Genomic DNA, 250,846 nt, shown 5'->3' on the forward strand with positions numbered 1-250,846 from the left:
GTTAAAGTAAAACGTCTCAAATCTGCAATAGTATGACAATGTTTGGGAATTGTCCTTTTGAAATCATGTGACACTTCCCACAATGCTGTCCCATTCCCATGAATCACATTTCAAGTCTTTGCAGTCTCTTGCACTCAGACACTTTTCAGGTGAAGTCAGTTAAGTCTTGGAGGGTTTACAGCTTAAGCCTTAGGATGGAGACCGGAATTGGGCCTAGTATACACTGAAATCTCCGACTTATCTGTCTGTTTGCAGGGATTGTCAGTTTGCATTACATTCAGTGCCGGTGCCAAGTTTTGGAAAACTTTGCTTGATATCTCTGACTCTTCTGCGTCTTTTTTTTACTTAGGATTTCTGTTTTTTTCTTTTTTTAACTGTTTGCCTTGAATATGACGATTAGAAGTATTGTTTCATACAGAAAAAAAACAAAAACTGCAATCTGTACCTATAGTTAAGAGATTACATAATGCCCATTATCTGCAAACTTACTGTGCACCACAAAGAAAAGCCCATACACAATATATATATTCATGCATATTTGCATCTTACATTTTCTGCAAATAACATTTTCATTGAAGAGAAAGAGCCATACTATGTAGACTATCTACAATATAACACCTGCATCCCTCATACATCTGTGTTTTGTCATCCATAATCGCCACACTGCACTCAGAGATGGATGTTTGTCTGAGGAAGATCTTGTGGGTGGAAACATTAAAAGAAATTCACTGTGGGGACAACCTATTCCTTTGTCCTTCATGTGGACATGCAAAAAAGTGTTTCCTCTTTATGACTAAGGTCAGCCCAAAGCTCCAGTCCTACTACAAGTCTTTTTCAATTCATTTCATTCAAATCATTCATCTTCTGACCCTTAGATAACCAAAATTATAAATGAATAAATGAATTTTTAACATTCATTTATACATTTTCTGTTCTAGTGTGATTAAGGTTTAAAAAAAGTAAATTTAAAAATAAAACATTTATTTTGGAAAATAATTTTTTTAAATTAATTTTTACACCATTAGTTCCTATATTTTATTGTGAATGGTCTGCATGGAGTTTGGACTGGTAATTCCCTTTAGGAAAAATATATGGCACAAACACAAATATAATGTGAATGTTACAACTACCAGCACAATCTTTAAATGTATAGCTTACAGATAATAAGATGCACATGTCGGCACTTCTTGTCAGTCTTGAATGCACCCGCATCTGCCTTAGAAAATTCTTTAAAACTCTCTGAATGACTTCCTGTTTGAGTGCAGCTATCTTTCATGCATGATTGGCCATGTTAGAATTCATATATGGAAAGCCAAAAGACGTGAGCATGTGTGCTTCCATATGTGCTGACAACATGAGTGCCCCTTTCTGCATGTGTGAAGTACACTAGAATAGTGTTGCCTGCTCTTGCACACATGACTTATTGACCTATGATAGCAACAATTTGTCCTCCTGTGCATGCAGGAAGATAGCAGAGAAAGTGCAGGGAGATGGTGAGGAGATCATACAGCAGCAAACTACGGCACAACATTAAAATATGTAGAGGAAGTGATGTCAAACGACACCCCGTCGTCCAAATTGATCTGCACTGTTTAATGCTTTCTCACATCTGCAAGTGCCTCAAGAGGTTGTTGGATTTCAGTTTGACCTCATCATAATGTGCTCTGGTTATGACTCTAATCTCTCATTGGGTTTCAAGGTAACATTTTACAACAGGTATAAAACAGCAAGTCATCTGCCACATTATCGACATGGCAACACAAATTAAAGGAACAGCATGTACTTACTTGGAACAGTGCATTAAAACTCTTACTCATAGACAAATATTTGAAAGCCTTTATTACACAGCGCCTCTGGATGAGAACAAATACTACAACAGCATACTTTAATTTCATTTAATGCTGACAGGTCTTCAGCATTTTTATGTAGCTCTGCAAGCCAGATTCTACGATTCAAATGACTCCCCCCGTGAGATGGGGAAACCATGTGATACATGAACAGAAGATACTGAAGAAACAGATTGAATGTAGCAGAAAACAGGCCCACCCATGCACAGTAAAACAAGACTTTGTTTGTTGAGCAAAATTGAATTTATCATGAGTGTTCATGAGCGTTGCTGCATAAATCTTATTTGCAGATGGATCTTTTCTTAGTACCCCACAGGGACAGCAGACTTTTCAACTGCATGGGTGTGCCTTTCTAAATAAAGATAACCACAGTATCAAGCAGTCCATGGCTATGATCGAAATATAAAATTATGGGTCTTTTTCAGCATACACAGACATATATAAGTGATCCAACAACCTTGCTTTTAGGTCTACACAAAATCCAAAAAAATTATCCAGTCGTTCATCCAAAGGTATTTATGAAGTCAAAATAATGTCTGTATCTTGTGATCTCTGCTGCTTATTCACATTAATGGGTCAGGCATCATGGAAATAAGTGCTATGCGCTGCATTAACATACTGTACCACTCAAACGGGAATCCACACAGATCAATCCATCGCTTAACTGATATCTGAAAGGTTAAAGTGGTTCAGTGAGAAAGTTTGAACTTGCCCTCTGCACTATTAATTTAGCTTTATATTATATATATTATATATCTTTTGTAAATGACAGCAGCTTTTTTAAAATTGGCATTTCTCAGCATGGCATTGCTCAGTTAGAAATGTATTTTTAATGTAATTAAATATTGAAAATACTTTTCAATATTTCAACTACGTCTTTATGTAGAACAATTTCTGTCATTTTTAATCTCCACACTGAGCCAAATTAAAATAAAGGTTGTTTTTTTTCTCTCTCTCTCTTCCACATGCACATAACGCCTGTGAGTCACAGAAATGTTATTTTTTAAGGGATTCCTCTATATCGTCACGGACTTTCGTTTATATAAGAAAATAGACAAATGTTATCGGAGACTGAAGGCGCAGTTCACAGCCTGCAACATCTGAAGCGCATAAGTTTGTGAAAAGCTTTCTTGAAATCCTCGTTGGACATTGTGTATATGATCGGGTTAATGAGGGAGTTCAGATATCCCAGCCAGGTGAAAAAGTCAAATAACTCGGGGTTTAAACATGTATCACATGTTGCCACCAGCAATGTGTAGATGAAAAACGGAAGCCAACAAATAATGTAAGCGCCGAGGATTATCCCCAAAGTCTTTGTCGCTTTTCTTTCTCTTGCTGCTGAAATTCGCTTTTTCTCCAAAAGCGCATCGGACACCGTCACTTTCACCTGGTTCTCGCTTGTTGAAGAGCCAGTGTCGCTGGACGGAGCGTCGTGTCTCCCGCATTGCAGAGAGCTAGTGGACGCCGCGGACCCAGGGGAGTTGGAGACCAGGTGCGCCGACGTTAGTCTCTTTCCAACCTTCTTCGGGGACTGCTTCAGGATCCTTTTCCTAGCCTCCACGTATATCCGTCCGTAGAGGACAAGGAGGAGCAAGGTTGGGATGTAGAAAGCCCCAAAAGTGGAGTAGATAGTGTAGAAAATGTGATCCGTGTTGACGCTGCAGCTTGTTAATTCCTCCGCTTTCACCTGCCTCCAGAAGAGAGGCGGAAGGGATATGGAGATGGCGATGACCCAGGCTGTGGCCACCATCCCTGCCGCTCGTCCCGTCGTGCGCTTTTTGGAGTACTCCACTGCGTCAGTGATGGCCCAGTACCTATCCAAAGCGATTACGCACAGATGGAGGATGGACGCAGTGCAACACGTTATGTCGGAGGAGAGCCAGATGTCGCAAACTATTTGCCCGAGCGTCCAGGTGTGGATCACCGTGTAGAGGACGCAGATGGGCATCACGAGGATAGACACCAGCAGGTCGGTGACGGCCAAGGAGGCGATCAGAAAGTTTGCGGGAGTTTGCAGCTTCTTAGACTGGGAGATCGTTGCGATGACAAAGGCGTTGGATAAAGTGGTGGCGAGTGTGATAACTGCGAGAATCACAGCCAAACTGATCTGATAGGCGAGACTCTCTGCGCTCTCATTCGCAGTGGATGAATTTGTAGTAAAACTGTCGTTTGTGGTGTTCACCGGCTGATTTGGCTCGACTTGACCCGAGAGCTCCATAACTTTTAGACACTTTTTTCATATTTTAATGCACCCTCTGATGTCTGACATTTAATGAGCCTTTTCTCTTCGTGAACGTTGCCTCATCCGTGCCATGCGTTCAGAGCACTGGCACAGTCAGTTGAAATATAAAAACTGACTCTTTTCTTCTTCATTTTTCATCAGATTTACATCAGATTTTAATGAGCAGATGCTGAAATATGGAGGCAAGTATCCGTTCATCGCAGAAATGAAAACTTCTCCGCGTTTTAGCCATGAAAAGAAAACTTCCTAACTGTAACAGCACACAGCAAATAAAACAGAGAAGGGTTCTGCGTAAATGTTGAGCAGTGCGTCCTGATAACCCAGCATCTGGGAGAATGTCACAGATAATCCACATGTAGGGCAGAAGTTCTCAAGAGCTATGCCTTTGCAGGCCCCTCGTGGTTGAATGGTGAGCCAACCCAGAGTCTCGTTTTATACACAGTCTGACATCAAACAAGAACCACCGATCACAGCCTCTCTTCCTCTCTCTCTCTCTCTCTCTGAAGACTAGACTACCTTCTGGGTCATAGTGCCCAGTGTTTCCCATTTGTCACATACTATATATATATATATATATATATATATAAATAAAACACTAACATCTCAGATTACAGAATGTAAAATGTACCATTGTCACTGCACCATCCAACTTTTTAAAGGGTACCAGCATAAGTAATTAATGATGCATTAGAAGTGTCAATAAATCTTAAGTCTGCAGCAATAAATGTTAGCATTTCATTAATAAGGAAAATAAAAACCATGTCACTCATTAGTGTGCAAAATGCCCCCTTATTTGTTTGTTTTTTCAGTCTTTTGGAGCTTTACACACTGGTTACATTTCACCTGCTACCCTGATCAGAAGTTATCCATCTTTGTTTGCGGACACACCATCTAAAACAGCTTTGATTAAACATGATATTGATATGAATGATGCAAAACAACTCCAGAAAAGATTTTAGAGTGTCTGGAGAAAAGAGAAACGTAACTGATGGCGAAGTCCAGTCCACTGATTATGAAAAGAACATTTAAGAACCATCTTTGTTGAGCTGGGCTTCTCCTTCCCCGCTGGTTGAAAAACCTGATAAGTCCCTACTGTGTTGTACAGATTTCTGCAAAATAAATGCAGTGACTAAGCCTGATTCTTAAATGTTGCCTTGCCTTGAAGACCATATTGACCAAGTTGATGCAGCAGAGTATGTGAGCAAGTTCGGTCTATTAAATGGATACTGGCCAGTGACATGAACTCCAAGAGCTCAAGAAATATCTGCTGTCATCACACTTTCTGGACTCCACGCATATACAGTCATGGGTTTTGGTTTACACAACTCACCGGCTACATTTCAGTGACTTTTGAATATGGTTACTAATGGGCTGGAAGGTTGTCATTTTGGTTGCTGTCATTTTGGATGATGCGGCGGTATGTAGTAATACCTGATTGTATATGTGCATTGTTTGCATGAGTAGCAGATAGAAATTTGACTGTGAGCCTGGCGAGATGTGAATTTGCAAATGTAACCAGTCTTGGTCTTGATAAGGTTGTGGGCCAAGGGCATGTGTGGCCTGTTGATGCCATGCTGCCATCAACAAGTTCCCTGTTCCCACCACTAAAAAGGAGCTCATGAGATTTCCGAGTCCAATCAGTTATTATCACTTTTTTTTTTTCTTTTTTTTTTTTGCCAGAATATTTCAACTGTGGTGGCTCCTCTGACTGATTTACTGAAAGCCAAAGCAAAATTGATTTGGTCTACATTATGTCAGCCAGCTTTGGTTAGCATCAAATCTCTGTTGTCCTCTGGTCCTGTTTTGTTTGCTCCCCGCCTGGATCAGCCATGTAACCTGTATGTGGATGCAAGCCATATCAGCACAGGTGCTGCACTCATCCAAACTGACAAACAAGGCACTGAACATCCAGCTACTTTTTTCCCCCCAAGAAGTTCAACTCCTACCAGCTGAATTATTCAGCTATCAATGAATTTGGCCTTTTTAATTAAAAAAATAAAAATAAAAATCAGCCTCCGAGTATCCTGCTGTTGCTTGTTTCCCAGTATGATAATTATGTATGTAAGTTTAGTTGCTGACAACAAAGTGGAATTTAAAGCTAAATCAAATCCAGTGCCCTAACAAACAGCTGCTCCAGACACTGATGAAGAGTGAGAGTTGTAGATTGAATTGATTTTGACTTCTTCCAGAATTCCCAAACTCCTCAAGTTTCTCCTTCAGAATGAAGAGTGAATCTTCATGGCCAATATTGCACTCAGTGTTGTCAAATTTATTAATAAATATTATTAACTGATCTGTATAACATTAAAACTGTAATCATTAATAAAGTGATTAAGAACAAATAATAATAGACCATATTTAGAAATGATCATATGCCCATTCTTTAAAGTGATGGAGTAACTTGAACTTATCAGATTGTGGTGGTGCTGATTTGTCAATTCGAGGATCTGAGATGAAGGGTGAAGAGTTCATACACACTAATCCCTTCCTCTTTTGGCACTTCTGATGTGTGAAAGCAGCTGTCATTGATATTGGCACAGGGTCATTGCTAGTTAACATGTGAGGTTGTTAATTTCCTGCTCTCATTTAGTGCATCATATCAGAGCTCAGGTTCACTCACAGCCCTTGCTGAGGCTGCAACAGACCAATAATCCAATCAGCAGCTCTGCATTTTAGTCAGGTCAGGAAATACATAAACTACACAAACACACACACACACACACACACACACACACACACCAGAACAATGTTAAAATAACTTCAAGTAATGAGTGTGCTGCTATGTGTTCCCATCTCATCTCAAACAGATGTAGCACATCTACCCTTCTATAATATTATACATTTTCCTCATCAGAAACTTTTAATTGAAATTGACTTAAGTTCTGCTGGCTGGGTTTCTGATTCACATTAGACTGCCTACATCTGTGGCTCTCAGGTGGTTTTGTTAGGAGAAGTTCTGTGCCAATATTGCATGTAAATAAAGTTTGTGGCATTTTCTTTTTAGTACTTTTCATAGAACTTATAGATAGGTCACACAACTTGTCGTGTCTCAGATTTTAAAGTGGTGTTTTTGTGTGAATTAAGTTTAGCAATTAAACCTCTAAACAATATACAAGTCATTACCTAATTACATAAAGTAGAGCAGGTATTACATGTGCTTAAAGGTGCAGTTCAGCTTACTAAGACTGTATGTTGGATAAACACTCACTGGTCACTTTATTAGATACACCTTTTCAGCTGCCAGGTAACATAAATATCTAGCCAATCACATGGCAGCGTGTCAGTGCATTTAGGCATGCACGCATGGTCGAGACAGCCTTCTGAAGTTCAAACTGAGCATCAGATGGGAAAGAAAGGTGAATTAAGTCACTTTGAATGTGGTGTAGTTGTTGGTGTCAGGTAGGCTGGTCTGAGTATTTCAGAAGCTGCTGATCTACTGGGACTTTCTGCACAGCCATCTCTAGAGCATACAGAGAATGTAAAAAGGCAACAGTAACTCAAATTTCCGGCAAGTGGCAGTCCTCTGGGTGAAAATGGTTTGTTAAAGGCAGCGGTCAGAGGAGAATGGCCAGACTTCTTTGAGCTGATAGGAAGCCAACACTAACTCAAATAACGTTACAACCAGGAATACAGAAAAGCATTTCTGAACACTCGTCACATCAAACCTTGATGCAAATGGGCTACAGCAGCAGAAGACCACAGCGGGTGCTGCTCCTGTCAGCTAAGAACAGGAAACTGAGGACATAAGTTGTGCAGGCTTACCAAAATTGTATAAAAGAAGACTGGAAATGTGTAGCCTGATCTGATGAGTCTCTATTTCTGCTGCACAGTGGACAGTAGGGTCAAAATTTTGCATTTAAACATGAAAGCATGGATCCATCCTTTCTTGTGTTTAAGCTGATGGTGGTGTAATGATGTGGAGGATATTTTCTTGGCACATTTTGGGCCCCTTAGTACCAAGGGAGCATTGTTTAAATGATGCAGTCTACCGGAGTATTGTTGCTGAGCATGTCCATCCCTTTATGACCACAGTATCCTTTTTTTTTTTGAACTGGTGAGTCACGTCATGGATGTGCAGCCAACAAATCTCCAGCAACAGTGTGATTCTGTCATGTCATTATAGACCAATACCTGTGTGTGTGTTGTTGTTCTCACTGCATAGGTCTTTTTATGATAAATATTTAAATTGTGTGGTTGCAAACCATCACAGTGTGTATGTGGAAAGGTGGGGAGGTGAGGTGTCCAAACAGAGCCTTGTGGCCAAATATGAAATACAAAAGATGGAAATATCACTCTTCTTATGACAACTTGTTTCTATCGGTGTGGTAAGTCTACACGTCGGACCATTTTTCTTAACCCTTCAACCCTTAGCTGTGCATTATCAGCCGCTTTTCTTCTGAAGAATCCCACCAAGGAATGAAGCTATCTGCTCCAGTTTTAAATGAGTGCCTTGGTCAAGGGCGTATGCTTAAGAGTTGAGATTTGAACCTGGTGTGTTTTTGATGGTCAGAGGAAGCAGATCTCCCAGAGGTCAGAAGTGCAAGGCTTGCACTGGCTTGAGTTTGAACCGAAAAAAAAAATCTTGTTGTGACAGAACAGATTGCTTAAAAGAGATGACTGTCCAACCTTCAAATTTTGCTGTCATGTGTACAAAATGCATTTTTGCACCACCGCTCACAGGTCAGTAGGTTGTTCCACTCCAGCACGTGTAGCAAGCTGATAGAACAAAACAAAAAGCATTTCCACTTAGTGACTGCATTTCCTAGTTACAACATTAAACAGTAAACACTAATACAGCACAAGCAATAAATCACTAGCCATTAACCTTGTTAAATATGCAGATTTACCTCCCATCAGAAAAAGAATTTCTACAGGGGTAAACACTAATATTTTTCAGCTTAGGTAATCAAATGTAAATATATTGAGTGTCCTGAAAAATACCAGAACAAGATGTTTTTAACCATCTTCGAAGGTGTGCAAGAATGGAAAGATTACATCATGAATAAAAGGTCAAGAAAAAGCAGAAGCATTTGTGTCAAACAGCTGAGCAACATGTAGAGTTTCATTTATCGTGAAGGTATTTCACTGAGGTGGAGATAAAATATGGATTCATCTGAATTCACTGGGATTTCAACAACTGATGTATGGCATGAAAAATAGAAAAAAAACATCAGGCTTTCTTAAAGTTTTTTTTTGCTGTACCATAACTGGCATTTCATATCTTAACGAGCTTGTAGAGATACAAAGTTAGTTACTTTCTAGGGAGACTGAACATTATCTAGTGCTGCAATGCCTCTTTTTGTGACTCCTAAAGCATGCACACACACCTCTGGCACCTTTCAAAACTGCATTAGCAATTTGCATTACTCTGATCCTAGATAATTGCTTTTGGTGTTAATTTATTCTTTCAGGGGGGAGCTGACTGCATCTGTTACAGAAAGCCTTTATTTGAAATAACAGTGTTATTTCACTTGCGCTGGGCCTCTGAAGTTAACTTTTTAGTGAATATACCTTTGCCATTTCTGGTGTTTAACACTTTAATTCCCCTACAGCATAAGCAGAGACGAGCAGCAGGCATTCCTTTGTGTTTGAGCCTTGAAAAGAGTAATCTGAGGCAGGGCTCAGTCCAGAACAGACCCTCCTGTGAGTTCATGATTGTAGCCCTTCACTGACCATGACTGACTGGCACTGCTAATGCACAGGCACAGGACTCAACTCAGCTAATGTTGCCACTGTTTACACAAAATCTGCAGGCTCTTTTTTGGTTTCCACATATTCGCTTTCCCAACAAAAAGTAGAAATATGTGGCTCCTGGCTGAGGTGAGGTTAGGCCAATGGTTTGGTGTCATGAATTTGCAGCAGAAGGCATGACTGCCAACTCAGTCTTTGAGATATGTAAGAAAATTTGGAAATGCACAGTTAAATTAGCAAAACCTGTATATAAACAGTGTTACTAGAATTACTAGAAAGTGGTGTTTTGTTTGTTTCCTGGTTGTTTTTTTCTGTGTTGAAAGTTTCAGTGTGACCCACTTTGACTGCAGCAGCAGCATGGGGCAATTTCTGTGACTCCGTTATGCTATATCCTCTCATCTCTAAACACATGGCAGCACAGCACAGTAGAAAGACTCCTATAATCTCACAATGGCCCTGAAAGACCTATTTTTAGTCCATTAATAAAGCTGATCACAATACAACATGCCATTGTTATGCTGTAGGTACAGATACACTGCTCAAAATATTTAAAGCAACACTTTAAATATTAACACATCAGACCTCAAAGGGGAGAAAGAAAAATCATCCACCATCTGGCTGGGGTCTTTCTTTGTGGAGTTTGCATGTTGTCCCTGTGTCTCTGTGGGTTCTCTCTGGGTACTCCGGTTTCCTCCCACAGTCCAAAGACATGCAGTTAGTGGGGTTAATTTAATTGCTGATTCTAAATTGCCCATTGATGTGGATGTGAATGGTTGCCTGTCTCTCTGTGTTGGCCCTGTGACAGGCTGGCGACCTGTACAGGGTGGATCCTGCCTCTCACTCTATGACAGCTGGGATAAACTCCAGCCCCCTGCGACCCTGAACAGGATAAGGAAATGGATGGATGGAAGAAAACCTTGAGCTTGTGTTTCAGGGGTGGGACTTGTCCTGGATTCACACCCTTCATTTCGATGCACCTGGAGGTAACGAGCTCACCTGTTTGCAGTCTTGTCTACTCCTGCTACTGTTTAAGGTGGTGGAATGCATTCAGTCTTTGCTGGATCACTGAACTGACTTCTGTTAGTGAAGCTGGCTCAGTTGCACTGCTTACCTGCCATGAGTTGCTTACCTTGTTGTTCCTTCTGCACAGATTCCCTGGTGTTCAGAGAAAAGGAGTCTTTAGCTGTGGAGCGAGAGCCTGTGAGGAAGAGGAACTGTGGAAATTGCCTGTCTGTTTGGACCCTGGACTTCACTATTGGAAACCTTTGCCTGAACTGTTGTTACATTGTTACATACATTGTTCTTTGGTGCGTCTGTATAGATTTGAACATAATTATAATACAGATCAACATATGCCTGCACTGTATGTTATTTTAAAATAAAAGCCTTATCCTTGTTGTTCTTTTCCAATAAATTGAAATCAGCTGCAGCAGCAGGAAGAGTCCACGGTGGTATTGCAGATGGCGGCACTGTCTGACTGATGTTGACCTGATCCAGATTGGGTTTAGTTACTTTCTGACACACCATCCACCCAAAACTCTTTATTTCTTTTCTCTCTTTTTCCCAGCAAGGTTTAAGAACGTCTTGTGTTGGATGGTCTTGTCCGTGTCCCTGTAGATTTGCCCAGTGGAGCTGTTTTAAATGCACCTGTGCAGAGCCTTAAAGCATGATACTGGATACTGTTTAGTCTATGGAGATATACACCTGCTGCTGGATTATATGCTGCACAACTGTAATCTAACACTGACCCGATTAACTCAGTGTATATGACTTTCAGAGAATTCCTCTGTCACTTCCAACTAAACACTTCATAATTTTAATATTTTCTTGCACTTGTCTACTATTTTTTGAGGATGAACAGCCTGGGCCACTCTTTCTGCAAACCACAACCCAAAAAAATTAAATTTTTTAAAAACTTGTTTTCAACTCTATCCATATAATTCGAGTTTGATTCTGTCACCAACTATTGTCCTTGTAAAAAATCATTTTAGTTTTATCAACTGAAAATTTAAACCCATGCATGCATGGATTGATGGAAATAAATATTAGGGGCAAATTTTGTGAAGTTTTCTTTGTAAATATCAGATTTTTGAGATTCTGTACTTGCAGTTTCTCTGTGCTGGTGACCATAGACGTTAAAAGTTATTTAGATAATGCTTCAAAATAAGTACTTGGACTCTTCTCCACATGGATGCAGAGATAACTAGAACAAGGGTAGGCAACATTTTTTCCCTCAGATTCTGGCAGACATGACTGATTTAAAATAAATACATAAATAAAAAAAAAATAATAATAATGAACCAAAAACTCTGAGTTTGAAAAGTTTGACTTCTCTGTATCACTCTGGTGTACAATTGAGACAAATGAAGTATAACCTTTTATGCTTTAAAACAATTTTTTTTTCTTTTGAACTTTGTACAATTACAGATATTTACAGTATTGGTTTAATGCTCTAAAGTTGGAGGTTGGAGGTCTAATGCTGATTGGTGATTGGATTATTTCTGGCTATGATACCACCAATTTTGGCCTCCAGTGGCCAAACAAAGACCAGTATATTCATAAATACTACTTTAGCTTCTCTCTGGTTTACACAGCTGTGACTAGTAGCTAGAAACCTTCATGTTTCTACTAAGGTACAGACAGGAAGGAATAATTTGGGACTCTAATATGAGTTTTATAATAAAATTTGTATTTTATTATAAAATAATATTTTTCCACAAGTGAACCCTTTGGACTGTTGGTAAAAATATGGTTTGTGTAATGCTGATCAGGACATTTCAAATTGTGGCATATTTTTGGTGACATTGTTGAGCTGCTCATAAATACATTGCGGTTAATGAATAAGCTCAGTTCTGGTGTAAGGACATTAACTTCAGCAGTTATGGGGATGCAGCTGAGACATTATAAATGATTATGTCTATATTAAGCTTTTAGCCTAATAGTAAGCAGAGATATTTGTGTGTCAGCCTTCAACATTCAGATCCTTATAGAGTATTTGAAAAGTGGCTCAACAGCTATCACCAAATGAAGCATCTAAACCTGCACTGGAATCACACACTTTGTTTTTCCAGTGTAAAGGAAGCTGCAGAGGAACGGCCCAGAAGAGGAAAGACTTCACTGACTGAAAGAGGATGAAGGCACAAGCTGGTGGTGATCCAGACCAGCTGGTTTCAGAAATGAAGAAAAAGCCTGATCACCTTTTCTACAAAAGCCAGGTGAGTTTAGTGTTATGATTGATTTAGTTTTTAAGGTATACATTTTATTTTAGAGGCAGCACAGAACTGCAGTAGTTAGCACTCTTGCCTAGGGGTGTGCCATGTAGACAAAAAGTATCTTGATATTTTCTGTAGTTTTGTTGATAACGATAATAAACTATATTTTGCATTATTTAAAAATGTGTTCGTAAAAGAAGTGCAAGCTAGTAAAATATAAGACTTAAATCAGTGTTTTTTTTTATCTTGTCTTCTTGTTTCTTGAAAGAAATCCTGACCAGACACAAAGGCTGAGGTGGAGGACCAAACAGTGACACATTCAGCCAGACTGCTCAAGTTCCTGTATGAACTGAACAACTTTGAAAATCCCAGGAAAAGTTGAGTTTATTTTCACCAAGGCTGAACATGCAGACTGAAGGATGCTTTCAGGACTTTGAACACACGTGTGCACATCTTGAGCACAGCAGAGAAGAAGGTGAGCATTGAGAGGGACTTTTGAACTGAGGACTTTAAGTGTTGTCATTGCTGAGGATTTATTTTATAGAAAATGGACAAAAACCCCATGCTTGGACACAGATTCACTTAGTTGCTGTTTAAAGTCTTCATCAGAACACACATTTCTCATGGTGCTTTGTACATTGTTTGCTCCTCATTGTCTTTGAAAAGCAAGAGCTAACAAAACAAATCCAGTAAATGCACTTTTATCTGTAAGTTTGCCACATCCCAGCACATTAAATGCTCTTCTATCAGATGCTGCTGGTGTGTCAGTTATGCACAAGGTCTTCTTTGGTGTCAAAGTCCTGTCAGCCTGAGAGGGCTGTGGATTTATTAGAGCATCTGTCCTGCTCTAATAAACCCAAATTCCAGGAACACCTTCTTTAGATCTGTTCAGTTTTATTCATATAGCACCAGTAAGCTGTCAACAGATTCTGTCTCAAGGCACTGTATAGTGTAAGGTGAAGACCCTACAGGTTTACTCTAGGACAAACGTTAACTCAATTTGGTGGTCAAAGGTGACGTTTTGACCATAACTCACTACACATGTATACGGGTGTCTGAGTGGACAGACATGGATGTGAAGTGCAACTTAACTGTTTGCCTGTGGTAAAACACAAAGTAGTGACTCTAGCTTAAACAGATTCTGCATATTGTTAATTAAAATGTATGTTATTGTTTGTGAGGTATCCTGTTTGATAAAAAAAAAAAAACACACACTTTGAATCCACTTGTATGTGAGCAAACTGATTTCAGGAAAATATTTATTCGTCTATTTTTATTTAGTCATTTTATCATGAGATAATGCATTAGATAGATGATGCTGTCATATTTCCATATAGATTTTGAGTTGAAGAAAATAAAGGAATGTTTAACATTAAATCTACCAGTTATAAAGTGTATCAGTATTATTGTTTACTAAGTACAGATTTTAACAAAGATGGAAATTTTTTTGAACAAATGCTGGAAAGGTTGTAATTGTCTAGAAAAGTATTTTGAAGCATATAAAAAAGTTAAATTAATAAGTTAACTTGAAAGTAACTGCCTGTTAATATAAACAGGATTTTCCATTTTATTATTAACAAAAGTATCTGTTAATTGTACAAAAACTATACTGTAAATAAACAGAAATTTCCATTTTAGAGTTGATGGAAATGTCTGTAAATGGTACGGAGGATATACTGTAAATCTACAGAATTTTCTGTTTTACCATTTATGGAAAAGTCCATGAAATTTCCATAGAAAAACAGAAAATGTCATGGCAGAAAATTACCAGTACATTTTTTGTTTATTTTTAACGGAATTTTTTTTTTTTACAGTGTATCTTGTAATTGTACAGAAAATATACTGTTAAAAAATAAGTTAATAGAAATTTCCATAAATAGCACGGAGTATATACTGTAAATCTACAGAATTTTCCATTTTACCATTTAAAGAAAAGTCCGTGAAATTTCCGTAGAAAAAGAGAAAATGTCCTGGCAGAAAATTACCAGGACATTTTCCTGTTTTTTTAATGGAAATGTTTTTACAGTGCATTTTAAGTTTTAGATTCTTCTTTGCTTCTTTTTTTTTGTTCTTTCAGCTGTTTCGGAGCTTTTTTGCACTCTTTCTCTGTCATTTCAGTCTCTGCCATTTCTGTCTTTATTGAGACATCTATTTGCTCCTCTTCAAGTGCTTGCTGAGCTGACAATAATTCTTTATCTTTTCTGCTTCCTTCTTTAAATTTTCTGATTGTTCTCTGCATTTCCAGCAGTTTCAGTGCGATATTTTCTGCTTCGTTCTTTATGTTGTCTATTTCTAGTTTTGCTTCTTGGATTGCTCTTCTCTCTTCCTCCAGAGTTCTTGGTTCCCAAGAAGTCCGTCTTTAAATTTTCTGATTGTTTCTCAGCTACCAGTTTTCTTTTTTTTTTCTTCATAAAAGACTTTCTGCATTTCCAGCAGTTTCAGTGTGATATTTTCTGCTTTGTTCTTTAAATTTGCAGTGCCTGATGTTTTCCTTTTCTCTCATCTTCTACTGCTTTTTTCATCTCTAACAATTCGTTCTTTATAATTGTTTTTTCTGTGAACAGACTCTCAATGATCTGAGCTGATCTTCTTGTGTCCTCTTTTAATTTATTATTTTCTGCCTGCAGGGCAGGGCAGTCGTTAATGGTGAGTAGCTCACCAGTCCTGCTGCGATGTTTTGTTCATTCATTGTGGTCTTTTCACCGAGTAATGAGCCTACAGATAAGGACGGAATTATTAGCCTCCCTATGAAAATGTCATTTTTTAAAAGTGCTGTTACAGTTTCTTCTCAGACAGTTTGGAGCTGTTCTCATAGCAGAAAAGTCATTCTCATCAGGAAGTCATTTCCTCACCCACATTAGCATTTCTCATTGTTGTTATACGCACTACTGTTGTTTATACACGTTTCACTACTGAAGATATTTGTTAGTGTGTTGGTGCACTTCTCACTTGAGTCACTTACAACTCATTAAAGCAGTTTGCACTCTTGTCAGCCACAACTCTCAATCTCTCATTTTCCTGAACACTGTCCAGCCTTGCATGAACAGATGCCTTTTGTACAGGTGAATGCAAAAGGCATGTTTGGAGAACTGCATCACTTTTCTGCTGCAAGAATTGTGTCAAATCAATTGAGAAAAGTTTTAATCAGAGGAAGAAATTTGTAACACAGGAAATGAAGCTACCTTATAGATGCTTGGAGCAGTCGATGGTGTTTGAGATGGTGTACAGCAATGTATGGTCCCGCCTGTTGTTTGTTGTGTACTTTGAAAAGTGCTGAAACTAAGCGATTCTGTGACAGAGTTCTACTGAACATTCTATCTCCTTTGAAATATGAAGTATGCCTGCCTACATACTGTAGAACAGTATTATAGGTGCTCCTGTTGCCTAGCAACAACAGCTGTTGCTGAACAATGGACACTGCAAAATATTAATGTTATTGGGGTTTGTGTCATCCATCCATTTCCTTCTGCATATCCTTTTAAGGGTCACAAGGGGGCTGGAACCTATCCCAGGTGTCATAAGGCGAGAGGCAGGTTACACCCTGGTCGAGTCACCAGCCTGTCACAGGCCTAACACACAGAGACAGACAACCATTCACACACACACACACACACACCTGTGGGCAATTTAGAATTACCCTTTAACCTAACCCCACTAACTGCATGTCTTTGGACCATGGGAGAAAACCAGAATGCTCACAGGAAACCCACACAAACACGGGGAGAACACGCAAACTCCACACACAAAGGTGTTGGCCAAAGTGGACTTGAGCCCAGGACCTTCTTGTTGTGAGGCAATAATGCTAACCACCGCAAGACCGATTTGTTTCATTTTTTTTTTTTTAAAGAAAACATGTACAAGTATCCTTGAGCCGCCCACAGAGAAGTAGAATAATGCTGGTGAGGCTCAGGGCCCATTCTAGCCTGCTCTTTGGGTGGGCAGCTGGAAATAACTGGTGGGCTATTTGAATGAGGACAAAATCACAGGTTAGAGGAACTAACTAGTGACCTGCAGGATGTTGGTTTGAAACTCTGGCATCTCCCCTCTCTGAGATGCTTGTAAACATTTCCTGACAGCAATAAGGATGAAAAACACCTGACCAAACCAACATTTATGACACTAAATGTTTCAGTCCCTGTGTAGCAGCTGTAGGATGGTTTCTACAGGCTGAAGAACAGCAGTTGCTGCAGGAATCAACATCACTACACTTATTTTTCTTTAAGTAGGAGAGCCACAGTCCTCCTAAGGAGAGTTGGAGGGTTGGGCATTTCATTTTCTGCAACCTGGTGAACTTTTTCACCAAATGTACTTTAGCATCTCAGATGTGTTTCAGCAGTTTTTCTGCTCACACACACGTGTGTGTGTGTGTGTGTGTGTGTGTGTGTGTGTGTGTGTGTGTGTGTGTGTGTGTGTGTGTGTGTGTGTGTGTGTGTGTGTGTGTGAGAGAGAGAGAGAGAGAGAGAGAGAAAGGCAGATTTTTCTGGGCAAATGGCTCAGTTTACAGGAATTCAATCAAAGCAAAGAGACAAATTTGATGGAATGAGCAGGAACCAGGAAAAACAGGCAGAATCAAAAATCATTAAGAGACTTATAGTTATAGTGGGGGAATAATAATTTGATTCCCTGCTGAATTTGTAAGTTTGCTCACTTACATTTGCTCATTTTTTTTATGCTCATTTTAATGGCGAGAGACAGACTATCAACCAAAAATCCAGAAAAAATGCATTACGTAAAAGTTACAACTTAATTTGCATGTCGTTGAGCGCACACAGGCAAAACATGACCTAATACTTGGTGGAGAAACCCCCTGCTGGCAAACACAGCAGTAAGACATTTCTTGTAGTTGGTCACCAGATTTGTGCACATCTCAGGCCCACAGTGAAAACATAAACCCAAATGGAATTAAATGCAGGCAAAATGTGAAAATGTGACATGAAATGCTTATTCCAACAAAGTTAAAAAAGAAAAAAAAAATTGTTGAGTTATTGTAGCAGAAGCCTTGTCAGTATGATGTCCTTCAGCTGGTATCATGTCAAGAAGATGCAGGATGGAAAGAATTAAAGCTGTGCAATAACTCAGTGGATTGTACCATCATCTAGTGAACTTAAAATGTTGCTGAAATCTCACAGATGCCTTTACAGTTGAATGTTCCATCTTCTTACAATGATGACCCTGCACAGTTTTGAAACATTTTTCTGTCCACATGAAAATGCAAAAAATGATGCCAAGTACTGTCAAAAGCGTGCCAGAGCAACAGGTAGCAAAATAAGCCTAACTGTATTGAAATATTGGCCAGTCAAAAGCCTACAAAAAATGACACAGTGCAACGTCTGACATCAATAGAGGAGAAAGTTGCATACGTTTGATGTTGTGTGAAATTTGTGAAAATCTTTAGCCTGGAAGGAGTTTTTCAAAAGCTGTTTACGTGTGGCTGGAAGGCCAGAAGGCACAGAAAAAGTTCTGTCTTTCAAAATATTTGTTTACATGTAGACAGGGCCTGAGTGGGAGACGTATACGGTGTTCAACACTGTAAAGAATGCAAAAAGAAAAACCTTATAATCAGGATCAAACCTCACATATTTACAATACGACATGATTCGATCTTCTTCTTTCGTCTTTTTTCGTCATCATTACAGCTAGTGTAACGAAGGAATTTCCCAAATTCCCAAATTTTATTTATATAGCACCAAATAACAACAGTCACCTCAAGGTCCTTTATATTGTAAGGTAAGGACCCTACAATAATTACAGAGAAAACCCAACAGTCAAAACGACCCCCTATGAGCAAGCACTTGGTGACAATGGGAAGGAAAAACTCCCTTTTACGAGGAAGAAACTTCCAGCAGAGCCAGTCTCAGGGAGGGGTAGTCATCTGCCACATCATCTCCCCTCACCCCCAGTCATCTGGGGTGAGGGGAGAGAGATAGGACAAAAGACATGCTGTGGAAGAGAGGCAGAAATGAATAATAACTAGTGATTAAATGCATAGTGAGTATAAACAGATTAAAAAGGGTTAATGAAAAGAAACACTCAATGCATCATGGGAACCCCCCAGCAGCCTAGGCTTATTGCAGCATAACTAAGGGATAGTTCAGGGTCACCTGATCCAGCCCTAACTATGAGCTTTATCAAAAAGGAAAGTTTTAAACCTAATCTTAAAAATAGAGAGGGTGTCTGTCCCCTGAATCCAAACTGGGAGCTGGTTCCACAGAAGAGGGGCCTGAAAGCGGAAGGTTCTGCCTCCCATTCTACTATTAAGCATCCTAGGACCCACAAGTAAGCCAGCAGTCTGAGAACAAAGTGCTCTATTGGGGTGACATGGTACTATGAGGTCTTTAAGATAAGATGGGGTCTGATTATTCAAGACCTTGTATGTGAAAGGAAGGATTTTAAAACCTATCCTGGATTTAACAGGGAGCCAATGAAGAGAAGCCAGTATGGGAGAAATATGCTCTCTCTTTCTAGTCCCCATCATTATGCTATCTACATACAGTATTCATGTATTATTGTACCATGTAATATTTGGCAGTCATTCTTTTTAGCTTTGTTTTGCTCTTCTTTGGATGTTTTTGATGAAAACAGCTGTTTCAAAGATGAGTGAGCCAGCACATATGGTCGGTACTGCAAGACAATGGCCTGAAAGACTAGCATGCTTGAATGGTTGGAGAAGACAGCACAGGTTAATGCAGCTGTAAATTCCAATGCTGGAAAAGTAATTGAGAGGAGACTTTTCTGTAGACCTGTACATGCTATAAACACTTAATTACACTTTTACATAGCTGCACTTTCTTCGACTTAAGTCCATCAAGAGTATTTAAAAGAACATTTTTGGGGGCAACCCTTTAGTTATTGTGGTCATCTTGTTCAATCTGTGATAAATGACAGCTGTAGCAACTGAAGCCAAATAGTGCAAACCCAAACCAGGGCAGATCCCTTGTTGTCATCAGTGTCAACCCTCCCCCTCCAACTATTGCTATGGGGAATGGTTCCTTCTTATCCAACTGGTTATGAGATGAGACACAGAAGAAATGACCAAGCTGAGCAGTTAGGTCAGCCAGGTTTGTGTGTGTGTGTGTGTCTAATATATATATATATATATATATATATATATATATATATATATATATATATATATATATATATATACACCTCAGCATATTATAAGTAATACTGAGGTAACATAGAATGGAAATAGTTACATATTTCCAACTCATTCACAAGGCTTACATGATTTATCATTTGTTCTATCAGATCTGATATATTTGTTGTATCATCTCAGAGTTTCTAGTGGTTCAAAGAACATGGCAAGAAAACAAGAGCATCTGTATATGTGCATTTTTTTAATGATACCACACAATTTTCATTCAATGTGATTTACAAAAGGCTTTTTTGCAGATTCTTATGGGTTGTGGGATCCTCTGTGTGTCCCCTGCAGCCCACTTTCAAAATATCTCATTTAACATTTTTTTTCTTGCAACTTATTCTTACAATAATATAATAAAATGATATGAAAAAGGTTTAAAATCTGATGTCTTCTTTCACCACTTTGTATGATCTGAAGGCTGCACTGGAGTACAATGAGAAAATTAAATATAGGACACATGTTGAGTGACAGAGCCCATCCCACTGCAGTGTGCTCCAGCTGGGTCTGATGGGATGTGGTGCCTTCTGCTCCGCCAATCAGCTCTCGAAGGTCTCCATCTAAAAATGTATTGAGAGAGATACAATTTACAACTGGAGGCTCGAACTTTCCAAATCTGATGATCGTATGAAGGAGCTATCGCCACCATGTAGGGGATTGTGCCACTTTTTGGGGGGATGTGCCCCATTTTTTGGAGACCCTTGCTGTGCAGATTCTGTAGATTGCTGAAGCTGAGGAGAAAGAGGGAAGAACATGCACTAAATACACTGTGTAAAAAAAAATTTTTTTCCCTGGAGGAAAACGTGACAGGAAAAGAGCTAAGTGGTGATGATAACGCTGGTGTTACTACAGTCAGACTCATTTTGGTTGAAGTGGAAGTGGATGAATTCATTTAAAAACTGAGTGTCCAGATAGGGAATTCACTATGAGCAGTGACTGGTTTTAGCAGCCCTTTAAAAAGCTCTAACTAGCAAGGGTGTAGGAATGAGTTTACTATTGGGGGGGACACATATCGGAAACCTGACAGATCATTAAATACTCTGAGCAAAGCTTAAAAAAATGCTATTTAATCTTTTACTTTCTTCTATTATTGCATGTATAATTTACATATGTATATATTTTATAATCATAAGATGTGGGCAAACCACCAAACAAAATGGCCTTAAACTTTTATCAAGCATAATGACCATGTCATTCCAGGGCTGTACGCTTACTTCATCAGGTGGCGTCACTGGTACTAGTAAACTAAATATTTCTGTAGCACAAAAATTATTTAGTAGTACACACACAAGTTCAAAGTTTGATATGTTTTATTGGTCGAAAACATTTAATACTGGTCAAAAAATGTATTTATGTAGGTTGACTGGCGACAGAACTGGTTCTTTAATTAAACAACGTTCTGACATGAAAGAACCCTCACAAATAATCAGAGGTTGTTGTTGAGGTTGTTTGGCAAAGCAATGTGGTTTGTTTGCAGAGGTGGCAAAAGTACTGACATTCTGTACTTAAGTAGAAGTACAAGTACTTGTGTTAAAAAATACTTTGGTAAAAGTCGAAGTACTGGTTCAACTTCTTTACTTAAGTAAAAGTAAAAAAGTACAGGCTCTGAAATGTACTCAAAGTAAGAAAGTAAAAGTTTCTACCTGCTATTTTTGTGTAAAGCTAACCAAACCTCATTATATAATACATGAGAATACAAATGTTATTCCAATATAAAATTTAATTTTAATGAATGCACTCAGCTTGAATCTGTTACATAGGACACAAACTGTGAAAGAGAATTTAACACAGCTCTATTCTCTGTGTCCTCCATAGTAGAGGGTGACTGTGCCTCCACCTAAACACCAACATGAGGATACTCAGGGGTTACAGTGGGATTCAGAAGGTGGAGGAACACTAAGATCAGCTGTAGTGGCTCTGCATGGGGAGAAGAATCACAACTTTGTGTTGTGAGCTCCAGTAAATGATGTTGGTGTGCAGGCTGTGATCAGCTGACCTGCTGCTGCTGCTCTGAGGTTTACCGCTCTGCGTGGATGAACTGAACTCACAAAGATGTAACCCAGTATTTCACAGCTATCTTAGGTGATTTCCATCCCCCACACTGACAGCATACAGGCTGTAGAAATGTTGGATTCAGTGAATGAATCTCAGCATCAGCAGCTTTGATTCAAACTCATCTCTGCTGCACTGATGTAACCTGTAACTCTGACCATGAACACAGCCTCTGTGCACCAACACAAAGCTTTACTGTAAATACAGTATAACAAGCTAACCTGTTTATTACGTACTAAACTGCAGTATTTTCATACAATCTTTGAATAAACAAAGTCAGCATACTTCAGTTTGTTTTCCAGTCCTTACCTTTAAATCTAACCTCTCTTCTTCCTCTCCTGTCCTCTTTCTCCATCTCTGATTGAACTCTCTCTCTTTGCTCTCCCTGACATACAGCAGCTCTTCTTTTAGCTAGTAGACACACTGTGTGACAAACTGCACACACTTTGTGTGTTTACTGATATTTGTTGAGCATTCAGAAACATTGCACTTAAAATTACCTGCCACACATTACTCCCTTTATGCTCGATCCTCTTCAGTAGTGATAGCTAGGCTGTTTATGTACCGCGAGCACAACTTACGGACTCGGTCCGGCCCGCTGTAACCCCTGATTATAGCACTATAAATGAGACATAAATTATATGTTTGCGTATTTAATCTCTTTGTACCCAATAAGCCCCGGTGATGGAGGATACGCCAGTACAATTGTTTCCTATGTGTTATTATTCCTCCTATTAGGCTCAGATCGTTTGATGTTTGACGGCACACTGACCGGAAATGGAAACTTCTCTCTGACGTGTTAAAAAGTAATGAGTCTGTTTTGAAAATGTAAGAAGTAAAAAGTACCGATACTTGTGTAAAAATGTAGGGAGTAAAAGTAAAAAGTACTCAGAATAATAAATACTCAAGTACAGATACCTGAAAAATCTACTTAAGTACAGTAACGAAGTATTTGTACTTCCTTACTTCCCACCTCTGCAAATAATGTAATTAACAAATTATTCACTTTACAGCCCTGCATTTAATAACTGGCCAAACAGGTGTCAGAGCACACAAAAGGTTATAAAATATTGGCCTAGGCAAAAGGGCCAAAATGTTTTTCCGCCTCTCATTTGCAGCCACAAACTGCTTGCAAATTGACTTCTTCTCCAGTAAGTCAAGTTTATCCTATATATGAAAGTAAACTGACAACAAGACGTTATAAACAAGCCATATTCATGGCAACGTTCCCGACAGTCCGTTTTACCTCATTCAAAAGAGTTTCTGACTCCTGCCACTGTCTCTACCTCCCAAACACTCCGTTGAGAGGGGGGCGGGGGAGCGCAGTAACATGAGCTATGTTGCGCCTTCAAAATAAAAGCATGCCAGTTACAGATTTCAAATCAAGTATTTTTTTTTTCCTCCGCGGTGTAATTTTTGTGTAATTTATACGCCTGTCTCCAATATTGGGGGGACACGCCCCCCCCCCCCCCCCCCCCCGCGGTTCCTACGCCTATGGTAACTAGTACATTCTTTGAGGAGGAAAAAGTACATGTAGTGGTAAAGATTCTGCAGTAACTGACACAATGGCATGCACAATGCGCATCACTCTCTTTCGTGCAACCACAGAATCACCGATGGCCTCATTTTAAAATGAAAAGAAGGTTACCTGGGGAGAGAGATTGCAAACATTTTTAGGGACATGCTGCTCAGAGATATGTGGAGAAGAATAAGACCTGATAATATAAGTATGTGAGATGAGATTTGCTAGAACTGCGTCCTGGAGATATAGGCTGTCTGATTTTGAGTGTGTATGTTTGCTTACATGCTCTATGTGTGAGGCATGTGTGTTGGAAGAGACGTTGGGTGGCAGCAAAAAGAGGTGAGCAGCCTAATCCTCTGTAGGCAGACAAGTGCTAATGGCACACATCAGTGCTGGTGTGGGTGATGCCTCGGGGAGTGTTAAAACAAGAGGTTATTGAGCAGGACAGACACAGGGTTCATGCTTGGAACGAGCATGGCTGAAATTTCATCAGCTTGTCAGCAATATCTAAAATTCAAGGCAGAGGGTAGTCCTGGAGACATGTTAGAAATCCAGAGTATTTGGACTGGAGGTGCACTGAGAATATTGCTTCATTTTAGGAACAAGGTGCATGAGACTGGACAAATATCAGTCTCATGCATGTATAAATATGAGGTAAACACTTTTCCGCTTATTTCCAGAGAGGACACATCCGTAAAAGAGTGTTGGCCCACTTTCTCTGAGCTGCATATCCTGAAAGTGTGCTCATCATAAAGAAAAAATTATATTTTCACAGCAAGGGGCTGTAGAGTAAAGTGCTTTTAGCCCACTAAAGGAGCACTAAACAGCAGAGGGCAGTGGGGATCGGGTGTTTTGATTAAAGCCTGGAAAAATCCAACATCACTGGATGTTTGAACAATATTTACACTTCACAAGTGCAATGCCATCTGTCTATCTGTGTCAGCGTATGTGTCAAACTGCACCAGATGCAACCTCTGGTAGTTTTGTCAGACGCAGCCAGCTGTTGCACATACATCTGTCTGCTTGAGCTGTTGAGACTCCTGGTAGCTAAAGAACGTAAGGTACTCAGTGTGATGGAGATCCACCTGACCTGCACTTCAGTTGTTAAAGGTACCTTGGCAGGTACAGGTGACATTATGGAGCAATGTTTTGATATGCATACTTTTTCATGCACACTATGATACATACAGTACTGTGCAAAAGTCATGAGCCACCCATCATTTCTTTTATATTTTGCTAGGAAAACGGGTGTGGCGGTGGGGTGTGTGGTCTTTCTTCAGCCGCACGTGGGAGAGGTGGGGCTGGGTGGTTCAGGGAGCAGCATCAGGTGAGGTGATATACCTGTCACTCATGGACTAATCACTCTCTCTTCCTATTTCAGCCTGGAGAGGAGGCAGTGAAGTAGGAGAGCACATGACAGACTGGTTGAAAGCAACAAAGCCCAGCACTACTGGCTGAAATGTTGTCACTGATTATTAGCCCAGTTCTTATGTAATTTGGCATACTTCAACCTCTTATCCATGTTTCCCTTTCCCTTTCCTGATGAGGCTTCAGTGAACAGTAGCTGGATTAACAGAAGGGCCAAATGTCTCTATCAGGTTCTGTGTCAGGTCTTTGCAGGATTTTTTTCCTTTTTCTTAAGGGCGTGACTTTCAGATGTTCCTCTGCTGTAGATAGTTTTTCAGGCCTGCCTTCTCCTCCACTTGTCCAGTATCCTCATTTTTTTAAGGACACTCGGCACACCATGCTGAAATATGCTGAATTTTCCTGGCTACTAGCTCTTTAGGAGTCACCTTGTTGGTGCAAAAATACTATTTTATGTGCCTGTCAAATTGTTATGTTTGGTATTTTTTTTGCAGATTATGTTATTGTTGTTGGAGTACCTTCAGAATCTGTGACATTAAAAGTTTAGATCTCACCTCTTAAACAAACTATTTAAGTTAAACAATTTCTGGGTGTCACAGTGCTCGTCTTAACCCCTCATTACCTTTCAATGCTTTGGTCATTGTCTGTCCACTAAGGGGTGCTGGTGGGTGAAGGGTATGTACTGAACAAGGATTCATCCACATGTGTATAATGTGTACATGTACGACATGAACACATTATGTGGTGCCAGTATTTATGCACATAACATTAAGTGAGCACACGCTGTTGTGGAGAGTTTTTCAAAAGTGTACTGGAAGACTGCAGTTTCTATCTTGCACAGATGCTCACAGTGAAAGCCTGATCGACTCAAGGACATACTGCTTGAAAAACAAGATAATATGTATTTAAAAGTTGGAGATAATGTTCTTCAGATAAAAGGGTCCATCCGAAAGAGAAAGCTCCATTGTTTCACCTGGACACACACAAACACACACTCACAGAGTAAACTGTTGTTGCCTGCAAATCAGTACCCTTTGTCTCTTACAACGTTACACATCTAATAAAACGACAAAAGACGTTTTATCCGCCAGTAACCAGTTATAGACATAATTAATAAAGGTGTAGAGTCATAAATAACAGATTTACTACTGCTTTATCGACGAGCAAATGAAACCATCTTTTGGCCAGATTGAATAGAATCGGTTTCAGCATCCTTTTCTTCCTTTCTTTCAGGGTTACAGTTATGGTTATCATAAATAAACGCTTAATTGTTTATAAACAAGTATATTTTTCTTACCATTACCAAACGATAACACCGTCAAATAAGTAAAAAGAAAATCCCACAACCTGGAAACCTAAGTTGTTTCTAATGATGGCTCAAAGTTGACATATAAAGCATCTCTAAATATAAACCTTTTACTTTCACAAACCGCTTTTTTTTTTTTTTTCCTAAATTTTTACGTCGGAATTTCCTGGAGTTTTTCTTCTCTGTACTAAGCCCACGCCTTCTTCCATGTCCTTTATATTCTTGGTCACAGATGCGTCTTTTACGCACTGACACACCATGGGTCTCCGTTCGTCTCGGCGCGCTCTCTTGATCTCGTTCTACCTCATTTTGCTAAACGGTTGGAGCGCAGCGTCGACCTTCGAGTTGACGGTACTTCACACCAATGACAACCATGCACGAATCGAGGAGACCGGCGAGGACTCGGGAAAGTGTCGATCCGGGAGCCCCTGCTTCGCTGGGGTGGCCAGGAGGTTCACCAAAGTGAGTGAGATCCGTAAAAACGAGAAGAACGTGGTGTTTCTGGATGCTGGAGACCAATTCCAAGGGACTGTCTGGTTCAGCTACTATAAAGGTGCTGAAGCGGCATACTTTATGAACACACTTGGTTATGATGTTATGGTAAGTCGTGTTGTTTTCTAACTTTTTGTATCTGAAAGTGGTTCATGCTTGGATTTTTCTAAGAAAAGCTTCTTTTTAAAAAGTCAATTCTGTAGTCACCTTTTCATTGCAATAAATCATATGACTTAATAAAGCTGAAGTTTATTTCTTTTTTTTTTTTTTTTTTTTGTCATATAGGCTTTGGGAAATCACGAGTTTGACAACGGAGTGGAGGGTCTCATTAAACCCTTCCTCCTGGATACAAATTTCTCAGTGGTCAGTGCCAACATTAAACCTGACCAGACTCTGGCAACGTTACATAACTACTACAGTCCCTACAAAGTTATCAACATTGGCTCAGAGAAAGTGGCTGTAGTTGGCTACACCACAGCAGAGACCCCCTTCTTATCCATGCCAGGTAAATCTATTCCAACAATATCCTACACGACAATGACATGTTACGTAATTCTTTGTTTTGCCAGTTTATGGATGAAGCTGCATCACAATTGAGATGATTTAATTCAATTACCCCACCCCTACCGAAGTTTGACTTTACACAGTGTCTCTTCTTGTTTGTCACTGTAATAACTATTACTTTTGCTAAAGCCAACTTTCAGATTGTCATCCAGTGCTTTGAGTTTTATTCGCAAGTGCGAGACCATTGCACGCTGCTTGTTTGCAACCATACTGTACATCCGCTCTTTCCTCTGCGTGTTAGGCCAACATCTAAAGTTCGAGGATGAGGTGGAGTCACTTCAGGCTCAAGTAAATAAGCTGGAAAGTCTCGGCTATAATAAAATCATTGCCCTGGGACACTCTGGCTTTGATGTGGATCAAGACATCGCGAGGCGTGTGAGAGGGGTTGATGTTGTTGTTGGAGGACACACCAACACTTTCCTCTACACAGGTACCTCTGACCTGTTATATTATTTTTCATAGGTCTTTTTTTTAATCACTTTTCTTATAGTCAGCTGTCTTCAGATGCACGAACTACATTTCATACTTGCAGCAAGCCACGTTAAAGGAATGGCATGTACGTAACTTCACTGTAGCAGGATGTAAGAACCATTTAGGCTACAAACCACATTTTCTTTCTCTGCAGGAACACCCCCATCTTCCGAAGTGCCAGCTGGCCTCTATCCTTTTATGGTAAGATCCAACCATGGCAGAGACGTACCAGTGGTCCAGGCCTATGCCTTTGGGAAATATCTTGGATACTTAAAAGTCACCTTTGATGAGGTTGGCAATGTCATCAAAGCTGTTGGAAATCCCATCCTAATGGACAGCAGCATACCTCAAGGTAGACTAGAATATCAGATTATACTTTACACATGTTACTGTTTGAAAAGTTGAAACCATTCATTGAACCGCATAAGATTTTTATCATGTTACCATTTCTCAGTGTTCCCTTAAGTGTATTAAGTATTGTGGAACTGAGGCAAAAGGTTTATCTGTGTGATCAAGTGTAGACTTGAGCCTCAGCAGCTGTCAAAGCGTGCGTCACGAGCTGGCACTGTGCGTCCAAATAGAGCTGTGAAAATTGGTAAACTGCAGCTGCAGCAAACAGCTGTAAAATGCCATCTAAACCAAAAGCGGAGGTCAAATCGGAGGAAAACTATCAGGCAAGTAAACGAGCTGTTAAAATAAACATGGAGTCTACAAGCTGTAGAATGGAGGAGATGCAATAGAACAAGCCTCCAGTTCACACAAAAGGGCATGGATAACATACAAGTATACTGATCATAGGCAGGAACTGAAAAATGACCCTGATAACATCAGGATAACATCAAAATTATTTGATGTTGTGCAAGTGGAAAAAATGCTCATTCTGATGCTCAATCTGAGCATCAGAATGGAGAAGAAAGGTGATTTAAGTGACTTTGAATGTGGCATGGTTGTTGGTCCTAGACGGGCTGGTCTGAGCATTTCAGAAACTTGATCTACTGGAGTTTCCTGCACAACCATCTCTAGGGCTTAAAGAGAATGTAGGAAGGCAACAGTAACTCAAATAACCACTTGTTACAACCAAGGTATGCAGAAGAGCATCTCTGAGTGGACAACATGTCAAACCTTGGAGCAGATGGGCTACAGCAGCAGAAGACCACACCAGGTTCCAGTAGAAGAAGAAAAGTTGCCTGGTCTGATGAGTTTTGATTTCTGCTGCAACATTCAAATAGTTGTTTCAGAATTTGGCATAAACATCATGAAAGCATGGATCCATCCTGCCTTGAATCAACAGGCTGATGGTGGTGGGATAATGGTGTGGAGGATATTTTCTTGACACACTTTGGGCCCCTTGCCTAGCACTGTTAAATGCCAAAGCCTACATAAGTATTGTTGCTGAAAAAGCTCAAATAATCTCAAACTAGTTTCTTGAACATAACAGGATTTTCGCTGTCCTCAAATGGTCTCCAACATTGTGATGCTTTTTGAATCTGTGCCAGGAAAAATTAAGGAAGTCCTGAAGGCAAAAGGCAGTCCAACCGCGTGCCTAATAAAGTGTGCATCTTAAATACTATTATATGTTCAAACAGTTTAATCTATGTTATATCTGTTTCAATTCTTTATAAAATATTCAGCATAATCTATTTGCTTCTCTCAAGGATTTACTGGAAATACAATAATTTAGACTCTTTTCCAAATCCTTTAATCACAATCTTTGTTTGTTTTTTAACTTTATCAGACCCACGTATCCTTGCTGATGTCGAGAAGTGGAAGACCAACTTGACTCAGTACTCCTCACAGTATGTGGGACAAACCTTGGTCTACCTCAATGGGTCATTTGAAGAGTGTCGATTTCGGGAGTGTAACCTTGGAAACCTAATCTGTGATGCGATGGTAATAGCTAAAGACAATTTTCACTTTAATTTATTCAGTCAATATTTTACAGTAAACTCACACAGGAGTAGTTGCTCCCTGGGCAAATTAGTGGAGATAAAAGGGCCGCATGGGTTTTAAGGAAGCTGACATGCAGACCCCCTCTTAGCAGATCATTACAGTGATAGAAAGTTACAACCATGAGCGAAGAGACTTTTCTTTGAGTATAATATGTGTCACGGCCAGCGATTAGACGGGCAGAGATGGGCCAAAACGCAGGACTCCAGAGATAAGCATTACTTAAAAGGTGTTTATTAAGGTTGGGGGGATACAAAAATGCTACAGAGGGTTGACGAAGGGAAAACACAGGAACACACTGGCACAAAAACATCAACGACACGACAAAGAACACATGGAAACTGAGGGCTTAAATACATAATGGGTGATCAGGGTAAGAGGAAACAGCAGGGCACAGCAGGTGAGGCAAATGAAACTAATAACACAGGGGAAGCAAAACTAAACACAAAGCACAGGGAAAACCAGACTGTCAAAATAAAACAGGAAGTGACGAACCAAGGTACATGCTGTCTCAACATGGGGAACTGGCACACAGACTCAGGACAGAGACGCAGACCTTAGATACAGGGGAAGACAGGGACAAAGGGAACAAGAATCATAACATACTGGGGAGACAAACTCAGGAAATATGAAACTAAACACAAAACGCTGGGCAAACGGCCCAGGACATGACAATATGTCCCTTTGACATTGACAGGTTTATCACAATATAAAGAATTCAAGTGAGCAGCAGTGGAATCACGTGAGCCTGTGTATGCTGAATAGTGGAGCCATACGGGCTCCGATAGACGAACACTACAAAAACGGTAGGTGTTTTTATTTTTGTTTGTTTGGGGGGGGGGGGGGGGGGGGGTGTGCAGCATTGCTGAGTTCTTAATCTGCCTCGAAGTGTTTGGTAATCCACTGGTATTTACATTTATTTATTTACCTTTTAGGCTCCATAACAATGGAAGAGATTCTGACCGTCTTACCATTTGGAGGAACCGTTGACTTGGTCCAAATAAAAGGATCAACAATAAAAAAGGCATTTGAGCACTCCGTTCACAGATATGGAAGCAAGAGTGGAGAATTTCTTCAAGTCTCGGGTCTGTTTTTGGCCTCCTCTGCTGACAGAATATTTAATAATTTTTAATAACAATTACCTTTTGCTTCTATACTATTTGAAAAGTTGTGTAACGGGAGGATTAAAAAGTATGTCAGATGTTAGCCTGTAAAGTAATGATGATGCACAAAGACGCGCACGGGTAGTTAGTGCAGTGTAAAAACAATAATCAGTGGGTTTATGGGGACAGTTCAGGTAGGAGCTGCTGTCTCCAGCTTTAAACTGAATATCAAATGCTGTTGATGTTTTCCCAAAAGTGATTTGTGTTTTACTATTTATATGTAAACAGAGGGCCAGCAAACACTTCACTTTCTAATTTAAATGAAAACTTTTTTTTTTTTTTCCCTGACATTTCCAGGTATTCGTGTAGAATACGACCTCTCCAGGCCAGTGAACCAGCGTGTGGCATCACTGAAACTGCTCTGCACAGAGTGCCGTGTGCCCAAGTATGAAGCGTTAGACCCACAGAAGACATACACTGTGGTCATGCCTTCATACGTAGCAGGTGGAGGGGATAACTTTACAATGATTAAGGAGGAGTTACTCAAGTATAATTCAGGTAGGTGGCAGCAAGGGCGTAGGAATGAGTTTACTATTGGGGGGGACACATCGGAAACCTGACAGTTCATTAAATACTCTGAGCAAAGCTTAAAAAACATGCTATTTAATCTTTTACTTTCTTCTATTATTGCATGTATAATTTACATATGTATATGTTTTATAATCATAAGATGTGGGCAAACCGCCAAACAAAATGGCTTGAAACTTTTATCAAGCATAATGACCATGTCATTCCAGGGCTGTACGCTTACTTCATCAGGTGGCGTCACTGGTACTAGCAAACTAAATATTTCTGTAGCACAAAAATTATTTAGTAGTACACACACAAGTTCAAAGTTTGATATGTTTTATTGTCACCTTCTACTATGGAGGACACAGAGACTAGAGCTGTGTTTAAATTCCCTTTCACAGTTTGTGTCCTACATAACAGATTCAAGCTGAGTGCATTCATTAGGATTAAAATTTAGATTGGAATAATGTTTCTATTCTCATGTATTATTTTAGATTATTACAATAATATATAATGAGGTTCAGTTAGCTTTACAGAAAGATAGCTGGTAGAAACGTCCTCCAAAGAACTACTTTTACTTTCTTACTTTGAGTACATTTCAGAGCCTGTACTTTTTTACTTTTACTTAAGTAAAGAAGTTGAACCAGTACTTCGACTTTTAGCAAAGTATTTTTTAACACAAGTACTTGTACTTCTACTTAAGTACAGAATGTCAATACTTTTGCCACCTCTGCAAACCACATTGCTTTGCCGAAACTCTAGCAGCAAACAACCAAAACTGGAATTAAAGTATGAGCATTAACCACAGTAGCATACCAAAAGGTTCCTCCAAACAAACAAAACATCCACGACACAAACAAAGAAGGAACCAAGCTACAACAAAGCTCACACCAAGCTCACAGTTAACCAAAGCTACCAAACCACCAAGTTATACTTCACAACACTATTCAAGTTCAACCCTTCAGTAACAGTCGCATTGTTCTTCTTGGCCTTCATGCATTCATCACGGTGTAGTTAGTGGTATGTTTTCAGGTGGTTGCCACAACTCTACAGCACTCTTTGCATAATGTTTTGAAACTGACGATCCTTCCATGTCAGCCTAAATCCAAAGTATTTCCAAGCAACTGTTGGTGATCAGCTTCAAACCTTTTTCTTTCAGACCTTTTCACCTTTTAACATAGTGTTAGTCATCCAGACTAGTTAACACGTGGTGAAAGGAGCTGCTGTGACTGGCACATACAGGCACATGATCGGGCAGTGATTTAGGGAGCACTTGATTTGGTTTTACTTTGCTTTCTATCGGCGGAGCACGCATTTTAAATATCACTTGATCGTGTTCGTGTAACTGAACATTGAAATTAAAATTCAATTAACTTTTCATGGTTCTGGGTCATCTGCCCAGAGTTTTGTGTTCAAGTTTTGTTATTGATAATTATCTTCAGTTTGTTTCTTAATTTGCTTATGGTTTTGAGTATTGTGTATCCCACTAGTGTTTCAGTTTTGAGCATTCAGTTTTGTCTTACTGTGTTTGTTGTATTCCCTCAGTGTGCCTGCCTCCCCGTGTTGTGCGTCAACCCCACGTTCCTGTTCCCATGTTCAGTTATTCCCTTTTTTATTTTGTCGGCCTCTTGTGTCTCATATTTTGTATTCAGTTTACTTCCTTCATCCCGCCCTCTGTGATTAGTTTCTTCTGTGCTCCCACCTGTTTCCTTTTCCCTCGTTACCTCATGTATATTGTCAGAGTTTTCCTCTGCTCCTTGTTGCGTCCTCCCTCTTGGCTGTGTCCCTGCCCATTGTGCCTCCTAGAAAAGTTATAGTTTCAGATTATCTGTTCCTGACCAGCCTTATTTTTTGTCTTGTCAAGAGTTCGGCAGTAAAGCTCCTCCAGGTTACCTCTCATTCTGCTACACAGCCAAACTGTGACATAACTGTGCAGTCGTAGTCATCATATTTCACATTTGCTAGAATCTGAACTGGTGATACTAACTTTGGGTGCCTAACTTTCAGCTGTGGTGATTTTATACATCCTCGTTGCTGCCAGACTGAATGTCTGTGTGTGAAGCATCCAAATTTAGAAATTCACATTCGAAGCCACTGCTGTGGCTACAGCTGACCTTTATTTCCACTCTATACTCACAGTGACTGTACATCTTAAATTAAATTCCTCCAGTGTCTTACTGCAACTTGATTGGTTGGTGGATGCATACAACCGCAGGGCTTCCTAGTCATTTTCATTCCAAGCATGTCTTTTATGTACAGCATGCCACTTAACCAATTTATCGAAACATCAAAACAACTACTGAGTAGCTTGCCGTGGGATTTTGTGTTGACATCCACAATCCCAAGATGCTTACTGTATGTTGGCCTAAACATTTTGGTTTCACCCTCTCACCCCCAACAGGTTGCGGTAGATGGCTGCCCCTCCCTGAGCCTGGTTCTGTTGGAGGTTTCTTCCTGTTAAAATGGAATTTTTCCTTTCAGCTGTTGCCAAGTGCTTGCTCATAGGGGGTAGTTTTGATTGCTTTCTTATTCTATGATCTTTATCTTACAATATAAAGTGCCTTCTGGTGTCTGTTGTTGTGATTTGGTGCTATATGAATAAAATGGAATTGATTTGAAATTGATGATCCTTTGATGTTCACAACTGTGACTTAAAAAAAAAAGTAAATAGAAATCTATTGTTTTTATAAAGGGGAGGGGAGTTTGTGACTCCATTTCACATTTGGTAGAAAAGTTAATTGATGACACTAATTTTGGATGCTGATGTTTAAACTGTAGTGGTTCCTAGCTCCTCTGTGCTGCCAGGGTTAATGAATCTGAACCGTCCTAGCAACATTCGCATTTGAAAGGGTGTCCACTGTTGTAGCTGCAACTTTGTGCTCTGTCTTTGGTTGGTCCCCAAGCCTTTAGTTCTAGCTTTACTCTTGGGATTCTCTCCAGCAGGGATGCTTTATTCAGTCTGTATTTTTTTTTTTTTAATTCTTGACAAAAACACTATAAATTGAGAACTGACCTATTAAACTTGACCATTAGGAAGATGCTATTGATGTATTTTGCATTTTTATTATTAGTGTATTTAAAGCTATTTTGGGGGGAAAGCAAAAATACCAAATGGGATTTTTTTTTGCCATTTCTTGCAGGTGACATGGACATTACTGTTTTTTCCAAGTACATCCAGGATAAGAAGCATGTGTACCCTGCAGTAGAAGGCCGCATCACTTTCAGGAACTCTGCTGTCATTACTCTATTCAGCACTGGCTTGTTGCTGCTGAATCTATGTCTGTCTCTGACCCTCTGATTGGCTTCTTACATTCTGGTAAACTGTGATCTATTGAAAGACTCAGAAACTCCTGCGGGACTTGGTTAACTGTCTTTTCACCTCACTGCCTTCAAGCCTAACTAGAAGACAACAGAATTACAGGTTCAGCCCCATGGTTGCCAGTGTCCAGGCAGAAATTAATTTTAATCCACAACCGAGCCAACAATCCCCCAAAAAATATTAGAGACAATGTTGTTTACTAAAACCTTACACACACACTTATTTACAGAGTAACAGTGGATGGAAACAAGCACACAAAATGTCAAGGATACCAATTGGGTTTTTCTTTAATTATCCTTCAGTCTTAAAGTGCCTCAAAAACTCAGGTTCGTGTGATTGGAGAGAATTTATTCAGATAGAAAGAAAAATACTATAAAAGCACATCACCTTTATAAAGAACTATGTGGTTATCAGGTTACAAAAATGAATGTATTACTGTGGAAATATGATTTGTAAATAAGCCAGTGATTTGTTGTCACGAGGGCCTCCTTGGTCTGCCAGTATGCAAAGCTGAAAGATTCAGCTGAACTGAGTTCATGAATTTGTCAATGCATCTATGCTTTTTATTCAAAAGTCATATTTCTGAAATTGCTTTGTAAGACTGTGATAAATTGAAAACCCAAATGTTTTTTTTTTTTCCCTATTTTTTATTTTTACACATTGAAAGTAGATGGAATTAAGGCCCATTATGTATTGAATTAATCTTGTGGTCATTCCATCATTAGCTTAATTTTAGTAGCAAATAGTTGTGGGGTTTTTTTTTGTTGTTTTTTTTTTTTAATGGTTGTTTTTTTAATGAGATTGTTAGTATAGTCAGTCTCAAAAGCCGGGGATTGGACCACCACCCAACACATATTGCACCCGACCCCTGTGGCGCCTCCTGCGGGTCAGGAGGGCAGCCCATCTGTCATCTTCGGGCTGTGCCCAGCCAGGCCCCATGGGTTAAGCCACCTAGAGCTCTCCCTCAAGTTCCATCCCCAGGCCTGACTCCAGGATGGGGCTCCAGTAACCCTATGGTAAACTGGTCGCTTGATTTTTGTCTTTTTTCAGAGTGGTCCTCTGCTCAAAAGGAGCCAGTCTGACTAGGATGCTTCCTGGGTGAGATGTTCAGGGCATCTTCTATGGGGAGGAGGCCCCGGGGTAGACCCAGGGCATGCTGGAGAGATTACATCTCTTGGCTGGCCTGGGAGCGTCTAAGTATTCCCCTGGATGAGCTAGAGGTGGTGGCTGGGGAGAGGGAGATCTGGGCGGCTACCCCCTTGACCCAGCCCTGGACAAGCTGCAGGAAATGGATGGACATTACTATAGTAATATGTATTTGGTTGCTATGATTATTCCTTTTTCAGCTACCCGTCATTTAGCTTAAACGTTTTACATATCTCTCAAGCCTCAATCAAGTGCCATCTTCAAATGGACTGTCACAGCCAATCATATTCAGCTGTCAATGACAAAAGAAACAGAAAAATTTCAAATTTAAGATCAAATGTTTAATATTTTTACTACTAACTTGACTTTTGGATTCAGATGATAAGGTTGGTGATAGTTTTCTTTTATTATTACATCTATTTAAAGTCACAGAGGACACAGAGACTAGAGCTGTGTTTAAATTCCCTTTCACAGTTTGTGTCCTATGTAACAGATTCAAGCTGAGTGCATTCATTAGGATTAAAATTTAGATTGGAATAACGTTTCTATTCTCATGTATTATTTTAGATTATTACAATAATATATAATGAGGTTCAGTTAGCTTTTCAGAAAGATAGCTGGTAGAAACGTCCTCCAAAGAACTACTTTTACTTTCTTACTTTGAGTACATTTCAGAGCCTGTACTTTTTTACTTTTACTTAAGTAAAGAAGTTGAACCAGTACTTCGACTTTTAGCAAAGTATTTTTTAACACAAGTACTTGTACTTCTACTTAAGTACAGAATGTCAGTACTTTTGCCACCTCTGGTCCTGAGTGTGCCTCTCCTGTTTTCTTTATGCATTAGTTCTCTTGTCTTCCTTGTTTCTACTTCCTCTTTCATTTTGGTAATTACTTTGTTGTGGTTCCACGGTGTAGTGGTTAATACATTTGCCTTAAACATGAAGGATCCCTGGTTTAAGACTAGGAAGGAAAACAAGCTCAGCCTCAGAGGGCCACAACCTTGTGTACTCCTAGTGATGGTCCCAAGCCCAGATAAATGATCGGGTTGGGCATTCCATGTAAAACTGTGCCAAATCAAATATGTGGATCCATCTGCTGTGCTGACCCCTTGGAAATGAGAGTAGCTCCAAGAATCACTTCTCCTAAAGTGCTGCCTGTGCCTTTGTCTTCCCTCCTTATTCCTTTCCACAAGCTTTTGTTATGTTTGTTTTTATGTAACTCTTTATATTGCTCCCAGTCTCGGCTGGGACTCCCTTCCAAAAGAGATTTACAATCTCAATGGGATTTTCCTGGTAAAATAAAAGTTGAATAAAAAATACAATGTGTGCATTTTGGATTTTACCAACAAAAGGCTCACCTTATGCTGTTTACCCCAAATCCATAATTTGGTGCTCCCCACCTCCACCACACCTGACAAAACTGTTAAATTAATACAGTTTTATACTGTTAGATTTTAATAGCTTTTGATAATTATACAAACAACACATTGTGAATGCAATGTTGACTTATTATTTAGTATATACTTTATTTTATTTTAATTTTTTTTACAAATTACTGAGAGACAGACCAAGAGAAACCATCTGTATTTCCTCTTGTTACGGTAGCAGGAATCCAGATACAGTTACTGTACATGTCAGTTATAAAAGTCTCTGGATTAGTGTCATATGAGCTCATGCCTGGCAAGCATGTTGGCTCATGTTCAGCCCGTGTTCATTTTACATCCACGGAGCCATCACAGACATCTCCTTCTGCACCTGCTGAGGAAACGAGAACACGGGGTTAGCACAAAAGCTGGTGTTTGTTGTCGTCAAAGAGGCTAGGCGTTCCATTTAGAGACGACATGGAAAAGCTTTGACTGTGTAAAGCTCAAATAGTCAAAAAGTTGGGACACTGTGTAAAATATAAATAAAAACAACGCAATGATTTGCAAATCTCATAAACCCATATTCACAACAGAACATAGAAAATACATCAAATCAGGGTTATTATAGTTAACGAAAACGAACGAAATAACGAAAACTGAAATTGAAAAAACATTGTCGTTAACTGAAATAAATAAAAACTATAATTAAAAGGAAAAAACGATAACTAATTAAAACTGAATTGTGAGTTTACAAAACTAACTAAAACTAACTGAAATTATCGATAAACTGACTTTCATTTTAAGCCTTGTGGATTGATATGAAATCATTGTTTCCGCTCTCCGAGTTTAAGCTGGGAGCGCCACAGGACAACTGTGTGTGTGAGTGCGCATGTGCGTGCGCTCACCGCGCTGGTCCGCAAAGTAATTGCTGCGGTCTGCCGAGAAAGCGGCAGAGTCCCGTATGGAGGTTCTTTGAGTACAAACACCTGCACACGACCACAAGGTAATAACACACACAATCCAGCTACACAAGCATAAATGTGGACATGAGGTCGGCAACTTCTGTAGGTTGTGTACAGAGGCCGCAAAGACCCTGCAGGTTTAATTAGCAGCATCTAACCAAGCTAGCTCCTAAACAGAAGCAGCTTCAGGTGGTGAGAACATCAGGATGCAGATGGATTTGAGCTTTGACTCCTTCAAAGAGTTTGTTTTTGTTTAACACCACATGTAGGCGTTATTAATCTGCTGCACTGATGCTGAAGTTTATTGTGGAGTTTATTGTAGAATTTATTGAGTTTGGGAGTTCATGTTTTTCTTTGTTTCTCCCTGTTGATGTTCATGTGTGTCCTTAATATTACACAAATTTAGCATGTCTTGTGAACAGCTGGTTGTTGAATATATTTCTTTAAACTGTATCTTTTGTCAACTTTTCATTACACAATAGTCACTTTTGCGCCTTGAATCTTGCACCTGATTAGGTATGAAAATACTAAAACTAATACTGAAACTAACTGAAACTAACTAAAACTAAGCATGAAACCGAAAATAAAAACTAATAAAAACGAGCAAAACCACTCTGAAAACTAATTAAAACTAACTGAATTAGAGAAAAAAAAGTAAAAACTAACTAAAACTAAACTATAATGTAAAATCCAAAACTATTATAACCCTGCATCAAATGTTAAAATTGAGAAAATGTATCATTTTAAGGAAAATTTGATGGCAACACGTGCCAAAAAAAGTTGGGACAGGGCCATGTTTACCACTGTGCAGCATCCCCAACAGTCTGCAAACAAAGGAGAGCAGCTGCTGGACTTTCGGGAGAGGAAAGTTGTCCCATTCTTGTCTGATATAGGATTCTAGCAGCTCCACAGTTCCAGGTCTTCTTTGTCATATTTTTTCTGGAAATGTTTTCAGGTTTTCTGTTGTCAGTTGCAAAATTAGTTGCAAAATGTTCTTCCAGCTGTTTCTTTTTTTAGTACCATTTACTTTTCCAGCCTTTTGTTTCCCGTCTCACCTTTTTTGAGCTGCATTGCTGCCATCGAATTCAAAATTAGCTAGTATTTTTCACGAAATAGTAAAATTTTAAATGCAATAGTGAAGTTTAACCCTCTGATATGTTTTCTGTCTTCTAATGTGTCCTCCAAAAACAAGTTATTAAATAGTTCTGAAGAGGATATGAGAGTACAGATGGGTGGATGGCGCAGATTTTCCAAGATGTTTACCTTGTTTAGCTCTGGAAAAAGTTCCTGAATGACAATATCCAGCAGCACATACGTCAGCTGAGGAAGGTACAAAAAAAATGCAGATGAGAAGCACTAAGGCCCGTCATGTTTAAATAACGTGAAAATAAGCAAACAAAATGCAGAATTGCAGAAGAAACTGTGTTTTAGCAAACTGCGTGTTACACAGTGTACCTATTATAAGATGTGAGTGAGTACATTCAGAGATATATGGCACAGCAGGAAAATGTGCCCCAAGTCAATTTTATTCATATACTCATCTGTCAAATACTGTCACAGATTCCTGCAGGTCAATCTTTTTCTTGTCTGGATACGTTTCCCATCAGTGAAGTGCAAACATTCTGAGAAAGCACAGAAAGAGCCCTCACTGTTTGTGTGTGTGTCTGTCCTTGTACCTGTTTGTTGAGAACTGGCTGCTGTAGTCCATCGAAGAGGAGACGCACGCCTTCATATCTGGCCTCTTCTCCGATACATTTCCCCAGAAAGTCTAAAGATAAATGGAGGACAAGTCCCCAGCCAACAATTTAAAACTCACCACTTGTCTTGCAGGTTTAAATGCCAAATATAAGTGGTCTATAAATGACAAACGATGACTCGGAAGAACTGAATAAACACCCGGAATATAGCTCATCATCTCCTCGAACGTCTTCTTGGCTCTCTTCTGCTTGTCTTGGGCGGAGCGAGGTGGGCTGCTTTCACAGAACACTGAGTCTGTAAGATTCAGCACATGATGTCACTTCATTTCACTGTGCGCTTGAAGGAATAGTTCAACATTTTCAAAAATACACAGATTCCCTTTTGTTCACTGACTGTGTACCTCTAAGCAGGGTGATGAGTGACACCACCCGGTGCTCCTGGACCACTTGGTTGAGTTTGTACTGAAGGTAATAATCTGTGTAGGCCTCCAGTGTGTTCTTGAACAGGATCCTGCCTCCCATTAGCAGGTGGTGCAGCCAATCAGGGATACGGAAGATGACGCGTCCTGAAAAATCAAGAAGAAGAAGAAGAGAGATCTTCTATCTTTCTAACAAAATTGTATGTTTTATATTCTCAGTATTCCTTATTTGTCAACTTTAAGGCTTCCCATTTTGTATAAAAGTAACAGAAAGGACATTTTTCAGTTGTTTGGCCAAATATTATTTTTTAGCAACATGTGCATTCAGTCACATCTTCTAGTGTCTGTCAGCTGCACCAACCAAGATCGATGTGGATCACACACAAATGAATATGGGCAGCTGTTTGCTGATCTGCTCTGACTCTGTTTGTTTTATGCATAAAATAACAATGTAAAAAAAAATTATATTATTAGCCTTTTATGTTTATTTAGAATTCATCGAGGCTAATATTGCTAGAAGGTAGAGTGTACTCACCATTCATGCAGATGAAGTTAATTAACTAAGCAGCCCGTTAAAGAGTAGCCATTATTTCAGAACACTAAGACTTTTTTAAAATCACATGTAAGCCCAACTGATCTATTTGCAGTAAAGACGGGTCTTTGTTACCTTATTTGACAGAAAGTTAAGCTTCCTTTTTTTTTTTTTTTTTTTTTTTTTGCTATAGTCGTTTATAGCTCCTACTGCAGGTGCTGGGCCTGAGGCCTTGACCCATGCAGCCTGGGCTCCATGAGCATTAGCCAGTGAGCTCCTCCCCCAGGCTGGTGGGACCCCAATATTCCTGATTCAGGTGAGATTTCTAGGTACCATGGTGTAGTTTTAATAATGGTCTTTCGCCTAAGCGAAATGTCAAAAAAGTAAGTTAAAGGGCCAAATTGTATGTTATTTTTGACATCAATTCGCGGACTGGAAGTGGGTGGGGCCAGGCCGCAAGTTTGGACACCCTTGGTCTAGACTCTCAGTTGCTTTGGGAAACCCTGTCAGGGGCAAGTTGCAGCCAACAACATTGCTCCTGGGATCACTCTTAGGTGGCGATTCATGCTCCACTTGTTCACAAGTGGGAAAAAAGTGGAGCTGAAGATTGACGGATAGATTGGCACAGCTTTTGCAGTGATGCAGACAGGCTATTTGTCTCTAAAGACGGATATGATTGTGAAGGTGAGGCTGTTGATTCGCTAGTTTATGTACTCTTCTATCCTCACTAAGGTTCACAAACTGTGGGGAGTGACTGAAGTAATAAAACAAGCAGTGGAAATGGGCTTCCTCTGAAGGAAGGAAAGTGAGATAAGGAGAAGTGTTTGGTCATTCAAGAGGGAGTCAGAGAGTCCCTGCTTCTCTCAAATGGAACCAGTTGGGTGGATATTATGTCTCTCGGCTGGTTTGGAAATGTCTCTGTGCCCCAGGGAGCCAGAGAGAGATGGTATCTCTGTTGTTGTGGAACCCGGATAAGTGGTTTTGCATCAGATGTATGGATGAGCTATTTAATATTCTTTGCAAAAAAAGGAATTTCTGAAAGATTTTGCAGTGAAATTTGAAGCCAATAAAATCGATCCACAGGCCTCTGACGTTATACATATATAAATTGTCATAAATAGTGTCTGAAGAACAGACTGCAAAAAAAAAACAAACCACCACTTACCAACATACATTAAGTAGTCATAAACCCCTTCGACAGTGATCATTTCCATGAAGTAGTTCTGATTGTGTCTCTTCTCTGTCATCTCTGATCGGTTGGCATTGTTTTTGAAGAGGTCATTGAAGAGCTGGGGGAGAGAGACTTGCGTCAGTTTTTAAGACCGAAGCTCTTTGAAACACCCACTGTCTCTATTTAAAAGCATTTCTAGTTATGAGTGACTAATAGAACTCTACTGAGGTAAATATGTAAAGTCTCTATTTTTTGAGAATATATTCAGATTTTATGCTAAGTTAAGGGGACATGTTTGTTTAAGCACCACTTGCAAAAAGCTGTTATGATCTCATCAGCTGCACCACTGGCAAGTTCTCAAATTAAATGCTCAAGGCCTTATTTGGCCATGTCAGACCTTATTTAAATTCTGCGAAGGGCTACTTCACAAAATCTGTTGCAAAAATAGTATATGTGCGTTAATTATATTCTATTGTCAGTAACACTAAAATCACCATTGGCTGATTTTAATTCAATTAAACTTCCTTTTATTTGAAGACGGCAAAATCCAAGGAGGAAACAAAATATCAGTCTAAACAGTTCTTTCAACTGTCTTTGCTTTGAAAACTCAAAAACACGTATCTTTAATGCTTAAGGCTTGTGGATTTTTAACCAAACAGTTGTAATTGAAACTATTAATTGCAACTGAGCTTTAGGGAGGACTCAACCAGTACTCAGAGGATAACATTCCTCAGGCCTGAACTTGCAAAAAGACAGAGACCCTGAGAAAGCTCGAAACTTACAAACCTTTTTGTCGTTCTCTGAGGTGGGGCTCAGGATAGTGAGCTCAGGGCGGCTGGGTTTGGGTTTGGGAGATTCACAGGAATTGAAGAAGGACTGGATGAAAGGTTCCAGATGCTGTCCTTTCTGACAGAAAAAGCACACATGCAAAGTGTATATTGGGTAGCTATGGATCCAAAAATACAAAAGTGACATTTAAAATAAATATGATACAGACAAAACACATCTTGCATATTCTGCTCCAGAGAATAAATCCATTTCTCACCTCCTTTATCAGTTTGCTGGGGACAGACTTAATGATTTTCCCTGTGAAACATAAAAACATTATCTCGGTGATGTATGCTGCTGTCACATTTTTACCTCTTTTCCAGACACCTATCTTTTCACCCAACTCAAGGTCAGCCTGATCAAACATTTCCACAGAGTGTTTGAAATACTCGTGCTGTTTAAACATCATCTATTTTGCACATTTCTGTTTAAACACAGTGTCTGTCACATTCTCTGCATCCAGTTCACAGAGAATCCGCCTCATACTGTACCGAGGTTCACGTCAGGTAACATCTTGTCCAGGAACTGAGACTCCATGCTATGAGGAGACAGGAAGTCGGCCAGGAGCTGGCTGTTGCTCAGCTCTGGGTGCTGCAGGAGTTTCTGCAAAGCGAACAGATAATAAAAACACGCATTTGTTCTAACTTGTTTTCTTCTGTAGCTGAACAGCAATCAGAGGACTGCGGATTAAAGTGTGTGACCAAATGTATTTGACACGAGAAGCAAAACTGAGTACAAACTGGTGCGCTACGACGCTCAGCTTGCCCTGAGGACGCACAATCGCAGATGCAGACGCTTTGCTCGTTTTATGAACAAAACGGACTGTAGATTTTCAAGGACTTTATCTGGAGTTTTCTGCTTATAAAGCCTGCAAACCAAGTTTAGATTAGTGCTGACTATTCTCCACAGAACATGGTAACTTTTTTAATTAATTTCCAAGCTTTCAAAACAGTCTCTCATTGTGCCTTGAGAAACACTGCAGAGACTTATCTCAAGACTTTTGTGTTGTTATTTGTGATTCTGTGGTGAAGGTCATCCAGGTGGGGACCATTTCAAAATGTGTCCTTGGAGCTCCAGTTGCGACACATCTGGGATTTGAGATTTTGTCATTGTTCTCTATAAATGTCCAACAGTTAAATCTCAAATCCTGCTCCTTCAAGTGTTTAAGGACCTTGGTTGCAACTACAGAGACTGAACTTTCCACTGTGCATTAAAAAGCTGCATCTTCCCCTACAATAGCAACAACAATCCCTTTACAAGATGTAACGTAACCAGTGATGTGACTTTAAATGTTTCTTTGAAAAACAAACAAACAAAAAAAACTTAATGAGGCCTGCCGCCATTAATGAAAATATATAATAAGTGTAGAAGTCTGAATAATATTACAGCCCCATTTCATAATCAAAAACCCTTCAGCATGCATCTTATTACCTTCTGCAAAGCTATCTCGCCTCTCCCTAAACTTCTATTCAAATACTTTTAGTCACCCCTGGGTTACATATTCCAGCAAAAATGTGTTTTCAATGTTAACAGTACTCATTAAATCAAAACAAAATTTATGAGCATGCTGTATGAGATTGATATTCTGTGATTACCTTTAACATTTCTACAAATATTTTTTGGTAACCACATCCTAAAACAGACACAAAGAAATTCCATGGTAAACAAATTACAGTAAGTGCACACTGCATTCTTGTACAAGTGTGTATACTACACAATGCCCTTCTATTTAGATATTCTAAACAAAAAGCCAGATATAATACATACTTACAAGGTATTCATATCATATTGCAGTGTATCACAAAAGTGAGTACACCCCTCACATTTCTACAGATATTTAAGTATATCTTTTCATGGGACAACACTGACAAAATGACACTTTGAAACAATGAAAAGTAGTCTGTGTGCAGCTTATATAACAGTGTAAATTTATTCTTCCCTCAAAATAACTCAATATACAGCCATTAATGTCTAAACCAGCGGCAACAAAAGTGAGTACATCCCTAAGAGACTACACCCGTAAATGTCCAAAAATGAGCACTGCTTGTCATTTCCCCTCTAAAATGTCATGTGACTCGTTAGTGTTACTAGGTCTCAGGTGTGCATAGGGAGCAGGTGTGTTCAGTTTTGTAGTGCAGCTCTCACACTCTCTCATACTGGTCACTGAAAGTTCCAACATGGCACCTCATGGCAAAGAACTCTCTGAGTGTGTGAAAAGGAATATCACTACAGTACATAATCCACCCATACAACATAATCTGCTGATATCAATGAATTATGTACATCATCACTATAATCATAAGGCAACTATGTACAAAACATAATGCAACCTTGCTGTTTGAGCACTATTGCTGAGCAGTAGGTATGGTTTTAATATTGCTCAATGATGAGTCATAGTCTGTACTATTTATGGTCACGAATCATCCCTGAACAACATGTTAGACAATGCTCAGCCAATCAGAAGATGGCATCACAGGCTGCAGCCTAGAACTGATGCTACTATAAATGTGGGGTGTGAATGTGAGAGTGAATGGTTGTCTGTCTCTCTGTGTAAGCCCTGCGACAGGCTACAGGCTGGCGACCTGTACAGGGTGTACCCTGCCTCTCACCCTATGACAGCTAGGAGAGGTTCCAGCCACCCCCTGTCCCCCGTCCCCCGCGAACCTGAACAGGACAAGCGGCGAGAATGGATGGATGAATGAATGATGGATAAATGGATGGATGGATTGATAGTTTCTCACTATCTAGTTACTGCCAGCTGTTCAGTGACCTAGATCAGTTGTTAGATTTGGGGACGCCCCACTTTCTCCAGTCAATAATGGTCAAGTAGGTATAGCCAATCACACAGCACAATATGATCACATGATTAGGCTAAGCCAATCAGGCATGCGAAAGAGGCTGCATATCATTAGCATATATTATGACGGTCCAATTTGCCAAATGTCTCGTGCTGTTAAAACACCAGGATACATGTTTTTGCATATTATTTTCATCATTTCATCATTCAAAATAATAATTCAAAAGGTGTTTTAAAAGCTATTTGACTCATTAGTATGCATTAAACTATTCACTTTGTGTAAGAGAAACCTAAGTCAACTGTATTACCCATTGACAAACCCCCAGAGTCACATAACCAACACCAAATGATGTCAGTTCCTTCAGTGGAGGGAAATTTACATGCAGTGTGGTAAGTTTAATCTTTTTATCTTCAATATTATTGTATGCACATAGTGAGGGTTAACTGCTTGTCAATTCTGTTACCAACAGATCCTTGTGCACATGCTTTAGACATTATTTTTCCAAAAATGTAGAGAAGGTTTATTTAAACATGAGTTGATTAAGGTCATGAGATAACATGTTAGCACCAAGCTGTTAGCACTATGGCTGACAGGTAACTGGGTTACCTGTCAAAATAAAAGCATGCTACTTTTAGAAGGGATTAATGTAACTGATCTAAACACTATTATATTGTCTAAGTACAATATATATATTAAACTGAATAAATAATTGCACACTAACTAGACTTTGCTGGCTGATTAAAGAAGCATTTGCTTTTCAACATCAGAGGCGGTCACACTTGCTGATGATCCTGTAATCAAGTGCATTTGATTAGCAGCGCCTGGCTGTTACTCACCCTCTTAAATACTATGGAGGCAGTAAGGGTGTGCTTAGTGTTTCAGGACAGCGCAGAGTCCTGTGAAAACTTTCTTTTTCACATGACTGAGTATTCTGTCTAGTACAATTCAGAAGCAAAGACTGAAGAAGCTCAAATATATACCTGAAGATACTCCTGAAATTCCTCCCTCTTCGATGTCAGAAATTCGTAATTCTTGGGACCAATTATTCTCTTTGAGGGCAATTGCGCATCTGGAAATGAGCCTGCAAAGGTTGTAGAATGTAAGAAGTAGGAATGTTATATATATATATATATATATATATATATATATATACATATATATATATATATATATATATATATATATATATATATATATATATATATATATATATATATATATATATATATATATATATATATACACGACCATGTATAGACCTACCATGAAACTCAGTGAGCTTTGATTCTAGGACATAGAACTCCAGATATCTCCTGTAGACAGACCAGTGTTCAGTCTCATGTCCGACTGCAGAAAACAGACATTCAAGCTTTAATTAATGATCCCAAACCAAAACAGCTATTCACATTGGTTACTCAAACTGCCAGTGAGAGGTAACCGATCAGTAAGCTGCACACATGAGGCTCATGTCAACTAACTTTACCAGGTCTTTGATAAATTGCATGTGAAGTGGGAAAAACAAAAAATTAAAGAGTAAAATGAACTCAGCTAAACTTGTCAGTAGCAGTCACTTGCTGCATCTACAGAGCACTGTTTAAACAAGGGGCCATACTTAACACCAGGGCACATTTTCAGAATTTTCTTAACAATATTATGATTTAGTGATGTTATGACAGATAATATTTTTACATTTGTGAGTTTTTTCTATGAATACCATCTAACAGTAACGTCATAGATTATTGGTCAAATTCTTCCTTCAATCTGAGTAACATTCAATAGAAAGAGCAGACACAGTCTACTCTAAAACATCATGCTTAAATGCTGAGTGACTTCACTCAGATGACACTAAGCAAGGCTGAAGGAAAAGGTCCGCACTGCCTCACCTGCCTTCCGGTCATTGCGCTCCACATCAATACAAAATACTGGAATCCTCTCCCTCTTTACATCGTCATCATAGAAATCAATGTATGGGATCGTGATGTTCCAGGCTGAGAGGTTGCGCGGGGTGCTCGGGGTGGAGGCTGCCTCCATCGGGGAGTCATCCTCCAGCACCATCATGGCTTCCTCCACCTTGAATAGAAGGAAGTGAGAGTGGCTGAGGTCAAGTCCTTGTAGAATAAGTAAGTCATGGTCAAAACTGCTACTCTTAAGCAGCAAAACACTGCAGTTAGAGGGCTGGCTTTCATTTCGTGGAGTTCTTTTGTTCTCCGAGGGTTCTTTTGAATTTACACAGCAGTCATTACATAAGAACTGTAAAAACAATACACATGTTTTTAATTTATTTCATTTAAAGTGGATATTTAGTCATTTTCACAGGTCTTCTTTGTGGTTTCATAGGGATACACTTGCTCTTTAAACACGTTTAAAACATAAAGCAGATAATCACCTTTGAAACCACCAGAATTTTTTTCAAGACTTAATTTTCCATTTGCTATAATTGCACAGCCACAAACACTGGATTTAAATATTGGAAAAGTAGATATAATTGTGCATAGATATTTTTAAAAAGTCTGCAAAAACATGCTTTTTCAAACGGTAGCACCGTAAACCCTGAAACTCAGCTGCTTCTCCAGAATAGCACATTTACTTTTGTAGAATCACGTGGATGACTTCTAAAGACTAAAACCTGAGATATCATCGAAACCAAAAACCCTGTGGAGTTTACACAGAAGGCAGAATTAGTGCCCTATGTGGCGTGCCTTTCTTTACTCACCAACGCCCCCATGTGGGCATTCCTTTAGGAGACCCTCAGTCTGTAATATGTTTTAAAGACTTTCGTTGCAGTTACTTCTAGTAAATTTGAAACACTGCTTTAAATTTTACATGCACATTTGTAAGTATAATTAGCACACAGGGTCTTTGGATTTGCTTTTAAATCTAGACTCTATAAGCAGCAATCACCATGTGAGCATTCTTCTAAACACTTTGATCATCTGATAATGAATGTTTACATCATCCTTAGATCTGCCTTACCATATCATCCTCTCCCTCTACCAGCCCATAGGATGGCAGCATCGCTCCCTCCAACGTTGTGCTCTTGAACACTCCTTTGATCTTACTGCCAATGCGGCTGATCCCAAAGGACTCACCCCTCTTAGACGTACTCCTGCAGTTCAAACAAGGAGGATATTAAACACAGAGTGACAGAGGGGATGTGCATGGCTTCAGCAAAGCGCATGCAACTTCAGAGAAGTGGCAGGGCAGGAACCACAAGGGAGAAGAAGCAGCTTATTATATCTGTATTATGAGAGGTAAAAGCTAAGGTAGCCAAAGCAGTGCCAACATTTAACTCCACAGTCATCTTACAATGAAATGCCTGGGTTGCAGGTAAAGCGCTGCAGGGCCAAAAGCAAACACAGCACAAAGCACTGAGCAGTGATGAACAGACGTCTAGCTTAGAGGGGATCGCACATTTTCAGGGTGCCAAAAATGTTGACGATGATCAGTTACCTGACAACCAAAAAAAGGCACACAACATCACAGGTGCTCTGTGTGAGTGTCAATTTGACCAAATGAAATAAAAATCACCATATGATGCACAGAGATACACCTAGTACACAACAAGCTGAACACAGAAAAGTGACTGCCAGTGTCAAAAACAAGAGCCTTTTAACACAACAAGGTTGGAGAAATAAAATGACAAATACAAGAACCCATGCATAGACCCCACCATGCAGGTGTCCGGCCGGGACTTGGGGTCACATGGGTGAAATTGGATAGCATGACATCACACTGAGCGACCTGTGACAGACAGATGGACCCTGACTTACTTGGGTGATGAGTGGCGGTGGGATAGCGAGCCATATGGGAAGTTTGTGAACGTGGACTGGGCATGGAGGGAGTTAAAAGATGCAGGTGAAGAGCTGCCAGAGGCGGTGAACAGTGAGGACGGGGACTCGGGGCTCCAGTCCCAGGAACTATAAGCAGAACGGGGTCGCATCCCCACGGGCAAGAGGAGGGAGCGGATCGTGGATCATACCAGGGCAGGCAGTATGGTGGTCACAGAATCAGAGTGGACATACAGTCACAGACGCAGCACGGTGGTGGAAATACACAGATGGGAGTAATGGGCGGACAAATGGGCAGAAGTGGAGAGGGTTTCTTAATCGCAGGTTTAGAGGGAGCTTAGCCTCGAAATTGGTCAGTGTTTACACATGTGAATGTGGGGAGTGACAGCAATTATATGCTATCCCATCTATCATTCTGAGTTGCGTAATTGATGTTGCTTTGAAAACTGCCTCCATAACAAGTCTGCTTTCAGATGTAGAAAATGAAACATGAAATGACTGCATGTCCTCCCCTGCATTTTTCTGATGTGTAATTCTCTAATTTTGTTAACTAACAAGCAAGCAAAAGGAAATCATAAAAACTAAAGCCTAAACCTCCATTACTCCTGATTAGTTTTATCAGCTTACAAGCACTGATGACACATGCTATGAGTAGCTCATTAAGGTCAGTTTTCTCAGTGTTCCCTCTTTTTGCAGCTACAGCACACTCACCAAATAAAACATGTATTTAGGGGTGAAAATGAGATGGGTGCTAAAATTATATATCATTATCATCTTATCAACTAGCGCTTATTGAACTGAAGCCCTCCTTGACTGCTGTGGGCCCAGGGTATGGTAATTCTGTTAAAAAGGCAGCGCATCTTTATCTTTAGGCAAGTATGAAGTGTTTTTTTTTTTTTTTTGTATCTTGCGTGCAGCACTATTCAGCCAGCCACTGTTCTGATCAGCACATTGATGCCTTGTACTCACCGAATGTCATCCAAACTGAGGCTATTTCTGGAACAATATGCACAAGGAGTTAGTGGCAGGGCCCCATGGCCACATACACACCACACCCCGTGATAGAAAACATTACAGTTGCTCCCTGAGCTCAGTTTAGTTACAATTATACTGCAACAGTTGAATATAAGATGTGAAGTGGCAACACAAAAAAAATGGGCTGCTAGTTTACAGCTTGTATTTGTACTGAAAATGAGCTTAAGGTGAATTTATGTTTATATATGGCGCAGCTGGCGCATGGTATATCATATTGCAGGGGCTGTGGGGATACAGGGATTTATGTAAGGTCAATAAGGAACATCATACAAAATTGGGCTGGACGTGGAAGCAAATACAGAAGTTTACTGTCTGCCTCAAATCTTAGTTAACAGTGAATCGTTTTGTGTTTGCACCGTTTTCTCTTTCTATATTTTTAAAAGTCCACCTGTGTACCATTATGCTAAACTTTTATTTTGGTACACATAAACATAACAAGCGGTAAAGTAAAACCTACCTGCTCATTTTGGAATTCCTGGCAGGGGACTCGGCCCCTCTGAGAAGCTGCCGAAAGTACTGCAGAAAAAGATGGAAAAGAAAAAGAAGAAAAGGTCACAGCAATCAAATGATGCATATGGAACAGCACAGTATACGAGCTGAACTGAAGGAACTATTGATCTTTTAATGCTTAAATAATAATTCATTAGTTTATTTAGGAGTAGGAAGAGGAGTGGCAACTAAGTAGAAAACAATCTCATATTGTTATCCAGACACTCTATTTACACAGAGCTGTGGAGTGCTCTGAACAATGGCTGAGCTCTGGTCCACCCAGCTGCATTCAATGAAATCGCTTCTGAGGGGTGAAATTTGGCGTGGCAGCTTGGCATAATGCCAGTGCTGGCTCATTGGTCGGTTGTGCGTCTGGTATTGATGACAGGGCTGATAGCAGTTGGTAGCTGAGAGATTGAAAGAGGAGACTGAGTCGACAAATTCCAAATGAGCTTAAGTTTAAGCATTTTGCAGATATAGTTTTTGTTACATTTGAGACAATAAAAACACTAAAGGCAAGAAATTAACATTCAGTCTCTGCTAAAAGAAGTAGTTTATAAAGGTCTATATGGAAATCTGAAAATCAAGCTGGGTGACAATAAGTTTAGTGGTTTCCACTGAGGTGTCGATGCTAACCTCATCACTGTGACAGAACATGGGGGTGAAAACATTTTCCAGAAGAGAGAGGACGTGCTCATAGGCTTCAAACAAGCACCTCATGGTCTGCAGTTTCACCACGTCACCATATGGACCCTCAGCAACTGGGACATTCAACAAAAACACATAAAAGTTAGTAAGCATGCATACTCCTGAAGGCAGGCCTAGTAAATAATTGTGTGTACGTTTAAGACATTTTCCTTTCACTAATGACTCCCATCACATACTGTTGCGTATTTCCTCCACTATAAAGGGGTCAAAACGGATCTTGTCAACACTCTCGTCCAAACAGTAGGTCTCGTAGATCTTCTTCACCTCCTTGTGGAGCATCATCTTCTCTGAATCAGACAGCTCTGGGCACAGAATCCTGTCGTTGAATTCCTCTGAGAAGTTAAGAGAGTCAGACATCACAATCTCACTCTCACAGGATGTATAACTGTGGCACCCATGAGGGATGATTTTTCTTGATAAATTCAGATGGGGTGAGTTGTTGAGGGTGCAAAGGGGGCTATAGTAAAAAATGCTGTTTATATAACTGAGTCATTAATTTAGGTAACACTTATCCCACGATGGGTAGGGCACAAATTAAAGCAAAGTTAAGAGTTTTTAGTAATAAAAATAACCAGATTTGACCAGACTTGCCAACTGCAAGACAGAACTGGAGGACATGGACAGCTCCTTCTTGCTTTAGGAAATTCATAAAACGAAAGAGAAGGTCCTGCTGTTCTCGAATTTCCTTCAACTCCAGCTTCAGCACCTGATATGAGAGTAAGAAAAACAGATTAGTATACACATACAGTACTCTATAAACCATTTGTTGCAACAGTCTTTTACTTCTTTTAAGCTTACTCAGTCCTATAGACCGACTACACATTGTGATTGGGTTTTATATTTCAAAGGCAGAAAGTGATTCAGTTTTTTTTTTTTTTAAGATTTTAATTAACTTCACTCTCTTAGATCAAAGAAAATGCTTACTGAGGGCTTTTTGTTGCGAGGATCAGAGTACTTCTGTAGGAAAGGAACCAGTGCTGAAGTGGGCTCTGTGGCTTCTTCGGGCTGGTGGGGACAAGGCAGGAAACATGCTTATCTTTTTCACCCATAAATTAAATACACTCTGCAGCAATACATTTATATACACAGAATATACACTCACTGATCACTCTGTTAGGTACACCTGTTCAACCGCTTGGTAATGCCAATATCTAATCATGGCTACATACCTAAACTCAATGCATTTAGGCATGTCGACATGGTCAAGATGACCTGATGAAGTTCAAACTGAGTGTCAGAGTGGAGAAGAAAGCTGATTTAAATAACTTTGAATGTGGCATGGTTGTTGGTGCAACATGGGCTGAGCTGTGTATTTCAGAAACTGCTGATCTACTGAGATTTTCCCACACAACCATCTCTAAAGTTTACAGAGAATGGTCCAGAAAGGAGAAAATATCCAGTGAGCAGCAGTTACATGAGTGAAAACACCTTGTTGATGCCAGAGGTCAGAAGAGAATGATCAGACTGCTTTGAGCTGATAGGAAAGCTACAGTAACTCGAATAACCACTGGTTATAACTAAGGTATGCAGAAGAGCATCTCTGAATGCACAACATGTAAAACCTTGGAGCAGATGGGCTACAGCAGCAGAAGAACACACCAAGGTTCAGCAGAATTGGACAAAAGAATACTGGAAAAGCATTGCCTGGTCTGATGAGTTTCTTTCTGCTGCTACATTCAGATGGTAGGGTCAGAATTTGGCATAAACAACATGAACGCGTGGATCCATCCTGCCTCGTATCAACACTTCAGGCTGCTGCTGGTGGTGTTGTAATGGTGTAGGGGATATTTTCTTGGCACACTTTGGGCCCCTTAGTACCAGCTGAGCACTGTTTAAACACCACAGCCTACCTGATTATTGCTGCTGACCATGTCCATCCCTTTATGACTATAGTGTACCCATCTTCTGCTGCTTCCAGCAGGATAACATGCCACATCACAAAGCTCAAAACATCTCAAACTGATTTTTTGAACATGACAAAGACTTCACTGTACTCAAATAGCCTCAAGAGTCACCAGATCTTAATCCAATAGAGCAGCTTAGGGATGAGGTGGAACAGGAGATTCACATCATGGATGTTAAGCTGACAAATATGCAGCAACTGTGTAATGCCATCATGTCAATATGGACTAAAATCTCTGAGGAATTTTTCCAGCACCTTGTTGAATCTATGCCATGAAGAACTAGGCAGTTCTGAAGGTGAAAGGGTGGCCTGACCCCGTACTAGCAAGGTGTACCTAACAGTGACCAGTAAGTGTAAATGACACTCTGTTCTGTATATACTTACAGGGGAGTTGTCAATAAATATCAAAATTAAATGATTCACTGTGTCCTGAAAAATAAAAAATACTGCACATTAGCACTGATTACCAGACTACAAAAGACATGTTCTGTTAGAATGGCAAAATGCATCCAAAGAGGCCTTTAAGTAAAACCAGCTCTTGGATTTCTATTCTACACTCACAGGATCAGCCAAGTAGTCCATTGAAGGAAGGAAGACAGAACCAGCCAAAACTTCTCTTATCAGGAGAGTAAGAGATCTAGACAAGTGAAGAGATACAGCAGCAGGAAATAAAAAAATGATCCTTATGTAGTGGAATCATGCTATGCATTCATGTTGTGACTTTTTTGGGTAAATATATGGTCAGAGTACACAGCCTTTATTTCTGAAGCAGTGGGTTACCTGCAGTCTGTAGCCTTGGGTGGCAAGATGTAGGGGAAAAGCACCTCAGTCAGCTTCCTTAGGTAGAGCAACTCATCTCTACGATTGCGAAGAGCCATGTGGAGATCAGGGCCATATTCCTCCAGGGCAGCTTGTTGGAGATACTCTGTGTTCTTTACTGCAGAAGAAATCAAAAACAATTTGCTTGGGGTTTTTTTTATGATAAAAATATAAAGGTTGCACTGTATGATTATGTCTGCAATACCCTTCTGCCTTGCTTTGCTAATAATTTCAATGTGCTTCATGGAAACTTTAAGGAGCTTTTTTGTGATGAGGGATGCCACATCCACCTGAGAGAGACAAATGTGTTTAAAAATGACTAATACTGGGTGGAAACATTCAAAGTTTTGAACTTTATAGAGTCTAACTCTCACCTTCTGGGTCCGACGAATCAGCACGGCTGCAAAGAAACGCAAGGTCACTCTCAGCTCGTCGACAAATGCCTCGTCATCTGTGATGTCTCTGAAAGAAAAAGATCTGTCCAGTCACTTCGCAGGACATATTACATCGCAGTTTGAACCTTGGAGGAAGGAGAGAAGGAAGGAAGAAAGGAAGGAAATCTTACCTATACCAAGGATATACAAAATTTTCCAGAACAAGCTCTAGAATCTAAAATAATAAATAGATTTTATTGTAACATAATTTAAATAGATTAATTTTATGATCATTTAAAGAGAAAAAAGATAACGTGTTTAATGAATATCTCTATTACCTCTGAAAGAGAGGCATCCACTTTAGAAGGAATTTTCAAATCAAGCCACGGCTGATAGTTTTCCAGTAACAGAGTTGGTCTATGAATATGAACATAAACAAAATAAAGGAAGAAAAGAAAAATCCAGTATTATCATCAGAGAAAGGCAGACGGATCCAGTCTTACCACTAGATGGCATTGCTAAATCTCCCATGGCCTTATATGCAGGTAACTGTATTGCTGACAACCTAGTAATGAGGTTACACAGGATATGTAGTAACATGACATGGCCACAGATAATCTATAATCTGTTACGCATTTACTATATTAGCATAACTATAGTAAATTAGCATAACTACTGCTGAAATAAATATTATTTCAATTTCAATAAAACACTAGTCAACATCTGTCAATCAATGACCAGGTCACTCACCTGTGCCTTTTGCACTTGATTTTTCCACAAACAGCACAGCTGTGGCCCAGTGGAAACAGCTCCTGCTCGTATGACTACAGGAGAAAGTTAAAAGCTAGATTAAGCACTGCTGCAGCTTTTGAGTCTAATTATTGTGGCCAGACCGCTTATGCATCCCATGCATAAGCAACAGCAAGCTTCAAAACAAATGACACATATTACACATATTTCCATCATTTGTGGCACTCAGTTTGGAGACTATGTCCTCCTAATTTGTTCAGTTACTTTCTGACAAACCTTAGTTTTTGGTTTAATGGATACTAAGATGTTAGGCAGCAGAGACTCCGGCCCCAGTGAACAGTAGAAAGTAACAACTCCAGCCAGGAAGGACCAGAACACCATTATAATGTGAATATATCTGTAAGAAAGGAAAACATATGGTATAAATGAATAAGAACACGGTAAACTATTAAGTAAATTGATTGGGCTACAGGTTTGCCTGTGAAGAGGCATTAATCGAGTGACAGTGAACTATTTACCTGTTTAAAAGCACAGTGGACAGAAGCAGGACCAGCAGCAGAAAGCAGAAGACTGGATACTGTCGGCCAAGCTCTCTGAGCCGGTCCAGCTTCATCCTGCGTCTTATTTTATGCAGATAAGCCCGGATGCATCCCATCTTCGTTTGTGAACATCCAGCCTATTGCATATTATTACTGTAAAGAATAAAGAACGCACTATGAAGTGGCCGCAGGCTGCAAATAAATAAGGGCGTGTAGCAGCGACACAGAGTCTAGCTCAAAGTCATGGTATTTTTTTATCGAGCTGTTTTGCTTTACATACATAGCAGGTTGCAGTGATTTAACCTATCGACGCAAGCACTTACTGTAAGTGTACGGCGGACGTTATGGGCCATTTTTCACTGTGGTTCACGAGCGACACCATAATGATTTTGCAGAAAAAAATATAAGCAGGTTGCCTATTTGGAGCACCAGCGCAGGATAGGCGGAGAGCCGCGTACAGCTGTGAGCGACAGCAGGATTAGTGGTAATTACACAGCATCATTTGTGCACGGACTGTCCTGAAACTCTGATAGGCTGCTGTTTGGTTAATGGCCGCGGTCCTCTCACTGGCACAGTTATCCATTGAGGAGCAGCGCTGGAGACGCGTGATGTCACCTCCGCTGCGCTCCCAGCAGCAGTAGCTGCTACTGGCTCCTGTAGTTTTAGCTACAGGATAACAAGTATGTCAGCCACATATTCCCCTTAAAAAAAAAAAAAAAAAAAAGGCGAAACACACACGCCAAGGTGCCCGGATCAAGGAGACGAATCCCGGAGTGGAGCGGCCATTATTTGCATTAATTTCATATTTAACAGACTCGAGGCGAAGTAGCAGTGATTTCTGTGTGTGGTAAACAGCTTACAATGACATTTTGAAGGCAAATGCACAAAGAAACACAGGGAACTGCGTTTTTGGACAGAAACTGGGTTAACCTACAACTATTGTAGCAGCTCCATCACTCACGTTGTCCTTACTAAATGCCTAAAACTCCGGCTGTAGTTCAGTGTTAACAGTAAAACTGACACATCGTTGCACGCAGTAAGTAGTATTTGCTATAGTAACTTGTTTCAGGGCACTAATACTGTGGATGTATGCCTGCATCTGATATGTGTTGACTTCCCTATATACCTTATACATTTATACACACATTATATATATGTATATAGATATCTCCTTCATGTGCCTGTCCACCCACTTTGGAAAATGTTATTCAAAATCTAGCAAGGTTAAAATACGAAAAACAAAAATGTCAAAGTTGTCACTTTATATACATCCCATTATTAAAATCCTTGCACCTCATGAAGGTTTTTAATCAAAAGAGTAAGACACAGAGAAAAATCAAAAACTTTATTACAAAAATAAGTTACACTCACCTCCATTTTACAGTATAAAACAATTTATTTGCAGGAATGCAAAAAACGTTGTTGGCCACCAACAATAGTTTAAAACTGCTAACTTTTTTTTTTTTTTCAAAAGGTGGTTGTTATGATTTTACTGAGGGAGTTAACTGTATAGAAAACTGGGATTGAAGAGCAGTTTCCTTTATGCTATACCTGGAAGTAGAAATCGTTCACTGCAGTATCCCTTCTACCACTATGAGACCATGATCCCTCACCAAACCATAGCAGCTAATGTTAGGCACACATGCTCACTGGCTGGGCAATATGGCATCCATTAAGATTAACTCCAAAGATCTTCTATATAGTTGCTGTAATGGGGAGGGATCATTCAAGATTAACATGATCTTATGAGATGAAGGATTGGATTAGCCTCTTTTACATTATTCTGATGCTGTCTGAAAATGTGATGTATTGATATAAAAACAAACCCACTGGAAGAATACAGTGGCACAAAAGGGACACTGCAGGGCTTTACTTTTGTTTGTTTTTTTAAATTTTTATTTTTTATTTTTTTAAATCAAAGGCAGTTGGATGCCTGTGATGTTGAAGCCTTTACAAAAGTAACATTTTCCGAAAAACTATACAACCAGTAACTACATACTCTGAAGAAGCAAGGCGGCTAATTCAGTTCAAAATAGGATAAAAGCAGGGCTTGTTTAGACTCATCATATGAGATTGTTTTGCATGCCCGGTGTGACTGTTTGCAGTCTGCAGAGCTGCAGCTAAAAGGACTATATTACATTAAGTACATCGTTTTTGCGCTGCAGCTCTTGTGCATATTTTATATGAAAACAAGCCCTGCTTTCATCAATATAGTTTCCCTATTTACAGTACAGGCCGGGTAGTTTAGTCCTCTGTACTGAGGTAGTCAACCAACCCTTTAAAGACAAGTTCTGAAAAGAACCACTTTCCTGGAATGCCTGACTTATCCATGCCAGGTGGGTACACCCTAAAACCCTGCAAATGTTCTCTTTCAAACATCCAGATCAAACAATTAAGATTAACATGGATATTCCGACAATAAAAATTGCGATTAGCACAAAAATATACAATAGCATCAAGCTCCTTTGAGCCACTTCAAACCTAAGAACTTAAAAAGTGCAATTTCGTCATTCATTTAAAAAAAAAAAAAAAAAAAAAAAAAAAAAAAAAAATGGCATGTTCAGGGACAGGGAAGGGGTAGATTGTAAGGGCAATTCATAAGTCCCTGTAAATCAGGTCTAGGAACAGGGACTTAGAGCAAAGAGGCTGTGGCAAGTATTCAGACTCCTCCGTTCATTTTATAAGGTGGCAGTTTCAAAACACAAAAAAGTAAAGCCCTTTTCGGACATGCGCTACTCTCCAATAATCTGAATGTGGTGGCTTCGTGTTTGAACGAGCACCCAGGTTTCCATAAAAGTTGCATTGGTAAGCTTACTAGGTTGGGCCTAGTAACAAGATTTGCAACACAGCGCAAGGCTCAAGTGTGTGCAGCAACATTAACGGATGGGCAAACCCAAGATTTTGACTGTTCACATCTACGATCTCTGAACTGCTCTGTCCACTCAGATTTCAACAGCAAAAACTTACACTATGACATTTTATCTCTTCTGTTTCCAATCTGCATTAAGATTAAGACATTTCTTCATGATGCATTTTCATCATTTCCAATCCAGAAGAGATATACCGCAGACCCTAAGTGGAAGAGGCAGGGTACAGAGCTTAACAGCACAGAGAAAGAGAGAGAGCATTCAAAAGTGTGGTTACATTTTGAGTTGATGCTGACAAAATGTGTTGCCATAAAGCAACAATTCTTTTCCATGCATTATTGTGCATGTACCGTGGCTTTCTTCTTTCACAGCATGGGCATGTCTGAATGATGCCATGAGGAACAGTGACCCATGTCTGATCGACAGAATGTCACCACTAAGATTATGGTTATGCATTGTCTGAAAAGGGCTAAAGTGAGTTAAAATATAGAGGAAGGGAGATGCTTCTTCTTGTAAGGCTGGAATATCATTGGACCTTTTTCTCATGCTTGTTGTTTCGACATCCATTGCAGCTTACGGTGTAACCCCACATATCAAGTCAGTATCCACTGTGACAGGTCAGGACCGCCCTCGGCCCCTTTTCCCTGCTGAACCAATAAGAAGAAAGATAAAATTAGTACAGGAAACCAGTGTTGTGCACACTTGCCATAAATCAGACATTTAGATTGACATCATGCCATTTGTGTGGGCCTCAGCTGGCCTTAAAAATACATTATGTTGTGAATGACCCAGTCTGCTGGTAAACAAGCTGACTGCTCTGAAATACGACACCTGTCAGATTAGTTATGAGACAAAAGCAGTTGTAGCTTTTTGTTTTGTTTTTTTAAGTAGTTCTTCACAATACCAAAATCATTTGAAGACAATCACACTTAGCTTTTAACTACAGCTGCTTTCACTTTCAGTTCATCCATGTCACTGCTTACATTTTTGACCCACTATCAGAAAATTTCTCATTCTTTTCTGTGAAACTCAAGACTTAAAATTTATTTAAAAAAAGAAGAAAAAAAAAAGCACAAATCAAAAAAATTTTCACTAAAAATAGAAATTTACCTCTATAAATAGATATTTACCTCTGATTGTTCCGAGGCCTCCTCGTTGGGAGAAGCCAACTCGTCCCCTCGGTGTGACAGCACCGCGGCCCCTGGTCTGATTGGCATTGCCACGGACTCCTCCCCTTGCTCCTCTTCCTCTCCCAGACACTTGGAAGTCCTCATAGCCATAGTATGGGTCATCGTAGCCGCCCCGGTAGTTGTGGTAATTATATCCATAGTAATCATAATAGTCTTCATAGCCGTAATAATCAGGAGGATAAGAATAACCTCCCCGACCGCCTCGTCCTCTGCCTCTTGTTGGTGGTGGCATGTGAGGGGGCCCGTAATAATAGTATTCATCATACCTGAGGGAGGATACAGAGTTCCCATCAGGAAGCTGTCCTGCTACATAACATTTTAAATTTGACAGTTGTCTGGTTAAAAGGTCATTGGCTTAATTACACACAGCACAAGCCTACTTTGAATTGCAGGGCTCTTGCTTACATTTGTGTTTTAGCGGCTTGTCTCTGGGCTTTGCGTTCTTTCCTCTTCTGGTCAGGGGGCTTGGCAAAGACAATTTCAATATGCTCTCCTTCAAGGTCTTTGCCGTTAAGATCAGCCAAAGCCTGTGACATTCAATCAAGACAATACTGAAATACCTTTCAAACAAAATCACAACATAATGAAGGTGCTCCAAGTCGTTTCCTTCATACCTTCACAGCACTCTCTCTTTCCTCAAAATGGATAAAGGCGTAGTCTTTCAACTTCTTCACTCGCTCCAGCTTGCCATACTGGCTAAAGGTCTTTTCAAGTATCTCTTCTGTAACAGTGCTCGCCAAGTTTCTGACAAACAGCACCTTGACCTAGGAAAAGACAAACATATTTTCTTTTTTCTTGTAGAAATGGGGAGCAGCTCCAAACAAATGCAGACATCAAAAGAAATTCTGTGCGCGGATACACAACTTTTCACTACTGATGACTGGTCCTGTGCTTTACCTTGGCCATGACTTCTGGGTCTGGGTCCTCAATGGGATCAGCCCACTCCACTGTAACCAAATTTCCCCAGACTTTGACCTTGCCACTCATTAGTCGGCGGCGGGCCTGAGCTGCTGTCTTGTGGTCTTCATACTCAAGGAAGCAAAAGCCCCGATTCTTTTTCTTGTCATCTGGCTGGTGGTACAATATGACATCATTTAGACCCTCTGTAGAGATGAGAAACAGTGGAGAGCTTAGGAGAAGAAGCAGTTAAGTAAAATTTTCTATTGAAAACACAGCTGGATCAACCTGCTGTTTGAAAAAACAGCCACAAATGCAGCAATATAAATTGATCAAAATCAAAGAAATAAAACTTTAAAACAAATTTTTCTGTAGTTTGTGTCCACTCAGATCTTAGCGGTAAACCTTCAGAGTAATGTGAATCACTCAAGTACAGTAATGAGATCATCATTTGGAACTAAAAATGTTTTAAAAACGCTTACTGGACAAGTTTCACCTGCAAATGTGCATTGACTCGAATTAAAACTACAAGCTCAGGGAAACCCATTTCAAGATAGATGCAGAATGGAAATGAATGCAGATGGAAAAAAAGTTAAAAATGTTTGCTCACCTGTTACTTTTGCAAATTCTTCAACAATCTGCTCTTTCGTTTTACTCTTGGGGATGGAGCCAACAAACAGTCTATTATTGGCCACAGAGATGCACACACCGATGTGTTTGCCTGGTCGAATTTCATTGTTGTTGCACTGCAGAAGGATGCAGGATAGTATAAGACACAAATAAACAACAACAGAAAAAAAAAAAAAAAAAAAGAGGAAAAAAAAAATGGGGGGGGTCAAGTCTGCATAACTGGTGCTTTGAGGTGTTTCTTCACCATTGGCAAACATGTTCCACATGCACTTGTATGCTACATAAGACTCCTTTGTTCTCTAACTGAAAAGGCTATTTTGTTAAAACAAAGCCACAGCCCAATTCACTTTCTGGTCATAATTAGAGTACAGTAGACCTACCAATTTGACAGCCTGCTGTGCAGCTTCTTTAGTGCAGAAAGTGACAAAGGCATAGCCTCTGTTCAGGCCACTGAGGGGATCCATCATCAGGCGCAAGTCCCATATGGGGCCAGCTTTCTCGAACAGTGGAACCAGCTCATCCTCAAAAAGATCTCTGGGGATTTTTCCTACAAAAATCTGCCAGGTTGATGGGAAAAGGAAATATGGTACATGAGATCAAAGTTTTAATTCAATATGTGAGGCACAAATAAAGGTAATTAGCATTCTGGTAAATGGTATCCAGTCAGCTCTTAGCGGTAAACTATCAGTGTAACCGTGGTTACTACAGCAGACAACAGAGTCTCATCATTTGGATACCATATAATACATAACTGCACTTGGTCCAACAAATTTGTCAATAATTAAAGTCCAGCATTTTAAACTGATGACTGAACAATATAAAAGAACCAGTTAAAGTTCCATACCTCTGTACCGATGGTGGGTTGTGCCCCTGAGTGGGCAGAGTCTGGTGGGGGACCACCATACTTCCTCTGTCCTGTCGTCACATCAAGTGTATAGCCAGTCCTCTCTAGCAAAGCCTAACAAGTAAAAAAAAAATAAAAAAAATAAAAATAAAAAATGGGGGGCCAAATTAAAGGTATTATCAGTTATCACAAATGCAGCTTGTATTCCAACATCTTAGAAATAACAAATACACACATTTCTGCACTCAAAAAACATTCATTAGTCACAAGAGACAATTGAAGCATGAAATTAGCTTCAATGCAAATTTTTAAATGAACCATCAGTTCTCACTTTGATTTTGGCTTCATCTGGTCCTTTGTTGGTGTCTGACACTTTGGTCCCTTGTTTCTCTCTCTGTCGGTACGTCTTCATCACGCCACAAAGAAAGGCACTTTTGTTCTGAAAGAAAACCAATTTAAATAGGATTAAACAATAATTACAAAAATTTTAATATCACTGCAAAAAAAAAAGATCACAATATTCAATTTGTCCTTGAATATGAGCAGGCAGAAGGAACTGGAAGGGCATCTTGTAGAGTAGATCAATGTCAACTAATACCTATTGTGTAGTTGCACAATTCAACATAATGCTGTTACTTAATCACACTACACTGTGATTTTGACTTTGTATTAAAGGCACTCAAAATTAACTAAATTAAACCAACAGTACCACATGCATACCTGAACATGTGAGAGGTCGCTGTCCTTGAATTGCAAAAGGACTTGGAGAGCACCTTCCTCGTTGAATTCTTTCAGCGCCTCAATTGCTCGATCATCTAAATCACTGTGTGACACCAAACCTGGAGGTTGGACAACACACACACACACACACAGAAATTGTGAGCCACTAATAAGAAAAAAAAAACTGGGCATTTATAGTAAAATGCCAAGTACCCAAGTGAAGTATTTAAATGGGGATTATTTTGTACAACCAATGTAATGAATTAATAATGACTACTACAATTAGAAGAGTGAGGAGCGGGACGAGCATAATCTAATAGAGCTGTATTCAGTAGTCAGTCTTTACTTGACTCCCCAACCAGCAAGTTTTTGCAGAACTAATCACAACAGATGTGACAGTGCAACTCGATATGCCCGTGCCCCTCTATACTGTAGCTGGGAGTTTCTAATGAGCCAGTCTACATTCTCCTTTATGGAGAGGCTGTCACCTGTCCCAGGCAGCCATACACCAGACAGCTGCTGCCATTGTTTCTGCCTCAGTCCCATCTGGCTGAAAAGGCCAGACCAGTACTTTTTCTAGATATGGCCAACCAAACAAGTCCTAAAATGACCCCCCCAAAATGTGTCAATAGAGCTCATCTCCATTTGAACTTCTACTAAAAATCTGACCAAATCAACAGTTATTTAAGCTGTAGTTGGTGTCCTACTTAGTCACTGCTCTGCTATAATTTTATGGGATGCAGAGAAACCTCTCAGAAATGAATGGCGATACTGAATAGGCTCATCAAAAGACTCCCAGAGAGAGAGAGAATTCATTCGCCCTGACACCAGTGATCATGCAACCATGTTGGGAATGCAAATGCTGCAATCATTTACACATTTTCTCTCTGGTAATGTGTAATTTAATATTCTGTAGCACTGCAGTACCCATTTTGGTAGGAAACCACAAAAAGTTGCTTCAGGATCCCAATTCCCCCATTCAAAAATGTGATAAAATGACAATACATGCAAGAAATTGCTAAACAAAAATTTGCATACTGAATATGCAAGAGTATTCATAGTGCCTTACCTGCTAGGTAAATTTCATCTAGTTTTTCAGCAACTTTCTGTGGTAAACCAGCTTCTAATAAAGTCTGGAAGTGCTCAGAATGGGTAACTGCAGAGGTGTCCATTGGTTCTTCTGGACCATTTCCATTAATATGTTCTGTGGCCATGTCTCCAGAAATCTGTGTAAATGCAATGAGCCAAATTAATCCTGGGTCAAGGGCAACAACTGGGATGTGTTCAAGAGAGTTTGAAGTCTCAGACTTGTCAGTCAATTCATTTAAAAAACACAAAAATCTTTGTACCAGTTGCAAACTTTGCTGAAGCCCAACTTTCAAATTAATGAACCCCAATTATTAAAAAAACAAAACAACAAACAAACAAACAAACAAAAAAAAAAAAAAAAAAAGGAGATGCTGACAGGTGCTGATGGTTATGTGGTCCTTCACAGTCTGGAGACTTTTCACTATCTTGACTTAGCACTCGCATGAACTACAAGTTCCAACGCCTGATATAGGCAGTGTGTGCAAGACATACATTCTCAGTAGACTTCAGCTCAGCTGCATACTGTAAAAAAGTAGAACCTAGAGGTTTGTGGCCATGTGGCAGTATTTTCATCCTGGCTTGTCCTGGGCTAAAGAAGTTGAACAAACGGAGCCAAGTTTACGCGCTAACGCCCGAATCTCAGCCTGCTTGGTCGCTGCTAGTGTGGAAGCCCTGTCTGCTATGGTCTCTAAATTACATGTTAGCTTACCTTCTCACTGCTGACTTCAGCACGGGATAGATAGCTGATACACGTGTTCCATCAGAGAGTGAGCCCCGGTTTCCGGTGACTGACCAATGAGCAACTATGCACCCTTTAGCATTTTGTTTATACTTGTGCAGCAGGTACTGTTACACTAAAATAAGCACTTGAGTTCATGACCAACCCAAACACTACCTCCCATTTCCTTTGTATGGATAGATTCTGGGGGTACTAAAGGCAGCAAACAACCTGCTCACCGGTCACAATCTATCTGGCAACAGCAGACTCAGCAAAACGTGGACAGCAATCTTATGTTTTGGCCTAACGTTAACAGAAGCTCATATTGTCGAATCGATATGCTATACTGACTGCTAATTAATCTCGTATGGGTAAGCACGTGCTTTCTCTGTGGTAAAAAATCTTTCAACTACGTGAAATTCACGTGTAACCCATTTACCAAGCCCTCTTGAATTGTTAACCTCTTAACATTATTAAATTGATAGAAATTAATTATCCCTCCCCCGTCTCACCTCAAACTTCTACCATAATGTTAGGTTTAGCGGGGAGGGACCGACTCGCACACGTTGAAGCTAACTAGCTAGCGGGCTAGTTTGCAGAGCTAATGTTTCAACAATCAAGCTAAGTGGCATTAATCGGGACAATAACATGAGGCGCTTGTATGCATTTACTACGAATGCAGCTACAGTTATCCTTTTAGTAGAACGTAAGCATGTGTATTAACACAGTAGTAAGGGATAATCGCCACTTCTTTCTAGTATAACCGGCCTTTGCCAGCTAAGTGCTGTTAGCATACAATGACAATGAGCATGTCATTTTCGTGATCTGTCAAAATGGGTTAGCCTAAGCTAGCATGCTAATTCGAACGGAATTTCAGTGAGGCCATTGTTACAACGTCATTTGTCGATACGGACTTAGCCAATTAACAAAGCATGACTTTTTAAATACAATTAGATTCAACGGGGCCTTGAAAGCTAGAGGTTTAGCCTGCTGAATGCGTGGTCTGTCAACGTGCCGCCACATAGGAAGAGTCCATTTTCAAAAAGCCGGTCTGGAGAACTCGTTCCCAACCACCACCAGTTTCCACATTGTTTGAAACAGCACCGCACGATTCACACTTTTTTAGCAGTCAATTAAGCAGTAATGACGTTATCAATTACAAGCATTCGCCCTACCTGCCGCTGGCACACCAACGTGTATGGTGCTGATTATTTAGGAAGATAAATGTGATACTGAAAAAAGAGAGAAAAGTGTAAAACTCCCGGCACTGGTCCGGCTTCAGTCATTCACTCTTGATGATGTAAAATGGCTGCCACGTTCACGCCTCGAGTTTTGTCTCGTCGATGGGGTTTCTTGGACAGCCCTGCACGGGCTTGCCTTGTATGCATTTTACAGTAGAGCAGCAGGTCATCTGCAGCATCCGTCATAACTCCAAAAGAGCAATGGTTTCACCGCAACGGAGCCGTTTACCGACGGCGCAAATGGAACAGTTAATAAAGACCTAGTTAAAAAAAAACAACAGGGTGACACAAACAAATAAAATTAAATTGTTAAACAAGGAATTACATTAATGGAATTACATTTTTATATATATTTAGCCAATTATATACTATTATCCCATGGATGAAAACTATAATAATAATTGTAAAATGTCACTAAACCTGGAAAGTATGTCCCACTTTTCACCACACTGTGTCAGTCTTCTAGTAGATTTAGAACTTATCGCCTCATCAACACAACAATAGTTCAGAGCCTTTGTCGGCTATTTGAGACCCAACATATTTATCTAGAAACAATATGGCATGAACACTATGAGTCTGTATTTGTTGCAAAAGCAAACAAAATAGATACAAAGTATGAGTTTGTATCTGTCACAAAAAATAAAAGAACCAAAAAAACAAATACACACTATGAATTTGTATGTTATGCAAAATTGCATCATATTATTAATTAAGCTGTGATATGCAGTATGATATGCTGTATGACATAATGCTGTAGCATTATGACATAAAAGTGACTAAATGACTTAGGATACAAATTAAAAAAGTGAAAAGTGATAACTAAAACATGATATAAAGCCTTAATAATAAAGCATCAGTACTGTGCATTTGTTGTAGTGATACAGAAAAAAAATTGTTCTGCATTAATACATTTTGGGTTCAGTAGTCCTGCTAATACGTGACTTACAATTAATGATTAATGATTTGAAAAGCATTACTTCAGTGTTGAGCTTTAATGCAGCTTAAGTACTTAACTGCTAAAGCACAGAGCATTTGTGTGGTTGGAACACTTCAAGGTTGAAGAAATAAAAGCTAGTGGTTGCATAAAAAAAGAAAGAAATAACTTTCTGTCATGGGTTGTGAAGTGAAGGACCCAGATGCAGGAGTTAAGCACAAAAAAGGGTGCTTCATTGGGCTGTAAGCCAAGTCCAGAACAAAAGCCAAAACTAAGTGAAAGCGAAAAAAAAAAAAAAAGCACAGAACTCAAAATCCAAGTGCAGGAGAACATACACAGACACTATGACAAAGACTTGGGGAAGGAGAAGACAATTTGTACAATACACCTGGGGGATGTGGAAACAGCTGGGGTAAGACACAGTTGTATACAATCAAGACAATCACTAGGGGGAAGCAAAAATCAAAGCAAGGCACAAAAGACAACTAACTGCTAAAGTAAAACAAGAAATAACCCAAAGGACAATTACTAAGCAAAGAAACAGTACTGAACTAGACTGAACATGATACAACAGGAACACTGTGGGAACTAAACACGCATACAAAACAAATCCTCAAGGTCATGGTAGTGTTGAGAGCCTGAAAAAGGTTTGTGCAGAAATTTCACCTCTCATCCAAGAGGCTTCTTCAGTTCTAAAACAACTGCTAGAGAGTCCAAGGTAATGAACCCCTAGTGGGGGCTGTCCACTTTGGTGGTGGTCCTAAGGGTTGGCCCACACTGACCCACTAGTGATCATGTAAGACATAACATGAGCCAAGGTGTGGAAAAAGTGGGTTACCTGAGACTCTCTAGCAGTTGTTTTAGAACTAAAAAACCTCTTGGATGAGAATTGAAACGTCTTCACAAACCTAAAGAAGTCCAGCTGCCTTCTTTTTCAAGCTCTCAAAAGCTGGTTTGAATTCTTCAGTGTAAATAGAAATCAAAACCTCAAACAATAACCAAAAACTAGGAGCACAGAGCCACAATGAAACCGAACAAGAAACACCCAGTGACAGATGAGAATTCAAAACTCCAAAGTATCCCAAACCCTAGAATAGTTCACGGACCATGACATTTAGAGAGTGGCCCATGAAGACATAAAACGCACTTAATGGGCTTTATGCAGGTCTTTATATCAAGCCATATCAAAAGGAAAAAGCACTTGCAAGGTAGATTTATATATCCCAAAAAAGTATGCACTCCTAAGAAGGATATTAAAACAGATAAGCTACCTTTAAAAGCTATAAAAGAAACCTTATTTTGGCATAAAACAAACAAACAGAAAGAAGTGAAGATGTCTAAAGCCACAGCGTCACAGATAGCTGTAACATCCATCCATCCATTTTTTTTCCCTGCTTATCCAGTTTCCTTATCTGATCATGGGGAAACTGGAAACTATCCCAGATAAGAAAAGGTGAAAGATGGGGTACAACCTGGACAGGTCACAAGTTCACATCACAGGCCTAACTGTAACAGCAAAAGAGAAATCTTTTAACGCCCCAAACACTTTAACTAGACCCAATAGTATTCCATATGAAATTCATGTAGTAGTAATCTTTCGTTGTTATTGTGGTTTATGTTTTGTTTGTAATACATGTGCTCAAGCACATCCACTTCAAAGAGATACAGGCACTTGAGATATCTCTCATGCTGCTGCATGGCCCTTTTAATCTCCCTCCTGAAGAACATAGCAAAACATCTGTTCCTTGCAGTCTTATATACACTATATTGCCAAAGATTTTCACTTGCCCATCCAAATCATTGAATTCAGCTGTTCCAATCACTTCCATGGTCACAGTTGTATAAAACCAGGGGTGAAAGCAGTTTTAAATTCTTACCTGTACTATGTGTGTGTGTGTTAGTTAACCTAGGCAACAGTAAAGTTATATATATATATATATATATATATATATATATATATATATATATACACACAAAAAAATTAAGGTAAATTTTTGTACCCAAAAGGTACTTTTATCAGGAAAGTTCCCTCTAAGTACAGAGATGGACCCTTGGGGTGATTTACTCTGGACCATCAGAGGTACAAAATCACTGGTCAGAGCAAATGGTACAAAAGTGTACCAGTAGAAGTCAGTGTTGGGTGGGGTGTTTCCTCCCAGACGACAAAAAAGGCGCCAGAAATGTAAAATGGCGGACTCTCCGGTTTTATGCTGCCTGTCCACCGAAGAACTTATTCAAAAAATATCTAAAGCTGGAATAAAAATGAATGAAGACGAGGCAAGAAGATTCAGTGGTAAGTAATCTGACCTATTCATGTTCATGGTCTAACTCAGTCTCCGTTCATTTAAAATTTCAGACTAACATGCTAACAGTACCTAGCATGTTGTGTGCACAGGGCGTTACCCAACTTCTCTGCAATTTCAGAATATTAGTATTTTAGTGAAGTACTATCACAAGAGCTAAGTAATTCCATCTTTTTTTGTTTAACTACTTTGTTTGGGGCTTGTATTAGCTGTGGGGTCTCCTTTAAAGCTCCCTTCAGCTCAGCTACACCATCTATCCTAAAAAAAAAAAACTCAGCGAAATTTACTTGAACTAGAAGCTGCATTTCTAGCTTTTGTTATTTTGGTTAGATTTGAATTACTAGCTGCCTTTAACAATAATAACTGACAATGTGTTTGTGTATTCTACAGTGTATTGATGAGGTTGACAGAATTCACCCTTCAACATCTGCCATCTGTCAAGACGGCTTTGCTGGTGTCTTGCCAAATGTACTTAAGCTTGCACAGGGAAAGTCTGTGCTGGCAAAACAGTACTATGACGCAAGAAAAGATGCCCTGGCTGAAGATCTACCAGGTAGTCACAATCATCTTGCTAATAAATGTGAAAGTAGATCTGCTGTAGTTACGCTCTGTATGATTTTTTTTTCTTTTTTTGCATTTGAGGAATCGACTTAAGGGCTGGACTCATCCTCCTGCCATCCATCTTCAGAGAAAAGATTGAACACTACATCACTTTGGGAAAGGTAGGCATCTGAACTGTAGTAAGATCTTGTTCAAATAAGTGAAGAGGAAAGAAAAATGACTCGAGTAAGGAATTATTTTTACTATATTGATATTTTGATCACCATTTAACATATTTAAAGTTGTATTACTTAATATTTTAAACTTGTAAATTAACACTAAGGTTTTTAAATTATTTTACATAAATTAATTGGAACAATGTCTTTTGCTGCTTGGTTATTTATTTATTTTTTATTTTTTTCTTAATTTATATAGAAAGATGCTGCTACACCCTATCCAACCATTCAACTGGTGGATAATAAGTGGAAGACGGTGATGACCAGTGCCGGGCCCAGTCTGGTGAAAGTAGAGTAGATGTTATGTCACTGCACGAGCCTAAGTGAAGCCTTTATAACAGCCTTCAGTATGTACTTTGTTTTCAACATTACATTCTTCTGTCTTCTGTTCACTTCTTGTTTTAAACTGAATGAACTGATGTTAAATTATACATTTTGATAAATAAAGAATATTTTTGTGAACCTAAGGGTTTGTTTTTGTCTCTCAAAGGTACCATTAGCCATGTCGCTCCAGCTGTACCTCATTGGGTACATAATTTGTACCTTTGTAATGGGTACAGTATTGTACCTGTACATAAAGGCACATATTTGTCACCAGAGGTACAGAAATGTTCTTCTAAAGGTACAGACAATAAGGTACAAAATTGTTCCTAGATTTAGAGGTACAATGTTGTACTCCACTAGGGTACAGCTGGAGCGACAAAGCCTTCGTACCTTTTTAGGTCCGTTCTCGTCCCTCTATTTCTTAGTGTGTATATATATATACACTTTACTGTTGCCTACCTGTATAAGGCAGAAATTAGAAGCACTTGACAATTGTTAAGGAACTGGGATGTTTGCACACACTGTACACTTAACACAATTGATGACCACCTCCACACATTTTGCCTCTGTCCACCAATACAAAACCTCTGGAAAGAAATAATCACCAAACTTTCTCAAAACTCAATCCCCTTGGCAGCCACTGTGTTTTGGAGGTAAATGTGCTCTTGTGTAGTGTAAAATCTCCGGTCATAAGCAGTGTTTTCGAGCTGTGCTGTGTTATGTGCTGTTAGTGGTATTATAAAAAAAGTGGAAGCTATTTAGACCAACAGCAACTCAGCCACAAAGTGGTAGGCCACATAAAATCACAGAGTGGGGTCAGTGGATGGTGAGGTGCATAGTGTGCAGAGGTTGTCGACTTTTTGCAGACACAATCTCTGCAAACCTCCAAACTTCATGTGACCGTCAGATGAGCTCAAGAACAGTGCACAGAGAACTTCATGGAATGGGTTACCATGGCCAAGCAGCTGCATCCAAACCTTACATCACCAAGTGCAATGCAAAGTCCTGGATGCAGTGGTGTAAAGCATGATGGCACTGGACTCTAGAGCAGTGGAGACGTGTTATGAATCACACTTCTCTATCTGGGTTTGGCGGTTGCCAGGAGAACGGTACTTCTCTGACGGCATTGTGCCAAGTGTAAAGTTTGGTGGAGGGAGATTATGGTGTGGGGTTATTTTTAACGAGCCTCAGTTCCAGTGAAAGGAACTCTTAAAACTTCAGCATACAAAGACATTTTAGACAATTTCATGCTCCCATCTTTGTGGGAACAGTTTGGGGATGGCCCCTTCCCATTCCAGCATAAGAGAGTTTGGTGTGGAAGAAGAATGGCCTGCACAGAATCCTGACCTCAACCCAAGAGAACAACTTTCAGATAAATTAGAGCGTAAGCCAGCCCTCTTGTCCAACTTCAGTGTCTGACCTCACAAATTTGCTTCTGGAAGAATGGTCAAAAATTCCCATAAACACTCATAAACTTTGTAGAAAGCATTCCCAGAAGAGTTGACGCTGTTATAGCTGTAAAGGGTGGGCTGACATCATATTAAATCCTATGGATTAAGGATGGGATGTCACTCAATTTCATATGTGTCTGGAGGAAGAGGAGTGAATACTTTTGGCAATATAGTGTACTCACTGGCCACTTCAATAGTTACACCTTATTACTTTTGTTTTCAGAATTGCCTTAATTCTTCGTGGCATAGATACGAAAAAGTGCTGTAAACATTCCGCAAATATTTCGTTCCATACTGACATGAAATCATCAGATGTGATGACTCCACATCCACAATGATCTCCTTTTCCACCAGATCCCAAAGGTGTTCTATCGGATTGATATCTGGTTACACTGGAGGCCATTTGAGCACAGTGAACTCACTTGTCATGTTCAAGAAACCAGCTTGAGATCATCTGAGCTTTGTGACATGACACATTATCCTGCTAGATGCAGCTATGATAAGATGGGTACACTGTGGTCATAAAGGGATTAACGTGGTCAGCAACAATACCCAGGTAGGCTGTGCGGTTTAAACCATGATCAGCTGGTACTACGGGCCCCACAGTGTGAGATGAAAATATCGCCCACACCATTACACCCATCACCCTCCACCATGAGCCTGAACTGTTGATACAGGCAGGACGGATCCATGCTTTCATCCTGTTTATGCCAAATTCTGACCCTACCATCCAAATGTGACAGCAGAAATTGAGATTCATCAGATCAGTCAAAGTTTTTGCCTTCCTGTCACCTCAAAGCAGTGTGGCCATTCTCTTATGACCTCTGTCATCAATAAGGCGTTTTTGCCCCTATAGAACTGCCACTCGCTCAGTGTTTTCTGTTTTTCAGATCATTCTCTGTAAATCCTAGAGGTGGTGGTGTGCAGAAAATCCCAGTAGATCAGCTGTTTCTGAAATACTCAGCCCAGCCCATCTAGCATCAACAACCATGTCATGTTCAGAGTAGCTGAACCTTTCTTCCTCATCATCTTGAAATGTCTGCATGCCTTAATGCATTGAGTTGCTGCCCTTTGATTGGCTGATCAGCAAACAGTTGAACAGGTGCACTGATAGCATAGAGGATAAAGGATAAAGCATACATGTGTATGCCTGCTTGTAAGACTTATATGTTTTTCCTGATTGTCCCCCATCACTCTCTCTCAAAGGGCATCAGAAGGTATAACAATGATTACGCAAAGCAAAATTGATCTGTGTTCTTATGGCCACCTTAACATCCAAGGCGTGAGACATGACATTTATTCTGATATTTCTTCCATGCTGGAGCTCATTTTAATATTCTGGTAGACAAAATATATAGATGAGTGACAAAATAAAGGAAAAACATCAAATCCTTGACCACTACAGTGATACAGGGATATGGTGGCTCTATTATGCTGTGGGTCCACAGTTTTGCTGGAATGGTTTGGGTTCACTTGTCCCTTGAGTTGAAAGGGCCACTGGAAAGTATTACAAAGTTGTTTTGAGTGATCATTTTCATCCTGTTATGAAGGATTTCTATTCTGATGGGAGTGATTTTTTCCAAGGACGACAATATCCCCATCCAAAGTGCAAAATGATGTAAATCATGACCATAAACCAATTCATTAACAATATAAGAAACAAACAATATAAGAAAATTTGAACTTTTAAGACAGCAATTTCCACTAGCATCATCAAAACACCAACAGTGGGAATATCTTCTGGGAGACAGCATTCCAACCTTAAGCAGAGGTCTGGAAAATCAATACCAAGTGAAGCTGTTTTCCAGTGGCATGTGGTGGTCCGAAGTATTATATAGTGTGAAATTAAATCTCCACATTATGTATTTTTGAACAGCAAAATTGTGTTATGACTGTCTCTACTGTGCCCATTCTTTAATTTCCCTGACAAAATCTTTCTAAAGGGATAAAGTTTTATCTAATCTAATCTAAATTCAGTATGATGTTTTATTCCAGTCTGCACTTAGTTAGTTCCAGATTTCATATTCATTTTTTATCATTTGCTTGTGTCACTAAATATTTTCACTAGCTTTGTAACTAAGAAAACAACATATCTCTTCCACCTCTTCATAAACAGTTGTAGTTTTGCCTCTGTACACCACCACAGTGGATTTTAAATCAAACAATCAATATGATTGAGGAGCAGACTTCTGGCTTTAATTCAAGGAGTTTTACAAAAAGTAGCATTAATTGTATAGAAACTATCAACATTTTTCAAAATGAATTGGACCATTGACTGACAATACTAATATTGCACCTTTAAAGAAACCCAAGGTCGTTTTATAAACAACAAGAAGGAATGCACCGGCCAGCCTAGCAACACCAAAGGCCTGAAAGACCACAAAGGCAACTAAAGTGCGTGATGACATAATTATTTCTGTGTTAAGAAAAACAGCTTCACAACATCTAGCCAAGTAAAGAACACGCTCGAGGAGGTAGACGTAACATTGTTAAAATCTCCACTGGTTGGTTAGAAGGCCAGATTGGACTTTGCCAGAAAACATCTAAAAAAGCCTGCACAGGTCTAGAACAAATAAAGAAGTTATTTGGACAAATGAAACTGAGATTAATTTGTACCAGAATGAAGAGAAGATAAAAATGTGGAGAAGGAAAAACAATGCAAATGGCTAATGGCCCAGTGAATACTCCAAAAGCAACCCAAGAGTTTTTCAAGGCAAAGAAATGGTATGGCCAAGTCAGTTACTTAATCTTAACCCAACAGAGCACGCTTTTCAGTTTCTGAAGACTAAACTGAATGCAGAAAACCCACAAACAAGCAGCAATTTAAGCTGGCTACAGAAAAGGCCTGGAAGAGCATGTGAAGGGAGGAAATGGATTCTAGACTTCAGGCAGTCATTGACTGAAAGGTGTTTTCATCCAAGCATTAAAAACAATCCTCAAAATTATGTGTTTGTCCAGTTACTTATGAGTAACAGTATAAGTAGTAGTTTGAGCCTCGCAAGTGAATCTGCAGAAATCAGAAGGCTGAGAGTATTTCTATCATTGACTGTTTTTTTTTTCCGGTGAACTTTCAGTGAATTTGCTTTCACATACAACACCCGTCCTTTTAACTGTCAGTAATTGTAAACATCTCATAACATCTCCAATACTTTTGATATACTTATTCAGCTCAGCTCCACTAACTCACTCATCAGTGATGATTTGAAGCAGTTATTTTAGACACTGCTGCAAATAGCCAAATCTGGTGTTATGTAAGAAACCCAGAAAAATAAGTATGAAAGGGTAAAAAAAAGAAAAGAAAAAAAAAAAGCAGTCAGACCTTTGGAGATGTGGTGTTACTGTTTTTTTATGGTTAAAATCAACAATTACAAGATGCTTTAAAAGGCCTACTCAGATAATGCTAATGTGTCCATTATATTAAGATTTGATTAAAATTGCATTTGCCATCTATACAAAGCAATAGCACACAGTTCAACTATAAACATGAGCAGGAATGACACTTAATTTAGTGTGAATTTCTTATTAGGTTTACAATGCGGTGTCACATTTTAAGCTACAAAGAATGCTCTATTATAAAGCAAAAATAACCTCAACATTTCTGCCACTTAACATTTGTCTTTTACACTTAAGCCAAGGATTTATCACCAGCACAACCAAGGACACAGGACATGGGTTCTTATGTAAACACACAACCAAAATCCAAAATATATTTATATTCATCCTTGACATTTTAGATGTTAGAGGTGAACAGATGGATCTCCCTTAGCAACCATCAAACACTGAATCATTAATTCATAGCTTCTTTTATCTAATCCTTTCTTTTAAAAAACAAACAAAAAACAATTCATTCAAGGGCGAATTTCACAGAGAAAGACATGCATGACTTTTACAAATGCAGAAAATTTGCTTTCTTGCCAAAAGTTACATGATTAAAATTGATGCTGCATTCATGTCTACCCATTAAATAAAATAGATTTGCCAGTTAGCTTAGCACAGTGAAAGTTGAAAAAAGGAAGAAAAATGTTGGTCTGGGTATGACCAAAACCTCTAAAACTAACTGCTTCACATCTCACATCTTCAGGGTTTACAGAAAACCACAGTGTTAAAAAGGGTTACAGTGCTGTGAAAAAAGATTTCCCGCTTCCTGATTTCTTTCTTTTTTTTTTTTTTTTTGCATATTTGCCACACTTATTTTACGTATTTAAGATCATCAAACACATTTTAGACATTTTAATATTTGGCAAAGATAACCCAAATAAATACAAAATGCATTTTTAAAATGATGATTTCATTTATTAAGTGAAAACAGTTTTCTTTGTTTACAAAAATGTGTTCGATGATCTAAAACATGTAAATGGAAGGGGAAAATACTTTTCTTCAGAGTACCGTATATGCAGTGTTAACTTATGGTTCAATTTATGACATCAAATGCAGGGTTAGTTACATCTAGATGATTTTAAATTCGACTGACTTTAAATATTTCAATGTAAGGCAAAATTATGGCTTAAAAATAGGTAAATCTGAAACAGGTTTTTTGTTGTCCTCAACTGTAGTTCTCAGAAGTTTGTATCTATTTGTGCTTGTCCCTGTGGATCCAAGAGCTGTTAAGAAAAGAAAAGCAACATATAGTGTGATATCATCACTTTAAAAATTGATATTTCAGCATCACCCCTTTTACACTCCTTGCAAATTCTAAAACTTATTTTAGAATTTATGCATTTTAGCCTGTACGAGTGACCTTTGTCCGCTAAACCAAAATGTACCAGATAAATCTCTAGTTAATTCCCCCCTCTTTGCTCAACCCTCAGTTACCTAGTAACAAAAAGCCAGGGATTAAATGTTACCATCATAGTTAGAATGGAAGGATGACAATGAAGTATGTTTTGAGTTTCCACTGAGTCACAAAGATCATCGATAAGGTTGGCAAGCTTCACATAATCCAGGAAATCGGCAGGAAAACATGAAGGCTATATAATGGGATGAATTAGACCAGGAGATCTCACTTTAAATAAGTTTTGTACAGAGGCACAGTGAAGGGAATACTTTCTCTCAACATGGTAATACTCTGTCTGTCTGTGATTTACTCATGCTTTGAGTCAATAGCATTTGTTTTTAGATTTACCATTTCCCTCTGTCTCTATATTTTTAGATAACTGCTGCAACCACCATGGGCTCACTGAAATCAGCTGGACTGTCCCTTCTTCTGTTGTCTTTTCTTCTTTACATAGCTGATTCCTATCCCAACATTGACTTATCAAATGGTAAGTTTATGGTGCAAATACTTTTGCAGGTTATGAAGTGTTTTATAGTTGGATTAGACTTTAAATGGCAAATGGTCTGAATCTTATAAAAGTGATGAAAAATCAAAGCACTAGAGTTCAGTGAACTTGCACGATGCTCTTTTATAAATTTCTTATCCCTGATATTGTGATTTTAGTCTCAGAATTCAAATGCTGGCACAGTATCACAAACTGTACCGTTTTTCAGCAATGGTTCTGTTTTCTAAACCACCCTCTCTAGTGGGCTGTGAAGAATGCACGCTGAGGAAGAACAAGCTTTTCTCAAGGGATGGTCCAGTTTACCAGTGCATGGGCTGCTGCTTTTCTAGAGCGTACCCAACACCTCTCAGGGCCATGAAGACAATGAATATCCCAAAGAACATCACCTCAGAGGCAACATGCTGCGTCGCAAGGCAAAGCCATGAGGTAGAGGCACCAACACATGACATATCAGGCAGATATTTCTACATTTTAATTTGTATTGGTGACAGTAGGATGTACTATTCAGTGGTTAAGATTGTGGATGATCATTTTAGTTATTTATTTTAATTTTGAGTATCTTAACTAACTTTTGAGGTCCTTTTTCTTTGCCTTGTGCATGCTGCTTTACACAGGCACTCCACTCCAATGAACAGAAAATATTGGCTTATTTATAGGCTTGTAATGTTGCTCTGTTAATCCTCAGAAAAAAATACACACAAGCTTCTCATGTGGTTTTCATCTAAATTCGAAACACTACTGCAGACTAAAGCATAACAGCACGAGAGAACAGTTTTGTGTTATGCCCTTTTTTCCCAGCTAAAGATTGCTGTGATTGTGTTAATAATCTTTTTTTTTTTCTTTCTTCCTAATCATCCGTTCATTTTGCAGATACTGGTAGCTGGCATTATGGTGAAAAACCATACAGACTGCCACTGCAGCACCTGCTATTTTCATAAGATATGACGGATGGGGACTGTAGACTGCTCTGCATCCTTCAGCTTGGCAACACATCATGTTTCTTTTAATAACCACATGCTTTACTCTGTTTTAAAATGTATGCGTTTGTGTTTCCAGTTAATATTTCACAGTAATTGTGTGGCTGTGATGTGTAATTAACCTACATTTACCCTGATAAATGGAGTTGAATAACTGTGGATTTGAAAAGCGATTAAAATGGGCAACAAAAGCTTACATTAATGAGTGAGTCTTATGTTAAATATCCATGCAATAATTGTTGGTTATAATGAGGTTTTCATGTGTTGAAAGTTTCTTTGCAGAAAAGTAGCTTCTAACACACAAACTGCAACTGTAGAAAGTGAGATCTGACTTTCAGGTTGATACACTCTTCTGCCTGTAGGCCTATAAAATAGATCATTTATAGGAAATGACAGCCAAAACTGCCAATAAAGATGCCATTTTTAATATTAAATGTTTATTAAATGACAGTTTTTTTGGGATGTGTTGTGGTGCAGGGCAACATTATCTTTTTATTTGCAAAAGAACAATTCAGCCATTTGTTGAGGGAAATACAAAACTTTTAAGAAGTCAGTGTAAAGGGTTCTGTAGCACATAACCCTGTAAATCATATAAGTAATATTTCTTTGAAAGTTTTTTATGACCTTATGATAAAACACAATCATAATCATAACACTTAACTCTGCTTCTATATTTAAAAAAAAAATTCTGGCTTTCCCCACTTCAAAAGCCTAAAAAACAAACAAACAAACTAAAAAACAACAATTTTTATAAGTTAAAAACAATCCATACTGAATTTCCCTGGTTGGCCATGCCCCAGCTGAAATGGCTCCAAGTCACCCCACAGTTTGATAACCACTGAGCTACATGTTCTCCTCTGGTCTAGGTCATTACCTAGAGGAGGGGTTCTCAAGGATTTGATGAATGTATAATAAGGGCCATTTTTCTAGCAGGGTTAAGTTTTTAGGCATTTTTTGGTGCCAAGAAATTCTGTTGTGTTAGTAAGATTTATTCTGCTGTGCTGACTAGAGCAGAGGAGTGGGTAGAAGAGTTAACTTTGAATGTAAGTGCTCCTTTGGTATAACACGAATTGTGTATTTATAAATTGTACACTGGTAAACCTTTTCCTCGGGCAGCACAGAACCCTGTACCTAGAGTATCAAGCTGACTAACACCTAGCATCTGGCCTGCTGGAGTGACTCTGAGACTATGACAATAAATCAGGCCTTTTTCTGCAGCAGACCCACAGGCGCACTCTCAGGATCCATCCATGGAAGAACCGTCAGGATTATGTGTGGACTTTAAGGGTTGACTAAATCATTTTGCACAGATTTGTGTTTCTTTTTGGAAACGGCTGGTTCACGCCTGGATGTCATAGCCTGCCTGCGGTATCTCTGTATGTTTTGTACCCCACCACGCAGTGTTCATGGGAACCCACATCAATCACTCTGAGGTTTGCTCGTGAGCATATATGTGACCCACACCCTGTGAGCAAAGTGCGATTTTATGCGTAAGGTTGTGGATGCTTTGTTGACATCGGGGTTATGTTGAGCATACGGTGTACTCTCCCCTCCCCCTGCGTGCGCGTGCGTGTGCAAGTCTGTCAGCGTAACATCTGTGCGTACGCGGTCGTGATTGTTGTGAAGATGGCGGAGGGGGAGACAGAGAAGGAATATGACACACGGAAAGCTATCGGGGAGCTCCGAGAGCGGTTCCAAGCGTTGACCACAGCTTTGAAAGAAAGTTCTCAGTCTCCGTTGGAAGCCTCCTTGCATTTCTGTCAGGAGTTTTGCCAGGTTAGCTCGTTATCCTGCTGCTCATCCCGGGCAGCCTGCAGCCCCTCTGGCTTCCTGGCCGAGGATGCGCGTCTACGTTTGCTATAACAATGTAGCTAAGGACCTAGCTGCCTAGCTAGCTCCCTGGTATTTTAAGATGGGGGTGAAAAAAAAAACTCCTCAGCGGTTTTCCCCCCGTTTTATCAGTGATGTTTGTATGTGGCATGCACTCATTTGCAAAGTCTGACTTTCCACGCGGCGAGAAACCACGCCGTCGTATGCCCACGGTGCATTAATTACACGTATTTTCCAGGCCAGATAGCTAATAGCAAATGAATGTTGCTAGCTGGTATGCAGGGTCCCCCAGTCTGTGCAGTGGTCATGCTGTGCAAAAACGGATAGCTGTGTTAGCAAGATTTTCCTGAGCGGTTGCATTCATGTGCACAGTTATATGTACTTGTGGAAGGTTAAAAAACATAGTGTAAACGCTGCAAGACTGCACTCATGCTTGTGGAGGTTTTTAGCTTGGTGTGCATTTGGGTTACTTTTTATGAATCTGTTTTTGGTACGGAAAGGGCAGTGATTTTTTTTTTTTTTCTCCCAGTGTGCTAGCCCGGGCCTTTTGCACTAATTAATCCAGCTAACCACATCATCAGCGCATGTATTACAACGCTGTTACCTGTACCAGCACAAGATGTTCAACTGATGTCATTGTAAAAGAAACCGATTAGCCTGCAGCTGGCTGAGCAGTGATTTGAAGGAGAAAGTGTTTCAGTGGTCACTGACTCTCAGTATCCTTCTCATTAATTAGCCATGACCACATAGATGCACGTTATGCGATTTCTCCTTTTTCTCTGCGGTGCAGCGCAGAATCTCCTCATGGCACCAAATTGGTGTAAGATTTTAGATTTGTTTCTTACGCCGCTCTGACCGGCTCTGAAGAATTCATTCAACTTAAAAGTTATGTGAGGGAAAAAAAGGGAGAGTCTCGGGCTGTGAGCTTGGCTGTGTGCACTTTAGTCGGGGCAGGAATGCGTTTTAAAGCGTGTAGCTGCAGGGATAATACCCTCATTGAGCATAAAAAGAATTTTTTATGCGTATGGTGTGTTAAAGAAATTACATTTTATTAATTAAGTTAAGGTTTTAGATTACCTGGCTGGTATATTAAAAAAAAAGGATAAAAGAATACTTTTTTGCACACACAAGATTGTTTTTCATGTTTCAGGGTACTACCCCTTAATAATATCACAAGTGTGTCATAACATTAAACATGGCAGTAATTATTGATTTAAATACTTTTGTATATTGATTGTCCTGATGGCATGGCCTTTTGTTTTATTAAAGGTAGCTCTCTTTTAAATATAAGAGAGAGCCATAAATCTAAATTTACGCAGATAACAGCAAGTTTTACGCTATTGGTGCTCATACAGAGCAATGGGCACATTTTGTCTGGACATTTTTTTTTTACTTATCTTTATTAGATAGTTTTCAGTCAAGAGGAGACAGGAAAGAGAGTGGGGAATACACAGCAAAGGGCCTCAGGTCGGAATTGAACCAGAGCCACTGCATTACGTGCTCAACCACCGAACTAAACCGGCACATTTTGATGGCCTAATAGTCCTAAGCAGTATTTGGCTAGATGTAAATAAAGATAATGAAATCTTTACAAGTAATTACACATAAGCAAAGTAGCACTGCAGCTAACTGATTTTGATTAGTGATAAATTATTTTAATCTTGAAAGTTAAAAAAAAAAAAAAACCTGATACTGTGCTTCTTATATCCATCACCCAGAGACATTCAGTTTGGCATAACAGAAAAGCAGCAAATCTAAAGAAGCCGAGAACCCTGAAACAGCTAATGTTCCACATATTTGCTGATTTGAATTCTTTTTGGAAATAACTTTGTATTTTTTATAGCGGTCTGTAAGTACAGATTTTACTCCCAGAAAAACTAACTTGTTATATTTGTAAGTTGTATTCAGTGCCCTATTCTAATTGAAGTATTTGTTTGGTTTTCTAAGGTCTTGGTGGAACATGCCAGTCGTTGGAAAACGGATGAAGATCCATTGCCCTTGCTGGAGGTTTACACCGTGGCCATCCTCAGCTTTGCTAAGGCTGCCTCCTGTCTCTCCTCCGAATGTGAAAACGTGCCACTCCTACTTGAAAAGTTGTCACTGTGAGTAGAAATTGATTTCAGTGTCAGTATAAATGTGTTAGTTATTAATAGTATAAACATAAGAGTGACATTAAGTCCAAAAATTAAAATGGTAATGAATAGTTCTAGTTCTGCTGACTTGCTTTTGGACAGAAATTGTTAAGAGACTTTAATCTGTTTGGGTATTTGGAAAGAGGAATAATAACTGACAGTAAGAATAAACAAAACCCACCCAAATCTCAGAGGAAATTGAGATGACAAGTTTTCAAATACGCTACAGTCTATTTGCATGGCGTGCTCTTATGAAGGCAAAGTCCTTGAGGCTGTAATGCAGAGTAGAGGTGGAGGGGATCTCTTGGGGAGCGACACATTTGGAATGAGCTACAGACACTTTGTACACGAGGATGCAGGATGTACACAAGTTGAAAGAAATTAGAGACAACAGCTATTAAAATAAAGTCTCTGAAAATGTATTATCTTTCTTGAAACAGGTCTTTCTTGCAAATGAGACACTGAGTCTCAATGGGATTACCTGTATAAATAAAGGTTAAATAAAATAAAATAAACATCAATGATTTATATTAGTTATCTTATTAAGTATTATCTATAAATGTTTTTTGACCACAAGTCAGCGGGCAACCCCTCACTCATTGTGATTTCCAGTGAACCCGTCAGTCAAATTTCTCAAATAAGAATCTGATATGGAGCTAAACTAAAGAACTGAACTGCAGCAACTGTTGCAGAGCAGCCACATGCTCTGTAGAAACACCTGTGAGTCACAGTGCAGGGTATAGTACCACAGGTTAAGGGAGAGGAGAAATCAGCTGGATTTACTTGCAGTCTGTTGTTGATTTTCTATGTCACGCATGGTGCAGTGGGAAAAGAAACACACACACACAGACATACTTTTAAATGTCATGCAAAGCAGTGTAACCAGTAAAAAGTTTTGGTTGCACTTGACAGAGTTTTGCTTGCATGTGCGACCAAGAGTTGCACTCTTTTGCCCTGATACCTGCTTGGGTTGGTAATCTGACAGTTACCTTCACGTCTCAGCTGAACCACCTGGTGCACAGAGCAATGAAGGTATGAAAGACCACCTTCCCCTTCAGTACTTAGCCAGGAAAATTACTCCCAACCCATCTTATATGCTCTTTCCAGAATTTGAGCAACTCCCATCTGGTCACCGTCTTTGCACTCCAAGGTTTAAATACAACTACTACAGGAACTCCTTTGTTCCTCCAGTTACAAAATTGTTGCTAATATGAACAACATGACTGTATGAATGTTAGTAATGTGTTTCTCTTGTTAAGCAGCTGGGAAGTAAAAAAGAAAAAAATCCAATCTGATGTTCCTTAATCATATATTTCCAAAATGCCAAGCTGACTTTACACCCACACACTGCAAATAGCTATTCTTGTATTGCTATCCCTATTTTATGGATTGTGTGCACATCCTTGACCTAAATCTGGCTTTAACAAATGGCTGTGTTGGATTCACAGGAGCTGTGCAGAGCTGCTGCTCTTATTGCCCCAGCATGTCCCTGGTGCCTTATGGGAGGAGTTTCAGTCCTCCATGAAGGTCAGTATCCCTACAGCTATTTGTAGATATTTTTTTTCTTATCTTTTCAGTGATAAGCCATGAGAAGTTACTAAGTTATTAGAAAGCGTTTGGTTTAGCTTAGCTTTTAAGTTGTAAAAGATATGTAAATATAGGTCATACAGTGCTGCACTAAAGATTCCTTTTACATATAAAAAATTATATATGTAACTTCACAAAGTGACTACGGTGACATTGCCATGACAAATATTTCAGGCTCTTGACTTTGTAGCATTTTAAAGCATGACTGACTGAAGTTTTTGTAATTTAATTATTACATATTTGTCTGTCTTCTGTTACAGTTGGCACACAGCCTTTTGCAAGAAAGTGGGAGCACACAGCTCTGCCTGCTCTCAGTACTGGCACAGCAGGACGGCGTCTGGGCCAACACCACATTAAGCAGCATCCTGTCCAATCAAATTCCTCAAACTGAGCAAGGTTCGTATTCTTTTTTTCTTTTTTTGACATCTAAGCTTGCCAGCGCACCGCACTAACTTTTACAGCTGTAATTTCAGGAAATAACTCTTAATGAATATAATAGTAAATTTTCTTACTGAATTCTCTTCTCAACTTTTTTCTTTCTCTTCCTTAGTCCACGAGTTTCTTGAGCTAGAAGGTCCCACGCTTCTCAACATGCGGATAAAGCATCTTATCAAAGTAGACAGTATTGATAAAGCAGCTGTCCTTGCAAAGATGTGCTCAGAGTATCCGGGATATGAAGGAAAAGGGAACTTCAAACAGACCTATTTGCTTTGCATCTGTATGACAAAAAGTCAGGAGCAGCTAATGGAAGAGGTATGAAAGTAACACAGTTTTTCTGAGACTTGTTTTTCATGATTTAAAATGTGAACAAGCCTCATCTCTTTGTACCTTTACTGTAACTTGATATTGTCATTAAAACCACGTTTATTGTTAGACGGTTTATTGAAAGGGACAAATGGCTTTTTTTTAATACTGAATTGAAATTGAATCAATCAGATAGAACCATTTGTTTATTTAGAACTTTGCTTTTATCTGAAATTGAGTAATATTGTTGCACCTCACAGTGTGACACATAGCAGTTGGATTTCATTTGAATTGATTGTTCTTTGGATTTCTTGTTTTCTCTAATAGATTGCATCAATAGACTGTAAGGATGCCCTTGAAATGATCTGCAACCTGGAGTCAGAGGGAGATGAGAAAGGCGCTCTCTGCATGTGTACTTCCTTTCTCAAAAGACAGCTTCTCCAAGGAGATGTTTACTGTGCCTGGTAAGTGTTGCTCTATATTTCAGACAAACACTTGCAAAAAAAGAGTTGCACCAAGAGTTGTCATGAGACTATAAAAAAGAAAATAATTTTTCTTTAATTTTTTTCTCCCAAAACTGGACTGAATAATAGGCTAAACATGCCCGCATTGTGTCATAAGTGCAAGTTCCTTCATTGTTAATCACTGTTTTAGATGCTAACTGTGTGTATTGTTTGCCAACTGTGAATGAATGAATGAATGATTGAATGAATGTGATAAATTATTTACTCTGTTGGTTCAATGACTGCTTTGTGTCAGACTCAGCCTAATTCATGTAAAAGTATATGTACTTTTTCAGTACAGTTCTGTTTGTGAACTTTTCAGGGAACTGACTTTGTTCTGGAGTAAACTACTCATGCGATTAGAGTCGTCTGCTGATTCCTTTCTGAGCCGCAGCAAAGAGATGGCTCTTCTCTGCAGAAGTGTCTGTCACATTCTGTTTCTCATCAAAGTAATCCAAAATGAGGTAAGAAAAATAGTTTATGCATTTGCAGCTGATACCAGATCTTTGACTTTATCACTCATGCCAACAACAACAGCATCTATTTACATGGCTTTAAAATAAAATCCTTCATGTTTTTTATTTTCATAGGTTGGGGAGGTGGGGCTTCCAGTGTGCGTAGAAATGTGCATTCAAGCTCTGAAAATGACCTCCAGTGACCATAAAGATAGCAAGTCTACCATCTGCAAGACTATTTCCTGCCTCTTGCCAACTGATCTAGAAGTTAAGCGTGCATGCCAGCTCACAGAGTTCCTCCTCCAGCCTACCGTTGACTCATATTATGCTGTGGAATCACTGTACAATGAACCCGACCAGAAACCCGAGGAGGACGGGAGTCTACCAGTGCCCAATTCTTTACGCTGCGAGTTACTGCTGGCCTTGAAGACACAGTGGCCTTTTGATCCGGAGTTCTGGGACTGGAAAACACTGAAACGCAACTGCTTGGCACTGATGGGCGAGGAGGCAGCTATTGTGTCTTCTATTGACACACTCAATGACACAGATGAACAGGAGGTGGAAAGTGCACTTGGCAAACTCCCTGAATACAAAGACCTGGAGGATTTTCTGTTAACCACTACAAATGAACTCAATGAAATCACAGATGAAAGAGAAAAAAACAGAGAGGCTAAAAAACTTCGGGAGCAGGGTTTTGTGTCTGCCCGTTTCAGAAATTGGCGAGCCTACATGCAGTATTGTGTTTTGTGTGACAAGGAGTTCTTAGGTCACAGAATTGTTCGTCACGCTCAGAAGCATTTCAAAGACGGAGTGTATCTTTGTCCAATATGTGCTGACAGTTTTGAAACTAGGGAGATTTTAGAACCACATGTAGCAACACATGTAAAGCAATCTTGCAAAGAGAGACTAGCTGCAATGAAAGCTGCAAGAAAGGTAACCAAACCACCTCAGTCCCCTAAAAGTCCATCAAAAATTTCAAAAGTTGCTGCCAAGACAAACACTAGTCCTGTTAAAATTGAATCTCAAATTGGACAACAGCTGGGATCCCCTGTTAAGATAGAGCAAACTACATCTGACACACAGATAAGCCAAGACTGTTTCTGTCCTGTGAAAAACTGCACTAAAGCTTTCAAGTTTTTCCGTAACCTCATGGCTCATGTCAGATCTCACAAGAACGACGAAGAGGCCATGAGGTTTTTAGAAATACAAAAGCAGAAAGTGGTTTGTCAATACTGCAGGAGGCAGTTTGTTAATGTCAGACACCTCAATGACCACTTGCAGATGCACTGTGGCACCAGACCGTATATCTGCATACAGCTGAATTGCAAGGCCAGCTTTAATTCAAATTCAGAGCTCCTCATGCATAGAAAAATACACCCAGAATTTAAGGCCCAGTGCATGTTCCCAAACTGTGGTGAAGTTTTCAGCGAGGCCTACCTCTTGTATGATCATGAGGCTCAGCATTACCTTACCTACACCTGCCAAACTGACAACTGTGGTAAAATCTTCTACTCACAGTCTCAGTTCTTGTCTCACCAAGAGAATCACAACAATAATGATGCAGCGAACAGTTTTAACGTCGCACATCAGCACCCCTCTGCTGATGTTCGAGTACAGCCACCACCACTACCACCACCACCAGAGAGCGCCCCAAGCAAAGACACATGTTCTGCTGCTGTTTGCTTTGAAGGGATTAATACAGACATTCATATGAAGGAAGCATCAGACGGCACTGCATCACCATGCACGTCACCGGGGGCTGCTAAAGACCCTGTTCCCCTGAAGGTGAAACACTCGATTGAAAACATGCTGAATTCAGTGGGACATCCTGAAATAAAAGAGCCAGAGAAATGCTACACTCCACTGACCAATCCCACTCCAGCACCAGTCGATTCAAATCTACCACCAGAAACGCCACATGTGCACCAAAATGTGGCTGGGCAAGGCACTGTTCCTACAGTGTATCCTGTCCTGAGTGATACAAATCCTGTGGCAGGCCAACAGGAAGTAACTGTAAGTGGGAATAGCAATGTACCAGGCAATGAATTTCAAAAGGTGATTCCACAAATAATTTCTCCAGGTCAAATCAAGACAGAAATTCCTTGTTCACTTCAAGGATATCCTACCAGCACACCTGCGGGTACTGCTAGCAGTGACGAGAACCTGCATTGCTGCCCATTTAATGACTGTACAAGGGCATACAGTACAAACAAAAGTTTGTCTAGGCACGTGAAGAAGCAACACCCTGAGATATTTGAAGATTGGAAATTGGCAAAAAAATATAACAAAGTGGCCAAAATTACTGCAAAAAAAGCACCCAGTGGACCAGTGTCAGTAAGTCAACCTCAGAACCCAGGCACCAAGCCTCCAAACCAGCCAGGAATACTATGCAACAAACCTGGGATGCAGCAAATGGATTACCTTATGGGATGCTCAACCTCTCCTGCCCAGTGTTACCCTGGATCAATGGAGCCTGTGCCTATCACTCCAATGATAAACCCCACAGTGTACCCATCCTGGGGAAGCCCAAACAATCCCAGTGGAATGATGCAGTCAGACATGTCCCAGTCTTGGTCTTCACCTCCTATGAATAACTGCTATCCAGATGCCTTTAACATGAATGAATACCCATCTCGTAACAACTATCCTCACTGGCAGGCAGACCCTTATCAAACCACATCATCTCTCCCATCTGATAGAGATCACTCAGTAGCAGCTATGCATGGTCCCACTATGTCACATGCTCCTTCAGATTCAAGTTTAATGTCTCAGTATGTGTCCAGTTCTCTAATGCTTGATAATGGAGGCCAAATGCATAATGGAGGACATCAGTATGGACTTATGCATCCTGAGGGTACAGCAGACAATGTAGATGTGAGAAAAAGCAGTGCAAGTATGACAGGACAGTTGGATAATGGAAACAGTATCTCAACTATTGACAGCCTCCCTGATGGAAGCTACCACACTCCATATGCTCAGAGTGAAAACTCTTGTCTCACTCAGTGCTCATCAGTTGATATGCCCATGAAATGTTTGACCCCAGAGGCTCAAGCTCCAATAAAATCTACAAGTGAAATAACTGAACCAGAGAGTATGGCAGCTCATGGTTATGATCAGATAGACAACTCTGTGGATGGCATGCTCAGTCCACACAGCATCATTCACACTGATTTCCCTTACGATGAAGAGTGTCCCAATGCCGACTGTGAGACAAACCCCTCAGATGAAAAGCCAGGTGACACAGATGTTCAGAAAGGAAAACGCAGCAGGCTGAGCAAACGTACCAAATGGCCAGCAATCATTAAGGATGGCAAGGTTATCTGCAGAAGATGTTTTAGAGAGTTTACAAGCACCAAATCTCTTGGTGGTCACCTGTCTAAACGATCACAGTGCAGACCTTTAGATGAAATCGATTTGACAGCAGATCTGCCGACATCGTTCCTTGATTTCCTCAATGATCCTCATGTCCCTGACACTAACGGAGCAATATACAACATGCCAAATGGTGACTTCTCACAGGAATCTTGTAGCTTGACCACTTTGACCTCACCTATGGTGTTGAAACAGGAACCCCAGAATACAAATATCATGGACTATTCAAACGCATTCTCAGTTTCCACCGAAAACCAGCAAGAGAAGGCAGTCGAGTTGGCTAATCCAGCGCTCGCTGTACCTTATCAGGAGGATCACCTAATGGAAATGTCACATGCCTTTCAAAGGTTGGATTTGATTGAGGCTGCACAAGAGAAGATGCGGAGTTCTATGTCCTCAGAGCAAAATGTTAGTCATTGTGATACAACCCCTGTTGTCGAAAAAAGTAAAACATTGAGTAAAAGTGATGACAAGCCCACTGAAAAGATACCCAAACCTTTCAAATGTGACCAGGATGATTGTGAGTACTCATTCATGACAAAGGAGGCGTTATTCAAGCACTTGATTAAAATGCACGATTATACTAATGAGATGATAGAAGAACTAAAAAGAACACCATCCAAACTGTCTCCGTATCCCTGTCAGATATGTCCAAAAACATTTACAAGAACGACAGGGTTGAGAATTCACTATGAGAAAGTCCACCGATTGTCAAAGGCAGAAATGCAGAAGCTTAGAATTAGTGCTAGAAATAGACGTGCATTTAGACTTAACAAAGGTGATGCAGTTATTAAACGTCCGAACACTGATGTCAGTAGCAGCCAGAACACAAAATCTGCACCCATAGCGCCTGCTATAAAACAGGAACCTTTTGATGTTGCAATTGCACCTCAACCAGAGGCTGAGAACAATCCAGACGTTCCTCAGATCACTTCAGAAGACACATTGAAGCAAATCTTGACATCTGAGGTATCAACTGTTACACAACTACCATCACCTCAAAACTATTTGACTGACAGACCGTTTGAGGAGGCGGCACAGCCTGCTCCCGAAAAAGCTCCAGAGGAACCTAAAGTAGCTGTTAATAACAGCAGTCCAGAAATAACACTAAAATCCAGTTTGAAAGAGAAACTCAGCCCTGTTGGCAAAGCAAAAATGCAGCAAGGAAAATCAGCCGTGACCCCAAGCAAAGTAAAACAACTAAAGTCTCCTGCTTCATCTCCTTCATCTTCTCCAGAAAAACCCAGCAGCTCCAAAAGCACACCAACAAAGGAGGAGAAAAAGGAGAAACTTCAGAAGAGGTTAAGCCTAAAAATGTTTGACGCAGACAATGCCTACAGTCCATACAGACCTTATCGCTGTGTTCATGAGGGATGCACTGCAGCATTCACCATCCAGCATAATTTGATACTCCATTACAAGGCCATGCATCAGGCATCCTTGCCCCCTAACAAAACTGAAAATGAAACTGAAAAAGCTAATGTTAATACTGGACAGGAGACCAATCAAACCATAGGAAAAGATAATGAAGTCAGGTGTCAAGTGAAAAATTGTTCAAGAGTGTTCATAGGAATCACAAGGCTGGTGCAGCATTACCTCTTACTTCACAAGTTCACCCGTGACAAAGCCACTTCCATGATGGCCAGTATGAGCATAGGGACTTTTAACTGTGACCGGCCAGAGTGCGCACTCCCCTTCAGCTCTGTGGAAAAGTACATTGAGCACATTAAGAATTACCATAAGGAAATTGCCATCTCTGAGAGCGGCTCGGTTGATCCAACTTTCCGGTGCGAGTACGATGGATGTGACCGTGTGTACACTACAAAGTCAAACCTGCTCCGTCACCTCATCAAAAAGCATGACTATATTTATGACCCCAAAATAAGTGATGGAAGAAGGACTAAATCAGTAGGGCTATTCCCAGGGGTTAACAATGGGAAAGAGAATGTAGAAAACAAATTCAGAGTGAAAAAGAAAAACACTAAAAAGAAAGATGGAAAGTCCATTGAACACTGGACTAGTTTTGGAAAGCCTACACTAAAATCTCACGAAGAAGCATCAGCCATGTGCACCAAGAAGTCCTCACTGCAGTACCCATGCATGATCATAGGTTGTGATGCAGTGGAGTCTGCTGAAAGAAGTATATTTAAGCATTACACCACACATGGCCTCACAGAAAGATACATTGAAGATCAGAGGAGTCAGTTCATTTTCTGCAAAAAATACTCACGCGCCAGATGCAAAGATGCAAACAAAACAGAGGGTGCATCAGCTTCATCTTCTGAGGAGACGGAGCCAGAAGAAGGAGAAAAGCCCAGTGACCAGAAGGCAGATGAGCCGGTAGACAAAATAGTCCAAGAGGACAGCAAGCTGTCCAACGACGATAGTGCAGAATCTCAAGCTTCCACTGGGACAGAAGGAGGAATTAAAAGAGGCCGTCCCAGAAAACCTGCACATCCTACACCAGCTTGTCCAGAGAGGATGCAGACCCTTAGGAACCGCTCGACTGTTAACAGTTCAAGAGAGAACTCAAATCCTGGTACCCCTGCAGCCCAAGAACAACGTGACGATGGGGTTATGTCAGCATCTTTCAAGCCGTTAGGACTTGAGGACTCTTTTCTTAAGTTCTTGGAAACCTCGGAGTCAACCAACTCTTCTAAACGTAAATTAAATGATAAATCTAGTGCTGAACTGCCTTCCAAAAGACAACACACTAACAAACAGAAATCTGCCACCAAAAGTAAAACTGATGAATTGAAAGGTTGTGAGAGTCTTGTAGACTTCAGAAACCCCCTAAATCTCCAATCAGTGAGTAATGTTAAGATTGTCATGGATAAAACATTATCAGACGGCGCTGATCTTTTGCTAAAGCAGCTACAAGACATGCGGCCCATAGTCATAATAAAAAAGTGGCTTTATAGCGGATCATAGCCCGATATTTTGTTTTCAGCTCAGTCTTACTCAGGATTTGAGAAGTTATGCTGCAGAATGGTTTGTTAATGCATCAAATTTCCAACTGTTAACAGTCATGGTCACACTTAATGAAAAAAATGGCCTATTTTGTACCTAATGAAATAATGTCTCGGATGATTTTAAGTATGTATGTTAGTTATAATAACCAGGTAATCTATAGGGCATAGATTTTAGAAACATGTTTGTATTTATGCTTAGTACTGAAGATGTTTTTGTTTTTTTTTGCTAAATGGAGACTTTTAAAGAAAACTATGTTTTTATATATCCCTATGGGATTTCAAGTTCTGTTTGTATTTATTTCATCCTTTTACAACACTAGTAGACCTATCTGTAATATTTACATGTCTTCCACAAAGTGTTCAATAAAATGTTACTGGTTCTTTTTATAACATACTGATTGCACACTTTCTGTTGTTCTTAATACCCAACTTGTAGTTTACAGTAACTTTGTTTCATGGTTTACGCACAATCCCGCTGTGATATGATGGACATGGTTCAATTTAGGTAAATTATATAATGTTTGAAAACTTGGTATATGGTGGGACAAGTTTATTTAACTTGTTGTGGGTAACTGTGAAAGCTATTCATATTTGAATATTCATAAATGAATAGCTTTCCAAAGCAGTCTGGATTAAATGTATGACCTGTTTTAACCTTTTTTCCATAAAGGAATGTCAATAGTATATAAAGCTTAAAAAAAAAAGTATGTAAATGGACAAAAAAAAGAAAAAAAGATGGACAACCAGTGGTGTGCAGTATACATAAGGCATACTGGATATGGAAAATACCAAAACATAAATAAATCAGTGCATTAAAACATATTTGGTTATTATGGAAGCTTGTTTCTACCAGTGAATTTTTATTTTTTTTTTTTTATTAGTCATCTGTAAGTCAAAATTTCAGGTTAGTGTTGAAATTTGGACATGTTAACTTCAATTTTGACACACCAAACCCCAAATTTTGAGATACTTACCCCCAAAATATGAGAACACAAAATTTCAACTTTTGTCTGCCTGGTTTTTTTTTTTCATTGGTTGAAACCAGCTTCCATAGTTATGGGAAAGGATTTATTTAAATTAATATATTGAGCTTATTTCTACTTTTCATCATAATTTTTATTTAGGATATTCGTGTATTCGTTTCTAACTTGTTTTTACAGTACATTTTATTATAACATGTATAGTCTACATTCACTTATAATTCTGATATTTTTGGTTCTCCACGCTGAGTGTACAGTGAGAATTAACTTAAGTATTCACCTATATAATACACATAAAACTAAAGAAGTACGTAATTTGAGAGAAGAATGGCTTTTAGAGAGCATTGTGATGGTTATTACATGACCATTTTAAGCACTGCCAGCTGCAAAGCAAAATGGACCTGCAGGGCAGTAACGGGACACCGGGGATGCTTTGGGGGCATGTTCAAGATCAGCAATGTTAAAAAGCGTTCGCAGCAGTGACAGTTTATCGTCCTCACACTAATCCAAGCTTTCGCTCCTCTTTATTTTATTAATTATAGTTTTGTCATGAAAGTCAGTGGCTTTCTGGTCAGGTGACGTAAAAACTTGACAAAAGTACGAGTATACTCATGCTTGAAGAAGTTTATCAGCTGAACACAGTCTTTTCCGTATACGTCACTTTGGCGGGAAGTAGAGACGTCGCAAGGCTGCGCGTATCCGTCATTTTAAAAGTCAAGTAGAAGCTCCGGCTTGGAAGTATACTCTGCTGCTCATGTTGTGAAAGATGGCTACTTCATCTGTGTCTAAGGTAAGGCCTTATTTATGTTATACCTCATGCACGTTTACTTAAAGCTCATTAAAGTATGGGCAGCCGTCATGCAGCGTTAACTGACACTGTTTCTCAATGTTTTCAGGGCTGCTTTGTTTTCAAGCCCAACGCTAAGAAAAAGAAGAAGACTGCCAGTCTGGGTGAGATGCACGAGTGTTGCCTTAACGAGCTGTCGGGCGATTCAATGCTCTTAAGTTACTGATGCCATCTTTCCACAGAGAGTTACTTTGTTCACTGCTGCGAGGACGCTGAGAGCAGTGGAACACGATTCGGGCTCTGTCGGGATATGTGGGACAAAATCAAAGCAGACACAGAGGTGAGAGCAGATGTTGGGCAGGAAGGACAGAGTAGACGTTTCTGTCCCAAAAGAAAAATGTGTTCACAATAAAGTTGATTCAACTGAGAGAAAAGTTTATTGCCTCTAATTTTTAATGTGTAGCTATATATTTATGCATGATTCTTTATATTATACATGGTTGTAATGTTTTTTAATCCAAGCTCTGCTTTACTGTGCAAATATATAGTGAAAAAAGCAGGAGCTGTCTCAGGAGTACCGTATTAATATATTTACCAAGTAGAGTCATTTAAACCAGGTCCCGCAAAAGTAATGGTTTGATTTTTGATTTTCTCTAATAATAAAATGAGAATGAGCAGACCCTCCTTGAAAGCAACGGATACATATACATATATACTATTTTGCTTCTTAGGTTTTACAAGATGAACTCAACAGGAAAATCTTGGACAGTTTGCTGGACTTCACAAGGAAGTCCTCCTCCACTCATCACCACAGTGACTGGACGTCACAGATGAGGGCCAGTGAGATTCCCACAGCAGCTCTTATGCTTGGTATGCTGGTTATAAGTCAGTAATGTCTAATTTAAGTTAAAAATAAACAAATACAAATCATATGTGACTGTTTTCAGGCTGTCAGCCCCAGAAGATTTGTACTATTATGGAAACAATGCATTTACTTTACCGTTGTCATTTATGCCTCATATGACTTTCCTTCAATAACCACTGTAGGTGTAAATGTCCCAGATCATGACATGACCTTTCAGAGTCTGTCTGACCTCCTCCAGCAGTCTGTCACCCCTCATGTGGCCTCTGTGCAGGCCAAAGAGTGCGGAGGTAAGGGGTTATGACATTGATCAGAAATAATTTCGTACTCCCCTCATAGGCTATGCTTTAAATGACATATTTTTGCTTTATGATTTCAGCACTGAAGCATTTGATGAAGAAGGTCCTGGAGCGGTTGATGAATACAGTTGTGGTTGTGGATGAGGAGGATGAGGAGGAGAACATGCAGACGAGTACTCAGCTCCACAGGAGCGTGCACTGCTCTCTCAGAATACTCTGTGATTGGTACATTGCAAGAGCACAGGTTGGAGCATAAACCACTGTTGGTTTAACATCTGTAAATCTATTCCATAAAGAGAACTGAATTGTAAATGAAAGCAAATTTTCATTTTTTTTTTTTTTTCCTTTCCAGAAATGTGCCACTGATACTCCTGGGAAAAAGCGCAGCTGTCCAGTCAGAGATGAGCAACAGCAGCCTCCAGTTGTTATCATTTTCAAAGATTTGGAGGCTTTTAACCCCAGAGTTCTTCAGGACTTCATCCTCATCTGCAGGTAAATGGAAACTCTTGAGTTGAATTTTTATTTATTTATTTTTTTAAGGGCTGCACACAATACAGAAATAGTAGTTGAAGTCATTTGGATTTGCAAGCTTGACAAGTCTCTACTAACCAAACTCTTTTCCACAGTCGGTACATTGACCGCCTTCCGCTGACATTCATCTTTGGGATTGCTACGTCACCCAGTACCATCCAGCACATGCTTCCCTACTCTGTATCCTCCCTGCTGTGCATCGAGCTCTTCCAGTCACTGTCTTGCACACAACACTTGGCTACAGTCATTGACAAGGTAGTTTCGCTTTTTTTTGGTGTTTTTTTTTTTAATTTGGGTGCCTGAAAAAGGAGAACGTTCTTCAGAACAAGCCATAAATGTTGCCCTAACCCTACCTGCAGACAATCAGTGGCCTGGTGGATCTTAAGAAAATAAATGAAGCCAATTAAGTTTTCTTTCCTTTATTATTTAATCCCTGCTCTCTGCAGTTGATCCTGACTCCATGCATCCCTTTTAAACTCAACGGTAAAGTGATGCAGGTCCTCATCAGCATCTTCCTCTACCACGATTTCTCAGTGAGAAACTTCATAAAGGGGTTGCAGGTATGGAGCAACAATAGTCCCGTTATGTCTGTCATTTCCTTGTTTCCTTGCCTGAAGTGTAGTTCAAATGTGCAACCATTTGAGACCAAATGTCTGCTTGGTCTTTGTGCAGCTGGCCCTGCTGGAGCATTTTCACTCTCAGCCTCTCAGTGTACTGTGCTGCAAGAAAAAGCAGGCTCTGCTCAACGTGATGCAGCTCAGTCAACCCAACTTGGAGAGAATAAGACAGCTGCCATCATTCAAAAGGTAGTCAGACATGTTTCTTTTTACAACCATCCCACATTTGTGAGGAGAAAAAAGTGTAAATGCACCACTTACATAGCTGCAAAAAGTGATGGCAGGTAGCTTAAGCATTGTAGTGTAATGCTGTCTATTAGCATGTTTTTATCTGTCTTTTTCAAACGTGAAACTAAGCCTTTAACTTATTCTAACATGTGTCTTTCCCTAGGTATGTAGAGAAGCTGGAAGCACAGGAACAGGTCAATCTGATGACCAGTGACACTCATTTAAAGGTACATTCTCATCATCTGTGGTGCCGATCACTGATCCTGTAACATCTGAGGTTTTTGAACAAGACCTGCTTTGTCTGTTTTTAGGAAGTGTGTCAAAAACTGATAAAGGACCTTCGCAAATACCACAAGAATTATTATCCCGTCCTGAGGTGTCTCCACACTCTGACCTCATCATTACCTCGATATCCTCTTGGAAAACAGGCAAGGGGGTCACTGCTTTAGTACTTAAGTAACCCACTATTTTAGAGCTAATGATGGCTAAGCTCTTTTTTGATATTCCTAAAGTACTGGTGTTATATCTGCCTTGAGATAACAGTGGATTATTGTGCATTACAGATCAGGGAGCTCCATTTAATATGCTTGGAGAAGAATGTATGGGAGAATGAGGACTACCAATCAGCCATGAAGCTTGTAAAGTAAGCCTGATTAGTTGATGTGTATCTGAAACGTGGGTGACAGCCCTTTAAGTAATTTTGATCCATGTCTGCTGTTTTAAGCTCGGCTTATTTGTACCAATCTACAGTAAATATCTAAATAACTATTGAGCAGATGATATTTGAATAATTCACCACCAGATGGTAGCATATTCATGGATATTGACGGTTGTTTTGCATCCTGGTGGCCAAATTGTGATTCATATACAACAAACTTTTGATGCGCCTTTCTTGTAGGTTTTTTTGGTCCATCAGCAGGCCATTCAGAAGTTAACTGCTTGTGGTGCTTTTGTGTTTTTCCCTCTAGGATGCTGGCAAAAGATGAGTTGGTTGCTTTGCTACAGAGATGTGTGGAGATACTGCAGTCCAGCAAGTCAAAGAACATGAAGAATGCTCTTGTCCAGTTGGAGGAACTACTTGCCAAATTCAAGCAGCTGGACAGTAAGTTTAAGATTTTATTTTTAGTATTGTGGATTCCAGATGACAGAGCTGTGGAGGTATGGAGATGTTTAGGAGAGAAGGCAGTGGAGTTTTAACCAGATTGTTTAACAGTTTCAGAGAATGAGCGGGCACATGACACCTTTTCAGGAACCAGGATGATTTTGCAGACATTGTGATCTGTAGTGAAAGTAGGGGAGCAGGTGGAAGAGTCTGGAGAGAAGAGGAATGAAAGCCAGTAGAAGCAGGACAAAAATATATCTGTGTGAATGAGAGGGAGACTGGTGTAACAGTGAAGCCTGCAAGGAGCAGGCAATGAAGGTGGATGAGTTTAAATACCTGGGATCAACCATTCAAAGCAACAGACAGTGCAGGAAGGGTGGAGACATGTCGGGGGGGATTTGTGACAGAAGGATGGCAACAAGCATGAAAAGAACGGTTTACAAGATGTTGACGAGGGATAGAGGATACACTAGACAAAGGATGTTGAAGATGGAGCTGCCAGGCAGGAGGGAAGGAACGGCAAGTAGTGAAGGAGGATATGCAGAGGTTGGTGTGACAGAGGAAGATGATAGGATGAGATGGAGGCAGATTATCGGCTGATGTGACCCCTAAGGGGAGCAGCCGAAAGGAGATGATTCTGGATTCTTAGTTTCCTTCACTGTAATTGTGCCCCAGGTATGTTTCCTGACTCACCTGCTTTCCAAATGCTCGTCTTTTGTCTTGTATTTTAGGTGCCGCTGAAATGGCTCCAACTGTAGAAGCTTCGATCACCTCTCCAATAAAAAATCTTCAAAAGAAAACTGATCTGTTCCAGCTGCAGAAGGTAGCTCACTGGTTAAATTGCGGTTTTTGGTTTCCTGTGAAGAGGTTCTCTGCCTCTTTAAAACTGCTGTATTGCTTTTACTTAAACTCTTATCATAATTTTTATAGACACTGCTGGAGATGAACGAGTCCCGGAGAGCCAAGAGGCTGAGTCCATTTGAGAACCTGAGGAATGAAGCTCTTGAGTTTATCGATGGTTTAGTAAAGTAAGACTAATGAGACTATGGCTCCCCTAAATACAACTCCTAACACTGGAAACTCTACATTTAATTTTGTTGTTCTACCCAGGAGCCATCTGTCCCCCCCAGAGTCCCAGACCCTTTATGAGGTCTGCTACTACAGTTCATCTGCCACAGTGAGGCGCCACCTCAATGCAACGCCTCGTACCTCCATTCAGGCTGCGCTCAGCAGTCCTTACTACTATCTTCAGGTACACCTGCTTCATCTTGTTAAGTGTGCAACTTCGTTAACAGCAGTAAGAACTGAAAGTGAAGAAATTTCTTATTTTAGTCTGCAGCTGGTAATGTGTAGTGATGTTCTACTAATCAAAAAAACCTGTAATAGCTTTGTCCCTCTCATGAATTTGACTTTTTTAGAACGACCGCCTGAAGACGGACGATGGGACAGTCTCCAATGCTGCTCCTGACATCTGTATCACATACAAGCTTCACCTGGAGTGTGGAAGGCTGATCAATCTCTATGACTGGCTGGAAGTGAGTTTATAAACTACATTATGTGTAATTTACTAACATCAAAAGAATTTAACAACAGCTTTCAACTTTGCTTCACAAACTTTCTTTAGCTGGAGATGTTTGTTTTTGTCTGTGTAAGAGATGCTGTATTAATCTGGAGGACCCATGTGTCACATGATTAATGGATTAATTATTGGCCCTGGATGCTGACATGAATGAAAATGTGTTTGTTTTCAGGCCTTCGCCACCGTGGTTTCAGCTGGTGAGGGTAATGATCCAGATTCTGAAAATTTTGGGAAAGTGGATGAAGTCAAACAGTATCCTTCCAGACCTTAATTAATAATTAATAATAATCGTTTTTCCTGCTTTATTAAAAATTGTATTTCTGCAGGTAATTTATTGGAAAAATTAAGCACAGTTTAAGACACAAAGGAAACTTAACATTTAATTTTTCAGTTTTGGTATTTAACTTGTAACCAGCTCAGTTTTGGGTGGCAGGCCAGACTCTTCTGGTGTCTGTTTTGCTCAGTGAGTGAAAATGAGCAACAGTTTGCCAACAGCACCCCAGACCCAAACTACTCTAGAGCAGCTAGGTACTCCTCATTTAAGCCTTTCTTTGGAGTATCATGATTGGATTAGACAATTGAGGTAATTCTGGGTTAGTAAGCAAACCAAATACTTCAGTAGTTTAAGAGCAAAACACCAAGATGCCTAAAATACACCATTTACTTGTAACTTTAGCCAAGACATTTTGTTCCTTAGCTTGTCCTTTAGCGCTCGTTTCATCCGCGCCGTATCAGAGCTCGAATTTCTGGGCTTCATCAAGTCTACCAAGCAGAAGACCGATCATGTGGCTCGACTCACCTGGGGAGGCTGCTAAACAGAGCTGTAAAAAAAAAAAGAAAGAAAACTTTCCCCTTTTTTTCTACATCTGTGGAAATTTCAGATTTGTATTTTTTCACTCTAATTAAAGACATGCACATTAAACCTGTTTCTTTAAATAGTACATGAGTTTCAGGTGCTCGAACTACTAGCTATGTGCCACTGGGGAACAACACCCACCCCATCCCACCCCCCACTTTTTTTTTATCCAGAAGTCAAAATTTTGGGCTGTTATCCCAAATTTTTAAGTTAGTAATCTCAAATTTTGAACTTGAGAGAAAATAATATTTTGAGTTATGTTGAAATATTGGGGCCTCTTCCCGGTGGGACATGCCCGGAACACCTCACCCAGGAGGCGGCCAGGAGGCATCCTAATCAGATGCCCGAGGAGAGGGAAGCCTGGGCTTCTCTGCTTAGGCTTCTGCCCCCGCGACCCGGCCCCGGATAAGCGGAAGAAAATGGATGGATGGAATGGATGGATTGAAATATTGGGGCAGTCACTGACCAGGTTCTAGGCCTGTGTGACTGTGGTCTCATTCACTCAATCCTGCGTTTTCTCCATGGTCATCACATCCAAAATGGCTGACAAGTTAGTATCATGTGGTTAGTGGTCACATCTGCAAAACCTCAATATGTACAGTCAGGACTTTTGATAAAGCCAAGATAACAGGATTGGGATTGTTCAGGTTATGGACAGTAATCATAGAATGTATATAAAAAATGGACATAGCCACTGTGATGTCACTGGTCCCGCATTAAATCCTGAAATTGAACATTTTGGCTGTTGCAATCTTTGTGTTTTGAAACTGAAAGAAGTTTCAAAGCTGGTTATCACAGCACTTTCTGTATAAAGGTCACATACAATTACTGATACAATTTGATGCATCCAACCAGTTTTCAACTCTTAAAAGATGTTTATTGTTTTAAGTAATAAGTACATTGGTTTCAAAGTGATACCAGCAGAACAAAACTCAATAAATAAAACACGGGTGGGGGAGCAAATTAGCCCACTTTATGCTCAATTTAAAAAGCAGTGAACAGAGGACAAACGGCAAACACACTTTCTGCTCAAACTTGCGTTTCTTCCACATCCTTTGAGATTGACCTGCAAACCTTGTTTAAAACTCTACGTCGCTTTATTGTATTTACATGTAACAAACAGAAACAAGTGCCAAAGCCTGGAATGCTGGGAATCATTACAAAAGTGAGATAACTGTAGATACACATACAGCTGGAGGAACGTAGGCCACTGGTAGAAATAGGGTCCATTTACATGAGGAAGCACCTAGTTGCTTACAACAGAGTGGTAACAACTGACAACAGCTTCATATAAACCTTTGCCCAAAGACATATATGGCACAGTAAGAAAAGTTTCCTTTAAACTAGCTAAACTTAATCTCTTACAATGATGTTTCCCCCCCCCCTCCCCCTTCCTCAAGATCTCGTGATAGCTTGCAGCGAGGGAAGGTTGTCTTGCAAAGTTTCTGTGCCACACTCAGGAAACATCTGGAGAAAAGGGAGGTGGAATATAAATACAGACACCACAAGTGTTAGTTTAAACTTAAAATGGTAGCGCTCAAAGTGAGAGCCAACATTTTGTCCTTTACAGCAAATGTGGAAATAATTTAGGATAAAAAAAGCAAAAGACGGAAACTCACAACTTGCAGGTTGCTCCCCGAATCGCCGCATTAACTGATCATGTGTGAACTTCACAAAGGTGTCGTACTGTTCTGAAATAATTTAAAAAAAAAAAAATTTTTATAAAATCAAGACCTTTTAAATTACAGGCTGTCATTTGTTACTTGGGGAAAATATCTGACTAACATTTGCTGGTTCTACGTTCTTAATGTGTCAGCATTATTTGAAGTATACCAACCGGCCAATTTTGAAGTCATGGTCTCCTCGTATTCCTCCCGCACCTTCTCTTCCCTTTCTTTCAGCAGGCGTTCGCAGATCATTCCAACTTGTCTGAGGGTGAATAATGGTTGCTCTTTTCTAGATGGAGAGACACCTCCAGAGGATGTTCCTGTAGATATAAAACTTTTACAAAACCTGTTGGGGGTGGGGGCTTATAATTACTTGACTTGAACTGTGTTACTTTACCCACCTGGCATGCTGGACGCATTCATAGTGGACGACTGGGATGGGGATTCTGGAGAATAGCAGCACTCTGACTGTTGGCCTCCATCTAGATGCTTTCTCTTTTGAATGCGTTTGTACTCCTGTTTGATGCTGTTGAGTATTTGTTCTAGTTGGGTACACAGACAAGCGGAGGTTCATCAGTAATATCTGAACAGCTGTCACGTTTCCAGGTTTGACACGATGTGACTCAACATGTTGTTGATACCTCTCGGTATAGTAAACAAGCAGGCCAACTTAGCTAGCATTACCTGCACTAAGTCTTGATGAAGACTCCCCAAACGGCGAAGGCTCCATGCTGAGATACTTCCTAGGGGATGAGGACGACGGGGACACGGGGACGCATCTTCGTCTTTTGGGGGATGTAGGACTCATGAGCGGATCGAAATCCATGGTCCTCTTTAAAGTGGCTCCACACGCCATGACTTCAGTTTGTTACAGGGAGAGATTGCACGGAAAACACCGAAACAAGACAATAACAGTATGACATTAAGCACTTTGGACAGCTGCTAATTGTGCCTAATCGTTTATACACCTGTCTAATTGTTATGTTCAAATCTGCTTCCTATACCAAGAGATAAAACTACAAGCATACTGCGCAGCTCCGGCTTTAAATACCTGCTAGCAAGCTAGCGTTAGCTATATTTGCTAGCCAACAATCAAAAAGAAAACAAAGCTAACGTTAGCTGTGGCTGCCACTGGCATGAGAATATGTCCTGTTTCCCTTTGAATAAAGATGTTTTTGTGTTACCTTCTGGAGGGGGAAGCTGGCCCGTTGCACCGCGCTCACCAGCTCGTCTTGTTGTTAAAGTTGTATCCCAAAAGTTGAAGTGCCGATCAGCCAGCAGCGGGCCAACTGTCTGCTATTAGACAGGGGGGCTAGCTAACGTAACTTAGCTGCCTGTTTTTGATGCGAGGTTGTGGTTGTCGGCTTCTCCGGCTTGTGACGTCACATGTGAGGGGGAAAAAAAAACAACCAGAAACGCATTGCATTCTGGGTTATGTAGTGAAACCACAGTTTAACCAAATGACTAACTTTTATACTATACATTTCATGCATTGTACACCAATGAATGTATAATAAGAATAAGAATAATTTATTTTAAGCTGTCATGGGGTGAGACGCAGGGTACACCCTGTACAGGTTGCCAGCCTGTCGCAGGGCCAAATATTATATACCTATTATGACCATTATATTATAGTTATCTATATTTGAATTTCAACACGTTAACTTGGGGTTGTCAGTAGTGGAAATGTAATTTCCCAATTCAGCTATCAACAAAATTCATTTCACACTTCTCAGCAAATCATTTTGAGATTTGCTGACCTATTTAGTTGGTAATGAACACATTTCCCAAATATTTGTTGTGTTTATTTATTTACTCATTTGCGCTCTGGCCACCTCTGACCGGATCAGCTGATGGTTGTGTTTATTGGGTTCCAGGCACTTGGAGAGTTGCAGAGTGCCATCCAGTGGGTATCCATTGTACCGTCAACATTAATAACATGGTTGAGGGGTGTTTCTCTACTTTTAAATTTTTCATTTATCAGCCGTTATTAAGGCCAACAATGATATTCCAGCCAACGGCTAATGGCTCGCCAATAAATCATTCGGTCCCTTCTGGATATCTGAATTATGCTTGTACTTGTTAGATTTCCACACAATTGAATCAATTATTTAATTTTAGCCCTTTGGAGTTCTGTTCATAATGTGGGAACACTTGTTGAGATTTACAAAAAAACAGTTCCACTAATGAAAATTTAATTGTTGGTCTCAGCGACTGCCATTCTAGTAACTGTGTTGTTGTTAATTAGAAGTGGAATTTAGCAACACTGTATCATGATTATGGCAATTTTGGAATTAGAAGAAGATCATGAAGATAATTGTCTCCACATGAGGGCAGTGTTACGCAAAAAGACATGACAGTTGAGTCTTGTATTAACTCCTAAAAAAAAGGTGTGAAGGGAGTAACAAGACTAAAGGGAAAAGGAAGGGAAGATGACTCTGAAATATGGTTATATTTATGGAATTTCAAATTTTTCTCAGAAGACTGAATATTATGATATCTCAAGGCCAAACCGTTCTCTGAAGTTGAACTGCTCAAAACTCACCTCCACATGGAGAACAAAGCCTGTGGCAGGCTGATATCTCAGATACTGACACACATTTTTAACCATGAAAAGGAAAAAATAAACATCTGGCGTACAGTAAGTTGAGGTGCCGATAAGCTGGTTTCACCATTTTATTAAAAAAAGATACCAGGCATGTTGACAGAGTCATGATAAAAATAGACAAGTTTCACATTTTCAAACACGTCCTTTCATTTACACACTGCAACGGGACACAGTGGCACAATGTATGTTTTACAGGAATATGACAGTGGAGCTTTGTACAAAAGATGCTCTCTTTTTTTGTAAGCAGATGTGAAAAAAGCAGCTAAGCAGCATTCCCAAAAGACTACAGGCTATCGTTTTTATTTGATCAGAAGGCCATTCATATTTCAACATTTTGCTTTGAAAAATAAATAAATAAATAAACAAACTACAGCCAAACTTCACAATATCATGGTCTTACAAAATCATCAAATAGTCACTTACAAATTACTAATGAAGTGCTTTTACTTACAAGCAATGTTCTCTCATTCCAAGCTATTTTCTATGAAGGTGGATACAGTTTAACCTTGCGTGACTGCCACAATATTGCTGTATGATATATTGTGAAAATCTGAAAATACATTTTGTCCTCAAAGCTAAAATCCGTAAAAAAATATCTGCAAATTCAGACTACAGCAAAGATGACAAAGCAAAACATTGGCTTTGTAACACATTGAGAGAAATGCCCCTGACAAAACAGTTGTTTTTTTTTTAAATACAGCTGAATTATTCTCATAGGAATATGAGAACATGTTGAAATAAGTACAGCCCTCTTTAGACTAATCACACTCCAGCATATAGGGGGTCCAATATTATAACAATACAGAGTAAAAGAAACAATAAAAACTTTCTGTTCTTTAAGTCATTTTGGCACATTTCACAGTCACAGAGGAGTGCATTAGGAGGATGGGGGGGGGGGGGGGGGGGGGGGGGGGCTATTCTACACTATCCTGACTTCACAGTTGTCCTAGACCAGATTAGCCCGTTTTTTTTTAGACCGGCTCTGCAGCAGAAGTGTCAGTCCCTCCAGAAACTTTAACTTGAGCAACTTTTACTCGAGTCTTTGCATGGTTTCCTCCATCTGTCCCCGCCCTGCCAGCTGTGGTTCTCACACTCTTGATGTTCCAGTCACTCTCACCGCTGCTGTCCAGAGTCTGCGTTGCTCCCCGGCACATGTGGCAGATGTTGAGGAAGGCCCTGCGCAGGTCCTTGCTCCTCATGGCGTAGATCACAGGGTTCACGGTGGAGTTGAGCAGGCAGAGCATACTGCAAAAGGCAAAAATGGTCTTGATGAAGTCGTTCACCTTCCCAAAGAGGTCATAAACCATGATGGCTAGAAGTGGGCCCCAGCAGATGATGAGGGCCACCAGGATCAAGACCAAGGTTTTAGCCAGACGGAGGTCCATCCGTGCTTGGTCAGGCCTCACCGTCTGCACTTTAGCTCCCTCTGCGGTGTAGACAATCACACTTCTCTGAGAGGTGCGGCTTAGCATGCGGACAGCGTGGTGATGAGACTTCCAGAGGATAAACATGTAGGCGTAGATGATGAATAAGAGCAAAATGCTTGTCATCCCAATCCAGAACATCAGGTACTTCTGGTCAATTAGAGGGAAAATGTCAGAGCAGACTGTCCCCAGACGCTTGCAGTTCCAGCCCAGCAGCGGCAGCAGTGAGATGACGATGGAGATGGTCCACATCATACTGAAGGCAATGACAGCTTTAGTCTTTGTGATGATTCGCTTGTACGCCATAGGCCTGTGGATGGAGATGTAGCGGTCAATTGCAGTGAGGAACAAACTGCCAACAGAGGCAGTGAAGGAGGCAATAACCCCAGCTAGCTTGAAGAGGAAAATGTTGGGACTGTCCTTTCGGTGGAGAACATGGAAGTCCAGGAAACTGTAAACAAAAATGATGCTTCCAATTAGATCAGCCACAGCCAGGCTGCCTATGAAGTGGTAGGAAGGCCGAGATCGAAGCGTCTGGGAGTGCAGAATCACACACAGCACCACGAGGTTCTCTAGCACTGTAAATGTACCCAGAGTGAGTGCCAAGATGGCAACTGCGAGCTGCTGACCAGGAGTGAGAATCATAAAACACTCCATATTGTCTGCTAAGTTCTCAGCACATTGTACTGCTCCTCCACTCTCCACAGAGGTAGCATTACCCAGCATTACGTCTGAGACATTGGTGGGAAAAATAGGAGAGAGGGCGCTTAAAATGACCTCCTTATTACCAGACACAACCCCGGTAAGGGAGCTGCTGATTGGAGCAGAGTGAGTTTTCTCATAGTGGAATCCATTCTTGATCAGCCTCGAGTCAACAGAGGGGTCATCGTAGGTGGCATCATTGGAGCCAAAATACTGGACACCTGTTGTTAAGGTGCTCACTGTGGTGCCTGCTATCCTGTGCAAAGCCAGCTTCATGGCTTTTGAGTCTGTAGAGATGCTCAGTGGAGAGGTATGTGGTGTATTAGAAGTGTAGTAGAGGACATCTATGAAGAAAAATGCAATAAATAATTACAATATTAGAAAGTATCTCTTGTTATGTCTAACCTTTAAAATATCCAATATATGAGATAACATCAGAGCTTATTAAAGATTAATATAGTGGACGATTAATTTGTTGCTGGGAGTTATTCTGTGTATCAACCAGCTGACTCCACAACAGATGCATCCCAGACAATAGTGGGAAACTGAACAGTTGATGACAAACCTATGCAGCCTCTGGGGAAATCATTGCATTAAGAATGTAGGACATCCAGGGATTTCTTATTAATTAAATAAGGTCATTAAGCATCACGGTATTTTGCAGTAATCACTGGACTAATTAGACATCAAGGGAGGGACAAGATAAAGAGCGAATGCATCTGTCCAATGGATCATTTACATTTTGATGTCGGCAATGATGGCATCAATTATTAACAGTTACGTGCATTAAGTTTTTTTGTTGTTCTTGTTTTGTTTTGTTTTTTGTAGGGAGAAAGCGCGATAGTAGGAAGCTACTAACAACAGTCGAAAGAACAAATCAATAGGAAAAATAAATAAAACAGAAGCAAAAGTAATCCGAAAAATACATACCTTGATATTCTCGCTACAAATATCCTGTGCCGATCCATGACGCTAAAAAATAATTCAATTACACTGGGAGTAAACCAGTCTGGTGTTCCCGCCTTCACTCCTCACCAACATTTAAAGTAACTGAAGAAAAAAAAAAACTGGAAGCAAGAGTGAAATTCTCTTTGTTGTTGTTATTGTTTTGATGATATACTGGGGGAAATAACCCCTCGTTGACTCCACAGATACTGCTAATGTCAAACATACAGTAAAGCCAAGCAGGCAGCCGGTGGGGTGTGTGCGTCTGCCGGAGCAGGCGGTTATAAAGGCTGCGCTTTGTGCGCCTGCTGGTCACGTGATCTGAGGTGTTGGAACACAGTAGGACGAGCATCATCCACGAGCATCATCCAGTACCTAAGCTATTTATATAGGGATAAAAACCGCTGCTGCAGGCAGCGCGCAAAAACCAGCTGTGTTTTGTTGAGTTATTTCATCACACATCAATGAATCAAACATGGCATCGAGTGTTTTACCCGTTTTTCATTAGAGCTGAAATCTATGAAAGTCTAAAGACTGATGTTTAATTTTATGTTGCTTAATAAGCTGTGGTGATTACTGATATAACACTGCTTGACAACTTAAGGTTATCAATAAAAATACAACAAAACAGCATTCCCCTTTTTGGAAAGAAGTGTGAGTTACAGTGCTGTGAAAAAGTAGTTGCCCCCTTCCTGATTTCTTAGGGTTTTGTTTTGCATGTGTGTCACACTTACATGTTTCTCACCTTAAAAAAAAAAAAAATTAGACAAAGATAAATCAAGTAAATAAAAACTGCAGTTTTTAAAGAATTATTCAATTTGTCGGGGGAAGCTATCCAGACTTACCTGTCCCTATGTGAAAAAAATGATTGCCCCCTAAACTTAATAACTGGTTGTGCAGCAAGAGCCGCAATCACACATTTGTGATAACCTTGCTGTGGAGGAATTTTGGTCCACTCTTCTTTGTAGAATTGTCTTAATTCAGCCACACTGGAGGGTTTTCAACCATGAACGTCCTATTTAAGTTCATGCCAAAGCATCTCAATCAGGTTTAAATCTGAGCTTTGACTAGGCCACTCCAAAAGATTTTTTTCTTTTTTTTTAGCCATTCAGACGTGGACTTGCTCATGTGTTTTGGATCATTGTTCTGCTGCCATGTGAGCTTGGGCTTCAAGGCATGAACTGATGGTTAGATGTTCTTCAGGATTTTCCGGTAGAAAACAGAATTCAGGACAGCATGGTGGTGTGGTGATTAGCACTGTTGCCTCGCAGCAAGAAGGTCCTGGGTTTGAATCCACCATCTGGCACCATCTGTGTGGAGTTTGCACGTTCTCCCTGTGTCTGTGTAGGCTCCGAGTACTCCAGCTTCCACCCACAGTCCAATGACATGCAGTTAGGTTAAATGGTGATAGCTGTGATCGTGATTATAAATGGTTGTCTGTCTCACAGAGAGACTGTGTTAGCCCTGCAACAGACTGGCAACCTGTCTGTTTATTCCCCTATCACAGCTGGGATAGGCTCCAGTACCCCCATGATCCTAAACTGGGTAAGCAGAAGAAGATGGATTGATCTTTGTCAAAGATTAAAATTTGTTTCATGAAATGAAAGAAAGACAGAAATCAGGAAGGGGGCAAATACTTTTTCACAGCACTGTAGGTTAAGCGCAAGTACATTTTCATATGTCTTCAATCACTACATTCATTTGACACCTTGAAACTAAGGTGAGCAACATGTTCAAAGGCACCCTGTAGCTTAATATATTAAAATTAACATCAGAAGTTTAAATCTGATATTAAAAAAGACATGTGAGGTCTTTATATGTACCGTACTGTGTGAAAGTCTGTTCATTTCTTTGTGTTTTACTAGGAAAATGGGAAATGGGTGCAGCGATTTATTGAAACATGTACAAACGTACATGGAAATACAGTGTATTTCTGAGTAGCTGCTTCACTCTTTGGGCACTGTACACTGCTGAGCTGAATGAATTGGCAGGTTGTCAACTTCTTCTATACTCAGAATATAATATTAGTTTAGTTTCACAGGAAACAAATGTAGCTAGAAGAGCTAGATTTTTCTTTCCTTTTTCTTTTTTCTTTAAGCAATTTTCACTTGCCATCTCAGAGCATTTAGACTCCTTTGGGAAATAGATAGAACATTTGGTTTTAGTAGCTGCTTACAACCAACATCATTTTGTGAGCTCTTTTAGTCGACCAAATGTTTCAATTGCCTCAGGACAGAAGTCATGAGGAAGTTCTAGGAAGTTCTCTTCATCTGTAAGCATTTTCTCTCTCCTCTTCTGATTAACAGAGAAAGCTGTAAAGACTACATTTCTTCCCTTGTTTCATTTGGAAATCAATTATAGGGTTGCATGTGATTTTAATGGCATGTGTTAGCAGGAGAGGGCACTTATAGCATTTTAATGCCCACAAGTTGAAATAGTTGTGGTTCTTTTGTGTCTGTTTTGTTCCTGATATAAGTGTAGAATGCATTTTTTATATAATACACCTTTCATACTTTTTCAACGAACATGGTAGAAAGATGTGGTGGTATAAAAGCATAAAAGCACATCCATGCTTTTATGCATGTATATACACTCATTCATATACACTATGTTACCAAAAGTATTCACTCACCCATCTGAATCATTGAATTCACAGGTGTATAAAACCAAGCACCTATTTAGATTGCTTCTACAAGCATTTGTGAAAACATGGGTCATTCTCTGGAGCTCTCTGGAATGGGTTTCCATTCCAGAGAGCAATGGCTGAGCAGGCGCATCCAAGCTTTACATCACTAAGTGCAATGCAAAGTGTCAGATGCAGTGGTGTAAAGCACTCCACCACTGGACTCTGGAGCAGTGGAGATGTGTTCTCTGGGGTGATGAATCACACTTCTCCATCTGGCAATTTGATGGATGAGTCTGGGTTTGGTGGTTGCCAGGAGAACGGTACTGGTCAGACTGCATTGTGCCAAATGTAAAGTTCGGTGGAGGGGGGATTATGGTGTGGGGTTATTCTTTAGGAGTTGGGCTCGGCCCCTTAGTTTCAGTGGAAGGAACTCTTAATGCTTCAGGATACCAAGACATTTTGGACAATTTCATGCTCCCAACTTTGTGGGAACAGTTTGGGAATGGCCCCTTCCTGTTCCAACATGACACAAGGTCCATAAAGACATGAATGACCAAGTTTGGTGTGGAAGAACTTGACTGCCTTGCACAACAATCCTGACCTCAACCCAATAGAACACCTTTGGGATGAATTTGAGCGGAGACTGTGAGCCAGGCCTTCTCGTCCAACATCAGAGTCTGACTTCACAAGTGCGCTCCCGGAAGAATGGTCAAAAATTGCCATAAACACTCCTAAACTTTGTGGAAAGCCTTCCCAGAAGAGTTGAAGCTGTTACAGCTGCAAAGGGTGGGCAGACATCATATTAAACCCTGTGGATTAAGAAAGAGATGTCAATCAAGTCCGTATGTGTGTGAAGGCAGACGAGCAAATATTTTTGGCATTATAGTGTATTTGCCAAGTGCATATACAAGCACATACCACAAGTGTATTTAACTTTATTTTTAAAACTACTATTTATTTTTATTTGGGTTCTATTTTGTAAGAGTGTAGTATCAAGATAGGCTGCATATTTTTATGATGTTAGAACCCTTGCAGGACCGTTGCACAAGTGGAATATGCAGACTCAGCACAAAGGGCCAGGGTTCAAACCCAGGACCCTCTTATGGTCTTTTCATCAAAGCATTTATGCTGATGTTCAAATTTGCATGAAACACTTTCATATATGACAATATTTTTACATTGTGGTGGAGTTTCTTTTTATTGCTGCTTTTGGAAAACGAGTGTTACAATAATCATGAGCTGATGCATCACACTGTATTTTTAGTGCAGTTTTCAAGCTATTAAATCTATTCTCAATATCCTCCACTATTTATCTATTTATTTACTCTAGTTGGGAGTCACATTCACACCATTAGGAGTCCTTTTCCTGTCCTGCACAGCTGCACAATTATTTCCACTATGCACTCCCATCACAGCTATCTCCCAAATTACATGTATCTTGTTGTGGAAAATACATGACATTTGGCGATTCAACATTATGGGAGAACAATAAAAGACACTGCGCATGATGCCAGTGCCTCCAGATTTGGCAGAACAAAAGAGGCTGAGGAGTCATCCAAGTAATTACTCAACACTTGTTAAGCTGAGATTGATGCAGATTCTAGCAGCCGTTGATCACTTGTGGCAGGACAGTATATCTAATACGTGACGATAGCTTGCAGAGAGACAGACAGTGTAAGTGAAACATCTTAGTAATAGTTGTAGTAACAGTAATAATTGGTGATTGTGGAATTCATCTGCAGTTAATTCACATAAAATGACTTCCATTCAGACTGCTCGTTCACGTTTAGAATAAAGTTTTCATGTGGCTTCAATCCACACCCAAAGCAGTGGGCAGGCAGTTGCGATACACATCCATCATAATAATTATCATCGTTATTTTAGTCACCGGGGGTGGGATTTTAAAGACAAAGCTGTCTGTGAAGACAAAAGGCCTCTTTATGACTCCATCATCAACTTGTAGAAGCCCATTTTTTTCTAAATCTTCTGCACACGGAGGCTGCTGCTATTGTCACATCCATCCGTCTTTGAGGATGAACATCGCATGTGATTTACAGAGATTGATTTTATAAGGAGTCCATGTTAAAGCATCATAATGCATCCCCCCGTCAATATTGATCCTTCTCTAGTTACAGCCAATTGTCATTTGAGCGGTTGCCTACATTCTGGAGTCGTTGCTTTCAGTGAGCACAAAACAAAGTCCCTCCAAACAGATGCATTCATACACAGAATGACATGCAAAGTAAGATTTGTTTCATTTATTGCACATTAAGAGACAAGTTCCCTTTCTTTTGTGAAATAGCGAGCAAGACGGATTTGGAGACTGAAAGTATAGTGATTACACACACAGCGTGTTAGCAGACGAGCCTCTAAAGCAGGCTGTCTGTCTCTGATGTGTTTGTTTCGATGGGAGAGTGTGAGGAGGCAAGAAACCAGGGAGGAAGGGCGGGTGAGCAGGAAAAGATGCATAAATAGAGACCCACTGAACACTGACGGCTCTTAACTGTTTCCTAATCTGCCACTTCTATATTCCGTTCCTCCCCAGCTGGAGACACTTCATGCTGTAGTCGACACAGCACCGCAAAATAAATTGAATTTATATCAAATTAGTTCAACTGGAAGAAAAAACCCCAAATATAATGTTTACTAAATTAAATCAAGAAGCATTTTTCTTGTTTTTCTAGCTCAGCATCAAGTGTATCCTCATTATTCACTTCATCAAGCAATTACATGTACCAACCTGGCTTCATTAGGCAAATCAAAGGTGTTTGTTAATCAGTTTTCCCAAAGACTTTTAATTGAACAGCAAGCTCCACGAATAATATCACAGGAATAAACAGGGAAAATCAAAATCCAGAAGCTTAGTCTTGTGTCTCTCTCATGCACGGAACAACAGTAAAACAGGTTGTGACTTTATGCCTTCTCTGAGTGAGTTTCCCCCCGCTTGGATGGAGACCAGAATCCCACAATAAAAAGACATGTGATGCATGAGTCTAACAAATATGTAAACAAAATATTTTCCTAAATTGATCAAGTTTAAGGTAGTCATTATTAGCAGGGGACCACATAACACTGCAGAAATGGCAGATTTCTTTGGGTGCAGAGTGGAGAGACTAGCAGCGTGTGGTCAGTGGGTAGAATCTCCTTCATGCACCATTTAGTCACGTAAAGACCTCTTTTTTTTTTCATCTCAGCAGAGCACAGTGATAATCACAAAGACTTAGCAGGTGGTTCAGTGAATGCTCACTTGCGCAAACACTATGCAAATGGATGCTACAGGCACAGATGAATTACTGAGTCAGTAGTGCAAAGCTCCAAATCACAGCTCAGTTAAACTGTCAGTGTTATCCTTCATGGACTTCAGAGAAAACAGCAATGCAGTTAGCATGCAGGTGTCACCTTCCTGACTAAAGACTCACTCAATGAATGTTTTTTTGAACTCTGTATTAGAGCATAATCTGGAGCATCCGTGTAGTGCCACTGGGTGATTTGCAGCCTGATAATCATTCATTCTCTCTGTGCCCAGCTGCAGAGCTTCACCCAAAGAAAAAAAAAAAACACCCAAATGGGCCTGACTACCATGACACCAGCAGTCATTTTACCTACAATCACATGGCCCTTTTCTGTCAAGAAGAAGAGGTGTTGTGAAATTGAATTTTTATTTTTAACTCATCACCATCCCCATTTCCGATCCAGATTTCCGAGGGGTTTTTTTGCAGCTTGCAAAGGAAAAATGTGTTTAAATATGATTTTGTGGAACGTGGGGCCTTTGAACAGAACACCAAACTCAAATACAACAGTAACATATTATGTTTTGAATTCATCTGGCAAATTTTTTAGGAAGCTGTTCCCTTTTTGGCACTGATTACTAATAATTTGGAATCATGTTTGTTGGGAGACAGTCCAACTTCCACTCTGTTTTTAGATCTGATTTGGTCTCTACCACCTCCTTAGGGAAATTTATGGTTCCTTAAGCTGGTAAATAACATGTTTATGTTATATTAAATCTATACCACATTAGCTACCTCAATGCTGCATAGCTGGTTTAAGCACTCAGTATACAGCTGATGTTGCAAAATACCATATTATGAGAGGAAAAATAGGCATAAAACACAAATTTAGAGTAAACAATAAATCAGCACTAAGTACAGCACTTCGGGGAATTTATGTTGTTCATAAAGGAATCACAGTGTGCGCGTGATTCCAGCTGTTCCATGAAAACATTTCAAACCCACTGCCGTACTTATCTATTCTCATTCTGCTCACTCCATCATGTTTATTCACCCATTACTGGCAAATGCATCCAGCAAGCAATTTCAGAGTGCTCTCACATCCTGGAAGAGCTCTTTCATCACACAGAGACTTTGTGCATCGGCTTTTAGCTTCATCACAAAAGACGAGACACCGCCACAAATGAATTGACATTAAAGAACAAACAGTTTAAATTTGGTTTGGGATTTGTTTTTGTGTGTTTCTTGGACAGCGTGGTGAGAGAGGCAGAACTTCTGTAACAAGTCCACATAACAGATTTTTAAACTTTAATGAAATTCCACGCTGCAGTCTTGACATAAAGGAAGGTTTACCATGCAAAGGGTTAAAATATGGGTTTGCGCGGGTGCATCTGCTTGAATATGTGTAGGAAAAAGGGAAACATACATCACAAATGCATTTGTGGTAAGCAGTGAAAGGCCATTTGCAATCACACATGAAGCATTAGTGCTGACAGTTTGTGAAATGTTTTATGTGAAATCAAAACAAACTGGTCAATGAAAGGAGAATTAAAACCTCAATTTCATGCTGATAGAAGTTTTTTATAACATCCATTTACCCCTTTTCTGGTACATTGTTTCCATTTGTATTTTTAAACCTGAGTCTGGAAAATAAATAATTTTCGATTCTTATATGCAACAAATTATGAGACAATAATAATATTCCATCCAAGCACAGTCCTATAGGCAGCACAGAAAACCACAGGAGACTGAGTAAAGTCTGAGGATATCACATATAATGTATGCCAAGACCTTTTAAAATAAAGGTCGGGGTTAAAGATGAACAATAGCTGCAGGCGAGATTTCCGATGATTTGCTAAATAATATTCTAAAATCAAGACATATACTGCTGGACGCCAGCAGTATATGTCTTTGGTTTTCTTATTTCTTAAGAAGTATATGCAACATTTAGAATATTCTGTATTTTTTTTTAATATTCACTTTAAGTTAAGTGAAATATTTGAATTATAGTTTTGTTTTAGCTCATGAAAATCAGAACTCCAGTATCTCAATTGTAAGAATTTTTCACAAGATCTATGTTGTTTTACAACAAAGAAATTTCCGAATTCTGAAAAGTGTCTTCATTTATTCACTCAATACACAATTGGTGCTCCTTTACCACAAATTCCTGCATCAGTGTGGCGTGACTTGGAGGCCATCAGCATGTGGCGCTGCTGAGGTGTTACTGAAGCCCAGGTTTTTTTTTTGATTGCTGCCTTCTGTTTGTCTGTATTTCTCGGTTGAGTGTTTCACATCCTCCTCTTGACAATACCCCATAAATTCTCTTGTTGGGTTCAGGTCAGGCGAGTGGGCTGGCCAGTCAAGCGGAATAATAACATGGTCAGTAAACCATTTGATAGCAGTTTTGGCAACATGGGCTTGTCAGCAGATGGAAGCATGAAGTGCTCTAAAATCTCCTCCTGACGGCTGTGTTGACTTTGGACTTGATGAAACACAGCTGACCAACCACCACCAACACCAGCAGATGACATGGCACCCCAAATCATCACAGACTGTGGAAACTTCAGATTGGACTTCAAACACCTTGGCTTCTGTGCCTCTCCACTCTTCCTCCAGACTCCAGGACCTTGATTTTCAAATAAAGCCCAAAACTTTCTTTCATCTGAAAACAGGACTTTGGGCCACTGGGCAACAGCCTAGTCCTTGTTCTCCTTAGCCCTGGTAAGACACTTCTGATGATGTCTCTGGTTTAGCAGTGGTTTGATATTAGGAATGCAATGGTTGTAGCTGCTTTGCTGAAGATGTCTGCGACTCATGGTTCTTGATGCACTTGACACCAGCCTCAGTCCAGTCCTTGTGAAACACTCCCAAGTTCTTGGATCACTTTTCTTGATAATCCTTTCAAGGCTGAGGTCATCCCTATTGCTTCTGCACCTTTTGCTATCACACTTTTCCCTTCCAGTCAACTTTCCAAATACATCCTTCGATATAGCGCTCAGCCAGCCTTTTCAGCACCGATCTTCTGTGGCCTACCCTCCTTGTGGAAGGTGTTGATGATCGTCAGCTGGACAGCTGTCTTCCCCATCATTGTGCTTCTGTGTACTCAACCATACATGGTATTTATATTGTTTGTACTGCACTTAGGTAAGCAAGCTTAAAAAAGAATTTCTTACAAAGAAGAAAATTGCCAGAGGCTTTTTTGGTTGTACTCTTAATTTAAAATGTACAATTTTATCTTCACCTTTGGTGTATTGTGTTTGGACTGTTGTATTTATTGGATTACTGCAGCCATCTCATGGCTGGGTTGCTCATTTATCAGGTTTATTATTTTGACATCAAAGGGCAACATATTCATTTTAACATATTTGCAGGGTTAACACACGGACAGGAGCGGATACTGGCCAAAGTATGCGTGAGCAAAACGTTAGTAGAGGAGCACATTATAAAAAAGAAATGATGGCACATGGAGACAGATTTCATTGTAATCCTTGTCAGGTAGTGCTCATATCTCCCTCTCCTAAAGCAATCACAGCCATCTGGGCTGGAAAATAGATCGATTGCTACAGAGAATAAACAAGCATGCTGGCAGCCAGCCACCAGCCAAACACAGATGATTCCTTCACACAACCCTCCCCATCCCCCACTACTTTTATAACACTTCACAGCTTGTGGCCTAATTGACTTCAGGCTTACACGTATGTGGACCAAACTTTGAATCATCTGTGAGTTATCACACTGTGACAGCAGCGTATTATAGAGTCAGTAGCAGCACATGAAATAAATGAAAGAAACTAGTCCTGGATAAGTTTTTATGTTTTAGCACCTTTTGACTTTCCGTGTTCGGTTCTGATAATGAATATTCATTAGCCTTCTCTCTGTTTATGCCTGTTTTTTTCATTCATTGCTGCACCTATTCATTTCTTATTAAATTCATAAGTAATACCAGCCAAGGCCCACGGAAAACTTGTTTCGTGTTTAGTCAAGGACAATTATCTGACAGAGAAGATCAGAAAAGCTGCACTGTACCCTTTGTGAGATTTTCAGGTGCATCACCATGGAGACTCTGCTTCACCACAACTGCTCAAGGTCACCTGGCCTGCAGCAATGTTGTATTGTGTGTGCGTTTTTGTGCATGGGCGATTCTTTGGTATGTATGTTTGGAACTCGGCAGAGAAACTGAAGTGACACAAGCAGAGCGATTCATTTTTAAAAATTGCAGGTATCCGAGTTCTGCTCTGTTATTACTTGGGGACTATTATTAGGTCTGGATTTTGATGCTAAGCTGCTTTTTTCTTTGTTTTTTGGATGTCGTGTGCCAGCTGGTCTTTCTACTGCACACCCAGTGATTTGTAACAATCCTTTTGCGTTACTATGTAACACGTCCTGAAATGCATTGTCACATAATTACGGGTAACAATGTAAACTTTAGGCTACAGTCCAGCACACTGAAACATATCCCTGTCTTGATGAAGACACAAACACGATTGTTCTTCTAGTGTCTGAGTACAAACACAAAGCCGCCAGCACAAAGCAAAGTTGAAAACCAGTACAAAGAGAATTCAAAGCGTTCACAGCAGTGATTCTACAAGCATGCACAGGTAGAAATGGAGGCCACAATGGAGCCTGACTGCTCATCACTGCCTTTGTTACCTGCTGAAGGTCAGGCTCTGGCTGCTGGGCTGGGGTTGGCATACACACAGCTGTAAGAGGATACATGATCGGGGGGGGGGGGGGGGGGGGGGGGGCACTTTTTATTAATCTTTCTTGCAAGTATGAGACATAATCACATGGCCCTGTAATGTGATTACAGTGATGCTACTTTCTACCTTTGTCGTGCGTTACACCCGACACCGATTTGCATTATTAAATATGACAAAATCTTACATTTTGTCTACAGAATGGTTTGCCCACATTTTCTGTGCATTTTGATCGAGTCACACTTTTTATTACATTACTTGTGAGGAATATGTTATTGTATTTCAGTCAGTGGCTCATTTTGGGGTCATTGCAGCTTTAAACCATCTCCAGGAGATTCTAAAAGATATATAAAAGTTACATCAAATTTTCATACTTGTCATTCCATGAGATGTTGTGGTTTCTTCAAAAGGTTTTTACCCAAGGTCACAGTGGCTCATTACTTTAATAATTCACTTGTATAGAAGTTTGTCCAAATAAAGTTTTTTTTTCTTTGGTAAGTATTAAGCACTGAGAGCTGAAAATAAAATTTAATAAAATTAATGAGAAAAAGAAAAGGAAATAAATGACCCACATGCTGTAATTATTGCATGTATTGGCTTAGATGTCCAGTTTTATCCCCAAGCCTCTATTTTTGCCAAGAATGTAAATCTGTAAACATTAGACATACATACATACACATTCACCACATAAAGCTTGCACATGTGTGATGATGACATGCCAGTGTTTTGTTTGTATCTTGTTCCTCTGGAGCCAGTGGGCCAAAAAAAAAAAAAAATCTGTTAATGTAGGTTTGAAGAAGGATAAATAATTTTCTAAAATAAACCCTGTAGCTTCTGGCGACAGTTACTGGAGTAAATAATCCAACTGCCTGGGCTGGAGATTTAAGGAAGCAGACTGGTATATCTGGGAATGAGAATCAAATAATGGAGCCATGTTCATTAGGACAAAGGAATAAATCAACCAGTGAGTGGAATAAGATGCATCAGGCTTTGGATGAACAGACACTAGTTGGTTGAATTTATTGTGCAATTAATTTTTAATGTTGGTTTTCATGGAATTTGTTGAATAAATACAATTTCTCAGTTTAAGTGTCACCCATCTGCTTAAGGCTTTTTCATCATGCGACTAATGTGCAGCATAGGAGAAACATTATATCAGCTTTGGCTCATCGGTTTAACCCATTTTCGGCGAAACGCAGGTTGAACCCTCATAAATCATTCTAAAAATACATGACCTCACAGTTGGGGTCAAAGGTCACGACCACCGGAGCTGGGAGATCATTGTTAAGTTCTGACTGATTGATGATGTGTCACACAACGACACCTGTTTCCACAATGAAATCAACACATTATCTGCTCTGTTCCCTGATCATTTTCATTTCAGATACGCTGAGTACGAGGTGTCACCATTACCCCTGGCTACACCACGAAAATCTCAGTTTGCTTTGCCAAGAGTGAGAGTGTTTGTTAATGTGTTAATGTGTAAGAAAGTCAGTGTGTGGAGGTCTCTGGCATCAGAGAAGGTGTCGAAATTATTCCTTTGATGTATGAGCTCTGGGAGCTTGAGGCAGACAGTCCAGTATTACATTATTAAAGTCAATTTTTTACTATAGCCATTAGAAAATGGAATTTATGTGAAGTCTTGTGTGTGCTATAAACATATTAGCAACAATTTGTTTTCCATCCCATCTTTCGAGCCTGTCTCTTTTATTTGCATAAAATATCAAAGCCATGATCCTTTTATCTGCAAATAGGTTTATTTTCACCCAATGGAAAGAACTGAGATATATATTTGTTTATGCTGTGTGTGAGGTTGGACTGAAATAGCTCTATGCATGCTACATCTGTTATTATTGACCGTTCTGTTTGAATTTCATTGATAACCAGATTATTTTGCCACAAGCCCACAGGGATGTCAGCACCATGATCACAACAAGAAAGATACATTTCTTTGTAATGAATAAATAACAATAGTCACTGCTGTACATGGCAAAAGCACACACACAAAGAAAGACACAACCCAATCAGGCATGGTGTTGAAAAGGGATAAAAACAGGGGAGTACGGGTTGAATGAAAGACAGAATTTGAAAGCCTCACTGCTTTTTTTTTTGTTTTTTTTTCAGTCTCCTTTATTTCATAAGCTGTTTTACTTTGAGGTTGAAAATCATGAAGAAATAAAGCAGAACTTTTGAGGAAAAAAACAAACAAAATGTAGGCAATTTTCAGAAAACCAAGCTACACGAGTATTAAAAAAAAACAGCATTATTTTTTTCTGTTCTGCAGCCGGTAACAAACTGGAGCTGAGATTGAAAAGCAAATCCTGACAGTGGCGTTAGCAGCTGACGTAAATACAGGGCGCACTCTGGACAGGATCCAAGTCCATCACAGGACTGACACACAGAGAGAGAGAGAGAGACAGCCACACACTCTCACATTCACACCTACAGCCTATTTTGACTCACCAATTAACCAAACAAGGATGTCTTTGGACTGTGGGAGGAAACCACACCACCTGGAGGAAATACATGCAGGCAAAGGGAGAAGACATTAGATGATGGTGCTGATCGCTGCATCACTAAGATCCAAAGCATTAATCTCCACGAATGAAAGAATGGCTTTTGTGAGTTTGAGGTTAATATAAAGCAAATATCACATGTAAAAGTAAATAAATGTTAATTATTTGAACAGCATGAAGGTATTTGATAAATGGGAATCTTCTCATTATATGGTCACCAACCAGTTTGTTAGGAACGCCCTGTTAGTCGTGGAGTGGACCTCATTTTTGCCTTCAGAACTGTCTTAATTCGTCATGGCACAGACTCAACAAACTGCTCAGTTTCCTGTTCTTAGCTGACTGGAGTGGTACTCTGTGTGGTCCTCTGCTGTTGTAGCTCATCTGGTTCGATGTACTACACATTCAGAGATGCTCTGCTACATACCTTGGTTGGTAACGAGTCACTATTTGAATTGTTGGTGCCTTCCTATCAGCTCGAAGCAGCTCATCTGACCTCTGGCACCAAAAGGGCATTTTGGCCCAGAGAACTGCTGCTCACTGGATATTTTCTCTTTTTAGGACCATTCTCTGTAAATCCTAGATGGTTGTGTGGGAAAATCCCAGCAGATCAGCAGTTTCTGAAATACTCAGACCAGCACCCATGTCACGTTTGAAGTCACTTAAATCACCCTTTTTCTTCATTTTGATGCTCAGTTTGAACTTCATCAGACCATCTTGATCTTGTCTACATGCCTAAATACATTGAGTTGCTGCTATGTAACTGGCTGAGTAGAATTTTTTTAATTAACGAGGAGTTGAAAAAGTGTACCTAATAAAGAGGCTGTGAGTGTACATTTGGTATATCCCATGTAGAAGAAATTGAAAAGTTTGCCCTGAAAAATAAGGCCTGAGCTTCTGGCAACAGGCACAGGAGTAAATAGTCCAACTGCCTGGGCAGGAGATTTAAGGAAGCAGACTGGTATATCTGGGACTGGGAATCAAATAATAGAGTCACGCTCATTATGACAAAGGAATAAATCAACCAGGGAGTGGAATAAGATGCATCAGGCTTTGGATGAACAGACACTACTGTGCATTCAGAGATGGTCTGAACTCTATGCTCCAGTTAGTTGAATATATTGCGCAATTATTATTTTTTTATGTTGGTTTTAATTGCCATCTTTATCATATCTACATGCCTACAGTAAATGCACCGTATTTCTGCCATGTAACTGGCTGAGTAGAATTTTTGCATTAATGAGCAGTTAAAAAAAAGTTGGCATTTTGGCTGTTGCCATCTTGTTGCTTTTGCAGCTGCTGGTGACTTATTGCTGGGGAGCTGGGAAGGTTGTTAGCTAATGCCAGTACTAGCAAGCTTGCTCCTTTAGCACATCCATAATTCAACTTTCACTAGCAAAGACACAAACCTACAACAACACATTCTTACTAGAAAACAGAAGAGCCAACTCCTTAGGGAGAGATTACTTTGTTGTGGATGCAATTGCCAGGCACTGGTCCATCCAAACGAAGCCTCACACCATGCTTGCTGTCTGATAATGTCATTGGATCCAAGCAGACTGTCACAAAGCAGATGTGTAAACCCATGTGAAAGTGTTTTTTAGAGCAACCCAACACAGAACACCATGAAATGGCACCCACTTGTCACACTCCTAATTGCCTTTTAATGCCTTTTCTTCAATTTCCTGTTGATGCCTTCTTTCTGTCCTGCTGTACCTAAATGCCAAATCAATGAAAATGCTTTTTGTGGCCTTTTCAGCCATTCCTTTAAGTTTATATCAATATGTGCATGGTGCTCATAAAATTATTAGGCTTATTTCTGATCTAAGTTGGACATTTTTAACATGGGAACCTGTGGTGATTGACTTGCTTTTGGAGTCAGGCTTGAATAACCGCTGAAGGAGATGCAGTTAATTTTATAGCATTTTTTTTTTTCAGCAAGTTGAAAGTTGATCTGTATGCAACCTATCTGCATCAGACATACATTTGGAAGGAAACCCAATATTGTCTAGATTACATTTTAATGTTGTTGATTACATAAATGATTTACACTATTGTCAAAAGTATTTACTTGTCTGCCTTCGTGAACTTGAGTGACATCCCTTTCTTAATCCATGGGGTTTAATATGATGTCAGCCCACACTTTGCAACTATAACAGCATCAACTATTCTGGGACGGCTTTCCACAAGGTTTAGGAGTGTGTTTATGGGAATTTTTCACCATTCTTCTAGAAGTGCATTTGTGAGGTCAGACGCTGATGCTGGATGAGAAGGCCTGCCTGCTCTATGATTTTACCACTCCATGGCTGAATTGCTGTCATTCCCAATTCCTTCCACTTTGTTATTATACTACTAACAGCTGACTGTGGAACAGCTGAGTAGCGAGGAAGTTTCACGACTGGACTTGTTGCACAGGTGGCATCCTACCACGATATCACACTGAGCTCGTGAGAGCGACCCATTCTTTCACACATGTTTGTAGAAGCAGCTTGCATGCCTAGGTGCTTGGTTTATACAACTTTGGCCATGGAAGTGAAATGCACAATTGCACTGAAATTAAATGTACAGTTAAGACAATTATATTTAACAAAACACACATACACACACAGAAAACATATACATCACGTAAAAAGGGGGATTATTGTTTGTGCCTGATGTTACACGCTTTCCTGCTCAACAGGGTAAAACTACTATTGTTGTAAAAACAACAAAGTAGATATAAATAACAACATAAAGGAAATAAAAGTGAAATTTTTGTGATGTCGTGTGGAAGAGAAATAGCCACACATCTGTTGGTGAAAACAATAGAAAACAATAGAAACAAAGCTGAGAACACTTTGGTACATTTTGTATGTGTGTGCTTCTTCTACTTCTTCTTTTTGCACCAAGCTGCTATCATATTATTTTTTTCCAGAGCGGTAATCAATGATTACCCAAAAATCAGGGAACATGTTTTACAATTGGCTCCATATTTGCTGCTTCCCATTTTAATAAGGCTGTAAACAACATCCTGTGGTGTATAATCATCTCTTCACATCCTGTAGGATGACTGTCTGACTCTTTAGCCTCAGTCTGTGATAGCAATCAAATGATTGTTGAATGAGCCTTTGGTAAATTGGAAACTGGTAGTTATTTAATGTCCTTTTATTCTTTATCACTTCTACTGTATTGAATTAAACTTCTCTCACAACTTAGACTTGCACAATTATGCAGTCCCTGTAACTGCAGGCTTTTAAATCTCTTTACTTATTTAACTTTTTTGTATAATACAGGTATGGTTATCAAAGCAAGCTTCTTGTATTATACTTGAAAACTGAGAGAAAAATAAGTATCAGTGTCTTGGATTTCAAGCTGACATCCATCAGTCTAATATCCATGTTTGACTCATATCATCTAAATAGCCTAAATAACAAGCTCTCAGAAATAATTATTCAATTAATCTCTCATCTGAAACACCATGACACATCGGGGTGTGTTTAATCTCCCCCAGACATGATAAAATCTCTCATTATCTCAATTCAGCTATGTTATTTATGCATGCAAATATTTCATATTTCACATTCAAAATAAGAAGCCTGTAGGCAACACTGTAGAAGCGGGGAAGGTTGCACTGTGTAATAAATAAACCTAAAGCCTTTGCTGGTTGAAATTTATCAGTTTTTTCAACCTTTATGAATAGTAGATGAAAGCCTGCTCTTACAGTGGGTTCATTCTCATCAACCTCGACCTTTTCAGTGTCATTATTAAGATGAAACATAGATGATGAGCTAATTTGCAGCTAGAGTTTGACATTTTGGGAAATACCCATATTAGCTTTCTTGTCAAGAGCTAGATGAGAAGTCTGTCTCTCTGGTTAATGCCAGAAACATCTCGACTGAGCAGACTGAGACTGGAAACAAAGAGGGCCGTCAGCTATCCAGCACAGCTAAAAGTGTTAGGCTAGGCTAGCTAGCATCATAAATGTTCCCTGAGGGTTCCCTGACATCATTAACACCCTGCAAGTGTCAGAGGAATTTATATCACAGGCAGTTTCATGTCCTGCAATAGAGTGACAATTACAAAAACATAACACTTTTATTGTACAATAAATCCAATGTCAGATGGGGTTTCTTTTGTGAAGTCTTAAGTGTTATTTATGCACAACAGATCACACGCCTCTGAAAGGAATATTATGCATCTTCATTAATCGGGAGTAGCTATGAATCTGGGAGAACCGTGGCAATCACATTAGCCCATAAACACAGAGGACAAGGAAGACGCCTACAAGTTCCCGTGGGAGAGCTTCCAATTAACACTCAAGCTTTCTCCCCGACGTGTCAACTGGTTCAAGAATGTGAAGCATTGGAAAGACAAGGAAAGAGAGAGAGAGTGGGAACTCAAGATATAGATATATCCAGGAAGGATGTGCATTATTTTCTAACAGGGAAATGTGTATATATGAATGAAAGGATACAATCTTTTCTTTACAATAACAACAATATCTTTGGTTTACACTTTGGCTGGACACAATAGACTCATCCAGTACTGTGCAAAAGTCTTCAGTCAGCTTCCATTTTTATATTTTACTTCCCAGGAGCCAGACTTTTTTTTTTTTTTTAATGATCTCGAGCAATAGTTCTCCAGGCCTTCTGGAGGTCTTTCAAAATTCTTCTTTGAATGTTGGCTGCTTTTTGTTCTGTTCTCTGTGAAGATGATCCCACACTGCCTTTTCATGCTTGAATGATCCATAGTTCAGTGTTAAGTGGCTTAAAAAAAACAACAATAAATAAATAAATAACTAAACATTCCTCTGAAAATGGTCAAGTGCAAGGACTGTGTTTCTGAAGCAAAATATAAAGAAATGACAGGTGGCTCAAGACTTTTGCACAGTACTGTATAAACAGATATATATAAAAGCCTGTTGGATGGATTGCCATGGAAACTGGTTAAGGCATGCATGGTCCCCAGATGATGACTTAATAATCCATCTCTTTAGTGCCACCATAGAAATGTCTTACCAACAAACTAATCATATTCCCTGGCTCAGCCTTAGGATTTTTTAAATTTTTTTTTATTAATGAACGTCAGCATAACTAGCATGTAAACACAACCTTTCATTTCAACCCCAACATTTTTGCAACACTGTTAATAATAGTAATAATAATAACAGCTATGTGCTCAAAGCAGAACCTTTGTAGCTTCATGCAGGTTTATTATAGTACGGCTGATATTTGGCGAAGACATCACAAAGCAGCATAGAGTTCTCCTCAGGTTTTTCAGGCTGTGTCCCCCCCCCAAAAAAAGAAAAAAGAGGAATATTTCCAATTACCTCTAGCTTGTGAGTGTTAAAGCAACATCCCAGAAGTGGAGGAGGTGATACATTACTATCTGTTAGTCTGTCACAACTGCAAACACACGCAATTACAATTATTATTTCTGATCAAAAATTAGAACTGAAATCTATTCAAGGGCTACAAATCTTTATTTAGTTAGTAATACAAATGATTATTGACTATGAAAAACATCAGTAATACTGACTGATGTTTTTCATAGGGATAAACAGGGGCTGATAAAAGTATTTAGAGTCTTGTTTCTCTAGTGAAAAGCAGCCCATTGTCTTTTCTTCATTTGCCTGTATCTCAACAGCAGCTCTGCTTCTGTTTTGCTTCACAAAGACTGTCAAACCTAACTATAGGCAGATCCAGTCTGACGCAGCAGTTTCCATCCTGCCTCCTTGAAATGTTTGGGAGGCTGGCATTTCTTTTGTGTTATCTCAGGCCTTTTTTTCTTTCTTTCTTTTTTTTTTTATTATTATAACAGAGGAACACTGATCCCAGCTTGATCTCTCTGTTGTCCCTGCAGACATTTAGACTCCTACTCACCCTGAGCATCTCCATGGTCTATATTTTATTTAAGCAGTTTCTGCACAAGGCGGTTATCAGAGACGAAGGATCCTCTGAAGGGAAAGAGGTGTTTGTTCCCTCCTTGGAGCAGAAAACTGAAATTAATCCTACCCCCTCAGGAGCTTACCGACTGAATTAGGAAGACTGCAAATTAAGCTTGCTGTGTACCAAGGAGAGCATCACTCTTTCAAATGTAATACACATGGGTTGCATGGAACTCAGGCTACATGGTGGTCTATTTTGCGCATTACATGCTGGCAGCTTCCTCTTATTCACTGAAGAAGCCCTGCAAGAAATTAAATCCTTTATATTTATTAATCAGCTTAAATATCAGAATTGAAAAAAGTGGTTTATTACTGTTGTAAACATGTGGAATGAAGCATTTCCATAATCACACACCAAATTATTAATTGTCATTAGAAAAGATTACCCAGCACAACAACTGAGTAGCATAACATTTCCAGTTCTGCACTTGAGCTCCACTTGTCACACACCTTGCTGACTGTGGCTCCTCGGTGATTTGAGGGACTACTTGTACTCCCACTGTTCAACACTCTGCTCACAATGGGTGATGTTATTGGAGCAGACAGCAGCCTTTTCAGCACTGTCAAACAAAGGGCACCGCTACTGCGGGGTTGCCTCTGAAGCAGAGAGGGCAGCTGCATGGACTTCTGGGGAGGACAGACTACAAAATAAAACTGCACCCCAAGACAGGGGGGGGGGGGGGCAACAAATAAAAGATTTGCTCACACAACAACAAAGTTTTTGTTTGCTCGCAGTTGTTGCAGTGATGTTTTTAAACTCAACAGACACATTTTCTAGTCTTTGTGAAGATTTGCACGTCAGAACATAACAGTCAATAATAATTATTACATTTACTACAAATAAATTACTAATCTACTGAAATTTGAGATGATAGAAATGTAGAACTATCCTGATGAGCTTTCCCGCCAACATATTAAAGGTGCAAATGTTAAAGCTTTTATTAACTAGAAATGAGTTGAGACAGTAAACAACTGTGTAATTTCAATCAGTGATCCCGAATAGCAAAACATTAATTTATATGAAAATGTGGATTATGCCTCTGAAGAAGTCACTGCTTAATAGAATTTACACACATAATTTGCAAACGGAGTAAAAAAATAGGTATAATTAATTGTTTTTGTGGCTTTGCATGCTTTAGAGACCAGGATGAAGTTACGCTCAGTCATAAACTATCAAGCATCACAGAAACACGAACAAATGTTGCACAGTGTAATCCCACCCCCACTCCACCTTCTGAAGATCCAGGACGACTCGATGAGCTGAGGTGCTAATGTATTCCAGTTTGAAGCACGCACAGGCACATTGTGTGCGCTGATGTGACATTAATGACGGAAACAGAACTGTCAAGTTGCACATGCACCCACACACGCATTTCTGAGGCCCTCTGGGATATTTTCTAACGACCGAGTGTCTTACTGTGGTGTATAAAATGCTGCAGGCTGGATTTCCAGGGGACCCCTAAAAGGACTCATTTCGTTTGGAAAGTGATGCTGACAGGGCAGAGCAAGCACGACTGACACGTTGTCAGTTCCCTTCAGTCAGATGGAACCTCATGTTTATAATCAGACGCATCAGCAGTATGTGAGGATTTGTATTTGGAAAATTGAATAAAAAAGACATTAATAGGTTTATATGGAAGCTCATTTGTGCTAAAATAGAAAAATTTTAAAATATTAAAAATGCCATAGTAAGTAGGTTGGAAAACAGAAAATAATTTAATAATAATACTAGTACTACTAATATTAGCACATTTAATAACAAAGTTAATTTACAAAGTGCTTTGAAAGCAGAAAGCTCAAGGGGCAAACAGACATTAAATACAAACACACACACACAAAATAAATAAAAATAAAATCAATGATGGACTGTGGCAGGCAGCTAGCAGGGCAATAAAAGGATGATAACCAGAAAGTGAAAGACATCACGTAATAGAATCAAAAGCATGTCTATAGAAATGAGTTTTAAGAAGTGATTTAAAGGAAGTCTCTGTTCTGCAAGCTTGATCTCCTCAGCCAGGACATTCCAAAGCTGAGGGGCCCTGATGGCAAAAGCACGGTCACCTTTTCATTAAAGTATCGACTTTGGAACAGCCAAAAGGACCCCACTAGGGGATCTAAGACTGCAGGCAGGCTAATATGGTGACAGTAGTTCTGCTATGCAGCTTTTGGCCAGATTCAGACAAGCTTTAAAAGTGATCTGTAAAATCTTAAAATGAGTTCTAAAACGCACATGAAGCCAGCAGAGAGAAATCAGTACTGGGGTGATGTGATGCAGTCCGCCAAAGCCAGTAAGAAGCCAAGCTGCTGAACTCTGAACCAGTTGAAGGAAAGCAAATATAACTTTTCATGAATGCCAGAGAAGAGACAGTTGCAGAACAAATATGTGTTTGTTTATTATAATGCTTTGAAGATTATCAGTAGGGATTAAAATACGAACCACATTCGGTTTAGGGACTTCATGAACCATCCCTGACTTCAGGCAATCTAAGGTCCTATAAGTAAGTAAAACACTTTTAGATACATTGTGACCTTTTATACTGGAAAATATGTGCTTTCTAATGAAGGCACAAACACATTAATTTGTGTGCCACACTTACGCAGTGGTCTGTAAAAACACAGACCCACCCAAGTATAGCCAGTTGTTTATTTCATCTCTCATTTCTGAGACATGCTGTCATCAGGAGCACATCCATTCACTGTAGCTGTGAAGCCAGCCTTCCTTTGGGACACCCTGCTCTTGCGACGCCTGCATGCATTTATCATAACTCATGCATCGCTCTGCTTTAGTAGGATGACTAACAACTCGACCTGAAATATCCACGGTGCTTGAAATTTGATTTAAGCGACACATCCTCTGCTCATCTGAGGCCAGATTATCTCACCATCAGCCTATGTTGCATTGTTTGAACTGATGGGGATCATCACTGGCATGAGTCTAAAAATAAATCTTATCAAATGTTTCATTTGTGGATGCATCACCCAAAATTTTAGGCCAAACACATGTGTAATCATGTGAAGTTAAACACATGCTCATGGGGCAAATCTGTAAATAAGACAACAGAGTGGCACATGGGTCCCTCCCTCACTTAACTGATGCACAATGGAGAGTGTCAGCATCACCGGCGGGGCGTAAAGTAAGCTGACAGACAGGTCACATCAGGAGGCAGCCGTGGTGTCAGCTTGCTGAGCGCTGTTCAACATGTCTCCTCCTGCGACTGACAACTGCCCCCAATTAACCTCCAACTCAAACACAGACAGAAACCACATATATGTACACCTGCTCTCTTTCTCATTCACTCGCCATCTCACACATATCCATACACACACACCGAAGCGCATGCAGTCGGTGGGTGTGTGTGTGTGTGTGTGTGTCAGCTGTGGAGCTTCGTCTTTATTCATACAGCACTAACTGACCTTGTTTTGAGGGACGGATTCCCAGTTCATCCTCAGCAAACGAAAGCATCGTTTTCTTGCTGCACATTCATCTAAATAACTGCAGGGAATAACTGAACAAATAAATAAAACGGACCCCTGAGACTTGTTCGTGTTTGCTTTTTCAATGAATTTTCAGTTCACTAAATTATTCAAGGTAACCTGCAAAGAGGGCAGAACATTGATTTCTGCACTTTCACTTAGTGGTTGCAGCTTCTTGAGCAAAAAGGGGTCTTCTACCAAATGTAGCTCTGGGTCCCTCTAGTGTGGCAACAGTGAGCGATTTTAGCCCTGTGGCGTGTTCCCTCTCACCCATCACTTGTAACTGATTAGTATCACTGGACAATCATGGTTTCCATTACAAGCAAAAGCTGCAGTTTGGTTTATTGAGATTACATTGAGAGAATGCTGCAACATTATTGAATTACAGTTTGCTTGCATCTTAAACTGGGAATAATCTGTATGTATGTCAGTTCTCCACTGATCATAAAATAAGCCAAATAAGAGGAACATCCGTGGCAGCAGATGGCAATCTATGCTCATCTTGGACTCTTTAGAAGTGTTTATAGCAGTTTTCTTATTTATGGTTTACTGTATTTTGCCTGTATACTGGAAAGATGCAGATATATGTAATATGTTCGCTTTGAAGATGAGTGGAACAAATTTAGAAATTCATCACATGCATGACATAAAGGTAACAAATGTTGCCTAATATTGGGGGTTTACCTTTATATGGATAAAAAAATATGTATTTTTTTTGTTACTCAGCTATAAAACAAGCCACTTCAATATATGTACAAAATTATTATTATTACAAATTTACTCGATTTGGTTAGCACTGTCACCTCACAGCAAGGTCTCTCTGCATTTGCCCTGTCAGTCTGTCCAGGGCGCTCCCTGCCTCTCACTCTATAACTGCTGAGAGAATCCAGACCTCAACCTGATTGGAGTGCTGTGGTGGGACGTTAGGAGAGCTGTGCATAAACGAATGCCTGCAAACCTCAATGAACTGAAGCAATGCTGTAAAGAAAAGTGGGCCAAAAATTACTCCCCAATGATTTGAGAGACTGACAAAATCACACAGGAAACAATTACTTCAAGTTATTGCTGCTAAAAGTGGTTCATCAAGCTCCTGAATCGTGGGATGTACTTAATTTTTTTTCACAGGATTGCACAGTGTCCTATGAAAACTCTCTTTTTCACAGGACTGTAAACTACTGTGTGTCTATCTGCTGAAACCATTCAGAGAAATGAATCTCAATTGTGAGGTATTTATTTATTTTTGTTAAATGCATAAAAAGGAAAAAAGAGTCACCAACAATACACACACACACACACACCAGACGCTACAGTTGCCAGCATTCATGTGTCTAAGTGGCCATGCCACTAACTTAAGCTGTAATTCAGTTTAGATGGAAAAACATTTTTGAAATAAACGAACATTTTTATTTTTGCTGTAGAGTATGACATTTTAACACGGGAGTCAGTCAAGTGGTTATTAGAGGAACTACAGTTTCCTGTTTGGGTTCATTTTTTTTAGCACAGCTGAAGCCACAGCGGACTGAGCGTGATCCAACCTATCACCAGCCAAATAATTTCAAATGTAGGCTACACGGTTTTTGTTCAGCCAGCAGAGGGAAGCATATCAATGCCTCACAGGGACACATATACTGATAAATTTCCCGTGCTTTCAGGAGTCCAGCATTAACGCCTGCAGGCTGTCCGGCGGTATGGAGAAACGGCAGCAGATGAAAGCCATCCTTCAGCGGTGCATAGACGCTCACAAAGACGAGCTGCACAGTCTGAGTCGAGACATTTGGAGCGACCCTGAACTCGCCGGTAACGAGAAACATGCGCACGACCGGCTTGTTCGCTTCTTCTCTCAGGGGGACCAGACATGGACGGTCCAGAGTAACTACAAACTTCCGACTGCGTTCAGGGCCAGCTGGGGTCCGGTTGGTGGCGGGGAGGGGGATCCAGTGTTGAATGTGGGTTTCCTGTGCGAGTATGACGCACTGCCCGGGATCGGGCATGCATGCGGGCACAACCTGATAGCAGAAGTGGGCGCTGCGGCCGCTGTGGGGTTGAGGGCTGCTTTAGAAAGCCAGACTGAGCTTTCTGTCCCAGTGAAGGTAACTGTCGCCATGTTTAAGGGACTTAAGACAGTCAAACTTGGAAAACCCTGCAAGCCAAGTGCGACATACTGTGAAACTTCACCCCATGCACTCCTTTAAATATTCAGTTCAGTTCGCTGTGGCTTAACAAGTGCAAGCACTATAATGTTAATTTATAATGTTATAATGTGATTTTTTTTTTAATTTTTTTAAATCAGTTTGGATGCAGATTTTGTGATATGAAGATATTCTGTAACATTTGCGAGTTCAAAATCAACACTTGCATTTCTGATTAATGCGGACAAGTGAACAGCATCACTTTTTAATAGAAATAGAAACGATAGATTTGTTATTACGGTCTCTGTTTAAAAGGGTTTGTGTTTTGATTGATGAAAATTTTGCCTCTAATATATATATGTATATGTATGTATATGTATATATATATATATGTGCTACACAATACACTCAAAACATGAAACTAGAAACTTGAAAACTCGAAGACAAAACACAGCGAAAACTGACGAGGACCCGAACACTGAACTAAACAACACGGAGACTTAAATAAAGTGAGACGTAATGGCGGAAAGGGAAACAGGTTACAACACAGGTGAACGCAATACACTAACGAGACAAGTGGAAGTAAACCGAAACACAAAGCACAATGAACACAAGATTGTCAAAATAAAACAGCAAGTGACCTAACCAAAAACATGCCGACTTAACACAGAGACTGACAAAGGGAATGAGAACATGATCAACTAAACAAGATCTGAGACAAGGGAGAGACACTAAGAAACACGGAGAACTAAACCAAAGGGAACCTAAACACAGGAGGGTCACGCCTTACACACACACACACACACACACACACGAGTACAGGGAAAACCAGAACATGAAAAACCAAAACAGAAAACAAAGAAACTAAGCTTCCAATACTAAACTATAACCAAAACTAGAAATAGAACAAAACAGAACTGCACAAATAGAACTCAAAACACTGGGCCACCGGCCCAGGATCATGACAATATATTAGAGGCAAAATTTTAATATATATATATATATATATAAAATTTTTTTCCCTTTTACTCTTTATTATAGATAACTGTTTTGGGAACTCCTGCAGAGGAATCGTTAGGAGGAAAGATTGAGCTAATCAATGCTGGGGCCTTTGCTGACATTGATCTCGTCTTCATGGCTCATCCAGCCCAGCAGGATGTTTCATTCCAGCCCTGTGTCACAATCGAAGAGTGAGTTATACTGCTCAGTTCAGTTCAGTTCAAATTCACTTACTTTTTGTCTTCTCAGTTTTATCTCTCATAATGAACAGATAACCTTTGCATGTTGTAGAGAGCCCTTAACCCACCATGCTGATGTTTCACAGGATGTTAGTGAAGTACTACGGGAAGGCATGTCATGCAGCTGCTTACCCTTGGGAGGGAGTGAATGCCCTGGATGCTGCTGTACTGGCCTATAACAACATCTCTGTACTCAGACAGCAGCTCAAACCAGACTGGAGGCTTCATGGTAAGGAAAAGACAAGCTGTGGTTAGGTTCATTTAAAACCTCAAACTTCAGTCTTGGAAGGAAAAACAAACAAACATCTGACCTCAAGGCATGCTCACTGTGTTTAGAAAAAAATAAGCTGATAATTTGCATGGTGGACAAGTTCGCCATCTTAGGTTCTGGTCACAGCCTGTTAACCTATATAACAGATTTTTATACATGGTACAAATGAAGTGGACAGAACAGTGACTGTCTTTTCCATTCGTTGAAAGAAATCTATGCATTCTGTTATTTTTGATCCCTTATAAACAACAGTCAATTAAACCTGGGTAAGTGATAGAGGTGGGAATGGGGTCAAGTTGGCAATTACATGCTGTCTGTTTCTGACAGTACAACAATTAACTGTGATAAATTGTGAAAAGTCACATACACTATGTTGCCAGAAGTATCTGCTCAGCCATCCGAATCATTGAATTCAGGTGTTCCAACCACTTCCATGGCCACAGGTGTATAAACCAAGCACTCAGACACGCAGACCACTTCTACAAACATTTATGAAAGAACGAGTTGCTCTCTCTGGTGTCATGACAGGATGCCACCTGTGCAACAGGTACTGTCATGAAATTTCCTCGCTACTAAATATTTCACAGTCAACTGTTAGTGGTATTATAACAAAATGGAAGTGATTGGGAATGACAGCAGCTCAGCCACGAAGTGGTAGGCCACGTAAAATGCACAGAGCGGGGTCAGTGGATGCTGAGGCACATAGTGTGCAGAGGTCACCAACTTTCTGCAGAGTCAGTCGCTAGAGACATGTGGTCCAATCCAACAGATGAGCTACTGTAGCTCAAATTGCCCAAAAGGTTAATGTTGGTTCTGATAGAAAGGTGTCAGAATACACAGTGGGTCACAGTTTGCAGTGTATGAGGCTGCGTACCCACAGACCAGTCAGGGTGCCCGTGCCAACCCCCCGTCCACTGCTGAAAGCGCCAACAATGGGCATGTGACCATCAGAACTGGACCATAGAGCAATGGAAGAAGGTGGCCTAGTCTAATGAATCATATTTTCTTTTACATTATGTAGATGATCAAGTGGTTTTGCATCATTTACCTGGGGAACACCTGGCACCAGGATGCACTCTGGGAAGAAGGCAAGCCGGTGGAGGCAATGTGATGCTTTGGGCAATGTTCGGCTGGGAAACCTTGGGTCCTGCCATCCATGTGAATGCTAGTTTGACATGTACTACCTACCTAAACATGGTTGCAGACCATGTACACCCTTTCATGGAAAACCCTTTCATGGAAACAGTATTCCCTGATGGCTGTGGCCTCTTTCAGAAGGCTAATGGACCCTGCCACAAAGCAAAAAATGGTTCAGGAATGGTTTGAGGAGCACAACAAGTTTGAGGTGTTGACAGACTCCCCAGATCTCCAACCAGTCAAGCATCTGTGGGATGTGCTGGATAAACAAGTCTGCTCCATGGAGGCCTCACCTCACAGTTTACAGGGCTTAAAGAACCTGTTAACGACTTGGCAGATACCACCTTCAGGGTTCCAGTGGAGTCCATGGCTCAACAGGTCAGGGTTGTTCTGCCGGCAAAAGGGAGATCAGGTGGTCATAGATAGAATGTCTTTATTGTCATCATACAGAATGTACAATGAGATTGGAGATAATGTTATGTTTGATAGGTATATATATTTTCATGCTTTTTAATGCCATGGTTACTGCTGTCCATATAGTCGTCACACTCCTGAACTCAAACACTTTAATTTGGTGGTGAACAAGATTAATTTATCTTGGGCATGACTGTTTACAAGCCTTCTTGACTTGTCGATGAATTTTAATACTCATTAGTTTGTGCAATGCGGTGCCCCAAATGCAAGAAGACTTATGACTTTCTTTCTGTACTTAAAACATTACAGTAACCTGTGAAATGTGACGGATCGCGAGCCTGGTGAGCTACTACGTCACTGACGTTCTGGTTTTGTCTTTGGTACAGGCATCATCAAACATGGAGGAGAGAAGCCCAACATTATCCCAGCCTACACTGAACTAGAGTTCTATTTGCGCACCCCGTTGCTAAAGGAGCTTCATGATCTGAAGGCCAAAGCTGAAGCTTGCTTCAGGGCGGCTGCTGAGGCGACGGGTTGCCAAGTAGGTTTAGTTAATAGCTTCTTCCGTTTGCTTTACCCGGAGACATGCAACATACACTGCTTCTATATCAGAGACATGTTATATCTCTGTAGAAGCAGTGTATGTTGATATAGCAGTGCTAGAGAGTACTGCTGTTATATAACAATTCCCTTTTTACCCTATTCCTGTAATTACTGTCCAAGTGCTGAACTTCTGTTACATAATTCATGATTGTCTTCAGGCTACTTTTCTCCTTCATCTCCATGTGCTTCAGGCAGGTTACATTACTATGCATGGCCTTATGTGCTGTTAAATATGACAGACTAAATGCACTGTGGTCTTACGTTTAATTGTGTTTACTTTAGGTGGAGATCATCTACCCAACTCCTGCCTGCTATAACATTCTGCCTAATGCCACACTGACGAGTCTGTATGAAAGTAATGGAAAAGATTTGGGGATTCACTTTCCAGAGCAGCCAGCCAGCTTCTGTGGTAGGCATAATTTACAGTTTTGCAAATCACCTCTTTCTGTCTCTGCTCTGTGCAAAAGAAATGTATAAAACAAAATATCTAACAGCAGAACTGTGATCTATTTTATTTATTATTTTTTTCATTGTTGTGCAGTGAATCGACACTGAATCATTATCACAGTGAATTTATAATTACCTGGCAGGTTCTACAGACTTTGGCAATGTGTCATTCATAGTCCCTGGTATCCATCCTTTCTTCTATATCTGTACTGATGCATTAAACCATACAGAGGAATACACCAAAGCAGCAGGTATTTTGGCACGCAGCTTTTAGTTTCTTATAATTAAACTCTGATCAGACAAATGTAGCCATCATCTCTTTCCTGGCCGTTCAGTTTTTCTGTTTACTCTGTGCTTTATTTTCCTTACTTTGCCAGGAGCTGAAAAGGCCCAGTTGTACACCCTGAGGACAGCCAAGGCCCTGTCTATGACAGCTGTGGATTTAGTGTGCTGCCCTGATCTGCTTAAGCAAGTGAGAGATGACTTTAGACTGGCCAAACTGAAACAGAAGTGACTGGAAGACAGAGACACAGCTTTGAGAACTCCCTAAACTGATATTAGAAATACTTATAGGAAAAATTACAAGGTATTAGGGACAATTTTGTCAATCTGTATATTTCTGGTTTGGTATCTTTTCCAATGAATGCAGTTCTTTCATGCTCACATTGATACCTACAACCAATTTAGAATCACCAATTATCCGTGCAATCCATGCATATCTTTGGACTGAGGGTGGAAGAGTACCCAGAGAAAAACCAGACACAGGGAGAGCATGTAAACTCCACACAGAAAGGTCCAAGCCTCAATTTGAACCCAGGACCTTCTTGCGTATTTTGTAAGCTAAGAACTTAGTGTTAGAAAGAGAACCCCAACAATCAGATGATCCCCCATGACCAAGCACTTGGCAACAGTGGGAAGGAAAAACTCCCTTTTAATGGAAAGAAACCTCCAGAAGAACCAATCACAGGGAGGGGCAGCCACCTCCCACGACAGGTTTTGGGGGTGAGGGGAAAGAAGAGAAAAAAGGAGAGCATAGGGGAGACAGGACAAAGCACAAACTATGAGAGCAAGAGAACCATTTAATTACATGCAGTACTGGTCTATAAACACCCGGGGAGTGTGGTAGAAGTGCATCATGGGAAGTCTCCCAGCAGACTGAGCTTATTGGATCATAACTAAGGGATGGCTCAGGGTCACCTGATCCAGACCTAACTATAAACATTATCAAAAAAAGTTTTAAGCCTAATCTAAAATGTAGAGAGGGTGCCTGTCTCCCAAATCCAAACTGGGAGCTGGTTCCACAGGAGAAGTGGCTGATGGCTGAAAGCTCAGTGAACCACAAGTAAGCCTGCAGTTGGAGAGCAAAGTGCCCTATTAGGATAATATTGTACTCTGAGGTCTTTAAGATATGCAAGACTTTGCACGTGAGAAGAAAGATTTAAAATTCATTTTTGAAGGAGCCAATGAAGAGAAGCTAATATAGGAGATCTCTCATTCTGGTCCAAATCAATAGTCTCGCTGCAGCATTTTGGACAAACACGAATTTACTGATGATGATATTGGAATTTATTTTTGGGATATACTCCCACATCTTTGCCAGCTTTCCACCATGAACCACTAAATAAAATGAGTCTAAAATGTATCAACTCTATCCATGGATAGCCTTATTGTACTTGATTTGACGATCACACTACCTCTCTCAGTCATTGAGGTTTCTAGGCATACTTTCATCAGCTGCACAGCTTGATTAAAAATCTTGGCTCCCTAGAGTGGGCACAGATGTGGTGGAAAATCAGGTTATGGACATCTTTTTTTTTTGATGCTTTATCCTTTTCTGCTGGCTTTGATGCAGTGATGCCTTTGTTCGCATTTTTCTTGATAGAAGACGGCACAGAAAGTTTAAATTGACACCTTTGGGATGTTGCTTAGATCAACAAAAACATATGTCAGCATAATCCACACTCACACCTTCCTCTCAGGAAAGCCTTAATGTAATTGTATATGTATATACCCATTTACACATGAGCGGATAATGGCATTACAGAACATCCAGTGTATATGATTTGTTTTGAATGCTCATCAGCAGTCAGACATGTGCCAGAGAGAGAAGAAAGACCTTGAAGCTGGGAGCAACCCAGTGACTAATAACAGTGAAGGCTTATCCTCCAGGACTGTTTAAATACACTGTATAATTAAGCAGAAATATATGAAAAAAAAAATCTGGAACCTTGGAAGCTTCTGGTTCAAATGATCCAAAATCTGTTGTGTGAATGTGTTTTTTAGGTTCTTTGTTACTATTGCATTTAAAATGTATAATGCTGTGCCTACGATGTTCAGCACTCAGGATCAGATTTTCAGAAACCAAAACATTTATTAAACATTTTCCCATACATAACATTTTTTTAATATCTGTAATATTTTTTTTTTAAATATCTTTTGCCTAACAAAGTATAAAGTTGTTTTTAAGCTGAAAAAGACAATAAAACTAGCAACTAACAGGTCACAGTGAACCTCAAAGCCTCACAACACCAAACAGAGGAGATGAGCTTCAGTTGTATTAAAAAAAAAAAGAAGAAATAAGAACATTAAAAAAAAAGTTAATATCATAGTCAGTGCATGGGACTTCTAAACATACATTTTTTACATTTGTTATTTTAATAGACTGCATTACTTTGCTTTTTCTTGTACTCAAGTTCGTCCATTCACACAAATGGAACGCAGCAGCTTGACAGCAAATTAACTGCATTTATACAAATTTCACAAGAAAATTGAAGCTAAACTGAATTGCATTAACATGCTGCAAAGGAAACGCGGAAGTTCAAGAATAAGAATGCTCTGAATTATCTTTTTTTTTTTTTTTCTTTTTTTTTTTTTAAAGTACTTAAATTCAAATGATGTTCATTTGCTTTCATGCAGAGTTTGAAGAGTGCGTTGATATCACTTTCATGTCTGCAGTAAATCTGAAGCTCTAGCCAGAAAACAGCTGAGCTGAGCACACCAGGCTGGGGAAAACAGGGGAAGCAGCTGGGCAAAATCTGCCAACCACCACCTCAAAAGCTCACTAATTAACAAGCTATGGGTAGTTGTTGTTATTTAGTTTTTTGTTTTTTTTTTAAATCTGTATAAAAATTGCCATTCTGCTGGGAATTTGATTGCCAGACTCTTTCTTGCCTCTGGGTGTTAGCTAGGCATGCAGAGAAACTGCAGCACCCCCCCATTAAACCTAGCGTTTATGGTAGTTTTTATATGAATTAATTCAAAACTTATAAATTAGTGCAGGTGCTATAGAGGTGCTGGTAGTTTAATATTGGACAGAAACAAGTACCATGGCTATTTAACCTTAAGCTAAGTTGCTAATTACAAATATGAAAGTGGTATCAATTTTCTCTCCACTAGTTAACAAGTAAACACATTTCTCAACATGTTAAATTATTCCCTTGAAAATTTTTAATCTCTCATTGATTGTCAGGTGTAGTTTATATGAACAGGAAAAGGATCTGTCCATTTGCTGTCGATGGCAGCCAATGTCAATGTGTTTTCAGCTCACACTTTCAGTTTTGAACGTGTGGTTGGAGTCACTGCATCGAGAACTGAAAGGAGTTAGCCTGAAGAGTGACACAAGTCCACGTACGTGCATCTCTGCGTCCTCGGACGTCTTTCTATCAGCAACACTATAGATACAGCATGAAACCAGAGACTTGATGGAGTGACAGTATCAATGACTTCCTGTTTGTTGGTCACTCATTTTCTTTTAAAACTCATCAGTTTTAAGTGGCTGGGTCAAGAAGGCAATGGTCACCAATCTGTTAGTCGTCCCCATGCATCTCACGAGCAGTTTCTCTGTCTCAAACGCTTCAAGTGTGGCATCATCTTTCCTGAGCTGAGCTCCTGTTGTCCCAGCATGGATGACACAGCATTCCATGCACCCCACATTACAAGTAGATGGACCAATAGATGATATTAAAGAGGATGTAGGCTCCAGGAAAGACGACCCTTGAGTACTTGTCTATGGCATGGGTGTCTATCCAGATGTTAACGTAGCCTCTGGATGCCTTCACCTGGCCTGTGATCTGTGGGTCATTCAGTGCCACCTGGGCCAAAATTCGTTCCTGTCGGCCCCCGTTCTCCGGCATCCCATAATTTCCTGTGATGTTGATATCCGTAGACCCATATCCAGTGATCTGGGGGTCGATCATCATCTCATCAGGGTTGCCTATGCCACATGTACACGGAAGCTGAGAAAGCACACAGATTTATGACTAAGGTTAGACTTTCTATATTAGTCAATAAATTAATATTATAAATACATTAATTCCTCCAAATGTTTATCATTTTTCTGCACACTTATGGCCTTTAAATAACTTTGGTATGAAACATTTATGGAAAGATGTTTGTGCTGGAAATCTTCCTCGGGGTACGTGGGCAATTTGGCTCCATATGCTGCAGCATTTGGCAGATGAAGAATACCAATCTAGTTAAAAAGAGCTGTAGTCCCAGAAATAATTTGCCACTGCCTTGAGAGCAGCTTAAAGTAAGCCAGTTTAGAAAATATATGTTTATTGGAAATGCACATAAATTATTAAACCATGTCTTCACTAGTTTATAATTATTTTGATATGAAAAATATTCCAGTATAAAATCAGGTCAGCCTTATTAGTTTTGATTTAGACAGAACTATTAATACTGCTTGTAAATGGCTCCATTCTTGCTTTTAGTAAGAAGGTCATATTTGCAATAACCATGTGTACATAGAACATTTTAATGAACCCATAGAGAGATTTGAATGTCTAAGAGAAATGGAGAACTAGTACAGTGACAATTGTATTACTGTATTACACAAGTTGTGTCTCTTCAGAGTTGTTCCTTGTGCAGCTCTGGAACATTTTCAGCCTCTACCTCTGCCATTAACCGCTTGTCTGCAGCGCATGCTTTTTCTTTAGTGTGCTAAAACAGCAACCCTTCATCTCAAATTTCATTTTGCATTTTGGGGAAGAGGACAAAGTCTCAAGGAGCACTACCCCGGCAATGTCAAGCAAAATGACGAGCATGCTCATCTGTGGCCGTGAACGCCCTCTGAAAACAGCTGTTGGATCTCTCGGACCCTGCTCTCATCACCATGGTCCATGGTGTGTGTGTGTGTGTGTGTAGTTTGTCAGAATAGACTTCTTGGGAGCGATCTAAAAATAGTCATGATGGAAACAGCTCAGTTCTTGAAGGAATGATTGGCAAAATTTCAGTCATATTTTCTTGTATGGGCGGAGTAGCAGAATATTTTGATAATTTCTCGTAAGCAATGACAAATTAGACGCCCGTAGTTTTGGTCATGATGGTAATATACAGACCTGAGATTTATGACATTGGTAAGGGATTCATTTCAAGGGGTTCAAATTAAAATTTTAGAACTACAAAGGGAAATAATATACTGTACCAAAAAATATGAGGTATTGCAGAAATTAAAGAGTTACACAGTTACAGTGCTTAAATGTATTATAGACCACCTGTCAGAAAAACAAGAAAACAAATATTTTAGAAATCTGTCAAACTTTTTAAAAACTAAAAATTATTTTGTTATTTGAGAAAATAAATTAAATTCATGTTTTTACATTTGAATTTGAGCCGGCAAATTAATCACACATAACATTCAACCACTAAAACAAACTTTTCTGTTCAGGAACGCAAGTAAATAACTGTAATTTGGCATCTTAATAAAAAAAATAAGAATCTGTGTTACTATTTTTTGCTGCTTTTATTTGTAAACCAGTAAATTTGAATTCCTAAATAACAACAATAATTATATTTTAGCATTAAAAATATAATTTTGATTAAAGATCGTCTGCATAGTGGTGGGTTAATCATTACAAAAATATAAAAATTATTCTGGTAATTACAGATACTGTTAATTTAGAGCAGCTGTTACATAAAACTTACATTGGGTGGTGGTCTAATAAACTTGTTAAGTACTGTATTGGGCTATACTTTTCATGAATTATCAATAAATAAAAATCAAATATTTACATCCTTATTTTTATTTCCAAAACTAAAAAAGGATCAGAATAAAACATACTGCTACCTAAAAAGCTACTGCACTGTTGTGTTAAAGATGAAGTGTCTGTGTAAAAAAAAAAAATCTGGTCCAATTTTTCAGTGTGAGCCATTTAAAATAAAAAAAATAAAAAAGTTAACTGTTCTTAACCAGAGGCAAAGAGGGGGGGGGGCACATGAAAGGAACACTCACTCTCTCCCTGAGCTTCCTCTCTTTCCTCTCCTGCACGGTGGAGAGGTAGTTCACTGCCGCGTACTCTATCACCGACAGAAAGACAAAGACGAAACTGACCCAGAGGTAAATGTCCACAGCCTTGATGTAGGAGACCCGAGGCATTGAGGCATTGACCCCAGTGATGATGGTGGACATGGTCAGCACGGTGGTGATGCCTGAAGGGATCAAAAAGTTGAGTCACAGCAGTGCTGGAAAGCTAAAACAAATGTTGAATTGCTTACAAAGGGCTGTATTTGTAACAATTTTTTTTAAAAATTTGTGGCCCAATAATAAATTTGAATTCTAATGTTCTCTGTATACTTTCCTAATAGCTTTCACACCAATGCCAGTGGACAAAAATAAATAAAACGGACCCATTTACATTTAACCCAGAACTCACCTACTCATTGTAAAAGCTGATGGCAACTTGGGGGTGTGGACTCCATGAAGGGGTCACACTACAGATTTGAGATGTTTTTACTGTCGAGGCATTTCTGCTTGCCCTCCCTGGCCAAAATTTGGGGTTTTAAGGGAAGCATCTGTCAGGTGGACTGTCAAATCATGTAGTCTATCCATGGTCCCCAGCACTAAATTCACCATCATCCCAAAAATTAAGAGTCTTTAGTTTATGAACAAATTCTTTAATTAAGTATTATTACTAGTACTAACACATATAGTGAAGGTGATATGCAGCATTCAGCCTAGGGGCTTGTAGCATAGTTGGTAACTCTTAGCTTTGGAAATGGAATGGAAATTTTATTTATATGGTGCATTTGCTACACTCAGTGTGCTTTACATAAAAAAAGAGGGACCCACATCCAATTTAGAATCAACAATTAACCTAACACGCAGATGCAAAGGATAGGATGAGATGGAGGCTTATCATCCGCTGTGGCAAGCCCTAAAGGAAGCAGCTGAAAGAAGAAGGAGAATTAACCTAACATGCATGTCTTTGGCTTGTGGGAAGAAACTGGAAACCTCTAGAAGAAACCTCACGAGGGGACAGGGAGAACGTGCGAGCTCTGCAGCCTCCAGCCAACCAGCAAGTTCAAATACAGACGCTTCTTGCTATGATCCTATTGAGCCATCCCTTATTTCTTAATATTTGGGAAATAGGTATAGCCATTTATTGTAACATATGCAAGCATACATGGAAATAAAATATAGAAATTCCTCTGTAAAGGTAAACTAATGAGAGGGACAGCATGACATACCTAGTGGTACCCTGGCAGGTACAGCCCTGCGGTCAATCCAGAAGGACACCCAGGACAGCATAACCATCAGAGTAGCAGGGAAGTAAGTCTGCAGCAGGAAGAAGAAGATGTGGCGCCGCAGGGTGAAGTGGATGTACAAACGATTGTACCAGCCTAGGAAGACGAAATATCACCATTATTCACACATTGTCATATGCTGGCTGCTGATATACCATATCAGCACTTGAAGCAGAGGTTCCCAGCTATTCTGGCAAAGAGTGATAGGACCCAAAATCCCTTTTATGCTTCAGGTTGCTCAGGAAAGTGACGTCTGATAATAAAAAGACTCCCAGGCTTTCACTGTGGCTTTCTAGCAGTATACAAGTGTTTGGCAGGAGTCTGATTCATTTTGTTTTACAGTAAGGATTAAATATTAGTACAGTCTTTTTGGTGTAACATTCAGCGGACACCAATTTCATGTAAGGAAGACTTGATCCTTTAGTTGAAAAAGGCTTACAAAGGGAAATGAGATTTATTGAAGTTTGAATTTAATTGTGATTTAGTTTTTCATGCATTATGCGCACATTTGTCACATTTACATAATCAGTTTGATTTTGGTGTCTGACTTAGAAGCAGGCGTGTTGTGGATTATAGTACCTGTGCTGCTGTAGAAAGCCAGCTTGGTGGTGGTGTGAAATTTCTGGATGAGGAACTGGGACAGGGATATTCTGTCGTCTGTGTTCAGAGATTCGTTTCCTTTCTTCCAGTATAGCATCAGGTCGTCATCCGTGTACGCATCTGCGGAGGAAATATGTACAAAGAGAAAGCACTTGGGACAAACCAAACCAGGACAGATGACGCGGGGCAACGACGAAGAAACATGACAGGTGTCAATTCTAAAGCCCCAGTAGCTGTTCGTAGATGCTGAGATTTTCACTTAGAGTTCATCACACAGTGACTTTTCTAGTCTTACCACTGGTGGAGTTATGGCAATACTCAAAAATGTTCGAGGCTGAGATTTCATGAGCTACTGTGACATTTTGGCCTCTGGCTAGTGCACAAAGAAAAAAATAATATTCTTTTTCTGGGAACCATGAAGCTCAGCAGCAGACGTATCATGATCTATGTCACATTATGTTGTAATATACATGATATAAACCAAGTTCTGCAGAAATCTAGCTGTTTCACTCTCTTTCCAGACCTATTAATATTGACCAAGCAATGAAGGTGTGTCTGACAATCATGAATCCACTCACAGCTCTCAATCTCCAGTGAGCAGGTTTGCGTGTCCAGGGGAAAGCGGCTGAGGTCCATGTTGCACATGGCAGTGACGGTGACTCTGTATGGGAAAACAGGCAGGACAATAATGAGCAAATATCAACTGTGATTTCACATCAGAGAGAACAGAAGCGGGAATGTCACCTTCACAAATTCCACACATGGTTTATATAGCTTCAAAAGCAAGCTGTTTGTTTTGCGTATAACGAGGCTTCTGGCTTGACGAGTTCCTTTTTATATAGTTGTTTTTCGTGTGCTGTTTTTGTAAAGAGCATTATTCAAGATGTTTTTTTTCCCCCAAGTTCCTCCTTATACTGTCTCCCGCTGCAGTGTTGTTTCAATTCTATCCACTATCCCACTTGTTTTCCCCAATTTTAATCAAATGTCCTTAAGCCATGGGGTCACTGGAACACAAACTGGTTTGGAAATGACTTTCCTGATTGAATAATGGTTAAAGAAAAATGATTTGACTTCTCCTCTCCACTCTGCCACGCTGATTAGAGTAATCAAATGCTGTTCAACGAAATTCCGATGGACCTGCTGGGACGTTCCACACAGCAAATCAGCAGCGACCTTTCAGGCAATTTTGTACGACCTTGTTATATCTGTTATGAGACTTTTTCAAGCGGTGTGGTTTAGTGTTGTTTTGTTACTGTCTTTTTCTGTCTCTGTTGGAAATAAAAACTTTGTTTTTCCTATCTTGATGGTTTTCATTATTTTTATTATGTGAAAAAAAAGGGGGTTGAAGGCCTTCTTTTCACTTCCTTTCCTTTAAAGTGCTTGCAAAAGCATTTTCAAGATTTTAAAAAGGCTCTTGGGGTGAGTCAGTCTTTCTTTCATGTGCTGAGACACACCGTGCAGTTGGGAGTGCGTTTACCTGAGACTGTAAAGAACATTGCCATCGGGATAAACCCTCAGCATGACGTTGTCAGTGGTGGTGTCGTGGATGAAAGAGCGCTTGGAGTGAACAAAGAACATGTCAGGAACCCAAATTTTTTTCACCAGGCGACTGTCGAAGGTCATGCTCTGGTTGTTGGTGCTTGGAAACGAAAGCCGCTCGTCCTTCCAGTAGTGACGCAGGTACAGGGTCATGGTAAAGTCCTACAGGGGGGAAAAATGAAACCAGAGTTATAAACAGGTCAAAGTACTTGGATCCTTACTTAAATATAAACTATATGTATAAGTACTCTGTTAGAAAGAGAAGTCCAGTATTCACAATTCATCCTGTATACACTGTGAAAAGTAAGTTATGATGCTATTTGACTGATAATAATGATAATCAATATGTTGGTCACCATTTTATATACAGTCTAAGTGGTTTAATCCAGCATTGCCCAACTTAAAGTTTACAATTAAATCTGTGGGACTGTGAGATGATTCGTGTGAGAGGAAAGAAGAAAAATACAGTTCTGACATTCATAAATACAAACGTCTAGATTATATGTTTTCTGCTCTTTTTGTTTTTATCAAGTAATCAATAATTTGACTTCGCTGTGGTTTGTAGGATTTCTTCCATTTCCATTTCTGTAATGTTTCAAAGCCTCAAAATTCATCTCTGCTCATCAAAATTACACGGAGACACTTAGCAATAAAAATCACTCGTGCCTACTTTTATCATCTCCGTGCTCACCTTTGACCTTCCTCAAGCTCAGCAAAGCTTTCTTAAACTCAGTTAAGAAATGGCAAGTTATAATATTGGAGTAATTAATTCATGTGTTTGTACGTTTGAACCGGAAAACAATTCAAAAAAAGAAGAGTGAATTGTATAGGGTCTATACATCAGAGTGGCCCAATGTAATGTTATACTTTCAAGTAACAGCAAAAAGACAACAGTATCCTTTGTCCAGATATAGATCATACTGATGAGATGTTGCCAGGGTTATAAACACCTTTCTCCCCATTGCCATCTATGAGAAATTAGGCCCACTCTGCTAAACTTGACAGAATTGGCATTTTAAACACTGGTTCAATGGTCATTTCAATCTGGAAATACTCAGCCACAGCATAGACTGCGTGTTAACAAGATTAAAAAAGTAAAAGTGTACAAAAGTATTTCTCTTTTACATGAAGTTGAAAGCAGCAAGAAATAACCTTTGAAATGAAATTATACAATAAATGATATTCAGTACAACTACCTTGAAACTGTACCCAGTACAATACTTGAGCCGCAGTGTCTTTTAACTTGCAAAACATGATTTTAAAAAAATTATTCATACTTACCATGTCCACCTCTGAGATGGTATCCAGACTTTCAACCTGAACATCTACACCGACAGGAATTGGGGGACCTGAAAGAAAATGGCATCATATCAGCAGTTTTATTGGTATTGTTTTTCTGCACATATGCAGACAGAAAGTACAGATGACTTTATATGAGCAAGAAAACATAAAAGAAATGACAGCACAAATTTAAATAGGTAAGCACATGCTTTGCTTTTCTGCCTGGCTATGGATGTGACAGTAGGTAGAGCAGTCAATATGACCACTATAGAGTCAGTTCGAACCTTTTTTTCTTGTAGAAACCACCAATTGCACACACATAGAGCCACTGCTCATGACATGATGGTTACAGTTTTGCTCAGATTTCTTCTTTTGACCTATTTCAGCCCTTTTACTCGGCATCATCATCCTCCACCAGCACACAAATGCAATCAGGTCATAATAACGGATCAAAGTGGATCCAGCGGTGAATGAAATGCAGCTCGTTCTTTCACTTCTAGACGTACCTGGTGGTTAAACTCGGACACTGCCAAAGGATTCTGCAAGAGGTCATCTGGTGTTTTCAGCAGCAGATTGTTGTGTGATTAAAAGCAGTCTGATAAAAACAGCACATGGCTTGTTTTTTTTGTTTTTTTCTATTTATTTACTTTTTTTGGTTAAATAGGGCATCTCAATTTATGTCAACAGACAAATGCATAAAGAGCTAAAAAGCTATACAGAACATTATTACTTAGCGTATCTCCTGAAATAAAAGCCTGTGTGCCGTTATTTCAACATAATCCTAAAGAAAGCTGACATCAAATCCCTCTAAAATGCAGTGAAGCAAAGGCAATGTGTTAACACTGGTGATGTAAAGCACTGAACTGGAATTGGAAATTCTCACACAGCTTGAAAGGAGGCTGTCAATCAAGAGCTTAATGCTTACAAGGCAGGACACAACTGCTGCACAGATCTTACTCAGCTGCACTTGATGCCCAAGGATCCAGCTTTTATTGTTTTTTTAAAATAACTTAATCAGAGCTTCTGACCTCCAAATGCTGGTCTCATGGTGAAATCGTGGTCGTCTATTCTCAGGAGCTGCTCAGATTTTGTCATCAGAGATTTTGTCATGTCTGGGCTTCGCTTATAAATCGGGCTGGAAAACAAAACACACCCACAACCATAAAAACACGTGCTCACGCAGCTTTTAGTGTTCCAGAAAGGAATCTTAATTTTACATTTTTATAATGTACCTTCCAGATTTGTGACCTCCTCCTCCTCCGCCATCCATCCTGGTGTCTCTTCGCAACCTGATAACAGATAGGTAAATGACACCAGCTTACAACACTTAGAACGCTGCTCAAAGATGTTGTGTTGTTTCCTTCTGTTTTAACTTTGAAATTCAACATTTCTTGTGGTTTCAAATTCAGTCATTTGCACTGAGTATTGCTCTGTGGCATTTCTGTACGTCACCTTTGAATGCTTTTTGCCCTTTTGTTCATTGTCTGGGATGATCAAAGCTCAATTACAGCAGAAACTGTGTTTGCAAATTGACTATCAAGAGCCTGACAAGCTGCTTTTGTTAAGAAAAAAGGGCCCTGGTCATACTTTCCCAGATAAGGTATTTGATTTGCTTTTAAAATGACAATTATTGAATATGTGTGACAAAGAAAAGCAATCAAAATATTTTGCTTTGGTGTCTGTGAAATGAAATTAGGCATTGTTCGCTATTGTACAGAGAAAAAAATAACCAGTCAATAATGAAAACCATCTGTAGCCACTATTGATGTCTTTTTCTCCAGCCTGTATGTACTTTGTGTTCATGTGTTGTTTTGTATCTTCTCAATTCCCAAGGAGATGTAGTACATCCAGTTACATCATGCTCATTTCATCCACAAATCACATGAGGGCAAAAGAGCATTTGCCCATCACATCCAATTTAGAACAAGCCAGCTCTTTTCTGGTGTCACTTTTCAAGAGGGCTGCCTCTGTATAGATGTCTTTCAGGCAGCATATTCAGGCTGCACAAACACAGAGAGAGAGAGAGAGAGAGAGAGAGAGAGAGAGAGAGAGAGAGAGAGAGAGAGAGAGAGAGAGAGAGAGAATGATGAATTCCAAAAACCATAAAATGGATTAATAGAGTAGAGCATGCTGTGACAGACAGAGCCAAATCCCTGTGACAACTACAGACATGCATTAAGGAAATACCACAGAGGAAGAGAGGGCGCGATGGAGGAACAGCACAAAAACAGAAAGAGAACAAGAGCAAAATGAAACAGTGAGAAGAGGGTTTCACTCGCTGCTGGCTCCAGTGCTTTCATGGGCAATGGGTGCTGGGCCTCCTCGTGTGCTTCTATCCAGCAGCTGGTTCCTAATCCTCTTGGCAGAAATGCCTCTCCAATCCTTTCTCTGCCTGCCTACGCCACACAGCCTGTCTGCACACTGCTCCGCTCCGTGGCCCCACATTGTTTTTTTTTTGTTTTTTTTAATGTGTTCTGCAGCCGCAGGCTTGCACGCGTACATCTCTGCAGGGGTTGCATGAGGGTTAATGGGCCATATTTGTGTGGAGGTCGTTCTGGACAGATTTACGAGTGCTCGCCCAAAAAGGCAGAAAGCAGAAACGAGACATTAAAGTCGAGAAGAGGGCATTTAAAGTTTAAAGAATGATGAATTCATTTACATTTGGAACAACTTCACAACAAACAAGATGTGCTTTGCTTGATTTCTACTGAACACTTGCCACTAACGCCTCTGAAACTGCTTTAGTCAAGGCGGATAGGCTAATTGGCTAACAGTTTGGTTTAACTTACGCATATTTAACTTGCACTTCCAGAATATTAAAAAAAAAACATGACCAACTAGTCAGCTTTAACCAAGCATGTAGTTACTAAATTCTCTTTTTGTGTGGCAAAGGAGCAATTCATTTTTCTTATTTAAAAGCATTTTTCTGTCCCAGAAATCATCCGGCGACCGTTCCAAATGATCCTTTAAACCTCGTGGAGCTTTTTCCTCAGATGTTTTCTTATGTGGGACTCTGCTGTCCTACACAAATCCCCCTCCCAGCTTTTCCTCCTCAAGGCAGCAAGTGAAGAAAGTAACAGAGTTAACACTCCCCCACAGCCCACGCCAGCAGCACACAGACGCTTCCGAAATTTCACACTCGAGAGAGGAGGAGTGGAGTGATGAGAAACAGAGAGAGAAAGGGTTTGATTTCTGAATACACATATGGACACCCCCCCCCCCCCCCCCCCCCCCCCCCCAATCCACCCACCCATGCTAGAAGAGGAATGAGATTTACATTTGATTTGTATTCACAGGCTGTACATGTCAGAGTAGAGAGAAGACCGATGCGAGAGGACTTTTAACAAGTTAGGGAAGAAAACAGCAAACAGTGAAGCACAGATGTGATAAGAAGATGACACTGGCATTTAAAGATTATGCAGCAGCTTTGAGCCACTTGTGCCTTCTGTCTTTTCCAGATTTTCCACAGATGATTACGATTGTGCTCCTCTTGTACTTAATGATCTTCTTAATCATCTAGGGGCTCAGATGATCACTTTAAATGACTGTAATTTCACGGTGGATTGTTTACATCTAAAAAGGCAGCAGATTGAATACCATCACACTTGCTTTGCTATTATCCTTTTAAAGGACCATTAGGTATATTAAGGACCAGTAGATATACTATATCATGCATGTTTACTTTTTGCAGTCTTAACAGAGAGCAGAATGCCGTTTGGCGTTGCCTCTGGTCTATAAATATCACCAGTTATACCATGAAAATTGATACTGTATCAAAAGACCGGGGGATTGTGATTTTACAGGCTTTTTGGTTAAAATATTAAGTGGATGCAAATCATTCAGTGCTGATAGTGTACAGTTCTGCGCTTTGCCTGCTTGGTTAAATCTTATCTTCACTACAGATTAATGCAAATACAGTTCCTCAGCTGAGGCTGCTCTAGGCTACAGTTGAACTTATGTGCTTATGTTTTTACAAGAAAATCATTTATTTGTATGTATACATTGGAAAAGAGGCCAATCTACGCTGGTCATTTATGGGAAAACTGCATTTATGTGTATCAAAAGCAGCAAAAACTATCAGGGTTGTGCGCCGATCAGTGTTGCTTTCATCAGATAAAGCCATGTAAAAGTGTCCAATTAATTTTGTAGAGGAGCTGAAAGAATACTTAATCAACTGAGAGAATTATTTCAATAATAATCAATAATCTGGGGCTTCATTTACAAAAGGGTTTTTAAAACATGTTCAGATTCCCAGATGTCTCTGGGAAGGGACTTCTCACAATTTAAAAAGACTCAATGATAACCGACTGGTGAATTAATGGGCAGCTGATTGTTCTCAACAGGTGTAAAAAGCCACTTGAAGATGCTAAATTAAAATTGGATTCATTATGATAATCATAATCATACTAATTTTAGACAGTTTTGCAGGAAATTTCAACTTTCTGATTTCCAAATACCTGACAAAAATATTTAGGTGATTTCACAATTTTGATACAATCAGGTTTTGGCTTCCATTTGAAATTAATCTGAGAAAAAAGATAAATAATAAAACTGACTGCACCTCTACATTTGCATAGTGATAAAACATGAAATGTTCTCAGTGGAGCTAAACCAACCTGCCGATTAATCAGGTACTTGACTTGCAGAGTAATAATCTGCAAGAATTTTCAGAATTAACTTTTTTTTAGGTCATTCTTTAAACCAGAATGTCAAACAATGCAGATTTCAGCTTCATAATTAGAATTATTTGCTGGCTGGTGAACTAAATATATTTTGATTTTTGACTTGTTGAATATAAGAGACCAAAAAAAAAAAAATGATGAGCCCATCAATCAAATTTGAATCTAATTTTTATTTATAACCTTACTTTGTCCATAACAGTACATTCTTTCTGACAGATATGGAAAATTGAATTGAGTCTAACATCAGATTGAAAATGATATTAAAGGTTAAAAGATCAACCTCCTGTGGCCCAATTTTGATTTTAGTTTTTATGTTTTGCTGTGTGAAGGTCACCTTTCTTCAGCTACATGTAAGTCAAACTGCAAACTAACAACAACAACAAAAAAAAACAATCCCTGCTCTTTAAATCACTTCTGATGTCAGAGTCAGTTCGATCAATAACGCACAGAAATGAAGTGACTTTATCGATTCGCACATCTAGTTCAGTCCTGGAAAAAAAAAAAAGGGGGGGGGGGGGGGGGGTCTAATCCAATGGATGCATTAGCAAGGCAGCAATTAGCCTAAATAATCACCTGAAAATGAAATTGACTACAACTGCTACCGGTAGAGAAAACGGTCATTAACTGGTCTGCAGCATTTGCGGGGCAGGAGAACATAGCATTCACCAACAATACATAAATAGATGTGGGGATTTAGGTCTCCCTCTCTATCCTCTCTCCAATCTGCCGTCTGAAAAAGTCTATTTTCAGAGGGGGAGGGAGCACTGCAGGTGACACAGGAAACAGTGGACAACATTGTGTGCACCTAAAACATAAATCTACTAGAATAAAATGAATTTCCTAAGTGAAAACAAATAACTTTTACAGATTAGTTCCTGTGCAGATCTTGCAATAAAAGATTAATTTGCATCCAAAAAAAAACCCAGTATATTTATTACTTTGTTGCTGTTACCTGCTTTGTTTGTAGGTTTCCAGCTTATGACCTCTCGACTGAACCATCTTCCCAGCTGTGCCTGCCAGCCAAACACAGAAGAGCACAAATACCGCATCCACCTGCATGGTTCACATTCCCCAGAGGACGGACTTCTCCTGTCAATCAGAATCCACTCCCCTCCAGGGTTTGGGGCACTCTGCCTTCCTGATACATTCCCTTCTCCAGTGCCTGAGCCGATAAGAAGGAGAAAAACAGCAACAGCAACAGCAGCAGCAGCAACAGCAGCACACTGGGCTATTCTACGGCCTGAGTGGAAAACATCCTACGGTGCTTAATCTGCACAGTGGGAAAAGCAATTTTGACTAAACCCATAAATCCTTGAGCGTCAGATGGTACAGATTTGATCCCTCCAGCGGCGGATGTGCCTGCCTCTCTGTGCTCTGCTGTTCTCAGATACCCTGCACTCTGATGTGCTCTACTCCACTTTGCACCGCCCAGAAACACCAATTCTCACAGTGATGCAGTATGCTCGTTTGTAAGGTCAAGCTTTAGAGATACAGATGCATAGAGGCTGAGATGAAAAAGCTCCATGGCTTCCCAGCTCCTTCTGGTGCTGGAGTCTGATTTTGACATTCTTCCAAAAATGCATTTGCTGCTTTTTTTGCTGGATTTTTTATGAGGTCTCATGATGGGTGAGTGATTTTGTTACATCCCACTCTGGTGTTTTTCACAGTTTTCTCTCAGGAGACCCAGATATGGGAATATTTTTGGATGTCCCCAAAAAATAATTACACTGGTTAGATGTGTTGGCAGATCCAGCAGTAACAAAGCCAACACAGTATCTCAACAATGAAACTTTAAATCCACAACCTTCAAGTTATATATAATACCAACTATGTCAGTACAGATTATTAGATTTTATTTTTTACTACATTTCCAATCAGGGATTTGGTCCTGTGTTTGTCAGATTATAATAAATATAAACACTACCCATATCTGGTACCAAAAACAGCATACAACATTAAGTCTAATCATCAATCGCCTTCAAAAAAAAAAAAAGAGAAGAAAAAGAAACAAAATGAAAAATTACTGGTTGTTTATTCAGTTTAGCAACACACGTGAGGCTGCACTGCTAATCATCTGTCAAAAAATACCGTCCGAGTGAGCCAGTCAAAAAAGGCCCCGACACTGACGTCACCAACCGCCCGGACATGTGTCCCCTTTTTTTTTTTTTCCTTTTGGCACACTGAACAGTTGGATTATAAGATCATGATTTTGGGTTAGCTCCATCGACGTCAATCTAAAAATTGGTGTAAGTAATGTTAAGCATGGTTTGTTTCAGATTTGTGGATCCTTTTTTTTTTTTTTTTTTTTTTTTTTTACAGTAGTAGTAGTGCTGACTGAGCAAATGCAACAGCTACTTGCCGCACAATCTGACACAGGTAATCAACACCCAGGAAGATAACCTTTTGTTTTATAATACTGATTCATTAAACATTTAATTCTGCCCGATATAGTGGACCATGGTCTTAATAAAAATGTTATACTAACAATAGGGGCACATCATGAAAAATCAATGTACATCCAGTACTAAAAAAAAAAACAGAATACAGCTGAATTCTGGCTTACTGTATCTTACTGACTACATGATCAGAATGATGATTTATCTTTAAGTCACTGTTACTGTATTCTGAAAAGTTTTTAAAAAAGTACTTCCACATCAAATTTGGGGAAGATGAAAAACATCTGTGCTCATAGGCAGAGAAAATCAGATTATTGGACTAATTGCTGTCACTCTTTAATAACATTTTAATAAAGCCACATGAGAGGCTGAATAGTAAAGTCTGAGTTATGGAGAAGTTATTATGTTATCCCAGAAGATCCACTTACGCCTTTTTATGAACGGTTGTCTTACATGCTGGTTCTAAAGTTTTGGCACAGCATGGCACTGCATTAAAAATGAATCTTTCAGTTCATTATCAAAGAGTCTTCCTTTCAGTTACTGTGCTCAAAGGGACACCACAGGAATCAAACCAGTAAGTTTTCTGTGTATGTCATTGGTATGTCTGCACTATTTCTTTTCACTTATTCCTCAGCATTTACAGCAATACCAATATATCTGTGATAACACACTGTAACTCATAACCCAGTAATGGCCATTCGAATACTTAATTAATATATGAAGCAGAGTTATAAGTCAACAATTAATGTCAACTATTTACAAATAAGATGGCATTTATAAGCAGCAGGGGATGTGGTGTTTTGAACCAATTTTGCACCTTTTTAACTGTTAAAACATAGTGTCATTAATTGCCAGTTGTGTTAAAATTAGAATTACTTGTATGTTAGAAAAATTATTTTTCTTCTAGCACAAGGGAAGGGGGATTAATAACAAAGCACGTAAACAAACACATAACCCTCCGCAGTTCACATTCAGACCAAATCCAGGAGCGGATGATGCAACCATCTACATGCTGCAGAAAGCTTACTCCCATCTAGAGTAATGGCTACATGTTGAGGATCGTCGAGCTTTGATTTTTCAAGTGCATTTAGTATGATTCAGCTATTGCTACTGAGAGAGAAAATACATAAAATATCAGTGACCAAGTCCACCATCTCATGGATTACCGACTACCTGACAGACAGGCTGCAGTATTTGATGCTGCGCAGTCTGATTTGGTGATGTGCAATACAGGAGCTCCCCAGGGCCTATGCTGTCTTCCTTCCTTTTCACCTTGGACACCTCAGACTTTCAGTATAACCCCGAGTCATACCACCTACTGAAATACTGTGACAATTTTGCAGTGGTTGGATATATTATTGATGGGTAGGAGGAAGAGTGCAGAGTGCTAGTGGAAGATTTTGTGGAGTGGTCTGGGAGGGTTCATCTGCTTCTGAATGTGTATAAGACCAAAGAGACAGTGATTGACTTCAGAAGGAGTAGTACAAGGACTTGGGAGTCCACACTGACAACAGGCTGAACGGGAAGACCAAAAGAGAGACGAGCAGGCTCTAGTTCCTTAGGGATCCTTCAGTGCGTTCAGCAAAATAAGGGAGATGTTCTTGTGGCGAGTGCAGTGTACAGCGTCTGGAATTGCTATTGGCGCATACAACTTTGGTTGCCACTTTCTCATAATTAACTTTCTTGTAATTAATGTATTTTTATTATTTCTATCTAATCGGTTTTTCCAAGTTTTTGCCTTTGTGGAAATGGGCAACCTAATATGAGCTCTCTGTATTAATAAAATGAAAAAAAAAAAACAAAAAAACTTTGTGACCAAATAAATTAATATTTATAATTTCCATTGCTTCCAACAATAAATTCACACGCCAATGTGTAATTGGGCCTATGATCATTCTTCAGGGATGCACTGACATAGCAGCCATCGGTGTCAGCCCATGCTCTGACTGATATGTAGACTAGTAAATGTTTATTTGTAGTATCACATCTATTCTGCGCAGGCTAAGTGTGAAAAAAAGAGAACTGAAATATTTTCAAACTGTTATTTATAAATAAAAAATGTTTTTGTTTCCATGGCACAAAAGGAGTAATGACGCCAAAAGCAAAACTATCAAACTAAAAATATCAGTCAAGCATGGGTCAAAGCGCTATTTTAAAACCTGTCACTGCACAGACTTTCACAATAAGTGATTTTCTTCCAAACTGGCACAGGGATTACAGAGTATCTTACCTCTTCTACTCCTCTGCTCGACCCACATACAAGAGGTCACTGTGCACCAGTCAATACACAGCAATAAGCTCCTGCGCTGGCTGTAACATCTGCATCTGTTAATGTAGCCACAAGACCTTAAAACGCTCCCACGTGTTTACACTGCGCCTGTGAGTGCAGGCTTTGAGACCTTTTGTTTTTTTCTCCACTGCAGCTGCGTCACGCTCTGGCCTTAGCCAATGAATCATCGCATTCAAGTGTTTTTGCTAAATCTTGCCCCGAATTTGGTCTGTCAGACTGACAAGCACGCTCCTTTTTTTTCTCTCACGCTTTATGTCGTGGAGAGAAATGTAAACGAATCATATGTCCTGTGTTAAAATGTTAAAGGTTATAACAGATGACCAGGATCGGATTCGCCGCCTGTTAATGACTTTGATTTGGCTGTGATGGGCGGGATTGGTGCCTGAAAGGCAGCGATCAGGGTTAAATATGCTATTGGCTGTCATTGGCTGACGCTGTCCTGGCGGGGAATTGTAAAGTTTACTGTGAACTCAAAGCTAGAGCAGCTATATGTTTACTGAAGTCAGTAATATGTAACGCTCTTTCTAGCACTTTCAGCACGATCGGCTGCATAAAAGACATTGTAAACACGGCCAAACGGGCAAAGATGTGCTCCGGATGACAGAAAATGAACTGAAATTTTGTTTTGGTCAGTTTCGAGTTGGCAGTGCTAAGCTAAAGATCGTGCTAGCAGCCCTGAGAGCTGAATCGAGATGAGCACTTCACGGGAAATCAAACGTAAGTGCTGATTTACTTTTTCTTTTTCGTGCACATTTAAAGTTCAAAGGCGCTTGTAAGCCACGGTTGTTTTCGATTGTTTGCAGAGCTGCAGAAAGCAAAGAGCAAAGTCCAGAGCAGCAACAACTTAAAGGAGGAAGCCAACATCTGCAATCAGCTAGGAGAGCTGCTGTCCAGGAGCGGTGCGTATAGTTTACGTGAATATCGACGTTTTAGCTGTGTGTTAAGGTTAACTATGAATGTGCACGTAAGTATTTATTTTGGTATTTGGCAATTTCATTTATTCAGTGGATGAAGACTCCAATACCTTTTGCACAGCTCTCTCATGCCTGCAAACCCTCTCATTAAAATTTTAAACAGGCTAACAGAGAGACGGGTAATCATTTACTGCTTTAGAATCACCAAGTAACCTTACAAACAGGTCTCTGGACAGATTCAGACCTAGAACCTTCTTGTTCCGAGGTTGGCTAACTAATCTAATTATACTGTCAAGTTCATAAGGTTAGTTACTGTTCTCTGTCATATACCCTCTCCTATTTTAGTTCGTGGTAAATGGGCTGTTATTCAATATGCTACTGATTTACTCTCACCTAGCATTCAAAGCACGTTTTACTTGGGATTTATGCCTCAGCAGGAAATCTACGGCGTAGCTATATCACAACCACAAAACCCACTGAAACCCTACGACATAACCTGACGTGCATCTCCCTAGAAATGTAACTACACATGGCATCAGCACAGCCTGCAAATATTGTGATTGACAACCATCGTCTCAATATATGGAAAAATAATTATATTATGTATGAGTCCGTATAAGGACTCACAAATGTCACCAAATTCCTGGAGGCAGATTGCTGGAACTATCAGAATTGACGTGAGGGAATATACAAATTGGAAAATCTTAAATACAGTACCAGTTAAAGGTTGGCATGACACTTTGGCATGCAGACTGCAGCAGCCAGCAATCAAACCACCAACCTTCCTATTTGTGGATGACCTGCTCAGGGGGTACTTGCGGTTCAGTACCTTCCCCAAGGACGCTTCAGCATAGGGATGCAGAAGCTGGAGAATGAACCATCAACCTTCTGAATAGTAGACAGCCTGCTCTATATCTTGAGCCATCACGAACAAGATTTTGGGAGGCCATAGTTTAGAATTTGGTAACTGGTGCAGAGTATATGAGGTCCATCCAGGAGATATGATCAAAACAATAATTGTTGTCTGTACTGACCCCACACGACTTCTTTCTGGTCGAACGTGTATGATTTGACACTGAGACCTTTCAAAAAGGAAAGTCTAGTTTCTAGAAAATTAGATTTTCTTTATCAACAGCCATCTGGAAAATGCCCACCATCTTGAGTTTTCAAAAGGCTAATGGGCTTTATCAAAAAGTAATCATAAAAGAATATATGTACCAGTTTTGCTCCCTTTACCCACCTGAAAATGATTTCCCTACAAATGTATCTGTTGCATGACAGCCCATCTGATGAGTTTGATTCACTGTGAATTCTTTCTTTTGCCTCCCTCATTAAAAGTTTAACATTTACCTCTACTTTACCTTTTTTGATCAGTCATTTTGTCCTGTCTGCTTCCTGCGCGTCTCAGGTGACTATCAGGCTGCCATTAGGGAGCACCAGCAGGAGCTGTCCCTTTCTGAAGTGCTGAATGATGTGATTGGACGAGCTGTGGCCAATCGTAAGATAGGAGAGTGCTATGCAGAGTTGGGCAACATTGAGGCAGCTTTGAAAGTAAGTAGACTGACGCATTCAAGCTTATAAAAGACTTTGTCCTCATTTCTAATTGAAGTGGTTTGTAGGACCTGAATACGTGGATGTGTCTGTCTGTCTTCTCCAGCACCAGCGTCTTCATCTGGACCTGGCTCGATCTGTCAGAGATCATGCTGAAGAGCAAAGGGCATTGGCCACTATTGGTCGGACCTACCTCTTCCGTTATGAATCGGACCAATCAAGGAAGAGCTTGGAGCAAGCAGAGGATGCCTTTAGGAAGAGCTTGGCCATTGTGGATGACCGCCTGGAGGGTGTGTGCTGTTTGTTTTATCAAGAATTAAACTTGATTATTAAACTATTTAGATGCTTCTTATTGCTTTTTGGGTGATTTCTTTGTTGCATTATTCCTAATCCCCCTCCTGCTTGCAGGGACTGTGCCAGAGCGAGAGATCAATGAGATGAAGGCGCGTCTCTTTCTCAATCTGGGTCTGGTCTGTGATCATCTGGGAGAACCCAAACGCTGCAGCGAGTTCATCCGGCGAAGTGTATTCATTGCGGAGTATGAACATCCTAATTTTTGCTACATTTCTAAGCCGGAAAATGGTCATGAAATTTTCATTTTGATCTTTTTCACGGACAGTTTATAACAGCTTTAAATAACTGTCAACTGAGATATCTTCATTCTTCTCCTGTAAAGGAAGAGCCAGCTGCTGGAGGATCTCTACCGTGCGAACTTTAACCTGGGCATCATCTACTTCCGTAATGGTCAACACTCTAATTCTTTCCGCTGCTTAGAGCAGGCCAAAGAGTGCGCCAGGAAGATGAAAGACAAATTTAGTGAGAGCGAGTGCTTTCACTGCATCGGCAAGGTATGAGCTCCACCAAATCCTCTTTTCTTTTGCTGTGATTATGCAGGTTGTAAAGTGTGTGTGTGTGTGTTAACGTGACATGCCAACAGGTGCAGCTGTCTCTGGGTGATTTTGTAGCAGCTAGACGGTCTCTGAAGAAAGCTCTCTTGCTGGGTTCTCAGCAGCCGCTGGACAGGCAGGCAGTGAAAAAAAATTTTAAATATGGTGAGTGAACATGTCTTCATCTATTCAGACATGTTATTATATTTTTGTTCTATTTATTTATTTATTTTTACTTTTTCCTATTACATAGCTGACCGAGGCTATAAATTAGAAGAGGAGTTGGGGGAAGATCAGGGCAAAAAACTCCACTCCCATCAGGCTGTGGAGTTGGCAGAGCAGCTCGGGGACCTCTATTGTAAAGTTGGCTGTTACAGCAAAGCTCTGGAAGCTTATCAAGCTCAGGTGAGAAGCATCAAAACAGTCACATGGCCCATTCTCAAATTTTTTCACTTCTTTTCTTTTTTTTTTTTTAAACAGCTCAAAGGTAGCTTGTAAATGCAGTTAATTGTATAAAGCGGTGTTGGTATTGTGGTGTAGCTAAAGGGTGCTGAAGCATTAGGAAAGCCTGCCAGGGAGTTGGCGGTCATCCACGTGTCCCTGGCTGCAACCTACGCAGACCTGAGACAACACAGCAAGGCAGTGGAGCACTACAGAAAGGAGCTGGCGTTGCGACAGGGCAGTTCTACTGAGGTGATCGCGAGTAACCTACATATTCACCCAGAATTGCTCTCTTAAAATCTGTTCTTTGGTACACATGAATATGTAACTTATTACTTATATTTGTGTGTGTCAGGAGTGCAGCACAAGGCTGAACATCGCAGCTGCTCAGGAGGAGAGTGGCTGTGCCTTGGAGGATGTAGAGAGCAGCTACAGTGATGCTTTGCGCTGTGCTCAGGAGTCTGGGCAGGCCAGACTGCAGGTGAGTTGGTTATGCTGTATTTAAACTTTAATCTACCTTCATATTTAATTAGTCTTTTATTGAGCTATGAATTCATATACTTACTTACATATGCTTTGAAACCTAAGAACACATTTAAGATATCTTGGAAAGGTTTGATAATGAGTACCGCAGACCAAAGCTCATGTTCACTCCCACAGAAGCGCGTGTTGAGGCTCTGGCTGGCGCTCCAGAGACGGAACGGCTCAGTGGATGCTGACGATACTGAGGCGAGGCTGCAGGAGCTGTGTGCCTCAGAGGGCTGGAATCCAGATGGGAGTGATGGTGAGGAGGAGGAAGAAGAGGAGGAAATGGACAACAGTGAAACTCTGGATGATAGTGATGTCATCCTCTCAGACTCAGGTATACTGTGCACTAATAACTCAAACAGGAAAACACTGACATCTCTAGACAAAGGGCTGGTTTGACTTACGAGACTTTTGATGTGGGTTCTAGATGATGATCTGGAGGGTTATGACAAAATGGTGTCAGGAAGAAGGAAAACAGGACGGGTGAGTGATACAAGAGTTGTCACTTGTCCTTTGTAGACTGTGTTTTAGATCTTCATTCTCTGCCTTTTTTTGTCACTCTTTCTGCTTTAGTGGAACAAGAGGAATGAGAAGGGAGAGACGTCTCTTCACAGAGCATGCATAGATGGGAATTTGAAGCAGGTCCAATACCTGGTAGAACAGGTAAAAAAAAAAAAAATTATTTTCATTAAATAACTTTTAATTTTGGAATAAGAGGGGAAAAACAAAAAACAATTTAAGAACAATCCACATATAAATTGATTCATGGTTGGTGATTATAATAAACAGGCTTCTGTAATGTACACTATATAAGTATTCGCTCATCTTCCTTCACACACGTATGAACTTGAGTGTCATCGCATTCTTAATCCACGGGGTTTAACATGATGTCGGCCCACCCTTTGCAGCTATAACAACTTCAGCTCTTCTGGGAAGGCTTTCCACAGGGTTTGGAGTGTGTTTATAGGAATTTTTGACTATTCTTCCAAAACTGCACTTGTGAGGTCAGACTCTGATATTGGATGAAAAGGCCTGGCTCACAGTCACGTTGGAACAGGAAGTGGCCATCCCCAAACTGTTCCCACAAAGTTGGGAGCATGAAATTGTCTAAAATGTCTTGGTATGCTGAAACAGTAAGTAAGAGTTCCTTTCACTGGAACTAAGGGGCTGAGCGCAACTCCTGAAAAACAACCCCACACCATAATCCCCCCTCCACCAAACTTTACACTTGGCACAATGCAGTCAGACATGTACCGTTCTCCTGGCAACCACCAAACCCAGACTCATCCATTAGCTTGCCAGATAGAGAAGGGTGATTCGTCACTCCAGAGAACACGTCTCCACTGCTCTAGAGACCAGTCTCGGTGTGCTTTACACAGAAACCCGTTCCATGAAGCTCTCTGCACACTGTTCTTGAGCTAATCTGAAGGCCATGTGAAGTTTGGAGGTTTGTAGCGACTGTCTCTGCAGAAAGTTGGTGACCTCTGCGCACTATGCACCTCAGCATCCCTTGACCCTGCTCTGTCATTTTACATGCCTTACTAATTTCTGGCTAAGTTGCTGTCATTTCCAGTCTCTTCCACTTTGTTATAATACTACTAACAGTTACTTTGGAATATTTAGTAGTGAGGAAATTTCATGATCAGACTTGTTGCACAGGTGGCATCCTATCACGGTACCACGCTCCTGAGAGCAACCCATTCTTTCACAAATGTTTGTAGGAGCAGTCGGCGTCCCTAGGTGCTTGGTTTTATACACCTGTGGTCATGGAACAATTGGAACACCTGAAATAAGGGAATACTTTTGGCAGTAAAGTGCATTTCCCATTATGTCATGTCTCAACAATATTTGTAATCACTTTAATTTTAAACTAATCTTTTTAAACTAAACTGAGCTTATCTTAACCCCAGACCTGCCCACTTTGCATTGTTAGCGGTTCTTTATACCTGCAGTAGCCTGTGTTTGCCTCTGGTCAACACATCACTGCGAGTCTCTTCACATTTCATGGAAAATCCAGAAATCGAGTAACAAACTTCTTGGACTTGAACTTCTTGCCTGAGCTTGTTAAATATTTACCACATTAAAAACACATCATCTCATTTGATGAGAACATCAGTTGGCTCAAATATAAATTATTTATAAAGAGTGTTCATGAAGATTGCATAGGGAAGAAAAAAAAAAAACTACAGACAGAATCTGTAACATCAAACAGCCTGAATGATGTGATGATAACTTTTGTTTGTTTACATATCAGGGTCACCCAGTAAACCCCAGGGACTACTGTGGCTGGACTCCTCTTCATGAGGCCTGCAACCATGGTCACTATGGTAAGTCATTTCACATTCTTGAGAACTCTGTACTCCCATTCTCCCTCTCTCGCTCATATGTTCTCTCTCTGTTCTTCATGCAGATGTTGTAGCTCTGCTGTTGGAGCACGGCGCTAACGTTAATGATCCCGGTGGCCCTTTGTGTGAGGGAATGACTCCTCTCCACGATGCCATCACATGTGGCAATTTAGGAGTTGCAATGCTCTTGGTGGAACGAGGTGCCTCTGTCACACTCCTCAACTCCAAGGTTTGTGTGTTAGTCTACACGTTTAACAGACTTATCTAAAATTCTATTTCAGCGGGATAATCTTTACTGGCAAACATGTGCTGTAACCACCCCCTCCAGTAAAATGCATATTTTGGACTTTAATTAGCCCTTGTTCAATCCCAGCAGGAGATGCAAATCCCTTTTGAGGACTGTGTCAGGAAGAGCATCCAGCATAAAAGTCTGCCAAATCAAACATGTGGAGCTACCTGCTGTGGCAACCCCTTATGACAGGGGAGCAGCCAAAAGTAGCTGAATATTTGTAAAGTGGCTGTAATTCCTAAACAGTAGATCCAATACTTTTGTTAAACCCCTGTCGAGAACAAGACAGGACTATCTGCATATTACAACAATCTGATGAGTTTGCAAGAGATTGATCCTATGTATTTATTTTCTAAATTTTACCTTACTGTTGTCAATGAAGTCTTTATGGGTGAAACAGTCAGCCTGACAGTCTTAAGCTGTGCACTGTTGTGAAGGCGTCAGTAGCTGTAGTACAGAGGAATGTTTGAAAACTCGGGCATGTACACTCTGGTTAGGAATGAAACCCTGGACCGTGCTGTCTGTTGGCAATGTTGAAGTTACCCCACCTTCCTTGGAGAATGTCCTGTCTGCTGCACTTTTGTGTATCAGCCTCATGTTTTCATCCTCCTCCTGTCAGGGTGAAACTGCCTTGGACACCTTGCGTCAGTGGCAGAGGACCTACAGCAGGGAGCTGGATCATGAGACCAGGCAGAAGTGTATTGCTACAGAAAGACTTCTGAGGAAGGCGCTAGCAGGGGGAGGTGAAGCTCTTGCATCATCACACTGTGTTAGCCTTGGTGTGCCTTTTAAATCTGCTTTCAAACACTCGTTTTTCTCACTTATCTCTGCCGACCACAGTGCCTGCTGCTCCGGCCCCGGCCAAGCCTTTTGATGCCCTGCAAGACAGCCAGCTGTTTGATGCGGAGAATTCTGAGCCACTGTCGTCCACTGGAGGGGGCTCTTTCTCCAGCCAAGACTGGCCACGAAACGGGAGCTCGCAGGTGAAAGCAGCAGCCGCCGCCAGCCCCAAACGACAGCAGACCAATGGCTCAACACAGCGGCGCAGAGCCAGAGGAACAGAAGCTGCTGTACTGTATGGGGTAATGTCTGATGATGCTTTCAGTTTGGATAAGAAGGGCACATAATTTTCTTTTTCACAGGTGTACTCAGCTGTACAATTATAATACATGATGTATAATATGTTCTTTAGATTAATAGCAGCAGCTCAGATGATAGTGACCCTGACTCCCCGGTCAGTCCTCTCCGCCCTGTCCGTCCAAGACACAGTTTCCCAGCAGCTCAGAGTCAAAAAGAACCTCCTGCAAACAAGGAACCTGCCTCAGTTCCCAGCTCAGGACAAGAAAGCATCAGGCAGGCCTCCACGGCGTCTGTCTTTGCACGAGAAGAGTACCACAGTGCCATCAGAGGTTTGGGCAGCGCCAAAACGCGTCTCCAGGGTCTCTCTCAGCCTCAGTTCTCCAGCACACCTGCCGTTTCTTCCAGCAACAAACCGGCTCTTGTTCCTGAGGAAGAGTATCTGGCTGATGATTGGTTGGAAGATGATTTGGGGGAAATCCAGCCGAAGAAAAAGAGGAGGCTTCAAATGGAGGAGAACGGGCCAAGAGGGGAGGAAAATGTTCAGTCTTCTACAGCTCGAAGTCAAAATAAGCATTTAAACTCAGACACATCCTGCAGAGGTAATTGGTCTGGGTTTTCTTGCTTTTTTTTGTTTTGTTTTGTTTTTTGCTTTTTTCCTAGCTTGAGCTTCATTGTGCTTTCTTTTTCTTTCAGGATCTGCACTTTCCTCCTTGTCCAGTAGGGGTCCCTATCAGAAAAAGAACAGCTCAGTGAAGCCTCACCAGATCAAAATGACTCAGATCCCAGGGGTGGCGAGACTGGGGAGAAGAGAGGTCAACCGGTCACACAGCCCCACTGTTGCAGATGATGATGATGACATGAGATCGGACACACCTCCACCACCTCTGCATATACACAGTCAGGTCAGAGGACGAATACTACTTTGTTCTTTGAACAGATGGAGTACCCATAGAGAAATGCACGTTAACACAGTGATTGCAAGTGAGTCACTCTAAGTGTGAAACCATCATAGTCAGAGATCAGAGTGAGAGTTCACATTACTTATTAAGGGAACATGGGCTCACTGAGACAGTTATTAATGATTCAGTGTCACTAGGGGCAAAAAATTGGAGATGATTTGTGAGAATCTGTCTTCATTCATGATTCATTTTGAACAGTGATGAATGTAAATGAGGGCGAGCTGATCAATAATCAAATACCATATATAGCATCACTTGAGAATATTCTGCTTTCTTTCTGGTGATTGATTCTTTTTTTTTTTTTGGATCCCTCCACTGGCTGTTCTGAGAGCTGGCAACATTAAATGTGGTTTTGTTTTTTTTATTCTAGCTTCCAGCTCAAACTTTGGTGGCTTCCATGCCCACGTCACTTCCTCCACCAATCAGAATGAGGGTCAGAGTTCAGGAAGATGTCTTCCTAATCCCAGTTCCACAAAGGTTTGTGAAATTTTTTTTTGACAATGCCATCTAAAATGAGCTAAAGAATTTTTAATTGAAGGGCCACACTCATGGATTTAAAGTTTCTTTCTAATTGCATCCCATTACTCTGTGTCCCAGTGAGGCCAGCTCCTGCACTGTGTCGTGGCTGTGTGAGCAGGCAGCTCAGCGTTACTACCAGAAATGTGGGCTCCTGCCTCGTCTCTCTCTGCAGAAAGAAGGTGCCCTACTGTCCCCGCAGGACCAGCTGCTGGCCGTCCTGCACACCAATGAAGAGGTGAGGCCAGAAGTGACCATATTTGGATAGCAGACAGTTTAAAAGATGGACATAGCTACCATGATTGGTTTATGAAGTCTTGTTTAAGATTAGTGTTTTCACCATTGCCAAATCAAGGCAAAAGGGCGGATCTGACTGTGGAACAGCTTGCACATTAACCAAGGAGCATACAGTGTATAATCCCCCTTTTTTTGAAACATAGCAGCTAGATAGAATAGAGGTTTAAGGTACTTCCACAATGGCTTCATTTTTCTGACCCGGAAGCTACTTTCATGTTTTATACCGTCTATGATTTGGACAAGAGGGTGAACTGCCAATTTTTCAGCTAACACTGGCTAACTCAGTTAGTAAACTGCATCCACAAACTGCATGGGTACAAATGCACAAATACACATGCCTGCCAGTTAGTGTTAAGTAACATATAAATGGTATACTAGAATTTAATACACCAAAACTGGACTACACGCCTCTTGAGCAGGCTGTTAGTGAAATGAACCTCACAGTAAACCATATTAGTTTGTAGATAATCACATTAAAAATGCTTCAAAATGTACCACAAACACAGTCTGGACATCCATATATCCATAATATGATTTTTAAAAACAGATCAGAGCCGTTTTTGTACCAGGGTGTAAAGATCGGCTCACTTTTGGAGTTAGCCTCTAATTGTCATTCAAGGAACTGCAGTTTTTGGCATTTAATCCTTGGCTTCACTTTCCAGTCCCACTTTAGGATGTTGACGGTGTTGTGTTACAGGTTCTGGCTGAAGTTTGCTCGTGGGATCTCCCTCCTCTCCCCGAGCGCTACAAGAAGGCCTGTCAAAGCCTGGCAGTGGGTGAGCAACACACCGAAATGCATGCAAAAATGCACCCATATGCATTTTTATATTCTTTTATGAATTAATGTGTCTCCTTCTAACTGTAGATGAGAACAAGCGTGTCGCCCGGCTGTGTGAGGTTCAGGATGGGGGTTCCTCTGTGTCGGTGTGTGGCCTCAGTTTGGCCGCCTCTTCCCTCAACCCGTTCCTCCGTGCCTTAAAACTTCAGGCCAGCCTCACCGAGCTGCGAATTTCTGGCAACCGTATGTCTGACAACCTTCTCCCTGAACTGGTTGCCACAACTCTCACCATGCCACGGCTACAGCTGCTGGACATTTCTGCCAACTGCATCACAGCAAATGGGCTGGAGAAGGCTGTTAATGCTTTAAAGGGACAGAGTGCTCCTGCATTCCCGGTAAAGGCCTCACCTAGAGTTTTCTTTTAATAACATAAATCTACATTTCAGGTAGTTGGTAATAATTTGACCCCATATTTAGCACTGTTTGGCTCCAGGTTCACCCTTTAGTCTATCCATCCATCCTCTTCCTCTTATCCTGTTCAGGGTTTGGGGGGGGTGCTGGAGCCTGGAGCCTATCCCAGCTGTCATGGGGCGAGAGGCAGGGTACACCCTGTACAGGTTGCCAGCCTGTTGCAGGGCTAAAGACTAGGCTAGAGACAGACAACCATTCATACCTATGGACAATTTAGAGCTACCATTTAACCTAACCTGTCTTTGGAGTGTGGGAGGAAACCCACGCAGACACGGGGAGAACATGTAAACTCCACATAGCGAGGCCTGGGCCAAGGTGGAATCAAACCCAGACCCTTCTAGATGTCATTCTAGCTGTGAGGCATTAGTGCTAACCACCACACCACTGTGCTGCCCTTTAGTCTATATTATAGTAATTTAACAGTCAGTAGTCAGTTTTAACTTATCACATATTGATCAGACTCTTAAAAAAGAAACTAAAATCACTTTTGTGAGAAATGCAGAGGTGGGAAGGCTGGTAACACTTTTTTTTCCCCTTTAATTTTTGCTGTGTGATAAATTATTTTTGACTTCAGTAACCAACTGAAAAAGAAATGCTTTTATTTTCTCAAGTTTTCCTCACGCTTAGTTTGGTGTTTTAGGCCAGTGTCAAACCTTGAGCAAAGCGCTGACGTGTCATCTCACCTTCAAACTTGTTTCCATTTGAATGGCACGACATGATCATTTGCTTTGTGTCTGTTTCCACTCAGTGCCTGGAGGAGCTCAACTTGAGCATGAACCCACTGGGGGACAGTGTGTCCGAGCCTCTGTCCTGTCTGCTGTCCTGCTGCCCCGTGCTAGCAAAGCTGTCTCTGCAGGCCTGTGGCCTCACTGCCCGTTTCCTTCAGCAGCATCGACTGCTGCTAGCCAACGCTCTCACAGGTGAGACTTTTAACAAGCAGAGTCAGGGGTATTTTTGTTTTGGGGTTTTTTGTTTTCTTTATAACTCAAGCTTAACTGAACTCCCACTGCATTTGCTTCCACTGAACTGAGTAAGCTCGTGCATTTATTTCTTTTGAACTTTCAGGTACAGGCCACCTCAAATCAGTGTGCCTATCCCACAATGCACTGGGCGCAACTGGCTTTGAGCTGGTGTTGAAGACCCTGCCCCTCCAGTACCTCACACACCTGGACCTGGCAGCTGTGCACAGGGGACCTGCTGATATCCCGGCACTTGAACACCTCACCAAAGTCTTGTCACAGGTGTGCACACAAAAATAATCACATGATATCATTAAATGTATTGATGTAACTGTGCAATCAATTTTTTTTTTTTTTTTTGTCCTTTTGTAGGATGAGTGTTTTCTGACCCACCTGAGTCTGGCTGCAAACGGGTTGACTGACAGCAGTGTAGCTACCTTAGTGAGGTGTGTGTGTGTGTGTAAAATGCCTATGGCCCAAGTGTTATTTGTGTTGCGACGGCTGAGATCGGTTTGCACAGTCACATCGAAACAAATCGCTGAATTTGCAGGTGAAGACATTTTTTAAGGTAAAGTTATGTTGGGTAAGGTTTGCATAGGTTAGAGTAAGGGAAGCGGCATGTATTAGATTAAGTTAAATCTGTGGAAAATTAATTCACAGCACTCCAATAATGGACAAAATTTAAAGAAATGGGTGGTGGCTCAGGACTTCTGCACAGTAGTGTAAGTTTTTCTCTGGAAAAAAAAATCACTATTAGTGATAAGATGTTCATGTGCCATATTTGCAGTATTTTGTGGTAACGTAAGAGCCCCTATTAACGCAGAGTGAACACCTGTTTTCACATGAATATGTTTTAGTTTGTAATTACTAGGGGTGGGAATCTCCAAGCACTCTACGATTCGATTCGATTACGATTCAGAGGACTGCGATTCGATTATAAAACGATTATCGATGCATCTTGGTAGTAGCAATCCAAGATGAATTAACTTCAATTTTATTTCCATTTTAAAACTCCCACTTTATTTTATATTTATATTAAATCAAATGAAAGCAACATGGCAAGTACAAGGCCACACATTCCAGAGAACTGAACAAAGAAATACAAACTGAAAAAGTGCACCTGTAGCAGCATGTTTGTCGTAAATTAACAGATTTCAGCAAATGCCAACTCTTAACCAACATTATGTGCAAACAACAAACAAATATGTGGTACCAAAACCACAACTTCCACACAAGAGTAGAATTATGTGCTAGCAGCTCTCATACAAAAATAATGCTTGTTGACTTCAGCTTATTTTGAATAACATGGTTCCTCATGTTTGTCGTGTTTCCAAAATATTTGAGCTTTGTTTGACACAACTTGCATATGGTGTCGCTCTTGTCAATGGATGTTTTCCCTTCGACTTCGTAGAAGCCGAAGTGCTTCCACACACTAGCTTTTAGCGCAGAAGGTGCCGGCTGGATTTGCCGCTCTTCCATGTTGCGTCTTTGTTATGTGCGCAGCACAGACTGTCCAGGTGCAACACCTCCGCTCTTCTGAGTTCCGCTCTTTATTTTCCGCTCATTACGTTCTCAGTTAGCGCTAACGTCTAGACAATCGATTGTTGTCATTTGTGAATCGATTCTGAATCGTCCACGTTGCGCATCGAGATGTATCTAAGAATCGAAAATTTCCCGCACCCCTAGTAATTACCTTTGTTTGAACTGTCACCCTTTACTTCCCTCTGCAGCGGTTTCACTTTTTGTTATCTTTCAGGTGCCTCCAGTCATGTCCGACCCTGGTAAATCTGAACCTGTCAGGAAACCCGTCTGTTACATCAGCAGGCCTTCACAACATCCTAACGTCCGTCAGAGAGGCCCGCCGACCACTGGCACTTCTAAACCTCGAAGGTATGCGTATTTCTGAAATTACAGACACTTCGTGCAGTTTCTTTTTTTGGTAAATGCATAAAATGAATCTTAGATTCACTGCTTCACGCTAAGCTACATTTTGGATTTCTGTGAAGTTTTTAAAGCCTTTGCAAAGCTGTGCATGGGAACAATTTGAAAACTAATTTGTTCTCCTTAGTACGTGTTGTTCAGTGTGAAAGTTTGGTATCTATGCACAGAGGTGTTGCATGAGTAAACAGAAAGTGTGATGATATAGAGATGTGGTTTAAGATACAAGAAGGACAAAAAAATGATTAACTGTAAACTGATTTTGATGTGTGATAAACACTGATGAGTTAAGTTCATGTTCCAGAGTTAAACTGAGAACAAAGGATTCAGCTTTAATTAAAATTTTAGACATCTTTCTGAGGAAGAAATTTTCAGTCTTTTTTAACTGCTGATAATTTAAAATAAATTCAAATCATTATTGTGGGCCTAATGTAAGGGTGAGTCACCTATTTTAATGGAAAGAAGTGAAATTGTGTATGAAATCAAATGTCTCCTTGTTGCTTGACCTGCAGGTTGCCAGGTCTGTGGCCCCTGGGAGAGTGAAGATCTGGATAGTTTGTCAGAGCTTGTCCAGGATCTCCGTCTTTGCTCTCAGGCCCTGAACAAGCTGGACCGACAGGCCTTGAAGCAGAGCTGGGACACGCGTCGGTCACACGGACACGTCCTCGACAGAAACACCAAGTGCCTGCTCTCTGCTGCCGCGTCCTCATGAGGAGGGTGGGAGATGCTCTTTGATGATGATGTGGCAGAACTTTGTTTCTGGTGTGGACTCTTTGTCACTGACAGTAAATTTTGAGCCAGTGTTTATAATAAAAGTGCTCATCTTTTAAGGCTTTGTTTAATGAAAAAGCATTAGGCTACACACACAAGAAACAGTGTACACTAAAAATTAAAAAGTGATACAATGCCCACCAATATTCTGTGTAGATAGCGTGTTTTTTTGTGCATTTTTTCTCCCTTATTTATGTGTATAAAAGTCTTATCTGTATAAAGAGTTTTTGTTAGGTGTGTGAGTGTCTGAGTGTGTGAGGGTTTCTTTATGATATAATGGTCCTTTTTCTCTGAATTAATGTAGGATCTGATTTTAAAAAAATCTATTAAACTGACCCATGATGCTTATTGGTGATTTTTTTTTTTTTTTTTTTTTTTTCTGGTCCCTGTAAAGATTTTGTTTTTTTGATGACCTCCTTAAGATTAGAGAGTGCAGTGTTTCCTGTTTTTAGCTAACAGGAAACAGACTACAATTCAAATGAGCTCAACAAAATTGGATCATAGAGATTGGGAAAATGTTGCCTGGTCTAATGAATATGGATTTCTGTTTCGACATTCAGATAGCAGGGTCAGAATTTAACATGAAAGTATGGATCCATCCTCCCTTGTAACAAGCTGGTGATGGTGATGATGATGATGTGGGGGACATTTTCTTTCGGTCTTTTACTACCAATCAACCACTGGCTAGAGCCCTGGGAGGGTGGGAGATGTGTTCCAGTGATAATTATGATGATGACAGATCTTTGTTTCTGCTCCACCCCCTATTTTCAGCACATACACTCAGCTGTATGTTTGGTGTACTTCAAATCTTTGGTGGTGATTTGATTCTATTCCAGAAAACAAGAGTGATGCTTCTACTTCATCCTCAAAGAGCTATGGCTACGAGCACATGAACACTTCTTTGATTTCATTCAGGAAATTTGATCTTTTACTATTTTAAACACCAAATATTTTGTTACACAAGTTGTCAATAAACCCTTCACGCCCCCACCCGACCCCACCTCTCCTGCATTTTACCACTCTACCATTACCCCACATAGAAAATGCTGCCTTTGTTCTTTTGCATTTAAAATGGCCTTCTAATGAAAGAAAATTAATTATGCAGCTTTCTTTAGGCAAATTAAAAGTTTATAAGAAATCTCACCACAAGAATTACTATGCTTGACTCAGAAAAGGCTGTGATGCTTCTGTTTCATAGTGAGTGCTCACTCACATCTCTGATCAGAATGGCTGTATTAAGGTTTGGGGAAAAAAAACAGTCAGTCATTATTTCAGCTTTTTATTTCTATTAGCTGTGCACAGATAAATGGAACATACCATTACAGGCATTGCAAAGGAAATAAAGGTAAATAAGTTTTATTCATGCATGTCATTTCAGTGAAACTCCTTAATTTCAATGCGTGAGTCTCCCTTCGTTGGATAAAAGAACAGGTCCACCTCCTTTGGCCTGAGGAGAGCAAATCAGAAAAACAGAGGCATAAAAAATTTAAATGTAATGAGCTATCAGTGGGGTTAAGTTAGGGTTAGAGCAATATTTCATTGTTTGTTTTTTTTATTATCATTGAGGTATTAATGTGTGTTTGCATGTTGAAGTTGGTTTAGTATTTAACCTGTAACATCTGATCTTAAAGTTGCTACAAATTGAATAATGAAAGCTGCAGAGACATTCTCTGAAAATGAAAGCATTTAGATGAACCCTGATTTAAACCATGTGGTTTTTAGGGCAGTGAGACATAATAATGGGAACTTACTTGCATGCTCCCATGTTCACACAGATTGTCCTCACATCATCAGTGGTCGTGAGTTCCTCGATTAATTCTCCAAGGTGCACCTTCACAAATTTGCGGCACACTGACTTTAAGAGTCCGATTTCATCGCAGATGGAGCTCAACTTTGACGACAGGCTCTGTGAAAGTAAAACTTGCATTACTGCTCTGACTGAATGATCCATTTAACTGCTGGTACTCTATTAGACATTTTACCTCTGCGGTGGCGTTTGGTCCGGCTAATTTCTTCACCTTGTTTAAAATCCACTTGCAAGCCCAGCACTTTCCTGGAAGCTGCAAATATAAGAGGCACAAAATCATGCATGTTAGCTTTATTGGTGACTCTGACTTAGCCACAGGTGTGGATGTGAGGATGAATGATTGTGTCATTTCTTTAATGGATTGCTACCTGACCACAGTGAACCCTGCATCTCACACAGTATTAACTGGGTTATTCTCAGGACCCTCGGGACAATGGATGCCACTTAACCACATGCTCCAGTATCTCTGGTAGATATACTATATTTAATTGTTCCTTTGATAACCTCATTAAATACCATGCAATATTATAGTATTGCTTAACTTGTTTGGTGTGTTAATCAGTTAAAATGATCAATATAGTTGGGCTTTCCACAAGTTCCACAAAAGAAAGATTTCTCCTCACACTTCCCACACAGTGATACAAATGATCAAAGCAAATTTTTATCACAGATTTTTGATTTTTTTTTCTAAGTCAGTGATTGTTATTGGCTTGGAAATGAAGTTGACATTAAAGAGTTCAGATTTTTCACAAAGACTGCAAAGCATGCCCCCTGATATTTAAAGGTGGGCTCATAAAATGTAACCTAAATTCTTTAAAGCAGTCACACTGACCCCACTTGCATCCATTGAGACTTCCACGTCCAGGTCCTCCTCATCATCAATGCTGACCTCTAAGGTTCGTCCATGGACAGCACGGACTGTGATTCAACCAAACAGAAATGTTCAAGTACACTTTAAATCAGAAAGACAAGTCAGTGATTTTTTTTTTTTTTTTTGCAGTTTCAAATATATTCATATGCAAACAAATGTTAAGGTACACACCTGAACAAGCTGCCACAAGGCACAGAAAGAAGAATGAAGACATTTCCATTGCAGCCAGTGAGTGATGATGCCTGAGCATCTGTGGTTGAAATGGCTTTTATACAGAACTAGGTAGATGGGCTGCAGAGAGACTTTATTGCAAGGCATCAAATTCAAACCACGTGTGAGCAGAAACATGTGGTTTGGAGACCACATTCTCAGAAAAATGACACCCCACACCCCTCGATCTGGACTTTTGCCTTTTCTAGTCATTCAGTGCACTCTCTCTTATCTGTAAAAGACAATGGCAGCTCTTATTTGAATATTAAGATTTAGATTTCCTTTTCTCTCAAAGATTCTTGAAAGAGTAGTTGTAAAACAGCTAACTGATCATCTGCAGAGGAACGGTTTATTTGAAGAGTTTCAGTCAGGTTTCAGAATTCATCACAGTACAGAAACAGCATTAGTGAAGGTTACAAATGATCTTCTTAGAGCCTCTGACAGTGGACTCATCTCTGTTCTTGTCCTGTTGGACCTCAGTGCATCTTTTGATACTGTTGACCATAACATTTTATTACAGAGATTAGAGCTTGCTATAGGTATTAAAGGTACGTGCAGTACCTTGCAGTGGTTTGAATCATATTTATCTCATAGACTCCAATTTGTTCATGTAAATGTGGAGTCTTCTTCACACACTAAGGTTAATTATGGAGTTCCACAGGGTTCTGTGCTAGGACCAATTTTATTTACATTATACATGCTTCCCTTAGGCAGTATTATTAGAAAGCACTGCATCAATTTTCATTGTTATGCAGATGATACTCAGCTTTACCTATCAATGAAGCCAGATGACACACATCAATTAGTTAAACTGCAGGAATGTCTTAAAGATATTAAGGCCTGGATGACCTCTAATTTCCTGCTTCTAAATTCAGATAAAACTGAAATTCTTGTTCTCGGCCCCACAAATCTTAGAAACATGGTGTCTAACCAGATACTTACTCTGGATGGCATTACTTTGGCCTCCAGTAACACTGTGAGAAATCTTGGAGTCATTTTTGACCAGGATATGTCCTTCAATGCACATATTAAACAAATATGTAGGACTGCTTTTTTGCATTTGCGCAATATTTCTAAAATTAGAAACATCCTTTCTCAGAGTGATGCTGAAAAGCTAATTCATGCATTTATTACTTCTAGGGTGGACTATTGTAATTCATTATTATCAGGCTGTCCTAAAAGCTCCCTGAAAAGCCTTCAGCTGATCCAAAATGCTGCAGCTAGAGTACTGACAGGGACTAGAAAGAGAGAGCATATTTCTCCCATATTGGCTTCTCTTCATTGGCTCCCTGTTAAATCTAGAATAGAATTTAAAATTCTTCTCCTCACATACAAGGTCTTGAATAATCAGGCACCATCTTATCTCAAAGACCTCATAGTATCATATCACCCCAGCAGAGCACTTTGCTCTCAGACTGCTGGCTTACTTGTGGTTCCTAGGATACTTAAGAGTAGAATGGGAGGCAGAGCCTTCAGCTTTCAGGCGCCTCTTCTGTGGAACCAGCTTCCAGCTTGGATTCGGGAGACAGACACCCTCTCTATTTTTAAGATTAGGCTTAAAACTTTCCTTTATGATAAAGCTTATAGTTAGGGCTGGATCAGGTGACCCTGAACCATCCCTTAGTTATGCTGCTATAGGCCTAGTCTGCTGGGGGGTTCACATAATGCACTGTTTCTTCTCATTCACCTTATTTACTTTGTTTATACTCCACTCTGCATTTAATCATTAATTGATATTAATCTCTGGCTCTCTTCCACAGCATGTCTTTCTCTCCCCTCAGCCCAACCGGTCGCAGCAGATGACTGCCCCTCCCTGAGCCTGGTTCTGCTGGAGGTTTCTTCCTGTTAAAAGGGAGTTTTTCCTTTCCACTGTCGCCAAGTGCTTGCTCATAGGGGGTCGTTTTGACTGTTGGGTTTTCTCTGTATTCTTGTAGGGTCTTTACCCACAATACAAAGCGCCTTGAGGCGACAGTTTGTTGTGATTTGGCGCTCTATAAATAAAATTGAATTGAATTGAATTGAATAGATGACATCTTCATTTGGAAGTTGGACATAACCTAATGAACAGATAGTGTGATGTCCACTTTTACTCTCACATCACTTTAAAGCTTATTGTAATTGGGTAAATGTGGATTTTAAGAGTTTTAGAGTAAACTATCACAGATGTGGCATTGTTGTTGTGTGAACAATGATTTTGGACAGAGGCAATCATGACAGCAGTATCTGCAGCATTTCATGCTGAAGTACACTAGCGGCTTATTCTAGTTAACCAGCTGCTTGTTGATGGTAAGAAAGGAAGTCGCTAAGAATAAAGCCTGCACACCTCAGGAGTTGTGCGTTACTGCTGGTTTGCTTAGACAGAAAAGGAGCCAATTTTCTGGCTGACTCACACTTAACGTGTGGGTTAATGAATTTCAAACACTTAGTGAATTGGTGTTGATGCTTATTTTATACCGGGGAACATTTTATGTGTCGGACTTCATTAAGAGTTAAGAGTTTTGTTTACATGTAAGTAGGTCGTATTTCCATATTTAATGTTAGTTCAGTTCAATTCAATTTCATTTTTATACGTATATAGCGCCAAACCACAACAGTCACCTCAAAGTGCTTTATATTGTTAAAACGACCCCCTATGTCCAAGTACTTGGTGACAATGGGAAAGAAAAACTCCCTTTTAACAGGAATAAAGCTTGTATGTGAAGAAGAATTTTAAATTCTATTCTAGATTTAACAAGGAGCCAATGAAGAGACGCCATTCTGTGTGAAATATGCTCTCTCTTTCTAGTCCCTGTCAGTACTCTGGCTGCAGCATTTTGGATCAACTGTAGGTTTTTCAGGGAGTTTTAAGGACAGCAGATAATAATAAATTACAATAGTAATTTTGATAGTAGCCTAGTAGTAATAAATGCATGAATCAGCTTTTCAGCATCACTCTGAAACAGGATGTTTCAAATTTTATAAATAAGCAGTCCTACATATTTGTTTAATATCGGCATTGAAGGACATATCCTGGTCAAAAATGTCTCCAAGATTTCACACAGTGTTACTGGACGCCAAGCTAATGCCATCCACAGTAAGCATCTGGTTTGACACCATGTTTCCAAGATTTGTGGTGCAGAGTACAAGAACTTCAGTTTTATCTGAATTTAGAAGCAGGAAATTAGAGGTCATCCAGGCCTTTATGTCTTTAAGACATTCCTGCAGTTTAACTAATTGATGTGCATCATCTGCCTTCATTGATAGGTAAAGCTGAGTATCATCTGCTTTTTAATAATACTGCCTAAGAGAAGCATGTGCCTGGAAAACCTTCAACCTGAGATAAAAGCTTTGGTAATTTGCTTTCAATATCAACACAAAACAAAGGTTTTTTCTTTGCTTCTCAGTGAAATTAATATTTATTTTTACCACAAATGCGATCCATGCACGGCATTTTAAAAACTGGCATTGTTTGAATAAATGTAGCAAATGTAATGTGTTCACACATCATCGAGTCACTATCTTTGCAGAGGAGGCTTGTCAAATTTTAGCTTGACTTGTGTGTCATATTTCTCACCTCCTATTTGTTGTGGTCACCTCTCTCTTTCTCATGGTGCATTAAACCGCTCTGAGAAACTCTCTTCCTCAGTTTGATCTTTCAAAATCTTCCATGAGAAATAAACCCTGCCTTACAAAAGTAAAGGTGTGATAAATATTCTTACTTTCTTACTTGTGGAGAGCAGGAGAAGAGTGATGGTGATGGCAGGACTCATGGTTATTCAAACTGTTTCATCAGAGCTGTTTTCTGGGTCTTTTATACTGCTTTGCATCTTGTGCAGTTTGCTTCTCAATGAGTCAACACTTATTTTACCAAAAAATGTGATCCTTGCAAAGCATTTTAAAACTGGCAGTATAAAGTATTTTTAAAACAGCACTTAACTGTCAGAGGAAATACAACCCTAACTCCATAATAGCTGCAGTTAGGAGGCAGAGTAAAACAGAAATAAACACAGAATTCAATGATTTGCAGATCTTGTAAACCCATATTTTATTCACAACTCAACATAGAAAACATATCAAAAGTTTAAACTGAGACATTTTACTATTTCATGAAAAATATGAGTTAATTTTGTAATCTGATGGCAGCAACACATCTCAGAAAAGTTGGTATGGGAGCAACAAAAGGCTGGAAAAGTAAATGTTACTAAAAGGAAACAGCTGGAGGAACATTTTTCAACTAAATAAGTTAACTGGCATGACTGGGTGTAAAATGAGCATCGTAGGGAGGCAAAATTTCTCAGAAGTGAAGATGGGCAGAGCTTCACCAGTCAGCAAAAAAAAAAAAAAAAATGCATCTACAAATTGTCTACCAATCTCAGAATAATGCTCCTCAACTTAAAATTGCAAAAACATCAATTATCTCATCATCTGCAACAAAAAATATCATCAAAAGTTTCTGGAGAATCTGGAGAAATCTCTGTGCAAAGGGGACAAGGCTGAAAATCAATAATGGATCCCTGTGATCTTCAGGCACTCAGGCAGCACTGCATCAAAAACAGGCCTGATTCTGTCATGGAAATCATTGCATGGACTCTGGAACACTTTCAGAAAATACTGTCTGCTAACACAGTTCTCTGTGTTATCCACAAATGCAGGTTAAAGCTCTATTATACAAAGCAGAAGCTATATTTGAACATGATCCATAAATGCCACCATCTTCTCTGGGACAAGGTTCATTTAAAACGGACTGAGGCAAAGTGGAAAACTGCTCTGTGGTCAGATTAATCGAAATGTGAAATTCTTTCTGGTTAACATGGGCACCGCGCCTTCTGGACTAAAGAGGAGATGCTTATTAGGAGTGCTCAGTTTAAAAGCCTGCATCTCTGATGGTATGGGGATGCATTAGTGCTGGAAGATATAATACAGGCTTTAGAGGAACATATGCTCCCATCCAGACAATGTCTTTTTCAGAGAAGGCCTTGCATATTAGAAAGACAATGCTAAACTGCATACTGCAGCTATTGCAGCAGCATGGCTTTGTAGTAGAAGAGTCCAGATGCTGAACTGGCCTGCCTCCAATCCAGACCTTTCACCAACTGGAAACATTTGGTGCATCATGAAAGGACTGTTGAGCCACTAGAATCTTATATCAGACAAGAATGGGACAACATTCCTCCCCCAAAGGTCCAGCAGCTGGTCTCTGCAGCAGGGTGATTATACTTAACGACAACTGAAATTGAAAAAAACATTTTCGTTAACTGAAATAAATAAAAACTATAATTAAAAGGGAAAAAGGATAACTAACTAAAACTGTATTGTGAGTTTACAAAACTAACTAAAACTAAAATGACCTTCGTTTTCATGTTTGTCATTTTATTTAAAAGCCTTGTGGATTGATATGAAATCATTTTTTTTCGCTCTGAGTTTAATGGGCTTTCTTATGTCATGGACATGCTAATAACTTTTGTGTCTTGTCTTATTCAGAAGCTGAGAGCCTAACGAGACAGTGGCTGGCGCCTTGGTGGTAGAAGTGAAACTCATGAGTGAATTTGGTGGTAATTTTGACGTCTCTTTTCTTGGCAGCTCATTCTCCCACTGATAAGCTGCAGACCTGATCTTTAAAAATATATATGTAAATGCAGCTCTTTTATTCTGTGCTTTTAATAACTGTCAATAAACCAACTTCTTAATGATCTGAACCACATCTCTGTGTCATGGCGCTGTTGGGTTTTCCTTTTTAACATCAAAACTTCTCGATCACCACACCATCACCACCACCGCTGAGTGTGTCTGACATCTCACACCACATACCACTTTTCATATTTTGGCTATATATATCATTTGATTCTCCTATTCTGTAGTTTGATATTAAAGGTTTCTTTTCTGATGAGCTTTTTGTGGCTTTAACAGCTGAAAAGGAAACACAGACCACCACCTTCCTGCTTCACACCTATTCAAACACGTACAAGCTGTACGTGCCTCTTCAAGTGTGCAGTCAGCACAATTATAAAAAGTTTACAAGAAGAAGTATTTTTGTTGCTGAGTTTGTTGGTGGTGTCAATAAGTATATCTGTATGTGTGCTTCTATGTGAGAAAGGGAGAGTATGTGCAAAATGACACAATGGCAAAGAATTGCAAAACTGAAATTAATTAATTAATTTAAAAAAATGGACATACCAGCATGAAATCACTTCATGTTTCCTATAAAAGTACATAAAGAATATGGGAATATGTAGTAACTACTTGAAGCACAAGGTTAACAGCGCTGTAGCTTTTCCACTCTGCTCAGCAGCAAATCATTGACTGTGTGCTGCTCAGTGCTGAGAGCAAACAGTGAGGTGAAGAGTAAACAGTCAAGTTGTGGCCCAGTCAGCTAAACAGTGAGCTGAAAGGTGCTTTGGCCAATGTTCACATGAAAATATCAGCAAGTTCAGTTCCAAAAATATGAATGCAAAACAGAAAGTTTGTCAGTTATGAGAATTCATTTTGTTAGTTTTTATTGTTTTGCATTAAACACTTGACAGTAGCACAAAAAGATCATAAGCAGAGCTGGAGGTGTTAAGGTTTCCATTGGGAGCACATCAGAGGGACAGTTCAGGTTGAGGGTTTTGGAGGTAATCTTAAAGAGGAAAGGCTGAGACAGACTGGACATGCGCAGAAGAGGGAAAAGAGGAAGACCACAGAGAAGATTCCATGGATGTAGTGAAGGAGGATGCGGAGTGGGTTGGTGTGACTGAAGAGGTTGCCAGAGATAGGGTGAGATGGAGGCAGATGATCCTCTGTGACACCCTCTAAAGGGAGCAGCTGAAACAAGAAGCAGAGGCAGCATTAAAATGAGGATATTTATTTTATAGTCATAAGTGTCATTTCCAAAAGTCAGTCTTTCAAATCTCAAAAATTTGTTTTTCTCTTCCATTTTAAACAGTGCTGACACATTTACTTATTTGCAATTCACAAGTCCAGTGGTTGCTGCATTGCATAGTTGCAAATCCACCTTCCTATTAACTGAAAGTTGCTTCTACAGTAAGCAGCCACTAGGGGGCGTTATAGCCAAGTATGTGAGACCTGCTGGAGTCCTGCAGGGATGATCTCGGTGGGTTTTAGCTATTTCACAGTCAGAGAAAAGGAAGATTGGCAAACACCAGCGTAGCGAAGTGTCAATGATTGTCTCAACCTGTATAGTTAGGCAACTATTTAAACATGTGAGCAGATGCTTAATAGAGCTGCTGAAGCCTTTAAATCTGCAAGGAGACCCTGTGCATTCACTCTGCTTAGAGACAGGACAGAGAGGAATAAACCAGGACTGCTCACTGAACTTAAAGTCAAAAGTTTACAGGTTGCATTCTGTTAACAAACTGCATCCATACATCACAATATTTCTGCCAAAACTGACACTGTCCAAACTCAAAGTCTTTTTACCCACTTTTTGTTCTTATTTTTCTGTTGGATGTGTGGGTATTATACATTTAAAACAAAGACATGGCCTACACAAAGACCAGAACCAGCTATTAACAGTTTTAAAGGTGATGTGATCATTGTTTGGGCATTATTCAGCAGTCACTGATTATCCAGTGAAAAATTGGAGTTTTAATTAAAATAGAATAGAATAGAATGCCTTTATTATCATTATACAGAATATACAATGAGATTGGAGGGCCACTCCTGTTCAGTGCCTTCTTCTAGAAAGTCACACTTTCTAAAATATTAAAAAAAACTTCTAAAAAATATACAGAAAATAAAATCCACAGTGAAAGACAAGTTCATTGTCACATGCTCAGTTTATTGTTGTGACAACATTTAAAAAACGCAAATCTGACAGATCATGAAGTGCATATAAAAATATAGTAGTTCATGTGAGTCAAACAGTAAATAGCAGAACCCAGATCATTTACACAGAGAGATGGACGGATGTATGTGAGGCAAGCAGTAGCAGATGTGTGTCTGTGTAGTGAGTTAGCAAATAAGGTCAAAACCTTCAGTCTGATACAGAGTGATACAGAGACGGCGGGACTTTACCTAATGTCTGTCGCTGGCATGTGACATAAAGAGTGAGAAGTTAGTCAGGGCAAAAACTGTTGCTGTAGAGAAGGTATCTTCAGAGAATGATTCCCAGATGTAAACCTGTAACCCTCTGGATGTGGACAAAATAATTTTTTTCTTTTTTTTTCTGGTTAGGCTTTATGATTACTTATTATTGCACTTTTCATGAAAGTTAATGCAACAGCACAATTACTGCAAATATGTCCAACAACAGTGCAGAAAGTTTACAAAGTCATCACCTGCATTGACAGATGCCAAACCAAGAAAGAGATCATTATCCAGACTTTTTTAGACCATTAAAATTTTATAAGAGGTGCCACCACAGGAACCACCAGAAACATATATGCATGACTTAACTCAGCAAAAGCTGGGCTGTGTCTGCTTCACAGTGAGCACTCACACTCGTATCTCTGATCAGAACGGTTACTCTGAACTTGAGTTTTATTAAGGTTGGAGAATAAAATGAAAAACAGAGTCAATGTAATTATTTCAGTTGTTTATTTCCATTAGTTGTGCACAGATACAGACAAAGAAATGCAAAATACCATTACAAGAATTGCAGAGGAAATTAAGGTAAGTTAATGTAATTTGAAAAGAAAGCTGAAGGAGAAAAGTGATTATACTTTAAATTACTGGAGATAATTCTCATTCAATTACTACTGCGATAAAGTTTTCTGATTTTTTTTTTCTTTCAAATGCACTGTAGGTTTTATTCATGCATGCAACATCAGTGAAACTCCTTAATTTCAATGCGTGGGTCTCCCTTCTTTGGATAAAAGAACAGTTCCACCTCCTTTGGCCTGAAGAGAGCAAATCAGAAAAACAGAGGCATAAAAAAATTAAATGTAATGATCTATCAGTGGGGTTAATGTAGGGTTACAGTAATATTTCATTGTTTGTGTTTGCATGTTGAAGTTGGTTTTTAGGTATTTGACCCTTAACATCTACAGAGTCAATAATGAACACTGCAAAGACTTTTCTGAAAATGAAAGCATTCAGATGAACCCTGATTTAAACCATAATAATGGGAACTTACTTGCATGCTCCCATGTTCACACAGATTGTCCTCACATCATCAGTGGTCGTGAGTTCCTCGATTAATTCTCCAAGGCGCGCCTTCACAAATTTGCGGCACATAGGTTTTAAGAGTCCAATTTCATCGCAGGCGGAGAGCAACTTTGACGACAGGCTCTGTGAAAGTAAAACTTGCATTACTGCTCTGACTGAATGATGCAGTAAACTGCTGGTACTCTATTAGACATTTTACCTCTGCGGTGGCGTTTGGTCCAGCAAATTTCTTCACCTTGTTTAAAATCCACTTGCAAGCCCAGCACTTTCCTGGAAGCTGCAAATTTAAGAAGCCACAGGTGTGGATGTGGGGGAAAGGGGGGGATAAAAGCATGTCTCAATTATAAATCCAAACTGTTTTATATTGGGACAAATGGGTTGACTGTAACACCACATAGACCTGCTTTTATTCTTACTAATCTGTAATAATTTTGGTTCAGAAGATCAGTCCCAACTTGTTTAAAAAAAATTTCTTAACCCTTTGGGTATGTGTATATTTGTAATATGTTGTAAAGCTAGGGTAGTCTCCAGCCCCACTCTAAACGCTTCTTCCATCACTACCACAAGTTGAGTGTGCCCCCTGATATAAAGGATAAAGTGTAACCTAAATTCTTTAAAGCAGTCACACTGACCCCACTTGCATCCACAGAGACTTCCATGTCCAGGTCCTCCCCATCATCAATGCTGACCTCTAAGGTTCGTCCATGGACAGCACGGACTGTGATTCAACCAAACACAAATGTTTAAGTACACTTTAAATCAGAAAGACAAGTCAATGATTTTTTGCAGTTTCAAATGTATTCATATGCAAACAAATGTTAAGGTACACACCTGAACAAGCTGCCACAAGGCACAGAAAGAGGAATGAAGACATTTCCATTGCAGCAAGTGAGTGATGATGCCTCAGCAGCTGTGGTTGAAATGGCTTTTATACAGGACAAAAGGTAGATGGGCTGCACAGACAACTTCCTGTCTGAGATCAAAATTCAAACCACAATAACCACAGAGCAGAAATTCTCAGAAAACCCACGCACTCATCTTTATTTGGAAGTTGCACACAACCTAATGAACAGGTAGCGTAATGTCCACCTTTAGGGCAGAGTGATGCTTTTATGCACGATACTCGCATATCACTTTAAAGCTTATTGTAATTGGATAAATGTGGATTTTGGGGTTTTAGAGTAAACTGACCATAAAATGACTATCACAGATATGAAATTGTTGTTGTTGTGTGTTGATTTTAGAGTGTCTCACAATTATTGTTAAAGCCCCTCATTGTGTAGCCTTTAACTAAATCCTCAGAAACAAATAATTACATAATGCTATATATTTTGATGTAAGTTTATTGATAAATCTCCCTCTACACCTTTAATATGCTGCGTACTGATTCATGAATATGAATTTTTAGCTTTCTGCAAGTTTAAAATAAATAAAAATAAAAATCAACACTATTTTGGATTCTGTCAGTGATCAAAAGTGAGAGAGAACTCTTACAGTCAATGGCGCAAAGAACTGCAGCATCTGCAGCATTTCATGCTGAAGCTCACCAGAAGCGAGCTTCTAGTTCACCAGCTGCTTGTTGATGGTAAGAAAGGAAGTCTCTAAGAATAAAACCTGCACACACCAGGAGTTGTGCGTTACTGCGGTTTTGCTTAGAGAGAAAAGGAGCCAGTTTCCCAGTTGACCCACACTTGTGTTAATGCTTATTTTAGAGTGGGGAACATATGTGTCAGACTTCTTTAAGAGTTCTTTTGACAGTTTGCACATATTTAGTTTTGTTACATGCAAATAGATCGTATTTCCACATTTAGTGTTAGCGTTAATAATCCTTTGTTAAGGCATCAAACGTTCTGAGTAAAATTTTAAGAAATTAAGAGTAATCCATTTTTGAAGACTTCCTTATGATCCTACATGATCAACAGCTGGCAATGGCTTAGTAGTTACAGAAGACCGTCACCCTTTATGATGACTAATGAATCAATATGCTTCCAGTGTGTACATCCCTTTCACTGGATCCCAGCACTGTCCAACAACCTCCTGATTCAGTCCTTCGAGTAAAAATATCGAAAATATGAAAAAAGCTAATTCGGTATGGGTTTCTTCAAGATGATATCAAATTTCCTTAAATTACAAAGATTTTACAGAATTTGCATGTATGCAAACTGTTTTAAAACACTGTAATGAATGGAAAGCATACAAAAACTAAATTATAACACTAATAAAGCACAAAAATAATATTGCTACTGGCTTATGGCATATTTAATCAAAGCTATGTCCTTACTGAGACTTTGGTGAATTATGAGCAACAGATTTTAACACCATGATTTTACAGGGTAAGAAAGAAATTAGCCTCAGAAAACAGTTAGTTTTTTTGAATATTGGTTACACTGACATGATTCACATCAAACAAATTTTTATATTAGACAAAGATAAGATAAGAGTAAATACCTGGCACAGTTTTTTAAAATAATGATTTCATTTATTAAGGGGGAAAAAAGAGCTACCCAAACCTATCTGGCTCTGTGTGAAAAATAATTGCTCCCTATTCCTAATAACTGGTTGTGCCACTCTTGGCAGCAAGAACTGCAATCAAGTGTTTCAAAAATTGCAGGCATTCAATAAAACATCACAAATGAGTATTGAATAAGAGACTTGTTTATATTTTACGGGTACATGTGTCAGGTTACTTCTAAATGGGGATTTTACTACAAAATGAATATTGTGAATCATATTTTAAACTCATTATCTTTGAGTTATCACTTCTTGCCTCCTTCTGTACTCTGAACACAATGAACTGGCAGGCATAGTAGGAACCTGGAAAACCTTCATCCCACAGAATCTGAGATAAAAGTTTTGGCAAAAAGCTTTCAATTTACACAAAATAACAATATTGTCTAGTTTGAATAAATGTAGCAAATGTAATGTGCTCATATGCTTCTGAGTCACCATCTCTGCAGAGGAGGCTTCGTCAAATTTTAGCTTGACTTGTGTGTCATATTTCTCACCTCCTCTTTGTTGTGGTCATATCGCTACTTCTCGTGACGCAGTAAACCGCTCTGGAAAACGCTCCACCTCAGTTCGATCCTTCAGAATCTTTCGTTACTGAACAAAAGCCAAGAAATAAGCCCTGGCTTACAAAAGTAAAGGTGTGGCAAATATTGTTACTTTCTTACTTGTGGAGAGCAGGAGAAGAGCGATGGTGATGGCAGGACTCGTGGTTATCCACACTGTTTCTTAAAGTTTTATATTTTCTCAGTTTAAGCACTTGATATGATTTCTATGTTTCATTGTGAATAAAATGGGGGTTTATGAGATCTACAAAGCATTGTAACTTCATTCTCTTTTATTTACAATTTACACAATGTCCCAACTTTTTGGGAGTTGGTGTTATATATCCACGATGTTTATGGCCCACTTCATCACCACACACCACATTGTAACCAATATCTCATAAAACTGAGCTTTCCAAACCAAAACTCTTCTTTGTTACTCAAAAGCCTTTCCAAACTACCCCAACATCACTTTCTACCCCTGCACCTTTTAGGCCTGCTGCCATGTGCTGCGCCTATTTATGCACCCCTGGTTTGAGCTGCACCTTTGTGTATGTGTTGGGGTGGGGGGTGGGGGGGGGGGTGGGGGGGTTCTGTGTTTCAGAAGTGAAACTCATGTGTGAATTGGGTGGTACTTTTGACGTCTCTTTTCTTGGAAGCGCATTCCCCCACTGATAAACTGCAGCTCTGAACTGATCTTTAAAAGCATTTGTATGAATGCAGCTCTTTTATTCTGTGCTTTTAATAACTGTCAATAAACCAACTTCTTAATGATCTGAACCACATCTCTGTGTCGTGGCGTTGTTGGATTTTCCTTTTTAACATCAAAGCTTCTCGATCACCACACCATCACCACCACCGCTGAGCATGTCTGGCCCCTCACACCACATACCACTTTTAATCTTTTGGCTATATATATCATTTGAGTCTCCTATTCTGTAGTTTGATGGGTTTTTTTTTTCTGATGAGCTTTTTATGGTTTTAACAGCTGAAAAGGAAACACAGACCACCACCTTCCTGCTTCACACCTATTCAAACACTTACAAGCTGTACGCGCCTCTTTCAAGTGCGCAGTCAGCACAATCATAAAAACAAAAAAGTTTACAAGAAGTAATTTTGTTGCTGACAGTTTGTTGATGGTGTCATTTTGTAGAGAGTATGTGCAAAATGGCACAGTGTGAAAGAATTGCGCAGGTACATTTTCTCTCAATCACCATGCCACCATCATTGGGTGTGCTGGTAATTATATTTGTGTGTGTGTTTCTGTGTGAGACGGAATGATCAAAAATTGCACAAAGAACTGCAAAACTGGAATAAATAAATAAAAATGGTCATACCTGCATGAAATCCCTTCATGTTCCTTTGAAAAGTACATTAAGAATATGGGAATATGTAGCAACTACGGGAAGCACAAGGTTACCAGCACTTTAGCTTTTCCACTCTGCTCAGCAGCAAATCACTACCTGTGTGCTGCTCAGTGCTGAGCAGGTAGCACAGAGAGCGTGCAAACAGTGAGGTGAAAAGTAAGCTGTCAGGTTGTCCAGTTTTAATGTTGATTGTTTGGGACAATCAATATTAAAATTAGTACTTATTTTACAGTAATTTAAAATATGAGAAGTGGCATTTCCCATAATTCAGTCTCTCAGGTCTCTCAAATTTGTTTTCCCCTTCCATTTTAAACAGTGCTGGCACATTTACTTATTTGCCATTCACAAGTGCAGTGGTTGCTGCATTCCATAGCTATAAATCGCCAGTAACTGAGTATTGTTTATATTCATTTTAATTCAGTTTTATCTCTATAGTCCCAATTTACGATAACAGTCACCTCAAAGTACTTTATATTGCAAGGTAAAGAGCCTATAATATTAGAAGGAAACCCCAACAATCACACGACTATAGTTATGATCCACTAGGGGGCGATAGAGCCTTGTATGTGAGACCTGCTGGTGTCCTGCAGGGATGATCTGGGTGGGTGTTAGCTATTTCACAGACAAAGAACAGGAAGATTGGCAAACAGCAGAATAGCAAAGTGTCTATGATTGTGTTGACCTCTATAGTTAGGCAACTATTTAAATGTGTGAGCAGACGCTTATTGGAGCTGCTGAAGCCTCTGAATCTCTGTGCATTCACTCTGCTTAGAGATAGGACAGAGAGGAATAAACCAGGTCTGCTCACTGAACCTAAAGTTAAAAATCTTCTTTAAAAATGTTTACAGGTTGCATTCTGTTAACAGACCACATCTAAACAGTATTTAATATTTAACATCCATACGTCACAATGTTCCTGCATGTTTTTTGCCCCAATAAAATAAGCATGTATTTTTCACAAAAATGACATTACAAATTCCAAAATCTTTTTACCTCCTTTTCTTTCTTATTTTTCTGTTTGATTTGTGGGTACACACATGGTCTACACAAAGACACCCCACAAACACAGTACCAACTTTTACCAATTTTAAAGGTGATGTGATTATTATAGTTTGGGCATTATTGAGCAGTCATTGATTATCCAGTGAAAAGATTTGAATTTAATTTTGTTTTTGGTTTATTTGGTCTGCTGCATTTGCAAATCCACAGATTTACACATAAAATTCATTTTGTGAATAAAGACATTATAAATGTGATCGCAGATTTAAAATATATATATATTTGAGTCAGTCAGGGGTTAAAAAGTACAAGGCATAAATATGCTCATAATACACTTTTGAATACTGTAATTTACACTCACACCTATGGCCAATTTAGAATCACCAGTGGTTCAGGTGGTAGAGTGGGGTCGGTGGATCGATCTCCAGCTCCTACAGTCCATGTGTCAAAGTAGTCTTGGGCAAGATTCTGAATCCCTGAGTTGGATCCATCAGAATGTGTGAATATTAGATAAAAGTGCTTAGGTGTAGATAAAAGCTCTGTATGAATGTGTATACAGTATGATTGGGTGAATGAGACTTGTAGCTGAAAGCACAATTCAGCTGAAAGGCACTGGGTAAGTACCATACCATTTACCATGCAAATGCCACACAGAAAGGTCCCAGCAGTCACTTACAGTTGCCGTGAGGTGACTGTAAGTGAAGCCTTTCAGTGAATAACCGTCTGCAGAATACTGTGATAAAGAAGGAATTTTATTCTTGTACATACATTGTGTACAATAAAGGTTTCTTGGACATTCAATAAAGCCAAGTTTCAGTGCTGAACAACCTTTAACAGATATACTATATCTACTATGATGCAACAGCTTGCTGTAAATGCACTGACTATAATCTGAAACATGAAGTCCTGCTTATGAGAGTCTGCCGAGAAGGAGGAAAACCACACGAGTGATCACATTTAAACTAGAAATGTGTCATTCAGTTATATGTTTTCTTAAATGTTTGTTTCCACAGCCATTTCCAGCAGATTAAACACATTGTGATCAGTAAATGGTTAAAAAAAAAAAAATCCTCTGTTCTTATTATACTGTCGTACTGTAAATCTTTGATGAAAAATTATAGCAGTTAATAAATCAACAAAAAAACTGAGAAAAGCCTTGAAACTAAAGACAGTGGAAGGACAGTGAAGCTTGGGAGTGTGCGGGCGATTATTCTGGAAGACCACAGAGAATTTCCAAAGCCTTTGCTTTTGTTAAACTCTTTTGAAATTACTCGCTTATGCATTTATGTTTTTGTTTTTTTGCTTCATGTGCTTTAAAAGAAGCATATTTTACTTCTGTTGGAGGACTCTGTAGAGATATTCAGGACAAATTGGATTCTTAAATAATCAAATTTTTGCAGTAAAGGTTTATACAAGTGGCTCGAATATGTTCATTTCAGTTTATTTTCCATTGCCCTCTGATGCTGTGGCCTCTGCCATTCAAAACAACCAGCTTAGATGTTACACTATATTGCATTTACTTTATTTCTGCTTGGAGGATAATATTAAAGCACGAGGAGCTTAACTATTTAAAGGAATTCCATTTATATCCTGAAAAATAATCATTCATGTGTTTGTTTGTTTTTAGGCTTAAAATTAAAATGTTCGCCGTGCTTTCAAAAAGTAAACAGGCTGAATAAAACTAAGGGTAAATTTTAAAAAAACAAACATATTGGATAAATTTAAATAAAATCCAGTGACACAGTGATCTCCCGTCTCCTTGCAAACAAAATTAAGTTCATCTTCTGAGCAAATCTCTGTCATCTCATCTCTCCTTTTGTATCGAGAGGGAATAAAGTGGAGGGTGCGTTGACAAAGCAAGCACGACTTTCACGAGTTCAAACTCCAGTTTCTGACGAGGTGAACTCCCTCACTTGTCGTCGCTTCCTCTAACCTCCAGGTGGCGGATCCCGCCTCCCCCACTTCTCTCTCGCTCTTACGCTCTCCGTCTCCGTCTTCATTTTTCTGAAGGTTTGCCTCAGATGATCTCCAGAACATCACAGGGCACGAAACCTCTCTTCTTTCCACTCGCCACTCTGATGAAGCCGCTGCGCTCGCCCTCAGTGCTCACACAGATCTGAAAGCCGCGAGAAAAATTTGACTTTACCAATAAATAGGAAATGCAGAAAGCAGACAAAAGCAAGCACAAAAGAAAAAAAAAATTCAATTTATCTGTATACATTTTTGAGATTAATTATATGGGCTAACAGTAACTTAGAGTAGTACTCAATATGGCACAAAAGGATCTTATTACAGACACATACTGAGTTACTGGAAGGCATGATGCTGGAAAACCACATCCATAATAAGAAAAGTTAGGAATGTATATTACTGATTCATTTGTGATTGCCATTATATTTAAATGTGATTATGATCAGTTATACATTGCATCATTTTATAAATGTGTTATGCTATCAAGCTAATAATCAATGATAGGGAATCAACAACAAGAAAATGATCAAACTTTTCTTTTTTCCAACCCCTAATTTCACTCATTGACACTCACAATAGGTCAGAGCACAGCGTGTTTGCATGCCTGCTCTAAATTCTCCCAAATGTCTTCCCTTGGATTTGAGAGACTGGAATGGGAGTCAGTGGGTCACAAGATCATCTTGTGTTTGGTGGTTAAATCTCCACTGGGGGTTGCTTACTTTAAGTCTCCTCAGAGTCCTAACATGCCCTGGACAGCATTGTGGGAAAAAGGGGGCTTGATTCAAGTGCAGCCATTATGCTCCTCTGTCTGCCAAATCCACTCGAGCTTTTCAGTGAATAACTATCTGCAAATGAAGAGTCGCTGGAAGTGAGAGGCAGTGCGGGAGCTGCAGGAAGGTAATATGATGGCTAAAGAGCTGCTGGATGATGTGAATCAGGTGCACTGTAGTAGCTGGGGTGTGATCATAATGTGGAAACTTTAATATCCATCATGAGGTCATTGCTTCCACAACCCAAGACAATGAGGATGCTCCCTGGATGAACCCTGTTTATGCTAGGCCTGAAAACTACTAAAGGCTTGCACAAGAACCATTAAAAGGAATCATATCCAATTTGTCAGCATTGCTTTAAAAAAGAAATCAAAATACTGGATAAAATCCAAACCTGACATACATAAATTGCACTTGATCCAAAAAGACCTTAACTGAGGGTGACCACTGCCATCAGAGCATGCAGCTCTATGATCTATCTTTCAAGCTGCTGTAGCTGAAAAAAGTACCACTGTGCTATATTCCTTGATCAAGGGAGAATACTTTAATCCACTCTGATATTAAACATACTTACACAGACTTGAGATCTCTGACAGTACAACGTGCCCCAAGCCTGACCTGATTAGAGTCTAACTTGGATCCAGCCTGACGTCAGTCCTGTGTTCCCTATTAGAAGTCTTTTTTTTTCTGGTGAATCCCCAATGAGCCAGTGGCCATCATGCCGCACTTCCTGCACACTTACCCAGACGCCATCCATAATAAACGAGTCAAGCAGTCCGAACTATATCCTGATTGTGGGAAACTTTAGCTAATGTTACGTGACTGGATTTTTGTGATATTGTCTGCTCATGAGTGAAAATGGCTATAAACAGCTACCATGCATCTCCTGAAATAAATTTCTCTAGCTATCCATCCATCCATCCAAACATCCATCTAGAATATAAAGTTTTCATTGAATAGAAATAGACAGTGACTCAAGATTAACAACTTTTATTCATCCCCAAAAGGACGCATCTGCTTGATCCAGCATTACCTGTCCCTCTTTCAGAGTGATCTGGCCTTGCTCCTTGCAGCCAATGAACGTCCTGTTACACCTGAACACTTGGTCACCAGCCCGCAATTGATGAGCAAAGGCTGCTGGGAAGAATCCGATCCTGTCCTCAATTACCCCCTGGTAAAAAAAAAAAAGAATTCATCAAACAGCAGGACTTGAGAGGATTATATCGAAGCCTTAATAAAACAAAAGAAAACAAAAAACATACATACACCTATACTCAAAGTGCCATTGTAAAGCATGCAGACTTGTGCAATGTTTGCCTGGCACATATGTTAATAGGTTTTACTATAATGTTTACACATTGTATGCAGGTGCTTCATCAGGTGTTGATGCTTGTCACTGTGTTTAAAGACCAAACTGGCCAGATGTCTCTGTTTGTCTACAGGCTGCAGAGAACAATGGTGTTAAAACACATGATGAGTTTCTTCATAGTCTGGTGGCGACAGGCTGCCTCTGTGACATCATGCAATCGGCCCTCTTGTCTCCCTAATTTATCTGCCATGCATTTATGTCCTGAGTTACCCTGTTTCCTCGCTCCTATAATTCACAATCTGACTTTCCTGATTCATCAGTCTGTTTAATGCCTTTTTCTTGGCTTTGTGGGAAAAGACAAACTCAGTCAAACTTTGCTGTAGCACAATGAAGTCATACGTACCTTCCACCAGTCATCATTGGAGTCATCAGCCACTAAGATCCTGTCTCCTGCTCTGCAATACAAAAAAACATCCATGAAATTTTTGGAAACAAAGGAAAAATACTCAAAACCATCCCTGATCTGAAATATAGTTATCCCCTCAGTGGCTGCATTTAGGCTTCTATAAGAGAGGGTGTTATAGGGTTTAAATGGCATGTAATACCACTAAATCCTGTCTGCTCCGAGTAATTCTCCTTCATCCATGCAGGAAATGCATGAATCAGTCTACCTCATTGCCCTGTGTGCCATAATTACACACATCTGTTCAAAGCCACGGGCTAAATTCGACTAATAAAAATCAAAAGGACCAAAGCAGTTGTGCGAAGTGTTGGTTTATGTAATTTTTTTCCTTTTGTGATTCAAAAAGGAAGTGATTCACAAAACACCGTTTGCGGAAGGTGAGAAAAGCAAAGCGCCCGACACTGTAAATTCTTGAGAAGTGATGGCAACAATGAAGATTAATGTTCCAATTAGAAGAACAGGAAATGTTACCATCAGGTAATTTAATTATGAAAAAAAAAAAAAAAAAACGAGCCGTGAAAGTGAGAAGAGTTGTTTCGCTATTAACAAGCAAAAAGATTTGTCATCATTACAATCACTGTGGCCAAAGGTAATCAAGCAATCAGAGCGTGTGGTGGAAAATGAAAGTAATCATAAATCTGAGGGTTTTTTCCACTTTAAAATTCAAATGAAATGTGAACCTTTTGAATAAGGAATCACTTCAATCATCTTTGTTTTATGTGTTTTTTTATTTGAGGTATTGATTACAGCCTGAAATAAGCCCAGATGGAAAAAAAAAAAACTCATGCAGACTTTCATAAGAAGAGAATAAATTTGAAATAAAGGCATCAGCGGACTTGAGATGAATATGAATACATTTCAAATGAAGTGTAATGACTGAAGTTTTTTCTCGATGAGGGAGAGGAGGGACCCGCGACTGCGCGTGCACGAAAGAGATGAAAAGAACAAGTGCACTCTTGCGCTCTTGCCCTTAAATCCTCAGAAGATTTTTGTGAGAGTGAGAACAAATGGGCACTTAGGCTGAAGGACTGTTCTTTCCTGAGGGCCTATTTAAAAGTATGACACCCAATCAGTCATGGTTAAGGCAGGGAATGAAATCTGGACCGTCAGATTGAAAAAAGTCAGGCCAGACATTTTGAGTTCCGCCTCCTTTAAATTACTCATCCAGCATGTGTGCGTAAAAATCACTGTCTGCAGACAAAGTTAATATTTCACTTTGGATACAATTTTCAAACATGATTTTTCAAACAAGGAGGACAACCGAAGCTGTACAGCTCTGTGTCAAGAACGTTTCTCAGCTCTGACCACAGATTTTAATTAGTTGCTATTTAAAACCAAAACAACTGCTGACATCATGAACAGGGCATGTCTGGAAATTACAGACGGTGAACTCATAGGCTGTGTTGGAAATTACGTGTGAAACTTTCTGTTTACCACTTCGGCCCACCAACTTGTTGCCTTGTGTATATTAACCTGTGCTGCTTATAATCAACTTTCAGCTACAATTTAGTAAATATTATATTATTTTTAAGATTTTTTTTCTCTTTATTGATAGGAAAGAGTAAAGAGCAGACAGGAAAGCAGGAAGAGAGTGAGGGAAATGATGCTCACTGCTCCCTGGGTTTGAGCAGAGGACCAACATGCTGAAAGTCTACTGAAATCTTACCATTCCTCCATGCTTTCCTGTCTACTCTACTTTCCTGCCAAACATAAAGGCTTAAAAAGCCCAAAATAAGTCTGCTTCTATAGTGCAAACACACAGCAATCTAATAGATGATGACTGCTATATACGCAAAATGTGTTTTATATAGTATCATTACACAATAATGTCTGACTAAAATAATGCTTATGTGAATAATGCACCAGTGTCACTGATTTACCATCACATGCTCCAAATCATGCTATCAGGTAATCCTAAAGTAATATCTCACTTATTTAGGTAACAAAAGATGTATTTTAGTTGATAAAACAGTTTCACGACCAACAAAGTAAAAAAAATAACAAAGGCAAACAATTTAATGACTTAATGAGCTGCATCTTTAGCATCAGTTATCTTGATCCTTTTTCCACAGAAACTTTTAAGACACAACACTCAGCTGGTTGAAGTAAGCTGTAAGCAAGCGAACTCTGTACACGAAGATGAAATGTTGCCTTTAAATGATGTGCAGCGAGTTCTGAGGAGCATTTTCCGTTATTCAGTGAGTGCTTCCGAAGTGTTCCTATATCAGCAGCGAGGGTGTTAAACGCCATCTTGGTGATTGAGGTTTGGGGTCATGTCGGGCCTTATGGCTTTATGAACCTACTTGTTCTATGAGCCAGCAGCCTGAAGTTAATTGGAAGCGAAGCAAACTAAACATTAATGACGCAGTAGATCATCGGGCTCACAAACGTGTGAAGTACTGAAAGAAAAGAAAGTTTTCTTCTCACTGTTTGGTTGCATTTCACAAAATAATGAGAAAATCCACTGAGAATGACAAATGTGACTTTGACTTTGAGCACAGTTGGGGTGAAGATGATCACTGTGTGTAAGGTTGATAACATTCTGATCAATACTGTAGGAGGAGTAGCGATTTTTGTCAATTTGGACAGATCTATAGACAGATGTACAACAAACACCTCGACAGGGCATGAGTTCATCAGTCCTTCAACCCAATGAGCTAAAAATGGGCAGCCGTATAAAGTCGGCGATGTTGCATGAACAGCCTCACAATGCAATGCTTCGACTCTAAATATCATGCATTTTTGGTACTTTAAAGGCAACTCACAAAATTTGTATTTTACTTTTATTTAAGGAGTTTTAAAATAATTTTTGCAGAATATTTTCGCTATTCAAAACAACCCATTTGAGGACTTCTTCAATCACTGATTATTGCCAAAATATCCGGTATGGAGCAAACTGTGAGCAATAACTTAACAAGTGTGGCTTCTGCCCTCAGTGCCCAAAAAATGCAGGTATCTCATCATTTTAAATCAAATAAACCAACTTTGTGTTCTCTTTCAGAAACAGCACATCTGTGTGGCACACTGCAGGACCCTTTAAGGGATCTATAAATGGACTTCCAAAGACTGTCATCCTCTCTGAAGATAAATCTAAGCAGACATGTAACAGATTTGATATTAATAAATAATGTTGGCAGACACCCAGGTAACATTAATGAGGCCACACCAGAGAAATAAATCTTTGAGGACTATTACATAAAAAGAGGACACTAATTAGTTCCTTTTGTGAATCCATTCTTGTGTATTTTATCTTTAGCTCTGAAGACACTAATTAGTCTATATAAGATAAAAATGACACACGATGCAGAGAGAACAAAGTGGAATTGAGCAACATGACTTCCTGTGTTTCTGATTTTTCCTAGCAGGTGACCTTTGAGGATATGAATTCATAAGGGCTGAATTCAATGCCTTGTTCAGAAATTTCATCTTAAATTTCAGTAACACAAATCATGTTTACAGGAGAGCTGCGGCTGCAGTGTGTGCGAGCCTCATCTATCTACATATCATTGTAGATATGTAAAAGTCAGTTAGTCAGTGATATTTCATCTACAGTGTGAGTTCCAGTGCAGGTAATATATCAGTGTTTTTAAAGCATTTGTGCAGATGCGTGTGAGCTAACCTCATCTCCAGGTCATGGCCCTCTTGGGCGGTAAAGTTGTACAAGGCCACATATGTGTTCAGCTTGAGGACGTCCTTCTGTAGCTGGCTCTGCTCCATCTGCAAGGCAAAACACAAACTTAAAAAAATGCAATCTAATACTATTTTCTCTATTGTCTCTTTTTTTTTGCAGTAATATCTTAAAATAGTCTTTTGGCATTCACATTAGCGTATTTACAGCACATCGATAGACCGAGGAGCTGCTTAAGTTGTCCTACAATCTGTTCCTTTTGATCCTCCATCAACATGAGTGGGAGAAGGATCGGGGTTTTTTTTACAAACACTTGGGAAGTTAAAACAGGACAGGGCTGTGGGTGGAGAGGAAGTTCTCGGAGAGGTGTTAACACAATTAGCAGGGAGATATACCGCCATTCTGGTGCTATTCGCACCTGCTCATAAAACTGGTGGGTGTGTTTTTCTGTTTCATCATCCAATACCTTGAATCTGAATCGTGCTTGCTGTGCCCCTGAAATCCATCCAAACAATAACTTGTCCTCTATTTGTATGGCAACAGGAAGGAAAATGTACAAAAAATGGCAATGGCTTTTTATGATAATAGCTGTTTTAGGACAGCGGGAGACTCTTCTATGAGTGTGGCAGTGAACAGCAATGAAGAGAAGTGTTTTTTGGTCTTTTGTGGCTCCCTGAGCACCAGCCATGTGGACTGGAAATGTGGCTGATGGATGAGCTTAGTTATCTGTGGCCACAAGGAAAAGTGCCTCTGTGACCTCTGGGTGAAAACAGCATCAAGCAGTAGCGATCCATTACAACTAACTAGGAGCAGCTCACTGGCCTTGAGAGGGTCCTGATGTTGTGGCAGTCAGGATCAGTGGATGTGAGGTCAGCCTGTACAAGATAACAACCTCCTTTGTAACAGAAATACCAAAATAAGAAGCAGGGACAAATGGAAAAAGGAAAATCGAAGATACTACTTGTATACTATACATACTTCCATCCATACATCAGTGTTCTTAGCCCTGTATCAAAGTCAGGTTCATGAGGGGATGGAGCCTAATCGAACAGTCACAGGGTGAGAAACAGGGTACGGCAAATCTGACCTTGTTTTAAATGAAATCTGGACAACTTAGAGTTTAGTATCTCTGAATTATTGGCCTTTAACTGTTACTGTTACTCATCTTTTAGTTGCTACTCCATTTAATAACAAAATACACTCACTGGCCACTTTATTAGGTACACCTTGCTTGCGTTAGGTTGGTCCCCTTTTTGCCTTCAGAACTGCTTTAAATCTTCATAGCATAAATTCAACAAGGTACTGGAAACATTCCTCAGAGATTTTGATCCATATTGGCATGATACTGTAGCATCACACAGTTGCTGCAGATTGGTCAGCTGCACATCCACAATGAGAATCTCTTGTTCCACAACATCCCAAAGCTGCTCTATTGGATTGAGATCTGGTGAGGCTATTTGAGTACAGTGAACTCATTATCATGTTCAAGATACCACTCTGAGATGATTTGACATGGCGTGTTATCCTGCAACAATACTCAGGCAGGCTGTGGCAAACAGTGCTCAGCTGGCACACGGTGGCCCCAAAGTGTGTGATTTTCCAGTCTTCTATTGTCCAATTTTGGTGAGTCCATGCAAATTGTAGCCTCAGTTTCCCGTTCTTAGCTAACAGGAGTGTCTTCTGCTGTGCATTCAGAGATGCTCTTCTACATACCTTGGCTGTAACGAGTGGTTATTTGACTTACTGTTGCCTTCCTATCAGCCTGACCTCTGGCATCACCCAAAGAACTGCGGCACACTGTATATTTTCTGTTTTCTGGACCATTCTCTGTAAAAATTAGTGATAGTTGTGCGAGAAAAATCCCAACAGATCAACAATTTCTGAAACACTCAGACCAGCCAGTCTGGCACCAACAATGATGCCATGTTCACTGAATTCACCTTTCTTTCCCCGTTTTGATGCTCGGTTCAACTTCAGCAGGTTGTCTTGACCATGTCTACATGCCTTAATGCAGTGAGCTGCTGCCATGTGGTTGGCTGATTGGATATTTGCATTAACAAGCAGCTGAACAGGTGTTCCTAATAAAGTGGCTAGTAAGTATATTTCAAAAGATCAGCCAGCTTAAGCTTAACCAGTGTCACCGCTTTATGTATTATATTAACAACAATTTTATTTCTGGACACAGGTAAAACTGTAACTGCTAGCTAGACACACTAGGAAAATAATTTACAGCGTTTTATCTCAATTTTTTTACCCAACTACTAGCTATTTTATCCTTGCTGTTGGCTAATAATTTCATTTTAACTGTTAGCCATACAAATGATATCTATCTGTATTTTTATGAGTTATGATTATGAGTTGCTGGTACACTTGATGTGTCCGGCAGCTGCGAATGAGCAGAGGCCACCACAGTTGAAAAACGGGGAGGGCACCATTTCACAAAGTAGAACTCTCCATAGAGAGAATACAAACAGAAAGATGTCATGAATCAGCAAGACTCAGACCATTTCACTGGCTATTGATCTCTGAGAGTTCAACACTAAACCTGAAAACTGAACAGATGGCCATCTTCTCATGTGTGTTCCCATTTGAGCGTGTGAGTCTCTCATCTCAATTTGGAGGGGGCTCTTTCTCTAGTGAAGAAGCAGTTTTCAAGCATTTTTTCTCTGCTCATTACCCAGCAGTGCCTCCATCTGTCTGTCCGCCAGCCTGAGCTAATGGAGCTGTCGGCTGACAGACAAACAGCCTGCTGCCAGCTGTGCTCGGTCCAGCCCGATAACACTGCACAATGCATTTCAAGCTCTGAAATGGACGACTGGACTGCTAGATTATATTGTAGAGCAGAGGTGTGTGTATGTGGATCTGTGTGTGTGTGTCTTCCCTTGTATGGTTGTTTGTTCATTTTTGTGTTTGTCTGAGTGTCTGTGGTCTTTTTCCATTGTTGACAATGGAGATAAACATGTTAAACTATAAAAGTAAACAGGATAGATGGCGGCACATAGAAAATATCTACAAAGAGCATCAATACTAAGAGCACCTCTCCCACAAATAGCACCATGGAAGGAAAAGACAGAGAGGATGAGAATAGCTGAAATCTGCCCATAAAATATTCATGGCTGCTCCGCAGGGGGTGATAAGACATTCACAGGGGTTTAACCTTTGTCTTTCTCTGGCATGAATTTTGCACCGTCAGCACCGCATCTACACTGTGGGGAATAAACAGAGCAGCGTAGACCAAATCTAAACATCAAGGTCAGGACTTCTGCATATCAGTGTTGGCCAGTGTTCATGTCAGATTTGGTTTGATTTGTTACAGAAAAGAATAGAAAAGAAAGTGTTCCTCTAAAGTCCTGGGAAATTTAGCAGTGACAATGGAGGCGGGGATGCAGAACAGGCTGGCAGGGTATCAGTTCTCAGAGGAACCAGAGAGTTCAGGGACTGGTCAACGGTTCTCTGTGCACAGTAAGACTGAGCTGCAGAATAACTAAGGATGTGAAAGCTTAGGGGAAATCGTGAAAAGGTTCACTACCCACTAAGAGTTGCTGACTTGTGAAACTGTTGAAAAGACTGTTCAAGGCTGCAATCAGTTTACTTTCTCTTGCTCCTACCCATATAATTACCAGTTTATAACTTCTCTAAAAAGCTTTTTGTAATTCATGAAAGGACATCAAATTGTATCTGCATGTGAAAAATCAATCTGTACCGCTGATGTCTGTTTTTTAAACTAAACTGGAAGCTCATGTGGCTTCCGAAGAACAAATTGGCCTGGAACAGCTGACAACTGTTGTGCTTTTTGGCTTTGAGAAACATGTGTTAGTTATAAATCAAGGATTCTCTGTCTGTCCATTTGGCATTTAATATTTTTTAAGAAAAAAAGCAAAACAAAAAAAAACAGCACAAGGAAAAAGAAAAAATTATTTCCTGCAATATACAACATATTCATATTCAGCCAGATGACAGCAGTTCACATGCACTTTATGTTACAACACCAGTAATGCTCAGTGCTCTAGTATACTCATGCACATGCATAGAAAACATTTATGCTGTAAAATGTAAATAAAATACTGCAGAGTAATTATATGTAGTGGTTTCTCACAGGAAAACTGTCGGGTTTTCTTTCTGGCTGGTGGTACTGCTCTGTCCCGTTCTCTATGACTGTAAAAACTGAGAAAACAAACACAAAATTAACTTTGCCCAATTAAACAGTCTGAATAAAGTCTTGCTCACTCACTTTAAAGGCAGCAGTGTTTCTTAGAATCTGCATTATACATGTAAATAACATACTGATATCTTTTTAAAACTGTGTGAGAAGCCAAAAATCTGATCTAATGGTGTCACATGTGGAAGAAAGTCAAGAGTCTAAATCAAGAGCATAAATGTGTCTGCAGCTGAACACATTAGCCTGAGAGTAGCACTTCAAATCTAAGTGTCATCAACATGATAAGTCTGTAGTACTGTATTTTATACACATCCATATATAGTTAATATAATTACCCCCCTATTTCAAGCACATTTAAGAAACTAGAGCACAAGCTAAAAGTGAATGAATTTCTTCTTTTGTTGGGTTAGTTCAGCAGCATTATTACCATGTTTCAAATAGCATTTTCCACTATAATGGACCACCTTGGCATGTTCCACTGTTTGCCTTGTAGCTCTGTATTCTAGCTGTAGTATTTAGTTCTATCTTCTTAGACTTAATACTCTGGAGTATAAAGGGTCACTGCATTTCCCTTTACTGCAGATGCTATTGTACAGCTGGAAAACCCCAGCCACTGCCAGAGCTAAACACAATAAAGAAAACAGAAACATTTACAGAACAGTCTTTATATCTCACTTTAAAGAATGAACCTTCTTTAACGGTTCATGGGAGGAGAATTTGATGCTGCAACCTTCTTTAAATCTTTCTTTTGTGGGAAGAGCAACAGCAGTGCATTTTTTTCCCTGTCACTACGTGGCATTAATCCAGATGCACACTGTGTACTGCAATGGATACTCACCATCATCGCTGTGTTTTCTCGACAGCTCCTGCCTACTGCTGTGAGCCACAACTTCCTCTGGAACCTTATCCAAATCACTGGTCTGTAAAGATGAAATCGAACAGGCAAAAATCAATTAGATGAGAGTGAAATGCAGAAGCAGACAGGGAAAGAAGTATTACTAGTTACATAGATAGACTACTTCAAGATTTGAGCATAGGACTAGCTAAATTCATTCTTTTTCACAGACTAACCAGCGACCTGGGAATCTGGAGCATGGTAAACATGCTGTTTCATAGTCTACATTTGGAAACTATTATCAGAACCCCTGTTGAGATCACATTGTCTCTGTAAGCCTCGACTGGCACACACACTCACACACACACACACCCATTCACTAACAGCTGCAGAGGACAGGACAGAATGGCCCAAACCCAACAGCTTTTAGATGTCATCATACAGAGCCGCGTATCCAGACTGCTCATTCTGTACAGCGTGGCTTACATTAGCAGTGATGCAATATGAAGAACAGATTTCCCTGTGCATTAAAAATCCAGACGGAAGAAGGCCGGAAGGGACCTGGCTCAACAATCACTTTCATTCATCTTCAGAGCTGTAACGTGAGTTTTCCCGCCATGCCCATTTGCCTGCACCAGAATGCCTATTTAGACCATCAGCTACACAATGTACATTACCTGACTTAATAAAGCAGATACTTTATGATATGGACAAAGAGAAATTGGCAAAAACATGAATGGATTTTGTGTTTAAACAAAGGTAGACAGGTATTTTGTTCTTACAGAGTTTCTGTGTGGAGATTCAGAACCGCTGGCCCTCTTTGCCCTTTGTGCCAATGATGTACCAAACCTCAGGGCTTCATACACAGGGTCCACCTTATTGCCGCAGGCTTTAGAAAAGCGCATTACAAGACACAAACAAATATTGTAAGCTGTAAAACTGTAAAAACATGTAGCTACATTTTACAGAACATCTCAAGTAGAAACACGGTTTGGATACTTTCAACTCTTTTTGGGATGGGGTAGTCTGAAGTGAAACCTTAACTTTAAAGTATTATACAGATATAAGGCGCTCACCAATAGGCATGACTTCTTTGATGCAGCCATACTGTTCCTGGATCAGTAATGGAGAGCTGTAGTACCGCCGAAAGCCTTTTGGCTGAAGAGAGAAAGACAGAGAGAAAGACAAAGGGAGGAGACAGACATTAGAGGCAAATCGATATGCAGCACCGCAGGCAGCATTAAATACTGCACATAACTCTGTTCATTTGGAAGTTTCTGAATGTGGCTCACTTCATAGGGATAAAGTTCTGCTACACTGGATGCTGGACGTGACAGAAGTACCAAAGATAATCTGTGATAGGTAGAAAATAATGCAGAAAATGTGTACAGCATGGTAGTCAAACATTGTGAATTAATATGAATTAATATGAAAAACCTTTAAAGCATCAATCACCATCTATTTCTTATTGATAATCCTACACCAGTCAAAAGCAAATCAGTCATATAATTTTTACATTGCTAATGATTAAAATTTAAAATTTTCACAAACCTACTTAAAAACAAATGACTACACTTTAAATATATGTAAAAACTGCAACAATAATATTAATAATAATAATAATAATACATTTGCATTTTTTTTGTCAATGAATAATCTAAAAATAAAATGAAACGTGCATTTATAAGTGCAAATTTTACTGAGAATACATAAAACAGGTATGTAAAAGGCAAATATTAATATTTTAACACAATGGTAAATAGCCTGCTTTATTCTACAAAACAAATGGTGAACAAGCATACAGAGAATAGTTAGAGAGCGAGAGACAGATGAAGGGTGGAGTGGAGCACAGATGCTGAAGGGGCTGTTTCCGTTTACAAAATGACGTCTGACTCAGGCCACACTCAGCACTGCGTTAATTAAGCTGAGGCTGAGAAACCACATTAGTTCTATTCAGTTTGGCTTTTTTCAGTGCGAATGATTTATCATTTTAAACTGTGCACAACCATGATAGAAGAGCAGCTGATTTATTACACAGAGTTAAAAATTTGAATGTGCAGCAGTGGAAAACATGGTAAAATATAATACTTTGGTTCATGGAGCTCACTGCTATGCATCCGAGGAGAAAAACTTCTAATGTTTTTACTGTAATTTATGTGCCTGTCTTCCCCCAATCTCCCAAGCCTTCAAACATTTATCATTTATATATCTATTACCTGCCTGTGTTCCATCCAATCAATACCACCCCATCAGGTCTGAATCCTCGGTAAACACACAGAAGACTGAAATGATCCACAGTCCCTGGAGACAGTGTCATCTACAGCACACCCAGTAATGCTTAATGTATGTATTTGCAGTTTGTTTGTTTTTTTTCTTATTTCCTCTAAATATCCACACACACTTTAGTCATTTGTTGATACTAAACTGTTTTGAAAAGTTTCAATCTTGCTTGATTAAATCAACTTAAAGTCTCAAATGCATGTGCGGCTCAGTACTTAGAGTACTGTACAGGCTTTATTCAGTTTGTTTACATTTTAAGTACTCAAGTCGCGGGTGGTGAAATCTGCATCGCTAATCAGTCCTGATTAATTCTTCGCTTGACACTTCTCGTGATGAGACGGCTAAAATAAGCAACCCCTGAGAGCGCTTCGGGCCCATCTCAAGAAACGAGGCGTCAGACTTACACGGCCAAACTCATTAAGGAAAAGGTTAAAAGAGCACGCTTGTTGGAGTCCATCTGGCTCATGTGGCAACAAACAAAAAGACACCACTCACTGCCAAATGCCAGACATCACAGAAGACTTTCTTAGGCAGCTTTTATAAACCATACAGTATATAAAAAATTCAATATTATAGTTTCATTGCAGTTTTATACTACATTGAAAGGGTGCTGCCCTTCTAATGTTTTTTGAGGCTTTCATTTTTAGCTGCACGTAAGAGAATATTCATTTAGAGAACTGGGAAAACTCACCAACTGGGAAACTTGCTGAAAATAGTTCAAAGGAAATTGGGATCCTATGGAGCTGTGGTTTTTTGGTTTGTTTTTCATTTGATAATGTCTTCAATTGAAAGGATCAGTAGAATCATTATAGTTACATCTTAACGGGTTTTCAAGTAATCAGCACAACACAGAATCAAAAAGCCACTTCACATTAACATTATATTAATATTTCTTTCTCAATTATGCACCATTTATGTACATACATTTTTTAAAGCACAAATTCATTTCTATAAGAGTGAAAAGCTGTTTTTCCCTCATCTAAATTTTGATCCAAAATTACCAAGCAATTTACTTTGAGGTCATTTTACAGAAGTAAGTGGCATCTAAAGCTGGAAAGTCTTCCTATAAACATGTATGCAGTACCACACAAAAGTCACCCCATTTCTTTATCTTTTGAGAGAAACAAAGTAAGCTTTCTTGTAATTTCTTGAAGTGGTCTTCAGGAATATTGTTCTTGGCTTTTTGAAGGACATTCAAAACTCTTCTGCTCAAGACCACTTTAAAAAATTACAAGAACGTCTGGCTTCTTGGAAGCAAAATGAGGGGTGGCTCAAGTCTTTTGCACTGTGTATCATGAGTGGGTCCCAGAGATCTTTGTTTCTGAGTTCAGGATTCCTGAGCCTGGGTTGTATTATACTAATCTTTTAATTTTTGAAGTTTTGGGTAAACATAAATTTAATTTATTTTGATATTCTTGAAGTTACCCGGATAAGACAGTGCACTGTATGTTCTCTGTCTGCTCCTAATGTTTTCTGTTATCCCCATGTATAGTTGGCTACCTGTTTCTGGACTTCACAATCAGTCAATAAACAGGTTACTCTTGCTTCACATCATCTACCTTTGTGTCCTGGATTTGGATTGTTGTCTACACACTTCACTCTCGACAGCATATGGCAAATCACTTCACTGACCTAGCCCTTTTTCAGAAGCTAAATAAAATTTGGCAAAGTACCAGTATCTCAGAGTTGTCGTGGGTGTCCTGACTGTAGCACTGAGATTTTGGCCCATCCTTTGCACTGAGTACAAAGGAAACGCAAAGCGATAAAACATCCGGATGCCGCCATGGAAGTCTTGCAGGTGCTGCAGAACCCCTTGTTATTGTTGATGTTTGTGATAAACACATCAAAACCTGACAAGTGAATCATTGTGTTTATTATGAGCAATGTGCTAAATTAGTTAAACTACTTTTCTGATCATGTAGTTGAAGCAGATCTTCAACTACACTATGTAATATGTGCACTGTTGTCAGGGGGTTTAGCTGTGTTTTCAGGGATGACTCACAATGAACTGACACATATTGATTAATAATCATGTTTGATCCAAACTGGCAGGTCTCCCAGAAACATTATTTGTACTGGAGCTGTCAGGAGTGAATGTTAACATAAACGGAGTGCGTCAGAAAAAAATCATCAAGTCCTCCTTTCAAGTGACCACCGCACTAACTGGAAACTTCACTATGGTATTTATGTGGGGGGGGGGAAATTATTCCTGTGGAATAATAAAAGAGGCTGTTAACTGATTGTTATCAGCACTGAAAATCTTTTTGTCCAGCATAGCTGTAGTAAAAAAACAAAAAAACAACTGAAGTAAGGTTATGTAACCAAATAGCTGAACCACATGTTGAATAGTAGTGATTTTCAGCAGCACTAGTTAGAGACTCACTATAATTGCATTAGTAGGTACAGAGAGTTCCTAAAAAATAGGAACACACTGGGTATCATGTTAGTAAAGATTCAGAGGATGAGCTAACTTGCTTTCTTTCTGAGTGGCTCGTGAGCCAAGAGAAACATGCATGGCTGCAGAAGTGTCCAAGTTTAGAGTTGGTTGAATTTAGAGCTGTACTCCACTGGGGAAACTTCCCTTTTTATGCTCGACCTCTCAACCTCATTTTCCACTCCTGAGAGCCGATCATATCTGCAAGCCTCATCCCTAAGGCATCGAGTGGAAAGACGTCACAAAGAAAAAGGAGAAAGACTGTCTGTACCGCCAAATCATTTGCATCACATGCATTGATTCACTTTATCCAACTCAACATATTCCAGATTTCCTTTAGTAATTCCAGACAAACTTGCTAAGTGGAGGTGTGGTCAAATACTGTGAGGTAGAAAAAGTAGACAACCAAACATATGGTGTATAACTCTCCCTCTTCAGTGGAGGATGAGCACAAATAATTAAAAGGTCCCAGCTCGGCCCGGTCTGCCAGTTTTTGAACTGCTATGGAAGTAAAAACACTTCTTGGCAGCGGCTTTTACAAGTTGGGCCGAAACCTCCCCAGTAAAAAAACCCAGACCACCCTGGCGGAACCATTCCACAACCAGGGTCTCATTTTAACTTCATTCACTGATGATGCAAGCCAATAAAGATAATGAATCATATAATAGGTCACTAATATCAGTTTTTATCACTCTATAATGAGGTTGTGACATGTTTCTCGGGGAGAAACCAACTTTTGGGGAGAAACAACACAATAATAATAATAATAATAATAATAATAATAATAATAATGATGATAATAATAGGGGGTTATTTGCTTTTTCAACACATGAATACATTTGAAATCAACCAGACTGCTCTGGCTGAATTATTTTTGCCTCTGTTGTGGCTCCCTGTTACAGATTGCTAGCAGTAGTACTGATTTAAAACATCTTACGGATTTTTTGCTGAAAACCCCTCAGAGGAGCGGTTGTAACTCATGTCCACCACCGTATTTTCCGGAGTATAAGTCGCACTTTTTTTCATAGTTTGGCTGGGGGTGCGACCTATACTCCGGAGCGACGTATATGTGACATTTATAACACATGAACCAAAATACTCCAGCCACTTGACATCTCCGTGAACTGCAGCTTTAAGGCAGTGTTGCGTAACCTGTGGGCGCAGTGGATGATGGATGGAGAGCACAGCTTAACGGCAACTGGGAGAATGCGCCACCCAACTTTCCTGGAAGTCATTGGATGGATCAAGAAAACATGGGCTTCAGTGACAACCAAACCATCCTGTTGGGATTCAGAAAGGCTGGAATAATTGGAACTGCAGCTGACGACGAGTCTGACTAACGCGACACAGAAGAGGAAGCGGCGCTTCGTCTACGGAGTGTACGGAATTGTTTAGAAGTGACACCGAGGATGAAGAATTCAATGGATTGATGGTTTGGTTAACTTGTTAGTATGTTCTTTATGCTATGGTTATCTGAATAACTTAATGTTACGTTAACATACCGAACACGTGTTCGTTGTGCGTCATGTAGCTGAATGTGTTACGTTAGCATAACGTAGGCGTAACCGTGTTCGTCCTGTTTTTTAATCCATTATTATTTTACATTGCCGTTCAAGATGGAATTTCTGCTCTGAGTCTCGGATTCTATCAACCCCCCCCCCCCCCCCCCCCCCCCCCAAAAAAAGTGCGACTTATAGTCCAGTGCGACCTATATATGTTTTTTCTTCTTTATTATGCATTTTTTGGCTGGTGCGACCTATACTCCGGAGCGACGTATAGTCCGAAAAATACGGTAATCAGAATGTCGGTAGTTTGACCCCCAACTCTTCATGTGAGTAAGTGTTTCTGATTGGACCCCAAAAACTGCCACCATTTGTCACTGTTGTGTGTGTGTATGTGTGTCATAGTACAAGTGCTGTATGTGTACCTTAAAGAAGGTGCTAAATGTATGTGAATGAGGGAATGTGGCTTGTAGTGTAAAGCACATTCAGTGGCTAATAGAACTACAGAAGTGCTACAGAGATGCAGTCCATTTGCACTTAACAAAAATCTGCAGTCCATAAACCTATAAAATATCAGACAAGGTCACTCTGGCTTTCCAGAGACAAAAAAAAAAGCAATTTGGTTAGCCAAAAAGTTCAAGGAAGTTTGAAGAAACAGCAACAAGGAACAAAGGGAAATGCAGACACTACACACTTGAGCACTCAGGGAAATAAGACACACCAGGGAGCACAGCTGAACAGATTCTGATTAACAGGACTAAGGAAGCAAAACTGAATACAAACAGACAAGACTAAAGTGAACAAAGTAAAACAGGAAGTGGAAAACAGAGACTCTGCCTAAGACACATGAACCTGATACAAGGACACGAGACAGGGCACCAAACTTGAAAATCCCAAAACAGAAAACACTGAGTCCTAGACCCAAACCCATGACAGGAAGTCACATTTGAATGTGTAGCTGGATGTCATAGAGGGGTGAAAAAAACAAACATTTTTAGGTTCTCCTTGAAGGAAGTTCTATTACAGTTTCAAACAAAAAGTGTTCAAAACCTGCTGTTTACTCTGAGTAAGCATTGCTTATGCCTGATATCTTAATAGGCTGATGAAGGTAAAAGACTGCAGATAATTTTAGGGGCATAAAATTATTTCATAGTGCTGCACTCTTTCCTGTTTTTGATAGTGAATAAGTTTCATTATTTCATTACCTCTGTTGATGTCACAGCTTCAATCAGTCTAGATTACTGAGATAATTGAGCTCCACCCTGTAATTCCACAGTTTCCTGTGTGTTTAAAAAAAAAAAAGACCATTGAGGCTGCTACTGTGAAATGTCAAACACATCATAAAACCTCCCCATCTGACTTCATCAGTAGTGTGTGTAAAAAGCTGCCTCTCTGTGATCGCATTTGTACGGATTTTAATGGTTTATGCTGACGGCAGCGCGGCAGAACGTGACAGAGGAGGGGAAGAGGTCAGTGTTTTTGTAAACGATGAGCTGCATTATCTAACACAGAGAGAGTGATGATATAACGATGATGAGGAGGATGACGAGGATGGATGGTGGTCACAGATGTACTTGCACACTCACACATAGAGTGTGATTTCTGAATAAGCACATTCTGCTGGGAAGCGGTCAGACAGCCAGTTCTGTTCTGTCTCATTTTGGTTGCTATCATAGTACTGACATCAATAATTCTATTCCTGAGGCACAGAGCCTCCCAAATTTATTTCATGCATCTTACCAGTTTTCCCATGCAGCGCTGCTGCCCAACACCGTTCTCACATTTGTGGTGGAGACTCATCTTGCAGGCTTTGCAGCGGAGGCCGTGCTTCGCCGTGTTTCCCGCCAGGAACACCACATGCTTGGCTGTTGTGCCTGATACATACAGACAAAGAGGCAATAGGCTCATGTCAGGAGCTGGAATCAAGTGGTGTTCCTATGGCTAAACAGCAAATTATGCACAAAAAGGCCAAGGAGATGAAAACATCTTTCAGAACGGTGGCCTCATTCATTTATTCATTGTTTTTACACTCTTATTCCTAGTTTCTGGAGCCTTTCCCAGCATGCACTGAGAAAAACCTGTGAAATGACATGTGGAACATTTTAACAGGGACAAAATTTACAAAATGCAACTCACAGTGTGCATCTCTGCAAAATCAGTCTGTAACTGAGCCAGTCCTATCTCCACTGTGTTAATATCACTCTCCAAACTGTTACCTGCGTGCGGTTCACTGTCACTTATTAATACCTGACTCACAGTTGATGAAATAAATGAAGATTAATTAGAGAGCCAAAAATTATGCAACAATGCAGGTGCAATCGTTTAGCAAGAGTACATGTGTATTTGTGCATACAAATGTGTAGAGGCATACCAAATTAATCAAGGAAAAATAAAAGGAAACAGAGATGGAGAAAAAAATTAAAACAACAGGGTGGAGTCATGAGACAGAATGCAGCTCACAAAGAAAGAATGTGCAATAATAGGAAATACTGGTATTTTGGGGGAGGAAGATAAGGAAAACAGAGGAAAATCCACTGGTTATCTTTTCACATTAATTGGAGTTCAGGAGCATGACCACACCACAACACTCTCCTTCCAGTCATATGTCTATAAATGCCTACATGCCTCACACACCTGTAAGTTCTTGTTTCCATGCCCCACCCTCCCTGCTCTTTTTTTTTTCTCTGTTTGTCATCTTCTCTCAATGGTTTCGGAGGATCACCCCAAGAGTTTGCTGCAGCCAATCCTCAGTGAAGCCTTCCCCAAATGCAGCCTGGATCTAGCTTAGCTTGCTGTTTTATTATCAATTTTATTTTTCATTCACATTTGGGGTTGTGGTCGTTCTTAGCAGGAAGAAGGTATTGCTCAATTGCAACTAATGGTGAGAAAATTCAGGTTTCTTAACTTCCTGGCCTAAAAGACTTAAAAGATTGTGATATTACTATATTATTGCTAAATGCAAAAAAAAAAAAAAAAGTCACCTATATGAAATTTCATTTTATAAGCCCAGTATTTACCGCTAGGCCCAAAGTTATCATCCCCTACCTTCTGCTCCAGTCAGATACAAGTGAGAGACCAGTAAATTGGCCAAAGTCTTGACATACTGTATTTCACAATAAAAACAATAAATCAGTCAAAACAAAAGCTGGTGGATGATAAGTTTAGTGCTTAAGCTAATGGACAACTATTATGACCGCTGTGCATCGAGTGACATGAGGCCAGATAAATGACTAATATATATTCTTATGATTTAAGTAGGGTCTGTGAAGATATAAATCTGATGTGGCAAGATAAGACAAATGATCAATATACTGTTGTGAGAGATACAGTATAAAAAATAAACATCAATTAGAACCAGTCACTGTATATCATATGAGAGCTCTTCCACATTAACAAAAGAGTACAATGTTTCCAAGTCCCAGTGCTGCTATTAGCTGGAATCTGGCAGCTATGCACCTCTGGCTCTTTATTGATTAATCAATAAGCACGTGCCCTGCTTAGGCTCATGCTCTTCATATGTGCGTGTGAAAATGTGGACATGCAAAAGGAAACATCGATCTACTTCTGTGAGCATCAAAGGGAGCAGAGAGAACATAAGATGATCTGCCTGGTCCAAGTTTCATCACAGAAATAATGTCAGTATGTGTTGTTTCTGTTTATTGTGGGGTGCCACTGTAGCAAGCAAACAGTGTTGTGATTTCAGTCCAGCTCATCCTCTGAAATGCAACATGTTCAGTTTCGTGAGCAGGTTGAGGAGGGTCACCGAGCAGAGGTAATCTTGTACTGTAAATATGAAACCAAGCAGAAAACCTGAACCCCGTACAAGGTAGCAAACACGAAATACTGTGTACTTAAGGAACAAAGCCCTTCATGTGTGGTTTACTTAGCCAACAAGAGGGGAAAAATGTCTGCCTGCTCTTCATGTGCTGTAATGTAAACTGGCGTCACAGCTATTTGGATCTGGACAGCAGTGACAGAAACTCAGTAATGGGTGGAAAACAGTATCTGGATTTCCCATTTAAAGCTGTTGTGTTGCTTGGCTGATCTGTGCGCTGTGCTGGTGGAGTTAGTGATGCTGAGACGGAAACTGAAAGAAACATGATCCCAGCCCTGAACCCTTGCCAGTCAGCCACAGAACAACAGAACAACAATGACAGATGCAGAGGCAATGAGAACCAACCTGTGCCAATTTCTAGGTCGCTCTGAATCAGGTCAGCTGATTATGTTGCTTAACAAGCACCTAGAGTTTCATTTCCCTTCAGGTCAAGAAACAATCTCCCTACGGTATCTTTAAGACATCCTGATTCAAGCTCTTGTCCGTCTCTGTGGATGCACTGGGACAGGGAGCAAATTAAGCGCTTGTCAAGCTGTTGTTGATCGGCTTGTTTGAGCTGACTCATTTCAACATGGGGGAATAATGAGACGCCTCCGTGTTAACTAATAAGGGAACAAACCACTGTGTTTCAGCAGGCACATATAGGAAGGTGACACTGTCATCCTCCTGTGGTAATGGATGGATAATGATGTTAGTAGTGTGTGTGTGTGTGTGTGTGTGTGTGTGTGTGTGTGTGTGTGTGTGTGTGTGTGTGTGTGTGTGTGTGTGTGTGTGTAGGTGCTTTTTTCGCTCAGGGCCTGAAGGCATTATAGCTCCGGGGAATCTGAGTGACAGTGCTGATCTCTCTGGCATTTGCTTTTTTCATGGCTACTCTGCCATTAATGTTTATTATTCATTTATACTACAGCAAAAGACAAGACTCCTGCCAGCTTTTCAGTACTGTCTTCATCTCACCTCCTAACCTCTCTACTTCCATTTCCTCCTCTCTCTTCCCTACAGCCTTTCTCTCAAGCTCTACAACAGCCATACATTGATCCATTAAGCCCTCGTTCTTACTTCACACCCCCTGATTTCCTGTGCAAATAACCTTCATTGAGACAATACCTCCTCCACCTCCTCCTCTTCTTAAACTCTGACCACAAGAAGCTTTCTTTATATTTGCTTGCAGGCTTTAGTTAATTTCTCCCACAGTTCTGGCTGAAGAATCTGTCAGCCATGTGTAATCAGTACCCTACTGAAATATTCTGAAATAATTTCAGTGTATCTGTTAACATGAGGGTTTGTTTATTTATTTATGAACTTATCTGAACAAGGCTACACTAGCATTGTCTACAGAGGCACAGCGGTGCTTTGAGCAAAATGCTAAAGTGAGTAGGATTCATCCTTGGGGGAACTTAAAAATCGCTACAAAATGTCACAGTTTGATGATTACATCTCAACAGCCACAACAACGGCTGATATACCAAGTGGCAACCTCTGGAACTGAAAAATCAAACCAGCTCAGAGGTGCAAAAAACTTTTACAAAAGATGCAAAAAGAAAAAAGTGAGACTAACTTTAGAGCAGAAATATGCATGTTTACAGCCTGATGCAGTTCTGGTGTCTATGGGAAATTTGTATTCAACATGTTTCAGTAAGTTTTTATCAAGTCATGAAGTGCAGCATAAATAAAAGCAAAGCTGCTTTAAGTTTTCCACTAGCATTTTAGAATAAAAGCATAAAAATAGCATCCCAATTAATTACACAGAACAGCAGGTAGACTTTAAAAACCAAGCTAGCTAGTCAGTGTTAGTGATGCCCCAGTTCTACCCTCTCTCAAAGTACAGTTTAAAAAAAAAAAAAAAAACAGTTGCCATCATGCTATCTTTTATATACTGTGGTCTAGAACAAAAATGGCCTTCCCACCAACTGACAGATGCTAAAATTACTGCTTTGAGCCAAGGCTCAAACTTAAACACATCAGGTTTTGTCCACATTTAAATGTCTTTAAACTTTTCATGATCCGACTTTGTCTAGCTGACATTTTCCCCACTGGCCCCCATGCAGTTTGACATTTTATAATGCATTTTCTTTTTTTAATGTTGTTCTGGTGTGAGAGGCATTTTCAAAACACAGCACACAACTTCAGCTGTTGGAGTTGACACTAAAATGGAGATGTTCAAGAATTTTGCAAAACGCATCACTTGCATCGCTTGTGTCACTGAAACTTGTAACAAATACCCAAAAACACCACTGACGCCAGCGTGAACAAACCTCTCGCACAGTAAGAGTAGTGCATGACTAATGTATGTGTGTTACACTGGGAGGTGTAACGAAGTGTCATTTAAAACCACAGCAGCACGCGTCTACTGAGAAAACCTTAACCACCTTGGCCCAAGATTAATTTATTTCCGAGCTCAACTAAATCCGTCACGTGCATTTAAGGAGTTTCATTGCACAGATTAGTGCACGTTAATTCAGTGAGATTAACATGTTTTGTTAATCCCAGGAATGTGGATGGATCACTTTTAAGGCTTTTAAGGGATTTTGAAAGTAAAAAACTGTATGGCTGTCAAACACAGTTTATAGCATATTGTGCGCATATCCTGTATAAGCTTTCATGACAGAAAATCAGGAGCTTACAAAGATAAATCACACTTTTTTAAGCTTTTTTTTCTGATTCTGCCCTGTCAGACATCTGTCATAAAAAGACCTGTAATCAATATCTCTGCATAATAACCTTTTCAATTACCAGTGAAACTGATGTACTTTGAGCCTCAAACAATAACGCTTTATTTTATGTACAAACACCATATGTACCTTTGAGACTATGTAATAAATAACAGAAAGCATGAGGGTGCAACAGAATGAGAAGAGCAATTCTGGAACGAATGCAGGAACGTGTGGCTGAAAAATGAATACATTTCTTGGTTAAGAGTTTATGTTTTTCTTTTGAAATGGTTTGAAGTTGACATAATTTTGCTGGATAGCCACATAAATGATGCTTGTTGAAACAGACTATAAATATAAACAATCACAGCACCATAATGAAATAGTTCTTTGTTATTTTTGTGAATACATCTGAGATCATGTGTGCGTCTGATCCACATTTTAGTATATGGAAGAAAATGTTCTAATGTCTTACATACAGGTAATTATGAAAAAATATTAACACCTAATATCTTTATTGCTCAATCAGTAATTAGCCTATATGATGTTTTTTTATGTATCATAGGCAGTTTGTACAATTATTTTGTTACAAATCTAACACCTGCTTGCAGCATTATTTGCGTACCTTGAAGGAAAGAAGACTGGAACATTTTGTGAACTTCATTTGCAAAAAATGTTAAAATGTAGGCACATTCACAGAAACTTACTGCATTATTATTTAACTCCATTAACCCAGAGCCATTCCTAGTGAGTGGCCATTAGGATTTAATAATTACAATATGCTTGTGTAAATAAGATCAGTGTGAATCCACCCTTCTCCTCCTCTACTATCACCCCTTCTATCTCATGTATTCTGCTCTTTGACTCTGGGGCACTGAGTCGGCTTTTGACAGCACCATCGCATCTCACTGTATATACACACACACACACACACACACACACACACACACACACAGATAGTGTTCTCATTAAGGTAGGACAAATGAAGATGAGGGCGAAATCTTTTTTTCATGGGTGAACCAGAGGGCAGAGCACCTATCACAAGGCAGCTCAGCTTCACATTTTCACCACCAATAGACCACCTGAGGCCCATTCAAAGCCATTGGATGCACCTCACTGACCACACCAGATAAAACAGACCAGTGTGTGTAACAGTATTCATAACTATGTACCAGTATGTGTGGTAAATTTGCAAAGGTTTCTTTCTGTGGCCTTGTGTTAAAAAAAAAGTTTCACTCTTGTTCGCATTGCTGACATTAAACAACTGTAATTCTAACTTCATGTGATAATAAATTCTGTTACTCGAAGAAAAGCCTCTAAATCACCTTTACTCTTGTTCTAATTCTGCTTTTCTTATTGTCAGAGCAAAAACCTGGGTAAAATCATAAAATGAAACTGTGGAATTCATCTATAAATTCATTTAACCAGGATAAGAACAACATGTGAGGGTTTCAGAAATTAAAATGAAACCTGCAGTATTGAGTAATGCCAAAGTGGATGTCCTTCCTGGACTTCATACTACAAGGGTGCCTGTTTACAAGTTATTCATTTTATAAATCAACAAAGCTAAAGAAAAAAATATTCTCAACACAACATCTTATCCTACTGAGCAAATTGTGAAATATGGTAGAAAATTGTGTCACCATTTAGCCATCACAACCTCCGTGCCCCATGACTATGGAGTAGTTTTTGCTCCTCAACTGCAGCCATTATTTGGCTAGAACACTTATTTCTTCTTATTGCACAAACAGAAGCAAGATTGCAAGATGATAAACTAGTGGCATAACTACACTCCTAACTGTGCATATTCACATGCACATTTTTTTAACCTGTCTACCCTCCCAGTAGTATGATATCTTTTATCTGCTACGAAACTTGATGTCAGGGGTTTGTTGAGCAGATGGTATGGGTAACCCTTGTCATTATGAAGCTACAGAATCCCTGAGACATAAAGCCTTAGTGGTGATGGTTAACAAGTAGGCAAGCGGCAATAGAAACCAGAACATCTGGCAAGGGGAGAACAGGTAGAGGCGCTGGCACAGATGTTGCCGGCTATCTGACACCCCAGCAGACAGATGGAGGGACTGGGCTCAGTGTATGAATCAGAAGGATGGAGATACTTTGGTCACACGTCAGCAGATTAAGCCGGATGCTCAGTGTCTGGTGTGTAATTGTCTCTTTTTTTGTGTAGATACTCATAGTGTGTGTTTTAGAGTTTTGCCAGCTATTCTCACTGAATAATGGACCATAATTCCATGTCATGTGGTGTTCAACCATCTATGCACATTAATGCATGTTTCTCTGGTGGCACAACACCTCGTGGAGAGCTCATTATCTCAGCTTTGTTTGATGTTCTGATGAAGGAGAGCAGTATTTTTACCCGTACCTACAATCATGTGGTTGCAGACGTCGCAGAACGTGGGCTTCTTAAATATGTGCTCCATGAAGCAGTGTCCTGCCGAGTCTACCTGCATCGGATTGCGTGGCTGGGAGCGTGATGTGGGAGGAGGAGCGCAGGGAATGGCCGGAGGAACCGGAGGAATGGGGAGGTTGGTGCTGTGAGGTGGGGCCATCCCAATGTTGCAAAGATGGCCCGTGCTGCTGCTCACGTCAGAGAGGAGCTCCGTCTTGTTTTCGCTGCTAGTTCGGAAGAAGTTGTCAGCACTCTTGCTGCGGATGCTCTTGGTCTTGAAGGACAGGGAGCGTTTGAGTCTTTGCAGCTGAAACGGGAGAAGATGAGTTCAAGAAAAGTGGAACAAAGAAGAGAAAAAGATAGACTGAGGCTTGAGAGAAAATGAGGAGAATTTAGAGCAACTGAGTCAGATGTGAAGTAAGTCAATTTATGCAGTAGCCTTCAGGCAAATCTCATTCATTGATGCCCAATGGCATGACTATTGCTGTGGCCCCAACTTATCACCACTCAGGAGAAAACTTTCCAGGTTTCCTACCTGGAAGGGTAATGTGATTTTCAGGTTAGGCCGATGCATCACATTAACACTATTCCTCACACACTGTGCTGTCATTTCTGGCAGCAGCCTCTATCAATCTCATTATACTTCTCCTTTACAGTAACACTATTCATAATGCTCCACGCTGACAAATCATTTAATTTAACCAGTGTGTACCCCTGAAACCCACTCAGCTCTGGGCTCAGACACATAATAAAGAATTGCTAAGCCACTCTAATGTGATTTCATGGTCCTGCTTCCTGGCTGGTGTGTGGCTATAAATCTTTGATTGAAAAAAGAGATTGTCTTTTTTGATAGGTGGGGAAAGACTCTTAATCATTCTCTTACACAGCACCGGCTTGTCTTTACAAGAGCCTTTGTAAACACCTTTGAGGATTTACTTGTCCTCTTCGGCATTTGCTACAAAGCACGCAGACACAGTTATATGCGATGCATTGTTTGTGCTCGTCATTTCAGTGAACATGCCTGAGCAAATTGCTTAGAGTGCTTATCACTGTGGCTTTGTTATGGTGAAGATCAATCAGTCCTACAGGTCAATCTGGAAACAATCAATTTTAGACCCTTTCTCTACCATTACCACCCACACATGAGCACATACACGCAGAGATATGAACCTACAGAATAAATACATCCTCCTGCAACCTGTTACAGTTCATTCCTTGCATGGCTTACACACACTCTGAAAAGAAAAACAGTGGTAAAACTATATGGAAAAACCTGCAAATTGTCAGAGTAATGGCGTGTGATGATAAAGGGCACTGGCCTTCTTCGCTATACTGTGGTTTTATGTATATAAAATGAAAAATAATCTTAAAAAAATAAAGCACAGTGAAGGCATGTGGCTGGTGTGCATGCATCGAGGAGCTCATGCTGTATTTGATGGCACCAAAATCTCTCGGAGTTCTGCTCTATCAGCACAAAGGGTTAATGGGGGCTGGGTGGAGCACTGCAACACAATCCGCCAAAGCCAGTTATCACATGGGATTATAACTCAAATGACTTTAAATATGATGCAGCTTAAACAAAGAGTGCCCTCTAAAAATATGGGTGAAGATGGATTTAACCTGATTTGAGACTGGCTTCACTAACAGAAGTAAAAGTTGCAGCGTGAACAACTTTTATCTTTATTCGCATGCAGTTATGCTCTTCTGACGGACTGCCACAGTTTGCACAAGAGTGGAGGCTCACCTTGCGCTTGTGATGTTCAGGCCTCACAGTATTCTTAAAGGAGGGATAAAAACACAAACACAGCTTTACTTAATGGTAGTCAACTTGTTAAGCCTTCTGAGGAACTTATTCTATGTATCCTGTCTGCAAGATTAATTAAACACTTATTTTAAATGCTTGTTTGCTCTATGACAAATCACCTATGATATTGGAAGTGAGTCTGGTTGTTTGGCAGAAGCTTTGAAATTACATAAAGTCAGCCAGGAGTCCTCTGAAATACCCAGTGATGCGTGCCAAAGTACGAGTTCACATGCAGAAATGTTTCAGCTGCAACTAAGAAAACTGATCGACACCTTGATCACACAAAAACCTCAACTGTGCTGTTAGGAGGAGACAGAGTGTGAGATTTATTTGTCCAGTATGGGAGCTGTGGTGAGAAGAGGAAAGCTGTTACAGTCATCCACTACCATGATCACTAGTCCAATATTGTACTGCTAAATGTAGTAGTCTGGGGTCAACATGTGACCCACATAAACGGTAAAACGCCCGAGGCAGCTGTGAGCTCTATCACACAGCCTCGTTTCCAAGTAGAAAGTCCAAGCCATGTGCCATTTACTTACAAAAATACACATATTATTAGGACCATACTGTTTTCCCTTTTCATAGCATGAATGGGTTAGGCCAGTCAGTAGCTTTGAATAACCTTTCCTTACCTGTTGATGTAGTAACAGTGGATTTAAAAGTCTGCATCCACATAACTTGTGCAGGTTATTCTTTATCTTCCCTAAAGAAAAACAACGCTACAGCATAATTCTCATCTAAGTGCATAGAGAGTATGTGCGGTGCTCTACTGTGAGTTTAAACTGCGCTCAGCGTTATCTGTTGTTTAACCTTGTTATCTTCGTGTTTTCTCTCCCGTTTGAAAGCTGCAGCTGGTGTTATTTTTCGTGGCATCTTTAAATCTAATCAGATCAGGTTGTTTTATAAAGATTTATCAGTGTGCGAATCAGTGAAAAGGAGGAGGAAATGTACGGCTCATCCCGATTGAGTCCATTTGAATTTCATATTAATAGAAGTTTGTTTACCCTACTCCACTTTTCATTTGTACTGACGTGCAGTGAAAAATCTTGTGCGGAAGAAGAGAACAACAACAGGACAGTCCTACCTTGCTTTCTTGCTGGCTGGCGTTGGCCGTCGGGGATTTGGGTGTCTCATTCTGGTCCCGTTCGTCCTCGTTGCCCCCACTTTCGTCCTGAACTGTGCTGGCCGGCGGGATCATCCTCTCTGTAGTCTGTAAAAAGATGCTGCTCAACTGAGTTCGTTTCCTCTCCAAGCGGTTTACATTGTTTCTGTTCTTCTAATGAAAATGATAAAATAATAACTCATTTAGATCCGGTGCTGATATTGTGAAGGGGAAGAAATGAGGACGAAAATGATTGAAAAGACAGGAGGGGAGAAAGTGGTTTCCGAATCAAAAGTTGTAAGTGATTCCAGATCGGCTTGAAAGTGTCCTGTCCGTCTGAAGGAGGGTTTCGTGTTTATCGTGGCGTCGTGCGTAACTGCCAAGACATCTCCAAGTCCACGCTGTGCGCCGTGCGCCTGGCGTTGTCAATACTTTGAGGGGCGGAGAGCTGCTAGCGATCAAGGGAGGGAAGGACTAAGAAGGATGGAGAAGGAGGAGAAACACGACACGATGAAATTCATATGCAAGATGCACCCAAAGGGAAAAGACTCGCACTCTAAGGGATCGCTGCTTTTCTTAAAAGAAGTAAAGGATGTACGCTTAGTACACTTGTTTAGATAAATTCCAAGAAATTCCAAGACACTGACTGAGAAATGCAGTTCTAGAAATGCTTTAGACAGCAAATCTTTCACTTCACTGTCTTAACTCAACACTAGCCTAACACTAACTAAAGAATTCCCACAATCTTCTTTTAAATACTGCCTGAGATATTCCTTTTTCCATAACAAACTACAAATGCAGTTACTTATTTATCAGACTTTCATTTGGGTCAAAAAAATTTGCTCTTACCTTATGAACTTCGGTCAAGGTCAAATACGTGGGTGTGTGTTTAGGTGTGTGTCTGTGTGTTTTCACTTGCTTACCCATCATGGTGAAGAACAGTTTGACTTTAAGACTGTTGAGTGAGGAAATTTTGGAAAAATAAGGAGCTTTAGTTTGGTCCTCATCTCTCACACTCCCTTCAAAGTACTGATTGAGGTTTTTATTATTGTTTTAGGGTTCAGGTTAGAAATAACTTTATTTTCAGCTTAGACATGCAGTTGGATGGCTAGGATAATGGGCTAGGTAATTTATTATGTCACTAAATGTCCTCACACAGATAGCAAGTGAATCTAAGTGTGTGTGTACTGAAAAATAGATAGAAGCTTTGTTTTGACCAACAAAATACTAAATTATTAAGGGGATGATGCAACATCCCTTGCTGACTTTAGATGAAAGGATTGATAACACTTTCATGTTTGTCTATCAGCTTCTAAACTACATCATGGACCAGTCGGATTAGACTAAAGACCTGGAGAAACAGTTAACTTGCCACCAAGTAGAACTGCCTACCAGCACCTACAGCATTAACCTCATTAATAAAACCACGTCCAAAAACAAAGGGTAAATGAAGAAATTCAGTGTTGTTCCAGCTAAGAAATCATGTGCTTTACCACATTTAGATATTGTGTGAACTAAATAAATAATACTTGATCATAAGCTTTAGAGGTACTGCTAGAAATCTTTAAGTACCTCATCTAGCACTGAGCAATAACCTCAATAAGGATACCCCATTTCTCAAAATGTCAAACCAGTGTTAGGTAAGTAAATACACCGAGAGGCCCATCTGTTGCAGTTGACTTTTCAGAAAGAATACCCCCAAATATACACTGACACAATCCTGTATATTTACACATTCATAAGCTATTACTTGGGAATCAACAGCATTATGACTCTTTAGGTTTTGCAGTGAAACATGAGGCATTTTACTCACCTCAGAAGTGATAGGTGTGATACTCACTGTAGTGATACATCATGTTGCCTCCCCCCTGGCTCCCTTGCGATGTGATGTCCTTGAAGTTATATTGCAGGACGAAGGAGGCAGGTGCCAGACTGCAGCCGCCTCACTCTGACAGGAATGCAAACACCAACACAGTCCCAAGGAGTGAGACTACATACTGAGTTTTCTAATCCAGATCAGAATGGATTCAATCCCTGAAAAGTCAGCTACTTTCCCAAGAGGTTCCTCTGAAGGGTTTGAAATAAGATCAAGAATAATTATGTTTGTAATTCCCCCTTTTGTTTGTCAGACTTTTACCCCAAAACTGTGGATGTTGACATGCCACAGTGAAACAGATTCTCTCTACAATTTACAGGATCACCCAAAACGAGGTTCAGCACTTGAGCAGGTATTCATCAGAGAAAACACAGAAAAATGAAAGTGCAGAGATTGGTAACAATTGACATGACACACACCTGCATATCTCCAGTAAATGACTGATTGCAATGAGTTACAGGTTGTTTAAAATGTGCTTGTGTAGTTTAGAAGGTGTGAAGATTGTTTTATTTGTCTAGCTTGGTCCCCAGAAAGTCAGTAGACTTCACCTACTTTCAGAAAGAGCAATCAGTCTAAATCAAGAGTGTGACTTTGTTATAACAGTTAGACTCACCCTGGACTTGTTAGTTTGTGAAAGGGTATACTTCTGTATTTTCTCAGTGTAGTAAAAGTGGTGTAAAAATGAAGCTTCAGCTCATTTGACACCACAAATGAGCCGATGTCTTGCGCTTTCACACGACCGCCCGCCACCTGGAGAGAACACAAGACAATCCCCCGGGTTACTCAACCAGAGCATGAGCCAATGATACATTCGGTCCATGTGGTGTATGTGTGTGGTTATTGTGACTCATGTCAACAGAAAGAACCAAATGCCTGACCGGTTGTGCCAGGAAGCAAGCGTAGAGAGCCAAGTGTGAAAGCGAGACAGGGAAAGAACATTGTAATTTCCTCTCTCAGCTGCTGGTCCGTCAAGAGTGCAAGAAGGGCGTGAAAAAATGAGAGAGAAATACGGAGTGATGAAGCAGGAGGAATAGGGGTTAATTATTCCAAATGAAACGTTTCATTAAGGAAATGCAAGTAAGGGAGTTGTGCAGTTTCAGGGCCCACAGTTGCTGGCTTGCTTTAAGTATTTCTCTTCCTTTCTTTCTTGGAATTAATGTACTATTTCTGTGTATGAGAACCATCACATTCTCACATCACATTCAATTTGAGAATACATGGAGGCGCAAATCCCTGGGAAGGTTGCATCAGGATGGGCTTCTGGCAGAAGAATATGCCAAACCAAATAAACGGATCCATTGACTGTGGCAACCTCAATTGTGAATAAGGGATCAGCCAAAAGAAGAAAAAAAAAAGTTATGCCCATCAAAAAGAGCCACCTTTTTCAGTTGTTATAACCATAGAGTACTTGATCATTTTTATTCATTAATTAATCTAACTTCTACTTATTTCTAACTTCTACTAGTTATACTCAGGAAAAATGAGCCATTTGAAAGATTTGGCTTAAGTCAGGTACAATCCTCTGAACATGTGTCTGATTGCCACTAAATGCACGTTTATGTTATTTTATTTCTTCACAAAGAAAAAAGAATGCGCACTAAAAACTTTTCATATATTTCTCTATTTTAAGGGTATGTTCTGTTTTCATACTAATGCAACAGCTGATGTTAAGGGTCAAAATAAACATATATCACACACACACACATACCACCGCAAATAAAAAAAAACTTCATCTTTAGGCCGTACAACGCTTGATCCCACTTGGTTTCTCATGCATGATTGAAATGAGGATGCTGATGAGGGAGTGTATTTTAGGATGTTCTGAAATGTGTATGCAGGTTGGTACAGTGGCTTAAGTAAGAAAATAAGGCCTATGGTTTATAGTTTTACAAAGGCATCGCCAGTGAGGCTGTGCTTAGACACAGTGGTGTTTTGAAATAATTAACACTAACATCAGCATGCTGACAACAGACTGTATATAAAAGTTGGCCATACTTTCCAGATCTGAAAAGTGAAGCCAACACATAAAGCTGCGATAACACTGCTGCTCATTGCACATTGCTTTGAAGCTGATGGCTGGTCACTTGCGGGCATTCCAGGTGACTCTCTAATGTATTTACTACCAGGTCATGTGTCAATCAACGGTATTCTGCACTCTCATTGGTAGTTGCTTCAGTGACTCACCTGGAAGTTGAGAAAAGTTTATCTAGGGTCCCGCCATCTTCACTTTGCCAGCAGTTATGTTGCCTGTATTTGCTTGAAGTCACCAAATATCATTCACTTTCTATGGTCTCTAGTCTCCACATCACTGCAAATCACTTCCAGTGTGTACAGAGCTTAAGTGTTTTTAAGCTGCATTCTTTTTAATGGCCATAAGTGGCCAACTCCTCTGACTGCAAAAGGAAGTCTGGGTTTCAAGCCTTCCTGGATACAGCATGAAGTTTTTTGTATATCATACTGCATGTTAGGGTCAAAAAAGGGGCTAAAGCAAGATATGCTTTAGGGCAGGTCTACCTCATAATTGAGAAGCCATTACAGTATGAGCGTGCAGTTTCTCATGGTTTTCTGCCAGCTCCAGGCTTCCTTCATTGCATTTGGTTTCAAAACACATTTGGTTTCATAACATGGAGACAGTGAAAATGCTCACCTAGAGGCTTTACCATGGGCCTTCAATAGCCAGTGGGTGATATATAAGGTCTCTAATGCTAAAATCTTGAAAAGGTTGACACAAATGTGCTAATAGTTAACACACATAATGTCCCCAACCTGTTCATTGTGGTAGCATGGTAACATTTTCTATTTGGCAATAAATACACTAACTGCTAAATTCACAGAGTACAGCTGAGCTGATGGCAATACAGTTAAAAGTATTTAATACAGGTCATTCAATAGTTTAATTCAATTTTATCAATATATTACTTGGCTGTTTCAACCCTGATTTTCATGCAAATGAGCTTTCAACAGGCTTTATATATCTGCTCACATATCTTTATTTAACAATTTTTTATCTGCATGGTCCCTATTCAGTACAGCACTGGTTACAATCTATTAATAGTTAATTAACTGGCTAAATATTCCCTCACCAAATTTCCACCAGCACTGAAAGTTCAGTAACAGTGATAGGTTGCAAATACATTATATCCACCAAATTTACTTAAAACATGACATTACATCTGCCTATGTGTACACAGTGGCACAAAAAGGGGCACAAAAGTATTGAAGCTGTTAGTAGTGACAAGAATGCCGCCTGATTCTTGTTAAATCATAAAGATTTCCATGAATGTGTTTCCATAACAAAATGAATATGGCTTTATGCTTCTGACTTGTTTATTCATGGTGTATCCTTGTAAACAAATCATAATATGTGGCTTCAAAAGGTCACTTGTCTTTGTAAACAGTTCATAGCCTGATCCACTGGTGCCATTTCCGCTCACTGTGTCTTGAATACCAAAAAAATCCCCTCTCAGACTTTGTCACACTTGCATGCGCCAAACTCCACGTATTGCCTCTTTTTGTTGGGTTCGCAGCTCCTCTGGGAGACTCAACATGTCACCAAGCTATTCTTGGAGTGTAGTCTCCTGCTCATGCACATGGTGTTCACATCAGTGTCTGTGCCAAGAAGACATGATAAGTGTCATCAGTGTTGTCACATTCAGGGATGAATTAAAGCGCTGATAGACCCAGCGTATGTTTGGATCATTAGCTATCATAACTAATGATAGATCAAGTTTTTTATATAATTTTTTCTCTTTTCAAGATTTATTCCAACTGTGACTTTCTAACAACATGGTAGAAAATTGATAAGAAGTTGAATTCCAGGATGAAAGATTACTATCATCACATTTGAGCTTCTGTACAGTGAATGCTTTCTAATTTAACAGTGCAGCAGCTCTGCTATTGATAGGGATCGTAAGGCACTTCAAACCATTTCTGTTGAGATCCGTAAATGGAATAATTTCAGATCAAACAAGCAAGTTTAAAGCCTGCAAATACTGTAATTTGATCTGCATTCAGTGGACATTAACAGCAGATAAAAAGAACCAGATTATTTAATCAGATTATAAATAAAAGCTGAAATGGCCCTTTAACTCATCTAAATGTCACATGATTACAAATGGCCCAGTACATTTGACATTATAACCACGCGCACACACACACACACACACACACACACACACACACACACACACACACACGCATGCATATGTCCCCAGCATGTGTTACAGTAATGGGCAAATGGATTCCCCAAGAACCCAGGCTAATTAGCCTATCTTATTATGAGCCACCCTAAGACTGGTCTCTGCAGGGTACAATAAAGTAATGAGAGCTAGGAGTATTTTTGTGTGTGTGTGTGTGTGTGTGTGTGTGTGTGTGTGTGTGTGTGTGTGTGTGTGAGAGAGAGAGAGAGAGAGAGAGAGAGAGAGAGAGAGAGAGAGAGAGAGAGAGTGAACGAGAGAGAGAGAAAGATTTCAATTTAAAGAAATGTACAAGTTTTACTTGTAAAATAATAATGTTCTTTTTTTGTTTGTTTGTTAACATACATGGTTAACACAACTGTTCACTGGCTTTTTTTCACATTCCCTAGTTGCTGCTGGCAGGCTGCTAGCTGCCCTCTAGCTTTCATGAAGTCATCACAGTACCTTTAAGAAATATTCCTACCAATACTCTTTCTAGTTACTTTGTATCTCTGTGCACCATAAGAAAGAGTAGCAGGCAATTAGCTTAGCTTAGCACAAATATTGAAAATGGGGAAAAGCTGACCAGGCTATGTTGAAGACTCTATTGAAATAAACACTTCTGAAACTCACTAATGATGTCTTTTTAGAGATTAAAATAGAGTAGTTTATAGGCTTTATGGAGAATCATGTGCTGGAGCCCTACTTAGAAAACTGGCATTAATTGTTCCACCAAGCCCTCAGGAGAAATTAAGACATAATGTGCCCGTGGCGTATGCATATGTCCTTTCAAGTTCTGTGAACACCACAGTTGGCCATTAATGGCAGGTTTCTAAAACAACAACTTTGCCTCCTCTGTCTCTGCTGATTCGTGAATCTTCAGCACCTCACAGGATCTCACACTTCAGAGGTGTAAAACTCAGTTCATTGAGATTTTGAACGTTCTGTTCATTTTACTAAATGCTGATTTAAGTAAAAGCGCTGCGGTTCAAACTGAAACACCATTCTTACGTCACCGCATTCGAACCGGTGACGCATTTCCAGTCATGTAGCTGGTTTCCAGCTGGTCATTTCTTAGCCTGGTGTGTGCCAGTCAGGACTAATGAGACAGCAGAGGCCCAAAGCACTGAACAGCTGGTCCTCTGTTTCACTGAGAGGATCATATCTCTATAAGAGGAAGAATTGATCATGAGTACAGCATATTTTGAAAATAAACTCCTCCTCAGGTCTGTCTTCCAGGAATGTTCAAGTCTGAGTTATCTGACTTTACTGAGTAAAACCTAGAATTGGCTTTATTATTTTAGTCTGGCATTAATTGGCTTTAAGGTTTTACATCTCAGGGCAGTCCATTTTAAAGAGTCACTATGGCGATTGCGTCCATGTTGAAGCACTCATAAGGGATTGCTCTTCAGCAATCACATATATGTGAATCAAAGGCAGAAGAGAAGCAGAGAGAAAGCTCACTAGTTCACTCATTAAAGTACCAGTAAATACTGGCTGGCCATGTTATAGAGGGGTTAACAGCACAGTTGGAACCCTTCTTTAATGAATCAGGTTTCATGACTGAACTGATCCCAGAATATAAATAAAACATCTCACTTCATGCGAAGAGTGCAATTCTACATGAACTGCATGTTTGATGAAGTATGCAACCAGTGATCAAGTTTTAGCCAAAACAGATTGTTTATGGTCCAGTACTCTTTATCTGTAGTTGTCCAATCTGTAACTGTTATGAAGCCAGAAAATGTCTTTGAGGGATATCACCAATATTTGAGTCACAGACACATTTATTAACTGGCAAAAATTGACAAACATTGTCTCAGAGCCTCGTTTTTCTGTAGGTGCTTCTCTACCTTTCAGTATTTTTGTGGAATTTATAATTATAATTTTTTAAATATATTTTTTTTACTGACAGCAAAATCCCATGAGGCAATACACTGACCATGATACCAATGAGCTCTCAGACCACACCCATTTTCAAAAAATGATGCATCTTTAATGGCTTAATCTAATAGCTCATTAGTCCCTCTATTTCCTGAATCTTTGACTCGTTCAAGACCACATTGTCTTTGAAAGTGATTTCAAGTTTTGAACTCTACACTTGTGAAGTTTTGTGGCTGCATTTTAGCTTTTGTTAAATAAATAATGACACAATGTAATATGTCATGTCTGAGGTTATTTTCCTTATGTTCTAATAGCTGGGATGGGCTCCAGCCCAACTGGATTAGTGGAAGAAAATGGATGTAAATGAATGGATGTACTGAAAGTGGGTATACTTTCCTTTTTACCATGACTATACTGTATACCACAAAATACACCCACAGTTTGTTTGTTTTTTAAGGAATTGTACATCAAGCAAACAATTCACATATCAGAAATACAATTAGAACTGAAAACATTTAACATTTTCTGCCAGTCCTTGTGCTGTTAGCTCAAATAACATTAACTTAGATCACCAGGTCAAGGACAAGAATGGCATTATTTTATAGTCTTACCATCAACACTGCTTTATCCTTTCTCTTAGTATTCCTTTATTTGTGATTTGGGATCTATTTAGCGCTGCCAGTCAAATACAACATGGATGCAATCACCATAGCGAGTCTTTAAAATGAACTATATAAGTGATGCATACTCTGAATTTTTTCCCCATATTCAAGCCTTGTCTCTCTATATATGAATAATAATAATAAGTTTTTTCACCTTTGTTAATAGCCACTCAAGCATAATTTTAGAATGGGGGTGCTGAGGATTGATGTACTGTAGTGATAATTCACAAATAATGATCAATTCAGCATTTAAAATTACTTATTTGAATTAAGACATTTAAGGCTGGGCAGCCAACCAGGCTAAGGAGGCTTCAGTGGGCCCAGGTTATCTTTGGAGGTCCAGTTGTGGTGATTTGATTATTGTTTGCCAATAACAGCTAAAGCACAATTTAAAAAAAATAAACTAAATATATGTTTATGTGATTTTTAAGGGCTTTATAGCCTAAAGGTTCTCTCAAATACCTTGCATTAAATGGCCACAACATTGTAGTTTGTTAGTCATATTTGAGTAAAGTAGTCTAAATGGGACAAGTAAATGCATCTGAATACATTATACAAAGTCAGCTCATAAGTTTAAAAACTACCTGCCATATCAGCTTCTTAGTATTTTCATTCATTCCAGCAACAGCCCACTTTAGGAAAACTCCTATTTACTTCCAATCATTGCTTTGAGCATACTCACATTACTGCACATCATCATGGTAGCTACAGAAACTGCATCACTTATGAATGGCTGCCATGTAGGCCACAATACTAGGGTACCATCTGGGACTAACAAACTGGCTCTTATCGGTTTCTTATCAAAATGTGACTCAAAGCTGTGGAGCTAGTTTATGCTTCCATCTCCATCTCATTTCTTAAAACAATCATCAGCACTGTTCGTTTACCAGATTTACCAGTTACATTTTGAGATGACCCAGTCCTTAAGATATTATCCTGCAAAGTCAGCTAATAAAACATTTGCCATGCATGAGAATTCTGCAGGCTAAAACAAGACTATGAATATGATTTTCTCCAAATGCAATGACGCATTGGAACAAATGACAGGTGTCTGGTGCTCTGCTTTGCTCATACAGAACCCGTCAGCCCTGTGTGTAATTCATCTTCATTACACTGCTCACCTTTCATGTCGTTTTTTCTTATCATTTGTCAATTCACGAGCACTTTTGGGTGCCATATTTAAAGGGCAGTATTGGGAAATAAGCATTTGTTTTCATGCCAAGAGTTTAGTGAGAAGATTTCTAACAATCTTATTCTTGTTTTGGACAAAGAAGAAAGCTCTTTTAAAGAGCCAAACTCTGTGGAGTCAAGTAACTGTGGAGTATCCCAGTTAGAGAAGAAATTCAGCTAATTTAGCATCAAATACAAAGCAGATAAAGTAAGAGTTAAATTTATGCCATGTAGATTTACAGATATTATACTCTGATGTTCTGGAAAGAGCTGCAACACAACACCGAAAAAGCAGCAACAGGTTCACCACACTGTTAAAGTGAGAGGCAGGGCAACTCCACACTCAAGCGCTATCAACAGTCCCACTTACAGACGCAATTTACTTTGCATCACAAAGCAATCATGTTTAGAGGGCTAACCCACTAATAAGATAGAAGCACTACAAAGGCCCAAAAATAGAAGCAACAGAGTGAATTCAATTGAGCTGCAACAGCTCTTGTGGCGCTTTTGCTGTTGTGAGTCATAAGTGTTGGTTCTCTGTCTTGATGACGCGGGCGGATGCGTGGGTGACTCTTGGGGAGGGTGGGCGGGTAGAAGCAGCAGATGCTGTGCTTGTGTTCCCCCAGACCCTTGTCATCCACTCAGTTGCTGCTTCATTCAGCTGGTTGTTGCTACGATACTACATGGAAGATGACACTCGAAGTGAACACGCAGACAAACACAAAAAAGCTGTTAAGTTTTTACACATTCTGTGATTTTTTTTTTCTTTCTATGGTAGACACAATTGAAAAGTCTTGCGCACATCCGAGCGGTGTGAAGCTGTACCAGGATTGCTTAGCCGTCAGCACTTTACATATTGCCATGGTCGACATATATCACACAAATAAAAACCCTGGAATACTCATGTTTCTACAGGTAGCTTTTTCTCTTGTGTAGATAATGAGGAGGACAGAGTTTCAGAGCTGTTTTGATCATCACGAAGCCCGGTGCACTTTCCCTTTGGTATTTCCTGTGGTCTTTCCAAAGTTGAGCAACAAAGTGACATTTCTATGTAGTACTGGAAGCAGCTTCATAGTCAAATAAGCATTTTCTAACTGAAACCCAGATAGCAACAATAGTTTATTTAGTTTTGAGACATTTCCCAAAGAATCCTCTTAACCGCTTATCATCTTCAGGGTCACAAGGTGGCTGGAGCCTATCCCAGCTGTCATAGGGCCAAACTTGGACACTGGACAGGTCGTCAGTACATCACAGGGGCTGACGACCTGTCCAGAGAAACAGACAACCACTCACGCTCACAATCACACCTATGCCCAATTTAGGGACTGAAACTAAAGCAAAGGGAGAGCAAACCTCAATGTTGTCTCAAAGTGTCAAATTTCAATAAACATACTCAAAATATATGTAACAACTTAAAGTCTCTTTTCGATAGATATGGAAAAATACTTTGTTATATTCAAGAAAAAGTATTATAGTTAATCATTGTATCATTCTTTAAATGTATCAAACTGTACTAATATTCAGTGCCAGACTTCCTGCAAGACTATAATAATGTCACATTTTTCTGTAACCTCAGTGATTTATTTTGAACTCAAATGCTAATGGTGTATTTTGAGGTGTGAGCCACAAATGAAGCCATTTCCTGGCAAAGATGCAATGGATGTGCTATTAAATGATTTCGCCTGTGACATGTTCTCTGTTACACCCGAGCTGTGAGAGTGATGGCTGCTGACTGGTCTGCCATCATTCGGTTTTGCTTCAGTTCAGCTGTAGCTCAGACATGCCCTCCTTTCTGCAATAGCTTTTTGCACATTTGTCAGATAGATTAATCAAAACCAAAAAACCCTGACAATGCTTCTGTTCAAAGTAAAACTTTCATCCAATTCCACTGCCACAAAGGAACCTAAAAGCAGTCCACTGCTCTTGAAAGTAACAGATGCGTCTGGGCAGCATGGGACACATGAGGGATGTTTCTCTTTCCAAAGACAGGCTTCTGTGGAGCTTCCAGCAACGTAAAGAGACACTGACAAAAAGCTCTGATGCTCAGGGAGATGGAGGAGACATGCTGACCAGTCAGTATGACAGATGCTCTACCTGTTGGCATGTTTGCTGCTTCGCATCTTATTGTAGAGCGGAAACTTGGCGGGAGCTACTTCCCAGTTTCGGGGTTTTGGGCCAAACTCCAGAGCCACTGTTGCAGAAGCAGCAACCTCTGTAGCTGAAAAAGAAGCCAACATGGAAGCACCAAAAGCTGCAGTTCCTCAAATGACCACTTGATGCTGATGGCTCCAAAAATGAGTCAGTCTCCATGTTAGAATGACCAACTTTACAGCAGTAATAAAAATGTTTGTATAGTGTTGAAAAATGGATTTAGTCTCTATAGCTAATTTTCCATTTTATAACAAATGTACAGGAGTTAATATTTTTTAAAACTCATCTGTTTATATTGTGCTAAAGCTTATAGTCCCTTGACAAAGAAGAAGCATGCACTGCACTGACTGCTGGGTTGACGAAGAGCACTGCAGTGATGTAATTTTGCAAGTAAAGGGCCCTTTATGTTCTGTATTATTAGACATGTTGCTGCTTTGAGAGACAGGTGGGTGCCATGCTTCACCACAGCTATCGAAAGTCAATGAAATGGACCTTGTAACCATGGTTATGATGCAAACATGTGAGCCCATCCAAGCAGCCTGTACTCTAGTTCTGGTGAATTAAACAAATTTTTTTTTTAGTCTGTTAACCAGCACTAATTAGAAGGTTACTGTGTCTGTGAAATGCACACATGTACACTATAATGCCAAAAGTATTCACTCGTCTGTATTCACAAGCATATGAACTTGAGTGACATCTCATTCTTAATACATAGGGCTTAATATGATGTCAGCCCACCCTTTGTAGCTATAACAGCTACAACTCTTCTGGGGAGGCTTTCCACAGGTTTAGGAGTGTTTATAGGGATTTTTTGACCATTCTTCCAGAATCGCATTTGTGAGGTCAGACTCTAATGTTGGACATCAAGGCCTGGCTCGCAGTTTCCACTCTAACTCATCCCAAAGGTGTTCTACTGGGTTGAGGTCAGGACTCTATGCAGGCCAGTCAAGTTCTTCCCCACCAAACTCGCTCTCCATGTCTTTATGGACCTGCTTTGTGCACTGCTGTGCAGTCATGTTGGAACAGGAAGGGGCCATCCTCAAACTGTTCCCACAAAGTTGGGAGCATGAAATTGTCAAAAAATATCTTGGTATGCTGAAGCATTAAGAGTTCCTTTCACTGGAACTAAGGGGTTGAGCCCAACTCCTGGAAAACAACCCCACACCATAACCCCCCCTCCACCAAACTTTACACTTGGCACAATGCAGTCAGACAAAAAAATATTCTCATGGCAACCACCAAACCCAGACTAGTCCATTGTATTGCCAGATGGAGAAGCTGATTTGTAACTCCAGAGAGCACGTTTCCACTGCTCTAGAGTCCAGTGGCAGCATGCTTTACACCACTGTATCAGATGCTTTTGGTGATGTTAGGCTTGGATGCAGATGCTCGGTCACGGAAACCCATTGCGCTAATATGAAGGCCGCATGAAGTTTGGAGGTCTGTAGAAACCGACTCTGCGGAAAGTTGCTGACTGCTGTGCACTATGCGCCTCAGCATCCGCTGTGATTTTACATAACCTACCACTTCATGGCTGAATTGCTGTCATTCCCAATCACTTCCACTTCGTTATAATACCACTAACAGCTGACTGTGGAATATTTAGTAGTGAGGAAATTTCATGAATAAAGTGGTGCTGGAATTCAAAGAGCTCCTGAGAGCGACTCGTTCTTTCACCAATGTTTGTAGAAGCAGTCTGCATGTCTAAGTGCTTGGTTTAATACACCTGTGGCCATGGAAGTTATTTGAACACCTGAATTCAATGATTTGGATGGGTGAGTAAAAACTTTTGGCATTATAGTGTATGTTCCCTGCTGACCAAGCTTGCTAGCTAGCTGAAAACTCCACTCACTCCAAATGGTAAGATGGCTGACTCCAAAAATAAATAAATAAATCAAGATGTCAGCAACCAAAGAACTAAAAGAGAGCTTTAAGTGGGAGACAAAATAGTATCTACATATTTTATATATAGCCTGTGTGCTGCACACGGCTTTCACTTAATGATTAAGTGTTGGACCTCACAAATGCACTTCTAGAAGAATGGTCAAAATTTCCTATAAAGCAGTCTGGCCATTCTCCTCTGACCTCTGGCATCAACAAGGCATTTTCACCAAGAGAACTGCTGCTCACTGGATATTTTCTATTTTTCTGACCATTCCCTGTAAACCCTAGAGATGGTTGTGTGGGAAAATCCCGGGAGATCAGCAGTTTCTGAAATATTCAGAATCGCACATCTGGCACCAACAACCATGCCACTTTCAAAGTCACTTAAGTCACCTTTTTTCTTCTATTCAGGTGCTCAGTTTGAACCTCAGTAGGTCATCTTAATATGTCTACATATCTTAATTCACTGAGTTGCTGTCATGTGATTGGTTGATGAGATATATTCTTAATGAGCAGTTGAACAGATGTGCCAAAAAAGTGTCCAATGAGTGTATAGCAGTCTTCATTTACATAATAATCAAGCTAGTGGAAATCATATTGTAATACTTGGTCTACTAATATATGAGGGTTGTTTAGTTATTCCTGAGTCAGTTGTAATGTCTAAGTCAAATATCCAATGTTGCCTTTGAGGTTTTGTGTGCTGTCTGAGAGGCTGCTGTGCTGTCAGACTTATTAAAAGTAAATTTGATGTCAGAAATATAGAATGAATTTATAACAGGACTTATAATTTAAATTCTGCAGAGGAAATGAAGTTGGCATTAGAAAAGAACAGTGACCTCTAAATAAAGAAACAAGTCTCTGGTGTGAAACTCAGAGTTTGGCTTTATTCTGTCAAGTCTAATCATTTTTGACATTTCCAGGGAACTTTTTGCAGCTGCTCATTCAGAAGTGCATTAGCCCGCTTTGAAATTCTTCTAACAAGTGTCGTAGTAATGAAAATGTGTCAATGTCACTTTGAACTAAAGGCCTTTATTTATAGGTTTAAAAGAGCCTCGTTTTGACACTGAGACCTATTAATTGAGCTCTCCACAGACATCTCCCTGTATCTAAAATAGGTAGGAAGTCCATCGTGGAGGTGAAGAGGGACAAAGTAGGCCAAGGACTCTCACAGAAAATAGACTGCGACTCACTGAGGGGCCGGATCATCCTGAGAAAGAACAGGAAATGGGAAAGAATGTGGGTTAGCAATAATCCTGGAAAATCACATGAGTACAGACACTCCACTGGAGTAATCAAGTGAAGAGGTTGTGCATGTTGTGACTGTCAGATTTAGTCAGTGTGATGTGATATTACAGGCACCTAAACTTTATCTACCATCATCTGCACGAGGGGCAGAGTTAAATTGCACTAGTGGAAGAAAGCAACTCCATTCATTCATTCAGTTCTTTAATAGAAGATTTGCATGTTGCGCTACTTTTTCCTCCGTACTTCATTTCAGAGAACCATCTTGCTCTTTTCAAGCCCCATATTTATTTGACAACTGTTAGCATTATTTACATTATGTTATTTAAGCATTGTTGTTCGGGCTAAACAACTCATTCATGTGGAAGATAAAATTAGCTCTATCTTGACAAAAATAATACTGCTTACATGTGAAAGCATCACTTACAATAAACCAATAAAATATTCTGTATAAGGTAACAATAACAGTTGAATCCACCACATCTAGTTGACATTGTATTAATTTTAATTAGAACTGAGCATAATATAAAACTAAGGGAATACCACAAAGTACATGTAAATCTCAACTGTATATATTTTATATGCAGTCTATGGAAATTCCACTCTGTCCTTTTGGTAAGAAATTTGTTGGAATACATATTTAGGTCATTTACATTATTTTAAAGGTCAATTGGTTAGTCTTCTTCTAAATGTCCCGCATTTCAAACCTATTTTGCATACAAAAAAGAAAAAAAATCACATGCACAAACTGCTCATTGTAGTATAAAGTAGTTGTTTAGACGAGTGACTGTTTATGGACTGTAAGGGCTGGGCCGGAGTATCATGGGACCGCCCCGGTGTGTCGGTAAGAACACCTCGAGAGTCTGGATGTTGGCGAAACTTTAATAAGGATCATGCAGCACGGCTATACACAGAGCTCAGCATGTAGGGATCACAGATGCAACTTGTGATGGATCATCAGTGACACACAATCTCGCATCTGCTACAAGGTGAGCAGCTCTGCAGTCACAGGCACTGCGAGGCTGGATTGTCTGGCGAGTCGGCGATGAGTGCTCCTAATGGCGTCTGTGTCTGTCTGCACTTGAAAGGAAAAGGGGAACGTACCAAGTACGTCGTGTGTGATCTGGGCGCATGCGCGAACTGTCGGCTGCAGCCCTTAGTCTTTCTAACACTGCCGCCCCCACATTTGATGCCAAATGTGCTCCCTAGAAAGACTGAAGTGAGCCTCCCTGCTCACGGCCCATTGACCTCCTCCTCCGGCATCTTAGGCAGAATGATGAGACGAGTGATTGGCCTGGTGTATATCTTGTCCTCGATCTGTATCTCGGCCGTCCTGACATGACCATCTGGGCCTGGGAACACTTTCACCACCTTTCCGATTCTCCAAACCGATCGAGGCACCTGTGGGTCTACTACCATGACTACGGCTCCAACCATCATGTCTGGGGTAGTGGTCCTCCACTTGTTCCGTAGCTGCAGACCAGGTAAGTAGTTCTTTACGAATGCCGTCCAGAACCTGTCTGCCAGCACCTGAGAGTGCCTCCACCTCCGACGTCCAAGGAGCTCGGATTGCGGATAGACTACCTGGGGCAGGGAGCTGTCTGGCCGCCCCATCAGCAGGTAATTGGGCGTGACAGGGTCAACGTCTGCTACATCGGCCGAAACGTAACCTAGCGGCTTAGAGTTGAGTATGGATTCAATCTCTATTAAGATGGTTCTGAGAACTTCGTCGCTCACAGTCTGAGCACCCAGAGTGGTGTACAGGGCAGACTTTACTGACCGGATCTCGCGCTCCCATGCTCCGCCGAAGTGAGGTGCCGCTGGTGGATTGAAGTGGAACGCAATCTGCTGTGTGGCTAACTGCTGCTGGAGGTCAGGACATAGGCTGGAAAAGGTGTCCCTCAGCTCCCGCTCACCTCCTCGGAAATTGGTTCCTTGGTCTGAGTACAACTCTGCTGGCTTGCCTCGCCGAGCTACAAACCTCCGGAGAGCCATCAAGAAGGAGTCACAGTCAAGTGAAGGTAACACTTCTAGGTGTACCGCTCTGGTGGTGAGGCACTTAAAGAGTATACCCCATCGTTTCTCCGTTCTTCGGCCAACCTTCGCCAGGAGCGGTCCGAAGCAGTCAATACCACAGGAGTAGAACGCTGGCTTAAACAATCTAAGCCTTGGCGGTGGTAGGTCAGCCATCCGTTGTACAGCAGGTTGGGATCTCCATCGACGGCACTCGACACACACCTGCTGGCAACGCTTTACGGCCTCACGCCCCCTTAGGATCCACACCCTGCGTCTTAACTCCGCGAAGACTCGTTCGGGCCCAGGGTGGCACAGTTTGGTGTCATACTCCTGGATGAGTAATTTGGTGGTCGGGTGACTAGGGTCAAGTACAATGGGGTGTACTGCAGCTGGATCTAATCCTTCCCCTCTACGGAGTCGTCCACCCACTCTAACGACTGCACGCGTTGTGTCGAACTCCGGAGCAAGGCAAAGGAGACGACTATTGGATGCTACGGGCTTCCCTGCCTTGAGGAGGTCATAGTCATCTGCAAAGCTCTCTTGCTGCGCCCTCTGGAAAGCAAAGAATTCGGCATCCTGGTATGTACTAGCTGTAGGTGGCCCTGACAGCCCAGCCGCCCCGTGAAGCTCCTGCGCTAGTGTTTCCATCAACTCCTTCCAAGTCTTGAATAGGGACCAGTCCATACTCGGCGGATCAGTGGTGCTACTCAGACCACAGAAAGCCGAACGTCTGAGTTCAGTAGTGTCTCCCGACTCGGAGGAGTGCTGCAAAGGAAGGGTTGGCCACTCTTCGGGGGCTAACTGCAGAAATTTGGGTCCCTGACTCCACCGGTTTGGTTCCCCTAGGTGTTGCAGGGACTTCCCCTTTGTGAGGTCATCTGCCGGATTCCGTGGGGAATCAATGTATCGCCAGGACTGGAGGTCCGTAAGCTCCTGTATCTCTGCTACCCGGGTGCCTACGAACACTTTGAAACGACACGACTCTGAATGTAGCCAGGTAAGGACAGTGGTGGAGTCACTCCAAAGCACACAGTGGCGAATCTCAAGGGTGAGCTCATTCCTTAGTAGCTTGGCCAACTGTGCTCCTGTGACTGCTGCACATAGTTCGAGTCGGGGCATGGAAAGTTGCTTCCGAGGGGCAACTCTTGAGCGTGCAAGAAGGAACGCAATGCAGATCCTCCCTTTGGGATCTTCAGACCGCAAGTAAGCGACCGCTCCATACGCTTTCTCAGAGGCATCACAGAATATGTGGATGTCTCTCCTGGTTGCAGCGTGGTCCATCTCTGCCGGTGTGTAACATCGAGGCAGTTGTATGTGAGGTAGGTGTTCGAGTTCACATTCCCAGGTGCGCCAGGCGGTCAGAAGCTCTGCTGGGAGACTGGGGTCATCCCAGTCCCTCCGCCGGTCCCATAGCTGCTGGACCAGGACCTTTGCCCTTGTGGTGTAGGGTAGCAAGAATCCGAGTGGGTCGTACTGACTGGCGAGCACTCGGTAGATGTTCCGCATGGTCACCGTGTCATAGGTGATAGGCCTGTGCTTGTAACTGAAGGTGTCCGCGTCACACTGCCAGCACAGTCCTAAGGTGGACTCGCGCGCTTCCAACTTATCACATGTTAGCCATAGCTCTAGCTTCTCTGACCTGGCCTCGGCCGGGAGGTGGCTGATGACGCCCGGCACGTTGCTCGCCCACTGCCGGATCTCGAACCCTCCACTTTGGAGAAGGTCTCTAAGGTTGTTGATCAGTTGTATGGCCTCTTGTGTGGATGGCACGCTCTGGAGGCAATTGTCCACGTAGAAGCCTTTCTCTATTGAGAAGCGCTCTGTGCTTCCAGGCTTGCTGTAGTCAAAGACATGCCTCTGCAGGGCATAGGTGGCACAGCAGGGGCTGCACGTGGTACCGAAGGGCAGCACCCGCCACTCGTAGACTTCCGGCGGGTTCTCTCTCCGCATGTTACGCCAAAGGAAGCGCAGAAGGGGCCTGTCTTCTGGTAGTAACCACACTTGGTGAAACATGCCCTTGATGTCACCACTAACACCGACACAGTGTTCTCTGAACCGCAGAAGGACGCCTAGTAAGGAAGGGCTCAAGGCAGGGCCAGGTAGCAGGTACTCATTTAGACTGAGGCCCTTGTATCGAAAGGAACAGTCGAATACGACTCGATTTTTCCCATTGTGTTGCACCAGGTGGTGTGGGATGTACCAGCTTTCTCCACTGGATGAGATATCTGGCCTGACTACTTTAGCAACTGTACCGGCGGCCTCCAGCTTCGCAATCTCGGCTTCATAAGCAGCTGCACTCGTGGGATCTTGTAATAGGCGTTTCTCCAAGCTCCTAAGCCTTGGCATTACTGCCTCCATGGGGGCCTGGAAGGACGGAAAGGTTTTCCTCCGAAGTAGAGGGGTCGCATACCGGCAGGTACCATGAACCTCAACGCGCTGTGTTTTGGACTCCAGGAGATCAATGGCTTGTTGGTCTTCTCGTGATCGTGTCACCTGCTTCTCGCTGCTCGATGGTAAGAGGTCGAGCTGCCAGAGCTTCTCTACATTCCTCAGCAGTTCTGCTTCTCGAGGACTGAGCGACGTGAATAAACACTGCTGAGGTGATAGCTGGAGCTCTGCCATCCGAGCCGGCCCCTGGAGAGTCCAACCAAGCCTGGTCTTTATGGCCGCAGGACCACCGGGGGGACCTAGACGCACCGGTTCGACCGGTGTAATCAAGTGAGGGTTGTCGGCCCCAATGAGCAACATAGGCCGTACCTTGTCAAAGGCTTGGAGTGGGAGGTCATGGAGGTGTTTGAACCTTCTCTTGAGTGCAGCCACAGGATAGGTGTGATCAGCTAGGCTTAGACGTTCGGCAGTGAAGGCATCCTTGACCTGGAAGGTTCGGTTGGGTTGGACTGTAGATGAAACTCTGAAGGTAACGGAGGCGCCATCCAGGGTTTGTACATCCTGTCTGATGGTCCGCAGGGCTAAAGATTCTGGGTGGCCTTGGAGGCCTAGCTTATGTGCTGCTGCAGTCAGGATCATTGTGCGTTCTGAGCCATCGTCTAGGACCGCGTAGGTATCAAGTGTCTGGTTCTCGTAATGAAGAAGAACCCGGACAACCTTCAAGAGGACCCGGCTGCATTCTGCTGGCCGATCAAGGTATAGCGTCTCTGTAGCCGAGCTGACCAGACAGGACCTCTCCCTTGCCTGCCTAACATTGACCTCATGTAGTATCTGGAGGTGTTTGCCCTGACACTTGCTGCAGAGTTTCTTCAGGTCACATTGGGCCGCCTGATGTGCTCTGCCGCACCGCCAGCAGCGTCGGTTAGACTTTATCCACTGGATAACTTGGGCCTTATCAAAGGACTTAAAGGTGTCGCACTGGCTCAGGAAATGATCCTCACACTCACAATATGGGCAGTACGCGTGCTTGTTCCTTTTCTTACCTGGTGGATCAGGTTTCGACTGGGGGGGTTCTACTGGCTGCTGGTCAGGAGTAACCTCGACCCCATGCAAGATCGTGGCTGGACGAGGATTCTTGGTGTCATGCCGCTGATCCGAGCGTCGTTTCCCCTCGGGCCGAGGGTCCTGGAACCTAGCATGGCTCTCACTATCCTGGCACCACGCCTCATATTGCAGCCAATCGGAGAAGTCGGTGAGATTGTACCCAACTCCTGATCGACGGAACGTACATCTCCGAAATTCTGATCGCAGGTCAGAGGGAAGTTTACTCAAGAGCCGCTCGACGTGGGACCCGCACTGGAGCTCTGCTATGCCTTCACGTCCAAGGGTCTGGAGCATTCCCACCAAGGCTCTCACTTGTAAAGCAAACTTCTGAAAGGCTTGGGAATCTCCTCGTCGGATGTCTGGAGCGTTCATCACCGTGGCGATCTTCTTCAAGGCCAACTTATGCGGTTGACCAAATCTGTCGGTCAAGGCAGCCATCGTGTCCGAATAAGGTGTAGATGAATTCAAATAGGCATCAGCTACAAGGCGAGCCTCCTCTAGTTTGAGGTGGTCCAGAAGAATTTGGTAACAGAACAGCTCGGTGGCGTCAGGCGGTAGAAGGTTCTCCAAAGCGATCTTGAGATGGGTGAATTCACTAGGGTCTCCTTTGGCGAAGTCGGGAATGGTTGGAACGGGTCCCCGGTACGTTCTCTCTCTAAGGAAGGCGGGGGGTTGGTGTACTGGTGCAACGTGCACCATAGGGTGTGGCTCATACCTCACCTGAGGGCCTGAGGGTGCGCTCGATGGCTTGCGGGTAGCTAAGCTCGGTGGTTCGGCAAGTCTGGTTGGAGTCCAGCCGGGAACCGGTTGGTGCGGGTAACCCTGAATGTAGGCCTGACTGAATGAAGATGGCTGAGGAAAATAATCACTCGGCTGATACTGGGGTGGAGGTAGCTCATGGTGTGGCCGCTCACCTGGATATTGTTGACCCACCTGTGGATTCCTCAGCACGCGGCCCTCTGCTTGATCCTTGATGAGTTGTAACTCCCGCATCATGCGGTTGATGGAGTCCATCAGGTCTTGTTCTCGTGCGGAGGTGGGGTGCTCACCAGGGCCCTGAGGATAATGACTACCCTGAGGCGCAGGCGGTCTAAACCTCAGAGGCTGTGGTTGTAGCACTGGTTCTGCATGCGATTTCCAAGCAGACTTGGGCTGCGGGTCATGGGAGGCACCACCGGGGGGCTGACAGAAGGAAACAACATTCTCATCATCATAAGCACTCAACTGCAACTTATCACTATGAGACACAGACTGTCTATATAACCCAACATGTCCATCATGAGGCACTGACTGTGCCTCCTGCTGATCAGGGCCCTCCCACGGTCTATAGAAGGCAGAAGGAGATGTCTGGTTGCTCCCAGCGGGACCGATCAGCTGTGCACTGGACCGGGAAGGGTACCATGCGTTCTCAAGTGTAGGTGTCGCGGCGGATCGTCGTCCCCCAACGGGGCTCCACTCCTCCGCTGTAGACTCGGCATACTGGCTGATAGGGCTGGCGCTGGTGGAGCGGGATGCCTGCACCGTCCTCCTTCCCACTTCTGCCGCGGCCACGTTGGGAGTCCAGTCCTCTGAACCCTGTGTATGCTGTGCTGCATGTGGTGCCGGGGGTGGCTCTATCGGTTCCCAACCTGCTGCTCGGACCTCATAATCTCTCAGGTAAGCAGGCAGGTGAGACTGACGCTTAGGGCGTGTAGAAGCTGCAGGAAGCTCCTCACCAGGTCGAGGAGGCTGCATCACATAGGCATAAATCCAAGGCAGCCTCACGAAATCCGGCTCGAAGGACCACTGTTTAGACGAGTGACTGTTTATGGACTGTAAGGGCTGGGCCGGAGTATCATGGGACCGCCCCGGTGTGTCGGTAAGAACACCTCGAGAGTCTGGATGTTGGCGAAACTTTAATAAGGATCATGCAGCACGGCTATACACAGAGCTCAGCATGTAGGGATCACAGATGCAACTTGTGATGGATCATCAGTGACACACAATCTCGCATCTGCTACAAGGTGAGCAGCTCTGCAGTCACAGGCACTGCGAGGCTGGATTGTCTGGCGAGTCGGCGATGAGTGCTCCTAATGGCGTCTGTGTCTGTCTGCACTTGAAAGGAAAAGGGGAACGTACCAAGTACGTCGTGTGTGATCTGGGCGCATGCGCGAACTGTCGGCTGCAGCCCTTAGTCTTTCTAACAGTAGTAGTAGTAAATAAATGTAGTTAAGTGCCAAAGTTCATTATTTTCCTTTAAAGTACAAGTCACTTTATAAACCAAAGAAACTTAAAATGAAACTTAAGCACAGTATGTGAGTAAATGTTACTTACACATGTGCTAAAACTGATAGTAGGCGGCCTCCATACTGATGAAGTTTTAGCTACATCAACCTGCATCTGAATAAAGGATCATTGTGCCTTTAAATAGAAGATAAACAGCTTTGTTTGCCTGCATTGCCCTCTTGTGGTAACACCTGTCACTGCATGATCATTAAAAAAAATAAATCACAGTTTCAAAACATCAGCACATTCTTTATTTACAAGTCCTTACATGACAAAAGAAACATGGTGATGACAGGCTCAAGACTACATGGAGGTACAACTGTGACAAATGCTCAAACTAGAGTAGAACTTCAAAGCAAATATAGTAAATATTGACGTGATGCAGCTGGTAGTGAATGCAGTGTAAGGTTCACCATTTCAAGTCCAGAGACGTAGTAAATATATTTAAACTTGCATATGGCATTTTCCTCAGTATTCTGTTCAGTTCAGCTCTTTAAAACGGATTACTGAGAGTTAGTTTCGAGGCAGGTCCAGCAAGAAAAAAACATACAAAACTCCACTGCATATGACAACAGGGATGGGCGCATTCTTGCTCAGTTCAAACGCATACCTTTAGCAGTATCTCTTCGCACAGCAAAACCATGCGAAAGAATTCCCACTCGTCTCAGCAAAAACAAGATGGCAACAACGGAGGAGGGACGTGTGGAAGTATTTTTCTTGTAAGAGCTTTTTGTTTGTTTTTCAAACCAAACACTCAGGAATATCAAACACACACAAACACACACACACAAAGCTGGTTAACATGACTGTATGGGAGTCTTTAAGGAGGAGAATGGAGGGTACGTTCAGGACCAACAGAGTATATGGCACTTTGAACAAACACGGGGATAAAATTAGGCATCTGAACAGGTAAGGCGTCGACGGATCTAAATCGAAGAAACTCAGCATGATGGAAAAGCTCCATCACACACAGCTCAGTCTCTGCCTAAAGTAAAGTCACCTGTTTAATATTACGATATAAACATTATACAGATGGTTTTCTCTACCAATTAGTCATGCTGCGCACGAGCAAATTTGTAAATAAACCTAGCTGCACAAGCTTGCATCTGTTGTTGTCTTTACTGGAAACACAACTTAGGATGGGGGCATATGTCCCCCTTATGCCCTTAAAACTGTATTATTATTAATATATTCTCTCCCCTTTCAGTTTAGACTTTGAAAATCAGTGACTATCAATCTATATGTTACTCTCAAACAAAAGGGCAGAGGTGCAGTGGAGTAAGCAACACGACAGTACATGACACTGTGCATATCTGCAGACTCAGTACTGAAATGCACACATCAACAGCAAACATCCCAAGTTATACACACCGTGATAACCTACTGTACTTCCCTGCATGTACACTACAGCTGTTTCATCTATACATACACATTTTCAAGTATGTAAGCGAACTTCTGGACATAACTAAAACACACCAAAGGTTTATTTGCATCTCTTTCGTGGAAAACTGAAAGCAAACCTAAGAAACATGAGCAGGGCCCTCTTCAAAGTGAGGGGCATTCCACAATTTAGGTCCAAAACTAAATGATAATGGTTTTACTGTCAGCCTCTCCAGTTAGCTATAATAAAAACAAAAACAAACCAGATTTATATGACCAAGTGATTGGTCATCATTGGCATCAAGTCTGTTGAGTCCTTTTGAAAATAAACCAAAAAAAAAAAGACATTTCAAAGAGGAACGCACTGAAAGGTGTGACGCAGTGCCAAAACTGACTGTTACCAAGAGTTGGCTGTTCCCCTTCACAATGCACCAGCACTGGTTTTAAATGTCTGGGACAAAGTGTTTTTGTTCTATCTCTGGCAGACAGCTATTGCCTTGGGTCTGAGGAGCAAGGTTGTGGATCCATGGGTACATATTCCACAGGCAAAGGCCTAAAAATAATGAGGAAGAGAGAAAAAAAACAACTAAGAAAATAACAGTTACCTAAAAACAGTGGTCAAATGTTAATTAAAAAAAGGCATTATTATATATATATTTAAACAAGCACTACAAAACTCTGTGACTCTCTCCTGACTTACATGGAGCAGCAGGATCGGGTATTTCTTATCAACCTATTCATGCTACTTTCTTTTCACAGAGGCCACATCTTCATCCTTTAGGACAAACTTTTTCTTCAGAGCTTCTGAAATCAGTGTGGCTGAGTCCTCCTCCATGAGGGATGTGCAGCCTCTATTGTACCTATAATCACGCAGACCAAAGACACATAAAAACATTACTATGAATTGCAAACACAATAGGAGAACTTTGACGCTTTTTGCACATCAACATCTCCTACCTGTCTTTGCTCATCTTCATGCGGTTCATGTCCTTCAGGATGTCCATAACATCAGCAAAACTGGTGGACTTTGACAGCGACACTGTGTCCTCCTCTGCCTCCCGAAAGTCCATGCTAGGCCTATCCAGATCAAAGGTAGCTGATGCTGTCATAGAAACAGACGGCAGAGGGTCGGGGACCAGCTCTGAAACCACAGAGACGACATCTTTCTCATCTTCCTCTTCCTCTGGTTCTTCCTCCTCTGTGACGTCACTGATGACAAAGGAAGCAGCAGCCGTGGCGGCTGGCTGGTAAGACGCCGTCTCAAAAGGTGCCATGGAAAAGCTCATGCTTGTGTCATCGGGGGAGAGCAGATCAGGTGTGAGGGGGTTAGATCCTGAAAGAAAGCAGAGATATGAGTCTGTTCAGCAACTGCTGTTTAGTTTGCCTCTCAGCAATGTTCCACATAAACAACCGCACATCTCAGAGACATTTATTTACTTTTTTAATCCAATTTGAAGTCAAAGGATAAACATATTGTTTAAAGCACCGCTTCCACGCCTTATGTTTGCTTTTTAATTATTAATATTTCACATAATCGCCTATGTGTGAGCTTCCTCCAATGCTCACACACTACAAGCTGTGCCCAATAATCACTTCATAAGGCAGTTTGAAAAAATTAAATCAGGGCCCAAGTGACTTAAACATCAATTCCTCAAACAGCCACTTAAGGCTGGATCCACAGATCAGCTGTTAAAGTCCCCAATTTAACAGCAGAAACAAACATGTTTACAGCTTTTAGCTAGTTTGGTTGATTTCTATAGCCTATTTCCCCATTAGTGACATTCAGGTGGAGATATGATCATAGTGATCGATGAAGATCCTCTTCCCTTTTTTTAGATTCTATCAGAAATTAATTTATTTGAATTGTGAAAGAATACAAGTGAATAGTGCTACTGTTCAATGGGTGACCCTCAGCTGCAACTGCTGAGATTATCTTTAGTCACTGACCTACAAACTGATGCCAAGAGATCTTAGTACCATGCAAAAATCAGGGCAGCTGACTTGGCAACAAAGGAAATGCAGCCATGTGAAGCGATAACTCTCCCGCAGCCTCAATAAAGCAGTCTTAAATCTGCAATCCTCTTGAGGAGCTCATTTAACCAGGGTGCCAGTTTCAATCGCCCACCCATCACAGTGCTGCTATTGCTATAGCAACAGCTTACAATTACATACTAGTGTGGCGGCACATCTCTGGCTGTGTTACCTACCAGAATCACTTGCCACAATCTTAGCGATCTGTGCTCGAAGTCTGCTGAGCTCGTCTTGCAGTGCTGTAGTACGGTTCAGAGCAGTCATACCAGGCTTCTTTAGACCCTCCATCCTTTTGCCCTCACGGCGAAAATTGGGCACAGATGAATTCCTGTGAAGCACCAAGAGTGGTGTGGGCCGCCATTCGTGTTTCAGAGGACGCGTGTCACTCCTGAAAACAGAAGAGTGAGTTGTTTATTGTCACCAAACAGCAGCTTGAGGTATTGAATGAGTTCTTCCACTCTGGGCTCCACATATTCTGATTCCTTTTAACCGCTGCCCTGAAAACACATTTGTACTTTCCATGCCAACAGCACATCAGACACAGTTATCCATTGTGAAACATGAGCACTGTAATAAATCTGACCCCTTTCAGTTTTCATTAATAATTAAAAAAAACAAAAAACACTGAGATGAATCAACACCTCTCTGCCACACTAAAATAGGACAATCCATCAGTATACAGTAAATAAGTGTCCTGTTTAACACTGTTGAGGAGTATTAACTTGGCACTACTCCCTAACCTTCATGTTTGCCTTTCTATTTGTGGATTCACTCTGGACTCACCTCACTCTGGCATATGTCTCCTCTTCATCTGCAACAATCCAGGCTATGTCTGCCAAGGTAGGAACCATAGGGCCATCCACTGGACGAAAAGAGGGCAGGCCCGGTAGCTCCTAATGCACCATGACAGCAGCATTTTTTAATATAAATAGAACAGAATAATTAGGAGATGAAAGGGTATTTTCCACATACCTGGAAACATGCCCTTTGTGGAGGTTTAAGTGGTAGAGTGGAACCTATTCTTCTCACAACACTGCGTGTGGATCCATGGGGCTTATTCTGCCAGATGGGTATAACTTCCTGCATAACATATAAGAACACTGTCTACTGCCAGACTCATCACTGAGTATACAAGATTTTTGTTTTGCAGGATTTGCATTCCTGAGCAATCCTGTGCATAAAAGACATAAAAAAAAATGCAAACTTACCGTTTCTGCTTCCATGTTAACGGTGAGTCACTATCATTCGTCAGGAAGCTGCACACCACCGTTTGGTGCTAGGAGTGTCTGAAGACTAAGCAGTTCAGTAAACACATGCCATGTGAGTGAGAGTGCCAGTTCTTGGGACAGAAAATTAATGATTACTTTGAGCAGTTGGAAAACCTAAACACACTGTTACATCCCAACAACCAGTAATGTCCCATAAATTTGATTTTGAATCTAAGCCAAATTTTTGTTTTAGTAAAATATGATTTTGAATCTTTGTTTTAGTAAAATATGATTTGATGGAGCCTATCCCAGCTATCATAGGGCGAGAGGCAGGGTACACCCTGAACAGGTCGCCAGCCTGTTGCAGGGCCAACACAGAGGGACAGACGACCTTTCACACACACATTCATGTTCTCATTCACACCTATGGGCAATTTAGATTAGCCAATTAACCTGCCTGTCGCCAGCCTGTCGCTGGGCTAACAGAGAGACAGAAAGCCATTCACACTCACATTCACACCTTCGGGCAATTTTGAATCACCAAATAATCTTGCCCCACTAACGGCATGTCTTTGGATTGCGGGAGGAAACTTGGAGAAAACCCATGTAAACACGTGGGGTGGTGGTTAGCATGGTCTCACAACGAGGAGGTCTGAGTTCGAATCCACCTTACCCTGGGCCTTTCTGTGTGGAGTTTACTAGTAATATTGTCGGTCCATTTGAGCTAATATACAGCCGTCCTTTACCTACCTGCCCGTACCACGCAAATCTAAACTTTGGAAACGCATCAGAAATCGCCATAAAAGATCCAAATATACAGCGCTTAAATTATCAGTACTCGGTTTTTGTCTTTTTTGACTAAACATTTAAAAAATAATGACTCGTTAACAGATGAGGCTTGGGACCTAGTCAAAGCTGGTACAACTTCACCAGATAATCATCATCTCTCTGGTAACCAACAAAGCTACAAAAACAACGGGAGCAATAATCGTTTTATTAACGACAACGATGCATGCTACTTTGTTTGATGTTAGCCTGGATGCAAGAAGGCAAGATGCGGAAAGATAACGTTTAATGCTGTGATTTGTGAAAAGCTTTGCTGAGTTTATCACTAGCCGGCTAACCTAGATAACCTAGCAAATAGTATCAAACAGACTTAGCTTTAGCAGCACCAAAAAAACGGCCCCCTGCCTCAGTCTCAGCTGTAAAATTCCCCAACATATATCAGTACGTTTTCCACATCTTAACAGCATTCACTCAAAGCTGAAAGACTGTGACTTACAGCTGATTACAATGCAAAGCTAAATCATTACAGTTCCGATGTAGCAGTGGAAGCGGGAGCTTCTCCTCTTCGTCTTTCAGATTGTTGTCGTTCAGCAGGCCGGAAACCTGCGTCTCTCTGTCCTGCAATCTGATTGGCTGCAGCCTGCAGCCTCACACTCTTCCTTTCTCGGTATCGGTCCAAGAGCGCCTTCCCCAGGTGAAAGAGAGCAGTGCTTACAAATAAGCAGTTAAGTAAATAAGTAAATAATTTTTGTGTTATCTTTTACCAAAATCTTTTATGAGTTGTTATTTTTGCGAAACAATATTCAATATTTTTGCTGTCTTAAACACCATATAATCTACTTTTAGAGATAGTACAATGTCAATTTTGGGTGTTAGTCAGGTAGGTGTTTTTCTTGTTTATGTTTACTACAAAAGTCACGTTAGTTGTTGGTGGCAGGGGCGCAGCTATATACTTTCTGAGGTGTATGCAGACACACTTTTAGCCCCCCCCCACACACACACACACACACACACACACACACACAGGCTTTTTTATTTATTTTTTTAATTTTTCTTGTTATGATCTGTGATATTGTAACTACAGCACACAGTTGCAGAACAGTGACCTGTTATTTTACTACTAGTAACTTTAGCTAACCTGAGTATTTAAAAGCAGTGGTGGCGCCGGGGGGGGGGGGGGGGGGGGGGGGTCTAGGGGGTGCTATAGCTCCCCCTGGAAAAGTCATAGCACCCCCAAGAAAATAGCTTGTGTCTGTGTGTGTGTGTGAGGGGGACATGAGGAGGGGAGGTAAAGGAGCCTAATCCGTGCCTCTGTTATTGATCATATTGATCATATATGCACAGCGGTTACATACAGAAAATGCCGACTAGAGAAATAATTTGCCCGCATCGCCCCCTTGTGTGGCGCCCCTATGTATTGCATATAGTGCATACATGAATTAAATCCCGGGAAATGACGAGCCATTTCCCGGGAATCCCGGGAAAAAGTTTATTTATTTTTTTATTTTAACTAGGCCTTCTGTAGCCTGTGTCGGCCTTAACCTATTCTGATATTGTAGAGGTAGCTTTCCAGCTATGTCCTGTTATGCCCAGTAGGGGGCAACGTCGGCTTGATTAACGCAATAAAACCTACATCTCGACATTGGAGTGCTCGAGCTATGCGGTGTTGTATCGTTCCTCAACACTCCCTTAACAAATATAATTAGAATATTCCTCCATTGTACATGGAATTATACCAAGATATTTTACAACTGCTGGTGCAAAACAATACGGTTCATCTCCACAGCATTGATAAAGGCTCAGCCACGCTGTCGTGGCGACATCTGTTGCGCTATATCTCCACCAGTGGAACGCTGTAATAGTCATTGAAAAGTTAACTACCGTACTACACTATAATATGACATAACACAGGGCCTTGAGTAATGCACCACGACTTGGTCATTGCCATTCTGGCAACAGCAAATTTATAACACCGTGTCTGAGGGTTAAAGTAGGTTCGCTGTGAATCGTCTTTTGAAAAACTGGCCAATCCTTATAGCCTAAAAAATATACATTTTACTCAACTCCATTTTAAAAGCGAAATATGTTAAAGTAATCTATTTCATGATAATTTCTTCACACATTAGGCCCGTATCCTAATTCATGATTGTTAGTAAGCGGCTGCAAACGAGGAAAAGAAACACTCGAAGTTAAACAGATATTTCTTTATTGTTCAGGGCAGGCATATTTTATAGGCTATATAATGCAATATAACAATATATAATAATATAAAATTATATAATACAAAATACCTTAGGGTAAACACATTGCCTACGATTTCAACAAATTAAAGAGGAAAAAAGCCCAACTGTGTAATACCTCTATTAAAACGCTTGAGATGAAGGCTGAAGCCTTAAACGGAGGCTGAACGTGCCTGAAATGAAGAGTAATGCTTTTCGCATTAAACGAACCCTTCTCTCAATATTTCCTTAAATTTAACATTCTGAAGCTTTCTTTTCTTTCTGAAAGTCAAATCGACGCGCGCGACTTTTTTCCCGGTTTCCCGTCTAACGTTTCCCGGGAAACGGGAAATGGTTCTGATCGCATTTCCCGGGAATCCCGGATCCCGGGATTAAACCCTAGTGCATACCCACTTTTTGCGCCACTGGTTGGTGGTATTGGACTGCACTGCATTACCATAAAAGTGGCCAAAAAAGTAGAAACACCCCTCAGTATAAAGTGCGTATTTCAGCATCACTAAGTATTTCAGACCAGCACGCCAGCTGCAGAAGACCACAGCTGGGTGCCATTTCTGTCAGCTAAGAACAGGAAAGTTAGGCTAAATTTGGCACTGGCTCAACAAAACAGGAAAACAGAAGATTGGGTAATGTTGCTAGGTCTGATGAGTCTCAATTTTTTCTTTGACATTCAAATGGTAGGGTCAGAATTTGGCATGAACAAGATAAAAGCATGGATCCATCCTGCCTTGTATGCAAAGTGCCTGGGCGCACTTTGGGCACCTTAGTGCCAGTTAAGCATTGTTTAATAACCACAGACTACATGAACAGTGTTGCTAACCATGCCTATATCTTTATGTGTGTGTGTATATATATATATATATATATATATATATATATATATATATATATATATATATATATATATATATATAT

At 40.3% G+C, this 250,846-nt stretch overlaps 15 protein-coding genes across 30 annotated transcripts; 6 read left to right on the plus strand and 9 right to left on the minus strand.

The window, feature by feature from the left end:
• Positions 1–2,792: 2,792 nt before the first annotated feature.
• htr1b (5-hydroxytryptamine (serotonin) receptor 1B) lies at positions 2,793–4,340 on the minus strand. Its single transcript, XM_030718611.1, has one exon. It carries the CDS (start codon positions 4,063–4,065, stop codon positions 2,932–2,934), a length of 1,134 nt encoding a protein of 377 aa, XP_030574471.1. The 5' UTR covers positions 4,066–4,340; the 3' UTR covers positions 2,793–2,931.
• Positions 4,341–26,636: 22,296 nt separating this feature from the next.
• On the plus strand, positions 26,637–36,519 carry LOC115772381 (5'-nucleotidase-like). 2 transcript variants are annotated; one of them, XM_030718594.1, is made up of 10 exons: positions 26,637–26,978; positions 27,156–27,375; positions 27,676–27,864; positions 28,060–28,257; positions 29,641–29,795; positions 30,550–30,658; positions 30,788–30,937; positions 31,313–31,513; positions 34,666–34,841; positions 35,895–36,519. In XM_030718594.1, the coding sequence occupies exons 1-9, from the start codon at positions 26,637–26,639 to the stop codon at positions 34,821–34,823; spliced, it is 1,722 nt and encodes a 573-aa protein (XP_030574454.1). In that variant the 3' UTR covers positions 34,824–34,841; positions 35,895–36,519. The 2 variants fall into 2 exon arrangements, with proteins under 2 accessions (XP_030574454.1, XP_030574453.1); XM_030718593.1 differs by having other exon boundaries at positions 34,666–36,519.
• Positions 36,520–37,490: 971 nt separating this feature from the next.
• LOC115772376 (sorting nexin-14) lies at positions 37,491–56,759 on the minus strand. 7 transcript variants are annotated; one of them, XM_030718578.1, is made up of 31 exons: positions 56,489–56,759; positions 56,145–56,318; positions 55,903–56,023; positions 55,627–55,700; positions 55,215–55,293; positions 55,068–55,111; positions 54,877–54,964; positions 54,708–54,792; positions 54,464–54,620; positions 54,245–54,320; positions 54,068–54,112; positions 52,705–52,785; positions 52,372–52,486; positions 51,957–52,112; positions 51,709–51,833; positions 51,041–51,099; positions 50,518–50,544; positions 49,531–49,677; positions 48,734–48,866; positions 47,644–47,830; positions 47,024–47,107; positions 46,741–46,841; positions 43,454–43,565; positions 43,180–43,220; positions 42,921–43,040; positions 42,129–42,252; positions 40,414–40,578; positions 40,212–40,307; positions 39,992–40,083; positions 39,579–39,635; positions 37,491–37,744 (listed from the first exon to the last, which is right to left on the minus strand). In XM_030718578.1, exons 2-31 carry the CDS (start codon positions 56,279–56,281, stop codon positions 37,706–37,708), a joined length of 2,967 nt encoding a protein of 988 aa, XP_030574438.1. In that variant the 5' UTR covers positions 56,282–56,318; positions 56,489–56,759; the 3' UTR covers positions 37,491–37,705. The 7 variants fall into 7 exon arrangements, with proteins under 7 accessions (XP_030574438.1, XP_030574437.1, XP_030574439.1 ...); XM_030718577.1 differs by having other exon boundaries at positions 37,491–37,747; XM_030718579.1 differs by lacking the exon at positions 50,518–50,544 and having other exon boundaries at positions 37,491–37,747.
• Positions 56,760–57,619: 860 nt separating this feature from the next.
• Positions 57,620–66,542, minus strand: LOC115772382 (heterogeneous nuclear ribonucleoprotein Q-like). Of its 2 annotated transcripts, XM_030718595.1 has the most exons (12): positions 66,296–66,542; positions 64,383–64,539; positions 63,314–63,432; positions 62,925–63,032; positions 62,594–62,707; positions 62,130–62,306; positions 61,730–61,865; positions 61,120–61,325; positions 60,837–60,986; positions 60,628–60,749; positions 60,163–60,488; positions 57,620–59,679 (listed from the first exon to the last, which is right to left on the minus strand). In XM_030718595.1, the coding sequence occupies exons 2-12, from the start codon at positions 64,525–64,527 to the stop codon at positions 59,651–59,653; spliced, it is 1,632 nt and encodes a 543-aa protein (XP_030574455.1). In that variant the 5' UTR covers positions 64,528–64,539; positions 66,296–66,542; the 3' UTR covers positions 57,620–59,650. The 2 variants fall into 2 exon arrangements, with proteins under 2 accessions (XP_030574455.1, XP_030574456.1); XM_030718596.1 differs by lacking the exon at positions 64,383–64,539 and having other exon boundaries at positions 66,296–66,538.
• Positions 66,543–77,167: 10,625 nt separating this feature from the next.
• cga (glycoprotein hormones, alpha polypeptide) lies at positions 77,168–78,465 on the plus strand. The gene is made up of 4 exons (XM_030718632.1): positions 77,168–77,206; positions 77,299–77,410; positions 77,670–77,854; positions 78,299–78,465. The coding sequence occupies exons 1-4, from the start codon at positions 77,204–77,206 to the stop codon at positions 78,371–78,373; spliced, it is 375 nt and encodes a 124-aa protein (XP_030574492.1). The 5' UTR covers positions 77,168–77,203; the 3' UTR covers positions 78,374–78,465.
• A 1,559-nt stretch (positions 78,466–80,024) lies between these two features.
• znf292a (zinc finger protein 292a) lies at positions 80,025–92,571 on the plus strand. Its single transcript, XM_030718569.1, has 8 exons — positions 80,025–80,181; positions 82,183–82,337; positions 83,816–83,894; positions 84,215–84,350; positions 84,505–84,707; positions 85,026–85,162; positions 85,524–85,665; positions 85,792–92,571. Exons 1-8 carry the CDS (start codon positions 80,032–80,034, stop codon positions 91,957–91,959), a joined length of 7,170 nt encoding a protein of 2,389 aa, XP_030574429.1. The 5' UTR covers positions 80,025–80,031; the 3' UTR covers positions 91,960–92,571.
• A 1,100-nt stretch (positions 92,572–93,671) lies between these two features.
• orc3 (origin recognition complex, subunit 3) lies at positions 93,672–100,536 on the plus strand. The gene is made up of 20 exons (XM_030718590.1): positions 93,672–93,770; positions 93,877–93,931; positions 94,010–94,107; positions 94,499–94,637; positions 94,815–94,919; positions 95,009–95,172; positions 95,281–95,420; positions 95,555–95,714; positions 95,906–96,019; positions 96,132–96,265; positions 96,468–96,531; positions 96,616–96,732; positions 96,868–96,947; positions 97,273–97,406; positions 98,138–98,229; positions 98,337–98,434; positions 98,517–98,658; positions 98,825–98,941; positions 99,158–99,237; positions 99,695–100,536. Exons 1-20 carry the CDS (start codon positions 93,747–93,749, stop codon positions 99,798–99,800), a joined length of 2,163 nt encoding a protein of 720 aa, XP_030574450.1. The 5' UTR covers positions 93,672–93,746; the 3' UTR covers positions 99,801–100,536.
• Positions 100,537–100,696: 160 nt separating this feature from the next.
• On the minus strand, positions 100,697–102,886 carry LOC115772400 (akirin-2-like). The gene is made up of 6 exons (XM_030718628.1): positions 102,693–102,886; positions 102,193–102,366; positions 101,910–102,050; positions 101,679–101,828; positions 101,461–101,532; positions 100,697–101,308 (listed from the first exon to the last, which is right to left on the minus strand). The coding sequence occupies exons 2-6, from the start codon at positions 102,362–102,364 to the stop codon at positions 101,298–101,300; spliced, it is 546 nt and encodes a 181-aa protein (XP_030574488.1). The 5' UTR covers positions 102,365–102,366; positions 102,693–102,886; the 3' UTR covers positions 100,697–101,297.
• A 2,201-nt stretch (positions 102,887–105,087) lies between these two features.
• On the minus strand, positions 105,088–107,426 carry LOC115772386 (cannabinoid receptor type 1B-like). Its single transcript, XM_030718604.1, has 2 exons — positions 107,173–107,426; positions 105,088–106,586 (listed from the first exon to the last, which is right to left on the minus strand). The coding sequence occupies exon 2, from the start codon at positions 106,516–106,518 to the stop codon at positions 105,088–105,090; it is 1,431 nt and encodes a 476-aa protein (XP_030574464.1). The 5' UTR covers positions 106,519–106,586; positions 107,173–107,426.
• Positions 107,427–128,539: 21,113 nt separating this feature from the next.
• LOC115772389 (peptidase M20 domain-containing protein 2) lies at positions 128,540–138,282 on the plus strand. Of its 2 annotated transcripts, none has more exons than XM_030718609.1 (8): positions 128,540–128,677; positions 131,306–131,743; positions 132,824–132,972; positions 133,107–133,249; positions 135,229–135,383; positions 135,728–135,854; positions 136,036–136,143; positions 136,270–138,282. In XM_030718609.1, exons 2-8 carry the CDS (start codon positions 131,342–131,344, stop codon positions 136,404–136,406), a joined length of 1,221 nt encoding a protein of 406 aa, XP_030574469.1. In that variant the 5' UTR covers positions 128,540–128,677; positions 131,306–131,341; the 3' UTR covers positions 136,407–138,282. The 2 variants fall into 2 exon arrangements, with proteins under 2 accessions (XP_030574469.1, XP_030574470.1); XM_030718610.1 differs by lacking the exon at positions 128,540–128,677 and adding an exon at positions 131,169–131,214.
• Positions 138,246–156,277, minus strand: LOC115772385 (gamma-aminobutyric acid receptor subunit rho-1-like). 5 transcript variants are annotated; one of them, XM_030718601.1, is made up of 11 exons: positions 152,474–153,006; positions 148,072–148,128; positions 147,868–147,974; positions 146,840–146,907; positions 145,497–145,720; positions 144,598–144,680; positions 143,999–144,139; positions 143,363–143,515; positions 142,128–142,324; positions 139,895–140,127; positions 138,246–139,763 (listed from the first exon to the last, which is right to left on the minus strand). In XM_030718601.1, exons 1-11 carry the CDS (start codon positions 152,578–152,580, stop codon positions 139,718–139,720), a joined length of 1,416 nt encoding a protein of 471 aa, XP_030574461.1. In that variant the 5' UTR covers positions 152,581–153,006; the 3' UTR covers positions 138,246–139,717. The 5 variants fall into 5 exon arrangements, with proteins under 5 accessions (XP_030574461.1, XP_030574462.1, XP_030574458.1 ...); XM_030718600.1 differs by lacking the exon at positions 138,246–139,763 and adding an exon at positions 156,148–156,277 and having other exon boundaries at positions 139,825–140,127; positions 152,474–152,683; XM_030718602.1 differs by having other exon boundaries at positions 138,249–140,127; positions 142,227–142,324; positions 152,474–153,003.
• Positions 156,278–156,655: 378 nt separating this feature from the next.
• tonsl (tonsoku-like, DNA repair protein) lies at positions 156,656–171,262 on the plus strand. Its single transcript, XM_030718574.1, has 28 exons — positions 156,656–156,924; positions 157,011–157,106; positions 158,530–158,672; positions 158,779–158,962; positions 159,081–159,210; positions 159,349–159,520; positions 159,610–159,724; positions 159,813–159,964; positions 160,100–160,252; positions 160,356–160,481; positions 160,661–160,862; positions 160,956–161,011; positions 161,102–161,191; positions 162,783–162,855; positions 162,939–163,102; positions 163,782–163,905; positions 164,003–164,244; positions 164,355–164,841; positions 164,936–165,144; positions 165,572–165,678; positions 165,799–165,955; positions 166,712–166,790; positions 166,880–167,187; positions 168,012–168,183; positions 168,329–168,504; positions 168,595–168,668; positions 169,979–170,112; positions 170,673–171,262. The coding sequence occupies exons 1-28, from the start codon at positions 156,900–156,902 to the stop codon at positions 170,870–170,872; spliced, it is 4,350 nt and encodes a 1,449-aa protein (XP_030574434.1). The 5' UTR covers positions 156,656–156,899; the 3' UTR covers positions 170,873–171,262.
• A 1,031-nt stretch (positions 171,263–172,293) lies between these two features.
• On the minus strand, positions 172,294–173,888 carry LOC115772401 (antimicrobial peptide NK-lysin-like). The gene is made up of 5 exons (XM_030718629.1): positions 173,781–173,888; positions 173,571–173,656; positions 172,914–172,991; positions 172,683–172,837; positions 172,294–172,378 (listed from the first exon to the last, which is right to left on the minus strand). The coding sequence occupies exons 1-5, from the start codon at positions 173,857–173,859 to the stop codon at positions 172,306–172,308; spliced, it is 471 nt and encodes a 156-aa protein (XP_030574489.1). The 5' UTR covers positions 173,860–173,888; the 3' UTR covers positions 172,294–172,305.
• A 14,622-nt stretch (positions 173,889–188,510) lies between these two features.
• On the minus strand, positions 188,511–219,904 carry stac (SH3 and cysteine rich domain). Of its 2 annotated transcripts, XM_030718605.1 has the most exons (12): positions 219,455–219,904; positions 218,311–218,343; positions 216,540–216,873; positions 209,411–209,544; positions 202,531–202,612; positions 202,237–202,343; positions 201,458–201,539; positions 200,557–200,624; positions 196,452–196,549; positions 192,773–192,824; positions 192,094–192,231; positions 188,511–190,435 (listed from the first exon to the last, which is right to left on the minus strand). In XM_030718605.1, the coding sequence occupies exons 1-12, from the start codon at positions 219,566–219,568 to the stop codon at positions 190,337–190,339; spliced, it is 1,341 nt and encodes a 446-aa protein (XP_030574465.1). In that variant the 5' UTR covers positions 219,569–219,904; the 3' UTR covers positions 188,511–190,336. The 2 variants fall into 2 exon arrangements, with proteins under 2 accessions (XP_030574465.1, XP_030574466.1); XM_030718606.1 differs by lacking the exon at positions 218,311–218,343.
• A 22,613-nt stretch (positions 219,905–242,517) lies between these two features.
• On the minus strand, positions 242,518–248,325 carry mtfr1l (mitochondrial fission regulator 1-like). 2 transcript variants are annotated; one of them, XM_030719338.1, is made up of 8 exons: positions 248,191–248,325; positions 246,909–247,039; positions 246,673–246,780; positions 246,484–246,593; positions 245,877–246,088; positions 244,627–245,002; positions 244,370–244,529; positions 242,518–244,222 (listed from the first exon to the last, which is right to left on the minus strand). In XM_030719338.1, the coding sequence occupies exons 2-7, from the start codon at positions 246,921–246,923 to the stop codon at positions 244,412–244,414; spliced, it is 939 nt and encodes a 312-aa protein (XP_030575198.1). In that variant the 5' UTR covers positions 246,924–247,039; positions 248,191–248,325; the 3' UTR covers positions 242,518–244,222; positions 244,370–244,411. The 2 variants fall into 2 exon arrangements, with proteins under 2 accessions (XP_030575198.1, XP_030575197.1); XM_030719337.1 differs by having other exon boundaries at positions 246,909–246,993; positions 248,191–248,312.
• Between the last annotated feature and the right edge of the window lie 2,521 nt (positions 248,326–250,846).

This window comes from Archocentrus centrarchus, chromosome 22 (assembly GCF_007364275.1).
Source record: "Archocentrus centrarchus isolate MPI-CPG fArcCen1 chromosome 22, fArcCen1, whole genome shotgun sequence".
NCBI lineage: Eukaryota > Metazoa > Chordata > Actinopteri > Cichliformes > Cichlidae > Archocentrus > Archocentrus centrarchus.

What these genes read in the sequence shown, in the direction of transcription:
- LOC115772376 (XM_030718577.1), bottom strand. Translation starts at nt 56,281, where the DNA reads ATGGGATGCATCCGGGCTTATCTGCATAAAATAAGACGCAGGATGAAG. An exon ending in TAGAGGGAGAGGATGATATG is followed by an intron (nt 47,831 to 48,733) that starts GTAAGGCAGATC and finishes CTTCTATTCAAG; the next exon opens with GTGGAGGAAGCCATGATGGT. An exon ending in GTTACCTGACGTGAACCTCG is followed by an intron (nt 43,221 to 43,453) that starts GTACAGTATGAG and finishes TATGTTTCACAG; the next exon opens with GGAAAATCATTAAGTCTGTC.
- LOC115772386 (XM_030718604.1), bottom strand. Translation starts at nt 106,518, where the DNA reads ATGAAGCTGGCTTTGCACAGGATAGCAGGCACCACAGTGAGCACCTTA.
- mtfr1l (XM_030719338.1), bottom strand. An exon ending in GAGACATATGCCAGAGTGAG is followed by an intron (nt 246,089 to 246,483) that starts GTGAGTCCAGAG and finishes TTCTGTTTTCAG; the next exon opens with GAGTGACACGCGTCCTCTGA. An exon ending in ATGAAGATGAGCAAAGACAG is followed by an intron (nt 244,530 to 244,626) that starts GTAGGAGATGTT and finishes GCGTGATTATAG; the next exon opens with GTACAATAGAGGCTGCACAT.
- cga (XM_030718632.1), top strand. An exon ending in CAACATTGACTTATCAAATG is followed by an intron (nt 77,411 to 77,669) that starts GTAAGTTTATGG and finishes CACCCTCTCTAG; the next exon opens with TGGGCTGTGAAGAATGCACG. An exon ending in TCGCAAGGCAAAGCCATGAG is followed by an intron (nt 77,855 to 78,298) that starts GTAGAGGCACCA and finishes TTCATTTTGCAG; the next exon opens with ATACTGGTAGCTGGCATTAT.
- tonsl (XM_030718574.1), top strand. Translation starts at nt 156,900, where the DNA reads ATGAGCACTTCACGGGAAATCAAAC. An exon ending in CGAAGTGTATTCATTGCGGA is followed by an intron (nt 159,211 to 159,348) that starts GTATGAACATCC and finishes TCTCCTGTAAAG; the next exon opens with GAAGAGCCAGCTGCTGGAGG. An exon ending in CTAATCCCAGTTCCACAAAG is followed by an intron (nt 165,679 to 165,798) that starts GTTTGTGAAATT and finishes TCTGTGTCCCAG; the next exon opens with TGAGGCCAGCTCCTGCACTG.
- orc3 (XM_030718590.1), top strand. Translation starts at nt 93,747, where the DNA reads ATGGCTACTTCATCTGTGTCTAAG. An exon ending in AAATCAAAGCAGACACAGAG is followed by an intron (nt 94,108 to 94,498) that starts GTGAGAGCAGAT and finishes TTTGCTTCTTAG; the next exon opens with GTTTTACAAGATGAACTCAA. An exon ending in TGGCTACAGTCATTGACAAG is followed by an intron (nt 95,715 to 95,905) that starts GTAGTTTCGCTT and finishes TGCTCTCTGCAG; the next exon opens with TTGATCCTGACTCCATGCAT.
- LOC115772385 (XM_030718600.1), bottom strand. Translation starts at nt 152,580, where the DNA reads ATGCAGGTGGATGCGGTATTTGTGCTCTTCTGTGTTTGGCTGGCAGGC. An exon ending in GAAACCTACAAACAAAGCAG is followed by an intron (nt 148,129 to 152,473) that starts GTAACAGCAACA and finishes ATCTGTTATCAG; the next exon opens with GTTGCGAAGAGACACCAGGA. An exon ending in AGAGGAAGCTCAGGGAGAGA is followed by an intron (nt 140,128 to 142,127) that starts GTGAGTGTTCCT and finishes GTGCTTTCTCAG; the next exon opens with CTTCCGTGTACATGTGGCAT.
- znf292a (XM_030718569.1), top strand. Translation starts at nt 80,032, where the DNA reads ATGGCGGAGGGGGAGACAGAGAAGGAATATGACACACGGAAAGCTATC. An exon ending in AGTTTCAGTCCTCCATGAAG is followed by an intron (nt 83,895 to 84,214) that starts GTCAGTATCCCT and finishes CTTCTGTTACAG; the next exon opens with TTGGCACACAGCCTTTTGCA. An exon ending in GGAGATGTTTACTGTGCCTG is followed by an intron (nt 85,163 to 85,523) that starts GTAAGTGTTGCT and finishes TGAACTTTTCAG; the next exon opens with GGAACTGACTTTGTTCTGGA.
- LOC115772382 (XM_030718595.1), bottom strand. Translation starts at nt 64,527, where the DNA reads ATGGCCACAGAACATATTAATGGAAATGGTCCAGAAGAACCAATGGAC. An exon ending in AGATGAAATTTACCTAGCAG is followed by an intron (nt 63,433 to 64,382) that starts GTAAGGCACTAT and finishes TCCAACCTCCAG; the next exon opens with GTTTGGTGTCACACAGTGAT. An exon ending in CAAGCCGCTAAAACACAAAT is followed by an intron (nt 60,489 to 60,627) that starts GTAAGCAAGAGC and finishes ATCCTCCCTCAG; the next exon opens with GTATGATGAATACTATTATT.
- LOC115772400 (XM_030718628.1), bottom strand. Translation starts at nt 102,364, where the DNA reads ATGGCGTGTGGAGCCACTTTAAAGAGGACCATGGATTTCGATCCGCTC. An exon ending in TTCATCAAGACTTAGTGCAG is followed by an intron (nt 102,051 to 102,192) that starts GTAATGCTAGCT and finishes GTACCCAACTAG; the next exon opens with AACAAATACTCAACAGCATC. An exon ending in GAATGCGTCCAGCATGCCAG is followed by an intron (nt 101,829 to 101,909) that starts GTGGGTAAAGTA and finishes TTATATCTACAG; the next exon opens with GAACATCCTCTGGAGGTGTC.
- stac (XM_030718605.1), bottom strand. Translation starts at nt 219,568, where the DNA reads ATGATCCCGCCGGCCAGCACAGTTCAGGACGAAAGTGGGGGCAACGAG. An exon ending in GAGAAAACACAGCGATGATG is followed by an intron (nt 200,625 to 201,457) that starts GTGAGTATCCAT and finishes TTGTTTTCTCAG; the next exon opens with TTTTTACAGTCATAGAGAAC. An exon ending in GAAAACCCGACAGTTTTCCT is followed by an intron (nt 196,550 to 200,556) that starts GTGAGAAACCAC and finishes TTTGCCTTGCAG; the next exon opens with ATGGAGCAGAGCCAGCTACA.
- LOC115772401 (XM_030718629.1), bottom strand. Translation starts at nt 173,859, where the DNA reads ATGCTCAGGCATCATCACTCACTGGCTGCAATGGAAATGTCTTCATTC. An exon ending in TCTCAATGGATGCAAGTGGG is followed by an intron (nt 172,992 to 173,570) that starts GTCAGTGTGACT and finishes TTATATTTGCAG; the next exon opens with CTTCCAGGAAAGTGCTGGGC. An exon ending in GACCAAACGCCACCGCAGAG is followed by an intron (nt 172,838 to 172,913) that starts GTAAAATGTCTA and finishes TTACTTTCACAG; the next exon opens with AGCCTGTCGTCAAAGTTGAG.
- LOC115772389 (XM_030718609.1), top strand. Translation starts at nt 131,342, where the DNA reads ATGGAGAAACGGCAGCAGATGAAAGCCATCCTTCAGCGGTGCATAGAC. An exon ending in CCCTGTGTCACAATCGAAGA is followed by an intron (nt 132,973 to 133,106) that starts GTGAGTTATACT and finishes GATGTTTCACAG; the next exon opens with GATGTTAGTGAAGTACTACG. An exon ending in CTGAGGCGACGGGTTGCCAA is followed by an intron (nt 135,384 to 135,727) that starts GTAGGTTTAGTT and finishes TGTTTACTTTAG; the next exon opens with GTGGAGATCATCTACCCAAC.
- htr1b (XM_030718611.1), bottom strand. Translation starts at nt 4,065, where the DNA reads ATGGAGCTCTCGGGTCAAGTCGAGCCAAATCAGCCGGTGAACACCACA.
- LOC115772381 (XM_030718593.1), top strand. Translation starts at nt 26,637, where the DNA reads ATGGGTCTCCGTTCGTCTCGGCGCGCTCTCTTGATCTCGTTCTACCTC. An exon ending in CACTTGGTTATGATGTTATG is followed by an intron (nt 26,979 to 27,155) that starts GTAAGTCGTGTT and finishes TTTGTCATATAG; the next exon opens with GCTTTGGGAAATCACGAGTT. An exon ending in GTTACTCAAGTATAATTCAG is followed by an intron (nt 31,514 to 34,665) that starts GTAGGTGGCAGC and finishes CATTTCTTGCAG; the next exon opens with GTGACATGGACATTACTGTT.